The sequence below is a fragment of the Mesocricetus auratus genome, unplaced genomic scaffold (assembly GCF_017639785.1).
Source record: "Mesocricetus auratus isolate SY011 unplaced genomic scaffold, BCM_Maur_2.0 Super-Scaffold_6730, whole genome shotgun sequence".
NCBI classification, from domain to species: domain Eukaryota; kingdom Metazoa; phylum Chordata; class Mammalia; order Rodentia; family Cricetidae; genus Mesocricetus; species Mesocricetus auratus.
In genome coordinates this window covers 88,781,526-89,069,883 of record NW_024429184.1, presented here as the reverse complement: position 1 = coordinate 89,069,883, position 288,358 = coordinate 88,781,526, and the positions used below count along the sequence as shown (strand labels likewise).

General features: G+C 43.3%; 2 protein-coding genes and 1 long non-coding RNA gene across 3 annotated transcripts in view; 1 reads left to right on the top strand and 2 right to left on the bottom strand.

Moving 5' to 3' along the window:
• Lman1 (lectin, mannose binding 1) overlaps positions 1-8,799 on the bottom strand; it is a 22,120-nt gene extending 13,321 nt beyond the window's left edge. Inside the window, exons 1-7 of the mRNA XM_005074650.4 lie at positions 8,518-8,799; positions 4,682-4,836; positions 4,494-4,601; positions 3,745-3,806; positions 2,837-2,936; positions 1,269-1,392; positions 9-67 (exon numbers count right to left, since the gene is read on the bottom strand). Of these exons, the coding sequence (XP_005074707.1) occupies positions 9-67; positions 1,269-1,392; positions 2,837-2,936; positions 3,745-3,806; positions 4,494-4,601; positions 4,682-4,836; positions 8,518-8,755 (846 nt within the window). The 5' untranslated portion in view covers positions 8,756-8,799. The remainder of the gene's footprint in view (positions 1-8; positions 68-1,268; positions 1,393-2,836; positions 2,937-3,744; positions 3,807-4,493; positions 4,602-4,681; positions 4,837-8,517) is intronic.
• A 49,460-nt stretch (positions 8,800-58,259) lies between these two features.
• On the bottom strand, positions 58,260-278,522 carry Ccbe1 (collagen and calcium binding EGF domains 1). The gene is made up of 11 exons (XM_040741684.1): positions 277,291-278,522; positions 276,804-276,884; positions 94,128-94,180; positions 83,302-83,436; positions 81,005-81,157; positions 75,275-75,378; positions 70,893-71,013; positions 67,737-67,876; positions 67,609-67,644; positions 66,938-66,973; positions 58,260-62,454 (listed from the first exon to the last, which is right to left on the bottom strand). Exons 1-11 carry the CDS (start codon positions 277,422-277,424, stop codon positions 62,221-62,223), a joined length of 1,227 nt encoding a protein of 408 aa, XP_040597618.1. The 5' UTR covers positions 277,425-278,522; the 3' UTR covers positions 58,260-62,220.
• On the top strand, positions 276,349-283,372 carry LOC121138834. Its single transcript, XR_005875699.1, has 2 exons — positions 276,349-277,316; positions 279,429-283,372. It is a non-coding gene; the product is annotated as an uncharacterized LOC121138834 (long non-coding RNA).
• The last annotated feature ends 4,986 nt before the right edge of the window (positions 283,373-288,358 follow it).

Here is a 288,358-nt window from a genome sequence, read left to right as displayed (position 1 = left end):
GTACTCACTGGCTCTTTTCCAGGCTCAGTTAATTGGAAAGTCAGGAAAGAAAGAACGTCGTGGTCATCTACAAATTTAAGAAGTTTCAAGAAATGCTCTAGTAATTGTTTCATAGTTGTGAATTTACTTGACAGGTATTTATTACTTATGAAAGACAGACTTCAGAACTGCTCTAAACCCTCAACCCCAAGTCAGCAGGAGCAGCAGGGTTTAAGTGGAGTGAAGTTAGTGAATGGTGAGTATCTGACAAGTGAAGGCGCCGCCTACACTTTTCCAGCCTCCTGCACGGATACAGTCCTGTTCCAAGTGCACAAAACCCTGTCCACCTATTCCCAGTGCCTTCCTTTGGTACACGCTAGCTCTGGCCTTTCATACTTGCTTTTCTCAACTGGATGATAATAATACTTCCATCTTATCTAAACCATGTAGTCAAACTAATATCAAGTTGTTTAAGCCAATAGCAGGAACTAAGGAGACTGGACCTCACGGCAGTGAACTGCTGTGCCAATCCTGGCTGACTACATCCATGGTGGGAGTGACTTATTTCAAGTGTGCTACATCCTTCTATCCGCCTCTCTCAGGGAGATCTGAAGAGGCAGCTAGGTATACAGAACACGATGCGCTGCAGACTGGGTAACCTGAGGAGAGATCATGTGCTGAACAGTCAAGAATCACAAATCCAGACCAGGGGTGGGGGTGGGGGTGGGGGGGTATGTGTGTGTGTGTGTGTGTGTCTGTATGTGTGTGTGTGTGTGTGCGCGCGCGTGTGTGTCACAGGAACATATACCTCCTCCCTCTCTGTTTGGGTTGTATAGAACAATCTATAGTTTTGGAAGTATTTAAAATGGCAAAGTGCTGTATGAGTACAAAGCTGTATTGGTGTGGAGAAACCTCATTTATCAACATATGTGGAAAATAACAGCCATTATTTTTCATTTAAAGTTTGCACCCAAATAATATTTCCTTGGGTTTCCAAAGTCTTTTGTATATGATAAAGCAATTTTTAAGGGTCCCCAAACACTTGGGAAGTAACTTTTTATATCCTCAACTTTAAATATGTCCCCTTCACTACAAAGTGTGCCTAAAAGAATAGTGTCATTTATAAGCAACCATGCAGCTCCAACCTAGCCAAAGACTGGTAGAACAGACCAGGGAAGACTCCAAAGAGATTCAGAAGTAAAAAGGAATCTAGTCTATATACTGTAAACAAATGAGTACCAGTAAGAATCATTCACAAGCTTTCAATATGAAAAGATGGTAAGATTTACCTGCAAGACCTCCTGTTGCAGCAGATATCCCAAAATGCCCTTGTGTAGGGATAATCATATTTTCCACTTTGGCACAAAATTCATAATCATTTTTATCTGGTGTAAAGCCATTATTGATCATGACCTAGGAAGACACAGTACAGCTTTAGATTCTTAAGACACATTTAAAAATAAATTTTAGGATTTTGTGATCAATATTTGCTCTTGCTTCCATCAATTGTTATAACTCCTTTTATATATGGATACTGTTTGTGTATGCATGCTTGCACATGTGTGAGTATTTGGAGACCTGAAGTTGACACCGGCTATCCACCTCAATAATCACTTTCCCCTTTACTTATCGAGGCAGGGTCCCTAAATTGAGTTCAGTGATTCTCTAGACCAGCTAGCCATCTTGCCCTGCCTCTTGAGGGCTGGGATTCCAGATGGCCACACTTTCTCAGCTTTTACATAGTTTCCAAGGATCTGAGCTCTGGCTGTCAGGCTTGCACGGCAAGTTCTTATCCACTGAGCCATCTCCCTAGCTCTACAAAGGGTAATTTGAAATAAAATCACTTAGTAACCATCATTACACAGCAAGACCATTCACTTAATTTTGTTGTCCATTATTTGTCTAAGGTTCAAAAAGAGAAAATGTTGATAGCTTAACACTTCTTACAATGAAGAGAGTAAGTTCCTCTCTTGTAAAGCCTTGGGGAGCCATGATCATGAATAGATCACACAGCAGGAATACAAATGCTCTGCATTACCCTAGGTGAGCAAATGTAACCGTGCTGCTCATCTCTCCTCTCTCCTCCTTTTGGCATCTATCACCTCAGGTCAGGCAGTAAGTGGAGCCCTGCAAATGGAGAGACTATCTCACAGAACTGCATGCAAAGCTGTATTTAAAGTACAATGCAGCAGACGTGGTGCTTTAAGGGTCTAAGAGCCTAGATCATCTCACCTAGTTCCCATCACATTATTGTAAGATTTGCTCTGGGCCCAAGGCACTTGTTAAAATTGCAAATTCCACCATTTCCCTTCCCGCTGAGAATACCAGCTCTCTTAAAAGTTCCTCACGGGAATAGGTATTGCCAGCCTTTCCACTCGACTTCCAAGATGTTCTCTATTGTCACTCTACAGCAAACTATTTGCCTGGGACACACACACATTGCCTACTCCTGCTCCGAGGTGCATCTCAACTAAACCCCTCTGGACTTTCTCCAGGGTCATCTCAGGGCCCAGGTTCCAAGGTCACAATCCCTTACTGCTGTGTCACAGTCCTTGTCACACAACACAGTGATGCTACACAGCTACACTATGGTCTGCAAACTCTTCAGGGAGAATGGTCTTTGTCTTACTCCTAACTTGTATCCTGAAGACTTGGATGTGTGCTTATGCTATCTTGGAGCTGGTGCTTACACCTCCTCTGACCAAACAGAAACTACTGGTAAGGCTGCACTGCAGGAAATCACTTACATTCACACAAACGTGTGGATGCCCATGTTTAAGTACATTAATTTCTGTTAATTCTGAGAATTTAAAAGAAAAGCCATGCTAAAGTATTGTTTATCGTTACTGTCACTTACTGTCAGTGTTTTCTGGAAATAGGTAATCTTTGCTCGAACAGGATAGGGTTTATTACGAAAGTCCCTCTGACAACTTGCTAAGGCTTGAGTGGTACCATCACTGTAGTACAAGGGAGAAGAAAAGAAAGAAAGAAAAAAGGCTTTTTAGTAGTGAAGACTCAGGAAGATTCAAAAATATCAAATTCCAGTGAAACTTATGACGGCCTGTGTCAGTCAGAAGTCAGAAAGGCCACTCCTGTCAGAACTCTGGGACACTGCAAGGGAAGCCTACCACTGCTGGGTCTAAAGAGACATAGAATATGCTATTATGAGAGAAGACACCATGCAAATCACTCAGGGGGATTTCACTTCCATTTATCTTTTTGTGGTATTGGACCTAGAGTCTCACACAGGCTATGCTCTATGACTGAGCTACATCCCCAGCCCCTCGTGGAATTTTTAAAGATGTAAATCTGTCAACTCCATCCAAGCCAAAGGAAGCTAAGTCTAAAGGGACCTGCCTAGGCACTTCTATTTTAAACCAGTACACCTGGGATTGTAAAGAACTACCAGCACTGTAGTCACCACGGTAGGAAAGAGCAAAGCCAGGTGTGGGTAAGTAATTTTCTTACACTCAATACCTGGAAGCTCTGGAACACACCGACAGTGACATTAATGTTGAAAACAGTGGCAGACTGTGAACTCTTTAGTTTGGTGAAAACTAAATTTCTTCGAATAAACATGGAAAGTGTGGCTCACAGAACTAACTTCACAACACAAACGGAAATCAGACCTTTTCACTGAGTTACACTGTAACAGCTCATGAAAAAAATCTTATTTCATTTGGAGAGTGTTGAGATTTGAAGCAATATATTTCATGGGGTATCCAAAGAAAGTTGGAATAAGAAATAATGTAAAGTCACACTTACTTTTGATGGTCGTAATTAATTTGTCCATTGTTGCCTATAACTACTATAGCAGGATTATTTTTCTAAAAATAAAGAGAATATAGTTATTTAGTATCTTTCATGGAAAACCTCATCATTCTTCATTTGCTATGAAATCTCACACTGCTAAGATTCTAGGGATCTTACATGTTTAAAATAGTATGGCCCAAGCTTTTTCAATGTCATTAAAATTTCTTTAAATCGCTGACAGTGACCTCTGAAAATCAGTAACAACTAACCAAAGGGAAGACCGCCAGTCTTAAAGCATCCAAGCCACAAGTCCTGTTTCAGCATCTAAGTGCGTTTTATTTTCAAGATGTCATCAGGAAAACGGCCTGATCAAAAAGTAATTAACAAAGGGGAGCTGAGTATGAGGGCCAGTGAAGCCCGGCACCTGAACACCGCCATGGCTTCCTAAGCTCTACTGACTTCACTGCCCACATCTGAGACGCATGCTGGTGATTTCACAGTCACTAAGCACACACAGGATGTGAGTCACTGACAGCTTCTCAGAGCTAGGTCTCCAGCCTGACTGCAAATTAGTGTGCAAAAATGATGCTTGCATAGCTTTTAGTTGCGAGATTCTCTGCTACCAAGACTAATGACCATACACAGGCTATCAACCAAGTTCTTTATTAGTTTAAGGTGTCAAGTAAACTACCTTCTCACAGCCTAACTGCTAAAAATACATTAAAATGGAAAATGGCTAACAGTTTTAACAATAAATATACCTTTCCATCATTGTCAAAAGAATCAAAAAATATTCCAACACCATTCCACATATCAGCTGATCCAAACACAGGGCCATCCAAGCCTTGATTTTCTGTATACCAAATTGCCTGAAAATACATAAGAGGGACTAGTTAGGATCCAGTGGCTTAAGCAACTATACTGGTTCAAGCAACAGAAATGATCATACTAGGCCATCAGCTCCAATTCGACCTCTTCCAGTTACTCGAAATGTCACTTCTACTTCCCAGTTCTCGAAGGCTGCTTTTGTTTTTGTCCACACTGAACCTCTTTGGCTTTTTAATGATGGTGCTATTCGAATTTGATCTGAACTTGGAATGGCATCTATGGTAGAAACCAGAAAAGAAAGGCTCTAAGTTATAATTATGCAGAATTCAACGCATTACCACTGAACTGCTACATGGAGCTACAAAGATCCAATTTTATTCTATCTAAGAATTGTGTTAGATAGCTTCATGCTGATAGCTATGACTTTTAAATGTTAAAGTAATATCTCTTCTGTGTTTTGAACGGAGAATTGCACCTGCAAGCCTACACCCATATATTACATATTCAAAGCCCCAGAGAATGAGGAAGGAGATCAAGACTTTTATATTATAGTTTCCAATTCTGTGTTTTTATGGATTTTGTTTTTGTGTGTATGTTTCTGGTGTTTTGTTTTTTTCTGTTTGGGTTTTGTGGTTTTTTTTTTTAATTCTGGTTTCTTTTTTATTTGTCTGTTTTCTAAGGAGAGAGAAGGCATAAAGTTGGATGGGTGAGGTGAGGAGGATCTGAGGGGAACCAGTGATCAAGAAAATATTGTATGAATTTTTAATAAAAAAAGACAAACTGTTTACTTGATTTTTCATAATCTACTTGTAATGACCCCCAAATTTGTTCAATATTAAAAGTCTATTGTTTTACAAGTTGCATATTACAAACTTTCTAAATTAGAACCAACCACTAGGAATCAAGCTCAGCTGTGACTTTGAACAAATCATTTCTATACTCTGATTCATCATATATGTTCATGAAAGGGCTAGGCCTGACAACTTCTCTAAACACTGCAGAATCATATGCAAAGTATCCTGCATATATACATTTCCCCGGGAAGAGGGCCAACTAACTTTTAATTTAATAAGTAGTTCTCTAACTATGGTGGACTCTACAGAAAACAAGTGATCCTCAAAAGAGTAGCTGGCTCAAGTCCCAATCCAGCCACTTATATGACTGTCAGATATTCAGCAGGTCACTGGTATGCAATGAGTGTGAAGGTATAGATCAGGGATATATAGTATAGACCATCCCAGTAACACAAGGCACACAATTTTGGGGGTTCTCCAGTGCATCTAAAAGTTACATTTATATTATATATTGAGTGTATAACAGCATCATATCTAAAATAACAATGAGCAGGCTTTAGTTTTAAAACACATTAGAAGTTGGCACACAGATCAATTTTGAAAAAGCACTTGTCTTATCATGCATGGGCCTCAGAGACAGAAAACAAAACCAACAATGTCACTGACTGAAACCGTTAAAGATCATCTGGTGAGGCTGGAAAAGCAGCACTGACAGACTTCTGAACAAACTTTCAGTCTATAAAAACAATCGGTCTGCAAAACTCAATAAACTGAGACAATAAAACAAAGTATGCTTATAAATCCTTCCATCCTTTTACTATTGGCTAACTATTAAGGTACCTAAAAAGCAAACAATTCCAACATACTATCTCAGATTCTGACATTCACAATAGGAAATAAAACAACTCTAACGACACCACTTTACAGGTAGGAAAAGAAAGCTGAGATACTTTAGTGTACTCACTGGTTCAAACACTCAAAGGGTGGGGTAGAACATTATGGAAAAAGCCCTAGACAGAGAAACAGAAGATCTGAGTAAATGTCCAAGAACCTTTGTCTGTCTGTAGTTCTTGTCCCCTCTACATAGGAGATGCCTGGCTGTCTACTACAACTCAAATAGGAGAGTGAAGGTGAGAGCTTTGAGGGTTATGGTTAAAGATTATTATCATTTATTGCTCTATGAACCTCAGGATATGTGCTGACAGTACAAAAGGATGTAGGACTTATAAAAGAGAAATAACATCTATGAGATCCCAATTAGGGCTGAATGTAATTGGCTGTGTTCAAACTAAATCCTAAATTTCTCCACTTTTCTGGTTTCAAATCATAGATTGCAAGAAGGAATGAAAAGGGAGAAAAATAAACAACAGCATTAATAGAATAAGATTAAAAATTACAGTACCATGAAAGCAATGGATTTCCATGCCATCCATACCAGTGATTGTCAAAGTTAGTAGACAGATCGAGTCATGACTAAAACAGTAAAATACTTTAGCCACACACTTACATTGGGGTACATTAGACACCCACCCACACCCGAATGCACGTGCTCCCACCCCATGTCTTTAGCCCAAACTGAACTTAAACTCAGCCAAGGATGACCTTGAACTTCTGACCTCCACCTCCCAGTGTAAGCAGCACTGGGATTACAAGTGTAAACTACTACACCTGGTTTATGGGGTGCTGGAGATTGAACCCAGGGATTGGGACATGCTGGGCAAGCACCCTACCAAATGAGTCACAACTCCAACCCTCCATCCTGACCTCTTTCCCAGCAGACTAAGTTTGTTGCTTGTGGCTCTGTAAAACAGAGTGAAGACAACAAACTTCAGTAGCTGATTAACACTCTGAATTTGCTGATGCGTGATTGTGATGGAAAAGAGAGAAGCTGACAGGCAATGGAGAGGTGCAGACAATTTCATCATCAAGTCCAAAAGAGAAACAGAAACAGAAGATCTGCACACCTGGGCTTGGTGTCATGCCCATCATCTTTGTGTATTAGGAGCAATGCTATCTTGATAACATGAGCCCAGAAGGCTTATAATGAATGAACTGAGTAACCACCTAATTGCACTCTGTTTCAACTACATAATGACTGGGTCATTAAGTTCAATGAAATCTACACCTGATAATTGCACATTAATTTGAGGAACATGGCCCTTACTGGACGTGTGCTTTCTATTTAGCAATTACTTTCTAGAAATGAAGAATTTTGTTTCCGTCACTGGACAATTTCAAATGATGTATCGAAGCCTTCGACAATTACACACAAAAATAGAGGGTATTTACTACCTGCTTTAATGGGTGTGTGTATCTGACAGTCACAGAGGAGCTTATGGAATGACAAGTGTTACTGACATTCTTTGGTCAGCAGTGACACATCAGCACTAAAAAGTGGAGGCTTTCTCTCCACCAGTGAAGCGCTCATTCAGTTCTGAGTAAGCATTGAAGCAGAAACTATTTCATGGATGTCTTAAAGGAGAAGAAGATACAAGCATTCTTAGTCCCAAGTTCAGAAACAATCAATACAAAAATATATCTCCTGTAATAACTAAATAAAGACACTAATATAAAGTTTATAGTGTAAAGATCAAAGACCACACACACTGTCAACTGAGAGTCAAACCTATGGTGTAATCCTAACATTTTAAGAACGTCATCCAAAGACCAAAGAAATCACTCCAAGACTGTAAGCTATCTTGGAGCATTTGAGAAACTAGGTACAAACCTGACCACTGACTACTGCTAACTCCGTAAAACAAGCAAGCAGGAGAAGGCTGCTGGAACTGGTCTCAGTTGCTATGGTCAGGCAAAGTGTACCCTTGAGACGTGGCATCAGGGTATAATGTAACGTGACACCCAGAAGCTGGTTTGAGTGCAGAGGAACTGCAGAAAGCAACAAAACACCTCTGAATCAAACAAAGCACGGATGAGATTAAGACAGGGAAGACTGGGAAGTGGGTGAACAAGCTAGAAGACTCGGGACACGCGGTGAACCTCGAGCTAGGGGGCCCTGGGGGTGCCTGGGGAGTCCTGCCCCAGCGCATGTGGTGTGCAGTGCTGGAGTTGACCCTCGGTCCTGCAGGACACTGGCGAGGTGGGGCAGGCGGACGGAAAGCAAGGAGGGAACCCGGCCCCCGACCCACGGCCCAGCCCGGCTTACTCCCCGCGTGGGCCCAGAAGGGCACGGTCCCATCGCTCTGCACCAGATGCGGCCCCTTAAAGCTGTACTTGTACTCGAAACGGCGGTGCGGCAACTCGGCTGGGGTGCCCGCGGCGCCGGGGGCCGCAGCGTCGCCTCCCATGCCGTCGCTCCCGACGAATCGGCTGAAAGACAGCAGCAGGGCGCAAATGAACGGCCGCGCTCCAGCCTGTGTAGCCTTCCGTCTGGACCCCGCCATCTTGGATTCTGGGACGCAGAGGCCGGCGGGAGAGGGAGGGGCACTGGAGCCGCGGATGGCCAACAGGGCGCTCTCTGATTGGTGGAGCCTGAGAGACCCCGAGGGCAAGGGGTGAGCCCCGCCCCTGCCCTCCTCTATCCCCCGGCCCACTGAGGACAGAGCATCTGTAGGCGGGGCTACGGAAGGGGTGGGGCAAGACTGGGAGGCGGGGCAGCTCAGGAGCTCACAACTCCAGCGGCGTAGGGGGCGGGGCAGGGCAGGGGAGGGGGCGGGGGAGAGGACCAAGACCCTACTTTCCGGGTACCCAGCTCTCTAGTGTTTGTTGGGAAGGTGATTCCCACTTTTCTGTACTACCAATTTTTTCAAGATCCAAGAGTAGCGGGCTTCCTTCTGTGGCTTAGAAAACCTTGGAAGCCCTAAGACTTGTGGAGTCAGGCCATAATAAACCTCTTTAGAATAAAGGCATTCATTATTCAGTGGCTGGCTTTCTTCGTGAACTTTCCAGAAACAAGGCATGATCATGAAAACTAACAGTCTCAGCCCACTGACAGCATCTCACAAGAGCCCTAGGATCTTTTAGGTGGTTGAATCAGGTTTTTGTTTTGTATTGTTTTATTTTTTTATGTCACATCAACTTTTATTTCTCAAAAAGTGGCAAAGACTTTCCAAATTTTTGACACCATGGCAACAGTGCATTTAAATAAAACTTGGTAGTTCCGTTACAAGCTTATGTGCTAGGAGCAGAGTCGATTAATAAGTTGCATTTTATTTTATTTTTATTATTTTCTTTGCATGTGATATGTGTGCGTGAGAGAACACATGTGAAGGTCTGATGGCAACCTTATGGTTCAGGTTCTCTCTTTCCATGTTTATGTGTGTTCTATTTTGGGGGTTAAACTCAGGTCCTCACATTTTGTAGTATCTGTATTGTTAGCATATTCATGGTCATCTAGAGTTTTGTTGTACTATGATTAAATTAAAAAAAAAAGAGAAACAGCAAAATGATTTTACAGGCAATTTTTAGTTTATCTGGGCTGTTGACAGCACATTCTCCTTAGGGATGTATGACCGCTTGTATTTATTTATTTTTTTTATTTGACCTCCTGGTTTCTCCTCTTCATATTCCCTAGCCATTACTAGTCAATCTCTTTCTAGAGCACCAATCAAACCTTCATACCTAACATAGCCACATCTAAGGTTTCCTACCCATCATTTAGATGGAAGCACAGTTCTACTGGAGAAATAATTGTCTGTAGTCCTCTCTTGGGTACACCAGTAACAAACATCTATAAACTGTGTCCCAGAATCCAAGTTTATAGTTTGCATCATTAAACTGTGTGGGTCACTTCCCTGGGTGCTCTGGGATTTTAATTCCACATCTTTTCCCTCTTCAGTTCTTTAATCTCTGGAAGCCATCACTCAGATTTGCAGAGTAGCCTTCAAATATTTATGAAGCAAACATGAAGTTAATAAAAGCTGGCGAACTCTTACTGAGCCCTTAAAGTGTAACTGAAGCTCCACCAAGCCCTCTGTATCTAAGTTAGGTGCTGTTATTAGCATCATCATTTTACAATGAAGGAATAGAGGCACGAAATGATCAAATAATTTACCCAGTGTCACACAGTAAGAGCGGAGATGAGTTGGGTTTTTTTTTTTTGTTTGTTTGTTTTTCGAGACAGGATTTCTCTGTATTGTTTTGGAGGCTGTCCTGGAACTCGCTCTATAGACCAGGCTGGCCTCGAACTCACAGAGATCTACCTGCCTCTGCCTCCTGCGTGCTGGGATTAAAGGCGCGCACCACCAACGCCCTGCTCGATGAGTTTTAATTCTAAGAATTCTGTAATTGAAGTCCTCATATTAAGACTCATTCTGTCTTAGGCAATAAATACACAGGCTATTTTAAACTTATTGCTAATGGTTTTAAACTTAATCCTATGAGAGACCCAAATTCTGAGTACAAGAAATGCAAGCTGAGCTAAACAAATGGCTTTGTGGTTTAGAGTACTTGTTTCTTATGCAGAGGACCAGGTCTAATTCCCAATATCCACATGGTGACCCAAAATGATTTCTAACTTCAGTTCCAGTTCAGATCCTGTGACCTTTTCTGGCCTCTATGGGAACCAGGTACATACATCATACACACAGGCAGACAAAAGAAAATACATAAAAATACACACAACATAAATAAATTCCCAAACAAAACTGAAACACAAGTCATAATTTGTAATTTTCAGGAACCAAAACATAGATAATATGCTGTAAGGCTGTTCCATTTTTAAAATGTCATTAAACATAACATCTACAAAAAGTGCCTAGGTCCTAAGAACACTGCTTAAGGAATTGCCCCAACATTCAATTGTTTTTGTTTTGTTTCTTGAGACAGGGTTTCTTTGTGTAACCATCTCAGCTATTCTGGAGCTTGCTTTGTAGACCAGGCTGGCCTCGACTCACTGAGATTTGCATGCCTCTGCCTCTCAAGTGCTGGAACTAAAGGCATGTAACACAAAACATAAAAGATCCAGAGACCATTATTGGAGTTCGAGCTTCAAGCTGAAGATCAGAAAAGCAAAGCAGCTAGTAACTAGCTCTTACCTCTACCCCAGACTGCAAGGCAACCCTGGCTCCTCATACTGCAATCCCGGACTGGTATGCTCTCCTATACATGACTGGAGAATCCTGAGACCGAATGCCTTCCTATCCTCAGTGTGGCTGGAGAATGGATGCCAGCTCTGAGACCCTGTTCCTGTCTTAAATACCTCTCATGAGTCCTGGGATTAAAGACATGTGATCCAAAGTGCTGAGATCATCTTTGTGTGAGCTGTTTCTCTTTAGGACTAAATATATTTCTTATAGCTTAGTATGGCCTTGAACTAACAGAGATCCATTTATTTCTTAATTCTGTGCCTGACTTCTATAGCTGGAGGCTGACTTTACTTTTTGGGTTCTCAGGCAAGCTTTAATAAATCATAAATAATATGTCACCACAACCATCTGGCCAACCAGTGTTCCCTTTTAAAGGGAACATATTTTTTTTTACCTTGTGCATCTGTAGAAGCAGAATTGCTGGGGCATGGAGGCCACCACTAGCCAGTTTTGCCAGGCATTTGTATGTCATTCCTACCAAAAGCCTACCAGAAAGTAAGCTCCTACTCTGTCTTACTCATTTCCAGAAGTTCTTTCTTTTGGATGTCCTTCTTTGGATACATGTTGTCTCAGACAATTTTCTTAACTATTTTCTTTTAATCAATAAAAGTTTATAATTTTAATATGCCCGAGTTTATCTCACAGACACTCCTTTAGTTATTCAGGGTTTTCTATGTTCTAATCTTCATTCCTTATAAATTGATTTTCCATAAAGACGTGCATTTTCTACATGCATATTCAATTGGCCCAGTTACATTTGTTAAAATACTTTCCTTTCCTCACTGGTCTTTGGTGTGGTTTCTGTCAAACGCCAAGTGACAGACACACTTGAGTGTATTTTTGGACTCTGGTTCCACAGGTCAGTTTGCTTATCACCGTGCCAGTGATAACTAAGAATTCTTTTTTTTTTTAACTGTATGAATGCTTTGTCTGCATTTATGCCTGAATGCCAGTAGAGGGCATCAGGCCCCATTATAAGTGGTCATAAGTCCACCCTGTGGTTGCTGGGAATTGAACTCAGGACCTCTGGAAGGACAGCCAGTGCTCTTAACCTCTGAGCCATCTCTCCAGCCCTCCGATGATACTCAAACCACATAAAGACCCAATAAAGAAAGACAATTACAGGCCAATTTCCCTTATGAACATAGATGTAGAAATTCTCAATAAAATATTTGCAAACTGGGGCTGAAGAGATGGCTCATTAGGTGATCTTTAGGTCTTTAATCTCCCTCCTCCCCTCCAAAGCCAGTGACCAACTGCTGCGACCTTTCCTCCTTCTCTACCCCCATTCCCAAGGAACTAAGCAGATCCTGGTGGCATACCCTGCTTTGCTTCATCTTCTAGACCCCCTAAACCTCCATTTCTACCTCATCCTCATTACTGTCAACACCTAATACCTAGAAAAGATTCCTACTTGGAATTCAATAACTAGAAAAACATCCTACCCAGAACCCAATACCTAGAAAAATATTCTGCCCAGAGCCCTAGTGCCCACACCTAGCAGAATCGCAGAAGCATTTCCTACCTGGCAAATCACAGACACCACACTCTAAGAAACTGAAAGGGAAACAGAAACCAAGAAATGGAACAACCATTCAGCAAAGACAAGGCCAGATATGAGCACCTAGAATTGCTGTCACCCCAACCTAGAACACTTAGATGCCTACACATATTTGAAACACAGGAGCTTTTTTGGCATGGGAAAAAAAAATCCAGCAGCTCGTGGGAGAATAATAAGGGCTTCTTGCAGTCACTGGGTCCCTTGTAATCCTACTAGTTACCTGCAGTCCCTTTCCGATTGCTGAGGTAAAACCAGCACAAGAGAGGAAGTGGCTGTTTTAACTACAGTTCAGTGTACAGTCTATCACAACAGGGAAGTCGAGGCAGCAGGAGACTGAAGCAGCTGGTCACATATCATCTGTGACCAGGAAACAGGTAAGTGCAGGCTGCTGCTCAGGTCCTTTTCTCCATTTTGTCTATCCTGGGATTCCCCCACCCAGGGAATGGTCTCATCCATAATTAAGATGGTCTTCCTATACCAGTCCTGCCTATCTTCTTGGTATCGAGTTGACAAAAATCAACATCACATGGATAGAATAGCTTCCTATCTGATTCTTTGAGGCTACCTGGTGTTGTGACCTTTAAAGAACAATTTTCTAATATTGAAGAGACAGTAGTGTAAATCATCAGACAGGTAAATGCATCACCAATTCAGGCCTAACTATGGATTTCCTACTTCTACTTTCCTATTGAGAAAAGAATACACGTGAAATAAATCCATATGATTTCTAATTCCAGCAACTTAGAACATGGACTATTTATTTAATCCAAACTAACATTGGCCTGATTTTTATCATACTTTTGCTTGGATGGAAAATATTTGCTAAGTATATGGTGACAGTACATTAAATATACTCATAAGGTAAGAAAACTTCAGAGATGTTAGCTTATTATTTTTCAGGAGAATTGTGTGCTGATAATTACACATCAAGTTGATTTGGTTGCTAAGGGTTATCTTCAAGATCTACCATCTCAACACTGTCAAAAAGGCAGTAAAATGTTTAAATTCCAACCTAGGTTCTGGAAGAAGCATTGAAACTGGTGCAGGTAATATCCTTATTTTATGTGCATTGGTGCTTTGCCTGCATGTATGTCTGGGTGAGGGTGTTAGATCACCTGGAACTGGAGTTACAGATAGTTGTGAGCTGCCATGTGGGTGCTGGGAATTGAACTCATGTCCTCTGGAAGAACAGACAGCTCAGAATGCTCTTAAGAGTACTGAGTCATCACTCTAGCCCTTATAGCAAATGTTAAATGATTAGAATGTTTTAGAACTTTATAATTCAGTTCAAGTAAAGACAATAATGTATTATATGAAAAACTGGTAAAATATTGAAATAGACTACCAAAGGACATGGTATACTATGTCTCTTTGGGCAAAAGTAAAAAAAAAAAAAAAAAAAAAACCAAAGCCAGAAGACCTTTTGACAACGACAGTCTATTTATATGTGGCAAAATCACCCTATTCCTACTGATAGGAATTATTATGTGTTTCATTCTTCTTGCTGACAAAAAGAAATTGTTGGAACCTTGTGTTCTAGTTGATTTTTTTATTGCATGAAAGCTTCTCAGATGACACATGGAGGCCCAAACACATGTGTCTCCTCTTTGACTGAGCCTTTAATATAAAATGTTAGTTAGGGTTTCTATGACTGTGATAAAACACCATGACCAAAAGTAACTTGGAGAGGGAAGGGTTGATTTTCCCTCATGTTGAAAAGAAGCCATGGCAGGAACTCAAGGCAGGACTCAGAGGTAGGAACTGAAACAGAGACCAGGGAAGAGTGATGTCTCCTGGCTTGGCTTGCTCAGGTACTTCCTATATACAACCCACGACCACCTTTCCAGGAGTGGTACCAACCACAGAGGTGTGGGCCCTTCCACACCTATCATTAATCAAGAAAATGAACCCAAAGATTTGCATACAGGCCAATCTGAAGGAGGAATTTTCTCAATTGAGGTTCCTTCCTCCCAGATGACCATTACTTGTGTCAAGTTGACAAAACCAACCAACCAACCAACCAAAACAAAACAAAGAAACAAAAAAACTAACCAGTGCACCCCTGTAGCTACTTTGAAAAGTCAAACAAAACTTGCTTTCTACTCTAATGGATACAAGCTATGCAGAAATGGGTACATGGATTAGAGTGCGCCTGGCATTTTCCCTGTGCCCCTGATAGTGCTTCCCAGTGACTGGGATGATACATATCAGACATTTGGACATGTGGTCCCCAGTTGGTGATGCTGTTTGGGAAAGTAGTGACGAGCCAACACCTTGCCGGAAGAATTTGGTTGTTCTTGCATCTATTAATTAAAGCAAGGTCAAGGAAGTCTAACTTCCCAGTTAGACCAGTTAAAGTACTGGTTGACAGTACTACAGACACTGGGAGAAGAGAATTGCTTTAACAAATAAATTTAGGAGAATTGGATCTTCGTAATGTGTGCTTAAGTATTACACATACACAGAAGCCCATTAATAGTAAATTAGAGTCAACATTTCTACAAAGTCATTTTAATTTGATACTGAGAAGATCATTAATTGAGGAAGACACTCAGACTTGACCTGTGTTGAGTGTACACACACACACACACACACACACACACACACACACACACACACTCTGCAGATGCGCACAAAACCACACACACTCAGGATTTTAAAAATGCTTTTAACACAGTATTCCCTTAGATTATTTGACCACAAGGTCATTTTCATAATACTTAATATTTGCAGGACTTCTGTCTTGCAAATACATTTTCAGAAATGCTGAATGGTACTGATTTTATGTACTATTAAATTGGACCTGGGATGTAGCTCAGAGATAAATGTCTGCCTAGAATACAGACAGCTCCAGGTTTTGATCCCCATAACTTCAGCTAACTTGCTAGAGAGAATGTGGTCAAAGAGAATTTCCCTTTTCCTGGCTAACCACTCCACCATTTACTAAACTGTCCTCTAAAATTAAATGTGATGGCTGACCTCAGACTACCACAGTAAAGCCAGTTTCCTAGTGTTTAACACACACATACGTTCAAGATGTGAGCAAATGTACAAGGTGATTTATCTGCCAGTGTCTCTGTAGACTATTACAGCTTAACAAAATGAGGTCTCATGAAACCTTCTACACACTAGGTCTGTAAACATTTTCAAAGGCAATATCTAGCTGAGAAATACAATCATGACAACAAAGAACTTGACATGACTGGTCAAATCGCCAATGGTGTTTCTTGTAACATGATTCAGTATGGTTTCTTAAATGCTTTTTAGATGGGTGACTATGAGATTCCAGGCCCTGTACTATTCCAAGTTTGAGATTACAGTGGTGAGAACTACTCATTTAAAATTTTAAGGTAGTGTTTTATTTTCCTTACTTCTAGAACTCTCCTCAGTAGCCTCACTTACAGTCTAAATGGAAAAATGTTTAAGAATGTTACATGTATGTTTATGATCATTATATGTTTTCATTCACTGGTGTGGTATTTATCTATATTTTAAAAACTGTCTGAAGGGGCCTCTCATTAGGAGCATTCCATTCTCCCTTTCACTATAAAATCTTAGGAAGGACATGTTACAGACATTTTTGCCCAGCATGTTCTCCTTGTGTTTTCTATTGGTTCCTTGCTTGTCCCAAATCGGTACATTAATTACAACTGTGTGAACACAGAATGGAAATGGCAGTTACAGGAGAGCTATGGGCTGAAGCGTGAAGCATCTATCAAAGACAAATGGATGCAGACTCTTGCTGCAGAATGAGTCTGCTCAATATTGACATAGTGAATTGTTATGAGATTAAACCACAACCAGAGAAGCAGGCAGAGGAGGCTGTGTGAGTGACAGGGTCTTTGTGGGGTGCAGTGCTTCCTAGTGGGAGAGTTCATCTTCTTACTCAATGAGACGCCTTCAGGGATCATGTGACTTGAATTCCCTCTGAATTCAGTGTCATCTTAGCTTGACCAGTTCTGGAAGAACATATTAACCTCTCTCTGTGATTTCCAGAAAACCATTCTAATTTAGCAAGTAATTATGGGTCACATGCGGGACAAAGAGCTGGATAATCTTGGATTACCCACAGGAAGCTTTGTCTCCAAGGCAACCCCCCAATGGTGGGGCTGCTAATGCAAAGGCCAGTCGGCTAATGAACTGGGAAAGATAACTGGCTCTCCCATCCATCAGAGCCAAGGAAATGGACACAACAATTATACGGCTATTGAGTAATTCGGTGTTAGAGAATAAATGCCTCCAAAAGCCAGCAGAGAAAAAACATTTACGGAATGGAGATAATTATCACTGCTCTGTTAGGCCAGGCTTATAGGGCTCCACTTAGCCTGCAGCATGCTCAAGCCAGGCCAAGCTTTGAGAATTTGCCTAGTGTCCGGCTAAATCTTGTTTTCAGCACTTTCTATAACCTAGTCACCTACAACCCGATTTCCTCTGATGAACACCCTATTGACCACCTGATGCCAGGAGAGTGATCCAAGGGCCTTGGGAAAGGAAGACAGAAGGGGTATTTTCCATCAGAATCTCCGTTAGCCAAGGCTAGACTGGAAATTATGTGGCATGAAACTTTTAGGCAAGGTTGGAAAAGGCGGAGGAGTGCAGGTGAGCAGCAGAGGTAAAGATGAAATCAAAAGCTGTATAAGAAAACCCCAAGAGGTGGATAGAAAATTCAACTCCCTCTAATTCTTCAGTGCTCCCTCTACTCTTCCCTAACACACCCTGGCCTTGCCCCTCATAAAGTTAACTCTACCCTCATTCTAGGATTTTCTCCTGCACTCTAAGCTACTGTTTATTGCTATATGACCTCATTCACACCCCTTCTCTGAACACTTCTAAACTGCACTGTACACCTAACCACACATTCTCTTTCTGTGTTCATTCATGATCCGCTTTGCCTAGGTTTTGGGTCTTACAACATCTAAGTGAGATGTTTAGGTAGGAAATTATGGTAATGATAAAAGGATTGCTGTGCTTTCGGTCTGAAGTGTTGTGTTCCTCAGGACCAGGTGTGGGATGTTTAGTACTTAGCTCTTTGCCTTTGGGAGGTGCTGGAATCTTCCGGGGGGGGGGGTGTCTAGTGGGTGGTCTTCCAGTTAATGAGGGCATGTGCTTGAAAGAGAAAGTGGGGCCTTATCTTTGCTTCCTCTTTTAAAATGATTTATTTGTTTTTGTTTATCTGTAGGTGTGTGTGGCCATGTGCACATGTCCTAGGACTTGCTGACACCAGAAAGAGGTGCTTGGTCTTCTGGAGCGAGAGTTAAATATAGGCAGCTGTGAGACGCCCTACATGGGTGCTAAGGGTGTCTCCAGTTCTCTGTGAGAGCAGCAAGCACTCTTAACTAAGTCTTCACTCTAGTCTTTCCTTTCTCCGTATAGTGTCCTGGGATACATCCTTCCACCATGGTACGCATCTGCCAGCCCAAAGGGAGGGGACAATTGTCTGTGTCCTGAAACTCCTACGATCACAAGAGAAACCTTGCCCTTTCTCTTGATAAGTTATTTACCTCCCATACTTGTTTGTTGTGGTGACGGAAGGCTGTCTAAGGCAGGGATGAGCACTATGCATAAAAAGTTAAAAGGAGCCGGGCGTTGGTGGCTCACGCCTTTAATCCCAACACTTGGGAGGCAGAGACAGGTGGATGTTTGTGAGTTCGAGACCAACCTGGTCTATAAGAGCTAGTTCCAGGACAGCCTCCAAAGCCACAGAGAAACCCTGTCTCGAAAAACCAAAAAAAAAAAAAAAAAAAGTTAAAAGGAGGGGACTGACCACGTGGCTCAGGGAATAAACACCTACTACTGAACCTGAGTTGGATTTTTTTCTGGAACTCACACAGTCGAGAGAGAACTGGCTTCTGGAAGTCATCCTCTGACCTCTCTCTCTCTCTCTCTCTCTCTCTCTCTCTCTCTCTCTCTCTCTCACACACACACATACACTTAAATAAATGCAAAAGAAAATAATTTAAAAGAAAACAGAAATGTCAATTTCATGGAGAAAAGTGGAAAAGATTTTCTTGCTTATTGAAAACACATGGGTGAGAAAACACATGCTCCTCAGGACTGGAATGAGGCAAAGCCCGTGTGCCTTTCTCTGAGATGTTTAAAGGGCTGTGCATGTTTACACAGAGAAATAGAGGCGGTGGAGAGGAGGGAGCAATTTGTTCTTTCTCTGAGTGTTTGTAAACAGATGTAGCAGAAAGTAAACTTTGGAACACAGATAGCAATGGGATCTAATTGGGAGGCCGAGCTCACCTGCAGTGGCTGTGTAAACAGTCCTGGAGTCCTTAACAAAGTGCTCCACATATACAACTCTGGCAATAACTTGTAATACCTGGATTAAATCTCAGACATACATGGTTGTCCTGAAACAGTGGGGATATGCCAGAAGGGAACCTGTAAGTATTACTACCTCATCCATCCATCCATCCATCCATCCATCCATCCATCCATCCATCCAGTAAGCATTCATTGTACTTTTTATGGACAATACCTAACGCTGTGCTGGACCTTAGGGATACAACCATGAATACTGAAGCCAGGAACTCTCTATCCTAGTATTTTATTGGCAGCCAGGAAAGGCAGACAACTGGAGTGGGGTGCTGGGGAGGACAAGTTGATCCCTTTACTGCCCCTCATAGAGAGTGAGTCATGAGACACAGGACAACAAGAGGAAAACACTGCAGATGTATCTGATCATTGTTTTATGTATCATAGGCCCAGGTGAACCAGTCATTTCTATGCTTAGTTTTCATAAACCAGGGACGGCCCTGTAGAATAGGACTGGATAGCAAGGACCTGGGCTAATGGAAGCAGACCACGTGCCCAAACTGCAGGCCCGTCTGCCCAGACCCTTCTTGGTGTCTTAGATGTAGCATTCCTTCTTCCCAACCTTGGATTATGAGCCTTCTGTCTACCACTACTGCTAGAGAAGTCTTTCCTGGCCAGCTTCCTGGCAAAGGTGGTGTAGTTTCCTACAATTTTTCAGGCTTTATGGTTGGCTATGAGGAAGTAGCATTCCAGTTTCTATGATCTGCCTTGGGGAAAAAGAAATTATGGATTCTAGGTTTGTGTTGGGTGGAATGAAAGGGGCAAGACAGGAGCAAAATAGCAAGGTGGAGCCGGGCGTTGGTGGCGCACACCTGTAATCCAGCACTAGGGAGGTAGAGGCAGGTGGATCTCTGTGAGTTCGAGGCCAGCCTGGTCTACAGAGCGAGTTCCAGGACAGCCTCCAAAACATTACAGAGAAACCCTGTCTCGAAAAACCAAAAAATAAAAAATAAAAAATAAAAAATAAAAAATAAAAAGAAAGAAAGAAGGAGCAAGGTGGAAAAAAAGAAACTTTGTTTCTGCAGTTGGAACATTATATTTGGAACCCTGACACAGTAAAGATGTCAACAACTTTAAGGGAATTCCAATTTATGAAATTGATAAATGCCATAGAAGCAAGCAAACAAAACCAGAGAAACAGGAAATACAATAACCAGAGCAGCAGGAGGGGATCTGGCCCTTCAGTGCACAGCTCTCAGAAGTCCCCTGCGGAGGTCACCTGATCTGAGGAATACATGGACCACAAGTGAGGATAAAGGGGCAAGTGTCTCAGAAAAGAGACAGAAAAGACATCTGTCTGTCTTGGGAAAAAATGAGGTGCAATTAAAGAAGGCATGTAACATTAACCTTTGGCTTCTATACACACGCATGTATACTGGCATGCATACATGCACTTGCACACAAGAATACACAGCTATAGCACACACACACACACACACACACACACCAAATAAAACAGAAACATTACAAATGCTGATGAGGACAGGGAGAAGTCTGAAGCCTCTTACATTGCTGGTGGGAGTATCTACTAAATTGGGACTCTCTCTCTCAAGCTATAATATAGAGGTATTCAGCCCTGACTGTTTGAAGCCCCTGTCATCATATGAAGATTTTTCTAATAAGGCCAATTGAATAGTTGTATACTTAAATTCAATTTAATGTCCATATACGTTATTTTATCAAATTAATTTACAAAAGAAAAACACTGATAGACTGTGTGTCCCGGGTTTTATTATGACTATCATTGAAAATATGGTCACTGAACTGATGGAAGCCGCATGGACCGACCCTTCTGCTGGCTCTTTCAGAAGCTGCAGCCAGCTGGCAAATAGCTTCCCCAGCCTCCTGCTGGAGCATCTGCTAATGTGTGGAGATTACCAGGTCCCCCCCTCCTCACACACCCTCCCACTGCTCCCTACCCTCCACATTCAGGGTGCTCATTAACTCATTAGAAGCTGCTTTGCCAGGAGTTGAGGGAGGCTCTGGTGCTCGAGACTACAGGGTGGGTTTTGGAAGCTTGGTATCATCTGAAGCCTTCAGATGACCATCCGCTCTGACATTGTTCACAGGCACTGTGCACAGCGTCAGGAATCAGCACATCTGGTATGGAAACCAAGTAATATCTGCCTTGTGCACAGCATAGGAAATCAGGGCATCTGGTGTGCGGAGATTTTACACTAATGCCTGCCTTATGCAGAGCATCAGGAATCAGTGCTTCTGGTGTGGCAATCTTACAGTAATGTCTGCCTTGTGCACAAGACACAGGCCAAATTTTTCTTATTGTGAGTATCCCACCCAACTTTTGCTGGATGCTAAACGCAAGGGTACAGGAATGACCAAATGAATCACACTGACAGACATAGTGATTGTCCTCTTAGGTATACATTTGTCCATGTCAATAAAAAGATCCTTCTACACCATTGATTTGGGGCTGACGTATAGTTCTAGGTGTCAGTACATTGTGTAAATATATATAGGTATATACATACATATAACTGGTTTTCCCTGGTCTAATGTTCTATACTTCATAGCAGGTGACTGTCAAACTCTTCAACTTGTGAGTCAACCCCCTGTGCTATTTAAGGGCTCATCTAAGAGCTATGAGCACTTTCTGCTCTTACAGTGGACCTGGATTTGATTATCGGGACCAACATAGTGGTTTATAATTACTCATAACTCCTGTTCCTGTGGATCCAGGATCCTTTCCTGGCCTCTGTGAGAACCAGGCATGCATGAAGTGTACATATTCGCACATAAAGACCAAACACTCATAAGCATACAACAACAACAACAACATATATACATATGTACACACACACACACACACACACACACACACACACACGGAGAAAAACAGTTCCAAGTTTGTTGGTTGAAGCAGACCTAGAATTTAGTGCTTGATGTAGTCACTTCCTCTGGCCTGGGAGATTTTGAACCCATCACTTGATCTGAGGAACAGTGGCCTGTTTTCTAGCACTGAGGCGGTATGTGCCATGGGCAGCATTCAATCTATATATCACCTCTGTGTTCTCTTCTTCAGACCACAGTTTCCGTATCCAGTTCGTCTTTTGTTTTGCACAAATTCTTTTTGCCTATCGGGATACTGTGTTCTTCAGCCTTCTCTCCTCCTCTCAGTCACCCGGGGTCAGCTCCGAATACCTGGCCCTAACTGCCTCTCAGGGTTGCTTTAAGCACTTCACAGGGGTCCATCCACTCCCCAAGAATACGATTCAACCCTCTGAGCTTCTGTACACATCACCTGCTCAAATTTATAGGCTGGCCTGTGCTGTGTTAGTTTTGGGTTTGTTTGATGTACTGTTGCGTGGGTTTTACATTAAAGCAGTATGGGAAAGGTGATGGAAACATTCAGCTAGGTGAGAACAGAAGCTTAGGTGACAACAGAAGACAAATGGCAGGCTCACTGGCCTCAAGTGGGTCACGGTGTATCAGGAAATTAGCCTTCAATAAGGGTTTAACCACAAGTGTGAAATGCTCTAAGAAGTGCTAACTCCATGGCATGTTTTGTAAATCCAATAAAATACTTCACAAGCCCCTTACAGATCTTCCTGGAGGTCAGGAAACAGACTGTGGGAGGGAGCCTGGATGTCCTGACTTCCCAGGGATCCTTTGGCGGAGCAGGCCAGGCTCAGTGCCCTTTAAGAGATGTTTCTGTAGGATTTGTTCTGCAGTGTCTCTGAGATTAGGTCAGAAAATCTCCAATCTGAATTGGAACAGACCACAGCCCAGGATGAGAGCCTCCTGCAGACAGAGCTGCTGCAGAGGGAGCATGAAGGGAATGCTACTTAGCTTAATTTTTTGTTTTGGGTTTTGGTTGCTTTGGGTTATTTTTTGTTTGTTTGTTTTTGTTTTCTTTGTTATGGTTTGGAGTTGTGCTCTTTATTTGTTCTTTCTTTTGTTCTTGTTGTTTTGGTTTCACTGCTTATATTGACTGCTCTCTTTAAGCCCCTGTTGAGTAAAATGACTTGATTCTTATTAATAAGAAAGTGATTTCCAATTTAAAAAAATGTTTCTGGAAGCCCATGTTTGCACTACATAGGGGGAGGTCTGTGGTACAAACAAAACAACACAAAAACCAAACAATTAAAGTTGCCTTGAATGCAAGTATATGTTAAATGTTTTTTTCTGTTAAAAGTCATAGTCTCTTTTTAGCGACTTAGAAAAAAATTTAAAAAGCAAAGAGGATCAATAATAACAAGAACAATCCCCCAAAACAAACAACAACAACAACAAACAAACAAAGTAAGACTCCAAATCTGAATAGGTCAGGGTCACACCTTGTCCAGTGTGGAAGGGCTCAGGGAAAACTTCCTCTCTGAGAAGCAAGATGCTGGTCAGCAGGGAGTTTGCCTGCTGCCGGCATCTCTTCCTTAGAGTTTTGAAGGAACCAGGGAATTGGGACGTGAGGGGTTTTGCCCGAGTTCAGGCCTGAGATGGGAACTGAAAGGCAGAAACTGCTGGACTAGCAAGATGCTTCCTGTTTTGTTTTGCGAAGATGTTCCGGAAAGGTTTTAAACCGCCCTGGGCTCCTTTCCTCGCTTCCATGAAACTTGCCTCTGTGCTCACGCAAACCCAGTTTTATTTTTGTTGAGCTACCTACGGTTTCTCTCTTCTCTCCATCTCATTAACTCCACTCCTTCAGATTCCCCCGCTTTTCCAATGATTAAAGTCGTGGGCTTTTTAAAAAGGCCTCCAATTAGCACCTCATCAGCTCCAATTAGAGCAGACAAAAGCAGTGTAAAGATAACTCAGTGAGAGGGGCGGGCGCAACATCATGTAATCACTTAAGACAGGCACTGAGCATTCTCCGGGCGACCCACACTGGGCCTATTCACCTTTCTTTCTTCCTTTTGGATGCATTTAAGACTGTTTGGCTGGGAAGACAGGCCCCCCAGGAGTCTCATAATTCCTCATTCAGAGGCTACCTGTTTACTTCTCAGAGAGTCCAAGGACCTAAACAATCCCATATTGTATGCCTGCTTCCTTAAATTCCCGACCCTTAATAGTGTGTTTTCGGTGGCCCTCAGAACAAGTTAAAGGCCCGCTTTATACTCCCAGAGGGTTCTCCTTGTACTGTCTTCTAATTACAGGAGAGAGTAACAATGTATTTTTTTTTCAATGAGAGTTCTTTGGAGCAGTTAATTTGGTGCCTGTACTAAATGCCCCCAAACATTAATTAGGGTGGAAGAAACCCTAATTTCCTCAGCAGCTTTCCCTCCATTTAGTTCCCTCGTTTTCACATAGGCCTGGCCGAGCCTCCATAATGAAATTACCTCATTAATGCCTTTATTCTTCACAGTAACTCATTCAAAACCGACCATTTAGCTTTAATTGAATGCTGTCAAAAGGAAAAAGGTGCATTCATGGCTCTGATTAGCAAAAAATTTTGCCCCCTGAGGGGCGGACAGATTTAAATTATGAAGACGGTGAGCAGTGAGTTATAATTGGGCACAAGCAGCACTTCAGGAAAGCTGAACCGCTTTCAAAGCCCGGGCTGGCCAGTCTGCGGACTATTAACTATGTCCAGGGCCTTGTTTTCTATTTGAATTGATGGCAACTTAACTATCCAAAAGAAAATGGGGTTTACTTTTTGTTTAATACACAGTGGGGTTCTATTTACCCACAGGGCGATCGTTTCTCCATGAGCCCCATCTTTGTTCCCCTAATAATTTATTATTTGTGCTTTCTAACACGAGCTCTGAAGGGCGCCATGCATGTTGCTGTTTCCAGGGAGAAATATAATGGTAAGGGAGGAGTGCACACACCGAGCAACTGGGCTGCAGGCCCAGCACCTCCCTGGAGCAGACACAGGAAGGTGTGGCCCCAGTCAGGAGCAGCCTTGGGGACTAAACCTCCAGAGAGTGTTTTCTCATGCGATGCAGCAATTCTGAGAAGATGTAGGTGGCCTGGGTCAATGAAAAGACAGTTCCACAGGCCTGACTCATGGTTAGGACGAGTGACGGTCCAGAGGCTGCTGGAGCATAAGCTTGGGGTGACTATGCTTTGTTTTGAAGGCAGGGCTGCCTTCTGGTAACATCTAGAAGGGTCATGTGCATTTACACCAGCTCAGGTCCAACACACACATGAAGAGGGCGGTGAGCAACGCCAGCAATATCACTCCAGGGCGAATGCTGTCTATAATATATATAAAGTGACATCGCACACATGTCACTATGCATCTAAGAGCCAGAAATATGTGGTACAGGTCATTCTGGGTCCAAAGTGTCAGTTAATTATAAAGCACGAGTAATAGAGAAAAGGCAAGAGGGAGGGATAGAGGTAGAGAGAGGGAGAGTGGGGAAGAAGGAAGGAGGAGTAAGGGAGAGGAAGAGAAGGAGCTCGAGAGAGAGATGGAGAGAGGGAGAAAAAGCAGAAATGCACAAACCTCAGAACGGTTCAGTCAAGACCAGAGCACCAATGGTGGAGAACCAAAGGGAAAAACCCAAATGTAAACAATATTGCTACTGCTTTGGAAGCCGGAAATACTCAACAAAGTGGTGCTGGGATGCAATGGATGAGAATGGGTCTAGGAGTCAGACAGGTCTGCCTGTGGGTTCCACACTGATTGATCCAGGTTCTTCATTTTTTCTCAGCCATTTAGTTTCCTCATGTGCTCCATGGAGGTAATCAACCCACATGTGTGGTTGAAATGGGAGAACACATATGAAGGACATGGTAGTGACAATGTCTTGTAATCTCAGCCAGCAAGGTGAAGCTGTCATTAACAGGCACCAACCTAAGTGACTCTGCACCCTTGGAAAGGACCCAAGGGGCATTGCTTTCTATGTGCTGGCACTAATTCATAAATTTAATATTTATGATTTAACCAGGTAATACTTAAGTGGGATCAATTTGTAAAGTCATGTCATTAAATATGCAATATATTTCTAAGCATGGATTATAATATTTTGGACATAAAACTCCAATGTAAGTTTCTCTGAACTTGTAGAGAACACTAACACTGGGGGAAAATATATTTTTCTACATGGAGTCATGGAAACTTCATCAGGTAATTTGCATGTATTTCAATTCCTCATCAATACCCAAACCAACATAGTATTTGCAGAAGGCTCTCTTTATCAAGACAAAAATGGCCAGAACATTAATTTGTTATTATTTAGCAAATAGCCCAATCACGCCAATGTGAGAATCAATATGTTTTGGTCACTGTTGCGATGGTTATCATTTGTCCCTGATCAAGACCATTATTTCTCTGGCTTGAAAACACATTTAGGTTTTGTGAGGGCTGGGAAACACACAGACCTGCCACTGTGACCCAGGGAAAAGGTCCTTTGTGCTGGCTGCTGGTTTTCTCTCTCACTCAGCAGAGTGACTTCTCCTTTATCTGTACTCTTCCCCTCCCTTCCCTCCTTCCCGCCCTTTCTGTGAGTATATCATACTATCTTCAAAATCCGTAGGCTACAAGGCTTTCATAAGTAGACTCAGATGGGTCTTTTGCTATAAATCATGTTTCTTGGAGATTTTTAGAAAGTTGTAGTTTACAACTTAGAAAGTAGAAAGGAAATATACATTAGACCTTAAACATTGTTCATACCCACCCCTATTTTTGAGACAGGGTTTTACTGTGTAGTCCTTGCTGGCCCAGAACTCACTAGGTAGACCAGGTTGATCTCAAACTCACAGAGATCCACTTGCCTCTGTCTTCTGATTGCTGAGGTAAAAGGTGTGTGCCATCATGCCCAGTCTGGATTTTTCTACTTTAACATTCTTATTTGGAGCACCTCTGTATAAAAGGAAGATTCTGTCTGTGTAGGCATCCTTCACAGAAAATGCTAATTGTACTGTGATTCTTGACTCTCAGCTCCTGAGAGACCTGAGCAGACCGCAGGAGTAGGCACGCCCTTTCTCGTCTCAAGTCCCTGTAATTTTCCTTGTCTTCCTGTCTGCCCCAGGGGAGTTGCACGGATGCAGGGACAGGTCGTGCACTGAAATGAAGACTTAGAGCACTGGAGAGACTGACAAAGATGCATGGCCTTGAAAGCAGAGCTGGGTTATAACGTACTTTTAGCTGAACCACAGATGCCTACAACAGATCCGCCCCTTCAGTGGGGATGGCCCCCATACACCTTGAGTTGTAGCTTCTAGTCTCCAGGACTTGGGAGTAACATCTTCTGTCTTTGAATCATGTAGCGTATGGTAGTTGACTTTGACAGCCACAAATAATGAACATGCATTCTACACAAGTACTTTCATAACTATTTAACATGATTATAAGAAATTTGACTTCCTCTTATGTCACCATTAATAGGGTAGTTTGTTACACACATCAGGTAATAACTTTTAATTATTTATCAGTTGTTTTCCTCCAAAGATCTTCGTATGATTTTTTGACCACTAATGGATATTTATCAGGAAAAAACTGCCCAAGCATTCCTGTGACACTCTTTCCTTCTCCTCCAAGTTCACCAGTCAAATGGTCTACCTATATGCAGCTTCATTTGGGGCTGTTCTACACCGTAGAGAAAACCCTGGATGTTGGTGTGATTTTGTCACTACTAATAGGAAGTCACTTCAATCTCATGTTCCTAAGTGAAGACAACATGTACATGTCAAAAACTATAAGGGAATGAAGCAAAGTACTTGATGAGAACAGGGCGTGGAAACTGGTCAGGCAGGGCAGGGACCCCAAGGCAGCAGCTTTAAGAATGTCCTTGCTGGAGTCCAGGGATGAAGAGACTCCTGCTTCCTTGTCACCTCTTCTCCTAAATGACCGCCTCTGCCCAGAGGCTCCATGTATGTCAGGACATGCTCCAAACCTACAGGAGGCATACATGTGGACACCTCATGGTCAATCCGTCACTGGCCAGCTCATCCCTACCCCATACTTCACCACAGTTTCTGCTGTAAGTCCTTTAAAAGCCTCCAACTAGCATCTCAATGGTACTTTGTTTACCAGGACCCCCTCCTGTAATATAAATGTCTCTTCTCCCCCCCTTCCTCCCTAACCTTTCCTCTTTCTTCCTCCCTCCTTCCTTCTCTTCTCTCCCCTCCTTCCCTTTCTCTTAATCTATAATAAACATCTTTCTGAAATTTACTCTCTATGGTCCATGAATTTCATTCTTCAAATTTGAGAGACAAGAACTCAAAAGCCACTGACTCGGGTGGCTTTGGTGACTGTCAAGTTTCGAGAACCCTAGCTCCCCAAGCTAAGATCCCCAAGAACCAAGAAAGGATCTGTTGTTCTCAGAAACATCCCTGCATTCCCATATTGCCCACCATGGCTGGACACTAAACTATGGATGCATATACATTTCCTCAATTTAATTGTCAAAATAATTCTGTAAGGGCCTCCATTGTGTGGTACTTACTTATTTGGTTGTTTAGCACGAGGGTTTGAACTTAGGACCCTGTGCATGCTAGGCAAACATTCTGCCCCACTTATCTTTTTGCTTTCTATTTTGAGACAGGGTTTCATTAACTTGTCTAGGTTGGCCTTGAACTCAGTCTACATCCCAGGCAGGCCTTGCACTTTAACACTTCTCCTGCCACAGTCTCTGTTGTATTTAGCATTATAGGCCTGCATTTTAGAGATGAGGACACAAGGTGCTGCGTTACAGTCCTGGGTCCCAGAACACCAGCAGGCAGCATAGGGAGCTAGAGATTCCATAAGCACCAGTTCCCTTCTCTTTCTTGCTCAGACAAACTGGCACTGAAAGCAACTCCTCGACTCTCCTGCAATGCATGCTTCTACCAGCACATTCGTATCTGGATGCCAGAACATTGTCTGCATGCAGGCAGCCCTGGGTGGCATTCTTGGACCTTTGTCACTGCTCATCCTTGGCAAGGGCACTAGTCTATTTTTACATGTGCTGAGCTGGGTTTCAATGCAGAGCTTCTGCAGTGAATTTCCTTTGCAGGAATTCATGCAAGATAGGAGAAAGGCTACGGATATGTTCCAGTGTCGCGGGAGCAATAGCCGTGAAGTTTGTCCCTGTGGAGGACAATGTGTGGAACGGGCTGTGACGGCTTTGCTTAGAGGACCCAGAAAGGCAGGAAGGGGACTCTAAAGGACATGAGCTCAGCGAAAAGTCACAACAGGATTTGCACTGTCTGATCTTAGAAGTAATCCTAGAGGCTAAGTAACAGAGACAGTATTTGGTGATTTTCTTTTTGCTGTAACAAAATATCTAGCACAATTAATTTAAGGGGAGAAGAAAGGGCTCGAGAGTGTAGTCTGTCACAGGGGTGAGGACATTATGCTGGGGGTGTGAGGTGGCTGATCACATTGTGCCTGAAGTCAGAAGCTAGATGGTGCCATTTGGCTGTCTTCTTTCTGCTCAGCCCAGTACTCTATGCCCTAGAATGGTTCTGCCTTCATTCACAGTGGGTCTTTCCCCCTTAGTGGCGTCTCTGTAAATAAGCTTTGCAGATGCATCCTGAAGTGTGTCTCCTGGGTGATTCCAAATCCTGACAAGCTGACAGTCACAATTAATCATCACAGCTTTAAGGAACTCTAAAGCAAGCCAGAAGCACAGACCATACCAAGCAATCCCAAGGTCAGCTACACAGGTAACTTCTTCAGCTCCTGGGGAGAAGAACACAGAGGGCTGGCAAGACAGATTTGAAGATCCAGACACTGAGTATCTTGAATGAGGTGGAACCAAAGAATGAGTGAAAACCATGAAAAATGAATAAGAAACAAATTTGGCAGTGTCTGGTGCAGTGTCTGGTGCAGTGGGTGCTTAAGAAATGCCCATTTCTCTACCCCATCTCAGGCACTGTTATCCCTTTACTGGGAATAGGGAGATGAAACAATAAGGCTGGCTATGTCACAGGATCACACACAAGATGCCTGAAGGCTGGCTAAACTTGCAGAGAGGGAAAACATGGGTGGTTTGAGAGTGGAGCAGCACTAAATAGCGTCAGGTGAGGCTTTAAAAGACACAGGTGAGTGTTAAGAGAAGCTTTTTCTTTGAGAGAAGCCTTTCTGCCCGCCTGGTTCCAGATCCGCATCAGTCCCAAATAATCACACAAGATGCTGTATTAATTATGAAGCTGTTGGTCTTGCTTGTTTCTTCCTGGCTAGCTCTGCTTTAAGCAATTACCCCATAATTGTTAATCTAAGTATGTTTCTTACCGGAGAGGTTTCCGGGCTTCCTACCCCAATGGCGTTACATCTCGACTCTCTCGTGTTTCTCCTTCCCAGAATCCTCCTGGACTCCTAGCCCCACCTATCTAGATTCTTATAGGCTCAACAGTACTTTATTGACAAATAACAGGCAAATAACAGGACTTCCCCAACATCTCCTCTTTTCTGTTTAAACAAAAGAAAGGTCTTAACTTTAACATAGTCAAATTGTGTATAACAGAACAGTTATCAAATAAGAACATAGTTACAATATTTTAGCAAGATTTAAAGAAAATATCATCCATCCCATTCTTGTGAGTCCAAAGTTCTATATGTAGCATATCTTTTATCATCACTAAGGAAAACTATAACTATAACTATCTGTCTTCAACTCCATCAAAAACCACAGAAGGATAATATATAAACACTAGGATTGACAGAGATATCTTACTGCCTGGGCAGTCACCTGAAGTTCCTCTGTAACGTTGGGGCATCCATCTTCAGCCCATAGGCCACAATGTGTCTGGAACACTTCTCAGCAAAGCAGGAAATTTCAAACTGTCCATCTGCATTGGCAGTCTGTCAGTCATTTTTCTTTGTCCTGCAGAAAGTCTCGTAGACTCTTCATGAAGCAGGAACCCTGTAAGATTGAGTTCAGTAGTCACTTTCCTGTGGGTCCTGCATGTCCAGTTTATACAGCAACAGCCAGTCTAGGCAAGAGCAGTTTCTTGCCCAAATGGCTAAACTTGCCATGTTGAAAGCAAACTCCATAATAAGTTTCTTCGATGCCCATCTTCCGCTCATACGTAATTGGTGCTGCCAGGAGCAGACATTTCTCATTGTCAAGAAAAACCCTAAACCATTTTAAATGCCATTTTTCTGAAGGTCTTTGAGAGGTTTGAAGACTATCTATCTGTCTCAAATACATTTCTATATATCTAGAAAACCTAACTTACCTAACTATAAATTCTGACTATTATAAGTAACTATCTATTGTCTGTATTTAATTATGCATTACATTTTAAAAGAACAGTATAAGTACAATACTTAGTCAAGAGGAGAAATATACTTATCACAAAATTGACTTTGAATTTGTATCAATAAATGAAAAACAATACCCATACCATAATTCCCGTTTTTACCATTAAAAGGAGATTGGTTGTGATCATTAACCAATTATAAACAATCCCATTTAAGTGAAAACAAAGATTTATAAACAAGATGGGAATTGGGACGTCGCTCATTCCAAACTGCTTCCTGCTGGAAGGGGGCGCTGTTCATACCATGGGGATCATGACAAAACTCAGAAACCTGTATAAGTCCGTATTTTCGGGGTCTGTAAAACTGCATCATCTTAGCTGTTTCAATTGTTGGAACATCTGATCCACTGCTTCCAGGGGTCTTGGTTCGTCGAACCACAGAAGCCTGGAAGGAATCCTCAGCTTTTCATTTTCTGTGGAAACATAAGTAAAATCTCCTTTTCCAAGTAACATATCCTTATACTTAAATTTTGAAGTCAAGGCATTTTCAAAAGATAGAAGTTGGATTAATTTAGCAGCATTTATAATCAAGTGTACTTCAGTAGCTGTTCCTTCCTTAGCAATGAAAAAACTGAAAAACATAATAGCGTACAGTATCCAGACTCTCTGTGTATTTTCCATCTTTACATGGCTTATTTATTAATCTATTATTATTATTACTCAATTTCTTTCACTTTTATTTGTTTTTCTCTGAGACAGGGTTTCTCTTTGGAAATCTGCCTGCCTCTGCCTCTGGAGCAATCCTACCGGCGTGTGCCACCACAGCCAGCTTTTGTATTTATTTACCACTTTGTCGTTTCATTTTCTCTCTCAATCTCACGTATATTTTTAAACACACTGTAAACCTTTAGAGGTTTTGTTCATCCAAGTCTGACTTTACTGTAAAGCTTTATGTTTTTCTGGCCACGTGTCTTATCTGTAAAACCGCGGCTGTTTTAAACTGCCGTTTCAAGATGGCGGGCGTAAGCGTGATTCAAGCTTACCGCCTCAGTCCATGCTGACATCCAGCAAATGCTGCCACTTCCAGCTGTACGTATACACCTTTAAATCGTTAGCAGAGTCTCTTAAAACAACCTTGTTGGCTTTTTTTTTCTTTTTCTTTTTATGCCGAGTCAGGAAGACTCCAGTAAGCGAGCCGCGTGAATCTTGGCTTGTGGCTAGCAAAACAGAGCACACCTGAGAAAAATGCTGCTATCAAAATCTGTGCTTCTCTCCATTCCTAAAATTCCTTTAAAGCTTTTGTCATTCTACGTGGAAATTCATCATCCCACTTCTGACACCATTTTGTTAAGAGAAGCTTTTTCTTTGAGAGAAGCCTTTCCGCCCGCCTGGTTCCAGATCCGCATCAGTCCCAAATAATCACACAAGATGCTGTATTAATTATGAAGCTGTTGGCCTTGCTTGTTTCTTCCTGGCTAGCTCTGCTTTAAGCAATTACCCCATAATTGTTAATCTAAGTATGTTTCTTACCGGAGAGGTTTCCGGGCTTCCTACCCCAATGGCGTTACATCTCGACTCTCTCGTGTTTCTCCTTCCCAGAATCCTCCTGGACTCCTAGCCCCACCTATCTAGATTCTTATAGGCTCAACAGTACTTTATTGACAAATAACAGGCAAATAACAGGACTTCCCCAACAGGTGAGAAATACCCAGGGCGCTTGTACATGACTTCTTCCAGTTCCAAATAACCACACCACCCTCTTGTACCTTTAAGTAGGATCTACCTCAGACATTGCCCCTTTGTATCCACAGATTATCTCCAGGTCCTAGGGGGCCAGGGATTTTTCTATACATTATTGGTTTTGTTTAGTCCATCATTGCACTACTTGAAATGGTACTCTATATATTTGTATTCTTACAGTATGCACACGTCTACACTGTTTAGATATATGCCTTTGCTGATAAGATTTGGACTCTTCAAGGACAAGCACAAACACACAGGTCCATGTACATTACATTGCCTCTTCCTGATCTGGAGCACTGGGCAAATTAACCTGAGTTTTAGAGTCACGATTGTTTCTGGCAGTCGTATAGCTGTTTCCTCTAAGATAAAAACCTTCTCGGAGGAATGCTTATTAAGACACAGGGTGTGGGAGGTGGAGAGTTCAGGAAGTCTCTAGACCAGTTCTCAACCTTCCTAATGCTGTGACCCTTCAGGACCTTTCCTCATGTTGTGGTGACCTCCAATCACAAAATTATTTTCATTGCTACTGTTATGAATTGTAATGTAAGCATCTGATATGTGACCCCTCCCAATGGGGTCATGGCCCACAGGTTGAGAACCACTTTGGAGTCTAAACCAACAAGATGCCCCTTTCTCTCAAGCTTATAGGAGCAGCAAGGACTTATAGGAGTGACAGTCTCAGACTAGCTGGACCGTCTGTAAGTAGTATAGAGAGCTCATGGTTCTCACCTGTCACCCAGGCTGGAGTGGGATTTTGGTGATGTAGCTGGCTTTGGGTCATTTCTGCTCCAGTTAACTAACTTCTTCTAGTTTGCCTTTCTTTCACTGTGATAAAACTTCAGCCAAAAGCAAGTTTGAAAGGTAAGGGTTTATCTCATTTTACCCTTTACAGTTCGTCATTGAGAGAAGCCAGACAGGAGCTGAAGCCCAGACCACAGAGGAATGCAGCCTACTGCCTTGCTCCCTTGGGCTTGCTCTTTGTAAGGTAATGTCTATTACAGAGATCTTCCTTTATGAGAGGACAAAACTACACTGAGCAAGCCCATTTGCCTAGGCATGGCAGCACCCACAGTGGGCGGTGCCCTCCTACATCAATTAGCAATTAATAAAATGCCCCACAGGCACGCACACAAGACAATCTGATAGGGGCAGGTTCCCGCATCCCAGGTGACTCTACTTTGTGTCAAGCTGACAAAAACGAACCAGTACATAACCTGTCACCCATAACCCTGTAAGTAACCCAGGAAAACTCACTGGTTCCCTAGGGAGGACACTGGTGGCGCTGCTAAGAAAAATAACACAGACATTCGGACACACTTGATCTCAACACACTGAGACTGCTTTGTTGGAACAATGAGGGGCCCCAACTTTTCCAAGGGATGAAGGTTTACTGCATTCAGGGGAATATACATAGGTAGCTAAAAGGAAGCTACAACTTGTGTGTGTGTGTGTGTGTGTGTGTGTGTGTGTGTGTGTGTCTTAACTGGAAGCAGGATAGGTTGTTTTTGATACACGGGTATACTGTTTCTTTTCCTGTTGGGCAAGTTACCCCTGTGCCTGGCACCGGAACTTCAGTCTTTCCTTTCAGGCAGCATAGGATTCCTGGGGATATTTCCCCTCAGTGGGGAGCAGAAGTATGACCCATTAGAATATCTCCTCTCCTGGCAGGGTAGTTTCAAGTGTGACACCCCAAAGGAAGTCACTGTGGAATCTGGATTGTCTTGGGTTTGAGGTGACTAGCTTTCTTCCTTCTTCATTTCTGCTTAAAATGGAGCATAGATTCCCTTTGTAAGGTAATGTCTATTACAGAGATATTCCTTTATGACAGGACAAAACTACGCTGAGATAATGGGTCCCATCTGAGATCACACACACACACACACACACACACACACACACACACACACACACACACAGCAAATCTGGCTAAATGGCCCATACATTGCTTAGTGACTGTCCTATAACTTATTAATGCCTTACCAAAGCTTTCAAGCCTCTTTCCTTTGTCTAGCCTCTCTTTATGTTCCATCACTTCCTGTTGAGATTGATGTATAAGTTGCTGATCTCCCTTTAGTTACTTATCTCTGGATTCTATGCACATGCATGCTGCAGGCACAGATGACCCTCACCCTGCTAATGTGTCTTCTGTTATAAAGGGCAGGAGAGCAGGTTCTCCCTTGCTGACAGTGAGGACTATGGGTTGGCATCTGATAGTTAAAGCTGTACAGTTAAGGAAAGAAAGGAAGACAAGAAGGAACATTGTGCAGACACATGCTACCCGATGTTCACAGATGTGGGCACACACTATCTGATATTCACAGATGTGGAATACACTACCCGATGTTCACAGATGTGGGCACATGCTACCTTATGTTCACAGATAGGGAGTTTTTCTCTGGAAAGGAATGTCAGGCCATCGAGATAGGGTGATGTTAACCAGGACCACTTCACTGAACTTCATGTCTGATCTAAACAATGAAGAGAAGAGTGGGTCACCATAAAAAATACCATGTTCATTTTACAGGAGACAATCTTCCACGGAAGAAATAAGATTGTGAGCCTTAAAAACTGCCCATCCTTGATTCCTGACCTATTTGACTCTTAGTACAGTTCTATTCTGAAGAGCATATGTGTAGTTTGCACATATGACTGCACTGGAAGGAAATACCAGGCCCAGTCCCCTGTCCTCCCCTGTTACATATAGTCGACTCTGATAAACATTACTAATGACCAGGTTATATCGGCATTACATAGTCAAGTAGCCCATTCAGTTTGCTCAAAAGGGCACAGACATAATCAAGCATGTGGTTGAATGGGCAATTCACACTGAATAGGGCAAATATTTGGATTCAAGTGTAGGTCAGCAGCAACCAATTGAAATATTGATAAAAGCAGCCTGTGGGAACCAACTGCACATAAAAGAGAGAAAAGGGGAAAGAGAAAAAAAGGGAGATTCTTCAGGGGCAAGGCAGGGCACAAGACCACAGGGGGTGATTTGTCTGCTCCACAAGGAGGGAGGTGGCTTAACCCGGGAGCTAGCAAAGCTGGCGGATGGCTGGCCATTGTAGCTACAGAAAACGGTGTGTTCAAACTGTATTGTGCTGCTCCAGAGTGGAATCCATCATTAATCGCAAGAGTGAGATTTTCTAACAGGAACCCCCTTGTCTGATTCATCAAACATTATTTAAAAAGAGAATTAGGTTAACGTCTGTGTGTGGTTTCTCCACACTGCCCTATTTAGCCACTAGACCTCACTGAGGCTAGTGGTTTGGGTTTTTGTTTGTTTGTTTATTTGTTTTGGGTTGTTTTTTGGTTCAAAATCATGTCTCCCAGCCCCAGTACTGACAGTTTAGGGAGTCCCTGACATCCATTCACCCTGACAATGATGCTTAGCAAATCCAGACCTCTGTCACCCAGAGTGAATGTCTGCCACGCACACAGTCTGTTTATAATCCCTGGCACCCACTTGGCATATGTGAGCATCTGCCCCGATACACTCAGTCATAGCCTCCTCCTCCTCCTCCTAGGACCAGAAGTTCCAATCTACCTTATCCCAAATACTCAGCTTCCCCAGAATTTCCTCCTCTTTGTGCTCCTGACACCCTTCTGCAGGTCTAGCCTGTGCCGCTGAACATTCCTTTAATAATCTTCTGTGAACAGTGATAAGGCAAAGTGTCCCCTCTTCCTCCCATGACCTTACCTCTGGCTCCCTGCACTGTGCCGTGGAGTGGCATTCAAAGCTTGGATAACTATGAAGCTATGGAAGGCATCTGGTACCCAGGCTTCTCCACTTGGGCAAGAGGGCTTGACCCCTGTCTTCAAATCTGAGAATTGTGATGGGTTTCAGAGAAGAATGGAGAAGTCGCTTCCAAACTTGTTCTGCTCATCGTGGAATAGGTTAGGAAAATAAGCTTTGGCTTTGAGCTACTTTGGAGTTGATGTTGAGTGTGAAAACAACACAAGTCATGTGGATACACAAGCAACCTTACCTCTAAGGCCCATGTAAGATTTTTTTTCCTGGAAATCCATTGATCAAGAATGTTTATCAAACCTGGAGTTTCAACCCTGTTGGTGAAGACGACAGATGCCTAACACAAAGAGCAGCTGGAAGATGAACAGACTTTTTTGGTGACACTTTAAAGGGCATGCAAGTGAGACTGTGGAGTGCCCAGCATGTGAACTTCACTGAGCAGGTGTGCAGACCTGTAGGTGAATACCATAAGGCAAGGCCACCAACTGGCTTACTGCTGGCAGCAATCAATCACCTGCAGTTTGTAGGCCACAGAGTATGAAATAACGTGTGTCATCAAATTGTTGACTTAATGTGGCACCGACATACATGGTGATGAGAGTAGAGATTATGAAGGTTACAGAACTTTTCAGGATGTACCTGGCTAAGAGGGTGGACCCATGAGCTGTGCCTGGTGAAGCCCACAGGCCATAATGACCTGATGTCCTGGTTAGTTATTTTGCCAACTTGACATAAGCTAGAGTCATCTGGGAAGAGGGAACCTCAACTGAGAGAAATGCCTCTTGTAGGCAAGTCTGTGGAACATTTTCTTGGTTAATGACTAATGTGGAAGCCTCCAGTTGACTGGGAATGGAGGCACCTTTGGGCAGGTGGCCCTGAATACCATAAGAAAGCAAGTTAGCAAGTCACAACATATGCTTCAATTCCCGTTTCTGGGTTCCTGCCTTGAGCTCCTGCCCTGGTTTCCCTTCGGGATGGACTACAACTATAAGGTGAAACAAACTCTTTCCTTCCCAAGCTGCTGTTGGTCACAGCAATAGAAACCTGATTTATACACTGATCTCATGGGGACTTGAGTGAAGCAGGATGTGTGAGTTTTACACAGGGCTAAGGAACAGCCTTTGCACGAAGGTAAAGATGTAGATCTCATAGTTGTTGGGTGGCAGGGAGGCACTGGGGAGTGAAGGTGCGTATGTCTCTTTCCCCACACTACCCTCATGGAATATATTGTACCCGGGACAAAAGATGTACCCCGGGGACGAGAATGCAGAAAGTTCCACGTTGGTGTTGTGTGACATGTGGGCTGGCATCCATGTCAGAGAGATGAACGGATGGGCTGCCAGTGGAAGGTGCTGTAGAGAAGGGTGTGTCTCCAAGGTTTGGGTCTCAGATGGGTGGGGAGGGGCAAACAAGATGGAGGCGGGATGGGGGACACAGGCTGGTCAAAGATCTAGGAGCAGAGAACCAGACAGAAGTCAAAGCACCATCCCATCAATCAGAAGGGAGGATTCACGCAATCCACATGGTTTCCCTTAGGAATTTATCCCAGTGTAGCCTCCCAAAACAAGCAAAGAGACTTAAAAGGAGTGGATAGCTGCTAGAAATCACTGCTGAATAGTTACAGATTAAATGATGTGTCTAGGATAGGCTTTAAAATGTTTCATGGAGAAGGGGAAAGAGGAAGGGAGGGAGGAGGAGAGAGAGGGGAGGGAGGGAGGGAGAGAGAGAGAGAGAGAGAGAGAGAGAGAGAGAGAGAGAGAGAGAGAGAGAGAGAGAGAGAGAGAGAGACTGGGGAAATGGATGAAACCCAGTCTTAAAAGAGCACTTTCTAAGCTGGGTGATGTGACTGTAGGGTTTCTATACCTGCTGTGGGGCCAGGCTTGTTGTTATGGTGCAACATCTGAGAGAACCAAGTCACAAAGAGGAAAAATGTATTTTGACTGGCTGGGTTGCAGTTCATGGCCACTTGGCCTCACTGCATTGCCTTTGGACTGTGACAAGGCAGTACGTCATGGTGGAAGCTGTGGCAGCAGAAAACTGCTTAGCCAATGGTGCCTGAGAAGAAGAATGGGAAGGAGAAGAGGAGGAGGAGGAGACCGTAGGAAGGAAGAAGATAGCTTCAAGCACATGCCCTAATGAGCTGACTGTAAAGGTGGGCACCATCTGCCAATAGTGTGGCAGGCTGGCAATACGTACTTGCACACTTAAGTATCTGGACCTTTGTGGGATATTTATGGTCTAAATTATAATACTCAAGTTTCTACTTTTGTGCATACTTCATGGTGCTTATGACAGAAATTTAAAGACACCCCAATGGGGATGGAAAAGTGGCTTCATGATTATGAAGATTTACTGTTCTTACAGAGGACCAGAGTTTGGTTCCCGGAACCTACATCAGGCAGCTCACAACTGCTTGGCCTCTTCTAGCCTCCATGGGTGCCTGCATACATATGGCATACACACAATCCCTCTATAAACAAAAATAAATCTTAAGAACTGAAGAACTCACCTGCGTATCTATCATTTATCTAATAACCTAAAATCTTGAGAGCAATATTGTTTTCAGGTGTTATCTTCTCAGGATAGTGTTGTTCAACTTGTTTCCTTGACCATTAACACGGAGTGTTAACATGGAGGCTCTGCATCCCAGACACCCTTCCCCGGAATCTCTATGGAAGGATAAAGAATTTGCTTTACCAAGACTACAGGCAGTTCTGATCCTTGATAAGGTTTACAAACCATGCTCAAGGGAGGTTTGGTGGTACTCAATGTTATTACAGCACTCCAGAGGACCAGACAGGAGAATGGAAACTCCAAAAACCCATCATCACCACCACAAAACAAGGCCACTATCTGCCTTTAGTTTGTGCTGATGTTTCTTTCTGGAGTTCCCAGAGGGGCTCCCTTGTCTGGGAACTTGTAGTGTCATTTGATGTTGCTTATTGGAATCACACTCTATCCTGTTATGACCTTCTTCATCTTGCATGGGGGCTTTCTCTTTCCAAAGTGACAGTAGCATACCCATCAGGACATTTTCAGTCCCAATGGAAGGCACAAGTTGCCATCACTTGTGAATGAGTTAAGTCTGTCATGTTGGCAGAGTTCAGGTCTTGGCGTGTCAGGGATGTTGAATTGACCCACCCTAAACCTAAACCTGTGCTGGACTTCTAGACCAGAAAACCCAGTGGGCACTGCCATTCCTACCTCTGCTCCTGACTCCAGCAGCCTCAGGCTGCTGCCAGCACACTGAAGCTGATTACATGAATATTCCCCCTGTCTCATAAATATTCAGAACCTTTTTAAAAAGTCCACAACCCAGAACCCACAGTGCTACTATACCTTTTGAGGCGGCCTATGCCAATATCTCTGGAGTTCTTTCTTTGCTTTGCTAAATAAACTTCTGCTGAATCTGTCTCTTGATTGAAATTTTTCCTTCAAGAAGACGAGATCTAAAAGGTTCTTGCGACAGCCTTGTCTAAAAAACAAAAAATAGCTTCGATGTGAAGAAGACCATAGCAGGATGTTCCCTAGCACCTTTGGTAGAGCACTGAGGAGACAGAAGAAACTTCATTGGTCATCTTCAGAGAGGAGGTGGTTGAGTAACTGAAAACCTATCCAAACCTCGCTACAAAGATCTATTCATTCCCACATTAAGATATAGGCCAATTGCCTATATCTTCCTTGTTTTATTTCTTGTACAAGCCACATTTCTTATTTTTAAACCATTGGCAATCCTTTAAAGTTGCTTTAGATCTCTAGTAGTTGATTACTAGCTCTAGTAGTCCACACGTGTATGCAGTTAAGAAAAAAAGGTGGTGTGTGTACTTATTTGTACAGTCTTGTCAAACACAGATGTCAATCAAAGTAGGCTGTCTTTGATTTGACAAGGTTGTAAAACCATTCTTAGCATATGTTTGTTGAACAAAAACACCTAGCCCTAACCCTACTCTGGCTGCTGTCCCAGGAGGGCCTTTTTTCAGTTTTATCCCACATGTATCAGTGGTGAAGTTGCTGAACAGTCACAGATGGCTCCTGAGGTCATCTTCAGAGAGGAGGTGGTTGAGTAACTGAAAGCCTATCATAGACTTTTAAGGAAGTGAGCATTCTCACCTTACTATAAATGTCTACTCACAACCACTTTAAGATACAGGCCTGTTGGCTCTGCTTGTGACCAGCCCATCATGGAGCTTGTCACTGTTTTGTTTTCTGTACAAGCCATATTTCATATTTTTAAATCGTTGGCAGTTGTTTACAGTTGTTCTCTCTAAACAACAGACACTGTAAATCAGAAAATGGGTGGAATTCATTGCATATTATTTTTTCCCAAAATATTTCTAGTAATCTTGGCCACCTCTGAATTGATGGAGTGAGGCTTTTGTGGCTACTTGTTTATATACCACACCTCTTCGAGGTATGTAACTTACTGAGCATTGACAGAAAAGACTTACTTCAGTGAACTCACTTTTATAGCCCTGGCCAAGGTTTAGCTCTGTAATTACACTATGACTTGGGTCTGTGCCAGCATTGCCTGCTAGCGTTGACTGTCCTGGCTCCTTCCCATGTTTCCCTCATGCCCTCTTCCTGTTACTGTCTGTGCACACTGAATCTAGCTTCCATCTGCTTCAAGGAAGACCACCAGCTAGCATTGCACACAATACAGTTGTCAGAAAAAAATCCACTAAGCTCACCTTGTCCTGAGGTGAGACTACACATTAAACGCACCCTGTGATACCCATGGTTTCCTTCTTTGTAGCTGGAACTATTAGCAGAGAGGATACAGGAATCTCTCGGGAGATGATTTTTGTTTGTTTGAGTTGGGAGTCTCCCTTTGTTGCTTAAGCTGGCCTTGAACTGTTGGGTTCAAATGATCTTACCCTAGCCTTCCAATTGTGCTGCCCAGCATTTTCAAGCATAGTACTTCTGTAATTCCTCCTCCTGCTCCTCCTCCTCCTCTTCCTCCTTCTCCTCCTCCTCCTTTTCCTCCTCCTCCTCACTACCACCACCACCACCACCATCACCTTCATCTTCTTCTTCTATATGGGTGTGGCTGTACACACCATAGAAGGTACATTGAGATCAGAGGATAACTCTGTGGAGTCAGTTCCCTCCTTCCAGCTTTATGCATGGGTTCTGAGGACTGAACTCAGGCTAAAGGCTTGTGTAGTAAATGCCTTTACCTCCTCAACATCTTTCCAGCCCTCAATTACTTACATGTATGTATTACTAACTCAGGAAACTGAACTCATGGATTTGCTAAATTAACTTCTATTAATATAAAATATAACAATCCCATTACAGAAAAACTCAAAACAACAGGAATCTTGCTAATTAAATCGTTGTTTTGGTGATAGGTGAATTTTTGAATTAAAAAAATACCTTTAATGACGAACAAAGCAAAGAGGACAGAAATTAAGTGACAAGTCACCAGGACATCCTATACCTGGGGTCTACTCCAGCAGCCTGTGGAGACCCCTAGCTGGTAAATAGCCCCATTAAACAGGACTGAGCTAACTGCTGAATGGAATTCTCTGCCTTGGGCCTGGCTTCCAGACCTTTCTGGCAGCCTGTCCAGACGAGCTACAACAGAGGAACCAGGTGTCCCTTTGTGCTTGCATTTCTTAGGCTGGTTCTGGTGAGTGGCAGTGCTGTTCAGTGCTGTAACAGCTGCCTTGTCACACAGAGATCTAGGGCAAGCCAAGTCTGGTGCCAGGTAAGCAGAGGCTTTGGCAACTGCACTTGGAGGGGTTTTAGGCAATCACTCGGAGAGCTTGGTTCTTTCTAAGTGTTCTGGAAAGCAGCTAACATGGGTGGGGTCTCCTACCTGACCACAAGCCCCCTCAGACTTGCCAGACCAGTGATTTTTTTCCATAGCAGTAGTACTTACTGCCTCCTGGTGGTTGCTCAGAAAAAGACAGCCAGAATGAGAGGGTGAAAGGGCAGAATTTCATAATCACTGAGGAGCATAGAACTTAGCCATTTTACATATAAACACAGCTTTAAAAAATCCTTTAACCTGTAGTAGTACATAAGAAAGACATGCCTACATTTGGTGGGAACACTATTAAGAAGAGTCACCTGTACAAAGTGACTTGTGGGCTCTGAGTCACCAATAGTTACCGTTTATGGCCATCTTATTCAGAATGCTGACATGAACACGCCAGACTCCTGAAGTATTCTAGAGTAGTTGTGTGGGCATTTACATATTGAAATGCATATCAATCTACTATCATGCATTTTCCTTTGTTTATCCTTTAGGTGAGGATGTTAGATAGATGTAGGTGTGGTGAGTTTTGTAAGCCACATATACTTTGAGATACTATAGGAAAGACTTACATGATTCCGTTACAGGGGAATTTGGAGTAGCAAAGCGGGAAACTGTGGCTCCAGCTGGCCAGTTCATGGGTTGAAAACCATGGAAGCTGGCTGTGGAAGGCCACTGCTCCGGGCTCTGTCTTGGCACACCGCTGAGCCTTCCCTCATGGAGCTGCTGTCACGTGGGTGCCCATACCCCTACGGAACCTGCTCCTTACATAGGTGGAGTGTGGGCGGAGTGCAGAGTAGGTGGGCTACTTGCTTGGACTCTGAGGAGTTGGGTGCTGGATCCGAGTCTGAGGACTGCTGGAGGGAAGGCACCCTCTGTGAAAGGTTGACTTGCATCCAGCCTCCAATATCAGCTTTCCCTCTCCCAGCAGATAAAACAATGCAGGGCCAATACAGCATGTATTCTGAAAGCTGACATATCTTCACTAAACCTTGGCCATTGTTAGCACCCTCTCCCACAGACAGAATGTTAACTTATCAAGAACCTGGGGTTTGAAGAAGTGCGGGCAAGTGTGCCCAAGAGCCTGCCCAGAAGCACCAGGTGATCAGACTGCCAGATGGACTGTAGGACTGTATAGTGGCATCTCTAGCTGTCCCTGAAGGTTTTTTTTTTTGACCACTCTTAGTCCTTCCATTAGGAAGGCTGCCTTCCAAGGCTAACCTTGGTTTGTCTTGATCCAAAGCAGTCTGGGAACTGCCACATGCACAAGTGACTGAGGCAGCTCGGTGCGTGACTCACCTGCTCCACCTGCTGTGTCTGCTAGGAAGTGCAAGAGACCCCTGAGAAAAGGACAGAAGGCCGTCAGTGGCAGTGGTCAATGGATGGTGCTTCTTGCTTGCTATATTAGGACTCAAAGGGATGTGGGTAAGGAAAATATTATCCGTATTTCAGATGAGGAATCTTGGACTTTGACGTTGTGTTTCTTGGCTCAAGTTCATATGGCATTAAGTGGCACACTGGGCTCTGTGACACTGCACTGTACTAGGAAAAACTAATGTTGAGTACATCCTACATCACCCAGCTTCACTTTTAGTTGTAGGGCAGCTACCCTGTTAAAGTAGGTGCTACCCTGGGTTTCAGAAACTTGGGACTTAAAACTCAGAGGCCCATGGGTGTTTTTTCTGTGGTCCAGAGTGGCTCATCTAGTTCTTAAATTTGGCCCTGAAGGTGGACACAAAGAGACAAAGAAATATCACACCTGCAATCAGAGACTAAATCTCAGTAGCAAGTCTAGATGAATAGCCTCGATCATTAGTTTCCGATAAGCAAATGCATGCTTCTTTCCTAGCACATCTGGATGTGAAAATATGTGCACATGCCTCTGTGTGTGTGTGTGTGTGTGTGTGTGTATGTATGTGTGTATGTATGAATTGCAAGCTGAGCTTTGTAAAGGATCCAGGAAGCTCATGTTTGGAAAACTCCATTATAAATTGTGCTGTTGCAACAAAGATAAAAAACTGTAGTTTGGCATGTCTTCTGTAAAAAAAAAAAAAAGATCTGGTTTGTTTTTTCTTTTAAATTCAAGAAATCATGACAGAAAGAAATCTAAGCAAAACAATGACAAGAGGTTGCAACTAAGAGGCATGAGACAAAAAACAGAACACTCATCTGCAGCCATAAGTAATCAGAAAATCGTGTTTTAAAGACCATGAGCACTGTAGCAGCAAACAGGACAGAAGACCTAGCGATGACACAACCAGAGAAAGACTGTGTTTTCTCGAAGAAAATCTAAACATATCCAGGCGTGCATTTGCAGAACTAGACAAGAGACAACAGATGCCAAGGTCTTTAATACAAAGATGCAATATGTTTAACACACATATTACATGTAAAATTCCATGTCTGTTTGCTGCTGTCTCAGCATTCCACTCTTTCCATGGTCTTATTCTGGGTTCCTATGTGTTCCATGGTTGTTACCCAGAGGCTCGTGTTACTTGGAAATTTACCTGAGATAATTTTCCTTGAGGCCTGGGTTGAAAACAAAGTCTATTTATCTGGAGAGATTTGTTTCCCTCTGCCAGGTGCCTGGAAACACTATCAGTATCAGGGTCATGTGAAAGCTAATGTGCACTCCAGCATGTTTAGGCCACGGAGCTAGCTTGAAGGGGGCTGGTGCTGGCACTGCCCAGATGGGGTCCTCTGTGGATGTTTTCTTTTTCTAGTTCACCCTCTGAGGATGTAGTATTTTGGGTAGATGTCCAGACTTTAGAATGGGGTCCAATCCAGTTTCCTTGCCTGTATTGTGTCTAGGACTACCGTGTTCTGGAGGCTAGAAATTCAGTACAAAGGTGTCGGTGAGACTGAGCCCTTCTGAAGCTGTGATGAAGAATCTGGAAGTTGCTGGTGTCTTTGGTGTCCCCTGCTGTATAGGAACTTGACCCTTATTTCAATCCATTCTCTCTTTGTCGTGTGTGTGTGTGTGTGTGTGTGTCCGTCCGTCCGTGTGTCCATCCAAATTTTCCTCTTTTATATCAAACTCACAAGCTCTGGACCTATTCTGTGACCTCACTCTGACATCCACAATGACCCTATTTCCAAATAATGTCACATTTTGATGGACTATGAGCTAGAATTTAATGCATAACCTTCACGGGAATGTTATGCAAACAACCACACTCCCATTTTGCTGTAGGCTTTGTTTTCAGTCTACACGTGCATGGTCTATTGGAATGGAGGTTCCAGGTGACAAGGGACTAGCAAAGGCTTGAGGTTAATGTCACTCAAATATATGCTTACCTCTCTGAGTTTGTCATTTTTGTATCCAAATTATCCCTTTAGCGTTCCACAAGTCAACCATGTACCTAAAAAGACATCTTAAAGTTTTATCCATCTCTTCAGCTCCACAAAAAGAATGTTTTTAAAAATGAATGTTGATGGGGCTGGAGAGATGGCTCAGAGGTTAAGAGCACTGCCTGCTCTTCCAGAGGTCTTGAGTTCAATTCCCAGCAACCACATGGTGGCTCACAACCATCTACAATCTGGTGTATATGTGATAAATAAATAAATCTTTAAAAAAATGAATGTTGATTCCAAGCTAGCCCTGGAAATGGGAACCCCTTCAGTATAAAATGAATACAAAAGTCCTACATAACTTCCCCTTGAAAAGAAAAAAGAATTTCAAATGACTCATTTACTGTGACCAACATTTTCAATAAACCTTCCAAATATTCTTCCATTTGAAATAACACAAGATATGAAAGATAGGAAAACTTAAAAAAGTAATAATTCTGGTAGAAATTTGATGCCTAGAAAAAGGAAATATTTATTGGTATTGTGCATATTGCTTGGACTGGTGAGATGTTAATATGAATTTGGAACTATTCATGATATTTTTCTTTGCTTTTATGCATTCAAAACACGTTTGTTGTAACTCTGCCAGTAATTCCATCCAGCGGCAACCTGCAAGTCTAGACCAGGAAAACACTGTATTTACCCAGTGGACCTGAACAGGTAGGCCCATTTGCTTAAGTTTTCAAGCCACAAAATTTCCAGATATACTCTCTGATTGCTTCTGCTAAGAGAAATGGTTTCTCACAATTAATTTCTCAGATTCTAGGAAGGAGAGTCTCTGAACCATGCCGTTTTGAAATTTTGACTTTAGTCTCTCCCTCAAACCTCTTTCCCAACCGTATAACAAACTCCGGGCGTCTCCTCTAGCTCCCCTCTCCCCTCCCAGCTCCACTGTCCATCTTCTCCAGGTCTTCCTTGGGACACCGCAGAACCCCCATTACCCCTGCAGGCGTCTTCCCCTTTAATCTGCCCCTTCCCTTTCAGTCCCACACGTGGGTAGAACACATTGCCTCCTACTTACTCCGGTCTTCTCATGCCTTCCTCACACCGTGGTCCAAGAGAAGACCAAGATCCAGAAGAAATAAGTCACCATTTGTCACTTGTACTCATAGTTGAATACAGGTGCTCTCAGAATGTAGTCCCTTGGGGTTGCAGCTCAGTTGGTAGAGCGGCTTACCTGACAGGCAGGATCCCTGAGTTCAGTTCCCAGCACTGCATACACTGGGTGTGGTGGTGCACACCTGGAATCCCATCAACCAGGAGACGGAGAAAGGGGGATCAGAAGTTCAAAGTCATCTTTGGCTACACAGTGAATTTAAGGCCAGCCTGGGATACATACAAGCCTGTCTCAAAGGCAAATGCAAAACAAAACAAAGGTGGTTCCTGGAATAAAATGCAAAATGTTCCACCTCAACTGGGCCCAATCTCAAACTCTAGGGACAGAGCCAACACTAACCATCTCTCCCTGATGCATACTGTTTATGTGTGTGTGTGTGTGTGAGTGTGTGCACGTACACGAGTGTGCATGTGCACTCATGTGCACCTGTTTGCATGTGTGTATGTACTGGTGTGTGCACTCATATGTGTATGTGCATATGTGTACATGGGCATGTGTGCTCCTCCCAGGTTCTCCTAGTGGAGCCAACAAGCTTCAGAGTCTCTTCTTCAGATGCCCACCCTAAGGAAAGCATAATCCTGAAAAACAAGCCTGTAAACTTGTTAGTGTGAGTAGTTAACTGCCTACTGTTTCAAGGTTAGCATTTGGGATAGGAAGAAAAGCTAACCTGAGAGCCAGCAGCTGTCAGAGCTACTCAATGCCATGGCTAAAGGAAGTAATCTGTTTCCACCACTTTTTGAAGTGTGTTAAACGGCAGAGAGGCGGGGAGATTGAATGACTGCTTCCTCCATGAAAATGAGCCGCTGGATGGTCCATTCCAGAACTGTGGCTGGGTTTCTAATTGGGACCAGAGAATCTACTAAACTTCACTGGCCTGCTGAGAGTTCTACCAGATTCAACCAGGTTTGATTACACATTACAAAACCCTCAACACATCCATAATTCCAGGGCTGAAAGCAAGGAAATTCCTCCTTTTCTCACATAAGGCTAGAGGCAGCCAGCCTCGATGATGGAATGGCTTCATTGTCCCCAGGGACCCTGCTTTCCTTTCCTCTGTCATCCTTGGTGGGCAATTCAAGGCAAAGATGACTGCTTTAGTTCTCAATGTGACATACAAGTATCAGTCAGCAGGAAAGAGACGGCTTCGGGAGCCAGTTTCCTTTCTGGAAGTTAAATATAGCATTCACTGAGGGGCAGTATAGTCATGTGACCTCTGCTAGTTGCAAGGGAGGCTGAAGAGGTAGTCTGTTTCAGATGGCCACGAACCCTGCCAAAACCAGGAGTGTTTTGTTACTGTGTTTTCCTGAGGGAGGGAGTTGGGAACAGTTAGCAGACCCTATCTAGTCCAACTCTACGGACCACCAGTCACACATATCTCATTCCCCTCTTCCTCCTGTCATGCACCTTTGAAAAACTGCTATAGACATTTTCATTTTCCAACACATACAGATGCAAGGAGGACATCACAATGATCTTAGTTTGTTCAGATGACTGTAACAAAAGTCTATAAAATGGGATGCTTATATGTAGTAGGGATTTATTTCCCAAGTTCTAGAGGTTGGATGTTGAAGATGGAGTCATGGGCAGGTTCACTGTCTGGTAAAGACTTACTTGCAGTGCACAGATAGAGCCCCCTTGCTGTGTCTCGTGTGGTGCGGGGGCTAACTTTCTGGCGTCTCTTTCATAAGACCACTAATCCCACTTATGAGGACCTTGTCCTCATGGCCTAGCACAGATCAAAAACCTTACTCCTAATTCCAACACCTTGGGAGTTAGGATTTTAATTTATTATCACATGATGTATACCAATGTGTATCAGCACACATACAATATATATATATATTTATATCTGATCCATTTGCCCAATGACAGTAAATGCATCATATAACAGACATTACACTTTTACTTTTTAAGGGGGAGAGTTCAGGCTGACTTTGAATTAGTGATCCTCCTATACTAACTTCTGGAGTGTGGTGATTACAGGTATGTAGCATCATACCCAGCTCAGGGATTATATTATTACAAATAAGTATTGTAAAATGAAGAAGGGACAGAAAGATTGTAAGAACCAGAGGATCATGGAGTTTGCTGGGAGACTGTGTCTCCTGGTAACACCAGAAGCTTTGGCCATAAAGTCTCACCAACATGACTGCCCATGCCAGTGAACATGCCAAACTGGATGGGGAAAAACCCATGAAGCTTTGACCCTACACAAAGAAATATAGGCAGCTGAATTAAGCTGGTGGTGGGAGAGATGGTTCTCCCCAGGGAAGAGCACACCAATTGGTTGTTCAATACCAAACTGTCAGCTCTGAAAACATACATACATGTAACATTATATGAACTCAACATGTTCTATTTAGGAATATATTTACACACACACACACACACACACACACACACACACACACACACACTGACAACTGATGAAAAAGAGGCCATAAATTTGAAGGATAGTGGAGAGGCATATCTGGGAGGGTTTAGAGGGAGGAAAGGGAGAGCTGTAATTAAAATACAATTTCAATAAAGAAAAGAGAAAAAAGTTAAAAACAGTAAGACCACATAAAGTGCTTTAATGGATCGGGTATGTATGGGTACTCAGGCCTGTAATACCAGCACTTGAGAGGTGGAGCCAGGAGTACCAGAAGTTCAAGGACATCCTCATCTGTGTAGTGAATCTGAGACCAGCCTGGGATACATGAGGCTGTATCTTACCCTCCTTAGCCCTGGAAAAAAGTGTCTTAAGTGTATCTGAGACTGTTTTCCACAAACTCACAGGTCAGAATTTCACAAACCCAGACCAAAAAAATCATCTATTTTTTCTTCCTATTCTTCCATCCAACACCCAAGTGAATCACCACCATCAAAAGCGATCATGGAAATATTTGGATGTATTCCCTAGACTAAAGCCACAATTTAATTATTAGCCCGAGGTCACAGGTTGTGAATTTTTGCAGACAGATCATTCCACATGAGTCTCCTCTATTTTGGAAGGCAGATGATTCTGGATTTGGCTTGCCATTTGTCACTCGTGTAGGTCTTTGCCAGGTCTAGATTTCCTTTTCACATTCCCTGAGGTCACATTAATTGTGAAATACCAGACTCATTCCAGCTCAGGTCTCTCATGCACAGAGAGGGCCAAGTTCTGAGGAGCAACTGCTAATAGCAACAAGATGCCACATGTCAATGAGATGAAGGGACAGCCCAGGCTTTCCGATCCACAGCTTCCTGGGGTTTGTCTGGGTTCTGGTTGGACAAAAGGATGAAACAAAATAAGATGACTCAAACCCGAGAAAGATGCCATGCAGCAGAGTTCAAGCAGAGGGGGTTTTTATTAAGGGGAAAGGATGGTAAAAAGGGGAAAGGGGAGGAAGGCCAGCCTCTGGGGACAGGAGCAGCAGGAAAGAGGAAAGAGAGGCAGAGAGAGAGAGAGGCAGAGAGAGAGAGAGACAGAGAGAGAGAGAGACAGAGAGAGAGAGAAAAAGAAAGAGAGAGAGAGAGAGAGAGAGATATGGGGGCGGGCAGGGCCCTTTTAAAAAGGGAACATATTGAATAGGCACAGGCGGTGCCCTTAGCAGGTGAGGGCATACCTTGTCAGAACTACAAAGGCAGGACAGTACAAATGCCTAAACACCAAACACTAACATCAGCATTGGACTTCCTCTATGACCTTTCACGCACAGGCAGGTCCCTTGCTCACATCACCTATAGTCCCAGAGAAGAGGCTGCTCTCTCCAGGCCTCCAGCTTCACAGGAGCAGCTACTAGTCTCTATGGACAAGTATATTCCCTCATGCTGGCACCTCTGCCAAGCATCCTTCTCCATCCTTAAAAGGACAGCCAGTCAGATCCACAGATTAGTCTATCCTCCTCCTGGGAATCTTCATGCCCAGCCTTGCTCTGGCAACACACAGCAGAGACCTGTGAATTCTGCAGCTCAGCTCCTCCTGCCCAGCAATGGTACCTGGTACCTTGCAATGACAAAGAACGACACTTTGGGTTTCTTTTCTCTTAGCTTTGGGGATGGGTAGGGATTAATGGGTAGGAACTCACTTGTCATCGAGAGGGCTCTGCAGTCTCCATGTCCTTCCATCTGGTCTTTTTGTCTGCAGTCTGTGGTTGAAGGGGAGAGAGAGAGAGAGACAGAGAGAGAGAGAGAGAGAGAGAGAGAGGGAGAGAGAGAGAGAGAGAGAACTCTGCATAGAAGCTGCTCATTTGGCATCTCCCCACCTGTGCTCTCAAGTTCACTTTAGAATGTGGGGCTTCCTGGTGAGTTGCTCCCTGCACTGGGCCTACAACACAATTTGGTTTCAACGCGGCAGTCCCATTTCCCGAACAGGCCTTGTGTATTTTGCTGAGCCTGTAAGGTCACACGTAGTGCAGGGGGGAAAGTAGGAGTAGGAGCAGCAGGCACCTGGTTCCATCTGCTGAAGTGCAGCTTCAGGTGTAGTGACCACAGGGTAAGTCAATGATGATGCAGGTGCAGCCGAGTCACCGATTGCTCTGTAGAGCTAAGAGGAAGTACGGTTTAGACCCAGGGCCCAGAGGTGTCTCTACTGTAACAGTACCTGTGTATTTCTGGGACTCAGTTTCCTGTATTTGGAACACCCAGATCAAATCACATCAAAGGTTTTCCTCCCACATCCATGGAGATATTTGTAGACAAAGCTCTTGTCAGTCTGGCTGGTAGAGCTGCGTCTCAGCAGTCAGTGCTAACAGAGGGAAACGTGGAATAAAAATGCATTTGCCTGGTGCCCTGGAAGATAGCTTTGACGGAATCGCGTTTCCAAATGTCTTCCAGCTGTTGTTGCCTCTCTGAATAATCTGAGCCTAATTCAGTTTGTGGCACCTTTTTCTTTTCCCAAAGGCAAATTGTCTGCAGATGGTTCTTTGTGTTTATGTATGTGATTAGCTGGTTTGAGCTGAGGTTTTTACTAAATTGTAAATAAATGATCCTGTCAGTACAGGGGAGAAGTTTTTCTTACACATGATATGGTTTTTCAGTTGCGTGGCACTGAGGCAGAAGGCTGTGTGTTCTCTGCAGAAGACTCACATGGAAAGGTCACAGCAACCTAAGATGAGCCGGGGCAGGAACTCCATGTTGCTATGTTACTGCTGGGGAGACACAGCCAAGGACATTCACAGCTGCAGTTTAAGCCAAAGTTGAGTTTGGAAATGGTTCCATCCTCATGCATCGCAAAAATGATATCAAACTATGACCTTGCAGACCCTGCAGACCCTGCAGATACCAACTTCCTTGTGGTTTCATCACTTTCCCACTGGCTCCCTTTCCCAGTGATGTTGTAGGGACATTAGAGACAGACAAGGATAAAAAACAGCAGAGGGTACACTGGGGTAGTGCTAACCCAGAATCTACATCGTCACTCTGGCCTGAAATGGAGAATAATCAAGAATTTAAGTCACCAGGGGAATTGACTCGATGAAGGTACACTTGGCAAATCCAGATTATTTGGGTCAACTTGCTCTGTGGACTTTGTAACTGGCCTTTTAACTCTGAGAGTCAGCCTCCTAAATACCAGTGGCTGTGGCAAGGCCGAGGTCCAGGCTGGGGAGAGTCAACAAACAGGACAAGGGTCATGCTTGCTATCTTTCCACATCCCCCTTGGGACACTGTCTTTCCCTTTGCTGCTATAACTATTCCTTATAAAAAGTTACTGGAGAAATTTCTTTCCTCTTTCTTTCTTTCTTTCTTTCTTTCTTTCTTTCTTTCTTTCTTTCTTTCTTTCTTTCTTCCTTCTTTCCTTTCTTTTTCTTCATTCCCTTTTCTATTTTCCTTCCTTCACTCCCTCCCTTTCTTTTCTTTTTCTTTTTCTTCTCTCCCTTTCCTTTCCCTTCCTCGCTCCCTTCTTTTGTTTCTTTCTTCCTTTTTTCTTTCTTTCTTTTCCTTCCTTCACTCCTTCCTTCCTTCCCTCCCTCTCTCTATCTCTTTTTCTTTCTTTCTTTCTTTCCCTCTCTGTCTTTTATTCTTTCTTTTTTTTGAGACAGAATTTTTCCATACAGTCCTGGCTATCCTGGGACTAACTATGTAGACCTGCCCGCCTTTGCCTCTTGAGTGCTGGGATTAAAGGTGTGCACCATCATGTCAGGCTACCAGAGAAGTTCGAATTCTTGATGTTTTAGGATGTGCCAGTTTCCAGGTATTCCTCCAGGGATTGACCCTAACAACCTCCTCTTTTTGGTTATGAAATTCTGAGTATTTTTAAGTGCTTTATAAAAATGTGGTTTATTTGGGGCTGGAAAGGTGTCTCAGCAATTAGAGTGTTTGCTGATCTTTCAAAGGACCTGAGTTTGGTTTCCAGAACCTATGCTAGAAGGATCTGACACCTTTTCCTGGACTCTGAGGGCACTGTACATAAGTGACCCGAAAAACTCTGCAAGGGAACTCCTACAACTGATAAACACCTTCAGCAAAGTGGCAAGAAACAAGGTTAACTCAAAATAAAATCAATAGCCCTATTACATACAGATGATAAATGGGCTGAGAAAGAAATCAGAGAAACATCACACTTCACAATTGCCACAAACAACATAAAATATTTGGGGATAATGCTAACCAAACAAGTGAAAGACCTATATCGAAAGAACTTTGAGTCTTTGAAGAAAGAAATTAAAGAGGATACCAGAAAATGGAAAGATCTCCCATGCTTTTGGATTGGTAGGATTAACATAGTAAAAATGGCAATCTTGCCAAAAGCAATCTACAGATTCAACACAATCCCCATCAAAATACTGGCACAATTCATCACAGACCATGAAAGAACAATACTCAACTTTATATGGAGAAACAAAAGACCCAGAATAGCCAAAACAACCCTGTACAATAAAGGAACTTCCAGAGGTATCACCATCCCTGACTTTAAGCTCTATTATAGAGCTATAGTCCTGAAAACAGCTTGGTATTAGCACAAAAATAGGCAGGTAGACTTATGGAACTGAATTGAAAGCCCTGATACTAACCCACACACCTACGAACACTTGATTTTTGACAGAGAAGCTAAAATTATACATTGGAAAAAAGACAGCATCTTCAACAAATGGTGCTGGCATAACTGGATGCTGGTATGTAGAAGACTGCAGATAGATCCATGTCTATCACTATGCACAAAACTTAAGTCCAAATGGATCAAAGACCTCAACATAAATCCAGCCACACTGAAACTCTTAGAAGCGAAAGTGGGAGGTACCCTTGAATGAATTGGTACAGGAGACTGCTTTCTGAACATAACACCAGTAGCACAAACACTGAGATCGACAACTTATAAATGGGACCTCCTGAGAAGCTTCTGTAAGGCAAAGGACACAGTCAACAAGACAAAACATCAGCCCACAGAATGGGAAAAGATATTCACTAACCCCACATCTGACAGAGAGCTGATCTCCAAAATTTACAAAGAACTCAAGAAGCAAGTCTCCAAAACACCAAATGATCCAATTAGAAAGTGGGGCACAGAACTAGATAGAGCATTCTCAATAGAGGAGTCTAAAATGGCTGAGAGGAACTTGAGAAAGTGCTCAACATCCTTAGCCATCAGGGAAATGCAAAACAAAACAACCCTGAGATACCATCTTACTCCTGTCAGAATGGCTAAAATCAAAAACACCAACGACAGCTTATGCTGGAGAGGATATGGAGAGAGGGGAACACTCCTCCATGCTGGTGGGAGGGCCAACTCGTACAGCCACTTTGGAAATCAGTATGGAGATTCCTCAGAAAAATGGGAATAAGTCTACCGCAAGATGCAGCAATTCCACTCTTAGGCATATACCCAAAAGATGCCCATTCATACAATAAGGACATCTGTTCCATTATGTTCATAGCAGCATTATTTGTAATAGCCAGAACCTGGAAGCAACCTAGATGCCCCTCAACTGAAGAGTGGGTAGAGAAAATGTGGTACATTTACACAATGGAGTACTATTCAGTGGAAGGAAACAATGGAATCTTGAAATTTGCAGGCAAATGGATGCCACTGGAAGAAAGCATCCTGAGTGAGGTAACCCAGTCACAAAAAGACAAGCATGGTATGTACTCACTCATATATGGATTTTAGGCCTGAAATAGGGGAGTGCCAGCCTACATCCCCAGCCAGAGTCTGGGAAATAGGAAAGATCCTAAGAGAGATATGCATTGTAACCCAGAGAAGGGGGACAGGAAAAAAATCTTCTGAGGGGATTGGGAGCATGAGGGGGGGCAGGGAGGAGGTGTGAGGAAGCTGGGAGAAAGAGAGGGGGTGAAGAGAAGGGGAGAGGAGGACATGGGGGAGCAGGAAAGTTGAGTAGGGGGGGAAGAATAGAGGAGAGAAGGAAGAGAGATACCATAAAGAAGGAGCCATTATAGGTTTGAAGTGAGATGTCCAGAGGCCTACAAGAATGGCAGCAACTGTCAATCTAAGAAATAGTGGAGAGGCTACCTTAAATGCCCTTCCCTGATAACATGATTGACGACTTCCTTGTATGCCATCCTAGAGCCTTCATCTAGTGGCTGAAGGAAGCAGAGGCAGGCACCCACAGCTGCACACTGAACGGAACTCTTGGAACCCAGTTGCAGAGAGGGAGGAGTGATGAGCAAAGGGTTTATGACTTGGCTGGTGAAACCCACAGAAACAGCTGACCTGAAGAAGGGGGAACTCATAGACCCCCAGACTGATAGCTGAGAGGCCAGCATGAGAATGATTCAGACCCCCTCCCTCAGTGTGGGTGTCAGTGAGGAGGCCTCAGCATCCTTTGGGGCCTCAGGCAATAAATCAGCATTTAGCCCTGTCATCCAGATGGACTTTGGGAGCCCATTCCACGTGGAGGATGTTGTCTCCGCCTGGACACACTGGGAAGGGCCTAGGCCCTGCCCCAGATCATATGACAGACTTTTGGGAACCCCAATGAAGGGTCTCACACTCCTTGGAGAGTGGAGTAGGGGTTGGGGGAGGGTTGAAGGGGGCAGGAGAGGAGGGGAGGGAGAGGGAGCTGGGATTGACATGTGAAGCAAAATTGTTTCTAATTTAAATTAAATAAAAAAAGAACACATCACATCTCTTGGGAGCTTGCAAGAATGTAGTCCTCAAACCCTTGAGTCAGTCTTCATTTTCATAAGGGTTTGCAGATGGTCTGTACAGCTAAGTTTGAGGGGGGGCTGATTTAGTCAAGTGGTCTTCAAGTTACAGGCTGCTAGCCATCAGTAAGTCATGAAGACAACTCAGTGGTGTGACCCAAATCAAAACCAATTGTGTATAGAGAACATGATAGTGTAGTCTATACTGTAAAAGAGTAAACATTGTGAAGTGTTTGCTTCAATGATAAGCACACAAGTGTTACGTGTTGTCATGTTGTGTAAACCACACTTCCTCAGTGGGGCATGGTCAGAAGCATTTGAAAAACCACTGAAGTTATGATCTAGCTGGTCACTCCTCAAGACTTCTATGCGTTACCTTGTCATCAATTCCACACACTAGACTACTATCTGCTTTGTAAGAGTTTGGTGTAGAGACAGAATAAGAACATACTTCATAATCCCCACTGTTTGCAAGCAGCTCAATGTGAAATATGTTGGCATTGGATGTTAAAAAGGAATTGACATAAAAATTATCCCAAACAATTGTATGTTTCCTTGTATCAGACTATTTGTTAAATCTTCTGTTTCTCCTCTTTGAGTCTTGACTCCAAGTTAGTGTTGGGGAGTAACTATATTAGCTTTGCTATTTTTTTTCTTGGTCACCGAAGACAATCTTAATGGCCATACTTAGACATTTCAGGCACTTCATAGCATCTAGAGTAGAGTAGAGCACTGGGAAGCAATGGCCCTGTATTGTTAACACACTTTCTTTGTGTTATCTTCTGCATTGTAGAGGCCTTATATGTGATTCACATTTTGTTATGGAAGTCATTTGTCCCGCAGGTCCCACTGCCCTTCTCAGGCCCAAATAAACACACAGACGCTATATTATTAAACTGTTGGCTGATGGCTAGGGCTTCTTATTGGCTAGCTCTGTCTTAATTATTAACCCATTTCTACTAATATAAGTATTTCCACATGGTCTTATCTTACCGGAGAAGGGTCCAGACCTGTTATTCCTTTGTGGCCTACAAGGTGACTGTTTCGTGGTATTCCTCTGCCTACTTTTCCCAGAATTCTCCTCTTCTCCTCATCCTGACTAACTTCCTGCCATATTGGCCAATCAGTGTTTTATTCACCAACCAATAAGAGAAACATATATACAGGACATCCCCCATCAATTCCCAATTAGGGAAAAAATGTGTGTATGTCTGTGATATGCTTACAGAGTCAACAAACAGTGATTCTTGAATGTTCTGAAATACACCTTTTATTAGAAATGTTTTTAGTTTTGTGACATTTGACAAGATAATTTACCTCTCAGTGTGTGTGTGTGTGTGTGTGTGTGTGTGTGTGTGTGATAATAAAGGCAACTGCTTTAGGGGTTCATGAAGAATAAACTTTAGCTAAATCTAGTTTATTCAACTATTTATGTATATTGGGAATTGTTCAGATGCCCAATACAGAAAAGCAAAGTTCTTGTTCCCGGGGACTCTGTGTGTGTGTGTTACACATATCATCAGTGTGGATGTGTGCAGGGATGCAAATAGAAGCCAAAGGTCGATAGATGGTGTTTCCTCAATCATTTTTCCACATTATTTTTGGAAATAGGGCCTCTCACTGAACCCAAACAAGCCCCAAGAATCCTCCTGTCTCTGCCTCCCCAGTGCTGGGATTACAGAAGCACCCAGATTTTTATGTGGGTGCTGGGACCTGAATGCAAGTGCTCATGCTTGCACAGCAAACATTTTACCAGATAAACCATATCCTTAGCCCTCCGAGGGCCTTTAGTCTAGGAAGGAAGCAGATAGGTACTTAGTTCTCAGAGAGGCTGAAAATCAACAAGGAAGCACATATCTCTGCTTCCTGATGACAAATGCAATATCATTAGCCACCATGACATCATGTAGCCATGACTTCCTCACCATGAAGTGCCCCTCAAACCATAAGTAAAAAAAAAAAGAATAGAAAACCCCAAAAAACTTCCTTAAATTTCTTTCATCATACAGATATTTTGGCACACAACAAGAAAAGTAATGGTTGCACTGTATTCAGTTGGCCAGAGGATGGCTCCTTTTACCAGGACAAAACACAAGAGACCCATTTAAGAAAAATAACTTTGTTATTAAGCATATACAGTCATACAAAGTACTTCATAGTATTACATCCATGACTGTTGGAATATTAGTTTGACTGTTATATGATCTGATATAAATAATGCATAGAGATACTGAAGTATATGGCCAATTACCGGTAAATAAAAACAGACTCATGAACCGCCCCCTGTCCCCCTCAGGGATCAAGCTCTGGGAATCTGACAAAACATGCTTAGATCCCTGAGGGATATGGTGCCCAAACGTCCTTTCCATGATTTCTCTCTGATGGCAACATTTGTAGGAGGAGTGGTATAAAGCACATCACTTCAGCTTTAACAATTAGAGCCCTTGTTCTTTTATCTGACTAGAAAGTTATTTGTGATATGTTGTAAGACATACACGATTGCCGTGTCAGGAAACAATACATCTCTTTCCCTGCATACATGACCAATAACTTTAGAAGGCTCCTTTCTACGAATTGTTTGGCTCAGATTCCAGCAAATGACTTTCCCCTTCAGAAAGGTTGCCTGGCAGATAATTTTGCTTGCAAGGAAATGGCTGCTGAGGCTGTCTCTGTTAGGCAGCCTGGATAAGGGAAGAAGAGGGAACTGATACTCAAAATAAGGTGGAGAGTTGCTTCCTGAGACCCCCAAGATAAAGTATGATGCCTGGCCATGAATAAGATCTGTCCCAACATTCCTGATAGTGACAACCTCAAGACAAGGTTGTCCAGAACTTTGGGAAGAAAACATGACCTATCTGGACCTACCTGGGTGCTCTGCACCTGGTCTTTGGGTGAGATAATACTCCTTCTTTCCCTGTAAGGTCAATGGGCTTTTATTATTTACCTGTTGGACAATGGACTCTACATTGCGATATGACTCTAGTTAATTCTGTAGCAAGTATTGGAGAGTAATATAGATAGCAAGAAAAGGCAGCATCCTCTTTGTACCTACTCCTTTTAAAAAAGACTTTATTTTTAAGTGTGTGCATGTGTATCTATGTGTACATATGTGCATGTGAGTGCAGGTGCCACAGAAGCCAGAAGAGGTTATCAGGTCACCCGGAACTCGGGTTAGAGGAGTTTGTGAGCTGCCTGATGCAGGAGCTGGAAACTGAGCTCTGGCCCTCTGGAAGAGGAGCAAGCATCATTAACTGCTAAGTCATCTCTCCAGTCCCTTCTCATTACTATTATTATTTATCATCGTTGTCATCATCATTATTAGTATTATTTTGATATAGGCTCTTATGTAGTCCAGGCTGGCCTCAAACTTGCTATGTAGCTGAGGTTGACCTTGAACTCCTGACCTGCCTATTTCTACTTCTCAGGTGCTGGAATTACAGGCATATACCACTGTCTCTGGCTCCTAATACTTTGTTTGGTACAGGAAACCTAATTATTTTCCCCCCTGGAACTGGGAAGGGAGAGTAGTTTTTCTGAACTAAAATGGATTTCTTCATTTGTTCAGTGAGTTTTTATTCTCATTGCTTTATAAACTCAGAGGCAATTTACTGCCAAGTCTTATTTGTGGGGATACTAGAAAAGTTGAACAATCCTACTGCAGGGTTGGGGGAAGTATTAAAAAGAAACACTTTTGCCATGAGATATGAGGTGACTCAGTAAATCTGTTTTGAACTGTACTTCCTTCGAAAGGCTTTCCCAGGGGATTTTGAGCAGAAGTTTGTTTAGATAGTAAAGCTTTGATTTTTTTTCTATCCTCAACTAAAAGATACACGGGCGATAATGCTTTATCACCAAAAAAAAAAAAAGAAACCAACAACAAACCAAATAAAACAAAACCAAAAACCCAAACAAACCATAATTTGGACAAGTAGAGGATACACTTTGGTCTTATAGTTAGTTACTAGTCCAAGTTTTTAAAATCTGAGGAGTAATGATTACCTAAAGTGACCTGTTCCAGCAGATTGAGGTTACAAAATACAGGCTATTGTATGTTTTACTGGAGATGATTATCTAGAATAGACTCATGAATCCCACATATTATGACTTTCGCTCCATTCTTTTAGTATCCTGGCCTCTGGCCAGGCATGGAGTGTGCTTGTATTTTACCATCATTTGGTAATAAAGATTATGTTTCTACACACATTTCACTGTCTAGAAAAAGCAGAGCTTATAAAATTCCTCATAAAAAAGATGGACATACTCATTGCTCACAGAGCCTTGCATAGTTTTGAGACTTCATCCATCCACACCCTTGAAACTCTGGGTTCTATAAGCAGGCAAGCATTCAATCGATTCCAGGTGGGGCTTGACTGTGGTTGCATCCATCTCTTCAGGAACATCCATCTCTTCAGGAAGCCATGGTTGGCAAGGCCATCTGTGGTGATGCTCAGGCCCTGAAGAGACTGAGGGGGAAGGAGGAAGAGACAGAAAGCAAGCAGTACAATTGTGTGTTTGCCTTTTACCATGACATGCTGGTGGGCAGCCACTTGGTTTTTAGCATCATGGAGTGCTCCCACTGCCTTTTTAACAGGAGAAGGCCAGTGGGCAAGCAGGGATGGAGGGGGGAAGAAAGCCAGAGAAATAAAGGGACTGGGAGAGGAAGGGAGGGAGGGACAAAGAGAGGGAGAGGAAAGAGAGAGGGGGCAGGGAAAAGGATAGAGGGCAGGAAGGAGAGAAGGGGCAAAGGAAAGGGAGAGGAAGCGAAAGATCATTGGGTGACCTGAGCTCTGTAGACAGAATCCCTTCTCATTGCTTAGGAAGAATGGATAGTGCAGGGTCATGCAAACCCAAGAGCAGTTTTCTTCCAACAAGATGTCACAGTAGGGGTTGGGAGATGATGGGGGCTGTAAGGATATGGGGAAAAGCTAAAAGGAAACCTCTTAGAAATACAAGAGGATACTGCACGATAGCAAACAGAGACCCTGGTGTAGACCACCATGTGAGCACGTTCCCTTGAGAAGCTCAAGAGATCCCACAGACACCACGAAGGAACCTTGTCTCTCGTTCTTTGTGGGACAATGATTCCTCTGGGGATCTAGAAGTGCTCTAAGAAAGGACTCATGGAGACATTGGAGAACGTGCTTTCTTCCAAGCCATCTCCACCTGGACCTGGAGAAAAAGTCAAGGAGACCTAGAACAGGGCTTTTAACTAAATCAGGGGAAAACAGTGGCAAACTATGCCAGATTAGAAGAAAGCTTCTTCCCCTTCTCTGTGTCAGAGACCTCTCTGCTGTGCATTATTCCCAGCGCACTTGCTAGCTTGGCTGGCTATGGATATGGACTCCAAAATGTCTTAAGAGCGGATTAATCTCTCTGGTGATCTAGCCTTAGTGAAGCCCTTTCTCAATGCCCCCCCCCCCCCGTCACCCTTTGCCAATTCCAGGTCAGCAACTCCCTCCAGTCTTGATTCAGCCAAGATCAGGGACAGATGGCACCTCTGGTCACCCCGTCAGGGCCAGGGCACATATATCAAGGCTGGAAAATAGGATGCAGAATTTGAAATCTGTGATGTTGCTAAGGAAAAGCCATTTTCCAACACCAACACCAATTTACATTGTACTCCTTCTACCCCCTTTAACTGAAGAGTTTGCCCTGACAGTATAGGGCAAATAGTCAAGCATTTTAAACATAATTTTCTTTTCAGAATGAGCCTTATACTTCTGAGAGCCCACTTTGCCATTCCTCCCTTTTGGCATTCTCTCAAAGTTTAAGATTCTGTGGGAGCAGTTCACTTAGGAACTCAAAAGTTCCTGGAAAACCAGGATGTCAAGGAAACCCCGATGACAACAGTGGCTTCTCAAGACCAGCAAGTTAGCCTGTCACGTCCTCCTGTTGCTAGTGGGATGTGAAGGACACTTGGAGAACAGGATTTGGAAGCAGAGTGGAGAGAGGACAGGAAGGCGGTACAGACAAAGGCTTTAGGCCTCCAGTGGTATTTTTTTTTCTTTCAGATGCTATGACCAGGAGAAACTTCTCTTCTGGTGGCATGAAGACATGGAATGTGCTACGGATAAAAGTTTCTGGGGGCCTCAGAGTCTCTTGCTTCAGTTCTTCTGGAATAGTCATCCCCAGATCCAAAGTCCAGAGTCTCCGGGTAGCTGGAGAATTCCTGAGGTAGGGGAACATCCTCTGCCGAAGAGTGAGTCCGGTGCCCGAACACCTTCTCCTGCAGCTCGGCAATGTCATTTCGGATGTCAGCCAGCACAAGTAACAGGAAGTCGAAAGAACCCGGGGGTCCCTGTGCACATGTGGGAGGAATCAGAGCTGTGAAGTTATAGTCACTTGTCACAACAGCATCCTGCCAAGTTTTGCTGCCTGGGAGTCCTGTGACCTGTGGATGACTACCATCTAACCAATGCTGTAACTCAAACAGAGTAGACCTAACGACTACATGAGCAGTCTGGGATCCTCAGGATTGACCTCCAGTACCCTTCTCACACATGAACACTGGTGACACACGCACCCCTACTTTCTCAGGGGTGCTTCCAAAGAGATTTGGAAGTCAGAGTGGGGGGTCAAGAAGTTAAGATTCTGCTGGATTTGACCCAACCTCTCCAAGTTGTGTGGCCATGCAAATGACCCGATTTTTTTTGTTTAAGCTTTCCCCACTTGTAAAATGCAGATTCGCCATCGCAGGTATCCACTAGGTTCAGAGGTGAACATTTAGTAGAATGAATGCAAAGGACTTGAGAGAATGGACAGTTCAAAATGTTTTCTCCTCTCCTTTAAAAAATTAAGTTATTAATATATTTATAAGAGGAGAAACTAAATGAAGTAGAGAGTATGTTGGTCCTTATTGTCCATCCTTATTGTCTAGAAGGATTCAAACCAAATTTTCCTTATTCAATTATTATATACTCTCCATCATGTGTAATATCTGGTAAGCTTTAATTTTTATGCAGTGCTATGGTAGAGCATGGTGCAAAGAAAAACTAGAAGCTTGTAAGCATGCATGAATGTTCTGTGAGTACATTAGAAGTCTAAAGGTAAAATCATTCCCAACATTCGAGATGGATGGTATTCAACAACTTCTACCTTAGAAACTGCAAAAGACACCACAATGCACTCAGATGCAGCAATCTGATGCCATCTGATACTCACCACACACATACAGGCGGTGTGACAAATCAGACCCAATGTGAAGGCGAGGAATGAACGTCAAGAGATGTCAGGTAAAAGCCTGAGGTCACAAAGTTAATAGGAGCAAGAACTGAGGTGGTAACCAAGGCCTCTTGATACTTCTTCTCCAGAAGTAACAGATTTGCTTGCATTTTCTCATATTTCTGCTCATTTATTAATCATATATACATATAGCAAATTTCTTCTTAAGCCAAGAAGTCCTTTTGCTCTTTTATTAGAGTGGTCATCTGACCTTCTAGCATAGCAGTGGTTAAATTCTCAAGTATTCTGGGTTATGGCAACATATACATTTCTAGTCTAGTCCTTTCACGTGTGTGTGTGTGTGTGTGTGTGTGTGTGTGTGTGTGTGTGTGTGTTGGTTTGGATGACACTGGCATTCATAGACTCGTATGTTTGAATACTTGGTCCTCAGTTGGTGGAACTGCTTGGGGAGGATTAGGAGGTGTGGTATTATCAGAGGAGGTGAGTTAGTGGGGGCCGGCTTTGAAGTTTCAAAAGCCCACACCAGTTAGTTCTCTGCCTTGCGCTTGTGGATCAAATGTAAGCTCTCAGCTACTGCTTCAGTACCATGCCTGCCTGCCTGTCGCCATGGTGCTCATGGACTTGAATCCCCTGAAACGATAAGCCAATTAAACGCTTTCTTTCGAAAGTTGCTTTGGTCATGGCATTTTAGAAACAGAAAGGTAGTTAAGTCAGATATTGGTACCAGTGGGTGGACTATTGCCGTGACAGGCCCAAGTGCACTGTTTATGTAAGAAGATTTTGGGACTCTGGACTAGGAAAGCAGTTGAATGCTGTAAGCAGAGCTTAAAGGGCCATTCTAGTAGGAGCTCTGAAGGCATTCCTACAGCCCAAGAGGTTTCAGAGAAGAGCAGTGTTAGCAACTGGACTAGAGGCCATTATTGTGGTATTTTAGCAAAGAATGTGGTGGCTTTATGCCTTTGTCCTAAAAATTTGCCTGAGGCAAAACCCTGAAAAATAACGAATTCATTTCTTTGGCAAAGAAGATTTCAAGACAGCCCAGTGTTGACTCAGTTGCATGGTTACTAGTAATTACTGTTGTGCAGGTTTCTACAGTGAAAATGAGCAAGCAGAGCAAAAAAGAAATGCAAAGTGTACAGTTTACAAAGAAAAAGGACTACAGGAAATTCACATCGAAACTAAGGCTTATGATGAAAGAGATGGGAGAGACCTAATGTAAAATGGAATAAAGGGAGTGATGTCCTCAGGGCAAGACCCCACCCAGCTGATCCTTCAATTTGTGAAAGGAAAAGACCTAAAGAATTAGCTGTTCCCACAGAGCATCAACAAAAGAAATTTCATGGAAATGTAATTCAATGAGGGTGCCAGGCTCTATCCCAAGCAGTCAGCTGAAGTTGGCAGCCATCAACCCTGTGGTTCTGGCTTTAGAGTCAGGAAAGACAGGAGTAAAGGGACTGCAGAATCTTCCCCCCATAGTTAAGGAGAGTTGCTGAGGCCAAATGAGTGGCTGGGGAGTACCTGCAGGGAGGCCCTGAGAGGCCATTGCATAAAGCTGTGGAAATGAAGCCTGGGTTTTGTTGGAAACCACAGGATGTTGGAGGTACCAAAGTTGTGGAATGTCTACCAGGGAGAGCTACATACAGGGAGTGGAACCAGACCCAGAGAGAAGTGTGCAAGGGCAGAGCCGTCTAAGCCTTTGACATAAGACTTGGAGCTACATGATTTTGAGTTTGCATGGCTAGGTTTCCATCTTGCTTTGGTCCAGAATTTCCCCACTATGCACCCATTCCTCCCTTTTAGAATGGTAATGTGTACTCTATGCCATTGTTTAAAAACATGTAATTTGCCTTTTGATTTTACAGGTGTTACAAATCAGAGGTGGTGTTGAGTCTAAGAAATCTTTGAACTTTCAAATTATGTTGAGACTATGAATGACTATGGGGACTTCTGAAGTCGTACTAACTACATTTTGCATTATGATATGGCCACAAGCCCATGGGGGTTAGGGAGTGGAATGTGCTGGTTTAAATGAGAATGGCCCTCACAGAGTCATACATTTGAATGCTTGCTTCCCAAATGGTAGAACTGTCTAGGTAGGATTAAGAAGTGTGCCCTTCAAACATAATTGGTATGCTAACCAGGTCTGTTAGAGGTTAGGATGCTAAAAAAAAAAAAAAAGAAGTGTGCCCTTGCTGAGGGAGGTGTGATCACTGGGCGCAGGCTTTGAGGTTTCAAAAGCCCACACCATTCCCAGTTAGCTCTCTGCTTAGTGCTTATGAACCAAGATGACCAAGATGTAAGTTCTCAGCTACACCTTAGCACCATGCCTGCCTGCCTGCCACTGTGCTCCCTGCCATGATGGTCTAACCCTCTGAAGCTTTAAGTCAACTAAATGTCTTCTATTATAAATTTCTTTAATCATGCTGTTTGGGCACAGCAATAAAAAAGTAACCTAGTCAGTGTGTGTGTGTATGTGTCTGTGAGTGTGCACGTGCATGTGTGTGCTCATGCATACAGATGTGAATGGGGCCAGAAGCCAACCTTGGATGACATTCGTCACACACTGTCCACTTTGGTTTTTTTAAGAAAGGATCTATTACTAGCTTGGAAATGCTATTCTGTTTGTCTGAGATCCCTCTATCTCTGCCTCCTCAGAGCTGGGATTTCAAGTACACTCTACAACCATTGGCTTTTCCACATGAACTCTGGGGATTTGAACTCAAGTCCCCTTGCCTGTATGTCATGCACTATACTGACTAAGGTGTCTCCTCGGCCCTTCTTTCAAACATCTTATGATGCATTAGGAAATGGATTCCTGGGATGGTATGCTTCAGATGAGATATTTCACATAAAGATTATCAAGATCAAAGAAATAATAATATCAGAAAGCAAAGTTTAAAAATTCAAACAGCTGCTTAAAGCATCTACAGTTTTCCTCCTGACCACAGACTCGACTGCCTGAGTGACAGCTGAGGAGGGTAGGCTTCTGCTACTAAGACCCACTCATATATGCTGTGGCATAATCCTTTTGTATAATGTGAAGATATGCTGTTCTCGTTGGTCTAATAAAGAGCCAATTGGCCAATAGCTAGGTTAGTCAAGAGAGCGAGACTGTGAGAACACTCAGAAGAAGGGTGGAGTTGCCAGCCAGCTGCAGAAGGAGCAGGACATTTAGAGAATGAGGTAGCAAGCTAAGAGCCACATGGCAGCACATTAATAGAAATATGTTCATTTAAGTTGTAAGAGCTAGCTAGTAACAAGCCTAAGCCATTGGCTGAGTATTTATAATTAATAAAAAGGCTCTGTGTGGTTATTTGGGAACTGGCTGGTGGGACAGAAACTCCAATCTACACACATATTTTTTTAAAAAAAAGTTTAAATATTACTTATTTGTGTGGGGATATGTATACTACTCCTATGGAGGTCAGTTCTCTCCTTCCAACATTTAGGTCTTAGAAATTGAACTCAGGTCATCCAGGCTTCATGACAAGTGTCTTTACCCACTGAGTCATCTCACCAGCCCCAGCTCTACCATTTTATGAGTACCACATCCATGAAAGCATCCCCACAGGGTAAGTAGGACTGACAGTGTAACTTACCGGAGACCCCGGGGGCCCAGGTGCTCCTCTCTCCCCCTAAAACCGAAAGGTGAGGGTTAGCATTCTGGAGCATGCAGATGTTAGCACCACTGTCTCTAGTTAGACACCCACCACCCACAACCATCCTCCTGCAGGAAATATATTTGGAGTTGAAGCTGGGTTCAGGGGACCTCTTATTGAAACTGGTAAGCGTATGTTGAGTGCCTCAGGGGCTGAGTTCTCACAAGGCTATGTATTTTCAAACCAGAGCTGATAAGGAACCTTGTCTTTCTAGGCAGTGTGTGAAACACCAACCTATCTTCTGTATGAGACAAGTGGCTGTCAACTTTCAAGAGGGAAGCCAGCACTTGTGCAGACTGTAGCTGTGTGTGGCTCTCCACCTAAGCAAGTGAGGCCATTCTAAAAAACACAGATTAGCGAGGAACACGAGTGTGATCATAATTACACAGATGCTTATGCCACAACACCCAGCTCGAAATTCACCCCCTTCCCCCGCCAGTGTTGCATGTGCTCTAAATGTTTAGGATTTTCGTGCTTGTGGGGCTTGCCATTCTCAACCTTCATATCCGTGTTTCAACTTTCAAAGATAAATAGGGTTTGCGGAGCTTCATTGGATGCCCGACTGGGTAGAAATGGACCCGTAGCTGTTAGGGACCATTTGTAAGACTTACCTTGGAGCCATGTCTTCCCGGTGCTCCTGGTGGGCCCTAGAAGACACAGCATCTGATTTAACTAAAAAAATTAAAGGACAAGAACACCCCTCCCCCAACATTACATGGGTCTCAGAGAAGATACTGACCACAGGACCCCTCCGGCCTTGCTTAATGTGAGACAGGTCAGGGGATGGTCCCATAGGTCCCATTGAGCCCCGTGGGCCAGGCTGTCCAGGAGGGCCTGGCATACCAGGGAATCCAGGACTCCCCTTGGGTCCCGGTGAGCCTGTAATCAAGAACATCTTATTAATTCCATAATAAAGACAAACACAGAGGCCAGGAGTCACTGCAGACCTTTGTCTTCTAACTCTGCTCTTTGCCTTGTGGCATTTACACTAAGGTGTTCATGGAAATTTAAACTCAACATGATTAAAAGTGACTTTCCCATTCTCTCTTTTCTTGGATCATCTGTCACCTATTTGCTCAAGTCAGGCACTTGACCCCACAGTGGATCTCTGGTTCCACAACTTCCCCACTCATCCAGTGATCTGCCTGCTTTACCTCTTTAAGCCTGTCCTGTCCCGTGTTTCTGTCCCTGCATCACAGCAGCATGTACAGTGCTTAAGAGTACAAGGTGTGGGGGTTGGGGAGATGGCTCAGCAGAGAAAGTGCTTTCTGTGTAGGGATGAAGATCCAAGTTCAGATCTATAGCACCCATGTAAAAGTTTGGCATGATGGGGAATAGCTATAAACACAGTCCCAGAGGTCAATACAGGAAAACCACAGGGACTTGCTGGTCAGCCAGTCTATATGAAATGCAAGATGAAGACAGTAATATAGAAAGGCACCAAAAGGTTGACCTCCATGTGTGCATGCTCACACATACCCACGCACTAGCAGATTTTTCTTTTATCATCAAAGAGACCTACATTTGAATCCTTGACAACTTGCAAAGTTGGAGGCAGCCAATGCTCCATTCAAATATATCTCATGTCCCAACTCTCAAAACCCATTCTATGTATGCACTGAAATAGTTTATTTGAGAAGGGGGACAAATCACTCCTGTAATTATTCAATGTCCAAGAGCAGAAAGACAAGGTAGAGGAGAGATGTCACCTAATTATTAAACTTCGGGGGTCACTTTATGTCAAGTGCCTTTAAAATGTAGGACCTTGGTATGCAAATGGAAAGACCTTATCATAACTGTGGAAGCTAGAGAGCTGGAATCATCTCTTATCTCTGAAGCCAAAGGTGTCAGCCCAGTGCAGTCTCTTGCACTGTTGCTTCAGGCTGCAATTCATGATGGACTCTGGGTGGGACTTCTTTTTAAAGGTGAGAGAACCTCATGAACTCTCTGGCCACCCTAATACCTCTAGTGGAAAGCAACCCAAGTCTAGAAATAAACGAGAAATTCTTCATGCATTACGAAAAGCAAATTCATCTTCAATCATGCTGCTTCCCTCAAGGACCCTGGACAGCTCAAACCGTGCTTGAAACCAGATGGCAGAACTGGAAGGCAAACTAGTGAGTGATTTATTGAGAAAACCAACAGCCAAGGGTTCCCCTATCCTGTAGATGCCCTTGTTCTAGTGACATGTGGACTGGCCTGGAGATGCAAGGCAAGAGCATGCACTTACAGAGGAACTGGGGCCACTGTGAGAGGAATAACTGTAAGGAGAGAGCCCGGCCTACTTAGAAGAAGCAAGAGGATGCCAGTGTCCAGCATCTGCCTGAGAAAACTGCAGTGATGCAGAGAATATTCAGATCATGGGATGAACAAGAGGATAAACCAAAGTCCTGGTCAGTCCTTTGTAGACTGAGTCTCAGTCGGTAACGGAAAGCAGGGGATTAAGACACAAGTAGACAGAAAGCACGGAATCCTCTGGAAAGAATTCTGGGCCTTCCTTCCTCCGGACCTTTTGATAAAAAGCTTGGCTATGCACTTCTGGCTCTGACAGCTTGCTGATCTTCTTTAACTAGTTCAATCCCCCAGTGCCTACCTCTGACTGCAAGCTACATGCTATCTCCCTGCAGCCTTGAAAATAAGATATTCCTGTGGTCTTACCTGCAGGGAGGTATATACCTTTCTTGATTTTGTCTGTTGTTGTTTGTTCAGGCTGGCCTCAAACCCACAGCAGTGTCCTACGTCGGCCTCCTCAGTGCTAGGACTACAGGTGTAAGTCTGGCTTACTTTCCTCTCTTTGCAGTCATTGTCTGTGTCACCTCTTCCCAGCTAGAACATCAGAGGCCAGAGCCAGCACACTGCTGAGTTGATAATGAGGGATAAGACAGCCATGGTTTAGAGTCCCATACTAACCATTTCCTCTATTGGTGTGAAAGCCTCTACTGATGTATGTACGGAGAGTTCATGATAAAGTGTAAAACACCTCAGAACTTGAAGAAACAAGTTCTCACTATAGCTTCTAATTATGTGAGGATGAATTTCTGAAACTGTATGCTGCTAGAAATAAGACGGCCACACAGAACACATGCTACGGTAGTGCTCTGAAAGGCAGTCCTAGAATGGGAAAGCCGTGCCAAAGGAAGGCAGATGGTGGATACCTAGAGCTGGTACAGGGAGAACACTGGTGGTCCATGTCTCAAGGGAACTTTGTGGATGGTGGAAATTTCCTGTACTGTGAGGTAGGTGTGGAGTATAAGTTACAGGGGGGCCTATACTTGGCAAAACTAAAACTCAGCCTTGGGATGGCCTGCCTCATCATATGATCTCTACAAAAGCAAACCCCACTGACAACATAGCAGGAGTGAGGGGAGATTTGAAGATGGGTTAAGCAATAAGAGGAGGTAGACAAAGGAGCCAGGAGAGTGGAGACAGAGCTGGCTGCCATTCAGTAGCACTGGATGACTTTATGAGTCAATTGCTCTATATGTTAAGTAACAGTCTTCATGGTGCTGCTCATTAACCTAAAATAATTGTTTCTGAGATAGGCTCTCATCATGTAGCCCAGGCTAGACTCTTATTCCGGCTGAGTACTGGGATTCCAGGTGCGCGGTGCCATTATCACCTTTTAAAATGACCAGAAAATTAACCAGGTGTGTGGTACCACTATTAACTTTTAAAAAATGATTCAGAAAATTAATCCTTTCTTCCCAAGCTACAGGACCCAACTCCCCCATGGCCTCTCATCAACAGGCACATATCAGCTTTCATTTGTGAGACCTGGAGGAAGTTGAAGAACACTGTCCAACCACAACGAGTGTGAGCTCCCAGCCAGCCCATGTTCTAGTGTGTGGAGAGGGCAGAAACGCCATCAGCTTCCTAAGTTCTTCTTCATACTCACCGGGTGGACCCTGCCCCCCAGGCAGGCCAGGAGGTCCCGGAAGGTAGGTGTTTGAGGCCAGCACCTTGTCACCATTGACATACTTGCCCAGCTCAGCAGCATTGTTGGGAAGCAAAGCAATCTATAAAGACAAGTGAGACCTGGGTCAGAAAGTCAGCATTGCTCCACGAGGGAGGAAGTCTATGTTAGAGTCGTCGGTAGCTGCTGCAAGACCTTCTCGTGATTCTGCATGCACAGAAATCTTTATATATCAATATACAATCTAAAACCTGAAAATGTGATAAAACATTTGGTCTGGTTTGTTTTTGCCAATTTGGCCAGCTCTGGTCATCTTGGAAGAAGTATCTGAGAAAATGCCCCTAGAAGAGTGTCCTGTAGGCAAGCCAGTAGGGTATTTTCTTGATTAGTAATTGATGCAGGAGATCCCAGCCCACTGTTGGTAGTACCACTCCTGGGCAGGTGGTCTTGGGGTGTATAAGGAAGCAGGCTGATCTAGTCATTGTGAACAAGCTGATAATCAGTGTTCCTCCATGGCCCATTTCAGTTTCTCCCTCAAGGTTCCTTCCCTGATTTCCCTTCAGGAAGTTTTATGTATGTATGTATATACATATCATACATATATATATTTCTGGAAATGACATAATTATTCTTTGTGGTTCAATAAAATTTCATGGTATATCTGTACATTTTCTTTAAAAATTTTGTGCCATGTATTTATGTGTGCGAGTGTGTGTGTGTGTGATATAGCTGGGGAAGTCAGTTCAGAACCTGCATATATGCTTGGTAGGAAAGTGATCAAGGATCGCAGTGAGCCTGCTCACTGTATGCACCTCACTGACCCCCTGACTTCTCAAGCGTGGCTACCTCCTCAGTCCATTCAATCACCATTAAGTTACACTGTTGACTTGGTTTCTTTGTAAAATATCAACTTACTTGAGACAGGACTTTGTTCCATACTGCTTGTATTTCCTCATTTCTCAGGCAACTGTAGAACCCAGCTCAGCAAATACTTGCAACATCATCTTGAGTGCTCACTATGGGTTAACTATGTGTTGCTGGTGTAAGAGGGGAGGGATCCCTTGCTCCCTATACAGTGGCCTTTGGAGGCTGAGCACACTTGTGGGTCCCAAACTTCTGAGCAGGCTTCCCGACCAACTATGCCTCTCTCTTTGGGGTCTTTCTCCCCTCGTCCTATATGCTATCTTACTCCTAGCAGTCCATGCAGCCATGAGAATAAATTTCAAAAGAGAAACCAACAGGCTGTGTGGCTCTCCTTTTTCCTCAGTGCCCAACCAAAAGCTCAATGGCAGTTACTTTACCTGTCCCCAGGCTCCCTTTCTCAGTAGATCACTTTTCTTTTCTGACTTTAAAATAAAATGAAGGGGAAGAGGCACTGAGGTCTGAATGGACAATACAAGCCCCAAACAGGAAGTTCATAGAACAGATGCAGCCAACACGTAGAACTTTCAGCCACCCCCACATCTCCCTAAGTCTTCCTTCTCTCCCTCCCTAATCTCCTTCCCTCCCTCCCTCCCTCCCTCCCTCCCTCCCTCCCTCCCTCCCTTACCTCCCTCCCTCCCTCTCTTCCAAAGTAACCACTGAGCTGTACATTGTGTCCTGCATTAAACAAGCAACTCACCACCAGGCAGCCCTTACCTTTTACCTAAACACCTTGTCTAACTTTGCTAGTTAAGAAGTGACGACAGGTCTTGGCGGTTCCTTATATTCTCCATATTGCTGTTTTATGTGGATTTCTTTTCCAATTGATCCCTGAAGAGCCACGGGATTTGACCTGGGGCATTTTTTGTGGCTAGCATTTTGACTACCGTGTACTCACGGTGTAGTCCCACATGTGTGCACACCATCTCATGCTGTGGGGTTGGCTGCTCTCCAGCACTCCCCTCCCCATACATCTACTTCTTGGACAATGTTTATCTAGGCAAATAAATGTGCTGTGTTCTATGAGAAGAACAGATGGTATCGGCAGTAGCAAGTGGATGTTAAAAGCAAATGATCTACACCAGGCTTTGGGAGAAGGTCTGCATTTTTAGGTCTGACCTCTTGAGCATAAACTCATCTCTGGGATTACTAGCAAGTTTCTTACAAGGCTATTATGACAGTTAAGTAAAATTATGTATAGAAAACTGCTTCACATAGGATAGGAAGCTGTACATTCCAGGAGGTACCTTTTAAAGAGAATTGACCCTCAGCTGGGTATAGCGACGCATGCCTGTGAACCTGGAATTTGGGATGTGGAGCCAGAAAGATCAGAAGTTCAAGGTCATCTTCTACTGCATAGCTAGCCAAAGGCCAGCTTGGGTTACAGAGGAGACCTGTCTGGAAGAAGGGAACAGGGAGAAGAAAGGAAGAGGTGGTAGGAATAAAAGCAAGGGAAAGGAAGAGGGAAGAAAATGAAAGGGAGGAAACGAAAGGAAAGAAAAAGGAAACGGGATAGGGACAGGGTGCAAGCGTTTGCCCTGAGCTTGGATCCCCCGTACGCATGTAAACGCAGGGCATGGAAGCACACATCTACAGCCCTGCACTGGGGTGATGGAGACAGACAGATCCCAGGGACTTGCTAGCCAGCCAGTCTAACTGAAATGGCAAGCTCCAGGTTTCAAAATATAAGTTCGAGACTGATGCAGGAAAACAACTAACATTGATTTCTGGCCTCCACATATGCACACAGACAGGTAAACAACCCTCTATGCATATGCAGGCGCATACCACCCCCCCCATACACACACACACACACACACACACACACACACACACACACACACACACACACAAAGACTCACTTCTCATAATGCCCCATGAATGCCAGTGTTCATGCTGCATGCAAAGGGGCAGTGAGACATAAGGTAGAGCAATACTTGCTCAACACAATAGCATGGGAGCTAGTGCAGACTGAGACCACCTCATGATTCCCATGAAACACCAGTGAACCTCCGAGGGTCACGTGTATCTCAACCTAAGCCACTCAACTTTTCAGTCTTTCTCAGCTTGCATGGATTACACAGCAATGCTGGGCAGCTAAGAAGGTCAAACACGGCAGCTGGTTTGTGAATAGCTTGCCATGTTGAATGCCTTAAAACCACTCCAGCTGGAAAGAATTTATGTAAGGTCATAGGTTATTTCCAGGGAAGGAAAGTGAAGGCAGCATAATCAACTACCCCGCCCTCCAAGCCTGATGCTCTAGCCTATGAAAGACGAGCTTAAGTCTTCTACAAACCTTCTGGGTTTCCTCTAAAACTGCTAACATCAATTCAAGTGTCACCTGGGGATAGCTGTATGGGAAATATTTCCTTCTTTCTCTTTGTTTATACTGGCACCCAGACAAGGTTTTCTGTCTGTCTATTATATCACAAGCTATTTATGATTAGGTCCATGATTCAGTCTCGATTATACAGTTTAACACACAGGTACATGCAAGCCTCTGCTAAAGTCGATCATGACCTCACCAGCCCATGCATCAGAAATGGGAAACACCGCTTCCCTTCTCGGCCTGTTGTTCCTTGGTTTAGCTGGTAGCTGGACTTCTCATTAGGGCAGCTGCCACTTTTCTGGCCGCGGAAGAGATAGTGTCTCATGTTTACCCTTAGAATAACTGACTGCCAAAGTTAAACAGATTATACACACCACTTTGATCTCCCGAGAGCCTTGAGTGGAAGTGATTAAACAAACAAAGCTCTAAGTTTATGTTTGGGCAGCTGAAGAACAGTTCCAGAGTGGCCGACAAGCCAGCAAGTGTGCTGACCTCAGGTGTAATAAACACCAACCCAGGACAGTCACCCAAGAATCCAGGCCGCGACATCCATCACGAGGCCCTTCCTCCCAGCTGGATAACATTACCAGGGCCCTGGTACCCATCTCACCAGGCCGAGTCTTTTGGAAAGGGAGTTGGTCCTCACTCCTAAGTGACATGAAACACTCAGAGGACTGACTTCCCAGATGCATACCCCCCCCCGACCACAAAGTTCCATGAGAAAATTAAAGTACCACAGGAAGACATTGGCTTATAGAAGAGAGAGAATGTTTAAAAGGGAATGTCCTGAATGAATGAGACAGATAAAATATCATTGCATGGGTCTGCCCAGGGCCATGAATCTATACCTTCCTCAAGAAGCCATGGCAGTCTTAGTTCTACTCATTCAACAACTTAACGCGTACCCCACCCCTTTGTGCTCCATTGCTGTTGGGGTGGTCAGCTCTGGAGTGGGGAAACATCCTCACATCTAGGTGACGCCCACCGCACACACTGAGTGCTCTGGGAGAATGATCTAGCTTCTCACTCACCCACCATGCCCCAACCCCCCACATGGGCGTCCCCCCATCCCTCCCCCCTGCTCCACCACCCCCCCCCGCCGAGCTCAGTGTACCTTCTGCTTCAGCTGCAGCACTGTCTGCTTCATCTGGGAGAACTCCTTGCATGTGGCGCAGCAGGTCCCAGCTTTCGCCTCGGCCTCGGCCTTCTCCTCGTGTCCTGGGGAGAGACACAGGCTCAGCTCCAGCCCGGAGGCTTAGCAGGGCACGTTCCTGGAGAGATGGCACCAGAAGGGCAGTCTCTGGGCATGGGGTACAGAGAGGCCGACCATGGAAGGCATAAGGGGCAGGTGTTGACGGCTTTATGGTTCTCTGGTTGATCCAGAATGATCCAGGGTCGGGGGAGGGGGGAAGGGACAGAGAGACAAGCCCTGCTACTCTTTGGGGGCCGGCTGTTCTTAGACGTTCCAAGGGTGTGAAAACACGTGTTACGTCCTTTTCCTAGCAGCTTTCATGTGTGGAAATGTGTGCATTTGTTAGTGCTTTCTAGGATGGCGGCTCTACAAGTGAGACATGATCTTATTGTTCCCCAGAGGCCAAAGTCCACGTGTTACACATATTCTCACTCTCAGACAGCAGCTCACACGGCGGTGACTGCCTTTCCCCGTCTGTGACGGTGCAGTATTCAGGGGGAATGTGGTCCAGCTTGAGTGTGGCCCAGCACATTGAGTCTGAAAACAGAGCCATGCTGGAGAAGACAGCTGGAAGGTGATGACACAAAGCCCTCATTCCAACGGCCGCATCACTCGGCCAGGAGAGATGGACTGCATTCCACTGTCCGTGCGTAGCTACAAACCCACCAGACACAGAGCTGCTTCTGCAGGGGTGCTCCCTTCTCTTTTGTGAGTGTATCTGAAGCTGACTAAGGATTCACTTTTTTCACCACTAAGGGTGCAACTCCATCGTATGCGCAGAGCCATCCATCTTTCTGAAGCACTCATCCACTGCCAGGGCACCCATCTGTCCTCGTTTTGGTCCTTGTCACTATGATAAAACACCCCAACAAAGGCAACCTAGGGCTCGAAGGGCTTATTTTAGCTCCCAATTCCAGGTCATAACCTGTCACTGCGGGGTAATCAAGGTGGCAGGAAACGGAAGCAGCTGGTCATAGCCAGTCAAGAGCAGAGAGACATGAGTGCGGGGTTTTACACCCAGCTCACTTCCTTCTTTTATACAGTCCAGAATGATGTCCCCACTTTTAGGCTGGGTCTTCAACTAAGGATCAGCATAATCAAGGCATGCACTCCATATGCCCATAGATGAATTCAATTCAGATAATCAGATTATTGCTCATTGAGATTCTTCTCAGATGACTCACAGCTTGACAAGTTGATAATTCACCTTCATCATTACTCCATTCTTCCACCCACCCTCTTCTTCTACAGAGCTGCGCACTGTGAGAGGGAGCTATTATGAATGGGAGATAAAAATGAACACTTCTGCTTCTCAATTTACACCTGACCTTGGTGTAAGGCCACGCCACCTGTTGAGGGTACACATACAGGAGTGAAAAGTGGATCTCTGCACCTCTGCACATTCCCAGCTGGATTTTCCAAGTGTTGGTACAATTGCATATTTACATGACAGGATAAACCTACCTTATCACTCTGTGCCAGACTCATGTTATATGGATCATGGCATGTTAGAGTTGACACATCTTTTTTTAATTTTTTAAATTTAAATTTAAATTTAAATTAGAAACAAGGTTGCTTCACATGTCAATTCTGGGTCCCTCTCCCTTTCCCTCTCCTCCTCCTGTGCCCTCTCACTAACCCCCCCCCCCCAGTATCCTTTCATTTCCCCAGGTGGAGGGGTGAGACCCTCCATGGGGGTGTCCATAGTCTGTCATTTCATTCAGGGAAAAGAGAATCTAGGGTGAGAGTGCATCTCTCATTGTTGGATGGGTGCCCAAAGTCCATGTGTATACCCGGGATAAATGAGTTGACACATCTTAAGCACTCTCTTACAGATAAAGACCTAGAGGGGTAAGGTAGCTTGATTACCCAGATGTGCAGACCATACAATTATTGGGGGCATGGGGTAGGCACAAATGGAAGCTGTTATTTGACTTTCTGTTGAGAACACCCAGATGTGGTCTGGCAGGTCCAGGGAACTTTATACACTAAACTTTATACTGTATATCTAAGTATGCTCCCTGCTCAATTTTGCTGACTTCCCAAATTTTAAGGATGCAGTACTACCAACTAGCCACACGGGGGCATGGAGCACTAATTTTTATGAGAGTCCGGTTAGACATGCGGACCACTAGAAATTTAACGTCTTAGATATTAGAGTAACAATATCAAATAAACTTAGAAAAACCCGAGTGTGCTTCATATGGGAAGTGCCACAAGTGAGTAAAGCATTTTGGTTTAAAAACTTGACTGTGATGTTTTGTGAACTCAGTCTGGGTACATACACAATCCTCTGTGGGGAGGGGTTGGGGTGGCTTTGAAAACTCTCCTGGAATCTACTTCATCCGCCCACCTGAGGGTGGCAGTAAGGGACAGTATCAGTATGTTTTAACATTGCCCACGTTAAGAAATCCCTAATCTATTATTATCAGAGCTTGAACGTTATTTGAAACACCTGGTCGTTTCTGAGTCTTTGAACTATATTGAATGACACTTGGGGTCACGGTAACTTATCAGAAAATAAACACAAGTTGAAAAATAAAGGCCAGCGAGCTAATCACGATGGAGCCAACATTTCCTTCATTGTCTGCACTACGCAGACTCCCCTGTGTCTCAGCTGGCTCCAGCTCTGGGTTTTCAAAGATAAAAATCAAAGTGGTTGAACACTGATATGTCAGATGGCTTGTATCACCCAGCCAGGGGACAGTCTTTCAAATCGTCAGAGGCTGTCCTAGGGCCACATCCCTTCTATGCTGCTAGCTGTCCATATCATCATCATCATCATCATTATTATTACTATTCTAGTTTTAAATTTTACTGAACTGTGTGTGTGTGTGTGTGCACACAAGCACACCAAAGCATGCATGGGGAGACATACATTTGTCTCCATGGACACACGCAGATAACTTTGTGGTGCAGGTCCCTTCTTCCACCTTTACATAGGTTCTGGGATCAAACTCAGTCCATCAGGCTTGCATGACAAGCAGCTCACTGACTGACCCTGAACTTCTATTTTAAATCTGTCTGACTGTAACTGTGTAGATGTTGGACAATGAAAAGCGTAAGAAATATCTCTCCCTAAAGAACTTCCCCCAAACTCAAAATGTATAGCAGCCGGGGAGAGGTGATTTTTAGATCATGTGCTTCTACTCAATATTCATTATCTTCATTTATTAAAACAAAGTGATGAAATACTGGGCTGACTAATTTGTCCAAAGCAGCTGGAAATGCTTGGCTGCCTCATGTCCAGAGAGCTCGCTTTGCTGTGAGCATGGCTTACTAGTGAACTGCTTGTTCAGATGTGAAATCACTCACCCTTGAGATAGCGTAAGAAACGTTCCCTACACAGAAGGTGTCAAAGCTGGGCGTATTTTCAAGTCTGAGTATTTGCACAGATAGAGCGCAAGGGAATGGCAATGCAGGGAGGATTTGCCTTGCTAGATGCTGCATCCCAGCAATTGGAAACATTTTCCAAGAGTAAAGAGCCCTGGAGCTGGAGATCAACAGTGGCCTAGATCCTGAGGAGAACAGGTCCAGAGAACAGTGTCAAAGCACTGTATACAGGCAACCCACAGCCACCTGTATGCAGGTGGCTAGAAATCCAACTCTATAACAAAACCTTAGAAAGCAGCCTTCCTGCGACTATTTTCCTCACAGTCCCGCATCTGATGGGTTGGTGGCTGAAAAGGTGGCACCCACCGTCAACGAATACCTTCATTTGATAAAGAGATGTGACATGCCTCCCTGCCCTTCTCTCACACTCTTTGCACATGGGGCACGCTGTAGTGATGGCAATTTTGAGTGAAAAAAATGGTCTGTAAATTATTTTCCCAATTAAAACTATGTTCCCCAAAGATTGCTGTCCCTTGGTCTGTGCTGCCCTCTGGACGGGCAGGCTCCATGTGCTTCAGAGTCTCAAAGGTGTCCCATGCTCAGCCCTCTAGCTCAAGTACAGGATCCCCGAATGCCCTGTCCAGAGCTGACTCCAAGGAACTATTTTGCATTTACTTTTTGCACATGGTGGCTTCTCCATGACTCAACCTAGCTGCCCTCCAGAACCCGCCTTTGTAGTTGCTCCTCGTGAGGCAGCTGGTCTCCAGCTGTCTGCTGCCTCCCAGCCCCTTTTGAAGCTCAGGCTCCATCTCGTGAGTGCCCAGATGTTTCTGGTTTTCTCAACTCCCTGCACATCTTGGTACATGTGATTTGCCCTAGGAGCCTCCTCCCTTTCCAGGGATGGCTCAGGCCCTCTAACCTCTCTTGACTGTGAGTTCATGTGTGTGCTCAGGCATGTGCAACGTGCATGTTCATCATGTACAAAACTTCTGGCCCTCTACATGGATAAGGACTGTCTCTCCTGGGAACTTGTTTGGCCAACACTGGGAGAGAACAGTATTTTGCCTCAAAGTTCATTCCAGCTGGAAGGTGACCGACATTGGTCCCCACAGGCTAAAATTCTAAACTTGAATGACTAGCTTGGCATTTGGCAGAGATATCAGAGTTACTTTTCAAGTGACTGTTACAAGCATGCCTCACCAATCTGGGAGTTCTTTTCTTTTCCCTTTGTTCCTTTTTTACTTCATTCTTTCTTGTTTCCTTCAAACTCTCGGAAGTAAACCAACATGCAGGCTGATCCCATGATCCAGGAACCAGCCATCTTGGCTGAATCTGGACGCCATGCTCATGTCCAGCAGCCTCTCAGCTTCACCCAGAAGCCCCAGATGGTTGAAATTTTATAACTGACTGTGGACTGGTACAAAATGAGTTGCTCGAAAGATTACACATGAAATACAACCATAAAATTTGGAATTTAAATGAATGTCCTCTGTCAAATCAGTGTAAAAATGCATTCACACTCTCATTTTCTGTTTTTATCTGATCAGGAACCAAACAACTAGTTCACAGATGGGCACACAATATGGACTGCATTTTGAATTGTGTTGAAATAGACTGGGACTAACTATATGTAGAAATTATTCAAATACACATTTCAACATATTTTCTTTGAGAGAACACATTCCATCTGGCCTCTTCCCTGTTCATTCTAGATTCCTGAATGCACACAGTCAAATGCTGCTGATTTCTCCATGAGCATGCCACCTTCCTCCAGCAAATGTCAGCTTGCAATACTCACTACAGACACTGCTCCCACCAGCTCTCCTTAGGATGAGTTTAAACTTTGGTTCTCACCTAGGTCCCACTTGTAAGTGTCCCATCTTGCACAGAGTCACCAGAGGAGTGGTTAGGCTCCCAAGTACCTATAATTTACATGTTATGTATAATATATACTACATACAAATATATAAAATGGGATAAATAATACATATACAACACTAAAAATAACATGTACTATATATAGTATAATTACACAATATGGACTGTAGATTATACCTAATTGCATTTTATATACTATAATATGCAAGTATTATTATATACCATGCATACATATTATAAGATACTACATGGAATATCATTTTACATATAAATATGCAATATGCAATATGCATTATACATATAAGCTACATTTGTAGGATATAAAATTACATAAACATATACAATTTCATTGCATGTGTATGTAATTCTCAAACTGACACTCTATATAATATCTAACAGAAACATGCACATAGTTAGGGGTATCGTGCTTGTCCTGCTCACCAGTGTCGTTGGGGTATTTGTCTCCCCTGGTGCAGGTCTTCCCGTCGTCCTCAAGGATATAGCCCTCCCGGCACTCACAGTGGTAGCTGCCCATGGTGTTGATACAGATGTGCATACACAGAGTGGTGTTGCTGCTGGCACATTCGTCAATATCTGGTTTGAATCAATATATAGAACAATTTCAACACAGCAACGCAACTCGCCCCTCTGTTGACATGAGAAAGAGAAACTTCTAGACTTGAGCCAGAGAAGTGTGGAATAAAGTATAGTCATGTGCCTGTCATTAGAGACCTAGGGTGGTGGTGTCTGTCATGTGGGTTGGTGCCTCAGAGGCTCACTCACCTATAGAGCATGACAATGAGGCCAGCCCCAAGCACTCCTCAGGGCTCCATGGAAGAGAAAACAAGATGACCAGTAACCCAGCTGACTTCTGCAGGTAGCTTGGTATGCTGAGGCTTAATCCCCGTTTATAATGGGAGGTTCCAAACAGCATGATGGTGACCCAAAGATCACTTAGGAATGGTCTCTTCCCAGTTAAGAGACATGACAGTAACTGAAAAAAGCTACTTCTAACAAAAGTAAATAGTAGGATGGGCCTCGTGGAGAGAGGATTCCCCAGGCAGTCCCTGCTCTATAGTGACCCAAGCTGACCCCTGGTGAGCTGTGGAAATGAGCCATGAGCTCATCAAACAAGGGACCACAAGAGTCAGCATGGACTGTGTACATCACTGACTCAGTTCCCTGTGGCATGGGGTGGAAACAAAAATGTTTCTCGCCACAGGAAAGAGGGGAAGGCTGTATTCCATTTCCTGTCCACTGGATGAAGACACCTGATGTAGTGGATAGGAGCAAGGACATAACCTCAGACTCTACACATGTGGCAGGCAGAACCTAGCCCTGAAATTCAGAAGACTGACAGCTTCCCAACAGCTCCCTGGGCAAGCTGCCAAAGTCCTAGCTCTGACAGGAGCTGAGGGTGCCAGGGAGAGCACGGCAATGTGGGTGTTCCCCTGGCAGTTTACACTGTCATCTAGAGGTTGGGGGTCCCAACTGAAGCCTACTTAGAGGTGACCCTGTCCTAATGCTAATTATGAAGCAGTTGTCCTTTGGGGGCACTCTTTGTTGAACCGAAACTCCTCTGGTCACCAAAAGAAAACAGAAGGTTAAAGTAGTTCTTGGACACTGAAACATTAGCCTTCATGTGTGGCACTGAGCCACTGGGAACACCCCCGGCTTTATGTAGGTGGTGTCATGGGCTCCTGCTCTATTTACTTAATTGTGTTGGCCCCACCCCTTGTTAGTGTGTGATACTGTTTCTGGATACTGTTGGGAGGCTGCCGAAGGCCTATGGCTAGAATTTTCCCAAAAGTTCTTCCCAGAACCCTGGTGGACTGAGGGGAAGGGCAACTTATCAAGGCAGCTTTAATTCCCACTCGAGTCTATTGACTGGCTCAGTTTCTTAAACTTCACTAAACCTGTCAGTCACTTAGTGCCATTTGTGAAAAGGCACATTCCTGGGTCTACTACTCAGAGCTATGTCTTATTAGCCCTGGAGAGGAGGCCAAGACTCCAGGTTAGCCACAGCATGATCACACTTTGAAATGTATAACACTTGAGACAATGAGTCTGAAACCTTCTTAGAAGGGCGTGGCGGGGAACCCGGGTCAATAGGAACAAAAGAAACAGGCTGGTGGCCACTGAGGATGACTCAGCTGTAGTCCCAGCAGTTGGCCTCTGCTTTCTTCAAACTGCTTCTTGCCTGCCTGACCTACCAATACTCCGGTTGTCCTGCTTGGGCCCCTGCTTGTTCCATGTTTTTACTTTCCTGATTTTTCTTTTCATGAGAAAGGCTCTTTCTATATAAAGCTGGCTGTCCTGGAACTCAACATGTTGAGTAGGCTGGCCTCGAACTCAGAGAGAACGTCCTGCCTCTGCCTCTCCCTCGCAAGTTCACCACACCTGGCCTGAAACTCTTTATGCTCTGTCTTACACCATTCTAGTTTACGTGGGACACTCCTTTTTATCTAGCTCTTATTTCTCCTCTCAGTTAGGCTCTGACTAGTTCCTGGAGACATCTTTGTACATTATTTGTTTTGGTAAACATGACAAAAGCTATTGGCCCACAGGCTAAAACCAGTCACCACTCCATCCCACAAATGCAAAGGCTTCAGGGGAGGAACCAGAGCTTACAGCAGCTCCTCTGACTCAGTTCTGATGATGTACAGCAAATCCAACAAAGAGCAGATGTATCTGAACACAGTGTGTCCCCTAGAGCTAGAAATGCATTTCCTACGTACCCAGGCAGTACGGCTTCTCCCGCTTTTGGTGTCTCTCACGGTCATAGCGGTATCCTGGGTAACAAGTGCACAGCACTCGGCCGAAGTTATCTGTGCATTGCTGTTCACAGGGAGCCTGGGCACAAATGTCATAGTCTGAAAGAGAAGAGAGCACTCACATTAACCTTAGCTTGAGTCAGGTGAGCCAACCGCCTGGAACAGACTTTGGGGGCTGCTCTTTGCTAAGGGTTAAATGTGACGTGTGACTGGCTACCTTGGGAGACCTATTGGCTCTTTCAAAGCTTCGGAGAGTGTCATGATTGATGATTTAATGCATGGCATCTCCCTGATTAAAAGCAAACATTACTTGGATCTTCTTCCCTAGGTCACTTCATCATCTTCCCGTTTTGTTACTACTTGGAGTGCAAAGATACTTAGGCAGTCAGGCTCCACAGCATCCCTGGGACCTGTTTTGTCTTTCCCTCCAAATGACACAGAGAGGGCATTCCTTCCAGCAGAATGTAAGGACAGGCCAGAGCTGGTGAGAGTTGGGAGTTACACTGTGAGAGGAAGGCCTTGGGGTCAGGCAGCCCCTGAGAAGGAGCAGGGACACTTCGGAGTTGTGGCGACCTCTCAGAGCTGGTGCTTGCACAAGCAAGTGTTATAGCTGCACTTACAGGAGGGTTGATCCTGCATGCAGAGAAGAGGACTTGGACACATTTGAATGACTATACATGTCTTATCACCCTGAAGCCCACATAAACTAGAGTAGGTTCACTATTACACAAAGAATTAGGGCATATGCTCCCCCGGGCTCTGATGAACTGGTGTTAATGCACCTTTTGAAGGGCCTTTGGCTCTGAGTCAGTAGCTCAGGCTCTGCGTTTGCTCCCAGCCCAGACTCAACATCTCATTAATCACTGCTGCTCTCCTTGGGTGCCGACAGATGCAGACTCCTTGGACACAGAGAGAGCCTGGCTCTGCTATGCTCTGGTATATATGAAGCCAAACAGGTGAGCTGTCAGCTCCTGACACAGGTTGGATTAGCATTGCAAGGGTCATGTCAGTCTCATGATGACCCAAAACAGTCCTTAATTAAGCACTCATTTCTACAAGTGTGAGTACAGGTCTGCTCTGCCTGCATGGGTTCTGATCAGCCTTGCAAACTGTTTTTGGTTACACAGGGTTTTCTCAATGAAATTCTAGGTTCATTTAGCTTCAGAGCAAGGTCTCAGCATGGCTGGTGAGCAGCCCTTTCTTACCAGTGGTCACCATAACTGGACAGTAACCAGAGAGAGGAGGAAAGATAGAGTGCCTGCCTAAAGAAATTGTGCCAACCGTTGTACCTGGCAAGGCTTGCTCTGAGAAGCAACCATCCAGGTGTCCCCTTCTGTCCCTGCTTCCCTGGGGTGTCACTCCCACCCTTTCCAGTGAATTGTGTTTTTCGTGTTCACCTCTGCATCTCACAATGGCCAGCTCACAACATGTCTTTCTGCTGATTTCCCATCACGCAGAAGTGTTTAGCTTCTTCATCACCTCCCCGCACCCCTTGAACAACACACTTCTAAGTTTCTCCATTTAGTCAGCACATTCTTGGGAAGTTTAGTTGAATAAGATTTCAGTGTTTGCAAAACAGTGACAATATGAAAGCTGTTCTCTGCTGAGCTTTAACGGGTACTCTCACCATTTATCTTTTGGGGGCCCTTAATTTCTCAGAATTAAGTTAACCCTGGTGTATGTTTTGGGGTTGCTATTGATTTCAAGCCTGCCCCACCCCCTTTTCTGTGGGCTATTGTTTGCCTTGTGTCTTTGGACATTTTTATGTTGGTAGTCACTGGCCTATTAGGTACTGAGAGTAAGGGTCACCGGGGAAGGGGAAGATGGACACATAAACACAAAGATAGGGAGGTTGCAACAGGAAGGAGGGCTGTGCATGTCTGCTTGCTGCCTGAACTTCCTTGTCATGGGAGTCTCGTCTCTGTCTCCCTCCTCCCTCACACCAGCATAGTGTCTCAACAGTGGGAGGAGATGCCGGTGTGTAGTTTTCACTTGCAGAATCAGTTTCATTATATCCCATTTGAGATATGCCACACCCAAAATGTGGGTTCCAGATCCATGGATCACGTTCTCTGAGTTCAGAGCAACAGTCCTGATCATCTGGTGCTTCAGAGGTCTAGGCTCCATCCACAGACACTGTCTTAGTCATAGTTAGTACTGCTGCAATGAAGCACCATAACCAAAAGCAGGCTGGGGAGGAAAGGGTCTATTTGGCTCACACTTCCACATCATAGTCAATCCTTAAAGGAAGTCAGGACCAGAATTCAAAAAGAGCAGGAATCTGGCGGGAGGACCAGATGCAGAGGCCATGAAGGAGTGTTGCTTATTGGCTTGCTCCTTATGGCTTGCTCTGTCTGCCTTTTTATAGAAACCAGGACCACCAGCCCAGGATGGTAACCACTCATGATAGACTGGGTCCTCCCACATCAATCACTAACTAAGAATGCCCTACAGGTTTGCTTAGGGCCTAATCTTGTGGAGGCATTTTCTCAACTGAGGCTCCCTTCTCTCTGATGACTCTAGCTTGTGTCAAGTTGACATAAAACAAGGCAGCGCAGACAGATACTCTCCCTCTGAGCTTGCAAGTCTGAACTGGTCCACTGTCTCTCTTTGCTCTCCTGTGAAGAGCTGGTAGCCACTGCCTGTATCTTTTATCTCTGTGGTACTTAAAGTCTTCTTTTTGCTTTTTTAACTCTCGGTGTCCAGCCACTCAGTGATTCTTCCTATCAAACCCTCTCTGTTAATGAGGTATATCTGTCCTCCTGGACTTAACTTTTGATCCACACAACTCAGCTTCCCCAATTTTGTTACTAATTTATCCCCAGAGATAATTTTGGAAATCTCTTAAACTGTCTAAAGTATTTGGATATATTTGTGATTTAATCTTGGGGAGGTTCCCCTAAACAGGCATGTCTAACCTTCAGTCCCCATACAGGCCACATGTGTCCCTGGATAATTATGAATATAAACTAATACATTTTGTAGATGACATCATGTCACAGCATCAAATGGGTAGACAGCCTTGATGGAACATTCTGATTTCTTCCCATTAAGACGTCATGTGATTATCTCTTCAGGGCACCCCTGCCTTCTGCCATTGGCTCCTTCACTTTTCTGATTTACTTTCTCAATTCAGGAGAGCTTTCTGTCTAGTGTATTCCTGAAAAAAAATGCCACAAAAGTTGAGTTGAGCTCACACATATGTAAAAATGACTGTCAACACATAGGAGTGCTGACAGTTGAAATATGTAACTAGGTTGGGCAACTTTACATCACTGTTTTAAGGCATTGCTCTATTGCCTCCTATCTACCCTGATGTTTTACTACAGCTAAATCCTAGTCGTTGTATTTCAAATGAATTTCTTTATTCCTCTTTGAGAATTTTTAGGATTTTTCTCTTCTACTTCTGGTGTGCTAAAAATTCATAATGTATTTATTATATGTGGGACTATGTCCATCTTCAAAAGGCCCCTTTTATCTAGAAACTCATCCTCCAGTTCTGGAGAAGTTTCTGGATTTGGATCTCTGATGCTTACCACCTCACTTGGATATTCCTCTACTGATGGGGAAGTCCTGGGTATATGTCATTAAAGCACTGTTGGCCAATAGGGAAGCAAGATAGGTGGGACTAGGAGTCGAGGAGGATTCTGGGTAGGAGAAACACAGGGAGTCAAGATGTAACCGCCATAGGGGTAAGAAGCCTGGAAACTTTTCTCTGGTAAGAGAAATACTTAGATTGGCAGTTATGGGGTAAATACTAAAGTCAGAGCTAGCCAGTAAGAAACAAGCAAGGCCAATAGCTTCATAATTAATATAGCCCCCTGTGTGTTTATTTGGGACTGATGCGGCTCTGGAAACAGGCTGGCGGGAAGGTTTCTCTCTACACTCTACCAGTTTCATGTTTCTTCCTAGGTTTCATTCCTTTAATATTTTTGTTTTAGTTCTTGAGAACTTTTTGTAGTTTCATCTTCTAACTTTTGTGCCATATTCTTAATTTCTAAGAACACTTATTCTTCTCTGTTCCTTTCTAGTAACAGAATGTTTCTGTCTCATGGATGTTGTGTTTTCTCTAAGGCTCTTTCCCAGTATGTTTTGTTCTGAAGACTTCCGCTTTAATGCTGGAGACCCTTAGGTGCCTGTCTGGCTTATTTATAATTTGTTAACCACAGCTCTTGCATATGGGATTGTACAGCCCTAGGCTTCACTATAAGTGACCTGGCTAGAATGTTGGTGTCAGGTCTTTTGCATAAGTCATCTGGTATACCAAAGGATAACATTCCTAAATCTTTGCTTGAGACTAAGCCACTGGAACTCAAGTGAGCAGAGAAGGCTGGGTGTTGAACAGGCAATGTATGAGCATGAGCTGAATGCCTGTTTTAAGTATTGGACTCTTACTGTCATCTAACTGTCCCTGAAGCCTGTGCTTCACCCTCTCAGAAGAACTGTCTTAACTCTCCTTGTCTGCATGGCAAAGGTCAGTGGTCTGCCTATTTGATACAGAACAAGATCTAGGAGGGCAATCTCTTTGACTTTTAGCCAATTCTTTTCTTTCTGGTTTTGCTTTTGCATGTTTGTATGTACATGTTGTATGTGGATGCCAATGGTCAATACTGGGTGCCTTTCTTGAGTTACACTCTATATCGTTTACTGAGAAAGGGTCTCGCCCTGAACCTGGAGGCTCCCCAAATCTGGTAGGCTTGCTGGCCATTGAGCCCCAGGACTCTACTTACTTCTGTCTCTGCAAACACTGGGGTTACAGACATTATGCCATCTGGAATTTTATTGTGGACACTGGGGATCTGAACTCAGGTTCTCACACTGTCCTTTGCCAACTGAGTCATTTTTGCTACCACTTTCACTTTTATCTCTAGTGATCCTGCCTGTCTGTTTTAGTCTAAAGTCAGCTGTCTTTGGCTTTCCCTGGTGCTGGCTAAGGCTCCATCCTCCCCATTTCTGTAAGCTCTTTCCCACCCCGGGGTCTGTTCTTTAGCTTCCAACATTTTGTTGCTGTTTATCTGCTCTTTCCTTCCTTTTGATCTTGTGGATTTATGTCTTTTCCATTTCGAAGGCTTTTGAAGGGAGCAAGGCAATGGATTTATTCGGTCCTCTATTTCTATGCTTGTTTCCCAGACCCCACCCAACTTTTGGTCACGCAGCTTCTATCTTTTAATTGTATCTACTTTCTTTTGTCTCGGTTCTGTTTCTCTTGGCATTTTTCTAATTCAGACTCAGAGACTCTTGTGTAAACTGCATCTTCACCAAGATTCTTCACCTTTAAATCCACTGTGTATAATGCTGCCAGGCCATCCTGGCAAAGATGAGCTCTGCGGAGTGACTCCATCCTTGTTTAACTAACCCAGGCCTTCTATATGTGTAGAGTATCCCTGATCTGAAAACTTCAAACATTCTGAGTTCCATGACATTTTTGGATTTTTGGAACCTTTCTGATTTCCAGATTAGGGATGCTCAAACAGTAAGGTCTGTACAAATATTTCTCACTCCAAAGACTCTGACACACGAAGTATTTCTGGCCCTAAGCAATTCAGACCAGAAGTGCTCAGTCTGCACTCACCAGCTGTAAACCATGGCGTGGCCTTGCATTTGAAATCTGGCATTACAGCCCTTGAGACTTTTCCAAACTTACAGTCAATTATGAGTCCTAAGACTTCAAAAGCCTAAATTCTTTTTCTTTGTCCCATGTCACAGTCACACCTCTTATCTCCACACAAGTTTTCACTTCCAACTAAGTCCAGCTAGCTATTCCACCTTTATCCCTGGTGCTGTATCCCTGGTGACAGTCTACAGCAGTGGTTTTCAAACTTGGGGTTGGACAATCCTTTCACAGGTGTTGGCTAAGATATTTACATTGTGATTCATAACAGTAGCAAAATTACAGTTACGAAGTAACAACAAAAATAATTTTACGGATGGGGGTCCTACAATAAGAGGAGCAGTATTAAAGGTTACAGCATTAGGGAGGCTGAAAATCTTCCAAGTGACACTGTCAATGCCAAGTCTTTCTTGACACTCAACACAGTCTAGTTTGTCTCATCAATACCCACAAAGCTCTTCTCTTTCACTCACATGTTCTTCCATTTTTATTGAGCAGCTGTCTTCCCCACCTGCCCAACTTGAACATCAATGCGACCCTCTGCACTTTGTTGTTTTAACATGGGGTCTTGCTATGTGGCCCAGGCTGACCATAGCTTGGGGTGATAGTTTTGTTCCAGCATCTCTGGTGCTAGGATTACAAGCATGAGCCACTGTCCCCAGTTTGATCTCAGGGTCTTGAAGTTTCTACCTCCTCTGGTAACAAAATACTAATACATCACAGTGTTTTCATAGTGAGCTTAAATGCCACGTGAGGGGCAGGGTAGAGAGGTAGGAAAAGCTCTCTCTACTTGTCTGGCCCCTTGTTTTTAGTTCTTACTACTGCTTACCTACCTGTCAGGGGATGATGGTTCCCTTGGAATTAACAGTGTGGTTTCATCCCCAGCTGATGCTCAATCCCACCTGCGGAGCCAGAATGAATCCAACCAATCATCCCGTTCCCACTTACAATAGGAGTCAGCAAGCAGTTTCTGGAAAGGACCAGACCTTTCCTTGGGTGTGCAGTCCTCTATTGCAGCCACTCAACCTTAACTGCTACCAAGTAAAGGAAGCACAGGCAGTACACTTAAGAGGATGGCTGTGTCGGAGTTTCACCAAAACCTCATTTCAGACTCAGGTGGCCAGATTACCCACAAGCTGTGGCTCACTACCCTGCACTAAATGGCAGGCAGCCATACATTTAATGCCTGCATTTTCCATCACCAGCAGGTTTGCTTAGAAATTCTAATCTCTTTTTTGCTGTCTGTGGGATGGTTAACTCTGGAAATCAGATTAGCTGGGCCACAGTCCACAAATACGTTATCTGGTGAAAGACCCTTGTTGGGGAAGTCTTATGCCAATAAAGCACTGTCTGGCCAATAGGGAATCTAGATAGGAGGGACTAGGAGTCCAGGAGGATTCTGGGAAAGAGAAACACGAGAGAGTCGACATGTAACGCCATGAGGTAGGAGCCCGGATACTTCTCCAGTAAGAGACATACTTAGATTAACAATTATGGGGTAACTACTTAAGTCAGAGCTAGCCAGTAAGAAATAAGCAAGGCCATGTGCATTGTGAGTTAGTGTCCAACATATACTTCCCCATGAGCTGGCACTGGTCTCCCTCCATTAGAGGGGGCTAGTCTTTGTCTATCAAGTCTTCCTGGTTTGAATGAGGTTGACCTGCACCCTGAATATAATCTGCTTTGTTCAGATTTGACTGATTTAAAGGTTAATCTCAGCCTAGAAATCCACAGGAGCTGTTGCACTAACAAATTCTGCCACATTTACTGAGCATCCCCCCGCCCAGTCCTCCCAACTTGCACATTTTCTCTGTGATCTTAGGGCTACTGTTTCCGTGGCTTCATGCTGGGCCAGCCTAGCCACTTCAGCTCCAAATGGAGCATGCTACCTACCTCTAAAGAAGAGAAGAGTGCTTCCACTGAGCACCTGCCAGGGCACAGGCTTCCTCATGCCTGTGCCCCGACCAAAGAAAGAAGTCACTGTGGCCGTAGACAACTGATTCTAAACACTAAGTGGAAATTGTTTTGTTAGTCTGCATATGCTAAACAAGTGGGTGTGGAATGTAAGTGGCCCTTGGTTGTGTCTTAGTGTTATTAACATTATGATCCAAGACTGAAGTCAACAGAAAACTATACCAATCTATGTAGGATCAATATTTTAGCTGCTTTAGGAATGAGGGTAGGGATCTCCTGACCATGTAATGAGAACTTGAGTAGGCGTGAGATAAGACATTTATTAGGGTAAAAGCAACAGGACTGGATGGGGGAGGGGGACGGTTATGAAGAAGAGGTATGAGTGATGGAAATGAGGCCTGTGGTTGTCCTGATTATTCATTTCTTCTCTCATGGATATCCCTAAATATCCTTATCCCTTCATATCGCGGGTCATAAGACGTGTTAACTTCATATTACAGCATTGAAGCACAGTTAATTTTAACACCATAGTGTTTAAATTATAGAATATCAAGGAGAGATTTTTATCATTGCATCTTCCCCAGGGAAACAGTTAGGCTGCATTTTGACACCATATCACTGTGTCATGTGTCATGGCCTGGTTACTTGAAAATCAGATGTCCAAAAACCCAGTCAAGTATTTATTGTAAGATGTTTCTGTGTGGGTTGTTTTGTTTTTGAGACAGATCTTTCTTACACTGTAGCCCAGAAATTCCCTCTGTAGCCTTGGTGCCTTGAGGCAATCCTCCTGGCCCCAACTCCCAAATGCTGGGTTTATAGGTGTGACTTCCACGTCCAGCTTATTTTTTTGTGTATATTTAGATGAGATTAACATTTCAACTAGTCAGTTTTGAATAAAGCAGATTATACTCCATGGTGAAGGTCAGCCTTACCCAACTTTGGGAAGGAAGAAGGATGCTGCTAGTAACTTGCCTTTGGATTTGAACCAGAACATGAATCCGATGGCTCTCACTAGATATTCAGGCTTACATCTCTACATTCTCATGAGCTAGTCTTACAGGAAACAACTTAATTGAAATCAATTTTTACATGGATGTGCGTCTGTCCACACATACCACTGATTAGTTCTGTGTCTAATCTTGTCTGAAGTCCTGTTTGCGTACTTTGCATTCCTTATCCACTCTCCATTGCGTTTTTGAATCACAGTCTCTCCTGGTAGTCTAGAGAAATTTAGAATCCACTCTACAGCTCAGGTTTGCCTGGAACCCTTTTTTAAAACAGAAGACTCCATTTTATGTGTTTTCTAATTATGTATCTGCCTGTGTGTCTATATGGGGAATGTGCATGTAAATTCAGGTTCCCACAGGGGTCAAAAAGGGATTAGATCCCTGGAGCTGGAGTTGCAGGTGATTATGAGCTGCCTCATATGGCTGCTGGGAACAAAACTCTAGTCCCCTGAAAAAACAGTCCACACTTTTTAATCTCTGAGCCACCTCTCTAGCCCCTGACTTTAAACTTTTAAACTTCTGTCTGTCTCCCAAGTGCAGGGATAACAGGCTGTTCCATCAGTCCTGATTTTACTTTTCATTCTTGTGTGATAAAAACCTCTTTACTAAAGATATCATTAATAAAGAAAACAAACAGTCATCACTTTATTCCCTCAGATTAAAACAAATAAACATTAAACCCTATTCTAACAGAAAACAATAAGGCGAAGGGTTAGTTATATGCAACATTTGGGTCTACTTTCCTGGCAATATGCTGTTCTTTGTATCACTAATCATAGGTGTTGTTGTCTTTAAGGTGAGTGAGGCTAGATTTTGGCCAAGGCATTTGAAACTTTAATACCTAACATTTAAAGAAATGATACCAATATAGTGTCCATGTGGTTTTAATTAGGGTGAATAAAATCATTGCTTAGGGTCTTAAGTCCATAAGGCCTAAACCTAATTTCCTTTGCTATTTGCCAAGCTGTGCTGTAAATGGTACAGCTGGTAACCGAGAAGATCAGAGGTGTGATGAACTCTTCTAACTTACATGATTTTTTTCCCCCAACCTAGTTCTCATCCACAGAATCAAGCAGTACAGAGCTCCTCAGTTCGGAGAGTCCTCAGGACATATGGAAAGCCATGTGTGAATCTGTCTCCTAAGAGCCTATGGTTCCCATGGTTACATCTATGGTTTAGCGATTTCTTTTATCTTCTGCAGAAGACAGTAGTAAACAGGAGGGAGTCACCTAATTCAAGATGATGGAGACATTTTGCACCACAGGATAATGCAACAGGATTAGCTTGTCTTTGATACTGGTCCTCTAGAGAGACATAGCTTCTAGGGCAACAGTGAAGAAAGCTATTTTGTATACCCCATTCCCTGCCCCCAACCCAGCCCAAACAAACTAACCCATTGCCCTTCAGTCTTCCATGACAATACCAGGCTTGGAATATTTCGCAGCATTTCTCTCCTACCTATGCCCTAGGCAGCCTTTTTGATAACCTGGCTCTGTCTACCAGTGCTTTGTTCTGTGCTCCTCATGTGTGTCTCTGCACTAAACGTCCGTTGTGCCTACTGGAGCTATCAATAACTACAGCAGTAGTCACCATTCATCAAGTACTATAAGAATCAGCAATAAGTAATATAAGAATCGGCCACTGGATTGAGTACTTTTTATATGGCAAAATTCTTTAAGCATTTATGAGACTTGGTACCAAAACCTAGCTGTAAAAACAAAGGTTTAATATAATTTGCTCCAGATCCTATTAAGTAGCACATTAAAATCTGTTTATCTCATTCAATGTGATCCACCTGCTATTTCTTTACTCTGAATCATGTGCCCAGAGGATCACTCCATGCCTGAAACCCTTCTAACTTTAGGGCTAGGCTGTATATTTGTTTAGTATTGTTGGAATTCCTCTAAAGGGGCTTGAAGTTTCATGCTGGAGAGCAGGTAGAGAGTTCAGGAGGAGGATCATGTTACAATTAGTGCACAGGACGCCAGAGAAGAGCTTACAGCTTGCTAAGCATGGGCCCCAAATCTAAGCATGTTGGCCAGTCACACAGAGCACACCACATAGAATCCAATCACTGAAAAAGAGAATTATGATTACACCCATAACTAGGCATACATAATATATATATATATATATATATATATATATATATATATATATATATATACCTAACACACACTCCATGTGCACCCAAACTTTGTAGACTCTAGTCATTAGTCATGAAAAGGGAGGATGACATCATCTATTAAATTACATACCTTCTGGAATACACTGTCCAAGAACAAATTTATATCCTTTGCAGCATTTTTTCCTAAGAGACAAACAAAAAAAAGCATCTTAGATATAATACTGGGTTGCACATAAGGTTATTTATAGTTACTGACATTGTATAACATAATGTGTCAAAAAAACCCAGATACAAAGTGGAGGTGTAGTATTTTTAATACAATCTGAGGTTAAAAAGAAAAATATTTAAATTAGACGACCACATATTTTCCAAATACCAGGATCTGCCACACGAAACCAACCCTCTGGGTCCTATGACAGATTTATTGCCTCTGGAGAACAATATCGCTTTAGTGTGTAAATAAAGGACCACAGACAGGAGTCGATGAAGTCCTGAGCTAGTACTACCACAACTCCATTTCCACTTTACAGCTCATAAGGAAAGCATCTACATCCTGAAAGAGTACAAATGCACAACATTGCTAGAAAACACTTGAACAAATGTGATCCTCTCTGAAGGGACCATCAGGGATTCAACTCCCAGGTGTTAGAACAATCTGACTTCAAAGTAGCTCCTTATATGTGGTCCAAAGACATAAAGGAAACTCTGCTTGTAACCAATTAAAACAATAAAAAATTCATCAAAGAAGCAGAAACTCTTATTACTGGAAATTATAAGGCTAGCCAGGTGGCTCAGTGGGTTAAAGTATTGGCACGCAGCCTGATGACCTGAGTTCAATTCCTGAATCCACTGTAGAAGGAGAGAGCTGACTCCTGAAAGTTGTCCTTAGACCTCTACATGCGTGGTGTGTTATGCACCCTCATCCTTCCCCTTCTCAAGTAATAATAATAAGAGAAAATTTATAAAAACAGAAATTCTAAAACTATAAAACTTATCTAAACATTAAAAAAGAAACCTACAAAACCCCAAACAAGTTCTGCCATAAATATTTAACAGAAAAATGGAAAGATGATGTAGGAAAGAACACTGAATCAACGAACTGGGCATGATGGTTCACACTCATGTCTCTAGGCAGTCGGATCATGAGTTCAAGGCCAACCTGGGTTACAAAGTGAGACACTATCTTTATAAAAATAGTGAATTAGTAAACATACAAACAGTAATTATCCACTCTGTGGAAGAAAGATAAATATTTGAAAAATCAATGAAGGTGCATATTTAGGGACATGTGCCAGATTCAGAGGTCTAGTGTAATTATCGGGGTCACATATTAGAAGTCTATTCCATCCTGCTAGGAGTTCAGAGAGCCTCAAGACTCCTACTGTCTTTGAGAGATTAGCTTAATGGCTATAGGATGCCCTAGCCTCAGTGGTGAATGACTCCTATCTAAATAATAATAGACTTAGGCCCAGGTGAATTTACACTCATCCTGAAGGCTAGGTGATGTGCATGGCTATGGAGCACCTGATGGCCAAGTAGTATGTGCAACTATGGAGTGTCTTTAGGATTCAGGGAAGTAATTGCTATTTGCCCTTTATATACGATAATAGAGGTCTTCTGCCATTGTCCCCACCTTTGGTTGGTTACTTAAGATGATGCATGGATAAACTGAGAGCATTCAGTATGGACTGAAAATTGCCCTCCTGACACTCTCCTACGTTTCCAGCTTTCCTGTAATGTCAATAGCTAGCCTTCCCTCATCCACACTCCTCCACTCTGGAATAGACCCAGGGCTGTTGGCTGGTCCTGATTGCAGCCCCAAAGATACCTGTCTGCAACATGTACTACCAGAAGAGAAGTAGTGAGTGAAGAGAAGGTCTAATGCACTAGCAAAGGGGAAGTAGTCAATTAAGTGGAAAATAGACTTGAAAGAATTATTGAAAATCCTCAAAATTTAGTGAGACAAATTTCCCGATTAAAGCAATTTATTAAGTACCATATAAGCTAAGAACACAGATATGCACACACACACACACACACACACGTATATACACAAACACATACACACACGTACAGTTTTAAGGGCCACAGCTTTTTAACTAAAATGTAAGTTATGGGTAATCCAGGAGACGGTTGTATGGTGTCTTTGAAGTGATGGGAAAACATCCCTATCAACCAAGAGTCCTAAATCCAGTGAAAAAGTCTCCTTCAAGAAAAAAGAACTCAAGACATTTCAGATAAAACAAAGAATAAGTCACCAGCTATCCTGCTCTATACTGTGAGCCCTTCAGGCTAATGGGGAGTCATCTCAGATGGAAACTTAAACCCACAAGAAGGAATCACAGCATCATAAATGGGAACTATCTAGACATACATAAAAGGCTTTTGGTCTTTATTTCTACAAACAGTATCACTGTCTTGCAAGGCTTACAATGCATTTAGACGCAATTACTATGGTAATCAGGGGAATGGAAGAGCAGTAAATGGATCTCCATGATTACTGAGTTCCTCGCTTTCCATGAAATAGCAAATATGGCCATCGCTAGTGGAGATCAACATTCTCTGACTCACTGTCTCCTTCTTCTATCATTTCTTCCTTTGTCAGTTACTGTTTCCATTGCTGAGATCCAGTATCCCAGAGGACTAACTTAGAGGGGCAAAGCTTTATTTTGTTCTTGGGTCCAGTCCACAGTGGCAGAGAAGGCATGGCTGTGGTAGTGGCTCTCTGCTGTGGAAATGGCAACATGAAGCTGTTGTCACATTGTTGCTGCAGACAAGAAGCCTAAGTCAGGACCCAAAGTAAAGCTGGACTACAACCTCAAGGCATGTCATGTCGCCATTTACTTCTCTCAGCTAGGTCTCACCTTTTCAAAGCTCCACTGCCTACCCAATCACGACCATCATAAGCCTACAGGGAGCATTTCACATTCCAAGTTAATGCCTACCTTTTTCTGCTGGGGTCCACACAAGCTTCTCTGTACCCTTTGCCGCATCATACACCAGAGGCAGAGGGGAAATCAACATCCAATGACTCTGTTCATCTCAAGATTATAACATGATGCTTCTAGTTCACTAAAAAAGCTAAACTACAATTTAAAAACTCTATTTCTTTTTAATGCTTACAGAAATGCTACTTAAGGTTATTTTGATTGTGGCCCTAAGCTGTGTTTTATCACATTTTATAGATTAGTAAGTTAAATATGTCTATCAGCTAGGGATGGCACCTTATTAGGCCATAGAAATAGACCTGATGAAACTGAAAAGCTTCTGTATTGCAAAGGACACCATTATTAGAACAAAGTAAGAGGTTACAGAATAGGAAAAGATTTTTACCAACTATACATCTGATAGAGCTAATATTAAAAATATATAAAGAACTTAAAAACTAGTTACCAAGAAACAAGTAACTCATGCCTCATCTCATTAATATAAGGGGAAGTGCCTAGCCTTACTGCAACTTGATATGCCACGTTTGGTTGATATCCACGGGGGGGGGGGCTGCCCTTTTCTGAGGAGTGGATGGGGTAGAGACTGTGAGGAGATGAGGGAGGGGGAAACTGCAGTTGGGAGGTAATATATAAGAGAAGAATACATTTTTTAAAATGTTAAAAAGGAACAAGTAACACAAATTAAAAATGAGATACAGACCTAATCAGAGAATATTCAAAAAGGGGAATTCAAATTCCTAGGAAACACTTAAGGAAATGTTCAACATCCTTTTCATCAGGGAAATGCAAAGCAAGGCTACTTTGAGATTTTATCTGATACCTTGCAGGCTCTACGATCAGTAAAACAAATAACAGCCCAGGCTCTCGAGTAGGTGGAGTAAGGGGAACAGTCACTCATTGTTAGTAGGAGTAAAAACTTGTATTCACTATGGAAATCTGTGTGGGTGGTCATCAGTTAGATGGGAATCGGTCTATCTCAAGATCCAACTGTACCGTTTTTGGTCATATACCCAAAGGATGCTTCATCATATCAAAGAGATTCCATGCTCATTACTGCTCTATTTATTATAACCAGAAATTGGAAACAACCTAGATGTTCATCAATAGATGAATGTATAAAGAAAATGTTTACACAATAGAAAAATATTTACATATTTACATAAAAGAATATTACCCAGTTGTTTAAAAAATGAAATCATGAAGTTTATAATTAAATGGATGGAACTAGAAAAAAATCATCCTGAGGTAAGTCAGAAAGACAAATATTGTATGTATTTGATTATATGTGAATGTTAGATGTTAGGTCTTTGATAAGCAAGCTACAATCCATATAACCACAAAGGTCAGGTAGAGAGTAAGCTTCTGGAGGTGGGGAGGTGAATAGGTCTCTCTAGGAAGGGGAAAAGGAATAGATAGTTATGGATTGTTGATGGGCGGGGATCAGAATTGGAGAATTAAGGAGGGAAGGGGCAAGGAAAAGGGGGAAAGGGAGGGAATATGGTGAGGGACAGCTAAAACTAAGCCATTTGTGGCATTGTATGGAAACCTAATATAGTAGATGCTTCATATAATATATACAATCTAAATGAAATCCCCAAATATCAGGGGAGACTGTTCTCTAATTGGACATCTCTCCTCACCAAAAGAAGCTTCTAGCACCAGGAATAAATCACATCTGAGTTTTTGGCCAAAGGAGTTCCATGGGAACTTTCAAACAACTATTAGCTCCTCTCCACAGCAAGGCGACGCTGCTGAAGATAACACCTATACAACTCACTGAACACAGAAAAGCCCAGCTGGTGCCTTCCTAGCACCTCCCTTTCTATTGGCTAGTATTCATGGTACTGGAAGGTACTGTGCAGGCTACCACAGCAGAAAGGTAAACACCGACCCAGCTACAAACCCTTTGTTCTACTATGGTGGCCTGCCTGCAATATATGTTGGTCAAATAAGGACAAAAATCTCGCAGGAATAAATAACCAACCAATATTTGATTCAAGTTAAAGCCCACTCTATGAGATGGAACACATATCCATTGCTGTTTGTGTGGCCAAAACAGATGAACTTGACTCCTTCTTCAGCATATTTTATTAGAAGGAGACAACTACCCACCCAGCCAACCAACAACTTTTACCATTGACTAGCAATGCATGTGGCACCTCCTGTCATAACCATGCATTGAGAGCTCGGCACTATAAGTAGGCATTTATTTTTTCCATGGTGGAGTCATGTGATTATGTCCCTTTTTGTGGTTGAGCCCCTATCCTGACACAATACTAATACACAGGCTTGTGGGTAGCACTCTCCCCGCTATGGAATCAGTTCCATTGAGGTTAACAGACTACCCCCAGGTTCAAGCAGCCTGCAGAGCACTGACTCAGGAGTGCTTCAGGACCGCCGACCCCAGTGGTCACCCTTGCCATGATGTAGTCCAGGTTACATGAGAGGGGCCACCATTCATTCTCTTTCATTAAGGGAAGTGGGGCTTGAGATAGACTGCAAATGGCCACAGTCCTGGAAGTGTTCCACAGTGACAGTTTACAGTACCAGTATGAATGATATAATTAGACATAATTTCCAAACATCTCCAACTAAAATATCTTACTCCAAGGGAAGCGCACATGGAACACATTAATGGTGATGACTGGATGATCCACCTTGACATTTCTATGGAACTGAAACTCAGCCTAGCTTCCCAGTTTGGAGAACAGTCCAAGCTGCCTGCAACCAAAAGGAATGCCGGTTCATTAAAACTTTATGGTTATTACCTGCCGAGATACTTGAAGTTGTTCTTTAGAAAGCTGGGAGAAGACATGCAGAGCTCTGGCTGTTTTGATACTGAAGCGATCCATGAGAAGGTTGGGTGGAGGGGAAAAGCATATGGTTTTGATACTCAGATCTAATAGCATCTAAGCATGGGGTTTTATTTTTACTTCTATGCAAGTGCTACAGCTTAGATACAGCTCCTGACATACGCTAAGACACTTGAAAGATGACAATAAATGGCAGCATCCTCACTCTCACTCTCTCTTTAGCCAAGACATTATACTTGGGTTTTGAACATTTGAAAGGCTCTGGACTGCAAAAACAGGCTTTTTTCTGCTTCCACTATTTCTTTTTTTGAGGGGATGTTTGTGCCCCCCCCCCCCCATAAATGGAGACTAGAGGCTGACATCAAGTGTCTTCCTTGGTTGTAATTTACATATGCATGCATTTCTTTACAGATAGGGTTTTAACAAACTTAGGGCTCGTGGACAGGGTCAGAAAGACTGGCCAATGACCTTCAGGCATCTCCATGTCTCTGCCCTGCAGTGTCAGGGTGACAGACACACAGTGTAGCGCTTAGCTTTTCCTTGGATAACCTTTTACAAGATGAAACGACATCAGAGTTATTTGGTATGTTTCAGAAGGCCCCAGGGAAGCTCTGAGTCCCAGGATGCATGCATGCCACTTAAACACCAGCTTAAGTAACATGGACTTTGAGTTTTTCTTAATTGCATTGTTGAGGCCAGCTCTCTGTTCCAGCAAAGAGTCGCTCAGATGTGAAGCCACCTTCCTGCCTTCTCCAGAGTTCTGGGAACATATCATTATTTTGCATGTTAAATACCCACCAGTCATAGATTGCCATTTAAAAATAAATGAAATATTCTCAAGTATAGGAAAACAAACACTGGCTACATATGTCATACAACGTCAAAGATTCCTTACAACATAATTTACATGTAAAAAAGTTGAGACAGCCCAAGTAAAATCTTGTCATGCAAGCCAGGCACTTGTTAGATTGAACTCCAAACACCACTGTGCAGTTTTTATCTTTAAGAAAAACAAACTGGAGTGAGGAATGCTTGCAGGGACTCTAGGGAGACAGCCCTTCTTAATCCACTTCATGTGTTATAGCTGGGTTTCCAAACGAGGATGCTTTTCTCCTTTCTTGGAAAGGGGAAGTGGTGATTAGATTGTTACTACATAGCAAGGGCAATGTCTGCTAATCAAGATAGTCTAAGGATGGCTCCCCTGGGTGCTGCTGGGAGCTAGCACACGCATAAAATTGTAAGTAAAAACTATACAGCCAGAATTATAACCAATCAGTCAGGAGGTGTGTGTGTGTGTGTGTGTGTGTGTGTGTGTGTGTGTGTGTGTGTGTGTGTGCTTGCTCATACATTTGGAAGGGAAAAATGAAATTACAAGATGAAGATAAGTAAAGGTTAGGCCATCAGGCTGCTTGATGGTCATCATATTAGACTAGAACTTTTAGCAAAATCCATAGAATCAGAGGACTAGAAGGACCTTGGAAGGTCAGTTGAGGCAGCAAATACTTAAACCCTTACAGTAGTTTCCCCAAGATCTGTTTGTGTTTTTTCTTATATAACTGCTCACTCACATGCCAGATTTTCTGTTTAATGAGTGAACTGTTTTTTTTATAGCATTATATAGTCCTCAGTGTCAATCTCTACTTAGTCAATGCAGAACTGGTTTGGAGTCCAGGAATATTGACTTTACAATTCCAGCCCTGTTGTTTAATGAGCTAAGGATGTTACTTCAGGTCTGCTTCCTACACTTGCTGGGTTTCAGCTTCCCTGCGGATAAACATGGATACGTGTTATTGGCCTCAAGGCAGAGACTGTGGACAGTACCATGGAGGTGGCCAGCACAGGCCCAGCACAGACTAGTGCTTATGCTGCAGCTTTATTGACACAGCAAACCAATAGCTAAAGCAACTTCTCTCAGTTGCTCTCACCTTGAAACTCATCTTTCTCCCACTTTTAAAATTGGAAATAGATTTTCTTTCATACAATATGTTCTGATTTTCCCCCATTTCCTCCCAGGTTCTCTCCACTTTCCCACCCACCCAAATCCATACACTTTATTTCTCTCTCATTAGAACACAAACTGGCATGTAAATAGCAACAATAATAATAATAAAAACAAACAAGCCAGAATAGGGAAAATCAAACAGAGAAATCAAGAGACAAGGAAAAAACACAAGAAATACATACAGATGCTGAGACATGCACATTTGCACACACAGAAAATCCATAAAAACAAAATTAGAAACCATAATATATAAGCAAAAGATCTGTAAGATTTAAGGAAAAAAAACCGTCAATAATGCCACTGAGTTTCTTTTGTGTTGGCCATCTACTGTTGGTCATGAGACTTGCCCTTAAATAGAGTTTGAATACCCAATGTGACTTAGCTAGGGAAAACTAATTTTTCCTCTGTGAGTGGTTATCAGTTGGAGAAATACTCTGGGTTAGGGATGGAGGCTTGTGTCAACATTCCCTCTCAGTACTGGGACTCCATCTGACTTAGACTCATGCAGGCCATGGGCATGCTGTAGTAGTCTCTATGAGTACACATTTGCACCAGTATTGTGTCTAGAAAGGCCTTATTTCCCTGGTGTCTTCCGTCCCATTGGTACTTACAATCTTTCCACCTCCTCTTCCACAGAATTACTTGAGCCTTGAAGAATTACTGAGCCAAATTGGGACTGAGTGTCCTATGCAGCCTTTCACTCTCTGCACATTGTCCGATAGTAGGTCTCTATATTTGTTTCCATTTACTTCAGGAGGAATCTTCTCTGATGATGGCTGATCTATTACCAGTGTAGCAAAATGCCATTAGGAGTCATTTTATTGCTATGTTCTTGTGGCAGAACAGTAGTATTTGGTTTTCCCATAGGCTCCTGGCCTATTTAGTCTCGGATTTTTGACCACACAACACTGGGTATGTGTCCCATTTCATAGAGTGTGTCTTAAATCAGATAGTGGTTGGTTTCTCACACAACTTTTGCACCACTACTGCATTGGTGTATCTTGCAGACAGGTTGCCATTGTAAATCAAAGAATTTGTGGTTGGGTTGGTGTTTACCTTTTTCCTGTGGTAGCCTACAGAGTACCTTCCCATACCATGAACACTAGTCAGTAAGGGTGAAGGTTCTTGGTAGGCAGTGGAGCAATATCTCTGTGTTCAATGAATTGTGTAGGTGTTATCTTTAGCCATAGGGTCTTTCCATCAGTTCATGGAGAACCATCAATAGATTAAGCAATAGCCTGGGTTGGTTGGGGGCCTCTTTGACAAACAATTCAATTAGATGTAACCCATTCCCAACATGGAGGTGTCATTTGGTGGCAAGAGATGCCTAGTTACAGCTTTGTCTCCCACATTATTTGGTTATTACGTTTAGATTTCTTTCATACATGTATATATTTCAAGATGCGTTTTACTGTATTAGGTTTTCACACAACCCCTCAAGTGGATCATCATTTTAGCTGTTGTTCCCCGTCTGCATTTCCTCCCTTATATCCTCGTCCCTGCCTGTCTCCATTTGATCATCTCATTACAACTTCCTCCCATCCATCCATAATTATCTACTCTATTTATCCTTCTTAGGGAGACCCCTTTTCCTCCAGTCTCTTACTCTATACCTAACCTCTGTGGTTCTATGGATTGTAGCTTTCTTATCAATCACCTAACACCTAACATCCACATAGAAGTGAGTGGACAACATGTTTGTCTTTTTGGGTCTATGTTACCCAACTCTGGATGATTTTTTCTATATTCATTCATTTACCTGTAAATTATATTAATTTAATTTTAACAGCTGAGTAATAGTCCATTGTATAAATGTCCTATATTTTCTTTATCCATTTGTCTGCTGGCAAACATCTAGGCTGTTTCCAGTTTCTGGCTATAATAAATAGAGCAGCAATGAACATTGATGACCAGGTGTCTCTAAGGTAGGATGAAGCATCCTTTGGTTATATGCCTAAATAGTATTGCTGGATCTTGAAGTAGATCTATTCCCAGCTTCCTGAGGAACTGTTCCACTGATTTCCATACTGGCTGAACAAGTTTAGATTTCAACCAGCAATGGATGATTGTTCTTACACAACAACCTCACCAGCATAAGGTGTCATTTGCTTTAGTGATCTTGGCCATTGTGACTGGTGTAATATGAAATTTCAAAGTATTTTTGAACTGCATTTCTCTGATGGCTAAGGATATTGAACCGTTCTTTAATTGTTTCTCAGACATTTGAATTTCCTCTTTTAAAATTTCTGTTTATGTCTGAACCCCATTTTAAAATTGTGTTGGTTTCTTGATGTACAATTTTTTAGTACTTTATGTATTTTAGATATTAGCCTTTTAATTGATGTTTAGTGGGCAAAACTCTTTTCCCACTCTGCAGCCTGCTACTTTGTCCAAATGGTGGGGTCCTTTACCATGCAGAAGTTATTCAGTTTCATGAAATCTAATTTAGTAATTGTTGCTCTTAGTGTCTGTCCAATCCATGTTCAGAAAGTCTTTTCCTGAGCCAATAATTTCAAGACTATTCCTTGTTTTCTAATCCATCAGATTCAATAGATCTGGTTTTATGTTGTGGTCCTTAATCCATTTGGAGTTTTGTGCAGGATGATAAGGAATGGATCTATTTGCATTCTTCTACATGCAGCCATCCAGCATTATTTGTTCAGCATCACTTGTTGAAGATGCTGCTTGTTCCAGTGTACATTTCTGGCTTCTTTTAAAAAATCAAGAGCCAGGTGTTGGTGGCACATGCCTTTAATCCCAGCACTTGGGAGGCAGAGGCAGGTGGATCTCAGTGAGTTTGAGGCTAGCCTGGTCTACAAATCGAGTTCCAGGACAGTCAGGACTGTTAATGCAGAGAAACCTTGTCTTAAACAACAACAAAAACAAAATCAAGAATGCATAGCTGTGTGGACTTTTGTCTGGGTCCACAATTCTATTCTGTTGATCAACTTGACTGCTTTTGTGTCAATACCATGCTCCTTTTATTTCCATAGCTCTGTAGTACAATTTGAGATGAAGGATGTTGATACCCCCAAGCAATTTTAGCTCTCCTGGTTTTGTAGGGATTTTTTTATTTGTGTGTGCATGTTTTCATATGAAGCTGGAAATTGTTCTTTCAAGTTCTATGAAGAACTGTGTTGGAATTTTGATGGGGATTGCATTGAATCTGTAAATTGCCTCTGGCAGAACTGTCATTTTTCCTATAGTAATCCTACTGATCTATGAGTATGGGAGATCTTTCCATCCTCTGATAGCTTCTTCAGTTTCTTTCTCAAGGTCTTAAAGATTTTATCATACAAGTCTCTCACTTGCTTGGTTAGAGTTACCCCGTGCTATTTTATTTATTTATTGATACTATTGTAAAAGGTGTTGTTTTTATGACTCTTCAGTCCACTTGTCATTTGTCATTTTCTTACAGTATTTACTACTTTTTTGTGTTAATTTTGTATTCTGATACTTTACTGAAAGTGTGTATTAGCTGTAGAAGCTTCCCAGTGGAGTTTTCAGGGTCATTTATGTATACAATCATATCATCTGCAAATAAAGATACTTTGATTTCTTCCATTCCTATTTGTATTCCCTTGATCTCCTTCAGTTTTCTTATTGATTTAGCTAAGAATTCAAGTCCTATATTGAATAGGTATGGAGAGAGTGGACAACTTTGTCTTGTTCCTGATTTAATGGAATTGCTTTGAGTTTCTCTCTATTTAAATTGATGTTGGCTCTGGGCTTGTTATAAACTGTCTTAATTATGTCTAGGTGTGTCCCTTGTATCCCCAGTCTCTCAAGGACTTTTATCATGAAGGAAAGTTGGATTTTGTCAAAGGCCTTTTCTGTATCTAATAAGATGGTTATGTGGTTTTGTCTTTCTGTCTGTTTATGTTTGATTACCTTCATAGATTTACATATGTTGAACCACCCCTAAATTTCTGGAATGAAGCCTATTTGGTCATGGTAGATGATCTTTTTGATGTGTTCTTGGATTCAGTTTGCCATTATTTTATTGAGAATTTTTTCATCTATGTTAATAAGGAAATTGCTCTGTAATTTTCATTCTTTGTTGCATCTTTATGTGGTTGAGTTATCAGGGTAATTGTGACCTCATGAAAAGAATTGGCAGTGTTCCTTCTTTTTCTATTTTGTGGAATAATTTCAGAGTATTGTCATCAACTCCTCTTTGAAAGTCTGGGAGAATTCTGTGCTGAATTCTACTGGCACTGAGCTTTATTTATTTTTTTGTCTTTTAATTATTGCTTCTGTTTCAGAAGGGTTATAACTGTTTAAACTGCTTATCTGATTTTGATTCAACCTTGTAGGTGATATACATCAAGTTATTTACCCATTTCTTTTAGGTTTTCCAATTTGGTAGAGTTAAGGATTTTAAAGTATGTCCTTATGATTCTCTGGGTTTCCTTGGTGTCTGTTGTTATATTCCCATTTCATATCTAATTTTATTAATTGGGGGGTCTTCTCTCTTTGCCTTTTCATTAGTTCAGCTATGAGTTTATCAATATTATTGACTCTCTCAAAGAACCAACTCTTAATTTAATTGATTCTCTGTATTTTTTCTGTTTCAGTTAATTAAATCTATGAAAATATAATGGAATGAAATGAAGAAAACAGTTCAAAATGGGAAAGTGAAAGTAGAATCAATAAAGAAAACTCAGACTGAAGTAAAACTGGAAATGAATATTTTAGGAGCCTACATAGGAACCTCAGAGGCAAGTCTCACCAACAGAATACAAGAGATGGAAGAGAGAATCTCAGTTGTTGAAGACAAGGTAGAACAAATGGATACCTCAATCAAAGAAAATGTTAAATTAAAAAAATCCTGGTACTAAACACCCAGGAAATCTGAGACACTTTGAAAGGATCAAATAATAGAATAGAAGAAGGAGAAGAAACCCAGGTTAAAGGCACAGGAAATATCTAAGAAAATCATTCTCCAATCTAAAGAAGGAGATCCCCATCAAGGTACAAGAGTACAGAATACCAAATAGACTAGGCCAGCCAGAAAAGAAGTTCCCCATGACACATAATAGTCAAAACACTAAAAATGCAATACAAAGAAATAACATTAAAAACTAGAATAGGAAAAGACAGATAAAATAGAAAAGTAGCTGCATTAGAATAACACCTGATTTTCAGTGGAGACTCAAAAACCAGAAGGACCTGGCAAGATATTCTATAAAAATCTAAGAGACCACAGATACCAGTTCCAACTACTATACACAGCAAAACTATCAGTCACAACAACAAAGAAAAATTTCACCATAACCCCAAATTTAAGTAGTTATCTATCCATAAATCCTGCTCTACAGAAGGTACTAGAAGGAAAACTTCTATTTGAAGAAGTGAACACCACACAAGAAAACACAGGAATAAATAATCCTAGACCATCATATCAAAAAGTGTGTAGGGGGGATGGAGATGGGCTAGCAGGGGTGGGGAAGGGCTGAGAGGAACTATATGAAGGAAGAAAACTGGGTCTTCTACCAGGTCTTTTGGGGTCCCCAGGGAATGTAGCCAGAGAGAGGAGTCCAGCCTCTGCTGGTGGTCTGCTACAGTGCAGGGGATGAAATCGGGTAATTGGAGATGGAGGACAGAAAGAAGAGTGAAGATCACCTACCTGATTCCCTGGGCCGTGTTTCCAGTGGGTTCCCAAGTAAGAGAGTGCCTCTGGGTATCGGTAGCTGACACAGAGGGATGGGGCGAGGTACGAACACTGCCCCTGCCCTTAGATTCTGAGGATTCCTCAGGAAATGGAGGCAAAGAGGGAAGACAGGGCTGGGGAAGAGACTGGGGAATTGGGAATATAGGAGAGGAAAGAAAATGAAGATTACCTACTTGATTCCCAGGCCAGCATGGCCAGCAGGTTCCCAGGTAGTGAGTACCTCTGGGTATTGGTGGCTGACCTTTATCCCACTTCTAAAAGCAGATACATTTCTTCTTTCAAAGCCAAAATGGAGTAGGAGAAAGAAATAAACTTCTGCTTTCATTTTGGCAGCAAAGTTCAATTTCTATCTGCCCCTCCCTAGATCTGTCACATATTAGCCCCAACTAATAATAATAAGTAAACTTGCAAATCCGTATCCCAATGACTTAGGAGACGGCTTTCTTCCACAGCATAGGACATGGAAGAACTAACTCATGAAAGGGTGGGAGTGATGGTGGGCAGTGGGGTACTTTCTAACCCACGTGCCTCCAGAGGGGGTTACAATGGAGAAACAACGTCACCCACCTGGAGAACTTCAGCAAAATTTGAAAGGCTTACACCGAAGAAGACTGAGGTCAGAGGACAGGCAAGGTGAGATGAGAATCTTCTGAGAAGTTTTATTTCTGTTCCTCCCAAATGCCAGGTAGTCTAATGGATAGCCTTTGTCCACTACTGCGAGGCGTATATCCATTTTGGAAAATTGAACCAACAAGTTCAAGACTCTGGGACAGTAACCCAGAGAACTAGGTGGAAGCTCCCAGCAGTAGATGACATTGTCCAGGCCCAGAATTTCCAAGTGTTAAAGAACTTGGTTCGTTTACAATTTCCCTCCCAGGTGAGTGCCACACTAAAATGGCTTCTAAAGGCAACAGAGAAGACTTTTTCACAGTTACTTTGTCCTCAATGAGGTCAGATGAGCCATAAAACAAAACAAACAACAAAAAGCAAAGCAAAGAAAAAAAACCAACAAAACTTAAATACACACAAAAACCAAAAACGCAAGAGTTTGCTAATTTATATTCTGCATGCTAACCAGGCAGCATATAAACAACCTCTTCCAGGGAGTGCACAGATGAGGGTCCCTTGGGGCTCATTTTTAAGGGCTCAGTGTTTTAAGTGGGTCTGAATTTCTCTGTAAAGTTCCTTGAAGTGAGGAATGTTTTCCTTTCCCCTTCTAACCTTTTCCTTCTGTTGAAATCTTTACTGTGCCTTGCCTAACTTCATAGGCTACTACAGTTCCTTTCACACCAAATCCCTGAGAACAGAAGCAAATAAAATGATTCACTTCCCATCTGGGTTTACTTGGTTCTGCCTTCTAATAGGATTTGACCAGTGAGTGCTGCTCCCAAGCCAAAGTCATAGTCCCGTATTTCATACAGCAACCCTTAAGCAGAAACTCAAAAGAAAACCAAGAAACACCCTCAACCTCCATATCTACTCATCTATGTTGTTAAGCTCATTATTACAAGTTTTGTCAACAAAAATGGGAGAATCATAATGAACTTGGCAGTATGTGCACAACTAATGGTCAAGATCAAATGAGGACAATGCTCCAGTGGCTCCTAAAAAAATAAATAAATAGTTACCTTATGTCCTAACCACACCTTTTCAAGAGGATAGAAATCATTCAAAGTAGACATTGTCTATCTGTGCTCACCACAGTGCTAGTCACAATGCCCCAAAGATAGGTAGGAACCTAGATGAGAAGATAAAACAAAATTCTCTCTCTCTCTCTCTCTCTCTCTCTCTCTCTCTCTCTCTCCCTCCCTCCCTCCCTCCCTCCCTCCCTCCCCCCCCTTCTCTTTCTCATACACACACATACACATACACACACAGGGGGGGGGGAGAGGGAGAGAGAGAAAGTTATAGAGAGACAGAGACATAGAGATACAGAGATAGAGAGAGAGATACAGGGAGATGCAGAGGGAAGGAGGGAGAGAGAAAGGGAGGGAGGGAGAAAGGGGCACAGTAAAATCATTCAGTCTTAACAAACATATCCCAACATGCTACAACAGGGATAAACTTTGAAGACATTATGTTAAGTGAAAAGGAAAACAGCCTGATTCTATTCAACCAATGATCTCAGAGTGATCAAATTTTACTATGCCCCCATATACAGCAAGAGACACCCAAATTCCAGCTAGGTTTGTAAGTTGTCGGTTGGAAGCCGAGTTTCTCAGCCTCTCTCCCTACTTGAGCTGATCTTGTGACTTACTGTTGGCCAACAGGATGCTGGAGATATTGTTTATTTTCAGGTAGCATCCTTAAGTAGCAATGCACACGTTCTCTCCCTTCCCTTCTCACCGTCCTATGAGCCGGTGGAGGGGCATGGAGCTATGGTGGTAGAGAGGAAAGCCAACACCTACTATGATAGCTAATCTTGTCAACTTGACAGGATTGAGAATCACCTCGGAGACAAGCCTCTGGGCCTGTGCATGATCACATTTCCAGGAAGGTTTTAACTAAGTGAGAAAATATCCTCTGAATGCGGGTGTCACTGTTCAAAGGGAGCAGTCCTATACTGAGAAAAGGAGAGACTACACAAGCAAATCTCTGATTCCCGGCTCTGGACACAATGTGAGCAGTTAGCTCATGCTCCTGCCTCCATGGCTCCCTTGCCAGGATGGACTGTACCCTCAAACGAGGAGCCCGATTTTGTCAGATATTTTGTTACAGAAATGAGATAATTAACATTGGGTGGTTAATCAATACCCAAGGAAGCTTAGTCCAAGACAGTGCAAATCATGAAGAGAGCCAAGGACACCTGACAATGCTGTGCAAGACACACACACACACAAATGCATCTTGTGTAATTTATTATTTTTGGTTTTGGTTACTGGGACATAACACACATTCAAAGCCAAAATGACAGAACAAGTTGGATCCATGGGAGAAAGGCTACTGAAAGTGCAAGGTTAAAAGCAGAAAGGGGTCCAAAGAACATGTAGCCTTTATTTTGCTACAGAAACAAATTGTACGGGGCCCTTGGACCTTTCAAACTGCTGATCCCTGAAATGCCAACGTCTGGAGCCTTCCCAGAAAGTTACCCAAAGCCGAATGAGGCTCACTTTGATGGGCCAGGCTCTTTCCTCTCATCACCTAGGGGGCTGAGTTCTCTTGGCACCTAGGACCTTTTCCTGCATTTGCCATGCAAATGGGGCATTTCCACAGAGATCTCAGTACAAGAATGTACAGACACAATTTGCTCATTCAAGTTGCTGCCCACAAGTTGGTCACTTGGAAATTAAATACGGAAGTCTAAAGGTTCCACTTCCACTGAAAAGACAGAGGGACAGATTAGAGACCTCCTTCTGTAGGTTAGGCAATTGTGACATATTGTCTTCTGTTTCACACATGCATACAGTACTGAAGGGAAAAGGTAATTGTGACATGCTGTCACCTACTTCAAATATGTGAACAACAGCTCTGAAGGAAAATAAAATACACCTGACATTAAGTTAGGTCTAAGTCACTAGAGGGAGGATTTCATCCCAAAGCAGGATTTCTCCTTTAGAATTACTTATACATGGGAGCAGACACCTATTTAATTTAAATTATGAACTTGATAACCAACAACTTAATGTCAGAGTCAAAAATTAAAAAGTACTGACTGCTTTTTCCAGAGGACCTAGGCTCAATTTTTAGAACCCACATGATTGCTCACAAAGGCTATAAACTTCAATTCCAGGGGACCTGACACCCTCTCCTGGCTCCTCAGGCACAGTACGGACATAGTACACAGACACACATTCAGCCAAACACTCATATATATTAAAAATTAAATAAAATCTCAAAATTTCTTTTCAAAAACTGAAGAGCATTTAAAAACTCAAAATGTTTAGTCTGACTTAACCAAGGCTTTATTGAGATCTTACTATATGGCCGCTATGAATTTTCCATGGTTTATTTAAGTCCCACAACCCTTCCTCACAGTTGAGAAAACTAGCATATAGCACCTATCACTAACTGAGCTAGGACAAGAAAAAAAGTCAGAGACCAGAAGCCGCTCCTGCCATGAGCTAGTGGCACAAGACACAAAAAGGAATATGATTGGGAACTGGTCCTTGGTGACAATCTGTGTGTGTGGCTAGGGACGGCAGCAGACGAAAACAAAAGCATCATCAAAGTCAGTGCTCACAGAAGAGCATTCGCTCCATTCCAGGAGACAGGAACTCAAGCATGCTGTCATTGCAGCAGATGCCTCCTTGGAGGGGTTATGCATGGCATTCGGGGTAACACGCTGACCACCAATATCACTACCAGTTTGTTTGAACTCAGTAGTTTCTCAGCTGTGAGTCTAAGCTTCCTCCAGGCAATGGTTCCCTCCATCTCTTGTACAGCAATTCATTAAGACAGCCTCAGCAGTTATTTCAAACCTGAATTTATTTAATATGTATGTCATGAGAGCCATCGTTCATGACTTGAATTTACATAAAATGACCACAGATGGAACCATTAAAAAGGCAACTGGAACTGGGTGGTGCTGGTGCATGCCTTCAATCCCAGCATTTGGGATCTTTGTGAGTCTGAGGCCAGCCTGGTCTAACAAATGAGTTCTAAGACAGTCAGAGATACACAAAGAAATCCTGTGTCTAAAAACAAAACAAAACAAAAACAAGTCAAAAAAGGAATATTTCAGTTTAGGTGGGGGAGAGAAAAAAAAGTCAGGACTGAAAAATAAGGATAGGCTTTAAAAAATCCTTAATAGGCATGTAAAACTTTATAATATGCTAGAAATAGAAATGAAGGAAGCCAAAGAAGCCAGCCAGGTGACACATACCTAGACTTGCAGCCACCTGGGAAGCTAACACAAGAGGATCACCATTTCAAGGTTAACCTGGGAAACAGTGAAACTGTCTCAGGATGCACAAAGGACTTGGGTCATATCTCAGTGGTAGAGTCCTTGCACATCTAGGAGGCTGTGGACTCAACCTCCAGTTCAACAAGACAAAAACCAGATCAGTCCTGTCTAGAGATGTAAATTTAGCACTGCTGAGTGGTGCAGGGGATTGTATCAATATGAGTTAAACTGGGGGATAACTAAATGAAGGTATCTTTTTAGAACACAGACTTGGAATGAGAAGGCATCTACACCATGAACTGTGGATAGGTCTTGTCTCAGGCAGCCCAAGGAGGCAGACACGGAGATGTGCTGAGATGGTTTCATAAGGGCAGAGGAAGCTGAGACTGTGGGCCCAGGACTTGCTTGGGGGCAGGTCCTCCTGGAAATATTGGGTACATATGATAAGGGAGCCAGAGAGAAATACAGAAGAGCTAGTCAGGAGTGACACCAAGGAAGCCCTCGCTTCAGTTGTATGGCCTTGTACAAATCACCTTCTTACTTTGGTGTCTGTTACCAGCATGTGAGGGCCGTGGATATGGGTGATTGTGAAGGTCTCCACAGCTCTAAATGGTTCTGGCTCCAAGTCATTATTTCACACAAAACTTAATTGTTATTTTATTTTATTGGTTTTTCGAGACAGGGTTTCTCTGTATTGTTTTGGAACTTGTCCTGGAACTCACTTGGTAGACCAGGCTAGTCTCGAACTCACAGAGATCCGTCTGTCTCTGTCTCCTGAGTGCTGGGATTAAAGGTGTGCGCCACCAATGCCCGGCCAAAACCTAATTGTTACTTTCCACTAACAAGGTTTGGTTTGGTTTTTGAGAAAAAGGAAATACAAGTTAAAAATATTTGCAGGCTGGTCTCACAAAGGGTGCTTTTAGGCAGTTAGTCTCTGATCACTGCAGATGTTAATCTGAGCCAATAAATGTGACTTGAGTGTTCTTCAAACACATAGAAACATAGGTAGAGCCCATGGTGTGTCTTTAGATGTGGCTGGTGCCATTGGCTCTCTATGACATGCTTTTTTGCAGCAGTTCTGTTCTCCTTGCAAATGCAGCTCTCAAGTGACAATGATCTCAAGACAAATCTACTTAGGGGGGTTCCATAAGCGGCATCATACAGTGGCTAATACAGCTGACTTCAACAGGGACTTCCAAGGCCCAGGGCCATATGTTTAATCATGTGTATTCATTATAGGTGGTATTGTGCTATATAAAAACATTTTAACTTTCACACATGTATAGAATGTATGCTGAGTATGTTTCCCCATATTCCTCATTTCCCCTTTTCCTTTTGTTCCCCATCTGTTCTCTCCCCCAACAGTTTGCTTGCACTTTCACTTCATATATGCAAGCATGCCTTTATGTTTCCATACAAAAATTTAAGAATCACACATGAGTAAAATCATGTATTTCCAGACACTGGTTTAATTTGCTTGCCATGATTATAGCTGCATCCATTTTCCTGCAGATGGTACAATTGTATTCTTTGTGGTTGAGAAATTTCCATTGTATACATTTACACACATGCTTTTTCTGTCAAGGTTGGTTTCATAACTTAGGGTTACACCACTTAGCAATTGGGAATGGTGCTGTAGGAAACACTTGAATGCAAGTATCTCTGTCATATGCTGACCTGGAGTCCCTTGGGTAAATACCCAGGTGTGGTGTAGCTAGATGGGAAGGTAGCTCCACCTTGTTGACCTGTGGCCCTGGGCCTTAGAAGTACCTACTGATGTCAGTGGTAAATTGACAACTGTATTAGATTAGTTGACAAACATCTGTACTGATTTTTGTATTGGCAGCACTAGTTTACATCTCCGCCATCACTGTGTAAACATACAGTACTTTTCCACTTCTAAAAAGAATTCAGGCTCCATGAAAGTTGGTGCATAATTTATTGAGAAGGGAGGGGATAGCCAATGTCTTTTTTGAGTCTGTTCAAGAGTAGCTGTGATAATTAAATTTCTTTTGTCCACTTGACACAAGTTAATGTCATCTGGGAAGAAGGACATCAATTGAGACGATGACTCCATCAGATTGGCCCATAGACAAGCCAGGGTGGCATTATCTTGATTAATTAATGTGGGAGGGTCCAGGGCACTGTGGGTGGTCCTATCCCTAGACTGGTGGTCTTGGGTTGTATTAAGAAAGCACTTTGAGCAAGTCATGATTAGTAAGCTCCTAAGCAGTGTTCCTCCCGGCCTCTAGGTTCCTTCAGGGATAGACTGTGTTTGGAACATATAAGACAAATAAACCCTCCTCTTTCTATGTTGCTTTTGGTCATAGTGTTTAATCACAGAAATGGAAAGCAAACCAGGACAGTAGCTGTCTAGTGAATGCTGGGTAGATTATGGGGGATACACTCATCTCTACTTTTGCTCACCTCCATGAACTCTAAGAGGGCAGAGACTGAATCCCAGCTGTGACAAACACTCATCTCAGTATCTGAATGGTCATGGATGCTCTGTTTGCTCTCACTGAGTTGAAGTTGGCTAGAATCCTTTCTTTTGGAAATAACCTTAGATACTATTTATAAAAAGAAACTTTATGGCTTTCTCTTCTCCCCTCCCCTCCTTCCCCTCATTTTATCTCTCCTGGTCTCCTGTGGGCTCTCACTTTTCTTTCCTTCCCCCTTTTCTGTATTATAGAGAATAAAAGGAATTAGGGACTGGCAGAGGTTAAGGACTGACTCAAAATTGCCTGGCACATGGTATAACCTCAGCAATGCTCCTTGTAGGAAATAATGACAAATGGATTGCTTCTACCATCTTCTGCCCCATGGGGATAAGCACATTCCACTTTATCTGGAGTGAATAGCATCCACTCTGCTGTTTTTGACGAAGAATTGGAGCTGACATAGTTCAGGCAAGCTGTCCAGTATTACTTACAGTGATGCAGCTGGACCCAGAATTTAGGGCTGTTTGGCAACAAGGCTACTTTATCTAGGCTACAAAGCCACCCCAGGACATTTATCCTGCACCTGTTCATAATAACATCTATTCTTAGGAGTCCTGACTAAATCAAGTCCACTAACAAGTAGAAAACATGGAGATGTTGTGTAACATCATGGCTATAGGCAACTTTTAAGACTGGCTTGCCAGAAGTCAGCTATGGATTAAGGAGGGGCACATGAGGTCCTACCACTTACTGTTGAACTGTAGTAGTGAGTACAACTAACTAACAGTAGCTAACAGATTCTCGGAGACAGAAAGGCATAGCATCATTGGGTACCAACCAATGATTCCACTAGTCTTCATTGGATAACATGAGACTCATAGCCAAACAAACAGCCATGGTTAAACTCAGTAGGACAGAAAACAAAGAGTCATAAATATTGAAAGATTTATAGGGACTGGAACAGGTGGCATGAAGATAAGAGAGGGTGGATGTGGGGGGATCAGAATGTATTAAATACATGTATGAAATTATCAAGATACAAAATGTATTAATAAGAAAACTAAAGTGGACAATTTCTGAGGTCTCCAAATATATGTATCTACACATGTGCATGTGTGCATGCACAGACAGACAGACAGACACACACACACACACATACACACACACGCACACACACACACGGGTGAGTGGAGAGAAGAGCAGGCCAATGATAAATACCTCACAAATAACTCATAAATACACAGGGTTATAAAGTAAAAAGGTCTTATACCATTAACAACATCATAAATATTTATCAGTGTAAGCTTTAAAAGTCAGAAAATACTCAAGGTGCCAAAACATACTGGATCCAACAATTTCTAAAAGATAGAAAGATAGATAGGGCCTGCTGACTCCTTTGCTACAGGCTCAGCACTGCCTGGGATAGGTGGTTCCAGAAGCAGAACTGAGCTCAGACAGTGGAAAAGGGATCCCGGATGGGCAGAATGAGCTAATGTACCAAGACGAGAAGAAACCTGGTGTGGGTGAGAGAGATTGGAGCAGCCATACTTAAGAAAGAATGCTTCGCCCCTAACAGCTTTCCTGGCATCCCAAACCAAACTCCTTTCGCTCTTGTCATTCATGTCCATCTCTGTAACTTGTCACCAAACTTTCATTCTTTTCCAGTTCGCCTAGTAACACATAAAAGACCCCGTTTGGAGAAATAACTGTGAAGGGGTCTTTTGATTTGGGGATTCATTCCAGGTAGGTGTCAGTGAGTTATGGTTCATCAAAAGCTATTTTTTTTTATCATGGACAGAAGTCACTCAGAGAGTTCAGACAGAGGCCCCTCTTAAGCATATAGAAACTTCAGTTCCACTAAGAACTGTTGGATGTCCAGGTGTTTTATAGCATTGGTGAATTATTTACTCGTGGCCTTGAGAAAGCCTTGGAGCCCATATCAAAACAAGATCCCATCTGTACCAAGCAGAGCCAAGTGAGGAGAAGACTCAGAAAACGTGTTTTGGAAATGTGAGCTTGCTTTAAGTAACGTGGAAGTTCTTTTGTTCTTGGAAACTTCCATGCCTGGCTCATTGGCAATGACTTGTTATTGTCTGTCTTCTACTTGACTTCCTCTGTGGCTGTCTCCAGCCACAGAAATCCTCCTGAGGGCTCCATGGGAAAATGAATACTATCACTAGTAAACAATGTGTTTGCTTCACAGAGTTGGCCAGTTTTGTATTATTTACCGTCTTGACTCCCCCAGATATCTGAAATACTTTAGAACAAATGGTGCCATGCTATTCAAAGACACGCAACCTTGGAAACTGACCATGATGGACTCAGGGCTCACTCTTGAATTCCAAAGAGTGCCAGCGAGCCCACTATGGACATGCCTATCATTAATTTCTAAGAAACAGCCAAGTAAGAGTCGATAAGGAGAAACAGCCAAAACTTTATATTATCAGTTAATAGGATGGTTTCAACTAAGAGGTGTAACTTATGCATGGAACTCTGGGTGCTACTATTGAGTTCTTATCATAGTATGTAGCACCCCCATCCTAGTCTCAAATACTGTGGTGGGAGTGATGTTTGTGGGGAGGGAAGAAGGTGTATATTCTGTTTGCTGTGTGATTAATGGCATTAGGTTAACACAGTCCTCTGTCAGATGAACAGTGGTCCACTGTGCCAGAGGTGTCACTCAACCCTGGGAAGATTCTGAGATCACTGGAAGTATATGCTTGGTAGCATGATTCCAGGCATATACAATGTCTCTTAATTTTACGTTAGAGACTTCCATTTTGGGCCAAGACCTTCAGACAAGTGTGGAAAAGACTACTGTGTGTGTGTGTGTGTGTGTGTGTGATAAAGACATGAACCATTCCTACATGAGTTCATTCTACAAGGCAGAGCCCAGTCCCCCAGCAGAGACTACTGGAGTGAACAGATAACTCACAGATATCACAACACTATTCTGAGGACCACCTGGACCACGCACAGGCCAAGGATGCCCTAATACTGCTGGTCAGAATCAGGTTCTGCTTTGAAATTGTGTTGCTGGGTCACATACTGAGCAGAGCTTCACAGGCCTATGAAATGACAATTTCCATTTTTGTGACTCAGTTCTAAGAGTACTGTGAGCAAAGTCCACAACACTTTCCTGTATTTCCACTGTCACAGGGAAGGGAACCCCATGGGGGTGGAGGCAGTCTTCAATCAAACATCAGACTGGAACTAGGCATGACATTTCACTTTGGCTTGGCACCATTAGGATGGCTTTCAACTAAGAGGCCTAACTTATACATGTATCTCCAAGCACTACTCAACAATGCATGTTGGGCTGTGATGCCTTGGACTCTAGGCCTGTGTAGCACTTCCCTCAGCACCAGCCTGACCCCCAGCCATACTTACATCAGTATCTTACAGTCTTGGAAACTCCCTGTGGGACCTGGGGAGGTGGTTTGCTTTATAACAGGTAGGAGTCCAATCAGTGTTACATTGTGATTTGGACAACCGGCAACTCCAAGCAAACAAACACCCTTCCTGCAGCTAACATGTCAAAAGAGCAGTGGGCTATGTCTCTGGTTATCTCCTGCTTCTAATTAAGAAGGCTTCAGCCAGATTCCTTTGTGTGACTCTTGGGCCCCAGCCTTGTAAATGGCACACTTTCAATTATTTATCTAAACAAAGGTGAGCCAGAGGGCAGCTGGCAGCTGCAAACACATGCCCAGTGTACTTGAACTGGCCTTGCAGCCTTGGAATTCTTCAGCGTACATGACTTGGCATTGCGCATTGAATTTCCTCTAGGGGAGGGGGTGAGAGGCCCATCAGGGACAAAGCCATAAATTCCATTTCTGAAAGGGAAGGCTTGCCAGGGAGGAACTATACAAACGCCATGCTGGTTCTCTGGCAGTGATTTGGTTGCTAGGATGCTGAAATCAAACAGTCTTAACTCTCTGGCAGGGAAGAAGGGCTGCTGAAGCCATTCCAGTTTTGAGCTGTCACTCCCATCAGAGGACACATAACATTCTCCACCCCCAGTGGATAACAAATCCCTTACGAAGGAACAGAGACCTCTAAACAGCTCAGCAAAGGTAGCAAAAGGGCAGGCTGTCTCCAGGTTTCTTCAGACTAATGTCTTGCCCTGTTTTCCCTCTCTGTAGGAAAGGGGCTGTGCCTATTCTGTTGAGGGACCATCTTGTGAGGCAGTGACACCATCCACACAGCTATTGGTACAGACGGTAGCAGTGGCATGGGACATTTGAACTACATGGATGGAAATTGAGTTCCCATACACATAATATCAAGTGCCATTGGCAGTAGGGACTGGAAAGAAAACCTGGAAGTCTGGTACCTGGGTAGAAGGTACCAGTGACAGTGTTGTTCTTCACTGAGTGAATACTATGAACTCACTCTCTCTGTCAGTACACCAGGCCATAGGATAGGACCGAGGAAGGACATTCTTTAGGGAGCCAAGGTTTGTAGAGGCTAAGCACCTTGGCCAGTTCATGCAACCAGCAAGTGACTGGGTTGTAATTGTGCCCAGGTTTCTGATTCCAAGGTCTGGGTTCCTCTAATACAAACTGTCTATGCTGAGACTGACATCTGAATGTGTTTCTGCCTTCCACCATCTCTGCTACTGACTAGCTTAGTTCAGACCTTAAACCCCCCCTCCCTCACCCTTCTCACAGCCTCTTAATTGATTTTCTTGCTGCCAGACTCATTCTCTACTTTGTCAAGTGCACACATTACACACACACACACACACACACACACACACACACACACACTGCAACATAATCTTTTGGTTCCCACTGTCCAAGAGTCATCCAAATCTCTTACAACGCAGTGGGTCCCATTCCGTTCTTTCAGGCTCATTCCTCACTTTGATCTAGTCACATCCACTACCCCAATAAACAGCTCACTATTCGTGGGAGGGTCTCGTCTCCACCCCGTACTGTACTGTCTACCTGTTGGTCCAAGCCAGAGATGCCCTCTGTAGAACATTTTCTCTTTCCTCCTTCAGATCTCCTTTGTTGACACATTCATCTTTCCGTGCTGGCTGTGAGCTTTTAGAAAACAAGAGTCTCATCTTGTTCATCTCAGCAATTTGCTCAGGATCTGGCGGGACTAAGTGCTAAACACATCTTAGACACCCAAGCCCTTTACTCACTGACTAACCAGAATCCCAAGGGTGGAAAAAAATTACCAAGATCATTGAGTTTTTGACAACTAAATACATATGCCTGGGGTCTTAGTGTATGTAATCAACCTAAACAATTCCATACTAGAATTCTTGGATTTTATGTATCTCTGGAATAATTCCAAGAGACTAGATTTAAATAATTATATTCTAGCTATATGCATGTTTTCTTGATTTTTGTAATCCATTTTTATTTCATTTAAAAGTATTTTCCTTAGTCATTATTGGTAGCGATATCTGGCCCTAGAACATATACTCTTTTTTTTCTTAGCCTGAAAATAATTTTCTTAATTAAGTATTTTACTATTATTTTCCCCACTTAGTTAAAGATTGGGACTCCTCAATAATGTTGCTAACAAATTAAACCCAGCATGCTTTAGAAGTGCCCTTAGGCAAACTCCAGGGCAGATGCTCTCAAATGACAGCCTGCTGGAGGCCAAGTCCTCCTGTCTGCTCCAGAGGAAACAGGACCTTGCTAACCTCTACCCGCATCCCATATTGATCTCCAGTTCCTCTCCCAAGCCACACAGACTGTGTCCTCCTCCCTCTTAAAACCCTACAGCACTTGCTTTCTGTGCCACCTGGCTGAGTAAAAGTCATGGAGCCAATCACAGTGGAAAGGTCATTGTTATGGAAGTAAAGCCCTTGGCTCCCTCCTCGCTGCAGCAGGAATGCCTCTTGGGACACTGGGAAGCAGACTCACTTCTCTGGGTCATTTCCTCTTTGCAGAGCGAGAGGGCTACATTGACCGAGTGAGACAGCCGCTCTGCATTCTGCCAGCTCTCACTGTGAATGAAAAATGCCAGATTGTCTTGATAATGCCTGGCAGCTCGCCAGTGAGATGGAAGGAGAAGTGGGAAAGTATAGAACTTTGGGACACATTCAAACTGCTCACAGTTGAAAACAATGGTTTGGCTGCTAGGTTCCTCTTCATTTGCCGAGGGTTCCACATGATGACATCTTCAAACTAAACATGAAACCTAGAGATAGCCCAGAAGGATAAGAGGGGCCCTTGCTGGGCCTGATGCCATGGGTTGTATTAACTATGCTGTTAAGTGTTTCTCCTAAACTTGAGTTATCACAATAGTGTATGGGGCACAGAACTGCACTCACAGGAAAAACTACTTACACATTCCTTTCAGCCACGACCAAGGAGTGTGAACACAGGCATCCTGCTTTAGATTAGCCACTGTGTACCCCTCCCCGAGATGAAAAAGAGATTCACAATCTGACTTGGCAAGAGAAAGGGAGACTCTCAGAACCAGCACTTCCCTTACTAAGTTACCCCATTTCATATCTCCTAAACTAACTAATAAAGGAATGCTAAGACGAAAACAAAAGAGTCATTCAGAATAAAAGAGAAACAATAGAAATTTGGGCTGAAGAGACCTTCTGCAGCAGAACACTAGATTTAAGGCTAATTCTCCTGGATACCGAGCCCCCAGAGGGAGATGGATTACTTTCCATGCAGGGTGACAGGGAGTTAAGGCATTATTTAAAAAGCATGTTTACCAGTGTGAATCCTAATGCAAGGTTGGGGGGGGCGCAAAGTAACATTAGGATGATTCAAGGAGGGATTGCCCGCATAGAGACTGAACTACAAGTGTTTGGATGAGAGTAGTTGTATAGGGGAGTGGTGAGGTCAAAGGTAGAAACCCTTGTAGCCAGGCTCAGCAGAGACATGAAGACTGAATAGCATTCACTTCCAAAAATTCATGTTCACCGAAGAACCTCAGGGTATGATCTTACTGTGAAATGAGGTCTATAAAGATGTAAATAAGGGCTGAAGTGAGATCATTCCAGATCTAATAACCATGCTTCAATGAGAGGCCGGAAGGTGGAGAGAAGGGAGACATGTAAATATGGTGGCAGAGATTGGAATGAGTTACCTACGTGTCAAAACCACGAAGGGCTGTTGCGACCAGCAGCAGCATGTGAAGAGGGGTACAGGAGAATCTCTTTCTCATAAGTGTCCAGAAGGACTTAACCTTACTGACATCTGGATCCCAGACTTCTGGTTTCCTACATTGCAACCATATCCATGTCCTATGTCCCAAGCCACCCAGTCTGTGGTCATTGCTCATGGTGGTTAAAGGAAACTAAGATAGCATCCCACTTCCTAAAGGGATAAAGAGGAGCAGATAACAATCCTGGTGTGAGAGAACTTGGTGAGCTGCCACCTTTAGCTGGAGCAGTGACCATCAGTGAACGAGCCATGTGTGGCCATACAGAGCCAGTATGCATCAACCCTTCAAGATGGCTAGGCGCTCTGCTGGCATACACATGTGAGGCACTTTCCCATGTCAGGAACTGGGAGACTGAGGCTCAAATTCATAGCCAGCACCCCTGCAAAGAGGAAACTGGAAACCATCAACCTGCATCTTTGCTTTCAGTAAAGCGTTATCACTGCCCCCAGATATAAGCAATGGTTAGCACAAATCAGTCTCGCTTCCATGTCAGATCAGATCCCTACCTCCTCAATTCCTTTTTAGCTGAGGTTTGCTCAGTTCAAGCCTCTGGTGTGTGTGTGTGTGTGTGTGTGCTCGTGCACTTGCACACGCATGCGCAGGCAGCCTTCACTGTGGCATTTACTGGAATTGCCGATTCATGTACCCACATCCTTAGTCTGACCTCCTACTCCAATCCAAGTCCATTTTCCAATGGCCCCAGGAAATCATCACCGAGGGATCTCAGAAACTGTTCAAAGTCAAAACATCTGAAAAGGAGCCATCTGTGTGTTTCCAAAACCAACATCTTTGGAGTTACTTGTCTTGTTTCTCTAAACTGTCTTGGCTTAAATCCTGATTCACTCACTGTTTCTGAATGTCAAGGCCTGTCAGCGCCCATACGCTTCTCACCGTTTCTCTCTATTTCTATATGGCCAGCCTTGCTCATACCAGGCCACATCCACATCCACTTGAATAACAGCCAATGAGCTCTAGTGATGTCTACAGTCCTGGTCCCAAGGCTGACCTCGTGTTCTGTTTCTTCCATGGTTCTGCTACCTCTTGTCCTTTGTAAAAGCCCTAACTTTCTCCCTGGCTTCTGGGGATCTTTATGGTATGTATGTATGTATATATGTATATGTATGATGTATGTATACACACATATATGTATACACACACATACATACATATATATATATAATATAATCAGTTCTACTCTGCTTTTCCAATTACGTCCCCATGTGTGTCAGTGTGAACTTTCTGTGAGCAGACTGCTTTTCTGTCCTCTCATGACACCAGTTATTTCAGATCCATTTATCACTTGATGACAACAGCTTCCTGGATTTCAGATACCAGGGTCTATTGCAAATCCAACCAAACTGAACATGTTCTTACCATTATATGTACAGCCAGAATTTCCCCTGTGACTACTACTGATTATCAACCTGATCACAAACCCTTAGGCCTTTCTCTATACCCTGCTTTTTAAGATTTATCTTCAGGTAAAGTATTATAGTAATTAGTGTTTCTGTGGGACAAAGAAAAATTTCAGCACCATGACACTAGCCTATGCAGTAAAGTCAGACATTCCTGGTTAGAATTCCACCATGGACAACACACTAGGATTAAGACACTTCAAGGGAGGATTGTTTACACACAGACTACTTACTACTATGGAAACAGAGAGTGACAAGAAGTTCCAGAGATGAAAACTCCCAAGGGCCACATCTCTCTTAGTGACCCAATTCTTCCAGATATAATGAAGTCAAATTTAAATTACAGGTGGCCCAGATATGAGCTGCTGGGAGACACCACACAGTCATGTTTATCATTTGCTTTGTTTTCTTCAAGTTTGTGGACAAGCTGAAACAAATTTCCAGAGCACTGTTTTTTAAACAAATTAACCTAGAATTGGTGTTTCTGTAATTCACAAATTGTTCCATGTTTTCTATTATAGACTGTCCACAGTAGGTATGGGCTGTTACAATATTTCCGTATCTGTCAGCCTGGTCAACGGCCTCTTATAGATGGCCTAACCATTAAAACCAAAAGCCAACCTGAAGGATAATCTCTATCAAGATGAAATTAGGGATGAAAATCAAATGACTATGTGTATCTGGGATGGACAATCATCTATCTGTTCTGTTCTAGGGTTTTAGAAGTCCCACTTACACATCAATTGCTATGATTGATAGGTGAAATAAGATCCTAGCAAGTCTATCTTTATTGTTATAGTGCATTCATAGACATGGGACCAATACTAATGAAATGTTAGCATTTCTATTTTGAATGTAATTAATACCAGGAGACAGGATAAAAAGGCAAAAACAGAATTTTTTTTCCTTAACCAGAAATCCGCAGGAGCACACATTGAAACAATGAAATCTTGGACCATTTTGAATCTAGCACATTTCTGAAGCTCACTGCATGACAGAGAGATGTCAGTGCTCAGTGGAAATGTGCTGTTCAGATTGGAAGGCGTTAAAAGGAACCGTGTCACAGTGCTTTCTATTAGCGCTCCTGGATCCAGGTAGATTCTTCTCTCTGAAAAGTACTTTTAGATGGGATTAATTGATTGACTGAACACCGTTCCTTCTGGGTGAGAAACAGAGTAATAACTAAAATGAGCCAACATGTTTTCAAAGGGATGGGGTGAGGGGTGGCTTGAGGGCAAGGCTGGAAGGGGGGATGGTTTACAGCTCTTGGACCAGGATGCTAGGCTGTCAGAGGCAGGAAAGCTAACCAAGAAGCCAGCAGCATCCAAAGTCCAGCCAGGGTGATGCAGGGAGAGCCAATACTGAAATGTGAGTCCTCATCACAGTGGAATCCAAATGCTGCTGACACCGAGAAGCCCAGCAGGAAAACATCCTTTCCTTTAACCTTGAAGGACACTGGAGTCTGCTCCACAGGACCAACTGCTACTGCTCTATGAATGCTGAGCTGTCTGCTGTGTCGCCCAGGGGATGAGTTCCCAGTGGGTGGCAGTTTGGGGAGTTTCACTTCACCATGCTGCTTCCACTGTACTATGGTGTCTCATTAGATCTGAGGTCACCCTTAATGGTGAGATGAACCACAAGTCTCCGTAACAGTCTTTTTTTAAAGTTGCCAATTAGTAGTCCATTTTCACTGAAGATCTAAAGTCATTCTTTCTATCTTAATCTAATCATAGGTCATTATATGGCAAGAAATAGATATATCCACGTAGGCATGTACAACAGACTGACTGAGAGGCTCCTTTGTTGTACTCTGAGACAGTGTCTCACTATGTGCCCCTAATTGGCCTGGATAGTGCTCACTATGTACTGAAATTAAAGGCAAGAGAGCCCTAAAATGCTTTACCATGTAGAACCTGACTTTGTGGGCACCCAGAATGAGCCTGTGACTCCTGCTAGGAGAAGGCTGCTGAAGACGTCAATGTGTCCCCCTCTGTGATCAGTGTTTGATTGTCGTGTAGACAAGAGTGCTTTGCTGTGTCTTCAGGACTTTCTTCCTGGCAGCCGAGACCCTGATGACAGTGCTGATGTTGCTATGTTCACTGCTTGTACAGGTGCAGGCCATGCAAACTGTATACTATTACTGGCTGACAGCAACTTCATACATGTAGAAACGCAAAAGACTGCATGTCTGAGACGTGATGACAGCTAAGAAGAAAGATAAACATCCTGTTCTAGTTCTAGGGAACTTGACTTTCTCATAGATCCTTGAGGCACAGCTTCCCTTCCTCAGTGTAACACAGTTCAGAAGCCCTTCCTCATCTATGAGAGGACCCCACCCATGGCTGGGCTAGAGCAATGGAACTGATTGGGAATTCTGAAATAAGGGACTGGTGTCGCTGTGGAGAACAGAGCTGAGCACTGGCTGACTGCAAGGTTTGAGTAGCCATTTGGGGGATACCTATAAGTTAAATAAACACAGGAAGAGAAGAAAGACAGACTGGAGTAGACCCAGTCAGAAGCCACAAGGAGCAGGCATTCAAGGAGACACAAAAATCATCTTAGCTCTTGATTCTGGCTCCCACGATTTGCAATATGTACATTTTCTATCATTGGGATTAGTGATTACTCTGAAGCCTCCCAGTGAAGCCCCATTCTCACTCGAGGGAAGAGTCCTGGGATTGTATTTGTAGCAACAGGAGACACAGCAGTGGGAGCTGGACCCCTCCCAACTTCCTCCCTCAGAAGGACAGAACACAGGAGCATCCTGGCCATGCTCATACAATCTTGGCAGGTCTGGCCCAGGTAAGCAAGAGTCCTAGCTCCCTCAGTCCACAACAGAGTTGCCCTTGGCCAGAAACTTGACATAACTCTGTTCATGGGAACAATGTACTTTTTAATGTGAGTTCAAACTGATCTGCAGAGGAAGGGGAAGTCTGCATTATTGAGTAATAATAGCTCTGGGTGGCAGAGAGAAAGCAATCTTTTTTGTTTTGTTTTTTTTGTCCCTCCCCCCCCTGAGAGAAAGCAATCTTAAAAGTTCACTGGACGACAAAGGTTAAAAACACAGGTAGCCATTTCTTCCCAACTTCCACCCACACTCAGAGCTGAGAGTCAGGGTAGGCAGGGCTTAGGGCTGTCCCAAATGGAAACCACCTCTCCGCCTTGTGGCAGGACTTTCAGGGAAAAAAAAAAGAGTGAAGAGGAGGAAGACAAGAGCTGAGGTAAGGGCTCTGTTGGTGAAGTGCTTGCTGCATAGACTCAAGGGCCTAAGTTTGATCCCCAAGACTCACACAGAAATCCCAATGTCATGGAGTACTTGTAATACCAGGACTGGAAAGGCAGAGACTGGAGGAGACCTTGGCCTCAAGAACTAGACAGCCTAATCTAATGAGCGAGTCTCAGATCTCATTGAGAGAGGCTCTCAAAATGACAAGGGTGACATCTCCCAAGGAACAACACTCAAGGTTGACCTTACACACATGTGCATGTGTGTGTGCATGCATGCACACATGCATGTGTGCACACATATACAGAAAAAACAATGAAATGGTGGGGTTCAGATCTTCTATGGAAGATACATGGTAATGAAGTAGCAGAAGAGTTAGCACGATATAGGAAGGGGCAGTGAGTGGTATGGGTATAGTAACAGGACCATTAGAATGGAGAGGAAAGGAACATCCAGCCACTGAGACCCTTCCTGCATAGCTGTCCAGGAAATTCTATACTCCAGCCATCTTCTTTCTTGGTGATTTTATTCTAAGGCTGCCCAGGCCCAATGTCATCAGAAGACACTGCAACCAGGTTTGCCACCTGGGGGATGGATGAGAGAGGTATCCAATGGTCACTTCCATCAAGGGTCTTCTGGGTAGACTGGGAACTTTTGGTGGTGGAGAAAGCCTGTGAGCCTGGGAGTGGTTGTTCTTTAAATTGACAAAGTCCATGCTTAGAGAGGGAGTGAGAAGGGTAGAGGCTTGACTGTATTCACATGGGAAAGTCTTATCTACAGTAGATCTGGAAAACCCATTATTATGGACAGGGCACTGGAGAAATGGTCCAGTAGGTGAAGTGTGCTTATGTCACAAACATAAGGACCTAAGTTATTTACCCAGTGCCGACTGATGAGCGCACACTCACTAAGCACTGCTTGTAAGGAAGACAGGGCCTGCTGCTCCTGAGAACTGCCCAGACCTGCAATCCACCCATAAAGCCTCCCACAGTATGTACACAATGGCTTCTTGCTAGTACTGGCTATTAAGATGCTCTTGTATCCATGCTTTCTCAGAGTACTAATGATCCTGTTCTTGGTACCACCAATTCATACTACCATCATCCATTAGGATGGTTGGCACTAGTCCTCCCCAAAGAGCTTGTGTCAGGCGTGATTGAAGAGTAGAAGGTCAAGGAAATGTGCAACTGATGAAGAGTTGGTTTGTTTGCATTGTTTTCTAATCAACTTTGTAGAATACAACTGCCCTTATTCATAGAAGCCATAAGGAAAGGGGAAGATACAGATTTTCTTCTCCAAAGAGATCTCTACTCTTCTTGCTGCTGCAAATATCTCCAACTCTTCATTAAGGGAGACAGTGCAAATGAGAAAGACCAGTATGCCAAGTGGGGACAGGAACCGCCAGTGTTTGTTGCTGCAAAGGTGCCTCCCTTGGCACCTAGGGGATGGATATTAGTCGTTAACATTCCATTGACAGGGGCAGAGTGATCTGTGCTGAAAGGGGGGGGTGTTAGCACATTTTATCTTGTTTACCCTTCAGTTCTGACTCCCTATAGGGTCTGTTTCTTGTCCTAAGAAATAATTTGGCTCACTTCTGTGACCACCCTGGCTTGCTAGTTAAACTTCTACTTAACTGGTGTTCACATTCTGACCTGGTTCCTCATACTCAAGACTCCCTGGAGGCCAGTCCCCACAGTCTTCAGTAGGGCTATAACAAACTATGTAGGAGTAGGACACACACACAGCAGAGTGGTCAGGACATCACAGCAAACATGGAGGCTACATTGGTGAGGGTCTGACACAGTAACCTACACTATTGCATATGAACTGCTACCAAAACGGAACGCTCTCATGCTTCCTCCATAGAAAGCACCCCATACCCTTCTTTCCAACCAATTCCACACTCAGGCCCAGGTCATCCCCAGATGTCTGCTCCTCACCGTCTAGAGAGAGGCTTCTTCCTGGGTCTTAATCAGTTTTCTTTGATCTCGTCTACATGGAGTCTAAACCCAAACCAATGTGATCTTGGAGGTCGTTGGACTGATTGGCAAAGGTCCAGAACAAAAGTTGCAGTGATGGTTAGAGTTAATCATAAACTTGACAGAATCTAGAATTGCCTGAGACAAGGGCCTCTGAGGATGCCCCTGGGAGATTATCTTCATTACTTAGCTGACACAGGAAGATTCGTCTTCATTTGGTGCAGAACCATTCCTCGGACAGGGGATTCTAGACTGACCACATAGGTGGAAAGGGAAGCGGCAGCAGCCTGAGTCACTGCTGTCTTCTAACTACAGACTCCATGCTTGATCCCCTCCCCCGCACTGCCCCAGCTTCCCTGCCATGATGAACTGTACCTTGGAGTGAGAGCTAAAAATAACTCCTCCTTCCTGAAGGTGCCTTTTGTTAGGGCTTTTTATCCTGCCAAAGGGGAAAGAAACTATGGCAAAAGTGGATGAAATACAAGCAAGAAGAAAATATAGAGACAGGCCATGGCATTGCAGATTAACAGACTAATTTTTTCTTTGATTTTTTCAACACAGGGTTTTTCTTTATAGCTTTGTAGACCAGGCTGGCCTCAAACTCACAGAGCTCCACCTGCCTCTGCCTCCGCCTCCCGAGTGCTGGGATTATAGGTGTGTGCCACCACTGCCTGGTTTCTAACAGACTAATTTTACAAGATACTCATTAATCTGTGGTGAGGTTACCCCTGTAAAAGCTACCACAAAAGACCAATATCATAAGTCAGAAATACATGTAATGCATCTCATCGGTGGAACACTAAGAAGCAGGTGCACAGAGGATGTTTGTGAAGCCTCTGGCGGCTCAAAACCATCTTGCATAAATTAGCCCGGTTTCTAATACAGCGTTGTGCACCTCCTGCAATTTATTGGTTGCTATACTGGAACAAAAAAGCCAAAAATGATTGTGTGGGCATCTTTCTGTGTTGCCATAAAGGTGAAAGTTCAAATTGCATCAACTGTAGGCAGAGTATGTGGATGGACTACTCCTCTGGATGTTAACTATCTGTCCTGGACTTTCCGCATGAACCAGAGAAAAGACGCCTAGCTGCAACACACAACTTTTAAGAGCCATTGTTTGAAGAAAAAGCAAAATGCAATAGTTCTCATTTGAGTATGGATTTATTAAAACATCATGGAAAGAAGAAACAGCGATAACACAATGTTTTTTAATCAGCTCCATTTTCCCCTAAAAAGCTGAGCTGTGGTGACAGTGACTTTTCACCACCTATCATCATACAGGATTAATAGCCAAGGAGTTGACTCTGAGTTTTAAGGATTCAGTAGTCTGGAGGGTTTAGAGTGTGTTGGTAACTCAACAGAATCTGACAGCTGATTTTGTTCATTTCACCCCAGTGTTCATCCCTGTAATTACTTGCTGAGTGCATACTCTGTTCTAGGCATTGTGGGAGGTACTGGGTGATATCTAAGCCCCTCCCTAGAATTTATAGTTCAGGAGGAAAGGATGAGCCTAAGTCTCATACTCAGTATTAAAAGTACATGTGTAAAAGGAACTTTGGCCAAATGTTAATGAGTAGATGAGAATATGACAAACCTCCTGCTATTTGAGTTGAAATGTAAACTGGCACATTGTTTAGGCAGCTATTTATAAGAAATGTTTTAAAATTTGATTGTCCCCTAGATCTAGGGAATTCCAACATCTGTGAATTTATTCCAACAAAATGATCACAAAGATACATAAATTAAGACTATTTTGAACTATCAGCAAAAAAATTAAAAAGGAAATAAATAATATCCAACTATTCAGCATTGTTAAAAAAGGGACTATAAGCCACTAAATGAAGAACATGCATATGATAATTATCTTTTTTAGTGGTGAATAGGTTAAGAATTATGTAAAATAGCATATAATATTCTTACCTGAGGAGAGAAAAAGGACAGTTCTTTAAGACTGAGTGTGTGTGTGTGTGTGTACATGCTTTACTTACTGATTTATTTGTTCATTGTGACTGATACATCAGAGAAACAAGAACACAGAAGACATTTGCTCATAAGTACAAAGAGAGAAACTGGATCTTTAATGTACAAGTGCTATAAGAACATTTAAAATTGGGGGATGGAGGAAACTAGGTCTCCTAGGTCCTGTTCCCAGAAGACATGTCTCACTTCTTACAATACCATGTCTAAGGATTCCTGCATCTCAGCTCAAGGCTGTCATGCCCTGGGATTCACTCTGTTCTCTGGGAAAACAGAGGGCTCTGAACCTGTCACCATGTAAGGCTTTAACTGGTGACACCTCAGCCACATGCTCCAACACTGTGACCAGGATGACAGCTGATTTTAAACTAGATGAATGGAAAGGAGCATTTCCCCCCAAGCCAAGTAGTGTGATGCTATTGGGAAGAGGGAATGGATGTTATGCAGGAAAGATTATTCGCTCTAATTGCTGTGTCTGATAATGGTGGTAGACTTAACTGAATAGCTTTTTGTTAATCTCAAATTCATTTAGTAATTATTTACTCACAGCAGTAATATCCCCATCTTTTAACTCACAGCTTATACACTAGGGGTGTCTATTTGTACAGATATGCACTTCTATATACAGGATGCTAGGATTTTTAAACATTATTTTAATATGACCTAATGTTTTATTATGTTATTATAAAGATAATATGCTGGGCCAGGAAGATGGTTCAGTGGACAAAAGTATTCTAAGCCTGATGATTTGAGCTCAATCTTTGGAACCCATATGGTGGAAGAGCAAGTTGTCCTCTGGCCTACACAAACACACACACACACCCACACATGCACGCATACACATGCACATGTGACAAATCAAAGATGGTTTTTAAAAAGAGTGAGGTACTATATTTATATCATAAGACTCAGACAGTCCCTTTCCATAGGTGTGCTTTCCTGCTGGTTTGTGTGTTTTTTCTCAGTCTAAGGAGAAGACAAGGTTAATACCAGCACAGTATAGTGCTGACAAGTGTCAAGTTCAAAATCCACAGCAAACAGATTTCCTCCTATTTTGCAGCATGAGAGGACTCTGCAGTGCAGCAAGCACCTTCCACAAGAAAAACTGAGAGGAAGAGGTGACATTCAAACAGTACCAGGGAGAGCCTGCCGTGAGTGGCTGCACCTCTATTGCCCACCAACCTGTCTGTGCCAAACCCCATCTCTTGGCTCCTCCCTAATCTAAACAGTTTTGAATAGCTTAGCCATAGTCTTTCCATTGGTCCTACAGCTTTGTTTTCAGCCTTCTTCCTTAGTACAAAGAGTTTATCTACAATTCACTGCTTACAGCCCAGTCATTTGTGTTCTAGATGAATTCACACTAAGAATAAAATTCCCTTTCAGTGCTGGCGCGGCATAAACAGCCAATGCCAATGCACCTTAAAGAAAATAAATGAATGTTCACTTCAGTTCTCCATGTAAGGCTGTTTCTTGAGTTTCATTTCTATATTATATATGCTCTGATGTTTCATTTATGAATTGGACTATATTAGATATAATATAGAATTTCTTAGTTGAAAAAAAAAAACTAGGAAATCCAGGAAATGTATCGGAGTAATTGCCCACACAGCATAGGATGAGAGGTATCATACATAGACAATGAGACTGACTGATAAAGCCGCTCTGACAATGAAGAATTTTCTGTGGTACATTTTGTTGTATTTTTATAAACTTCCAAAAAAATTGAAATAGCTTTGCCATGAAAGATAACTAAAATTAGGCTCATGCCCATCAGTAAGCACAAAACAAACTCAATAGTATTTTTGTTTGTTTTACTTTCCTCATAATTCTTTGGGCACTTTTTCCTTACAGATCTATTATGGTTTCCAGTCTTGTTTATATGGGTTTTCTGTGTGTGTGAGTGTGCATATGTTAGCGTCTGTATGTGTTTCTTGTGTTCTTTGGCTCTTGACTTTCTTTTTGTTTGTTTTCTCCTATTCTGGCTTGCTTTTTTAATTTTATATTTTTATATTATTTTTTTCCTTTTTAGGTGCTTATTTGTATCCTAACGAGAAAGCAAAAGGAAGGGTTTGTATCTGAGTGGGAGGGGAAGGTCAGGGAGGGGCTAGGGAAGGGAAAACCATGATCAAAATAAAAAGATAACTAAATTTAAGCATTTACAATAAAATCTAAAACTGGCTCTTTTACTAGGCTAAAGACTTTCCTCTGAGTTTCTATTTTATCTTCTGTTTAGACTCTGAACAAGGAAACGCTTAAAAAATGGAAATCTGTAGACTTTATCAAATGGATTTTCATGGAAATGAAGAACCAAGACTGATAAGAAGAGAAGACGGTGAAATAAGGAAGACAAGAAAACTAGATATACATAAAAGTTGTCTATTGAATAAAGGTAAGACACTGTTATTCTAGAAAAAGTAACATGCCTAAAAATCTGGATATGCAAAATCTTATGAACTACAGGGAGCTATAAAAGGTATCCATAATTACATAATGTATAATATTAAGCTTATATCAATTATCTTTTATAAAATACCCATTTGTTTCTCTTACTACTTGAGATTACGTGACACACCATTATACTTTTCTGGCCTAATTTTCACAGACTAGTACATTCTTTCAGCTTTTATTGTAATTGCTGATTGCTAAAAAAAAATCTCATTTACCATTTTTAGATCAAATTGTACTCAGTTCCATCCTATACCAACAGGATCCATCATAACCTGCTGCCTTGTCTTAAAATTTTCTTCGAGTTAATTATTCAATCCAAGTCTGAGGTATGTTTGTGGCCTTCATCAGTGTGGGGGAGTCCCTAGACAACAGTTGATCACCCATGTCAACACAAAAGTGACACTTCAATCTGAGCAAGCTAACCTAAAATTAATGGATTTCGCTGCATAGATACAGGAGAAATGGCTTCTAAGGGAACCATTTTGCCTTTTCTGAAGTCATTCTCCAAATTTTGCAGGAAAAGTCCCACTGGCAAAATTTCTTAATAGATATGAAATATAAATTTTGTCATCAACAGAAATAAGTTTTGGGGATAAGTGAATTTTGTAAGGCTCAGCTGCTTTGACAATGAAAAAAGGGGATTTTTTAAGTTAGAGCATTATTTCGAGAATTTGCTAAGTGACATTTTGCAATGAACTTTTTGGCTGAAAACTGGAGTAGTCAGTCATACACAGAGGGACCATGTGTTGTTATCTTACGAATGGGCTGATAACTGATAAAATATAGAAAGTTGACTAAGACTCAGAATGCGGGAATTGGTGTTTCTTAGTAGGCACCCTCCACCAGAATAATGCACACCCTACTTCTAGGATTTTGAATTGATATGAACTTGGATGATCTACAAATTGAGCATCATGTCTTTGAAACATACTCTTCTAAAGCCTGAAGATCCTGAAATACTAGCTGCCAATTAAGTCAACACCATTGGTTCTTTCTCTTACAGTGGAATCTGAAACATCTTCCAAAGGCTCATGTCTTGAATATTTATCCCCTCAGTTGGTATCATTGTTTTGGGGTTTAACACCTCTTAGAAGTGATACTTAGCTGACAGAAGCAGGCCACTGGGTTGTATCTGTTCATTTTTCTGGTATCACCTCTGCTCTCAGGCCTGCCGTGATGTCAGGTGTGCCTGCCTGTCACCACACTGTCCCCCAGCCACGCCTTCCCTGCCTCGATGCACTGAAATGTCTCTGAAACTGAGAGACAGATAAATTTTCTCCCCTAAAATTGTTTTTGCGAGACCTTTTAGTCAGAACAATGCAAAAAGTAATTCACACGCATTGACTGTGGTCTTCAATAGAGCTTTACTTATTTTCATCAGTCAAAAGGATTATAAAGCTATTGTTTAGAACCATATTCACTGAAGGCTGACTTTGTCTAGTTGCTTAATCCATCTGTCCTCAAGCTCTGGGCCAGAAGCACAGATTTTACAGCCATAAAGTGGAATTGTCAGCCTCCATTGCCAATGATGTTCTGTGTTGCATTTGCATTCAAGTATTGCCCAACAAAGAGTGAAGATGACTATTTTAAGCATGCAAGAATTTTTACAAAATTCAAGATTAAGAGCCAAATTCTGAAAGACATTACACACATAAAAATCCCCTAACTCTGTATTGAGATGTATCAGAACTGTGAGTTTGGATCTGAATCATGATTTCAACACAACTGTGTTTTCACTACAGATTTTCTGGTTCTTGGTTGTGATGACAATCAAGAAATGGAGTCATGAATTATGTGAACTGCAGAGGACACTGGATCAAATATATCATTTTCTTTTTCTTTCTATCTTGAGAAAACATTTCCCAAACCACCAGGAGCTCAGGAGGGAATTCCAAGAGGATCTGGGAAAGCAGAGAATCCTGTCTCCTCGGCAGAGCCTGTTTCCACTGCCCATTCATCCTCCTACTCTTGTCAGCCAACTGTCACCTCCTTCTGTGGTGGCCTCAATCCAGGCCCAGGTGAAAATTCAATGGTTTCTAAAGGAATCCGATACAATCATTGGCCTTTTCTCATAAGCCAAGTCATGATGCCAGCAGATCTGTTTTCATTTGGGTTTTTGTTGTTAACATTTGAATGTGGAGAAAATGCTACAGGCAATCTGAATACTTTGAAGAATAAAAACTTGGTGAGAAATCCCACTTCCAAATAGTAAATTCATCAGATTCAGTTAACTTTTTGTTTTGACAAAAAGTTTTAAAGGCATAGTTTTTAAAAATAAATTATATAATGTGATATGCAAGTTTGGAAGTTTTAGCTATAAGTAAATGATACCCACTTTATAATCCTATTTCTCATAAATACTAATTATATAAGATATATATATATATATGTATATATAGCCAGGCGTTGGTGGCACACACACACACATGTATATGTATATATATGTATATATATATGATCTTCAAAATTTATTTTGTTTTTTTTCTCTTTGATGGGAGTTGCAACAGAATCTTGGTTGATAGCCCAGGCTAGCCTGGCCCTTACAGTACTCCAGGTGAGTTTTTAACTCCTGATACTCTTGCCTCTCCCCATAGGTGCTGATATTACAGATACAAACATTGTTTCTGGCTTAAGGTTGTATTCTTTATATTATTTCATCCCTGGCTTTCATTTTAGAACAAGTATCCATTGTTATGAAATATCTTGTGAACACATGGCATTTATTGACCACATTCTATTATACCAGAGGGGTTAACCATAGTTCAACCTCCTTTTTCCACACGGCATATGTATATAGTCTGAACTTCCATGATCATACATGAAATCCTTTAATTGGTATTGCTAACACGATTGCCAAATTGCTCTCCAGTTTTGGCAATGAGCACTCCAACCAGCATGATGCAAACAGCCATCCTTCACAACTTTCCTCAGCATTGAGTACTGACCTTGTAAAATAGCCAGTTGAAATGGGATGTATTAAGATGCTGGGATGGGAACAGAGGTAGGAACACGACAGAGTCCCAGCTTGGCTAGAGCTCAGTGTAGGCATCTGTGTCCTGATAAACATGTGGTCCTTAGACTCACACCTGTGTTCAAAACCTGAATCTGTCACTGGTTGGTCTTAAGTAAGTTACTTCACATTTCGGCATCTCTTGTTCTTCAACTGAACCTACCTCAAGGCAAATGAGGTTTAAGTTGGGTAACGCATATATGATGTGCCTAATACAGTATATGCTCACCAATCATCTATACATTTATTAATATAGTTATAAAATATGAGCTGAAATAAAATAATGAGCTTATAACCGATTAGACTTAATTGTCAAGTGATTTCACATATATTTATTTCATTTTTTCCAAAGACATGCATGAATAGTAGTAATGTCAAATTCTTGTAAAAGAAGAGAATGCATGAAGCTAAGGGAGGGTGGGGGAGGATGATCTAAGGTGAACAGGGGCAGAGTTAGGATAAAGCTGCTCACCTCACTCACTGCCACATTTTTGCAGGACGGCTTTCTGTATTGGTGATGGAGTACTATGAGATACCCTGGGATATTTGTATGCAATGACATTCTCCCAGGACTAATACTCCACTATGGGCATAGCTTTAGTTAGGCAGGCTGTTTGGAAAATAGATGTGCTGTGGGTGGGAGATGATAGATGGGACACTTTGGCATCATATTCTATGTTACAGCAAGGGAAGGTAAAAGTAATCTGTTCTGGTCCCTGACCTGAAAATTGACCTCTTGGTTCTCAGAAAGCAGGTAGATCCCTTTCTTCAGCCTGGCTCTAGACTCATTATTAAGCCCAGGAGTGAAAATTGGCATGTCTTTGTTGTATTCAGGTGTCAATGCTCACATTTGGCTAGCTGGCTTTGAAACTCTGCCCTAAATAATCAATAGCACAAACAAATGCAACCTCTGAAAATCCAGGGAAATATGACCTTTCTGCCTGATTGATAGAACTAACCCGCTCGGTTCTCTTCATCTCAGTTCCTGCTGGAGGAGGAAATGACTGTTTATAGCTGGGGATCTGGGACTAGTTTTGAAAGTTAGTGAGAGGTTCTTCTTCTTTAAGCCTGTCCTAGTGTTCTTGCCATGAAGAGACACCATGACCATGGCAACTCTTATAAAGGAAAGCATTTAGCTGGGCTGACTTACAGGTTCTGAGGTTTATCCATTATCATCATGGCAGGAACCATAGTGGCACACAGGCAGACATGGTGCTGGAGAGGTAGCTGAGAGTTCTATATTTGGATTCACAGGCAGCAGGAAGAGAGAGAAACTGGGCCTGGCTTGAGCATTTGAAATCCCAAAGCACACCCCCAGTGACATACTTCCTCCAGCAAGGCTGCACACCTCCTAATCCCTATCAAGTAGTGCCACTCCCTAATGACCAAGATTTCAATTATATGGGCTCATAGGGGGCATTTCTATTCAAACCACCAGAAAGCCAGAGGAAAAAAGTAATCAAGGATTCTGCAATCTTGTGATACAAACTCTAAGAACTGTGGTTGTGCTCCTGTTACCAACAGATGGAACAAATGGACAGAGATTGGGAGTTACAGATGAACAGTCATAGGCATCTTTTTTATTTCCCACACTTTTTTATTTACTTGTTTTCTTTGTTCTTTTGCATCAGATTTATAAATTGGTGTCTGGGTTCCTTTCCTTGTCTCCCATCATGTAATGCCTGGGTGAGCTTAGAGCATGGTGAGGTTAGCATAAAATCCCAGTGTAGAACTAGACCACCAAAGCAAACATACCCTCTCTTTCAAAAAGCAAGTTCTTCTAAAATTATCTAAAGCTAGTAGATGAATAACACACAATTTATTAGTGTGGAACTGTGGGAAATTAAACTCAAGTATCATATTCCAAATGATGTTTTAGGGCTGTTCTTTTTTACAGGATGGGTGAGATAGTCAGTAATTTAAGAGATGTAAATGCTTCAAGCTTTATTTGAAAACATTCTGATGCTAATTAGTCTTTGCATTTAGTTTTATGAAACTTGAAAAACAATTTCTTATGGCCAACATTTGCCAACTCTAAGAGGATAGAAACAAAATTTACTTTTTAAAGCTTGTATGACCAAATGAACGTCAAAGAACTATAAACAAGCAGACTTAACGATCTATATTGTCTAAGATGGCTGTATTAAAAGACCTACTAGAAGATGCCACATCACGTGGAGACTTGGGACAAAGCTGAGCTCTCAGACAGGCTTATGCTGGCCCCAGTAGGCAGTGGCTCCCAGTGTGTAAGGTCCACTTGGAGGTATCAGAACACTTATTCCTTGCCCAAGGCCACAGTTTTGAGTCAGTGGACTCACAGGGCAGGCCAAAAAGTTTGTTTCCAAGAAGCTCTGAAGTGAAGCTTCTGATCGATCCCAAGCTTTCTCCTCTATGATTGTCCATGTTCTGATCTCTGATGACATGATGGGCCTGACTGAGCCCACTGGCAGGGACAATGTGCAGGAGGCAGAGGAGGAAGTACCACAATGAAGGATAGTCTGGACAGGGATGGGTTGGGGGTGGTGCCAGCATCTTTGTGGCTCATGGATTCTTGAATGGCTAGATAAACTAAAACGGATGGCAGGATTTAAACCCCTAATTTAAGATGCATGCAAACATCGGCAAGCCCCTTCACGATGGGGTTGCTATGATATCCTTGAACCAACTCCATGTGGGCTAAATCACTGTTTCATTACTATTTTTACATGTTTCTTCCCCCTTGAGCCTCACTCTAAACTTCATTTTATGCACAGAACTTCCAATCCATAACACTACAGGAGAGCCCACTATAGGTTAGAAATGGAACATTTCCATTCTTCAAGCCAATCACAGGTTTTCTCATGCTTTTATGACTTGACTCAGCATGAGAAAGGCAAGCTACTAAAATGCAGCTGTGTAGAGGTGTATCTACGATTGATAAAGTGTCTGCGAATACCTGGAGAATCTGATTTAAACTATAGCTTATTGTATAGAAGGGAGGAGCAAGAATGAAGATCATGGAAACAAAGATGGAAAAGGAATTTCCTTCAGTGCTACCTTCTATTGTTATATAACCCTGGTTTCAAAAGTCACAGATAGTGTCCACTGTTGCTGAAGATAACTTCCCAACATATTTTCACATTACCTTACTGTAATTATTTTAAATGCTAATGAATTTGTTTTCTTGTGTATAATGTTTTAATGGAATGCTTTGTAACAAGGTTCAGATTCTTTCCCTCTGACAGCATTTGCTAAAGTGCTGGCCCCGAGCTGAGGCTTTCAAAATTATTAAAATATCAAATTCCCAGCTGGAGCACCATAGAGAGGACCCTTTTTAATACATCCGAGTACTCGGTGTTCTTCCAGGATAACAAGGAATGACAGGGCAAGCTGAATGATCGGATATCCCCCAAATCAATGTGCAGGCTGTGTAATTTCTCAACAAAAAGAATGCCAAACATTCAAAGAAGGAATACCCAGACTCCAGAAGTACTGTCTCATCTGTGCCCTAGCCAGCGTGAAAGACAAGAAGAGACACATTCAAGATAAAAATAAAAAACACATTGATTTTCTGTCACATGGGTTTTTTCCCCTGGACTTCCATCCAAGAGTCTCATCCACTATCATTTCAGGCTTATGAGAGAAACAAGATAAAAATAGATGTGAGAGGGAACAAAACCCAAAATATTTGTTTTGGGGAACAAAAAGAAAATAATACAATCCCTACTGTTTTCAGGACTTCGTGTTTAGAATGGAATGTCATAAACTGGAAATCTACCAGGAGCCACGAGAGTAATGTGAAAAGAACCATTCAAGTCAACTTGCAGCCGGGGCACATAAGCAGTGGAGACTCCCAGAGTTGGAGACTTTCTAAGAATGGGACGAAAACAGGGGAGTCACTGGAAGATCGCAATCAGGTCTTGAATAATGAATGAGAATTAGCTATGTGGATCATGTTTCTGGAAAATAATGCGGGAGAATGAGGGATAAATTTAGGGCAGGGCAGTTTACCCAAGACTTGGGGAAAAAAGAAGGTGCCCAGAGAAGAGTAGAGGAGGTGCAGTTGGAAAGAGAGAGAGAGCAACATTAAGGAAGGTGTGATGTGGGGTCTGTGTGTGGTAGTCTGTGACAGTGTGTAGTAGTGTGTAGTGGTTATAGGAATGGCAGTTAACATGCTCATTTGTCTTCATCATTCAAATCCTACGTTGTTTACTTTGTTCTAAACAGGTCCCCAGAAATACTCCAGGGCAACGTGGAGTCATGGAAGTGACTCTGGAGCTCAATAGAACATATGAGTCTCAGCCCCAATTCTGTCCTTATTCCCCCTCCTGCCTTTGACGTCTCACTTTAGCTACGTGCTGACTGATTTCTTCACTAAAGCAACAGAGTCAAGCACAATCACAGCATCTCTGCCTGACAGTTCTGACATACAAGCTTTCATGACAACATAATTGTACTTGTCTCATATGTCGTTGTGAGGATAAAAAAAATCCCAAAGGTATGTAAGACACTCAATAAAATCTGGTGTGTAATAAGCACTCAGAATAGAAGTTACTTTTAACGTAGATTATTTTAGTATTTGGTTGCTTTACACAACTGAGTGTTCCAAATTAACAAAGGTGTCAACAAACATCTGTCCATTCATGGATCTGACTTACCAGCCTTAAATATTGAGTGTTCACCTAGAAAGCTTTTCTCTCTATTGCAAAGACAGAATGCTTCATTTTAAACATTCCTGGGTGTTTTAGTTTCATTTCTGTTGATATGATAATACATCATGGAGAAAAAAAAAACAATTCACAGAAGAAAGGCGTCTTTCTTGGCATTCAACTCCAAGTTGCAACCATCACTGAGGTAGAAACCAAGGCCAAAATTTCACAGCTAGTCATATCACATGCACGGCCAACAGCAGAGACATACTCTTACTATGTAGTACTGGCTGTACTAGAACTCTCTATGTCACTGGTTCTCAACCTGTGTGTTGCAACACCTTTGGGGATCATATATCAAATATCCTGCACATCAGATATTTACATTACAATTCATAACAGTAGCAAAATTACAGGCATGAGGTAGCAACGAAATAATTTTATGGTTGGGAGTCACCTCAACATGAGAGACTGTATTAAAGGGTTGCAACATTAGAAAGGTTGAGAAACAGTGCTCTATGTAGACCAGGCATGGCTTTGAACTCACAGAGATCCACCTTCCTTGGCCTTCCAATGCTGGGGTTAAAGGTGTGTGCCACTATGCCTGGTTTTCACTGCTGGTTTTAGCACCTGAGACAAGTCGACACTTAGAGCTTAAGAGGACACCTCAGCTGAAAAAGTGTTTTCACTCCAGTCTCCAAATGAGCACATGTCTCAATAACTTAATTATGTCTTTAAAAACTTTAGATACTTTCTTTTTCAAAAGCCACACCACTTCTATGTTCAGCAGACACTGAAAAAATTCTTAAGTGACCACCACAAAGTCTTTCTCTTAAGTTTTTGATATTGTGTATGTGTGTGAGAGAGATAGAGAGTGTGTGTGAGTGTGTGTGTGTGTGTGTGTGTAGAAGGTGGGACTTAATAAGGTTAATATATTAACAAGATAATAGTACATTAAATTCATTCCTTTCATCAGTGGAACCAGCGACCTGCTGAACTGGAAAGTTGTTGGCACCCTAAAAAGAGCATCAGTGTAGATAAGAGTCAATTACTGATGAATATTTCTGGGCATCTCTTGATATGGTCTCAAGAGCTATCTCATGCCATACTCAAAATCTTGCAATGTAGTATGCTAACTGCCATAAACACTGCAGAACCATTTCATGACTTGGATCAAGTGTGCCAAACATGACTGGAAGGAAGTTTGTACACATCCGATTTCAAAGTTCATGTCCTTCTGACTGTGGGAAGCTACTTTAGAATTTGGACTGAAGACACTGCAATTAAACTTTGCTCCTGGAATAACAATGACATAAAATGAAATTACTTGGGGGATATCTAGGCCTTATTCATTTTTCTCATATACTATCAATGGCACACTAGACAACATCTGCCTAGTTGCCGTATGGCAGTTCTCCAGCGGCCACAGACTTCAGAACACTGTCGTGAGGGTGGAGAGTCAGCAGCCAGAGTGAGACCGACATGAAAGGGGAAGTGTTGCATTTGATTATTTCCTTTTCATAATGTTTTGAAACCTTGATCCCAAGTCCCCTTTCTCCTTTCCCCAAGCTATTCTTGGCTTTCATTCCACTACATTTAATATATGATCAAACAAAATTCTTACATATAAAATGGAAAGTAGATTATGACTACAAATTACATTTTATTATGAACACAGTAAGTTCTGAAGAATTTGAGTGTTGGACTTCTATTAGGTTACGATAAAATACTCATGATTCTGTAAGTACTGGAAAATAATTTCCCACCACTTCAGCTATATAACTGGATTTGTCTTTTGAAATAGAAAAGCAAAAATGGAATTCAAACCAAGGTAAATGTTCCCAGTGGAGATCTTAAAATAGATTAACTGAATTCTCCTGCATAAAACTGATGATTATGCAAAGTACTTAATCATCTTTTACTTTCAATACAAATTTTATATTCACACATATATTTCTGTACTAGTTTTGACTGTGCATAGTCCTTCCTATATCCAAGCAACATAGAAAGAAAATAGTAAATAGGTTGGGTTTAACTTTATTAAAAAGGCATTTTTGCTGTGGAAAAAATACCACACGAATCTACATATATTGAATATGATACTCATATTCAGTACAACAACTGTTTGTTAAGACCTGTGTAAGGATTATCTAGGTTAGATATTGCAATCTCTCCACACAGCCAATTCCACACTTCCTGTCCCAGGGTCTCTCCAGATGAATCCACCTGTTCCTCCCCTCCACACTCCCTCCTCAATCCCCTAGACCTAGTGTGGGTCTCACACCCAGTGCTCTGATCTACTCTGGCCACCCATCCTGCAGCTCTCAACCTCATCCCACACTTATTATACTTATTTGTATAATGAGTTCACAGCCTGCACACATCCTCTACAACTCCATGCATATAGGAAAGCAGCACAGACTGTAGCCCAAGTGGGGAGTAAGGCACGGCACCAAGGTGTAGAAGGAATAAGAATCCTTATTTCCCCTATCCTATCCCCCACATTTAAATGAAGTGATTGTTAGGTCTTCATTCCTCTAAGAAGTACCCAAGTCTACATGGTTAAGAGAGCTGTGCAAACTATACCAAACATTCTTAACCCTCAAGGTAAACAATTATTCATGCTATTGTTTTAATCTCGAACGTGAGATCAGCAGTATTTTCAAACCCTAATGATGAGAAGAAATGAAACTGTCAATGTTGGTGACACAGGTTGAATTGTCTGGGTGTCTGTATTAGGGACTGAACCCGAAACCAAGGCTTCTCACATGCTAGCCCATGCTGTCACTGCACTGTATTCCCAGCAGATGTTGGAGATTTAACAGGACAGTATTCACTGGGCATGAGTACTTGTCCACTGGTTTTTCTTTTGTAATAACTACAATAATGCATATTAAAAGCTCCAAGAAAGATGCTAAACCCACAGGGGTGACAAACTGGAAGGGCCAGCATTATCAAGTATTAGTAAACATACAGACAGCTGTTACTACAGGTACAGTCAAACAATCAAGAAGAGCAATACGCAATGCCTGGCCATGATAAAAGTGCTCCATGAGTCCCAGCAGCTCTATTTTTACATGTGTTGGGGACAAACATAAACACTTACCCATAAGGCACTGCAGTAGGTACATGTAAGAGCTGAAAATTTTGGAAGCATCCCAAAAGTCCATCAAGAAACCATTTGCATGACATGTAATACAGAAAGATAATGTATAGCAAGCGACACTAGATACAAAAATGAGCTGAATAAGGATAGAACAAGCCATGATGCCGTTTACATCAAAGAGAATAGCAGTTGTAGTACAAGTGTTAATAAAAATGACTAGAAACATTTCTCTCAAATCTGGATGAGTGTGCACAGTCATTCTGAATAGTGAAGAGCCTTGGTTCCAGGACATCTTGTGGAGAGTAAGAGTCACACTGCTTCCGTCTTTTACATCAAGTCTATGTACACCCTGCTGTGTTTTCTAGTCGTCTCCAGACTGCTTATTCTACCTGACACAGTATGGCTGTTCAACTGCATTTTGGAATGATATCAAGGAAATTTTCCGAGTTTGGACAGGTGTAATTTCCCCTCAATTGTTCCCAGCCAAGCAAGGTTGAATCACTGGGTAAAAATCATGTGTGCTGGCTAGATTTATGTCAACTTGACACGTTAGTCATTTTAGAAGCCGGAAGCTCAACTGAGAAAATCTCTCCCCAGACTGGCCTGTGGGCAACCCTGTGGTACATTTTCTTGATTGATGACTGATGAGGAAGGACCCAGATCACTGGGGATGGTGCCACCACTAGGCAGGTGGTCCTGAGTGTTAAAAGAAAGCAGGCTGAGCAAACCTAAGAAGCAAGCCAGTAAGCAGCGCTCCACAATGGCCTTTGCATCAGCTCCTGCCTCCAGGTTCCTGCCTTATTTGACTTCCCTCAGTAATGGACTATGCTGTGGAACTCTTTAAACCCTTTTCTCTCCAAGTTTCTTTGAGTTAGGATCTTTATCACAGCAGTAGAAATTCTAATAAAATGCCATGGTTACAGAAAAACTCAACATACCTCATTGAGAGAGACAAGGAGACAGGAGGGCTCAATTATATTTTTTTTAGGTAAAAAGTTTTATTAGTCTTTGACATGTGTAAAGCTCTGAAATAATTCATATGAAGGATAAGTTTGACTCTAGAACACAAACTATCTCAATTTCAGCCCTTATTAGTAGTGAGACTTTGGTCAATCAGCCTCTATGAACTTTGGGTTTCTCAGTTGGCCTGAAGGAGGATTTAAAGTCCAATAACATGTTACTTTTGAGGTGCTCCATAACTGGGGTACAAAGCTAGGACACGGTAAATCTGTGTACATCCCTTCCTGGGTCTCCATCTTCTTTTTCTTCCCTGTAGCATGACCAACTCTCCTCTCTGGTTAACTACAGACTACATTCTGCAGTTCATGTATGAAACTGGGCTGAGTTCGGAACTACCCAAGGCAGTGTAAGAGGGAAATCTTTACATTCACATAACAAAAAGGTTGTCTTGGGCTAGGAAAACACAAACTTTTCTAGAAACAAAAATGAAGATGAGAATAACTAAACACCAAGAAAAATACAATGTGGCCATGGTCACAGAACAAAAGAATGATTGACACAAACTGTCATGAAACAAAATTATATTCAGTCTAATGCATTTTTAACATTAAACCCCCAAGAAGTAAAATCATGTTTTTTTTTCTGTTTTAACTAGCTCATAAACCACATACACAAAAAAGTTTAAGGGAGTTTCTTTTAACATAAAGCTTCTGGGAATCCCTTTGTTTCAGCTAAAGGCTTGAGACTATTCTCAGGGTTGAGGCTTCTTAACAGTTAGAATGTTAGTTACCTTTTTATTGCAGTGATAAAACACCATGACCAAGGCAACAAACAGGAGAAAGAGTTTATTTTGTGCTTACAAGCTACAGAGGTGTAGCGTCCATGATGATTGGAACAGTATGGCAACCAGTGGCAGACATGGCTTCTGGAGCTGGAAGTTGACAGCCAAGGACACACATCTCACACCACAAACAGGGAGCAGTGAGGGATCTGGCAATGCACATGGCTTTTGAAAACTCAAGTGTCACTCCCAGTGACATACTTCCTCTAGCAAGACCACACCCCTTAAACCCACCCAAACAGCACCACCACGGGGGGAACTAGTGCACAAATGCCCAAGACCATGGTGGGACTTCACATTCAAAATACCACAGTTAGATTCACCCTTTTCCTGTTATTTCTGATCCACTTCCAAGAATGCCACTGTCCAGTCGTATCTCTAATTTTCAAAACTCAGTTTCTGGGGCTGTTATACAGTATAGTCTTTGGGGACACAATGGCAGCTAAACCAAGGTGACAGCATGTGCTTATTTTTACCAGTAAATAAAGGACTCAGTATTCAATGTATCCACACAAAAGGCATGTGACTAATCTTTCTTCTGTTTTCAATATATTTTCTTATCTCACCCTTTAAACTTGAGCATGATAAACTTATTGAAATCCAACTCATGCTGCACCCTTTCACTCTGGTGTGCCCTTGGGTAGGCAGGTCACTTCACCTATTGAATGCTATTTATTTTATCTATAAATGAAAGTACTAGTAGTGCTTACTTCTAGAACTGTGACAGACTCTGAATTATTTCTCAAATATTTGAAGAATGCCTAGAATACAGTAACCACAAAATACACTTTAAACGGACATGGTTATAAATATGCAATGCTGTCAAAATAAGGCACTATTTAGCAAAACATTTTGCTTTTCATTAAATATGGCAAGTGAATAACAAACCTAAAGATTTATGGTTTCATAAAATAAGGATGCCAAGAATAATATGAGCACATTTAAATCTAATATAGAATAGCTATAAAATGGATGAGTTCATTCTCAGAAAGTCCATAGTAAATCTCAGATGTGTCCCAGGCTTCAAAGAACTTCAAGGGAACATTCATCTTCAGTTTCCAAAACATACATGCCCCTTGTTTTCTCTTAATTTCTATTCTGAATCATCTCTGATAAAGTTTTTATTCATCAGAGAAGCTAAATTCCATTTTAAACATAATCACAAACAGGTTTATATCTACTATCACATGTCCAAGAACAATGAAACAGTGCCAGCAAACCAAATACTATAGCCAGTGTTTTCCACACCCATGACTTCTGCCTTCTCTTTACACAAATACATTTCCTGGCTGTCACACTAAATATAAAATTCCTCAAAGGAGAATTTAATGGCACTGAAATAGTTGTGTCTACTTATGGAAAATGCTAGCTAAAGAGCATCACACATGAGTCTCTATTTATATCGATGTCCTGTGTGAAGGGATTGGAAATGGAACAGCTCCAAGGTGGCCATATGTTGTGGCAGCACTAAGAACATTTACAGGTGACTTCTTTACTAAGGGCAGGAGTGACCAGATAGGACTTTAGAGGCCTTTGAAAGACAGGTATATAGGATGGTCTTCTGATTTTACCTTCCTAGTGCAAATCGATATGTAACCCTCATGTAACACTCCTCCCCTAAAGGCAGTGGTTTGTTTTTAACTAAGAGATACTGCAAAGGAGACAGAATGCCACTTCTGTACTTGAGCTATAAAAGCCCATGGCCTCCATCGTAGTGACAGATTATCTCTGATGCCTTGTGGCTTGCATGCCTTGGTGAAGCATGTTGCCATGCTGATGAGACATGTTTGGCAAACAACTGAGGGTGGCTAGGAGCCAGTGAAAAAATGGAGGCCCTGCATCTAGCATCCCATGAGAAACAGAAGTGTGTCAATAACCACCGGACCTTGGAAGTTCTTTCTTCCTTGAGTGAACCATGAAGCAACCTCAACCTTATGACTGAGCTAACACATAACCAGGGAGAGACTCTAAGACAGTACACAAATTCTTTACCAAAAGAAACTAAATAGGAAAACATGTGTTGCTTTATACTGTCAGGTTATAAGGTGGTTTGTTACATAGCAACTGATAATTAATACAACTTCTAACATTTGGGTATAGAGAGATAGTTCAGTGATTAAGAGTGGGTACTACTCTTGCAGTGGACCAAAGTTCAGTTCCCAGCACCCATGGTTGGCGACTTCAGTTACAATGGCCTGTAAGTTCAGTTCCAGAGGATCTGGTACTCTTTTCCAGCCTTTGCAGGCATCTGTTCTCATGTGCACATACATAGGCACAGACATATACCCGTACATATACACATACACATATTTTAAGACAACTTCCACCATCTAATGGTGAAAATCAGACAGAAAGTTGAGTAAACATCATCCTGGTTCTCCAGGGCTGGTAAATCTGACCACACCTATATTTCCCCCAAACTGCATCACCTCTTTTCATCAATTTGGAAACTATTAGTGGACATTCTTGGTCTCCCAAAAATTGTGTTGTCTGAGTGTTCTTCAAAGCATACTCATCAAAAACCATAATGTGTAACCTCTGTTATCATATTCTATGAGACTATTATATTTAACTTTTTATAAATTATGTTTTGAACACAGTAAAGTTTTTTTTGTTTAAAAATACGTTTTGCAGTAAGTGGATTTGAATTTTGTTTTCCAATGCTGCATGCCTTTGATTCACCCAAGTTGATTCCACTTAGTAAATTCTCTTGACTTATTTTTAGGACCCAAAGTACTCATTAAAGCATTTAGTTAGTGCATAATCTTGAACACATAAAATTCCGAGTTCTGAGACAAGAGGAATGAGAAATTATCTATGCATGGAAAAATCTATGCAAGCTATCAGGAGTTGTTTCGAGAGTGGACCTAACCCAAAGGAGCCCACAGCTCAGTCTAAGGCCTGTGGATAGAAGGTCCACATTAATTCTGTGTCTAATTCTTTTCTTTATCCACCCCAGTTTTCTGTTATTTTTTTCTAAAGTAAACTCAATCATATGTGAACAAGAAAGGAAAGAGAGGGAAAGAATATAAATTTATGGTCGAATTTATAAATGGAACTTCCTGAAACTGAGAAGCTTCTGTAAGGCAAAGGACACAGTCAGCAAGACAAAAAGGCAGCCCACAGAATGGGAAAAGATATTCACTAACCCCACATCTGACAGAGGGCTGACCTCCAAAATTTACAAAGAACTCAAGAAACAAGTCTCCAAAACATCAGAGGATCCAATTAAAAAATGGGGGACAGAACTAAATAGAGAATTCTCAATAGAGGAGTCTAAAATGGCTGAGAGGAACTTGAGAAAGTGCTCAACATTCCTAGCCATCCGGGAAATGCAAATCAAAACAACTCTGAGGTACCATCTTACTTCTGTCAGAATGGCTAAAATCAAAAACGCCAATGACAGCTTATCTGGAGAGGACATGGAGAGAGGGGAATACTCCTCCACTGCTGGTGGAAGTGCCAACTTGAACAGCCACTTTGGAAATCAGTATGGAGACACCTCAGGAAAATGGGAATCAGTCTACCACAAGATGCAACAATTCCACTCTTAGGCATATATCCTAAAGATGCCCATTCATACAACAAAGATGTCTGTTCCACTATGTTCATAGCAGCATTATTTGTAATAGCCAGAACCTGGAAGCAACCTAGTTGCCCCTCAACTGAAGAGTGGATGGATAAAATGTGGTACATTTACACAATGGAGTACTATTCAGTGGAAAAAACAACGGAATCCTGATATTTGCAGGCATGCATAGGTGCTCTGCAGAAAGAACATGAGAACACCTGAGGCATGAATGGGTGCTCTGCAGAAAGTGCAGGAAAGAATCCAAGGCATGCACAGGTGCTCTGCAATGGCAAAGCCTTGGTTTCCAGTTATCCCTATTGTCCTTGCCCTCTGCCCTCCTGTTGTCCAAGCACCCCCACAGGAGAACCCCATGGAACTGAGCCTTCCAATTCCCTCCTAGGCTACACCTCTCTTCTTGTGGCCACAGCTGAATCCCGTGTTACTGGTGAACTCTCAGACTCCACTGAGGAGAAGGACTGATTACTCCAAGTTTTCACCCAGGAGTAGCCTTCCCTTCCATCCCTGCCTGCCTCTAAACACTATTTTTTTAAGGAACAAACCAGCAAACATTTCTAGGATTCACCTCAGCATTTTGGACTCCCTCTTACAAAGTCTCCATTTAAAAACATTGAATCCCATTGGCTTCACAGTCTACTGAACTCTGAAATCACGGGGCGGGGGGGCAATTAAAACAAGAAAATTGGGTCCATGCTTCTTGATTGGCAGAGGCCTAGAATTCCATACCAATTACTTCCTGTGGAGTCTGAGATGGAAGATCTGTGAAGGGTACCTGAACATTCAGCTAAAGAATCTAGCACTCTGCCAGGCTTACACTAACACTCAGTGTTTAGGGGAAAGGGCTTGAAGTGAAATGCAATATTAAGGCATATTTCTTTTTTCTACCCTGGAAAGACTTAAAATAGCTTTCACAATGGCTAATTTCTTAAGATGTAAAAAGGAGGTTCTGGAAAGAAGGCTCAATAGTTAAGGGCACGCACTGCTCTTGCAGAGGATCTGAGTCCAGCTCCCATCACCTACATCAAGGCAATTGACGACCAATGGTAACTTCAGTTCCAGGGAATCTGACACTCTCTTCTGGCCTCTACAGGTAACTGCACTCACATGCTTACACTCCCACATAGACACACACAAAACTTTAAAAAACACCTAAAAAAGAGATACAACGAGCAAAGAGTTGGCTGTGTACATTAGCTAAGTGGCTCCTCTTATGAAACTGTGAAAATGGTTAAGGCTAGCACTAAAGGCAAGGATTATAGGTCCAGAAACAACTTGTAATAATCTGACAGCAAGAACACAGGGTCAGACTGTGATGGGAGTCTCAGTGTGTCTGTAAACAGTCCCATCTTTCATAGAAAATACAAAAACTACAACACATGTATCACAAAAACAGATTTTAGGGGCTTTTTCAGCTTATAAAACTAACTTTTAGAAATTTCTGAAGTGCATTCAGAACAAAGGCTATAATAGGCAGCTGTTGCCAAGCCTCACAGGAACACTGTTACTTTTTAATAAAAAGGTATCAGGTCCGTACTGAGTGGGTGTGGTTCCCTACCTGGGAAGGTCAGGGTCCAACTGACTTTTGTGCTACCACCGATCTTCCGTGAAATGCCACTGATTCTCTCCATAGCAACATTAACAATAATTCTACATGTACTTATCAGCTACAAATGTGTTGCTTTAGTTCTCACTTTTAAAATACTGTATTTATTTTTGCTATTTTTAGTGTGTGTGTGTGTGTGTGTGTGTGTGTGTGTGTATGAGGGTAGGAGTTCTGAGAGGCCAAGCTGTCAGATGTTCTGGGGCTGGAAATACAGGTGATTGTGAGCCGCCAAACTCAGATGCTGGGGACCAAACTCTGGTCCTCTGCCAGAGTAGTAAGTAGATGCTCTTGACCAATGAGCATCTAGTTACCCATTCCTGCTTTGCTACTAAGAGACTTAAAGAAGTTAACTCTCCACCAGGGAGTGAAAACTCTCTCTCTATACACCATTTTTCTTATAAAAATGGCAAGATTCAAGGACATCTTACAAATGATCTCTTCAAACTGACTGAGGTTCACTCTTGCATTCCATACAAATCTGGCTCTGAAGTTCAGGCAGAAAGTTCTTTTTGTTTGAATAGTCCACACAGTTTATTCAGCAATGTATCAGGAGACAACCTCCACGATGATGGGCCTACGCCAGATCCAGGATTGACTCACTGGAATGCATTCTTTACAAAGAAGGAAAAGCCGGATTTCACAACATGTGTAGAGCAGGATTTGTTGCCTATCAACAACCATTCATCCCTCTACGTCAGGAAGAAGTTTTAGGGGTTGTTTTTGTTTCTGTTTTTTTCCAAGTGTGTCTTATTATGTTTTAATTCCTACCTATAGCCTTGTATTGGATGTGCAGGGTGCAGAGCATTACAGGCCATCCCTGAGCAGACTGGGGATGGGATACAGCCTTGTACTGGCAGGTCTATTCAGCTCTGCAGAGAACAGTGCATTACGGGTCGTGCACAGGCTGACTTGAGATTTTTAAGCCATCTCTCATCTCCAACATTCTCATTTCTTTGTGATGAGAACATTAAACTCCTTTCCTCTACCTATTTTGATTTATATCATAGGACACTGTTCACTGTAACCACCCTCTTGTGTAATTGAACACCAGAACTTACTGGAGTCTAGCCTCATACTAATCAGCCCATCCCTACCCACAGCTTCTGGTAACCCCCACTCTCCTCCTCTGCTTCTATGGGCTCATATTTATTTATTTTCTTATTTATTTATTCTTTTAAGTTTCATTTTACATTCCAACCACAGTTCTGGGGCTTATCTTTGTTAATGCATATTGAAAACATTTAATTGACTAAAAAACACAAAATTCATTCCTAGTCAAGCATGGTGGCATGTGACAGTATGATTACAACATTTTAAGAAGCTGAAGCATAAGGATCAGGGATTAAAGGCCGGCCTCAATACACAGCAAGTTTGAGAATAGTCTGGGCTACATGATGCTCTTTCCAACAACCACCAGCACCGCCCTAAGCAAAAATGCTCATGTTGGGAAAATCAGTTACATAAAGCATTAAAACACAGACAGTAGGCATTCCATACGAACAAAGATATGATCATGATCATAACTCATGGTCAGAAATGGAAGTTGGACTGTGGGAGGGATTGGCATGTGGGTTGAACCAGCAAGGTAGTGGAATTTGGTCATAGAGCTGGTGCATATGTGAGCCATTAGGAAGAGAGAGCAAGAGGGAAGGGGTGGTGTGTGTGTGTGTGTGTGTGTGTGTGTGTGTGTGTCAGCAAGCTGCCATAAAGGCTATTAGGGACCCAGCTTAAGGAGGCATCTAACACCAGATTAAAGAGGGTGACCTTAATTAGCTGGGAGCTGTCTGTGAGATGTTACAAAGATTAACCTGGGAGTAACACCAATTAAGAGAAGGGAGTAAGGCTATTAGTCAAGTATTATAAAGTTCCCGATGAGAAGTATGGGAGGGGTGTTATGCTGTGGGAAAGGGAGGGAGAATGGAAGGGGAAATAAGAAAGGGAGTAAGTGAAGTTTTCCCACGGAATCGGAAGGGCTTGGTAAAGACTTGTGAGTCGTGGGCTATGTATGGTAAGGAACCAGCAGACAGACAGCTCTGGAGTTTTCACCTGTGCTAAGGAACCTTGTCTGGCCCAGTTCACAGCTTACACAGCTCTGCAGGACACAGGGTAGTTTTGATTCTGGGAACTTGTCAATGTGGATCACTTTGTACACTTTTGAAAGTCATAGCAATAAAAACCTAAGTTTGGGGGCTTATCTGCTTTGACCACTATGCCTGTGACACTCTGAACCCAGTTCCCTGAGGAGGAGAAGCTGGGTGAGCAACACCTACTGGGGGAAGCTCTGAGAAGCAGAATCCGTGCAGAGAGACACCTGAAATTAAAGACAGATCTACTGCAGATGTGGAAACCAACCATGCTTACCTTTAAGCATGTGTCAGCCTTGGCAAGCTCCACACTCCAGTACACAACCTTGTCCAGAGAAGGATCTCGGAACTGGGGAGGTGGTCATTCATTCTCATTTCAGAGTGCCTGCCTTTAGGGAGGCTGTCCTCCCAACAATCTGAGATGGTTCCCGATGCTAAACATATACTATTTTCCTCTCTTGGAGACCTGCCCTCCTACAAAGGAGCTGCAGGTGAAATGCTGAGGGCAAAAAGGCTAGCCAAATCCACAAGAAGGTGTGTATTCTGGGTGCATATGCAAATTTGAGAATTTCCCACAGGGACACATGACCCTGCCTCAAGGTTCTGCAGCCCAAAACAGGTCAGCCAAGGAATGGCTAAGCATTTTATTAGGGGTAGTATGTGTGTGGTGATATCTTGCTTGTACAAATGAAGCCTGTCTGAAGGTCAGAGAATGGAGCTCCCGAGGTCTAGAGGTCTGTACAGACAGATGGGAAGTGAGGTAGCTGGACAGAAACAGAATCTAAGCAGAGAGAAACAGAAACTAGCTCTCTTGTCTACTGAGATGCTAAGGAGGTAAGGTGTGGTGGTGGCTTGCTCCTTCTCTCTGATCACTCAGCATTTTCCTCTATATCTGACTCCAGATTTTTATTACTTAGACCAATTCAGAACTCGGTGTGTGTGTGTGTGTGTGTGTGTGTGTGTGTGTGTGTGTGTGTGTGTATCTAAAATCTGCTCTCCAGGTCTTGAAGGAACATGGTCAGTTAATGCATATGTCAGTCCTTTGTAATCTCCAACCAGTGTTTTAGTTGGTGTGAAATGTCCTAATGATTGTCAGCTAACAGTCTCCACTCTCAGCTCTGAGACACACGAAGACAGAAGTGGGAAACTGTGGTTACCTGTCTAGGGTGGTTGACCTGAAACCTCAGTTCTGTACTTATTCACAGCACAGATGCACACGGCTATTAAGATTATCCACAATTTCCAGTCCCATGGCTGTTCTTTTTGAAGGGTGTACTCCAAGGCAAGGCAAGGGACTCACAGTATCCATCTAAGCACAGACATCAAGAAGCAGTGACTTGGGGGACCTGTGATCGCAAGAAAATCTATGGTGGCTTGGTATCTGTGATCAGCACTGTCCAACTTTAAAGGCTCCTCAGGTCACCGTCAAGTTAGGAATGGTGTTCTGAGAAGGGAGAGATCGGCCACAAGTTCTGTGATGGCCAACAGACATATAACACAGCTCCCAGTGTTCCCAGGGCCAGTGGCAAAAAGGGAGAGACTTCAGTGGTGGTATTTGCTGTTGTCCTGTAGCTGAATACTGTCAAATGATACCTCTTATATTACAACCCATCACAGAGAATGCTTGCCCAAGTTACACAGGCAGCCGATAAGACCAGACAGTGTAGGCCTTACATAGATGACAAATGAGAAGCCATTCAAACAGCAAGTTAGGTTAAACTAGAGATAGTGATATTCAAGTGGGCAGATAGGCACAGAGCACAGATGGTAATTCAGATAAAATTGCCACATGGAAGTGACAATGAAGGGATATGGCTCCCATGATATTCTTGTCGAGAGCCAGCTGCATGCTTCTGTTAGACCAGGAGAGAACAGAGAGACACTTAAGACCCCAAAACCCAAACAAATATATTTGGTGGGCCTGAGCCCATGAGGATTTGAACAGAAGCTAAAGAGAATTTGAAGAAATGGAGTCAAACACCATACTACAGTGTGGATGGGTGCTGGAGAGAAATGAATGAAGGAGACAGACAGTAAGTTATTTGTGGCTGTGATCAAACACCAGGCAGAAACAGCTTAAGGGGAGGTTATTCGGACTCCTGTTCCAGAGGGTCCGGTCCAGTTGGGGGGCACAGAGGAAATGCTCAGTCACATCATGACAGGCTGGCAATGCCTGCTTACTGCCATCGTTCTCCCCCCCCCCATCCCCAACACACCTCTATTTCATTCCCACTGAGCCCCTGTCCATGAGAAGCTGCCACCTACATCAGGGTGGGATCCTCAACTGATACACTCTGCAAAACACTGTCATGGGCACACAGGAAGTGCACCTCACTATCTCCTAAATGGTTTTCTAAAATTGGTCAGGTTCATGGTGGAAACTAACCACCACATATGCCTTGCTTCAGAGGAGAGCTAAAGGGGACTTGGAGATGTTAAATGGTCATGGTGATGATGGTAGTGGTAGTAATGGTGTGTGTGTGTGTGTGTGTGTGTGTGTGTGTGTGTGTGTTTAGGGGTTTAGGGGTAATATACAAGTAGGTCAGAGAAGCCCTAGATTTCAAGTTAAAGTCCACACTGGAGAGAAGGGCAGAGATCATGCCAGAGTTTAGAGTTTAAAAGTAGGAAAGCAAGCAGATCTTGGTGACAGAGGGTCTTGGTTTTCAAGAGGTCAGCACCAGTGAGAAAACTGGCCCTAAGGGGGAGGACAGTGATTCTGATTACAGTACCAACAGCCATAAAAAGGAGAGCAGCTTAAATTAGCATCCAAAATAAAAGATGGCATACCATTGCTCATTAAAAGCACCAAATGGTTACACAGGAAGAAGAGGACGAGGAGAAAGCGGGTAGGAAGAAGAGGAGGAAGAGGAAAAGGAAAAAGAAATAGAAACGAATGTGGGATACAGGTTTTAGGACTTACGTTCCCAGGCTCTTTCTGATTAACACAGAATGATTACACATGACAGAGAAGCCCAGGGAGTCATATGATCAACCCCACATAGAGATATTTAGTTGCTGTAACAATAAATGAAACCAGCCATTTTCAGAAAGTCCTTCAAGCTGGGTTTGTTTACAAAGAAACATGCTTCATACTGTGAGACTCTTCCTTCCACACGGAACTACAGACCACCCTGCGCTTTATATGTGATGTTTAAAATTAATCCACACTTAGAAATCGCAGCATGTTATTCAAACATGGCAGCATCTTAGCAGTGAACACCGGTGAAAACAATCCATCATGCTGGATGGAGACTTTAGTCAAAGCATTCTTGTTTTTGTTACTCTGCCATCTCCAAAAGTGTTCCAGCAAAATAAATCAAGCTTCAACTTGAAGGAGCAAACGCTAATGGCTGCCCCACTGAAGGATGCAAGACAGTTCCAGAAAGCAAACTGAATTACAAGCATGTAATATCTGATCTCACTGATTGAGGCTGATTTTTTACAAACAAACTCCATCTGGTGAGCCTGGGCTCAAGAAGGAACCTCTATTGATCAGGCAGTAACCCCTGAGGGAACAGCAGGCACCATATCCCAAGGAGTTCCTGCCATCTCCAATTATTATCTGACTGTCTGCCACAAGAGAGATTCCAAAACCGACTGTAGGAAGATATTTTAAGGAGGTCCTGCCACCAACGGTGTGGTAGAGAGCCAGGGCCCAGCCAGGCAATCAGCTTGTTTCTAAACTTCCTGGCACAAATTCACTTGAATTATCTACAGCTGCTCCCTACAAAGGGTGATAATAGCCCTGGACTTGACTTCTCTTGGGAATGAGGCATGAAGATGACATGAGGTTGGCATCAACAGCCCACCCATTTCGTTGTGTCTGCTGCTTACTACCCTCCTTGCTGCCCAGAAAAGTCAGCTGAGACTCAGCAGTCTGCCCAAGCCAACCTTGGACACTTACCTTTGCCAGAAGGGCATCTGTCATGCCTCTGCCTGCTCACTTGCTTTGCCTGCAGTTCAACAAATGATGGCACTACTGGAAGGACTTTTCCATAAGTCCTGGCTGCAATTACCCACGTTGGTGAGCATGAGAAAGCTAAGTTCTAGTGGAGAGCAATAAGCAAATGAATATGTGGTGACTGTTGTAAGTCATTTCATGAGACATAATAAGTCAGCTTGAGCACACAGTGCAAGCTACAGCTGTGTGACCTATTTGCTCCTCTAGATGTCAGGCCAGCACAGACACACACTGTGGAGCACATGGCCTCTTCCTATAACCAAGGCGTTGGTTAAACCAAAATGGGCTCCACTGTCGATCTTCACAAATAAGGTCTACTGGGACACAGCCACTCTTATTTGTTTACTTACGCCCTGTGTCTGAGGACCTACAATTCAGAGTTGGCCAGCTGTGACACACCATAACGCTTTCAAAGTTTAAGAGACATTGGCTGTTCACAGAAGGTTCCTAGGCTCATGTCCAGCTCTGCCGAAAAGGCTTCGACCTCACCTACAAATTCCCAGGCTTCAGAGCACCGCCTTTACAGGGAACCAGCTCCCTGGGAAATCTTTTTCCTTTTTTACAGAGACAAGTTAACTCTTGAATCCCAGGCATCAGCCTGGGAATCCAGCATGGGACTGATCAAGACCCCCTGAATGTGAGTGTCAGTGAGGAGGCCTAGGTAATCTATTGAGCCTTGGGCAGCAGATCAGTACCCATCCCGAGTATACACACGGACTTTGGACTCCCATCCAACAATGTGAGGTGCACTCTCACCCTGAACTCTTGGGGAAGGGTCTAGGCCCTGCCCTATATGAAATGACAGACTATGGACACCCCCATGGAGGGCCTCACCCTCCCTGGGGAAATGAGGGGATAATGGGGGGTGGGGGGAGGGCACGGGAGGAGGGGAGGGAAAGGGAGAGGGACCTGGAACTGACTTGTGAAGCAACCTTGTTTCTTATCTAAATTTAAACTGAAAAAATAAATAAATAAATAAATAAATAAAAGAAAGGCAAAGCCTGTCCATTTGTGCAGAGAGCCATGGGCCTTGAGCTGTGAGAATGTTCACAGGTGTATTCTGTAAATACCAGCCCCAAAAGGGCAGGTGGTACATTCTCTAAAGTACCTTGGGGAACATTTCTTAGCAAGTAGAGGCAGAAAGACTTATGTCCTAGGCAATATTATTTTTTTTCCTCTTTACCATCATCCATTTATAAGAGATTGGGTCTTCAAACACAATCTGAACAGTTCCAGCAATTTGGGGCTTTCATACTGAAGTAGAGTAGTTTTGATATTGATAAGCAAAGAACTGGAAGTCAAAAAGCTCATGTTCAAGCCTTGGGCAAGTTGACTACATTTGCCCATGTTAAGTTCTTCTAGCCAAGGATCTGTAGTTGCATAACATGTCACCACAAAACTCAGTGGCTTAAAACAACCCCTGCTTCCTTCATCATTCTCCCTGTCAGACTCAACTCCCACTGTGGCTCCAGTGCATGGCTTTAGGCATTTGCTGGCTGGTCTGGGTCAGGCAGGTATTAAGATGGCCTCACAACAAGTGGCGGGTGCATGAGTGGTGATTGACAGCTGAACCTTCCTCTCCATGGGCCTCTCATCATCTAGAGGCTAGCCTGGTTTCCTTCTACAACATTCCAAGAGGGGGCCCGCTAGTAACTCAGACCCTCGAGCTTGCAGGAAATCTCTTCTGCCACATTCTGTTTGCTAGGAAAACCCCAAGGGGCTGGGAAACAGATTCCGAATCTTGATGAAAGGCTGCGGAAGGCCATGGCCACTTCTTCTCCAGGACACTCATGTCTTTGTGCTCGATGTGATTACAAAATGAAATAACACATGCTGAGTGTTTCATCTGAGGTCAGTTCATGAACTTCCTGGGGCAAGAACGTCTCTATGCTTCATCCAGTTTTTGTCAAAATTATGTGTCTTACAAACATTCCTCCTATTAGCGTGCATTCTGATTCGTGCCCTACTGGAGCCAGTCCAACAGCTCCTTAGGATGCAGTTATCCTAAGCATCTACTTGTTCGCTTAATAACTCAAAAGAATCCTACCCCCTGTCAGATGCTGGCAATAATTTCAACCTAGCTCTTTATCGGGGAATCTGATTTGGAAAGAGCACTTTACTATGGGAAGTTGTTTAAGAGAAAAATACTTGGTCACATCCATTTATTATGATAAATCGTACTAAGTGGCAGCCTATGGAGAATGTGCTGGGAGTGTTTTCACTTGCCTCTTTGATTAAAGGGCTCACACTGTCAGTTATTTTGCAGGAAAAGAAAAAGATCATACATCAATGTCCCTGAATTAGATTGAGTTAGAACTCAGCCCCCACTGTCAAGATGACATCCCACTCATCTACCACATAGGTATACCTTTAAAAGGCATTAAATGAGAACACTGGGGAGCTAAGATGAACCAGGAAGGGGTCTCCTCTAGTCACATCCTTCACATCTGCTGTGGGGAGTCTCCTCTTCTGGGCTTCAGGAAACTCCCCCCAGCTATGCTGGTATTGGCTTATGAACAAGTCAAGTTCACTATCATGGTCCTAGGATCATTAAGAGAAGATAAGCAAGCCCTGCATACATTGACAAAACACACCGTCAAACAAATAGTCCCTGTTCTACTCATCTGAAGCCAGTGTCTTGCATAGAGTTTCTATTGGTGTGATAAAACGCCATAGCCAAAAGCAACTTGGGGAAGAAAGGGATTATTTCATCTTACATTTTCTAATCCATAAACCTAGGAAGTCGGGGTGGGGACTCAAGACAGGATCCTGGAGACAGAAGCTGAAGTAGAAGTCATGGAGGGGTGCTGTCTATTGGTTTGCATCCTAGCCTATTCTGCCTGCTTTCAATAGCACAGAAGGCCACCCGCCCACAATGAGCTAGGTCCTCCCACACCAGTCATCAATTGAGAAAATGCACAACAGGCTTGTCTACTGGGCAATCTAGTGAGGGCATTTTCTCAGTTGAGAGTCCCTTTTCCAAAATGACTCTAGATTGTGTCGCCTTGACCTAAAACTAGCCAGTACACTTGACCCCTTGTCAATCTGACACACAAACACATGGCTTAACCATAACATTTCCTTTCTTGTTGTTCCCAGTATATCATATTAATATCAATATTATAAAATAAAACATATTACACACTTTAAAAGTGCCATAGTCTTTAAAAGTTCAGTCTCTTTAAAACATTCAAATGTTCTTCCAAAGTTAAAAGCCTCACCAAAATATTCATGTTTCTAAAGTATCCAAAGTCCCTCTAAAATGTCCATGATTTTTCTAAAACTCCAAAGTCTTCTTTAAAATTAAGTTTTTTAACTGTGGGCCTCTGTAAAATCAAAAATAAGCTACAGGCTTTCTTACTCCAAGAGGGAAGAACCGGGGCACAGTCACAATCTGAACAAAGCAAAACCAAACTCCTACAGTATAAGCAACTCCGTGTCCAATGTCTGGGAATCACTCATGATCTTCTGGGTTCCTCCAAAGGGTTTGGACTTCTCTGGCTCTACCATTCATAGCACACACAGTTTGTAGCCTAGGTTCAGGAGGCTCCATTCTATGGCTACGGCTGTCCTTGGAGATCATCAATGGTACTGGCATCTCTGAAATGCTGGGCTGTGCAATACAACTAGGCTGCACCTTCACCAGTAGACTCTCTTTAAGGACTCTGGCTCTGCCACATGGTACCAAGCCTCAATATCTCTCCCTGATCCCTCTTCACTCCTGGATTTTTTTATTGCAACTGAGGCTGCACCTTCACCAATGGCTTCTCTCCAGCCTAACAACACAGTGCCAAGCCTCAGCTTCTCTCTATGTGTCTTTTGTGCCTTCAAAATCAGTACGACCTGGGTGACTCTTACACCACCAAGTTTAGCTGCCAGCGTGAGGTACAACATTGGCCCCTCTGGAACACAGATTCCGTATGCTGGGCCTGAGCAAACACTCTTAGGTTTATTGTTTTTGTTTGTTTTTATTGTTGTTGGTTTTGGTTTTACGAGACAGGGCCGTCGAGCCCAGCCTCGAACTCACAGAGACCCGCCTGCCTCTGCCTCCCGAGTGCTGGGATTAAAGGCGTGCACCACCACCACTGCCCGGCCACTCTTAGGTTTATGATCCTCAGTGACACTAGTTGTTTCTGAATGACTGCTAACTTCTCAGCCCCAGCTAACTAGCATCAACCATCCCAGCCAAGCTTTCACTTTCATGGTTCTGGTCTCTTGCTAATCACAGCTGATTCTTCAGCTCCAGCTGACCAGATAACAACAGACTCAAACTGTTGAATGGCCCCAATAGAGTCTTTAAAGGACTCTTTAGGATGTCTCTCTGAAACGTCACAAGGCAGACCTCCATCATCTACATTAACATCTTCCAGTCGCTCACAGAACAGCCCACTGAGCTCTGAGTGCTCAACCACTTTTCTAGTTCAAATCTCAAATGCTGCCACAATTCTCCCTAAAATACATGGTCAGGTCTGTCACAATATCCACAAACTTGTTACCAATTTCTGTCTTAGTTAGGGTTTCTATTGTTCTGATAAAACACCAACGACCAAAAACAACTTGGCTTTGTTTCAACTTACTGTTTGTAGTCCATCATCCAAGAAATCAGGGAAGGAAATGAAGCAGAAGCTATGGAGGGCTGCTTATTGGCTTGCTCATCCTGCTTTCTTACAGAATCCATAACCATCTCCCCAGAACTAATATTGTCCTGGTTCTCCAACATCAATCATCAATCAAGAGAATGCACCACAATCTTGCCCATAGGGCAATGCAGTGAGGGCATTTTATCAGTTGAGGCTCCCTATTCCAAAGTGGCTCTAGCTTGTATCAAGCTAAGATAAAACTAGCCAGCACAAGCAGTCTAAACCCAGAGGCTGTATCTGCTTTTACTCAAAGTCATTAATTAGAAGGGGATATTGTGCATTCCAGACCAAACAACTCAGAATCTTGTATAAGCAGAAACATATAGAACAACACAGGTCCCAGAAACAAAAGAGATTCTATTGATTGAATGATGAAGAAACCAAGGCCCAGGAGAGGTCATTGAAGTCACATTTGATCAGAGACACGCCAATGCACAAGCCAAGCCTATGAAATCCAGATGTAGTGACAGACCCACCTATGGAGATCAGCAGGCTGCTGAGTCAGTCCTGTGTGGCTGTGAACTTGCAGCTGCCAAGAGACACTGATAATAATGCCTTTTCAACAGCATCATAAATTCAAGCTATTAATCTTTCCTGTTTCTGTGGGAGGAGGAAGAAGGACAAAGTCTAAGACAAGATTCATGCCAGGCACAAAACCACTTTTGTTGAGAAAAGCAGCGTGCTTTTTAGGTGGGCAAACATTGCCTTGTGGGCAGCTTCCTGTTATCAAGCCCAAAAACTCTTTGAGGAGAGATAGAGCTGCATTGCCACAGCCCTGTACTCAAGAATACTGGGCAGCTAGATTCCAGATGGTTTCTCCAACTCTGGGACAGCTATTTCCACCGTTTAGAGGGCCCTGTGAGCATGTGATTCTGTAAGCATGGTCAACAGGAGCTGTGGATGGTGGTACACAGCAACAGTCACTGCACTACGGAGGCTCCCTGACCACCCAGCCTAGCTTAATGGGTGTGTTTCAGACCAATAGGAGACCGTTCTCAATTCAAGGAGGTAGCTAGGTAGCATTCCTTAGGAATGATGTTGGGGATTGTCCTGCAACCTCCATATACATCTGCACATGCATACACAAAACAAATAAATAAATACTGTCAGAGTAAAAATTTTGAAACCACATTAAAATATTAGGGTGAGAAGTTGGCTCATCACTTCCATAATTTACTGCCTCTTGTTTCTGATTTTGAAAGAACATATATATTCAGTGCTACCACACCGTACTTCTTGAGGATGTTCAAGAAACAGTCTGACCCCATTTGTTAGGAAGTCCTATTTTGGCAGTAAATTCACTTTTTTCTAAGGCTTAGGGGAATTGTGGAAAGTACTGGAAAAGAAGTCTTGCAGCAGAACTTTGTCCTGCTTCCTGGTATGCAACTTCCCATTTGGTTTTTGCAATAAATGACATCTCAGGTGACTTATCTGCCTTGGCTTTGCTGTACACTATTTTGGGAAATACAAATGAGGCATCTTGTCCCCAGTTTCTGAGATGTTAGCAGAGCCAAATCCAAACTGTGGCTAATGTCCCCAGGGTTGACAGGATTCAGCTGTGGTCCATCTCCAGGAGTGATTCAAGTGGGGGCGCCAAGATCAAGTGCCGAGTTCGAGGAGGACGTCAATCAGCAGGGGAATGTGACCTGCAGTGACACTTCCTCCCAGCATTCTTTCCTACAGATGATTAATGGGAGTGCCAGGAGGACCTTCCTCAGATGCGCTGTAAGTAATTACTGACTGTGACCCAGCTGCAGGACACAAAGGGTGACGCGATATTAAAGGCAGCTGGGTACAGAATCCCAACTGCAGGGCACACGTGGAAAGGCAGAATTTAATTAAAAGGGTGCTTCCCTGCTTAGAGAGCCAGCCGCTTTTTGAAGGCTACGCTCAGTTCTGAAGTCAGCAATTGCACGGAGAACTGTTACAAAATCATAGTAACGTTCCCAGCTCACTGTAAGGTAGCTTCCAATAGAGTAGAAGGGTTATCCCATAGCAGTCAAAGTTTATAGGCAGCTCACAATGGAAACAGAGACAGAGTTGTTTGCATTCTGTATGCTTCAGTGTGCTCACTTCCAGATTCTGCTGCCTTCATGCTGTGTCAGCCTAGCTATGCTCGAAATGCATTTCTCGGAATTCCTGGCCCAGGAAATGTTGCTCATAACTTGGGAGGCACGCAGCAGCAGCCTGCTTTGTACATTCCCAAGGTCAGCACAGTCACCAGTCACAGTCACTGGGAAGCAGCTAGACCCCAAGTCCTCCAACTCCTACTGTGTTTCCCTTTTGACTTCTCTGTACCCTGGGCCATCGTGAGCATCCTGAACTGAAGTAGCTCAACTTCCCTGTAGGGGCTTCTGTACGGCGGAGGATGGACGTGTGAGATGCTAGCTTGACCTATGGTCCCAGCTTGTCCTTGGTCTTCACAACTGTCTGTCTTTTCTGAGTGTGGGTCTTTCCCACTGAGGCTCAGCACCAGGTATTACGGCAATAGCTTTACAGAGACTACTGAGCCCAAAACCATAACTACAGACTGCTGCAAGGTTATAACAAACTCCACAGCGCCCCTAGTCATGTGCTACCCTACTTCTTTCTCTAGTCCACATGTCTTTGTTACATTATACAGTATAATGGAAGGGTTTACTTGGTTGTCTTTTATGTTTTATTTTCTATTTTGGTGACTGTATTATTACAACCACCAATGACAGAAACAAGACATGGGACAAGGTGTCTCAACTAGGTGTAGCACTTACTGCCAAGCCTGATAATGTAAGTTTGATCCTTCAACCCTTCCAGGTGGAGGGAGAGAACTGACTTCCGCTGGTTATCTGCTGACCTTCTCCACGTGTGTGTCTGTGTCATGGCACGGGGGCTTGTATGCACACACACACACACACACACACACACACACACACACACACACACACGGGTGGGGAGTGGGGTGTTCTGTAATTTTTTAAAAAGTCACAGAAAGTGCTGGCAGGAAAACCCCTCCAGACTCCTCCATGGAAGAACTAAAGACTTCATCTTCCATCTCCTTTCTAGGTTACAAGACACCTTCTTAAAACAGTTTCTAATTTGCTTGCCTAAGTACATTTGGCCACCTGGTTTACTGAGCCAGTGAACTTCATTTCACATAGAAATTCGAGTCAGCTTTGTGATGGGATATGAAAACAGTCGCCTCCACTCAGCAGCCACCATGACTACTAACAGCTGAGGCCAAAAAGCCTGGATTGCTTTTGCAGTGCTTTTCAGGTACACACACGGTTGAAAGTTAGACTCCAGGAACAAGGCCAATGGGAGATCTTTCATAAACTTGCTTGTGAATTCTTATGTTAAATACAATACACAGAGAAGTCAGATGGAAGTGTGAGCTGATATAGCTTGTATGCCTGTGTTGCATTTATTGACTACTCCAAAGAACATGTAAGAATTACAGATATAGCAATATAATGAAATTCTGCAATAACCCACACTTCTCTCAAGTCTTTTTAGCAGGTTATTTGTGTGTGTACACCTACACAGGTGCACATTCACTTGGAAGAAATGCCTGACCCATTGGTAAACCGGGAACCACTCAGAATCTGTCTTAGACTATTGAGATATGTGGGGATGTGATTCAGATGTCACCTGATCCACTGGCAAACTAGGAACCAATCAGAATCTGCCTTTTCAGAATATTAACTAAGATATTTAGAGGTGTGGTTCAGATGTTAACAAGGAGGAGGCACAGTGTCCAGCATGGGACAAGCAGACATGTTTTCTGAGATAGGCAATGAGCCAACAGAGAGAGAGAAGCAGAGACAAAAGGCCTTGTGTCTCTATACACTGCGGCACAGAGACAGTGCAGAAGACCAGATGCACGTTCCTGCACTGCACTCCACAACCTGTAATCAGTGTGCTGTAAGAAAACTGCTTTCTATCAGTGTCAAAGGGAACGTCCTTTTCCTTTAAAACCACCTGTGCTCTCGCCAGAATCTATACATCGTCTCCCATGTGCACCACTAAACTTGTCATGTTAGTCTCCTGCCAGGGCCCTCCTCTGGAAATATGGAGAATCCTCTCCAACTTCTGCATTTCCCATTTCAATGGCCTCCACCCTGAGGTAGCATGTGGAACGCCTCCCCATCCTGGGTGGTGGGTGACCTGTCTCTCTTGCTGACCTCTGTATCCTGGCTGAGGCTGCAGACAGGTTCCCACTTGTCTACTTGAGTGGCAGTATTCAAGGAGAGAGACCATCCATAGATAAACTCACTCTGGATTGCTCTCAGTGAAAATGCAGACAGGCTAGTTGACCTGCTCAGAACAGTTATCTTTGTCGACCTTTGGCAGCCCAAGCACTGGAGTGCTGGCCAGATGGGTGGGGTACGCAGAACCTCCAGGCTCAGGACTGAAATGTGATTTTTTTCTTGATCACTATATACAACTCCAACCATACTGGTAGAATGCTTGTGTGTGTGTGTGTGTGTGTGTGTGTCTGTCTGTCTGTCTGTCTGTCTGTCTGTCTGTCTGTCTCTGTGTGTGTTGGGGACAGGGCACAGACTAAACTGCTAAAATCAACATCAGCTTTTTATGATTTTCTTCAATAATAATTATTTGCTACTTGTGCATTTTTTGGCCATGTGGCCAACACTCAGCACACATCCAGTAGCAAGCAACCAGGACAGCGAGAAGTTATAGAAGGAATACAACAGACTATCCTAATGTAGAATTGTTTTCCATCCTGTGAGGAAAATGACACTACTGTTTGGTTTGTGTTGTGAGACCCAGCAGCCCAGCTCCAAATGTATCAGAAGCTCCCAAAGCAGCTGCTGGTACTGAATGAGATGAACCAACTTCAAGAGATACCCAGAATCTCATCCTGCATACTTCACTTCTGATCCCCAAATTCCCACACACACCTGTTAGGTCCACAGAAACCTAATACTCCTGAAGACATTAAAGAGGACTGGAAACTAGTTCTCTCCAACAAAGGAGCTGAAAATTATTTAGAGGTCTCCAAGGTTAAAGGATCAGGTGTTTTCATGTTCATAATCTCAAATCATTAGTGCCTCCACATTTATGTGAGAAATAGCACTGGATAGACACATGGGGCAGCAAATGTGAGCAGTGGGTTTGAGTAAGAGGAGGAAGTGGTTTCTCACAAAGGGAGAGCATGAATCACGACACAGGTGGACTTACTGCCTTAAAGGGTGAACATGTGCAGGCTAAGTAGAAAGTTTCAGAAGACTGGCTGAACAGAGATGTATGTACAGTAAAAGAAGACAAACCTTAGGTGGCCATACATTCTTCTTAGAGTGGGCTGGCTCCAGGAGCCACACAATTACAATAAAAACCATCTTTGTAACAATCATTAGGTTGGATCTTAATCCCTTAATGTCTCCTTTAGAAGATGTTTTTCTTTTTTTATTCAGTGTCGCACAAAATTCAAACATTAGATAAGCCTAGAACTAGAGGCAACTCCTTTAATCTCATCTAGAAAAGATAATAATGATTCATTTGATGTGACTTTCCCAGGTGTTCACAATGTGCTTAGACAAGAAATTATATATAAATGAGATGACAAGAGGATATTACAAGTGCCCACTCATCTGTGTTCACTTACCATAATTTTATAGTTTACAGTATGAGGCCATCAGACTCACCTACTATTTGAAAGGAACAGGTCCTACCCCACTGGGACAACAGTGCCTGACCTGAAGGATTAACAGTTCTCAGCAGAGAAGGGAAGATGAATAACAACACTGGATTTGTTTTTCTACATAACTTGTTAGCTCTCTTATGGTTTTTTGGATGATCAAATGATCTCCTCAAAGAAAATCAATTACAAACATCAACTCAATGCATAAAACAATCTAAGGTGAACTTTCTAGATTAACGCACCAGGGAGCTTCCTATCCCAGCTCTTCTCCGAGTCATTACTTCTGACAACTGATCTACCAAAAGCCCAGTTTTAAGACCACAGTTGCAGATTCCTCTGTCCTGATTAATAGGAAATATCTTTAATTAGCAACCACATTCCATATATCTGCGGCTGACACAGCCAGGACATGAACAGCTTGGAGAGCTAAAAGGTGTCACAAAAGCAGCCACTGTTCTCCAGCAAAGCCTGTGTGTACAGAGTCCAGAAGCTGGCAGCAGACACCTGGAACTTCTGTGCGTCCATTCCTGGTACATTCATTTTTTATTATTTTTTTAAAGGGCTCCTGAATCAGCCTGTTGTCCCTCTGATCATCTTTGAGGAGAGATTTCTAGGAGGAAACACCGTTTCATCTGAACACAGCAGCAGTGAATACAAACTCACAGTGGTTGCGGCAGCATGCAGAAGACCTGTGCAAGCACAAGCCAGACCAACTCCCAGCATGAAGGGCGGAGCTGGGCACAAAGCTCCAGTCTCTTCACATATCTGCTTGTAAAAAAGAGTTCATAAGAATTCCCCAGACAGGAACAGAGCTGCTGTCCTGCTGTAGACTGGCAATGGTCCTATTTGTGGGTGCTGCTCAAAGACCTTAAATTCTGCCTATGAAAAGATTTCATCACTGCTATTGGCTGACATTTACTTCCCAAGAAATGCCACAACTCCTTTGCTGACTAATTTTACATCAACTTGACACATGCTAGAGTGAAGGGAGGAAAGTTCAACTGAGGAAATGCCTCCATGAGTTCCAGCAGTAAGGCATCTTCTCAATTAGTGGTCAATGGGAGAGGGCACAGCCCATGGTGGGTGGTGCCATCCCTGGGCTGGTGATCCTGGGTTCTATAAGAAAGCAGGCTCAGCAAGTCATGGGAAGCAAACCAGTAAGCAGCACCCCTTCATGGCCTCTGCATCAGCTCCTGCCTCCAGGTTCCTGCCCTGCTTGAGTTCCTGTCCTAGCTTCCTTCAATAAGCAACATAATGTGTAAGTGTAAGCAAAATAAGCTCTTTCCTCCCCAACTTGTTTTTTGGTCATGGTGTTTTATTGCAGCAACAGTAATCCTAACTGAGACAATTCCCTTCCTCTACCTCCCCACTAAGAAAAAAAAATCTCCTTTTTGGGGTGCCTGCCTACCAAAATGTCTCTAAAGCACCATCAGATATTAATAATTGAGAATCACTGAAGGAGCTGGAGAGATAGCTCAGTCAATAAAGTGCTTGCTATGCAATCATTCAGACCCAAGTTCAACCCCCAGAACCCATGTCAAAAGAAGACCATGGTGGTGTGTGTTTGTAATCCCAGAGCTAGAGCAGCAGAGAGACACAGATTCCTTGGGTTCTTGCACACACGTGTTCTTGTGTATCCACACATGTGAGTGAACACACACAACCACAAAAGATTTTTTAATGAAATGAGAAGTTAAAACAAACTGAAATTAAAAAACAGAGCTTTATAAGACTACTATGATTATTACCACAGATCACATGTGTAAATGGAGAGGGGAGAGGACTGGGCGAGTGCTAGGGCTCCTCATTCTGAAGTCACCTTGGAGGTATTAGGTACATTTTCGTTCATTCACTACCTTTACTTCATGGAATAGTTCCTGCTTGTGTGCTTCTTCACATTTACAAACTAGGATGCTAGTGAGTGTGAAATCACGGGAGGAGGGTGGAAAAGCAGAAGACTGAGTTCCAGTTATTCTTGTGACACCAGCGGAGACCCACCTGCGCTTCATATAAGTAGATCACTCATGAAGCACAGATTTCAGAAAACAATGCCTCTGATGGTCATGAATGCTCCCCCTACAGTCACTTTCTAGGACTGATGCTATTCTAGGCTTTGCCTGGAATCATCCGAAAGTATTTAGACTTCTAGCTACTTCGCCACCATTCAGATAATGGATAAAAGCCATTTTTCAATGATGTGCAGACATACAGTAGCCCAGTGTACCCAGGTTTTGTTAGTTCTCACATATTTCTTGCAAAGGCAAGGAACCCTTTCTTGCTGTTATTTTTAAGTTAGTTCAACATTCTACTTACAGATTTTCAAAGAATTGCTATATCAGCTGTTCTAATTTTCAAGGTCTGAATTCACATACAAAACAAACAAACGAAACAAAAACACAACTAGAAGTCAGTCCCTCCCAAGACAAAAGTCCGTCCCCTAATCTATCTGCTACATTCTAAACTCATAATGCTGACATCCAAGTTGTTTGTTGGAAACAAGAGGTCCATATTTTCTGTACAATGTTCAGCTTGGTTCTGCTGTGACAGCACTGTCTGTCTTCTTAAAACCACCCACAAGGACAATGTTCCATAGTCTGCATATCGACTCTGTCAAGTGACAGGCTCCTGCACAGGCAGTGAACGGCCAGGGATGACAGAGGGTGAGAGGGGTGGCAGGAAGATCAATCCAGATGTGGATGAAGGCAAAACCTTCTGGAAAGGAGCTGGGACAGAGTCAATGGACCATCTTCTGAGCTCCACCGCCATCCATGCTGCCAACAACAAAATCAGGCCCAGTTCATGTTTTCACTTTGCAAGGTTTCAAGGAAATCTCTAATGACATAAGTCTTCAATTTCTCCCTCTCTCAAGTATGAGAACTAAGAAAATGGCTAAGTACAAGAGCCAAGGTTGGTCTAGAAGACAGCTGGCTCAGCTACACAGACAAAAACAGCCCCCACTGTGGGAAGGCCAACCCTGCTGCCCTGAGCCACTTGCTTGGCAAATTCCTCCTTCCCTGGATGCAGGCTGCAGCCTCTTAGGATGGGATTCATGGAGTCCAGGCTATTCCTGCAAGTGGGCACCCCTACACCTCTGCTCATACGGAAGAACCAGATGCCGGCTGCTGGGGATTCCTCAACCCCCAACTCATGGAGGCTGATTCTCAGAAAGGGTATGGATTCTCTTCCATGGAGAGACAGACAACTTTAGGATCTAAACCCCTCCTTCACAGCCGCTACCTGGGACTATCTGTGTGTCCTTACACATTCCATAACAAACCCCTTTCATTGGTTGTCACCTCTCCATGGGACCATTCCATTTGGGTCATCTCTCATGATGTTTGAACTCTTCTTTCCTCTTATTCTGGAAGGAGCACATCCTACTTAAGTAGTTCCCTACCTAGCCGGCTCCCCTGCCAGCAGCCCTGTCTAGAACACTAGAGAATCTGCTGGGTAGTTGTGCCCCAGTGCAAAAGTCTTAGGTCCTTTGCTGCACCTAGCATGCCAAAGACAAGGCTCCCCACAAGTTCTTCACAGCCTCAACTAACTAACATGCTACTAGAAAGTGCAGAGCCAACCCAATGCCACTACAAGATGGGAGAACATGTCCTGTCTAGCAAATGGAACAGTAACAAGATAAAGCAAACTAAAAATCACACTGGACATGAATACAAAGTCCATATTCTTGCTTATACAATGTTATAAACAGTTACATACAATGCGGGGATGTTTTATTTGTTTATTTGTTTTTAGCAGTCTGGCTCGCTATTCAGGGTCATGGTGGACTCTAAAACCTCCCATTCTCCATCGAGATGGGTGAAGTGGCTTCAGTTTCACCTTGACATCTGTCACTACTCTCTGGTCCTGTCACTGAAGCATTCGTTTACTATGTTCCTCCTAATGTGAGCCCTGCCCTGAGGCAAGTGTAGAGGGAGACAGCTAAGAGTAAAGTGTGGTCATTTCCAGTGGGAAATAGGACCCTAGCTGGGCTGAAACTCCCCACTTCACTACAGGACCCTAGCTGGGCTGAAACTCCCCACTTCACTGTGATGCAGGGTTGAGAGGAGCCTGTGTGTCCTTGACACACTTCCACTGAGCACAATTGCACTCGGAGAGAGCATCAAGGTTTGCTAGGGCCTGAACCCATACAAAGGAGAGAGCATTTACCCAGACCAAGCAGCGCTACCCTCAGAAACAGACCATGAGCTCCAAGGGGAAGGGGTGTATGACTTCAAAAGCCAGACCGTAAATCCAGCACTTAAAACCATCCCAGGGGTCAGGAGGGCATTATGAGCACATGTGAGCTGAAGATTTTTGATTGGGGAAGTCAGAGATGTGCCTGGTGGTGGAAGTCTTTCTGGCTTCCTCAAGGCTCTGCGTATATTCTCTTGGATTTAACTCAAAGAGCTGTGAACATGACTAGTTACAAGAGTCCCTGAGATCATAGCAACGGCAGGAAAGTCCTGTGTAACATGGCCAGGGCAATGACCTCATAAAGATGAAAGGGAACTCATCCTTGGGGAAGTGCTGAGAGACCAGGACCTCCCAGGACCCTGAGGCAGACCATCATGTGGGATGAAGGCTGCTCTTCTTCAGCTGAGAAAGGACCAAGGGTACAACTGTCACTGGGCCTGGAATTGGAACGAGCCCCCGGCCCACTGGCTCCAGGAGAACTGAAGGGCTGAGGCCGCCCACCAACCAGGATGAAAATCTGGGCCTCTCTCACTCACGTGATCCCCTAGCAGTGTCCTGGGCCCAGTTCCCACAAAACCGGTCCTTCGGCTAGGGCCCATATTGCTTCAATTTCATGCTCCATCAAAAGAGCAAGATGACTGCTGAGTTACGATGTCTGAACCGGAGCCAGAAATTCACCCTGCACTTGTGCGGCCAGGGACAGGCAGCCCCGGTAGAAACAGATTCCTTTGTTTCTGATCTACAGGAGAGCCTAGGTTGATTTCCTTCCAATTTATAGATTGTCTTATTGATAGCATTAGGCAAGCCAGAAGCCTTTGGCTTACAATTATGTATCATTACTTTATATCATTATGTAACTTTCCCTTATTTTTCCACTTTAAAAATCAAATTGGAAGACCTTTGATGACAGTGATTTTTTATCTGCAGCCATATTTCTCTCACTAGATAATAAAACAAGTGAATTAACAGATGGAAAAACAATCATGTATGTAAGGTTTGCAAAGACTTTCTAGTATATTCCATCACTGACTACGCATAGGCGTGTGGATCTCAAAGTCTGGTCCAACCCTGAGACTGTGTCAGAAACAGGGATCTTCCAGCTCCCTCCATACCAGGGTGGGGCTCGGCAATGTGGATGTCAACAAGCTGGTTGTAAATGGTGTCTAGACACTGAACACAGCTCAGTCTTCACTACTGGGGAGTCTAGACTAGTCTAGCCTTTAGTCATGAGAGAAACCCATTAACACCCTACCTCCTCCTCCCCAGAGTTCTAAGACTGACACTAATGTGGGTCTTTGGAGTTGGCAGTTGTTCTGGCAGAGATAGAATCTGGGGAAGAAAACAAAAATGAAAAGAACTTTATGGCTTGGCATCCCCTTGGCATTTGTTGGCATCCTCCTGGTTGCTGAATGTGAAAAGAAGGAAGCCATGATGTCCACAACAGTGTGACTGTACTTTTAAAGATCTTCCAGCATCAAATCGATCCTCCAATCACCTTGTATTTGGGCTCAGTGCTGCTGGGGAGTATTATTATAGTTGTCATAGGTTTTACAGTTTTGTTTTGTTTTGTTTTTGTCTTTTCCTTGCCCTGTGAAGCTGGAACCAATTGTTATAGGGAGACTAAATAAAAGGACCCCGAAATCCCTGTTATTACAGATTGATTTTTTGAGATGCTAGGACAATACATGGATTTTTTTCCCTAGCAACATAATTAAATGCATGTGGAGCACTGAAATAAAGTTCACCTCATTGATTTGACAATGCTTCTAAATGACACATGACAAAGAAGAAAACCCCTGCCAGTTTCCTGCCTTAACATCTCATTATTATTGTTCAAAAATATCTGCTCCATGAGACGTCAAAATGTGTAAGCTGATCACCATCATTTATACTGCTTGTCTGGAATGACCTTATTCACTTTCAGATTTCAGCAGAGAGAGTAGGGTGGCCCACAGGGTTTGAGGGCAGCCATCAGCACAGGCTAGGTAAAACCCAAGTTCTACCTTCAGGAACATGGATCATGACCTCTGAAGGCCTGTCTTCATCGAGGATGCAAGGTCTTCAAGATGGTGAAAAGCAAAGATGTATGTGCTTCTGGGTGGTTAATTTCACATGTCAGCCAGGGTAGGTTATGGCATTCCAGCTATGTAGATGGATGCCTAGATACATGCTGCTAGAAAGCCAATTGTGAAGATTAACATCTAAACCCATGGACCATGGGCAAAGCAGATTATCCTTAATGGCAAAGCCAAGTCTCAAAACAATCAGTGAAGACCTGTTATTCCACTAGGGAGAGCCTTCAGCCTCCATACTGAAGCATACAAAGCATTCATTGTTCTTGCCTTCATATGAAAGATTGCCATGCATTTTTCACTTAGATATCCAGTTTGGGATATGGAGTTCAGATTTATCAGCTCTAAACTATTATGAGTCAATAGTGGATCCTCTCTCCCTGCCTTATTCTCTCCCTTTAGAGTAGCGGTTCTCAACCTTTCTAATGATGTGATCTTTTCATACAGTGCCTCATGTTGTGGTGACCCCAAAATGTAAAACTATTTTAATTTCTACTTCATAGCTATAATTTTGATATTGTTGTTTGACCCTGTTTTCCCAGGGTCTTAGGCAAGCCCTGCGAAAGGATCATTTGACCCCTAATGGGGTTTCAACTCACAGGTTGAGAACTATTCCTCTAGATATTTATACAGTCAGCCCCCACATTTACAGGTTCCAAATTGGAGGATTCAACAAGCTATAGATCAAAATTATTTTTAAATTGCATCTCTACTGAACATTATAGGAGATTTTCTTTTCATTATTCCCTAAATAATATAGTTAGACAACTGTTTACATAGCATTTATGGGACATGTCAAAATACTAAGGAATACAATATGACAATTGTTTACACAAAATTTATTCGACATTTCAAAATATTAAACAATGTAGTCGGCAAGTGTTTACATAGCATTTACATTGTAGTGGGTGTTACATGGAGCCTAAAGATGATTTAAAGAATACATGCATGGGTTATATGTGCATAATATACCACATTATATAAGGAATTTGAGCTTTTTTTCAGATTTGAGTGTCAACAGGAATCTGGAAACCAATTATCCCCGAGGATACAGAGGGATGACTGTACTCTATAGGTCCTAATTCACTGAGGAACCTGGACCAATATAGCCATAAACTTCTGAGTCAAAATCTCCATAACATTTACACTATTCTTCAATTCTCATCATTCCAGCTAAAATGAAACAGTTCAATTTGCAGAGATTAAAAACGAATGAGCTCCTAAGAATCATTTTAAATCTCAAGTGCTGTAAGCAGAAGTAGAACATGTTGCTGTCATCACAACAAATCTGAATTGCTGCTATACGCACGTAGCATCTTACATGACTTTACCCATTCTCCATTATTTCATTTACTAGTAGATGTAATTTGCCTATTTACTCCCTCATCTTACTCACATTTCATTAGACTATTCCAAAGGACAGGGAGTGTCTAAATTGTATAAAACAAATTCATGCAGGTTATCTAACACTTTTTAACTTATTTTTTAGTTGTCTTATGAAGTAGTAGGCTTATTACTATTCAAAAAACTCATGGCTTATTAAACAAAACTCCCAGTACTAGATGTAGGATACTTCCTCAAGCGTTGTTGGTCAATGGTGCGAGAAGATAACACATATGGGTACCATAGTGGCATGCATATTTTGGGGGTAACCAACTGCTTTCTAATCTGATTTGAGGCCTGCTCCATTCCCAGGGGAAATGTTAATGCCTGTTGGGGAATGGGTGTTGTACATATGAACTCTCAGAGACTGAGTCAGCATGCATAGGGCCTGCATAGGTCTGTACCAGATGGGGTCCTAAAGAGAAGATGCCTCCATCCCTAACTCTCAGTTGGAGAATCACCAATTGATAACTACTTACAAATGAGAATTTCGTTTTCTCCATGTGTGTCTCACTGATGAAACAATATACTCTTAAGGGTAGACCTCGTCCAGACATGTATGGCCAATGAACTCAACAGTATCTGTAGAGGTTCTTCATCTCATGTTATATTAGAGCTTTTACTCTTATTGATCTAACTTTCTTAACCACACAGGGTTTGTGTATATATTATGGCTTCTGATTTTGTGTTTTTATGGGATTCCTGAGTGTGCAAATGAGTGTGTCTATGTGTGTATATCTGTTTCTTATGAGTTTTCTTGGGTTCTTGTCTTTTGATTTGTTTTGCTCTATTCCAGTTTGTTTTTGTTTTATATTTTTATCTTATCATTATCCCTTAGATGTCATTTTGTTTTCTAAAGAGAGACTGAAAAGGAGTGGAACCAGATGGGAGGAGAGATGGGGAGGAACTGGGAGAAGTGGAGGGAGGAGAAACAGTAAACACAATGTATTGTATGGAAAACAAATCAATTTTCAATAAAAGAAAAAATGCTGACTATACATAAAATAGCCAAGCACTTCCCTCACTGTGTTATAGCAATGTCAAGGAAAGACTATAGTAAGTCAGCGAATGTGTCTTTGTGAGCAACTTCATTAAAAAGACTAGCATTATATGTAAAAGTGTCTGATTTGTCATGATCATATCTATGACTAAGGCAAAAGAGCACAGATACATTATAAAGGACAGTGAAGTTAAAATTAAAGCCTGCCCATTCTATGTTTATTTTGCTTCTGATTAGATGTGAGATTGAAACCACTTTTGCTAGGCCCTGCAGAGAGGAGTTGTAAGTGGGGCCAAGACGAGGTTCCTTGGAAAAGACCTTGAAGTTTCCTCCCCCTCCTACTTGTTCTCCCACATGGCACCTCCTCAGCGCTTCTGTTTTTGCACCAAATGAGTGATGGCCTCCAACCCCCCCTGAGGAGATGAAAGGCATCTGTGGGCTTCACCCAGACTGCACCTTTGCCTGTAACCTGTTTGCTCAGTGTTGGAAGTGGGGACGCCAGTGAGTCTGTATGATGGTCTACCTACTTGAAAGAGTCCGTGTGTGTGTGTGTGTGTGTGTGTGTGTGTGTGTGTGTGTGTGTGCGTTCACAGGTGTGTGTAGGCATGTGTGATTGCTCAGGCACATACATGTGGAGAGAGGACTAATTTGGATGTTCCTCGGGAGCCATTCACCTTGTTTTTAAAGACAGGGTCTTTCATCAGCTAGGGTGGCTGACCTTAAAGTTTCTGAGGTCCTTCTGCCTCTTACTTCCCCAGGATTGAGATCACTAGTAGATGTTACCACACCCTACTTTTTACATGGGTGGTGGGGGGTGAACTTGCCCACACAGCAAGGATTTTACAAACTGAGAAAGCTACCCAGACCCTAAGGGAAGTATTTTTGTTGGCTCCTCCCTGATCCCTATTCTTTCTAAACTTGACCTCAGTCATGGGTATGCTTTTATGCTCGGGACCAACAGAGCTGCTGTGAGCAAGCTATAGGGCTGCTCACTTGCGTACAAAAAGAGTACAAGACTCTGGGTCCTTCTCAGGAAGGTCCTCATGTGAACTTGTCACTGCAGAAGTGGTGGTATCTGAGGGAGGAATTGTCAGTCAACTTAGCCCCGCTACTATGGATCTGGCAGAGGGCAGGGAAGGGATGAAGTCTAAGAAAGTGTGAGCAGTCAGTACACACGTGGGGCCAGGCATACTCTAGCAGAGTCATGGTTCCAGGGTCACCAGACGTGGCAGTTCTATGTGGGAGGCAGCCCTACCTCCCCCTCTGTGTGGCAGCTCCAGATGGAGTCGGTTTTCTCTCCAATGAGAGCCAAGTCTGTCAGTGCAGTGGGGGGTTGAAGATTAATTTTGTAAAAAGCAAGCCTAATGGAAGGACACGAGGGACCCACTGGCTTGATTGACGGCACCTCTGTGATTCCCAGTTCCTCAAGCCGACTCATAACAAAGTCTGCCTCAAACCCTGTATATCACATTTGATGAAATGGGTTTGCCAGTAGAGAGAAGTGTTAATAAGAATGTGTGGACTTTGAAGAATCAATTCCATATGGACCTGTGACTCAGTAAGCAGAGCTCCAGTGCAAGCCTGGGCGCAGACACTGAGGCACACACATGTATATTGATGGAACAATACATTCATGCAACGGCTATGTTGGTTGCTGCATATGTTGAGCTATGAGAAGTAACGGTTTTTTGTTTTTTTCTTTTTTAAGTATGTGATTGGGCCAAAGTGACCTGATCCTAAGGGAGAGAGTTGGCCCATGGAGCTGGAACAGCTGTAAGAGAAACTTGCTTTTATTACCAAGGACATGAAGATATTAAAATCACCATATGGACAGGCCTGCCAATGCTTTAGCTTTCCTAACTGACATCAGAGGCAAATACTGTGCTGTCTCATGTGCAGCTTCCTCCAGAACACAAGGGCCCTATGGCCAGGTGTGCTCTTGCACATCTGTGATCAAAGCACCCAGTAGGTTGAGGCAGAAAAGACATGAGTTTAATGTCAGCTTCAACTAGACAGTAAGTCGAGGTCAGCCAGGGCTACAGAGCCAGACTCTGGCTGCTTTGAAGGGAAGAGGGACCCTTTGATAAAGCTCTGCGTGGGCTGTCTTTTGACAACTTTTGAATCTTTTCTGGCAATCACTGTCATGCCAGTTGGACAAATGTCATTAATTAAGATCTGTATTTATTAAAACTAAAAACAGAGGACAGGAAATACAGTACAGAGATGAAATGAGCAACTGTTTACAGATCCATAAATGTACAAACAGCAGGTGATCACGCATCTGAAAAGGTACCTGCCCCTGTGGACATATCAAAGACAGCTGAAGCAAAATCAGAGCTACAAGCCTCATTGCTTGCTCCCTCTCTAGCTCTTTCTTTCATAGTCTCATGTTGTTCAGACTGCCCTTGAAATCCTCCTGCCTCAACCTCCTAAATGCTAAGACTACTGAAGAATGTCACACGGCTGGCTTGTAAATCACTTCTGTGGGGCCCTGTTCTTCAGGGCTTCCACCCATCTGGCTGTCCCTGAAGAGAAAGTTATCTGGCAGATAGACAAATGTCCCTGTCCTGTCTTAAAAGATTGACAGACCTTAAGAACTGCATTATTAATGTCCCGGAGGAAACTTTATTTTGTTAATGAGTACCTAAGTCTACCCATTGTATATTATAGCAATAAAAGAATTTTGTTTCAAAAAAAAAAGATACCTGCCAGGGGCAGAGATGTCCTCTCTCTGTTGAATCCTGGAATCATGGGGATCTCATACAATTAGGGCCAGAGGCTGTCACGTGGGAGGCACTGGGTGCTTTGACACCTTGTTCACTGGGAAGGTTGGAAATGACCGTCATTCTTCTGGTTCCAACAGTGAGGACAGTTTTAAATGAACCCCGTTCATAATGCACTTGTCAACACTCACAGCAAAAACATGTGCAGCTCAAAAAAAAATCACTCAACTCTAGAGGACTTGCATTATCCTCACAATGCTTGCGGTGGCCACCACCCCAGAAGCTGCCACCCGAGGTAAATGTGTGGGCATTAGTGCTCTTGTCAGTGGGAGAGCTCCAAGGCTGTCCACCATGGTAGCACTGTATTCCTTGTCCCAGGATTTCTAGTTGTTTCTGCAGTCCGCACTGACCCCACTCTCCCGCATTAAAGCAGAACCAATGATCACTGCCACCTTCACCACTGTGGGTGTTGAGCAGCCCTGAAAGAGGGGTGCTTCTGGGATCAGGAGGGCAGGACAAGAATCTCTCCAAAGCTTCCCCATTTTCTTTAATTCAAAGGGAGCAAATCCCATCTGATTTTGGAGGAAGGGATCAAATCCCTGTAGGAGGAAGCTCTGTTGCCTTTGTTGGGACACCATGCTTCAGCTAGAGACCAGAGATCTCCCAAGTGTAACCGCCATGTGCTGAGCAAGCCTGGCCTGTGGATTGCTCCATCTTGACATCTTTCCATCAGCTGCTACCTCTCTAGTGGGTGAGTCAAAGACCAGAGCTCTACCAAGTCCTTTAGTTCATGCTATTTATTTCCTTAAGTGGGGCAAAACTTGCCAGCACGTTTGAAGAGGAAGTGACAAATTCTCATACGGCTCAGCAACAAGAGATGCCAAAAAGAATATACATTGACAGGAGAAATGCAAACGTACTTAGCAGGCCTTTTATTTCTCATGGAAAAATTTCAAGGCGTTCTCAGCTGTCCTCCACTCTAGTGAAAAGCAAAAGCCCCAAATGGGCAGACATTGGAGATCAGGAGCTTTGCTTAACGGTAACTAGTGTATTCACTGTGTAAGCAACACATTCTCCTCATCTTCCTACTCTTAGAAATATTTCATGGTTGTTCATTTTTAAGTCACTCAAGTAACAAAGGCTAAAGAGGGGAGTCCTGATCCCTCTAAGTGCATGAGCTGATAGTGCATTCTCGTTTCAAAACTACTGATGTTTAAAGCCAAACACTTGTTTTGCAGGTGGAGACTTTTATTCTATGCTCTGTAGGATACTGAACAGAACCGCTACCGTCTATCTACCAGATGCCACAGCATTCATCCTATGCTGTGGTGCCTCAAAATGTCCCCTCAATATACCAATGGCCCCTGCCTCCTGGTAGGAAGACACTGTGTACTGCCTTATCCATCTTCATCATCAGTTCATTTCAATAGTTTGAATTTTGTTTCCAGGGGAAGGGTAGTTTAGACAGGGTTTTATGTATCCCAAGTTAGCCTCAAACTCTCCATGTAGCTTTAAACAACCATGAACCTTTGATCCCCTTGCTTCCACCTCTGGGGTTCTGGGATTAGGGGTGTGTGCCCCCACACTCAGTTTATAGAACTGAGATAGAATCCAGGGATTCATGCACGCCAGACAAACACTCCACCAGCACAGCCACATGGACCATGTGCAAACTGAGAACAGAATCTGTGAATCATGTGACCGGCCAATTGCTGCTATGGTCTGACTCTCCTCTGCCACACTGAATATTCCCACTTGCTTTTTTGTTGTTGCTGTTTGTTTTTTGTGTGTTTTTGGTTTTTGGTTTGGTTTCTCTATGTAGCTTTGAAGTCTGTCCTGGCCTCTACTCGCTCTGTAGACCAGGCTGGCCTCAAACTCACAGAGATCCGACAACCTCTGACTCCCAAGTGCTGGGATTAAAGGTGTGCACCACCACTACTCATTTTATTCACACTTCTTTAAGATGCAAAGCAAAAGTAACTGCCCATGAAATTTTACACCCTGTCTTTCTGCATTAGTCAGCTTTCTTTTGTTAGTACAAATATGAGAGCATCAATCCATTAAAAACAAAGATTTGGATTCACAATTTTAAGGGGCTTTGGTCCAGACTCAGGTGGGCCCATTGCTTTAGTAGGGCACATGTGGAAGACAAACTTAAGCTATGATCTTCATGAATAGTAAGCAAGAAAATGAAGAAGGGACTGGAGGCCTCCAAATCCCCTTCAAGGGCATGCCTAGCTTTTACTAGCATCAAATCACATTCTAGGCTAAATTCTAAGCCTAGATTTGTTGTGTGAGGTCAGCATGTGGATAATTTACTCAGCTGAGCATTTTTACCTCAACTAAAATTTACAGTTTTGATTATCACATGCAGGCAGTAGGGTGCAGGGGGAGGGTCTTAAGAATACACAAAGAACTTTTCCTAAGCTCTACTGGGATGTAAAAAAAGTGTGATTCCTGGGGATCATAGGGGGGAACTTCAAGGCAACTCCAGCTGGCTATTTTAAAGCTTGCTATTTCTGAGATTTCTTCTATATATATGACCATAACTCATCTCCTGTGGGGGCAGAGGGCAGAACTAACCCAAGTTGAGACACATAGGAAGGCAAGAATGTGCTCTGTCCTTCGGTTTTAGTTTTTTTTTCTTGTCTAAACAGCCAATACTCTTTTTTCTATAAAAATTCCTATGATTTATTGGTAAAGGAAATATTTCTCCCCTAAAAATAACAGTCAGAGGCTTCATTCCCCTCAGTGATCTTTGGGTTCTGGAGTGCTTGGTGAGAGCAGAGATCTTCCTACACAGACAAGAGCAAGTCTTTGGTCCCAACTATGTGCTTGGCCACATTCTGCATGGGAGCCTTGAAATAAAATCAAGAACTTTGTATGCAGCCAGAGAGATCCATTCAAAAGACAAGTTTGACCGCATCACCTCCCTGCAAATAACTGGCTACTGCTGCAAAGCAAAGGATCAAAACTCAGCAGAAAGATTCTGTCCTCCTCATCCTCCCACCCCGTCTTGACAGATGCATTGTGATCCACACCATTCTCGACCACCAACCAGGTCCTACTGTAACATCTCCAGTGTGGTGAATCCCAGCGTGCCACAAAGGCTTTCTCCATGTTGTTCCTGCAGCATAGCTACCCTTCCTCATATTACCTACCTCAGTCACATCACCTCTCCAGGAAACCCTTGGCTAATGCCCACTCTACCCCATGTAATGTCCTTAAAGCACTTCAATGCTTTTTGAGATCATTACAATTCCTCATTTGTTTGTGGGTTATTTACCAGCTGTGATAGGTTAATACTTGTAAACCATCTGTGGAGTTTGACATGTCACAGAAGTTCAGGAGACAGCTGGAAGACAGTAAAGAATCAAATCCTTTAGAATTTGCTGAGCCTTTCAAACACCTCAAAACCGAGCTTCTCCAGTGATGGCAGAATATCCAATATAACAGTTTCTTAGGTCTTTTAAATCCACACGGAGGGAAAATTACAAACGCACGTTGAAGATGCCTGGCATCTGGACTCTGTCTCACCCAGCACCACATCCTCATTCTTCAGGTCACATGGTTTATAGCACATACATAGGACTTCATACTCTTTAAAACTTGTTAAAAGAGCACACACCTTTGATGCCAACACTCAGGAAACAGAGGGATTCCGAGTTCCAGACCAGTCAAGACTACATAGTGAGACTTTATCTCAAAGAATGGAAAAGAAAGGAAGGAAGGAAGGAAGGAAGGAAGGGAGGGAGGGAGGGAGGGAGGGAGGGAGGGAGGGAGGGAGGGATGAAAGAAAGAAGAAAAAAAAAGAGAAAGAAAGGGAGGAAGAGAAAAGGAAAGAAAGGAAGGAAGGAAGAGACTTGTATTTTGATTTTTGTTTTGCATTTGTGAGACTATCATAGATCCTTGTATTTGCTATGTAGCTGAGGCTGACCTTGAACTCTTTGTTTTTATTAATCATGTGGAGTTTATTAAAGGGAGGGAGAGAGAGAGAAAGAGAAAGAGAGAGAGAAGGAAGCGGAGAAGAGGAACAGAGAAGGGAGAGCAAGCAGAGGGCAAGGGGAAGGAGGGAGAGAGGGGGAGGGAAGTGGAGAAGAGGGGCAGAGAAGGGAGAGCAAGAGGAGGGTGAAGAGAGACAGAGATAGTGAGAGAGAGAGAGAGAGAGAGAGACAGATGAAGGGAGAGAGTGACCTTGAACTCTTGATTCTCCTTTCTCTGCCTCCCACATATACTGGGATTATAGGTGTGTACCACCATACCTAGCTCCTATTTAAACTTTATAATTGTATGCTTGTGTTTCAAATGAATACCTAATTCACATGCTCTCTAAAAATATAGCAATAAAAATCTGAGATGAAAGAAATAGAGTTTATTTACTGGATTATATTTGCTGAATTGTTGATAAAAAATAGAGGAGATTCAGTTCCTCACTATTTTCTTTCCATTAATTTCACTTAAAATTTGAAATAATATTCTGCATCTCAAATGACACAAGACATCTAAATTCCACAGAAACTGAAGTGCTTGGCCAAATTTGGTGTTTTATTTTAGATAAAGGCGACTCTTCATCTCAGTTTGGAGTCCAGTTAAGCAACAGAGTTTTAAGAGTGTTCATATAATGTCAATAAAAACAAAGAAATATCTGCCCTTCCATTTCCAAGCCCCAGGGAGTGTAGGCACATGTGAATGTTGTATCCATGGGAGGGAACACATTACCAGGAGCACACTTACAGTCAAGAAGATGGACCTCCCACATCTGGGTTACAGTGAAAAGTTCAGTGGTTAAAAACAACTTGTAAAAGGATAATGGGCTTCCCTGCACTCAGGAAACCCAGTCAGTCAATCATACCTCAGAATGCAACTAGAACCAAGATCATCAGAACAAACACTGAGCTAGGGACAGGCTGACATTAGGTCAACAATACTGTCTAAGTTAGGGTTCTATTGCTGAGATGAGACACCATGACCATGGCAACTCTTATGAAGGAAAACATTGAATTGGGGCTGGCTTACAGTTCAGATGTTTAGTCTATTATCATCACTGCAGGAAGCGTGGCAGTGCACAGGCAGACATGGTGCTAGCAGGAGAGGTAGCTAAGAGTTCTACATCAGGATCCACAGGCAGCAGGAAGAGCAAGTAAGCCACTCGGCCTGGCTTGAGCTTCCGAGACTGCAAAGCTCACTCTGTAGTGACACACTTCACCAACAAAGCCATACCTATTCCAACAAGACCACACCTCCTGATGGTGCCACTCCCTATGGACCTATGGGGGCCATTTTTATTCAGACCACCACAAATACCTAGACATGTTCAGACATTTAACACTTCCCACTGAGAATGAATAAAGTACAGTAGCTGTATGCCCAACATGGAAGGGGGAGGCACAGAATCCAGCATGGATCTCTCCTCCTCCCCCAACTCATATAGTCTGGGATCACTCTGAGTTCACTGTATAGCTAAGGGTGACCTTTAGCTTTTAATCCTCCTGCCTCCACTTCCTGAGTGTTAGGATTTCTTGTCCATGCAGTAATGGGGGGATCGAGTCCAAGGTGCTCCAAGTGCTGGGCAAGCACTCTGCCAGCTGAACCACATCACCTGTCTCACGGATCTCTTTGAATGAGGAAGCCCACACTTTGTAACAGAGTTTAGAACCATCCATTTTGCTGTAGAACACTACACTCCAGGCTGAGGCAGCAACAGAAGCATGTGAGGTGAGTTTGCATGAGAACTGGGAAGCTTAGCACAAGACCCCACAGGAAACACGTGACAGACCCAGAGAATGAAGGTACTCACTGATGCTACGGCAATGGTGGGAATGAACCCAGGGCCTCACATATGCTGTTTGCCCAGCATGCTACAACTAAGCCACACCTCTAGCCCTGGAAGCTTTTGTCATTAAGGAAAAAGTGAGAGGGGATAGCAGACTTCCGGTAGGAGACATGAATCAGAAGCAACAGAAGTCATACACATGGAAAGAAATCTGTAAGGAAAAAAAGAAGGATTGTGTTCTAAATGTTAACTTGAAGGAAGAACTGAAAACGAGCTAACTGACAAATTCTACCAAATACAAACAGGGCTCATCAGTTCCCACTGCATAGAAACTCTGAGAACTGAGATGAAATACTTCCCAAGACTTCTGTGGACAGTAGTAATAAAGACATATAAAGATGAAATTATGAGAAAGGAACCTAATCTAAAGCAGGAATATCAGTGTGAAAACTCTAGGCAATACCAAGCCCAGCAACAAATAGAAGAGTATTAAGACCATCTTTAGGTGCGTTTCTAATCAGAAATTCATCACAACATTGCAAACAATGACTGTAACCTGTCAAAGCCAAGGATTAAAGAAGAAAACCACACAATCGTGCCAGAATGTGTTTGGTAGGAGTCACCACTGATGAGTGATAAAATGCTTTAGAAAGTGGGGCACAGTACTGCTTTCCTCTGATTAGACTAGGAGATGATAGATGGGCTACGGGAACCACCTCGGAGTGACTCAGCAGCCTAACACACACATGTCTACATGGAAGAAGTCTGCTTCTGTCTGCAGGCCCTTCAGTGCAGCTCTCTTCCAAGATGTGACTCAGATCCAGGATGGGTCTGGCTTCTGGCTTCTTTTGACACTTCTCTAGAAGTCTTGGCTACTGACTTCAGAAAAAAAAAAAGACCAATAAAAGATGTGGGGATTGTCAAAAGCAAAAAATATTAATCAAGTTAAGATTAGAAGACAAAATCAACCCAAAGTCACTAGCATTAAAAGCAAGTTTACTGCATTGTAAGGTGTGAATTTGTATGTTTTATGAAGAGGTAGCAAACTAGAAGGCAAGAGAGTCGCCACTTTAATAGCACTAAAATGTTAAGGAGATGGCTGGTGATAGATCGGAGAAAAGAACTCTGCAAAGAAAATAGAAAATTATGATATACTGACGGTGACAAAAGCAGAAACCCTGGAAATGAACCAGGTGCCTCATGTTACCCAAGTGGCAGGCAGCTCTCAAATTCTTCTGCAGAGTTTATTATGAACTTCACTAATCCATAATAAAATTTTTGTTGGAATTGGACACACTAGTTTTTAAATTTTACATAAAACATCAACAGGCCAAGAGTAAGCAAGATTAACTTTTCCCCTAATACTGGCAATGAAACCCAAGGTCTAATGCAAGGATTAACTTTTATTCACTTTGAGTTTGACATGTATAGCTAATGCTAATTCATATTGAATTCAGTGTACAGTCTAATCGTCATTCCACACAGACACACTGGAACCACCCTGTCAACTAAAATGTAAGCATTCCCAATCTATCAAGTTCCCTGTGTTTTTTTCTATATTGAAATTCCCATAAAGTGGGACTTCAGTAATGGCATTTGCTGTGTCCTAGAACCTACATAAAAAGCAAGCAGGTATTGATTACTCAACCTGGTGGCTAGCTGAAACCTGGGGTTTCAAGTTCAGTGAGAAACTCTGTCTCAATGCAAAAAGGTAAAAGATTAATGAAGATTGTTACATGCACAGCTCATGCATATTCATGTGCATATAACAAACACACACACAGAAACAGACAGAGAGACAGGGTGTGGACTTTGTGACATAGGGCAATCTCTATTCTAACCTCCACCATGATTCTCTGTGCTGATTTTTTAATAGTTTATATGGGCTTTTACTCCAAGAGTCCTTCTGATCACAAAGGAACTGTAGATTCAAATATTAATCATGCATTCCATCACACAGAAAACTAAAATAATTTAATGATCTCCCCCAATATTAATTTTACTTGTATGTAAAATATAAACTTTTTAAAAATTCCACACAAAACCTTCTTGCACTTATTTATTGTATGTAGATGTGAGTCTTGGAGTTTTAATGCTGTGAAGAGACACCATGACCACTGTTTTTCTTATAAAGGCTGGCTTACAGTTCCAGAGACGTAGTCATGGCAGGAAGCAAGGCGACATGCAGACAGACATGGTGCTAGAGAGATAGCTGAGAGTTCTACATCTTAATCCACAGGCATCAGGAAATAACTGACACACTGGCCAGGATTCAGCTTCTGAGACCTCAAAGTCTACCCACTAGTGACAGACCTCCTCCAACAAAGCCACACGTACTTCTACAAGGTCACACCTACTACAACAGGGCCACACCTTCATTTAATAGTGCCACTCCCTATGAGCCAACAGGGTCCATTTTTATTCAAACCACCACAATGTGTGTGAGTGCATTCATGTCACAACATGAGGAGGTCAGAAGACTTGTAGAAGTTGGTTCTTTCCTTCCACCATGTGAACTCCAGTGATCAAACTCAACAAATGCCACTGACCCATCTCACAGGCCCAAAATACAGAATTTCAAAAGGCTCCTCCCACCTCCCAAAAGTCACAACTAGTAAATCCCAAGGTGTCCACTCAAATCGAACTATATATTCACTCAAACAGACCTTACACTGAACACTTTCCTAGTGTTGGCCATTTTTATCACCCCATAAGTGCAGCTACATGTTATTGTTCTCATTCTGACTGATTTAAGCCCTCAAAAGTTAAGGCATCTTTTCAACCAGATTGCAAGAAGCATGTTTCTTCCCTATTCTGGTGTTCCCTCTTGTTCCGCCTCTATAGCTTTAAACCAACTTTCACAGCAAGGTTTAACCTGCAAGGTTGTGTCTGTCAGTTTCCCCAAGTGTCCTGTGGAGAAGCGTCACAATGGAAGACCACCTGTAATGCCCCTCATGAATGCATCCCTGGTATGCATCAGCAGTCTGTGAAGCTGAATCCTGCTGGCAGAAACCCAGTAAATCTTTGAGAAGCTTTTACAGTAATCTGAGGAGTAGCTTTCAGTGATTTTCAATGCATGGTACTTCCTAACAGAAAGTTTCATTGGAAGAACATCTTAGGTACTTTTCCTTTCCCTACTGAGCCACAGTCAACCCCTTTCCAAGATTTAGAAGACATCCTTGGGGAGCCCTAGAGATCAAGGATGGGAAATGGCTCTCTTCCCTGATCTCTATCTCAGCCTTATGCATAGTAGTTGCTTTCTACATTGTCAGTTCAGTAATCCAAATGAAGCATATCATCTTGGAAAACATAATTCATCAACATGATCCACACAGTGACAAAATATTGCATAAACCAATTTCATAAAGATATAAAGAAAAATCTTCTCAGAAAACCACAAGGCCCATACATTTCTATTGAGTACTCTGTTGAACTGTCAAAGACTAGAGGGGCCCAGTATTTCATAAATGATGTCATTTGTCACACCAGAAAATAGCGTCACAACTGCCATCACATACAATCATCTGGAAAGCTCCAAAGACAGTATGAAACAGAATCCAAACTCTCACAGAAATTACCATGACTCATATACAACAAGGAGATATGTATTTTAATAATACATTTGGTTTAGCAGTAGGAATCATAGCAAGATAGGCAGATGTGAGAGGAATATTATTATAACATTATGTCTATAGGGTTTTTAAAGCCTTTGATCAATTCAACACCCATTAAAACATAAAACCCAAGACCAGAGGAATGAATGGTTATACATTCCTCTCAAAGTCAGCATCTTTACTTCATTTACCATTCTTAATGTTAGAAAAGAGATAATTGCCCCACTTCAAGTATTATGGTTTGAATGAGAAATGTTCCCTGTAATGTAAGCTTATGTATTTGAAGACTCAGTTTCCAGCTAGTGGTACTCTTTGGGGAGACTGTAGAGCCTCTCTTCCCTAGGTTGCTGTGTCAGGGTATTTAATCACAGCAACTGAAAGGTAACCAATACAGTCAGGGACAAAATGCATGCTACTTCCAGAATTGTACAATTCATCATTTCTTAACATTATTCCACTTATCAAACTCATTGAAGTAACATGAATTATAGGCACAAGAACTGGAAAAATAAAAATATGTATTGAAGATGCTAGAAGGCCTGGAAAAACAAAGAATCAATGTGTAAAGTATATCCACTGTAGGAGAATTTCCCAAAGCAGCGTATGAAACAGCAACAAAGAATACCTAGCCTAGGCCCTTTGGAAAACTTAAAGAAAAACTATCTTAAAACACTACTAAGGGGCAAACAGGCAAGGAAAAATTCAAAACCATGCCATGTTCTTGCCTGGATAGGATGGCAGCATCATAAAGGTGTCACTTCTAATTAAGTTAATTTATAAATTCCAATAAAATTACCAACTCCAATAAAAACATCAGACTTTGGAGGTTTTATGAAGCTAGCTACGGCACTAAACTCCATATGGAAAAACAAACATACAAGAATAGTTAAGAAAACACTAAAAAGGAAAAACTAGAGGGAAGAGCCCTGCCAGAAATGAAAGCATACCATACTGCCTCCTCAAATTGAAAACAGGGAGGAGCTAGCACACTAGGACAGAGAGCACCACTTTCAGAACCTCGGGAGGGAGCTGGTTACCTTGGAAACTCAATTTATGACGTGCTATCTCAAATTACAGGGCAAAGATGTATGCTCAACAGGCTGTACATGGTAGATGCAGTCTTTACTCGACATACAAGAACATGCTGCACATGGATCTCAGGTGCAAATGGAAATACTTAAACCACAAAAGTCCTAGAAGAAAACATGAGGTGATTTGAGTTCTCTGTGTCCTTTTACCATGTGTAAGTATGATCAAATTTTGTATACAATTTTTTGTTGTGCTGGTGTTTTGTTTTTAATTATGTCTAGCTCTACAGTTGAGGCTTCTCCCAAACTCATAACCCTTCTTTCCCAGCCTTCTAAGTGCAAGGGTCATAGGCGTGAGTCACATATCTGTCTTCTAGATGCATGTTTTTAAAATATTAAGAATTTTCACTACCCATAAACCTTTGCATAGGAAAATTATCGTAAGTCAAATGAGAAACAGAAAGATGGGAGAAGATGCTTGCTGGACATATATCTATATGTGCTTTTCTTCATACATAAAAATTTTAAATTGGAGAAAGAAAAATCTCAAAAGATGGTAAATAAAATTCATAAAGAGAACATATATAACACAAAATGGTCCTTACACATTTTAAAAGGTATCTAAGTTTATTTAAAAGTAAATTAAATGTATATGAAAATACCACCAATTATTTCACTTAAAAAATGTAAAGAACTAAAAAGTACATCCTTGCTAGGACAGTAAAGACCAGACACGTCTACTAGTGGGCATACAAGCCCACACAGCCTTCCTACAAGTTATTAGGCAATACCAGGAAATAAACATACAAAACCTTCAACAGCATCTACATCCTGACTTCAGCAATCTCACGGTTAGAAACTCATCCTTCAAACAAAATACATGCCTGAACAAGGTTACTCATCACAGGACTATGAATAATTAGAAAATACTGGCATAAAACCCAATGCAGAAGAAACTGAATGAACCACAGCAGAGTCACATAATAGAGCATTCTGTGACTATTTATAAAAATGAAAACTAAACCAGAGATCCTAGGTGGTGAGATGGCAGGTGAAAAGTGCTCGCTGTCAAACCCAACAATCTGAGTTCAATCCCTGGGATCCACGTAGGGAGGAGAGAAGTGACAAGCAGAGACCATGTGTGTGCCCAAACACATACACACACGGCACAATACAGATAAACATGATTTAAAAAATAAGAATATATGTGGAAGGTTTTATATACAAGCAATATAGTATCAATTACAGAAAACATAATACAAGAGAATGCCAGGCTCTAAATCAAGGATGAAAGGGATATGGCTATATATATATCACATGCACACACAAAATTTTTAAATAAATAAATCATAAACCCCTGCATATTTTTGTCTATGTAATATGGGAAAACCTCCCTAAGTTACTGGCAAAGCTTAATGCTTTGAGCTGGTGATAATTATAAATGTGTCTGACTTTCACAAGCTGCACAGCTGTTCTGGGGTTGTTCAGGAACCACATTCACATTGGCACCAAACATTCAAGAACGAGATGGAAAACCTGGCTGGCTCTCTGGCCATGGCTCAGTTACTGCTGTTGTGTTTAGAGGTGGACATCCTTTAACTGTGGAGCTAGCGGCTTTCTGCCACTCAGTCCAGTTCTGTAACATGTCCCATTCTGTGTACAGGATCAAAGAATGCGTCCTAGTTTCCAGATTAACTTAGGGAAAACATGCATAGGAGGCTTTGAGTACTGCCAACAATCACTTTGGTAATGCATTCCATGCCAAGAATAAACCCTGAGCTGTGTGCTCCGTGGGCTGTTTCACATTATCGTGAACTGCCTTCCTCATTCGGTAGCACGATGAATGAACGTAGAGCCCCATCTTGCAAAGGAAAAATCCAAGATACCATGAAAGTAGCTCTCTGCCCTCACATATAAAAAGCCCTGAAAGTTTAGCGAATTCCCCAAACACGTTTTAAATCTGTGTAACACTAGCCAAGGGCAATTTTGGCTTCAATATTCTTAAGAATGATTTGTGTAGGCATGCTCACACAGGGGGAGGCAAAATCAAAACTGTTCACACTTTTCAGCTTCTAGCAGCTAATGGTATGAACTATAAGTCTGCTTACACCGGCAGACCGCACTCAGGTCCTAAGACATGCTACAAGCCAGTCCTGGCAGCTCATGCCTATTATTGCAGCACTTGGGAGGATGTCTGCATGTTCAAGGCTAACCTGGGCTACATATGAACTACAGGATAGCCTGGACTATAGTGTGAGGCCCTGATTCAGAAACAACAAGAAATAGGAGGAACATGAATGAGAACCTGAATGGTTTTGTGTTCTAAGAGGGTCTTCCCATCTCAAAGGCAGTGTCCTAACTCATTATCACTTTGGATATTCAGAAACCACATGTCCTCTCACTTATTACCCATCTCCCGAGAAGTGGCAGAATTGCTCCTCCTCCCCTCCACAGTGTCCGGAAATCTAGATGAAGGTCTCAGAACCATTTAACATGGTGCTCGAGCCCTGTAGTTCTAAACACGAGAGCTGCTTCCACGGGCCTTCCCTCCCGTTTTCTTCTAACATCTACAAATGTGGAACATGAAGACAGGAGCCTGAAATTTTATGTGTTAAATGTCAAAAAAAAAAAAAAGTTAAGATCTAATTACAGATCGTAAAAGGCAAGAGTAGTCAAATGCATAAAATTCAGGAAATAGAACAGTGCTTGTGGGGCCCAGGGCTGCGATCTCCTGGGGAACAACATCCTGGTATGGAGTTTTGAACAGGAGAATTAGGAACTACTGGTGATGCTTATACCACAGTGCAAACACTGAATGCTGCCGAACCGCTCACTTAGGAAGACCAAATCACAAGCTGATGCTCAAAGAGAGACACGAAGGATATCTTTGAGAAGAACAAGGCCATTCGGTTAACTTAATCATCTTTTAAGCACTGTTTGGGGCGGCTCTTGGCTGCACAAGCCACACTTCATATCCCTGCGGCCCTGGGCCCAAGACCCAAGGTAAAATACCAACAGAGACGTGGGAATTAATTAAAAGGGGCCTAAGCCTTCCACTAGAATGCTGTAGAAATTTTGTCTCCTCTCTGCTGCTCACTATGTTGGTGGCAGCAGAAATAGAAACTGCATATGTGTGTAGGCATGGGAGGCTGCCTTCAGTGCAGGATGCCAGTGACTGTGGGTTCCACAGGAGGGACTGGTTCTCAGAAATGTTCTGTCCAGAAGCTTGGGAAACGAACCTGCAGGGTTCCTCTCCTGCACAGTCCAGCCAAATAGCTAATTTGAGTGTGTGTAGTGGGATAAGGGGTGGTTTCTTATAGACCCTATTGGCCTTGAACTTACCATCCTTCTGCCTTAGTTTCCCAAGTGCTAGGATTGCATGCATCACCACACCAGGTCAATGCTGAAGATTTTATTCATACATTTGCATTTGTTGTTTCTTAGGGACCGGCTCCCTCCCACAGTCAATTGGGTAAGATTGGGTTCTTTCCTGTAGATGAGCTGTACCCACAGTCATAGGAAATCCTTCCACTTTTCAATTAAAAGACTAAATCTATACAATGTTCCACATGGTAGTGCCTATTCTCTATAACCATGTGCTATAACAATGTGCCCTCTGAACACTTTGCTAGAGTAAGGGACAGAAGGCTGCAGTAAATGACCAATGAATGGAGGGGTTGTTGGCCCTGAAAAGGAAATAAAATTCCTTTTGCAGACCTAAGGTAACAGGAGCAGGTGACACTTAAACAGAGAATAGAAGCTGAGGCCAGATGACTGCAATAGCAGAAACCTCCTTTTTTATTTTTTTTTACTTTTTATTTTTTAAATTTAAATTAGGAACAAGGTTGCTTCACGTGTCAATTCCAGGTCCCTCACAGTTTCCCTCCCCTCCTCCTGTGCCCTCCCACCAACCCCCCCACTATCCCCTCATTTCCACAGGGAGGGTGAGGCCCTCCATGGGGGTGTCCATAGTCTGTCATTTCATCCAGGGCAGGGCCTAGACACTCCTCCAAGAGTTCAGGGTGAGAGAGCACCTCACATTGTTGGATGGGAGTCCAAAGTCAATTTGTATACCGGGGATAAATACTGATCTACTACCCAAGGCTCAATAGATTACCTAGGCCTCCTCACTGACACCCACATTCAGGGGGTCTTGATCAGTCCTATGCTGGGTTCCCAGCCATCAGTCTGAATCCCAGAAATCTCCTTTTAAACATAATTTGGCCAAATTGTTGGTGTTCCATATTTAACATGAAAGGCTGGGTGGGGGTATTGTTTATGTCGACTGGTCATTTTGGAAATACATCCATAAGACTGTCTGGATCATCTGCCAATAAGAGAAATATACACTCACAGCACCCAGAAGCATCTCCCCCATTACATACATACATGTATGTAGCCAAATTCAATGAAAAATTAGGCCACAGAAGGGCATAAGGTAGGGCTTGAAGGGAGGAAAGGAAATGGGTTATATAATTATAATCTCACAAATAAAAGAAACAAATGAGAAGTCAAAGACTTTTTAAAATTACTAAAACTAACAATAATAATAAAAAAAACTAGAGCGCAGCTGCAACAAAAGCCACAGGCGGGGCCTGAGGTTGGTCCCTCAGCTTTCATATGAGCAAACTCTCAGCCCACAGTCCAAACACATGCATCCATTTACAATACTGGCACTGCAAGTTACTAGTTGCAAAGATGGCCATGGAGACATGCATGACTTCAGGCAAGAACATGGGCACCAAAGATAACGGAGCAACATTAACGTCTGAAGACATATTCACTAAGAAATCTTCAAAATGGAAAGGTGACATATTCCACTCAGCAAGGTTTCCATATGACTTTAGCGGCTCTGGTGCCAGGATATATGTAGCTGGACACTTAACAGTTATGAACGCAAATTCTAATGTTTAGCTGTTTGTTGGGTTTCCACTCTGCCTCTACCACTGACTAATTGAATGAATTCAGGCTGGTTATAGCTGTACAAGTCTCAATTTCCTCGCCTCTAAAATAAAATAATAAAAATACCAGTCTCGTGAGGTTGAGATGATTGAATTAATTCCTACAAAACCCATTGTGTAGATGGACATCGGTTATGCTAATATAGTTTGAAATCAGAAAAGGAACAAAATGAAAGAATAAGGTTGAAGGGGGGAGGGTCTCTATACTGAAGCATGGTGTGGGGCTAATACAAACTGAACCATGACAGTGTGGATGCTCAGTGCACTAGTTAACCCTAAGAGCAAATGCAAGAAGTTTTGCTACTCTATATTTATAGAGAAAATAATTCCAAAGATGCCTAATTACCCAAGTTCAGGGTACCAAGTCTGGAACATCCAAAACATTTGGGGATAGTTCCTAAAATCTTGAAGAAAATAACTGATTGATAGCTTGCTTCTAACTTCTCCTTGGGGAACACAATTTGAAGCCTTAATGGGAGGGAGGGAGAGAGGGAGGCAGAGAGGGAGGCAGGCAGGCAGGGAGGCAGGAGATGAAAGGCAACTGGAGAAAGGGGAGAGAAAGCCAGAGCAGTGTAGGATAGGGACATGGGTAGATTTGTGGTGATGCTCTCCCTGCATCCCACCCTCCTCTTTTAGACAATGACGTATGCATTATAAAGTTGCCAGATCTTGATTCACACTGGCATGGACATGACCTGCATCAGCTGCTTTTAATTCAATAGTTCACCTGGAGTAACCTAACTCAGATAACAGGCAGGATATAAAGTTCAGCCAGAATCCCAGGTAGAGAAGCCACCTGGCGATGGCATGTCCAACAGCTAGAGAAAGATTGAAAGTCATCCTGTTGTACTAACCCATCTTCTCTACAACATGTTCTACTCCTAGTTTCTCTAGAGAGTCATTCCCCCCATTATCTATGCTGCTGAGGTAGGGACAGTCAAGAGCAGGCATGTGATCCAAGCCTGGCCAACCAAGTTCCATACTTCCCTGACTACTAGGGACAGGTCCTTAGATGGGCATCTGAACCAAGCCAGGAACTGTACTCAACTCCATGATGCTTTGGAAGCCAATCTTTCACTCTAACTAAACCTACAAGAAGTGTCAAAGGTACCTGTGACTGAAGCCATTGTAGAGACAGATTTGATGAATAGCATGTCCTGATAATGCCAGCTGAGTCTTTGACTCCAGCCAGGGCTGCAGGAACATCCACTTACTTGGGTGGCAGTATACTACCACTTTTCTCTGTAATGTGGGCTGTCATTAGAAAGTATGGACTACATTTAGGGTGAGTCTTCCCACGTAAAATGATCCAATTAAGAAAATCCCTCACAGGTGTCCCACAGCTTGGGTTTAGTTGATTTCAGATATATTCAAATTGACAATTAAGATTAGCCACCATAGTGTCTTTTCCTGTTGCTGTGATAAAATATTCCAACAAAATGGCTTAAGGGAGAAGGGTTGATATGCCTCTCATTTCCAGGTTACATTTCACCATTTTAGGAAGTCAATCAGCAGGTTTACGGCATACACCTGAACAAGGAGGCAGGCTGAGTAGACCTCTATAGCAGTAGGATCCATCTCTGTAGGGGAGTAATCTTCAGGTCTACCCCTGGAGGAAAAGCTATGATGGACATTTCTGGCATACACTGTCAACATTCAGACTCAGACCTCAGAGGAAGACCTTGGACTACCATGTGATGTGACAAGGCATTGGTATCCCTGACATGGTTGTGGTCATGTAGATGGCCACATGATGTAGATGAGCATTCTACATCTTATGGTCAAGTGATAGACATTCTCTTGGGGTTTTCTGCACTCTGTACAATCAAAAGCAGACCACAATGCACTAACGCATGTGCACACATTTTCATTCAGCCCAGGGTACTACCTGTGAAATGGTGCCGTCTACATTCTGGGTGGGTCTGCCCCCCTAATTAACTCAGTTCCTCATAGTCATGTCCACAGGTCAACTTCATCTAGGCAGTTCCTCACTGAGACACTCTTCCCAGAGGACTGTGCATGTGGCAAGTCCAAAATCAAAACTATCACCCCTAAGTAAGGAACTACTGGAAGTTGATGCCTGCGGATGGAGAATGACTTTTCTTTAGCAGAGATTGCCATTGGCAAACTTAACCCCACTCCCATACACATATAGGCAGCATTTACCTAACTCAGTGGACTACTTTAAAAACTATGAGGACATGAAGTTGGAAGAGAGATGTAGAGTATTATTTTAACTGTGTAAAGATGTGTTACATTTGTTTATGTTGTGGAATATTACTTCATGCTGTATTTGTTTAATTATGTAATTATGTAAAGATGTGCTGCTTTGCTTGCTTAAGGCACCTGACTGGCCTAATGAGAAGCTGAATTGCCACCAACTAGGCAGGAGAGGGATAGGCAAGGCTGGCTGGCAGAGAGAATAAGCAGGAGGAATCATCTAGGCTTGAGAGGGGAGATAAGAGAAATAAGAAAAACGAGAAGATGCCCAGGGTCAGACAGTCAGACATGGAGTGGGACATACAGAATAAAAGAAAGGGGAAAAACCCCAGGCAAAATGTAGATGAAAAGAAACCGATTAAATTAAATTATAAGAGCTAGCAAGAAATGAGCCTAAGCTAAAGTCGAGCATTCATAACTAATAAGTCTGTGTCATGATCTGGGGTTGGAGGTCTGAGAAAGCCCAATCAGACATGTATTAGGCAATAGAGAAGGTGGGGGCCGTCCAGCAGGTATGGCAATGACACATGGAACACAGGCATGAAATGTTTAAAGAATAAAAGACAAAATAACCAGCAGAAGGGTCATCCCCGGGAATAACCTCCTCCCTTCCTCTAGGAGACATCTACCTGTGCTAGTTTCTACAGAAAGAATCAAGCGTGGTAGCGGGTAGCTGGAAAGAACGTGTAAAAATCAGTTTTCCTCATGTTGCTAAAGCCATTCCCCCTCTTGACAGAGAGAAAAGCCGATTTTTTTTCAAACAAGAGCCCATCTTATTGTGCTTTGATTTTTCTTGCAATTGTCTCTCATCCAATAGTAAACTTTATATGAAGGAAGCTTATGTCTAGTCCAAATCATTGTGAACCAGGGGTAAGGGTGTTTCAATTCTTGTTAAGCCAAGCATTTAAATTCAGTCTTTGATATTTTGTAAGAAACTACCTCCCCATCACATATACCTGCCACATGTCTTGGTCTCTTTTTGCAAACGTTCTTTTCACTTCTGCTTTGCCAATCCAAGCAAATCCAAGGACTGATCAGGTGGCCTGTGTAGGAAAGTGAATATCTCCACAGATAAGAACCTTTTAAAACAGTAACACAGCCCGATTGGATAAGGAGTCTTGGGAGGGGTCCCACGTCTGTCCACCTGAGTGCCTGCCATTGGCAAGTGTATTTGTTATTACAGATGTGGGTCCCAGCTGGTTTTCCTCACTAACACCCGTAGACAGCTTTTCAGTAGTTTCAAGGGACCAAATAAAAACTCTTACGAATCCAGATCTCTTTAGTTTGGTAGGAAAACAAGAAGGTACCAGGGCAACCAGAGGAGCAACACTGTTCATGACTTTCCTGGCACCCATCTTTCCTCACTGTGCATCTCTCAAGCACCGTGTCTGGAGAGAGCGTGTGGCAGGTGTCCGGCACACGTGGGTAGTCCTCGTCCCTCTTCCATTATGGCCCGCACTGAACATTCAAAGTGCTGGCTATTTTGTATTCCTATGGCCCGTGTGCAGAGTATAAATTCAACACAGTGGGTAGGTTTCGGCTTGAATACTGTTGGTTCCCTTCCTGCCCAAAGGTTCTCGTATTGGAAAGCTTGGTCCCTGGGTGCCAGAACTGGGAGATGGCAGAACTTTTAAGATATGGGGAGCAGTGGGAAGCCCTCGGGTCACTAGAGGGCAGGATCTCAGAAGGGTATACCAGTTTCCTCAGAATTAGGATCTCAGCCCTGTTTCACACTTACAGGCATGGTGTCCTTGGGTGGCTTGCAAACTTATGGGCGTGAACCATGAAAGAAACTGATAATACCAATCTCATGGGGTCAGTGTGGGCCTAAAGTAGACAACACTGAAATTTTCTTCACATGCCCCCAGAAGGAACAAATACTTGTGCTGATTAGCCATCAAAACACATGGAAGACTAATAGGACAAAACATTCACTTTGAAGCTATCAGTGAAAAAAATTTAGGGTATGCCTACGTGATAGTTAATAGTGTCAACTTGACAGGATTTAGAAATGCCTAGGAGTGAGATTTCTGGGCATGTCTGTGAGGGAGTTTCTGGGTTAGGCTAACTGAGGTGGGTCAAGCTCCACCCTAAACGAGGCACCAGTCCCTGGGTTGAGTTCCTGGATGGCATACCAAGGAGAAAACAATGTGAGCATTGACATTCATCTCTCTGGGCTTCCTGATACAGATAGAATGTGACCACGACTGGCCTCCTAAAGGTAGGCCTTCTCCACCATGACAGGCTACATCCCCTCTGCTGCAGGCCAGAAGAGAACTTTCTCCTTGAGCTGCTTTTGCTTAGATATTTGTTACAGCAGTAAGAAAAAGTGACACAGTCTACTCTAGCCAATGCTAACCAGTCATTCAGAAAGTTCCAGAATGACCACTAGAAGAAGAGAAGCTGTGAATCCATCAACTTCCAATGTCATAGAACAAAATTCGACCCCTGAGGAAGCAGTTACAGAAATTAGAAGGTGTTGCAATGATTCGTGAATTAATGTGCACTGGGTCCTTTGGGTCCTTGGCTAAGAGGTTTTAGCAAATAAAGTTTTATTATTATTTCTAACACAGTGCTTCTTGACTCTGCTCCTGTGAGGAGACAGAATCTGGCCTTTAGAGATAAAGAAAGCTCATCTCTCAGTAAAAACATCTAGAAGAGTCTCGGGGCCATTTCTGGGAGACTATCCCCCTCCTTCAAAATTCTCCTTCCTGGGTCATTTGCAAGGTTTTACTCATCTTTAAGTAATTAGGGTATCTGCTGAACGATTACTGTGTATGCACCACCCTGAAGTCCAGCGGGAACGCAGAAAGAAGTGAGCATTCTCTTGCTTTTCTAAGTTGTTACTGATTCTCTCCCCCTGAAGGCTTATCTTTTGTGAAGAAACACACTGGTTCTGTTTTTGAAGAAACGCGACCCCCAGCCCCCAGCCTTGTGAAATTACTGGTGACTGAGTCAGTAAGTTACCAGAAGACAGAGAAAAGCAGTTCAGACACAAAGCCAGAGTGGTTCATCCCATGCTCTGCTCCACCTCTTTGGGTAAGAGATCTTCAAATCTCTGTGCCTTGGTTTCCATCTTCACGAAGACATGCTCCTTGAGGGCTGTCATGAGAATGAAGCAGAGAGTTTGGCACTCAGTGGATGTGATGTTCTTTCCCTGTAAGTGGAAAGCGAGAAGAGGGGCCTTCCATCTCCCACAGCATGGGCAGATGGAGGACACGTCAGTGGAGAAAGCCGACAGAAGAAACTGGAAAGGCTTGGGATCCCTTTCCCTGGCAGTATTTTTGGGAGAAAGATGAGGTGGAAATGAGCTCTCTGCACAGATCAGGACACTCCCCCTTTCTAGCAACGACCTTCTAGCTCCCCACCTGAAACACATGGCTACAAACAATGCCCAGTGATGCTGGCAATCCTCGCGGCACCGCCGATTAAACCCCTCTTACCCTGAACTTACACGACTATCATACCCACTCTGTTTTCTTAGTAGCATAATCTTACTCGACAGCTTGTTCCAAAGCCCCCAGGGGCACATATCACACTGGGATCAGTCCTTGGATGAGAAGTGCCACAAGTTAATTTTTTTTTTTTTTTTTTTACTTCTTTGGGATGGAATTCCTCAGCGACACTGTGACCCTGTCATGGAAATCAGAAGGGCGCCTGCCTGTGAAAAAGAAATGTTCACCCAGCAAACCACAAAGAGCATGCATGAAATGCTGACTTCCTGCCCCCCCGTGTTTGTTTATGAGTCAGTCTCTGTTTTCATTATCTACATACTTAAGAAGCCAATCATGACATCTCGTTACAAACTGTCTTCGGATGAAGTAGTAAACATGACTGTTCCTCAGAGATAGCATTCAAATGGGAACCCCTGCCATTGTCACATTAACAAACCGAGCCTCTCCACTGTGCAGTAGTCACATCAACAAACTTTGCAGGGGTGTCAGAGGACACCAAGAATAGTTTCTGGTGGTTGTACTTTAATCCTGGGTCTTTTGTTACCCCAGCCATTTTTGAATGGAAAAAAAATTATCAGTTCGCTTTATCTGAGGACTCCATCTTCAAGCGCAACTGCTTAACTAACCAGAATAGTTAGATTTACTGTGGCAATGTGAATGCATTTATCTCGCTTTCCATCTTACCCGCTGCTCAAGGAAAGTTTTTGATAAATGCCCACATTCCAAATGCAAACCCATAAGCACGTTCACTGTATTAATCAGACTGACAAAGGAAAGACACCGTGCTTGATCTCAGGGGTAGGGAACTGCCAGGGTGGGAGACTCCTGTCCAGGAAACGCATATATTTTTGTGACTGCAGCATTCTGTCTCTAATTCTGTATGCTTTGGGCTCATACTTAGCTGGGCACATACCTATTGACACACGGAAGAAAGGCACAGAGTCCAAGTGTGGCAGAAAAGCCTTCTTGGACTCTCAAGATCTGATGGCCTATGACCAAGTTATAGGCTAGATTATAGACTCACATGAACAGGCTGGAGATCTGACTATTGTTGTTGTTTTTCCTGTCCTGGGACCATTCCAAATTTCACATAGCCAGCCCAATGCCCTATGGTGATTAGTGAAGAAAATGACTGTACAGATAAACTAAGGCACAATTACATGGCCCTATAGATGACCCACGGTTGCCCATAGTTGGATGTCCACATTTTTCTTCCTGACAGTCCCTTCTTGCCCTCAGTGACCTCAGATTTCACCCAGAGCACCACCCTGGAACTTAAGAGCTAATGTGGCCAAGTGGTTAGGCAGATCCTGGAGTTGTCTCAAGTTCAAGGTTCATCCCCTTGCTATGTGAGATGTTGTTAATTGCTTCAGGTCCCAGGTTGTGGGTCCCATGAACAAAATGGGAGAGGCTTCTGCTAGAGAGAAATGTGCCCCTCGGTATAGTGCTCAACACACCATGTGGAATAAGTTGCTATTATTTACAAAATTCCTTCCTCAGTATTTTTTTAAGTGAAAAGCACTGTAAGCCAGACTTCTAAGGCCCACTTCAGACATGTGATAAACAGAGACTAATATTTAAACATTTTATTACACTTTCACCTTGTTTTAATGTGTGTATGCATGTGGGTGGCACCTTTACCCACTAGATCCATCTCACTGGCCCAAAAGAGGCTATTTAATACTTGAGACAAAGCAATGTAATATTATTCTTACGTAGCAGCACCCAAGAAAGAGAGCTAATCTCTTATTTAATCTGTTTCCCCCTGATTCAGAGATAAGTTCCAGGGAAGCACACGAATGTGACCTAATTCAAGAACTCAAATCAGTCATAGAATCTTCTAGAGAGGGTCTTCATCCAAAGCTCACTTTGTCAACTATTCATCATACTTAAGGATTTCAGAGAAACTTTGAAGACTAGGTAATACACTTTTCAAACGGAGCTTTAATATAACCAGAGTATTTATTGTGTAGATAAAAACTTTGCCTAATGCCTAAGGAACCAGGGGAGGGAGCTGCATAGGATCTGCCTCATGCATCAGCACAGAGACAGCCAGGGAGGAAGTTGTGTGCAGCTGCATGTTTGCTTCAGAGAACCAGGGGCACCATCCTTCTGCTCAGTAATGAACCATTGCCTCCTATCTCATGGCTGGCTCTGGCTCTTTCAATGTGCAAACCCAGTAGCATCTGAACAATCAGGTGTCATTCTGCTGACATTCAATATTTCCCCCTGCTTCTGCTCAGGCTGGCAAGAGGACTAGTTGAGAGGCTGGAGAAATAGTTCTGTTGTTAAGAGCACTTATTGTTCTTGCAAATGACCTCAAGGTCACTTCCCAGCACCCACACCAGGCAGCTCACAACTGCTACAACTCCAGCATCAGGGAGCTGATACTCTCTCTGCCTTCCTTAGGACATACACAGACACACATACAAAAACACAAATAAGAAGACTTTTGAAAACAAGAGTACTAATTGGGGCTAGGGAGACTGAGAAGGGAAAGGAATACGTGCTCTATAGAACACCAACACCCATGGTGTCCAGAAGCAAGATCTATCCCAGGACTACGGTGAAGAGGCACCATGCTACCCACTACCACCCACAACTCCAGCCTGGCCATAAAGAAACAACCCTAGCTATAGAATGGGTCATTCCTTTCTTCCCTAGAAAGTAGAAACTTTCTGGGCAGCTCATTTTACAAGTGAACATGAATATTATGAACTTTATTATTGCCAGGCTCTGGGGTAAAGCCTGAAAAAAAATCTGAGCTTGGGTCAGCTGAAATCAATTAGCCAGGATCACAGCTAAGACGTTATGAAGTCAAGATGTGAACACCACAGTACTCCAAAGCCACAGCTCAACACTGTGCTGTGGGAGCCACTGGACACAGAGAATCCTTTAGGTACACTCTTGAGACTTCCTGTCCCTGAAGGTGGTTAAGGAAAAGAATGCAAAACACAGTCAGTCAGGCGAGAGGTAATCCCTCCCTTTCCTTTTGAGCACATCCATTAGAGGTCTGGAATCAAGATGTGGGGAGGAAGGGAAGAGATAATTCCTGGTCTGGTTGGAAAACGAGACTCTCTGGAAGAATTAAAGACTGTGACAAGGGAGCATGTAATTATGTGCTAAATTGCAAGGCATGGACTTTAGAGTCTGAGGAATTCCGACACAAGACAGAGTTTGAGGAAGCTCCCTAACCAGGGTCTGGAGGCAGGCAGTGGGGTAGGTGAGTGCAAAGGCCTTCATATTTGGGGCGGGGGTGAGGGGGATGGGAATGACTGAAGCAACTGTGGATGTGTACGTGTGTTCATGTATGCATGGGAGCTGTGGGGAGCGTGTGGGCCCAATGAAGATGACCAGAGAGCAGAGTACAGCAGGGCACTGGAGTCATCTTGCCTCCCTCTAAGCAGTGTTAACAAAGAATGAGATCCAGTTTCTATGGGGTGGCGTTGTAATACCTTTGTGGATGCTCCTTATAGAGAGAAATTCTTCAAAAGTCTAACCTTATCTTAAAAGTTACTCATGCAACGCATTCAAGATAAAAATCTAAACCTCTTTTCTCCTCAAAATTAAAATGCAACTTAGAAATACTCTGTGTCAAGCAAATTTTAACATTTTTACCTGCATTCAGAAACTTGAAATGTTCCAGGCTGAAGAGATGATTCACTGAATAAAGACAATTGCTACCAAGCCTGGTGAGCTGAGTTCAATTCCTAGAGCCCACGTGATGGAAAAAGAATTGACTCCTGAAAGTTGTCCTCCAGCCTGTACCTGCTACACTGTGACATGCTTATCCCACATGCTCCAATAAATAAAATGCAAAAAACAAAGAGCACATTTAAAAGATACTCAAAATACTCCGTTCTTTATAGAGGACTTGATTGCCTAACAATTTAGTGGCATTTTAATTTGAAATATTGACATGATTTATTTTTAATGTCTCCCATGTTCCTACAGCTGAGATTTTCAATTTGTTAAAGCATAAGAGTGTTTCTCAAATGGGAAACAGTTTATATAACCTTAAACAGCACTGATATTTAAATACAAATGCACAGAGAGGAATCTTCAACAACCAAGAATGGTGCTCAATTTACCTTTTAAAGTTAGTCCCAGTTTAAGATCTAACCCCACATCTGACAGAGGGATGATTCCCAAAATTTACAAAGAACTCAAGAAGCAAGTCTCCAAAACACCAAAGGTTCCAACTAAAAAGTGGGGAACAGAACTAGATAGAGCATTCTCAATAGAGGAGTCTAAAATGGCTGAGAGGAACTTGAGAAAGTGCTCAACATCCTTAGCCATCAGGGAAACTCAAATCAAAACAACTCTGAGACACCATCTTACTCCTGTCAGAATGACTAAAATCAAAACCACCAATGACAGTTTATGCTGGGGAGTATGTGGAGAAAGGGAACATTCCTCCATTGCTGGTGGGAGTGACAACTCGTACAGCCACTTTGGAAATCAGTATGGAGGTTTCTCAGGAAAATGGGAATCAGTCTACCACTAGACCCAGCAAGTCCACTCTTAGGCATATACCCAAAAGATGCCCATTCCACACAACAAGGATGTCTGTTCCACTGTTTTCATAGCAGCATTATTTGTAATAGCCAGAACCTGGGAACAACCTAGATGCCACTCAACCGAAGAGTGGATAGAGAAAAGGTGGTACATTTACACAATGGAGTACTGCTTAGCAGAAGAAAACAATGGAGTCTTGAAATTTGCAGGCAAATGGATGATACTAGAAGAAACCACTCTGAGTGAAGTCACAAAAAGACAAACATGGTATGTACTCACTCATATATGGATTTTAGACATGGAGCAGGGGAGTGCCAGCCTACAATTCTACTGTCAGAGAGTCTGGGAAACAGGGACTCTAAGAGAGATATGCATGGTATCCCAGAGAAGGAGAATGGGACAGGATCTCCTAAGAGATTTGGGAGCATTTGGGGAGGGGAGAGGGAGCAGGGAGAAAGAGTGAGGGAGAAGAGAAGGGGTGAGGAGGACATGTGGGAGCAGGAAGGTTGAATTGGGGGAAGAATAGAGGGCAGGATAAGAGATACCATAATAGACGGAGTCATTACAGGTTTGAGGAAAGATCTGGCACTAGTGAGATTTCCAGAGATCTACAAGGATGACACCACACAACTGGCAATCTAAACAATAGTGGAGAGGCTATTTTAAATGCCCTTGCCTGATAATGAGATTGCCATCCTAGAGCCTTAATCCAGTGGCTGATGGAAGCAGAGGCAGACACCCACAGTAATGAGCAAAGGGATCAAGACCAGGCTGGTGAAACCCACAAAAACAGTTGACCTGAACAAGGGGGAGCTCATGAACCCCAGACTGATGACTGAGAGGCCAGCATGGAACTTATCCAGACCCCTTAAATTTAATTTGGGTGTTAGTGAGGAGGCCTGGGCAATCTATGGGGCCTCAGATAGTAGATCAGTATTTATCCCTGGTGTATGAATGGCCTTTGGGATCCCATTCCACATGGAGGGATGCTCTCTCATCCTGGACACATGGGGGAGGGCCTAGGCCCTGGCCCGGATGACATGACAGACTTTGGAGATCACCCATGGTATCGCCCTCTCTGGGGAGCAGAGTGGGGATTGGGTAGGGGATGGAGGGTTGGTGGATGGCTGGGGAGGAGGGGAGGGAGAGGCAGCTAGGATTGACATGTGAAGCAAGCTTGTTTCTAATTTAAATTAAAAAAAAATAAAAAGTTAGTCCTAGTTTAAATTCACAGCACTGCCCACTAAAGAGAGAAGTCTTCCTGATTGGTTTGAGTGATTGCTCATTTAGAAGGCTCCCTTTCAACAGACTGCATTTGCACATTTTCCAGCATCTGGGACAATTTTACTCAGGTTCCTGTTGTGGTACTGAAGTTAATACATCCAGAAAGACGCCCATAAGCATACCCTAGTACTTAGCTCCAATTTGCTGCCCACCTCACACTCTGAGGAGTCTGAACTCTGGGACAGCCACTAGCAGCCCTTCACCCTAAGGTGTGGCTTTCATTTCTGTGGTCTTTAGCCTATCTCTCCTCCAGGCTTTGCCCCTTTGGTCACAGTTCTAAATCTGAGCTGAAGACACTGACCTCTTGACTTCTATTAACTTGCTTATGATATGGTGACATTACTCACCTACATTAATCTCAGGTTATTTTAGGATGATCCTGGCAGAGGTGGCTCAGTGGTTAAAAAAACACTGGTTACTCTTTCGGAGGACCCAGGTTTGATCCCCAGCACCCACATGATGGCTCGTAACCATGTGTAACTCCAGTTCCAGGGGATCTGACACACACTTCTGGCCTCCACAGGCACTGTACACACATGGCACACAGACATATATGCAGGCAAAACGCCTGTACACAAAAAATAAAAATAAAGCTTAAAAACAAATGTTAGGATTTGAGGAGAATACATCCCAGTCTCAGCTTGCTGTATTCCCTGCCACCTCCCTAACAAACCAGAGTGTGTTCTACTTTTCTGTGAAAGCTGTATCTAGGTATCTGTGGCACACCCCAGAGATGTCAAGTTCTGTTTTGTTTTGGGGTTTTCTTTTGTCTCTTAGTATATCCATTTAAGAGTATGCCACACCTCTGTCCGATTTTCACACCCTTCTCTTTTTTCTCTACCACAGTCTTGGAGTTCAGTCTTATGTCTTGATTGGGAAGATTCTGTGACTTGGCATCCTTAACCAGTCTCTCCAACATGTGCCCTCCATTCTTCCACCTGACTTTGGGACCATACAACCCAGATGGGCATCCAGTCACTAAGATTTAAATGACAGTTCCCTATGATCTGTAAAGTATATTTCGATGATCCTTTATCAAGACTTATACTTCTAGTTGAGTGCAAATCAGAATCCCTTGATCTGTTTTGTTTCCTGGCACCATGCTTATTCATGCTCGGGACACTCACCTATAATTCCTTTCTCCGTCCACTCATCAGAGTCCATTCATCATACCATTCATCATTTCCTGTGCCATCAGCTCTGCCAAGCCCCTCCTAACCAAGCTTCAGAACAAAATGATCACATCTTCATGTTCTCATCTAGACCATCATTACATCACACTGCAAGTCCGTGTCTCCTAGGTCAGTAATGAGCAGAGGGCCAGAAACTATTTTCTTCTTTCTCTACACAACACCTGGAAGATAGTTACTCAACTTCTCCCTTATCCCACAGAGTATATGAAGTTCTCCTGGTAGAAATTAGGTGCTAAACAAGCGTCTCCCTCCCACAGAGGCCAACAATTTCGGAACTCTAGATCCTTGAGGGCACTTTGCTGGCTTCACTGGCAGCAGGGACTGTGCACAAGGCAGGTGCTTGATATTTACAGAAGAGGAAAGGGAAGGGGAAGATGAAAGCAAGCAAACTTCAAGGGACATAATGGCTAACACACAGACTTTTATTAAAAGTTACAAAGAAAACTGGTCTACACTCCATCACCAGAGAAACATCTCCAAGCATCATACAAGCCAGAGCAAGACAACCCTGCTAACAAGTCACAGAGGCTATGAGATGCACACGGGCCTCACCTAGTCATCCAGCACATGCTCCAGAGCACTCCACCCCTCTGCCCAATGGAAAAGGGGAGGGGGGGAGAGTGGAGACTCCTGGAGAGGTACGAGGGTGGACCAAGGGTATCCAACAAGCCAGGCTGCTGTGGTGCTATTAGTGAAAACATTTGATCCTGGTGAAGGGAGGAAGAGACCAAGAGATGACAGCCTAGAGAAATGCTTGTTTTAAATGAAGAGTTGGCAAAACAGAAAAAGAAAACAAATGGGGGAACCAGAGGAGGGCCTGGAAAATGGAGGGCGAATGATTTATGAGACACCCACCCCACAATGGGCTGATACAAACTCTGAGGTAAGACAGGCCAGGTTAAGCAGTACTATCTAAAGTATGCGGAAAGTTGGATCAACTTCAAGAACAGATATGAAGACCATGACACTCAGAATCTGCCCCTTGCCTGTCTTCTCAGAGAATGTGCCTCCCACAAAGGAAACAGGTCTCCCTGCTGGAGGAAGGCAGTGCCATCCCAGCTGGAACATGTCTCGTGAAATTGAGGGCTCAAGGCCAAGGCCACTCCTTCAGTCCTGGCTTCAAAGACCGGTCACCCTCATTTTTTGCCATACAGCCCCAGAAATTTGGAAACAGAGAAGAAACTCTATAAGGAGGGGGAGAGTTTCCAGGATTAAACATGTTACATTTGCCAGAAACACATCCCTATGTAATAACCACAGAATTTCCCACAATGACCACTGTGCGGATAAACAGTCACCAGAACTTCCTTTAAAATCTGCATAGGTGAGTTCTGCCACTGGCACAGGGTCCATGCTGGGCAACTCTGCTGATCACCTCAGGCTTTGGCTTTCCCAGCTGTGGAGTGAGAATGGTACTACTACATACCATGTGTCTCACAGGATGCTTCGAAGTCCCTGGTTCCCAACCTTGATGTTACAAGTTGAGATCCCCCCTTCTAGACCAATTTCATTTGACTCTTTAGGATTGGGGCCCAAGAATCAGCTGCCATAAAAAAAAACTTCCCAAAGATTAGAATAAGCTGCCTAAGTAGGGGACCACTACACCCCACCAATTCTCAACATGACAAAGCAGACACCAGCCAACATAAATCATGGCAGGGTCATGGCTCACATGTTTGGGGGCTAAGAATTATTCCTGAAGTGAATAGAGCATATGTCCCTTGCATTTTCATGTGTTACCAGCAGAACTTATGGCGTTTCTTAACTCCTTAGATGACAAGTGTAAATTGAAAAATGCGTGCACAAATTTTTGTCTGGGAGTCTTTGTTCAGCAGACTGCCCTTGAATATGGTACCTGCACGTCCGCAGACCTGACCCATGACTAAGCCATTATCTTCAAACTCACTTCTTAACCCGAAGGTCAGCTTCAGAGAACCAGGACAGGAAATGTGAGCCCCGCAATTGCCCTGAAATGGGGAGAATGCAATTTCCAACAGGGAAGCCACTGCTGGCCTTTGTCTGGCAGGAGAAGGTCACAGGGCAGGGAATGGGATGAAAGCAGAAGAAGGCAGAGGCTGCTTGGGGCGACATTTTCAGCCTTGTCTTGGGTTGAAAGCAAAGCCTGAACTGCTGGCTGCTGGCCTTTGACTCCAATTGACACCTTTGCCTGGAGCTCTTACCATACAGGCTGTAATTTTCAGGTTTGTAAGGCATCTGGATCAGCAGAAACACTTTTCAAGCCAATTAACCTGACTTGGAGATTCCTGAGGTCAGATTTGAGCCATGCTCATCACCCGCCCTCTCCTCTGAGCCCCATAGGATGAGGAGAGCAAAATGCAATGTCTGGACCAAACAGTTCACTGTGTAGATCCTGTGCCATGTAGAAGTCTCAGACATGCTGTAAACTAACTGGTGAATTACGCTATGTCTTAGACACAAAGATCTGAAAGCATGGAGCTAGATAGGATCCATCCTATCCTTTAAAAGTAGTTAAAATCCAGAAATTCTAAGTGATAATCTAATTGTATCTAGTTCTATACTAAAATCAATGTCCTATACTATACATTAATCATATATGTTAATTTTATGGTGGCTTGCCTTCATGAGAAAAGTCCTGGAGAGATAAGGGATACAAGAGGCATACCTCAACTTAATGAAGGTAGTTTGCAGCAAGCCCATAGCTAGAACCAATTTAAATAGAAACTCAAAGCAACTCCACTAAAATCAGGGACAAGACAAGGCTGCCCACTCTCTCCATTTAATATAGTACTTAAAGTTTGAGCTAGAGCAATAAAACTACTGAAGGAGGTCATGGGGATATGGACTGGAAAGAAAAAAGTCAAAATATCTTTATTAGCAGATAATATGGCAGTATATATCAATGACCCCCAAAATCCACCAAGAAACACCTACAGCTGATAAACACTCTCAGCAAAGTAGCAAGATACAAAATTAACCCACAAAAATCAGTTGCTTTCCTATAAACAAATGACAAACAGGCTGACAAGGCAACCAAAGAAACAACACCCTTCCCAATAGCCTTAAATAATATAAAATATCTTGGGATAACACTAATGAAGCAAGTGAAAGACTTGTATAATAAAAAACTTTCTGACATTAAAGAAGGAAATTGAAGAAGATATCAGAAGATGCAAAGATTTTCCATGCTAATGGATCAGTAGAATTACTATAGTAAACATGTCTATCCTACTAAAAGCAATCTACAGATTCAACAAAATTCCAACAAATTTTCCACAGATCTTTTTTTTTTCAGAAACTTATACACGATTTTTTTTTATTTTTCCATAGAAGCCCCATTTGGTCTAGCAGGCCAAATGAACATCTAGATAAAAACTATATTTCCCATCATCTTTCACAGCCTAAGGTGCACATATGAGTGAAGTCTGGCCTAAGAAATGGGAGCTGGAGTTTCACTGTTGTAAATTCCTGGAGTCCTTGCAGAGAGTTTCCTGGAGAGCTCACTGTACCCTTCTTCCTGTGGGAAACTCTGTAACCAGGACATCCAGGCCTCTTCCAGATGATTCACATTCTTCAAATGCTGAATCTCGGGCTCTCTAGAAGATGTACTTTCTTCTGAGATTCACTGCAAAGTCTCCAAAAGGGTGATGGCCACACCAACAGACTCTAAAAAGGTGCTCCAACATAAAAGAGTTGGCAGAGAAATAATTTCTGACTTGGGGAGTGGGGCAGACAAAATGTAAATGGGGAGTAGGCTCTGGGTAAGATAAGCATCTGTGCAAAGTGGGGAGGGCAGAAATCAACATGATTTGATACAAAATGACCACACTAGCCAAAACACCCACAGAGAAGTATTCTGCCTAGCTAATGCCCTGTGTGAATGGAAATGGTCTGACCCATCTAAAAATTAACATTTAAGATTTCATCTACAGTGTGAGATGTTAAGAAGGGATATTTGGGGGCTGCTTCAAGCTCTGATAGATTGACAGTTACCTTGAGATAACCTAACTTGACTCATAGTCTTTTCACTTGCTGTCACTCACCATGGATGCCCTTGCTGCTTCAGGAATCACTTAAATAAGAATTTCTTTATAACATACAGCCTTGGACCACAGTAGCGAGCCAAAATAAACTTCACTTCTTTATAGCTTACACAACTTTGCTATTATTTATTAGAAGCACAAAGTGAATCATGGCACTCCTCCTACTATTTCTCTAAATGTGCACAGATGACAGGGTGTGGCTTTTGGGGTGCTGGCAGAGGATGCTGGTTCACTTTTGTAAGCATAGTGCAGAATCACCCTTTCTTGACATTTATACTCAAAATGGAATGACTCAGAACAAGGCTATCACTTTGTAAAAATGGAATGATTTGGGAGTAGGCAGAGCTGAAAGTTGTCATTCTGCACATCATAGAAGAACCCAGGGCAAGCCCAGCCTGTTCTCCTCTCACTGCTAAGTTAGAAAACACTCATAGCTATGAGCAGCTATGGCATGTGCTTATAGAGCTCCTGTCTGGAGGAGAAAGGGTTTAGCTGAAAGACACACATAGTAGGTATGTTAGTAACTTTTCGTGACTGTGGAAAAAAATACCTAAGACACGATTTTAAAGAGTAAGAGTTCTTTTGGTTCACAGTTTCAGAGGTTTTAGTCTGTGGCTATGTACTTTCATTGCTTCTGAATCCATACCTGGTAAGCTAAAACATCGTTGCATATGGCAAAGTCACTCCACTCCTGCACGACAGAAAGCAAAGAAGGAGCTAGGGACAAGGTATGTCTTCAAATGCACACCCACAGTGACCTACTTCCTCTGCACAGGTTCATATCCTAACCATGAACTCTGATTGGACTGAGTTAGCACCATCATGATCTGGAGGATGCTCAATAGCAAGACAATCTTGGAGCCAAACCTTAGACACAAGTGCCTTGGGGCAATTTTATATCCAAACCATGATGGCCAGGCTTCTAAAGCACAGAGCCTTGTTGCCCCAGGGCTAAGAGCAGGAAACTTCTTTGTCTTAATTAGGGTTGCAATTGCTGTGAGGAGACACCATAAACACAGCAACTCTCATAAAGGGAAACATTTAATAGGGAGGCTTACAGTTGCAGAGGTTTAGTCTATTATCATCATGGTGGGACATGGTGTCATGCAGGTAGACATGGTGCTGGAGAGGTAGCCAAGAGTTCTACAACAAGGCCACATATCCTAATAGTGCCATCTTTGGGGGGGGACATTTTCTTTCAAACCACCACATTCTCATCTCTGGCCCCCAAAGTTTTGTAGCCATATTATAATACAAAACTGCATTCAGCACAACTTCAAAGTCCCCATAGTATATCACAGTCCCAAACTTATTTAGCAGTCAACATTGTTTAAAACTCCAAAGTTCAAAGTCTCTTCTGATACTCATTCAATCTAAATATAATCACCTCTGAAGTCAAAATCAAAGAGCAGATCCCATATTTCCAACATATATAATGGCACAGGATATACACTACCATTCCAAAACGTGGAGAAGGGAGCATAATACTGAACCAAAGCAAAACCAAAATCTAGCTGGGCAAATTCCAAACTTTGCTTCTCCATGTCTGATGTCAAAACACTCTTCAGATCTCCAATGCTTTTCGGTTTTGTTGACTGCACCACACTTCTCTCCCTCAGGCTGGATCCACTCCCTGTAAGGAACTTTCATCAGCAGGTGTCCCATAACTCTGGTATCACCAACATCCCCGTGGTCTCCGAGGCAATCCAAGCCTTACCTTCACAGCTTCATGCAATAACCTCTCTGGGTCTCTGTTTCCAGAGACACTCCTGACACGTGCCTGGTTTCAACAGCTTTCCTTAGTCATGGAGGCAAATTCCATAGCCCCTTTCTTCTGTCCTTAACTCCAGAAAGATGTGGCCAAAACTTCCAAGTTCTGTTGCTTACTGGGGCTGGAACATGGACCCATCATTCACTTACATCTTCATTGACTTTCTGTTTTCAATGATTTCCTTCACTGTCTAAGCTTGGCTGCCATGAAACTGGATCTGCACACCAGGCTGGCCTTGAACTCAGGGATCTTTGAATTACATCTTCTATTTTATTTTATTTTTTTCTTTTTTATTGTTTATTTTTAAGTTTAAATTTAGATTAGAAACAAGGTTGCTTCACAAGTCAGTTCCAGGTCCCTCTCCATTTCCCTCCTCTCCTCCGGTGCCCTTCCCCCAACCCCCCCAATATCCCCTCATTTCCCCAGGAAGGGTGAGGCCCTCCATGGGGGTGTCCATAGTCTGTCATTTCATCCAGGGCAGGGCCTAGACCCTCCCCCAAGAGTTCAGGGTGAGAGTGCACCTCACTTTGTTGGATGGGAGTCCAAAGTCCATGTGTATACTTGGGATAAATACTGATCTACTGCCCAAGGCTCAATAGATTACCTAGGCCTCCTCACTGACATACCCATTCAGGGAGTCTTGATCAGTACCATGCTGGATTCCCAGGTATCAGCCTAGGATTCAAGAGTTAACCCTTGTCATGTCAGCTGTTTCTGGGGGTTAAACCAGCCTAGTCTTAATCCCTTTGGTCATTAGTCCTCCCTCTCTGTTACTGGCTTTCTTGAGTTCAGCTCAGTGCTTAGCCATGGGAGTCTCCTCTTCTTCCATCAGCCACTGAATGAAGGTTCTGTTTCCCAGGCTCTCTGGCCATGGGATTGTAGGTTGGCACTCCCCAGATCTATATCTAAAATCCATATATGAGAGAGTACATGCCATGTTTCTCTTTTTGTGACTGCATTACCTCACTCAGGATGGTTTCTTCTAGTGTCATCCATTTGCCTGCAAATCTCAGGATTCCATTGTTTTTTTCTGCTGAATAGTACTCCATTGTGTAAATGTACCACACTTTTTCTAGCCACAGATCTTAAAAGGACAATTTTCAACTTCATATGAAAACAGAAAAAAGAAAAACAGGATAGCTAAAACAATCCTGAATAATCAAAGAACTGCTGGAGGTATTACTATCCCTGACCTCAAATTGTACTACAGAGCAATACTAATGAATGCAGCATAGCATTAGAACAAAAACAGACACACTAATCAATGGAATAGAATAAATCCATGTAGTTGTGGGCAACTGATTTTTATTAAAAAAACAGAAACATACACTGGAAAAGAGACTGTATTTTCAACAAAGGATGTTGGTCAGTTTGGATGGCTGCATGTAGAAGAATATAAGTAGATACACACTTACCCTGAACAAAATTCAATCCAAATGGATCAAAGGCCTCAACGTAGGGTCAGACACACTGAATTTGATAAAAGAGGATGCAAGGAATAGCTCTTAGGACTCTTAGATTGATCTTGATTACAGATCATTGATTCATGTTTTAAGCTGATTTTTAATCTTTTAAAAATTAGACTTTTCTCTTATTAAGCCTAAAAATATTAAAAGAAAATAGGAAATAAATACCTCCAAAATGGTGGCAGTGTCGTGCGTTATGCAAGTATGTCTCATCTCCTAGCTGTATGAACTCTTGTGAGAAGAGGGACACTGGTTCTCTTTTCAAACTGAAGGCCACTTGCTCCAAGCTCCATAAAGCACCCATGACACCTGCTTTCTCACACAGTGAAGTCTCAGATCTAGCCTTTGATTTATCCTGCTCCACTTAAATGGGTTTGGCCAACACAATGAAAAAGTGATTCTAGTGCCATATATTTTATTATCTAGTCAGACTTCTACATATCGTAACTCTCACTTGGAATTTGCTTTCATATTCCCACCAGTTTATGGGGCCAAATGAGTTTTAGATTTGTTTTACTTAAAGCCATCGGTCTTTAACTCCCTTTATTTTCACGAGGCAAGGCTGCCTTGCTTCCTTCTGGCTGAATTTAATCTAACTTCAGCTTTGATGGAGTTGTTTTCACAGGCTCTTCATGGCCCATTTTTGTTTAACGTGCAGGTATGGAGATTACAGCAGCAAGCGAGACCTTCCCGCCTAGTCAGCAGATCTACGGCTTGCTCCCTCATCACTGCAAACGTAATTACGAGAGGGAGCCAGTGAGAGGCAAGGGGCACACTGTGGTTCAAATGGGAATGTTTCCCATAATGCTCTTTGGCTTAAACATTCCATTCCCAGCCAGCGGCACTGTTTGGGGGTTGTTGCACCTCCAAGAGGTAGGGCTGTACTGGAGGAAGGGAGTCACTGGGGTAGGCCTTGAGCTCTTACAGCCCAGCCCGCTCTCTGCTTGCTCGGTGTGCCCTCCTGCCTCCCTGCCATGAAGGCCTAGACCCCTCCTTAAATTGTGAGCCCAAAGAAAGCCTACCTTATATTGCTTTTGTCAGGGTTTCTGTCAAAGAAAAGTAACACTGGGAGGGAGGGGAGACAGGGAAGCGGTGTAGAAGGGAAGGGGAAGGAGGAAGACGAAGTTAGGAGGAGGAGAGGCAGCTCAGAGCAGAGTAGAGGCACATGCTTTTCTACAGCGTAAGAGCCTCTACTCATCTCTTGGGGTACCCTCTTGGGTTGCCTACAAGGTTTCCCTTCCTGGGGAGACTGCTTAGTGAGATGGCTCAGGTATCTGCCAGGAAGCCTGATGACCAAACTCAATCCCTAAGACCTATGAGGGAAAGGAAGGGAGTGGCTGCCCGGGTTCTTCTGACCACACCTGTGCTGTGGCATGTTCTTTCTCACACACAAACTGTTTTTCTAATGTTTGCCCTTCAGTTCAGACCTCAGTGCTTCCTCATTCACTGGTCTAGTGTGTTGGGGAGATTACCTGGGTAAACACAAACCCACTGGATTTCATTTGGAGGATAGGAACTCGTGTAGCCAGAACACATTCCTCCCTATCGTGTTTAGCCATGGCTTGCAGCTGTCCACAAAAAAAAAAAAAAAAAAAAAAAACAAAGGCTGTGACCTCTCATTACTTTAAAGTGGGTTCTTCAACCTACATGCGATTACATAGATCCCAATACTGTATGGAGCAAGACTCCAATGAAGGTGTCTACTGAAAATGTGCTGGCCAAGCCTGTGGGACATCTACACTTTGTTTCTTCATGGAAGAAGCCACAGGAACAAAAGGGGTGGACTGCAGGAGCAGGAAATGACAGAGACCAGAGTGGTCCTGCTCATCACAGTATGACAACTGTGAGAGAGCCTAAGCTGCTTCTCTCTGAAGATGTCCCAGGGTGCTAGAGCTAGAGTACAGGGCCAGGCCCAGAGACTGCTGGAAAGTGGCACATCACCCCATCACCCCATCTCCCCATCACCCCATCACCCCATCATCCCGTCACCCCATCACCCCCATCACCCCATCACCTCACCCCATCACCCCATCTCCCCATCACCCCATCACCCCCATCGCCCCATCGCCCCATCACCCATCACCCACATCACCCCATCACCCCATCACCCCATCACCCCATCACCCCATCACCCATCACCCCATCACCCCATCACCCCATCACCCACCTCACCCCTTCACCCCATCACCCACCTCACCCCATCACCCACCTCACCCCATCACCCCCATCACCCCCATCACCCCATCACCCACCTCACCCCATCACCCCATCACCCACCTCACCCCATCACCCCATCACCCACATCACCCCCATCACCCCCATCACCCCATCACCCACATCGCCCCATCACCCCATCACCCCATCACCCACCTCACCCCTTCACCCCATCACCCACCTCACCCCATCACCCACCTCACCCCATCACCCCCATCACCCCCATCACCCCATCACCCCATCACCCACCTCACCCCTTCACCCCATCACCCACCTCACCCCATCACCCACCTCACCCCATCACCCCCATCACCCCCATCACCCCATCACCCCCATCACCCCATCACCCACCTCACCCCATCACCCCCATCACCCCCATCACCCCATCACCCCATCACCCACCTCACCCCTTCACCCCATCACCCACCTCACCCCATCACCCACCTCACCCCATCACCCCCATCACCCCCATCACCCCATCACCCCCATCACCCCATCACCCACCTCACCCCTTCACCCCATCACCCACCTCACCCCATCACCCCCATCACCCCATCACCCACCTCACCCCATCACCCCCATCACCCCCATCGCCCCATCACCCCATCACCCCATCACCCCATCACCCACCTCACCCCTTCACCCCATCACCCACCTCACCCCATCACCCACCTCACCCCATCACCCCATCACCCCATCACCCACCTCACCCCTTCACCCCATCACCCACCTCACCCCATCACCCCCATCACCCCCATCACCCCATCACCCCCATCACCCCATCACCCACCTCACCCCTTCACCCCATCACCCACCTCACCCCATCACCCCCATCACCCCATCACCCACCTCACCCCATCACCCCCATCACCCCCATCGCCCCATCACCCCATCACCCCATCACCCCATCACCCACCTCACCCCTTCACCCCATCACCCACCTCACCCCATCACCCACCTCACCCCATCACCCCATCACCCCATCACCCCATCACCCACCTCACCCCATCACCCCCATCACCCCCATCACCCCATCACCCACCTCACCCCATCACCCCATCACCCCATCACCCATCACCCACCTCACCCCATCACCCCCATCACCCCCATCACTCACAGGCCGTCCCAGCCTCTGAAAGAAAACAGCTAAAACTACCACCCTCAGCACAAGCCGAACAGGTGGGGATAAAACCCGGCTCATTCTGGGTGAGGGTATGCAGGCAGACCGTCCACCTGGCTCCATCTGCCTTCCTTAGGCTGCACTAATCATAGCCATCGCTTGAGACGTCTCCACCACCTGTGACCTGCACTGGGGTTGCTGGAATCACAGGTTTTGTCAGAAAAACCACTCAGTGACAGTGTTTATGGACAGGTAAGGTTTCTGAGTCACCCCACCCATAGACATGGAGGCAGGGATACATACTACTGAGTGACAATTGTGAAAATTCACTGAATATCCTCAACTGAGTGAGTTATAAGCATCCCCAAAATGATCCTTAAAGAAACTTGGGGTTACCTCTAGTTTCCTGAAGGGCACAGAGGGAGTCTGAGTGGTCACTCATGTTCCCAGAGCCTCAGGTACCCTTGCGTCACAAGCATGCTGCTACAGTTTGAACCTCAAATGTTCCCCCACAGGGTCATGCTTTGAAAATTGTGCTCCCATTTGGGGGTGCCACTGCGATAGAGGGGAGACCTAAGTACAGGAAGTGAGTCATTGGCAGAGGGTCTCTGAAATTTATACCTGGCCTTTGGTTCCTGACACACTCCGTCTCCTTGACCACCATGATGTGAACATTGTCCAGCACAGGTTCCTGTCGCCATGAACTGAACTGCTCTGCCATGCTTTCCCTACCTGATGGACTGAAACCCTCCAAAACCGTGAGCCAACACAAATCCCCCCTCCCACCTTGTTTGTCAGACATTGTGTTCACAGCAGCGCAAGTAACTGGCACACACAGTTGCGACCCTGGAAGAGAGACCCGTTTCCTCGGCATAAAGCCACTGTCTTCATTATTTGCTCTCACGTTAGATCCAAGACATCAGAAAATCACTGGCTTGTGAGCAGCCTGCTACACAAGAGGCACAACCATGGGCTACAGACTGGCGTCACTATCAGCTGGAGCCCAGCTATGGCATTATTCTCACTCACGACCCATGTGAATCAGTGTTCAGCACTATCTGACATCCAAGACAAAGGTGGAAAGATGTGTCCCAAAATGTGTGCTGTCAGAGCTGACTGCCCCAGCGTCAGCATTTTTCCACCATCTCTGAAGCTGCCTACCTTCTTTCCAGGGCAAACTCCATCCGTTACCTTCCCCACCGTGCTCCAGAGATACAGCCTGCATGTTTGAAAAGCCTTCATTTGTGGGGCTGATGCCAGGCTGCCCTTTGTAAGTCCTGCTCAAGCTGAACAATAGCCTGAGACATTTAGATCAGTGGTTCTCAACCTCCTTAATGCTGCGACCCTTTATTATAGTTCCTCATGTTGGGTGACCCTCAACCATAACATTATTTTTGTTGCTACTGAATAAATGTAATTTTGCTACTGTTAGGAATTGTAATGTAAATATCTGGAATGCGGGATATCTGATAGACTAACCACTGTGAAAGGGGTGATCGACCCCCAAGGGGTGCGGCCCACAGGCTCAGAACCTCTGCTCCAGATGTCCACATGAGCACCCTGCCCTTCCCAGCAGCCACGCTGAGCAGCTGCCTATGTATACCAACAGTTCTGCCATTCCCCGGAACTTAGGAAGAATTTCTCTCTTGGGATTTTTATGGTTTATAACACTCATTTAAGTAATCTCAGCATCTAAAACTTAGATGTGTTCAGATATTTTGGTAAAAGTCAAGAAGCCAAGTCTAATGAGAGGGGAAATGGGTGAGCAGACGGTACTTACTGGGATGTATAAAGTGGTATGAACTGGTCATATAGTATACGGTGTCAGCTATATGACAACAGTCTGAAATGGACAAAACTGGTGTCATGTTGCCATGGCTGAGTTCATATTTCTCTGTCAGGGCTCACTCTTGGGTTCACAGCTGTAAAAACGACTGTTTTCTTCTGGGGCAGCTATGCATGTCGGGGGTTGTCAGAGCTAGATGCAAACTCCCCCACCCCTTCTCAACTTCTTTTATGGATCTAAAACTGCTCAAAGAAAGTCTGTTTTTTAATCAATAAAATAGCACATTTTATTATTTTATGTTTTGAGACTGTAATATAATTACATCATTTTCCGTGCCTTTCCTCCCTCCAAACCCTCCTATATATCCCTCCTTGTTCTCTTTGAAATTCTTTTTTTTTAATTTAAGTCAGAAACAAGCTTGTTTCATATGTCAATCCCAGATCCCTCTCCCTTCCCTGCTCCCTTGCCCTCCCCACCAGGTCCCCCAGTCCCCCACCCAATCTCCACTCCGATCCCCAGGGAGGGTAAGGCCCTCCATGGTGGATCTCCAGAGTCTGTCATTTCATCCAGGGCAGGGCCTAGGCCCTTCCCCAAGAGTCCAGGCTGAGACAGCATCCCTCATTGTGGGATGGGCACTCAAAGTCTAGTTGTATGCTAGGGATAAATCTACCCAAGGCCCCATAGAGAAAGTCTTGTTTTTTAAGAAGTGGTTCAAACTATAAAGCCAGACTGGCTAACTAATTTGGTTGCTCTACTGTCCATCAACAGCTGCTATGAGCCAGTGTCCATGCCAGGTACTCTGAAAACTGCCTCACATTCAAATCAAGCAGGCAGTACTGCCAATGCCACTCACCTTATAAATGGAAACTGGTGAGTGGTCCAGATCCTTGTCCAAGACGTAGAATTATAAGGTGGCAGAACAAATCTCCCAGGTTCCCTACAAGTGTGTCATTTCCCTGACTCAGCCTGTGACTTACTACTAACGAGAGGACCCAAGGTGGGTTGTTTTCCTAGATGACTGTCCTCTGGACCACATTGGGAGACACAAAACCCAGGTGGGACTGTTGGGGAAGTCCTGTTATTTGTCAATAAAGTACTGTTGAGCCTATAGAAAACCTAGATAGGAGGGACTAGGAGTCGAGGAGGATTCTGGGAAAGAGAAAGACAAGAGAGTTCGAGATGTAACCGCATGGGGTAGGAAGCCGGGAACTATTCTCCGGTAAGAAACATACTCAGATTAACAATTATGGGGTAATTACTTAAGTCAGAGCTAGCCAGTAACAAACAAGCAAGGCCAACAGCTTCATAATTAATATAGCCTCCTGTGTGTTTATTTGGGACTAATGCGGCTCTAGAACCAGGCTGCCGCGGCAGAGCCCAGGCGACTGGCGGGGGATAAACCAAAGCGGCTAGCAAAGAAAAAGCTTCCCTTAACAGGGACCACAGACAAACTAGCACAATTTTGCTTCCAAACTCTCATGTCAAATTGAGAGGCCCTTGCAGCAAAGTAGCACCCTGGGGTGGGTGGGGAGCTATACCTTTGTGTTGAAGCAGCAAGATAAAGGGGCACACTTCTGAGCCCACCAGCTGCCAAGTGGAAACACTAGCACTCTTGATGCCCAGATGTTTGTGTTTAAGGACACACAAATTCAAAGGAATGTCCAATCTTGTGAGCAAAAAAAACATGACTGCAAATATGAAAAACAAAGTCATAAGCAGTTTCTCAGTTCAAGAGAAGGAAGCTGAGGCTGTCAGGGGTGTGTGGTTTTCATTCAGTGTGATTCATGGCTATTCAGAGACCCAAACCACAGGGCCACTAGGAATACATTGTTCAAACGATAAGGGAAGGGGAAGACTAAACTTAGCAACAGAATTAGTTGTCTGGACCAAAAAGGTGGTCTGTTCAGGTCCCTACTGAGGTCACCCAAATGCAATTTTAGATGACCTGTGGCTGTCGCCTGCTTTGTGGAACTTGTGGTGAGGGAGCATTCTTCCACCTGGGCAACCCTCCACCATCCCTGCAAGGACACAGGCTGGACAGAACATTATCGGCATTTCCTCCTCATTGGCCAGACAAGGGCAGATCAACCCAAAGTACTCTGGTCTATAGTTGAATGCATTCCAAGGCTAAGCCTATTTGAGGACAGTGGAACTCAGCAGACAGCAAGAGCAGGGGCATCTCAGAGGTGAGCAGAGGGGACCATGGGAGTCGGATTGAAAAAGATAAGACATCAAGCATGCAGTAGATTTAAGCTATTTTTGAAGTTTTAAAATACATTTGTGATTGTTGGAACTGTAAGCATCTAGTGAGCACAACTTTCCAAGCTTTCCATCCTCCAGAGGCTGGGATGACAAAAACAGAGTCCAGGCTTCCTAACTTTGAGGTTTGTAAGTATGAAAGCATGGCCTGGTTCCAAAGAAGCCTCGGTTTCCTCTTAATACAAGCACACACATACAGTTGATGTTGGCTGAGAAGCAGCTTTAGGGGAGGGGTACAGAAATAAATGTCCGATGTCTTCTTCAATCTACACCTTTGTTTTTGAGACAGTCTCTCCCTGAAGTTGGAGGTCACTGATCCAGCTAGGCTGCACATTCAGCTACAATGTATATCCATACATTCAGTATATAGCCAGCAAATCCCAGGAATCCTCCTGTCTCCATCTGAAGGAAGAGGAAGATGGAGAGGGTGAAGAGGGTGGGGGAAGAAGAAATCTAAGCTACACAATAGACAAACAGGAAAAGGGCATTCAGCTTGCCAAATCTAATTCCCGTCCCAGTTTATGCAATGAATCCCTCAAAGGATGGTGCACTGATTATTTTTTCTGTCCTCTCCTGTCTCCCAGGACTAGCATGTACCACTGCATCTGACTTTTTTACATGGATTCTGGGGATCCAAACTCAAGTCCTCAAGTTTGCACAGTGAGAAGTTTACCAACTGAGTAATCTCCGTTAGTGGCACCCACCTTTAATCCCAGTACTCGGGAGGCGGAGGCAGAGACAGTTTGAGGCCAGCCTGGTCTACCAAGCAAGTTCCAGGACAGGCTCCAAAACAATACAGAGAAACCCTGTCTCAACTCCCCCCAAAAAAGAATCTCAATATAGAAAAAGCAACGATGAATCTTGAACAGCTCAGAAACACTGTAGTGACTGGCCAACTTGCTCCAACGCCCAGTTTCAGTCACTCCTAAAACTACTCAGGGTCTTACCTATATGTTTTTTTTTAAATAACTAACCTTAAAAAGGGAAATATTGTCATGAATAAGAAGTAATAGTATTTATAAGGCATCCAGTCTCGAGCATTTCATATAGCATCAAAGGCAGTAACGCCTGGCAAGGAAGTGCTGGAGACTGAAGTGTGTGACCTGGGCTGGATTCCCAGAACCTCACACTCTTGTAGCCTCTTCTGGCCCCAGGCAGGCAAGTGGTACATAGACATATATGCAGGCCACACCCATATGCATAAAAGAAATAACTTTTAAAAAGAAGTGAAGGGAAGTCCCAAGCTACACAACAGACAAACAAGCAAAGGACATTCCATGTGCCAGCTCTAACTCCCATTCCAGTTCATGCAATGAATCCCTCAAAGGTTGGTGCATTGATTACTATTCTGTTGCTGTGATAAAATACCCTGATATAAGCAAATTAAGAAGAAAATGTTTGTGTAGGCTCACATGGGATACAGTCCATCATGCAGGGAAGGCATGGCTGCACACAGGGAGGGCTGGCTGGTCACACAGAATCTGCACTTGGAAAGCAGAAAGTGAACAGGAAGTGAAGCTGGGCTATAAAGCCTTAAGGCCCACCTACTGTGACCTACTTCCTTCAATGAGGCTCCACCCCCTACTGGTTCTATACTCTTCCCAAACAGTGCCATCAGCTACATGCCAAGTGAGGGGCATTTCATATTCAAACCCATGACAGATGGTCTATTAAAGTTAGCTTTAAAGTAAAGGGCATTTTTTTAAGTATGAGTTTGAGGAATCTTACAACAAAGTCACCTCTTCAAGTATGTATTCTGAAAATCCCCAATCTTCCTTAAATACTTACACCAAAACAGTGCCCATCTGTGCATTATTACATTCAATCAAAACCTTAGTTCTCAGTGCCAAAAGCCTGACAAAAGTTAAAGCTTATTTGAAATCATCTAAATGTGTATAAAAGGAAGAAACATAACATCCATTTCACGGCAGCTATTCATTTTAACTGAGTCATCTCATTGAAAGCAATGGTTCCTAGTTGACACTATGCTTTACTGCCTCTTCTGTCTATCTTCCTTTGAAACAACCATGATGAGATCTGTGTCCTCCAGAGGGGGCATGTTCATATCCTAACTCCCAATATCTGGAAATGGGATGTTATTTAGGAACAGGGAGTTCCCACATGAACTCACATTAAGATGAGATCATACTGGATTATATACTGGGACCTAATCCAATGACTGGTGTCTGCACAAGAGGGAGATCTGGACACCCAGAAAGGCCACCATGGGAATGCAACAGTAGAGACTAGAGGGATATATCTGCAAGTCAAGGACCTCCAAGGCTTTCTGGCAAGCACCAGAGGCTGGGAGAAGCAAGGAGTGAACCTCACTTTGAACCTTCAGAGGAAGCCTGACCCCATATTTGTCTTTTTAAGTCACCCAGTTGGTGACAATTTTTAAGTCTATTATCAAATATTCATTATACACAGTAATGGATTTCATGATTACATGTACATAATGTATTTGGGCTACATTCACTCCCTATTACCCTCTCTTGTTCTCACAGATCCCAACTGTGTCTTTGGGGATATTCTCTACTAATGAACATTATAATAGGATGCTACCATTTTCATTTGGAAGGAAAATAAGATAGAAAATGTCTGTTCTTTAATTAACCTTTTAGAACAAAATGTACAAAATCTGGCTTTCCTGGTATTTATTTCTCATTCCATCATCACTATCTCCAAATCAAGAGATGATAGAAAGAGCTCTTCACATCCTTCAAACATTGACACAATATCAAAGAAGAATGCCCCTTGCCCAACCATGCCAATAAGCCAGTCCATGCTCCAGGTCAATAATGTGACCATGGACTACATCACAATGCCTAAAACTTTGTGGAATAGATGGCAGCTATTAAAACATGATGACCAGAAACATCAAATACCAGCAAAAGGCTGTGGGCCCCCCACTGTGAGGCCTCCTAACCTGTGATGACACAAGCCAGCAGTCTTTAAGAAAGGCTACATCATTGAAGTCTGGTCTCCATTGTAACCTCCAGACCCACAAGTCCATACTCCTACCCATACCTCTCTTCTGATGACTACTCCACATTTCAAATATGGTGTGGCCTCAAATAGACTGTGGACCTCAAATCTGCTTTGTAAGTCACCCTATCAAGTAGCATACCGAAAACTTCAGAAGTTGTCCTTGACCTCTCTCTTTACCCAAAATGAGCTGATTCTATTGGCTCTACCTTCAAAATATACTCAAAACCCAGTCTCTTTTTATCTCAACTTCCGGGGACCCAGTCTTCAGCCTCTGTCATCTGCATATAACAGCAGCCTCCTATAGGATCACTTGTTCATACTTTTGTCTCATCTTAGACTTCATCATGGTAACAACCTGCTTGAGAAAGCAAACTCAAGGAAGGATTTGCTTTGATTCATGGTCTCAGTTCATGCTAGCTGGTTCCACTGTTTCCTAGTCTGTGGTGAAGAAGAACATCATGGTAGCAGAGCACAGTGAACCAGAGCTGCTTCCCTCATAGCAGCAAAGAAGCAGAGAAGAAATCTAGGAAAAAGTTAGGGCATAATTTAGTACACAAGAACATGCTCCCATCAAACTGACTTCATAATGCTAAGACCAACCTTCTAATGTTTCCAGCACTTCCAAGATAATGCCACCAGTGGGGAACCAACTCTTTGACATATGACCTTGTGGGGGACACTTCATGTTCAATTCTTAAAAGTCCCCCAAGAGTGAATTTACCATCAGTAGTCACCAATGTGGCTAGAGATGTCTCTAGGCAATAAATCAAATCTTCATCTCTTCATTCATACTGTACAGTGGCTTCCATGCCTCTTGGAATGGGATGACTCAACATTGGCCCTCAGAGTGCTCTGACTGCATCTACCCATAACACTGAGCGGCCTGGGCAAACTCTGTGACCACCTTCAGGTCTTTCCCCCGATATCACATGGAGACAAAATGCTTGACAAGAATCAAGGAAAAGTTTATTGGAGCTAACAGTTTGATGCAGGAGCTAGTCACATTGCACCTGCCATCAGCAGGCAGACGGGGAGATGAATGTTGTTGGGGCTAGACTTACTTCCTCCTTTTTAATCAGACCAGGATTCACTCCAGTTCCTGAATGGTGCCACCTTCATTTCAGATGGGTCTTTATACATGAATTAAATAAATCTAGGAAGTCCCTCATGGACATGCCCAGAAGTTTGCCTATGTGTTTCTATATCCTGTCAAATTGGCAATATTAACCATCACATCCTGTAGCTGATTCCCTCTTTCTCTGCTTTATCCAGATGCCATTGTCCCAAGGAAGCCTCCTCAGACCACACCAGCATCTCCACCTGCCTCACTGCTTTCTAATCCTGCTCTAGTTATCATTTCATTCGGCCTTCTTACACATAGTACATTCTGCTTATTGGTTCCGTGTAATGAGATAGCCCCCACACACACCTGTAGCACTGACCACGCCCATTTGGTTTGGTTATGGTCACCGGTGCAGACATGACCTTTTAAAAGGATTGAATTGGGCCTCAGAAAGTCCCTTCTTCAGGTGGTTGAGAGCATTCAGGTGGCAAGGTCTGCATCCTTGGAGCAGTCACTCATTTCCTGTGTAAGTTATTATCTCCAAATAAACTCCACTTCCTCTTCTTACTGGTCAAGCATCCTGAATTCCATGCCCAATAGTTCTGTTTATAATTCATTTTATAATTAGAGGGTAAATTCCACAACTCATGGCATTTTGTCTGTTTTGTTCTTGAACACAGTTTCAGAATCTAGAACACTATCCAGCACAGAATAAACTCCACAAGCATTTGATTAAGTGAAGAGGGAGCAGTTAAGGAAATCATATCGACTCCAAATATTCTTTCCAGAAAGAAGTCACTACTCTTGCTAACTTGGGTCATGCAGCATTCTAAGAGTAGTCCCAATGAGCCCTGGCTGGGGCAGGGATCCTGAGACAAATGCTGGTTTACAAACATACATGTGCATATGCATGTGATGTGCCTAGCTGTTCTGAGCAGTTTGGGGGATTAGGAGGGTCGGATGTGACATAGAGAAAAGGACAGGAGTCTGTGTGGTTCTCTCCCTGCTCAGCTGTTAAGACATCTGCAGAACAAAGGAGAATACAGTTTCCAGAAAGGAACTTTTACTTCTAACTCTGTCATACCATTGGTAGAACACATTTGTGCTGGCCTGCTGAGATCAGTCTCTGTGAGGAAACAGAAGTTCTCCAGGTCCCCAAGGACCTGTAAGCCACCATGTGCAGCAAAGCTGTGACAAGTGACTCTGGCCTCTGCTGCTTGCTTATGCTGCATTTGCTCCCTAAGATAAAAGAGGGAACTTGCCAACAGCTGCTGGCAAAAGAAAGATTTATTATTTGAAAGCCTTTGGGGGAAAATCAGTTAATTTTTCTTCATAAACAGATCTTTTATATAAACACATTTGTATTGAGATCATGGCCAGAGTAATTTTTAACATGTGTGATCGTCACTTTCTTATTATGGTGTTGAAGAGATAGCAATTTGCCATAGAAATCCCTCAAATTTAATAGCTTATGACCACAACTACTTTATCCTATCTGATGCTTGGGTGGTTCAGAGTTTCATCTAGGGCTTGTCAAGGTGGCTCTTCTGTTGGGTGTGGCATCATTAGAAATTTCAAGGCACCACTTGGTTTGTGATGAGTTTTGCACTGATGATTCTTTACAAGGATGGCTAGGAGGCAAAGAGGAGCTAGTACTTCCCATCTGAGCAGCTGAGCACAAAGAGTGTGCCTCTTCAGCATGGTAAAATCATGGTTGACTCATCTGGTAGATCCACGATCCGAGATCGAGCATTCTAGTGAAGGGGCGCTACATGGTGTTTCTAACTTCTTGAATGCCACTTCTGTAATATCCTATCAACTGACACTGTTACAAGCCCATCTTGATTAAAGAGCCATGTTTTGAAACCACCATGCCATCATTTCCAAATACACCCATAAATTCTTTGATTTGTCTGCCTTTCTCTTGGGTACCCTGTGGTTTTGTGGTGCTTACTGACAATATACAAATGCTGGCAGAAACCAAAGCCAACAGCATCCTGCCTGCAGTAGATTGGCGAACACAATGATGAAAGTAACCGACAAGTATTCTTTCGCTTGTCTCTCATTAGACATTCTTTGGGGAATGGTACTTCCAACTTTGAGGTGTAACCCCCCCATCTTTGATTTGATATGATTTGGGTGGGTCCATGACCTAGACATAAAAAATACAGTGACTTCTCTACCCCATCGTCACAAGTGAGTAAAAATTGACATGTGACTCAATAGGCCTACATTCCAGAACTTTCCCATGATTTAAGGAATCCTGGTGGCACACGCTTTTAATCCCAGCACTCGGGAGGCAGAGGCAGGTGGATCTCTGCGAGTTCGAGACCAGCCTGGTCTACCAGAGCTAGTTCCAGGACAACCTTCAAAGCCACAGAGAAACCCTGTCTCGAAAAACCAAAAAAAAAAAAAAAGAAAAAAGAAAAAGAAAGAAAGAAAGAAAGAAAGAAAGAAAGAAAGAAAGAAAGAAAGAAAGACAAAAGAATGCATAGAGTGGAGGAGCTGACAAGAGCAGGAACAGTACCAGAAAGTCAGTAAAGAGCAGAGCAGAACAGAGCAGAGCAAGAGAAAGAGAGAGAGAGAGAGAGAGAGAGAGAGAGAGAGAGAGAGAGAGAGAGAGGTGAGTGAGCTGGCCCTCGATTTGCCATGTACCTTGGCCAACCCACCTCTGGAATTTCCAGGTATATCAGGAAATAAACTTCCTCTCTTGTTTGAAAGAAATCTTAGTTGAGTTTATTTCACTTGCTTCTAAAAATCACAACTTACATCCAGGAGACAAGAAAACATAAAACTGACTAACAGACATATTGCAGAATAAACACCATGGATGGACCTCTGAGGCTAGACATGAAAAACCTCCCAGATAAGGGCTGCTGGAGAGTGGTGTCCAGATCAACCTCCTCCCAGTCACACAGGGTACTTCATATCCTGTAATGTGTTCCGTGACATTATGGGTTCATGTGAATTTTCTCCAGCTGTCCAGCCAACTCTCAGCCTCCTTAAACCAAAGAACTATAAGGAGTTGAAGCTCATGGGTGCCAAAAGACCTACAGTTTTCCAGCTTCTTCCACTAGGTGGCACCACTGCATTAGAGAGGCAGAAATCAGGTGTCAACAAAGAGGCTGACAAGAGTTAGGACCCTCCATGGATGGAAATATTAGGAGAAAGTAAGATGTGCAAGAAAACAACAAAAACCTGGGATAACATTCTTCATTCAACACTATGTATATTCAACACTATGCTTTGTCATTAAGAGACAGTTACAACATAACATGCATGTCCATAAGAACTTTTACATTGTCTTTATTGTATTATTTATTTACTTATATAATGAATATGTCTATGTGGCATGTGGATATATGCCATAGTACTCCCAAGGGGTCAAACTCAGGACATCAGGCTTAGTGGCAAGCCTTACCTATTGAACTACATCACTGATCCAGAATCTTTCAATAATAATGAGAAGCAAGAATACAAACATTAAGGTCTAATATGTTAGAATGAGTAACTCAGTAGTGGACTTTTGTGACACAGACTAAAAGAACAGTATGAATGCCTTGTATACTCAGAACTATAAGAGTCACTTCCAGCCATTTACATAAACAAAAAAGTCTCAAATATATCATTCAATAGATCAGAGTAATAACTGAGAGTTTGCCATAGATATAGTTGGGGAGTGTGTCTGGACAAGTTTACAAGACAAAAAGGGATGGGGAAAGCCAAGGGGTTGATCACAAGACCAAGTTAGGCATTCACTCCTGAAGCCATGATTGTTCTGGATAGTTTTATGTCAACTTGACACAAGCTAGAATCATTAGAGATGAGAAATTGAGAAAATGCACACATTTTAGCTATAGACAAGCCTGTGGGTATTTTCTTAATTAGTGATTGGTGTGAGAGGGCTCAGCTCATTGAGGGTGAGGCCATCCCTGGGATAGTGGCCCTGGATTCTACAAGAAAGCAGACTGAGCAAGGCATATGGAGCAAACCAGTAAGCAGCACCCCTCCATGGCCTCTGCATCAGCTCCTGCCTCTAGGTTCCTGTCCTGTTTGAGTTCCTGCCTTGACTTCCTTCAATGATGAACTGTGATATGAAAGCGTAAGTCAAATAAATCCTTCCCTTCCCAACTTGTTTTGGTCATGGTGTTTCATCATAGTAACAGAAACCCCAAGAAAATATTTTTTTAAATTGATCTGACCTATGCAATCCTTAAATAATGTCATTGATAAGGGAGGGTTTTTTCTAGGCACCTCCCTGTGGCCCAGACTTCAAGACATGATAGGTAGAAGGCCTTCTAAACTTCACCACGGCACAAATACGAGACAACAATGAGCTAAGCAGCAGTTTGAATACAGGGCAGCACTATGTGAGGCCTTGTTATATAAATCTAATGATTTTTATTAAGACCAACCAAACTAAGTTTTGACCAGTTAGCTCACAATAACAACCATGGCTCAAGCCCCTCATTCTCTAATACCTTTTCCTCCTTAGGTCTAGTTTTCCCTCCCAATTCACTGCTTGGAGAACCACAGTAGATCATTTTTTCAAAGCTACATTAACAATTTTCTCCAGTCTGAACCCAGGCATATTCTCTTGTTTTGTTATTTACTGCTGACGGTATAAGTTTCTCCCCCAACTCTTGAGCTCCTGCCTGCCCTGAGAATAGAACACATTCCTCCTACAGTCTAATCTGTATAGTTCATTAAATTATATTTCTAAGCTCCTTTGGGCCCATGAAGATTTAATGAAGGATCCTCAGCCAGTCAGTCCTGGAGTACTGTCTAAATAGTCCAGAGGTTGACTATCCAAAAGGAAGAACAGTCAAAGCTATCCAAAGACAGGCTGCTTCTTCCTTTCTCTGTCTCTGTCTCTGTCTCTGTCTCTGTCTCTGTCTCTGTCTCTCTCTCTCTCTCTCTCTCTCTCTCTCTCTCTCTCTCTCTCTCCTGTTGCTTAGATCCTAAAAGTATGCACTAAATTTGATAATAAATATTAAACCCATATAATATCAACAAGGTACTTGATCTGGAACCCAAACAAAAATGATAAGATTTTTATCATTGAAAACACCCAAATAGAAGTTCTATATTGGCTTAAATGAAGAAAGCATTAATAGAATCATAGATTAATTTCCATATTCAAGGAAGACATGGGCTCTATGGGAAACAGGCCTGGCATGTGTGCCTGAAAAAGTGCAGGAATTATATAAGTGTGTAAGAAGGAAATGAAAGACTTCTACATAGTTTGGCTCTCCATCACCTGACCAGAAAGGCTATAACTGGAAAGCAAATTCTGGAACATTGTGATAGTAAGACTTCAAAGTGAGGTTGCATACAATCATTCTGCAGAATATTTATACATGCATATACTGGATTTGATAAATCAGTACTCCTGATTCCCTCTCTTCCAATTCTTCCCTATCACCCATAACCACTTGATATTCCAATTTCATGTCATTATTATCTGTATGTACATGGATTTGGGAGCATGCTGGGACATGGGAGCCTCTCAGGGCCTGCATCCCCGAAGGAAACTGACTTCCTCCCCCAGCAACTATCAGTGGCCAGTAGTTCCTCAGATGAAGAATGGGACTTCGTGAGCCTCTCCCTCCTCCTCTACCAATAGATTAATGAATCAACTCCTCAGAGAGGCTTCCTTTTGCTTGTGGTGTTTAATACAGACTCACAATCAGTCAATGTGCGGAGAAGAAAAAATGGCGGAGGGCTCGGCTCTAAATAGGACATCTCTATCACCCCCATCCCCCTTAAGCCAGGCAAAATCCCTGCATGGCTACACAATTAATGGAAAAAGGGGGGGGGATGGCGTTTGAGAAGGCACAGCTGAGGGTTTCCAGAATCGATGAAAGATAAGAATCATCAGATTCTGAAAACAAGACACATTCTAATTAGGGGAGAAAGGAAAGAAGAGTCTTAGGAGCAGGATAGAGAGGAGGCAGAGGAGAAAGACTTCAAAGCAAAAACAATGAGATACTGCACTTTACAGCTATAAATGAGGCCAGATGTCACAAGATGGGGACTTCAAAGTGATATTAGGAAATAACTATCAATCTAGAACAGTATACACAGCTAATCTGGTATTCAAGAAATAAGGCAAATTATTATTTTTGGCAACTGAAAAAGAGGAGGGGGGAGTTGTTAAATGTAAACAGTTAAACCAAGGGTATTTCTCAAGGATGGATTTCATCAGAAAAGGCAATTGTCAAAAAAGAGATCCAAGGCAAAAAAAAGGGGGGCTGGGGGTGGAGAGAAGAGCAGTTAGGCTCTATATTACCAGGATTTAACCCACAAGGGTAAATCCTACTAACATAGTTGGAATTAACCATTCAATTATGAACCAAATTTACTTTGTCCCACAGCAAACAACATAAACAGACCTTAATTTTCCATGATAGTATATCCATCTTTAATGCTATTTAGCTGTCTTCTTAGACAAATGGGTTCTTGTATTTTAATATTTAATGATTTTGTCCTTTGCCTAACCAAATTAACAAGTTTTACCAAAACAAAACACAGAGAAAACTGTGGGAAAACTAAAGCTTGTTAGTAGACTCTTCTATCTTTAAATCTGTTGATACAAAAAGTATAGAAAGAGGAGGTAGAGGGGTGGCCACACAAAATTAGAGCATGGATATAAACTAAAGCATGCACAAACTCATGCATGCACAGACACACACACACACACACACACACACACACACACGCAAAGGGAAAAAGAAGAGACATTTTTAGGGCGAACAAAGACTAATGAGGAAATGAGACAAAAGACAAACAAGATGAGGATGGAAAAGTCTGGTGTAACTTCAAACACAGACTTTAAAAATAAATACAATTTCATGAGAAATAAATACATATATACTTGGTTTCCTGAGATGGGTCTCATTGTAGTTCAGACTAGCTAGCCACAGTCAAGGATGACCTTGAACTCTATCCTTTTCCCTGGATCTCTTGAGTGCTGGGATTATGGGGAAGAGCCAACACACCTGGTTTATGCCTATACATTGAGTAAAAGATGAATACAATTCTAGTAAAACAATCTCAAGTTGTCCTAAAGAAAACAGATACCTAAGTATTTTTATAACCACTAAATTAGCTGAAACCAATAAGAAATGTTTTCACAAAGTGAAAAGCTTATCCAGATACTTTCCAGCAAGGTCTAGCAAACCTGCAAGAGATGGGCCATTTCAATGTATACAAATTCTTCTGGAAACAGAAAGAGGAGTGATACCCTCTAAGTTCATGAAGTTCATTAATATAACCTAGAAAATAAAATCAAATGATGATGCTATGAGAAAAGAAAATTAAACAAAATCTTTCTGAGGAGAAATGGTGTTTACAATTCACCACTTCACAATTTTAAGATATATTCTTAACAATAGTACAAAAATATTAATCTTTTTAATTAAATCAAACAAAAGAACTATCAGCTTTTCACAGAAACTATGGCACAATTATTAAAAGGTTACACAAGTTCTTTGAGTTGGTAAACATGTCATGTTCATGAAGACTGCTTACTTTTATAAAAATTGATTTCATTTTTATTTTTAGATTCCATTAGTTTTTGTAGACTTGAAAAACAGATGCAATTTACAAGAATTTGAATTTTTCAATCAAAGTAGCAATAATTTTCTACTGGATGAGGACATATGTACACATATGTAGTAATCAAAGTAGTTTGATTATCAGTATAGTACTCCATAAATAGTTAAATGAAATAAAAGTCAAAAATACATGTCATAATATATACTTCACATGCATATAAAAACCGTATTATGAGAGATGACATACGAATGAAATGCTAAAGGTCTGGACAACTGGTTTTCCATAAAGGAAAAATGTGTTTGGATTCATGCCTCAAGTTATGTATGAAATAAATCCCAGATGGATTTAAAAGTCAAAACCATAAAGCTTTAGGAGCTATCTCAGATGGGTATTAGAACCAAAGATATAAATCAAAATATTCATAGCCTAATTAAAATTGTAAACTCCCTGCTGAAACATAACAAAGAAGTTTCCACAGGGGTTGGAGAGATGACTCAACAGTTAAGAGTGTTCTTTCAGAAGACCCCAGCTGGGTTCCCAGTACCCATGACAGGTAGCTCATCATTTCAACTTCTGCAGGATTGGATGCATCTAAGCCTCCATGGGTACCTCTGCATTCAAGTGTTCAAGTTTGTGTACACACATGCATGTGTGCAAACATATACACATATAATTCAAAAATAACAAAAATAATTTTTAAGAAAATAGGTCTCTGTAACATATGCACTGACATTGTATTAGTGTGAAGATTCATGGGGGTGGGGGTGAGGAGTGGAACTCAAAGTTAGGGAGATGGTTCAATGAGTTAAGGCAGTTTCCACACAAGCATGAGGACTAGAATTCAGAACCCCAACATACTCCCTCTAGAAAACCTGTAACATGTTCACTGGAAGGCACCTCTCAGAATGTCCATAAGTAGTAATGTTCTAAAAGCAAAATACTGATACTAGCAGAAAAATGTATATGATGTATAGCCTAATGGAACAGAAAGGTAAACTCAGAGAGCAATCTTTTACACACAACCATTTTTTTTATTTAAATCAACTTTGTAAGTTAACATGCCAAGTAATGGAATACATTATGGTATCTTCATGCACACACCATTATAATTTATTCTAACTCATCCTCCTCCCTCACTGAACTCCCCTATCCTCTCCCAACCCCACTCCTTGTAGCAATTTATTTCTGATAAAAGTGCCAAGTAAACACTAGGAAAGGACAGTTCATCCAACAAATGGTGCTGAGAAAACTGGGTTCACATATGGTGAATAATGCAACAAGACTCCACCTTCTTGCTATGCACAATAGCAACTATGCACCAAAGACTTAAACATAGCACCACAGTCTGTGTAGGGACACAAAGCAGAGGAGAAAACCTACAAAGCACTGGTATGGGCAACAATTTGGAGATCCTAAAAGCTCAGATAACAAAAATGAAAATAAACATTTTATCAAACTAAGAAATGTCACAGTACAGTAAAAAAGAAATGCAGAAAAATGGACACTCTTAGCAAGCTATTCATCTAATAGAGGATTAACACTAAAATTTATAAGAAACTCAAAAACAGGGGATTCTATTAAGAAATAGGCAACTGATCTTAAATGATAACCTCTCAAAAGATGATGTACAAGTGACCAATATGTACATTTAAAAAATTCAGGAAAATGCAAACCCAAATGATGAGAGAGCTCACCTCACAATGGTTATTACAACCAATCAATAAATTGAATCAATTAATTAATACACACACACACACACACACACAGAGCTGGAGATGTAACTCAGTAGTCAAGCACTTTGCCAGCATGTCCTGGGCTCTGAATTTGATTCACGATGCCGCAAACCAGTTCAGACTCCATAGATGCCAGCAATGATATGGTCAATGGAGAATACTTGCATGCTAACCATAGGAGAGCAAATCATCATAGCCATTATGCAAAACAGCATAGAGATGCCTCAAAACAGCATAGAGGTGCCTTAGAAAGTCTAAAATTAAGGCTGGGTTATAGCTCAGTGGTAGAGCATAAGCCTAGCATACACAAGACATTGGGCTCAATCTCCAGTACCTGAAAAAAAAATCCTATAAAAATAGAATACTGTATTATCCAGTAATCCCACTACTAGGTATAAATGCAAAAGGAACAAATTCATATCAAAGAGATAGATGCACCCCCATGCTTGTTGTCCAACTATCTACAAGTGATCGACCAAGGTGTTTGTTAAAGAATCAGAAAGCTGAATGCCATCATTTGTGGGATCTGAAAAAAAAGAAAGAGAAAAGAAAAAAGAATGTCTTGGAGGAAGAAAGTAGAAAATGGGTGACTAAACACTGGAGAGTGGGAAGAAGAGAAGGAGAGGCAGGTGGAAGGAATTGCTGTGGTGTTCCATAGCGCAGCAGGCTAACAATGGGCTACAGCATTTCTGATACATTTCAAAGAATCTCAAGGAGCCCAGAAGAATTCCAACATAAGAAATGATAATGGGGACGGACACAGAGTGCTAATTCCCCTGATCTAATTATTCCATGTTGCAAGCACACATCCCATTAAACCTTGCCAGTGTGAAATACTGTGGTGGATGTCTCTCCAAGTGGCAATGTAAAGAGCCAGTGAGTAATTCCCCATGTGCTTGCTGACTTTTTGGTGATGGTGGTGGCTCTTACAATTTGGGATTCTGAGCAATTATGAAGAACAGAGGCCCCTGGTGACCTATATTAGACATGAGGATGGGTGAAAAAATACAACATTTGATGCTATTTTTAAAGATTTACTTTATTTGTATGTGTGCATGTGCACATGTTAGAAGAATACAAGCATTTACAAGCTGCCTAACATGGGTGCTGGAGTCTGAATTCTGGATCCTCTGATGGTGCAGCAAGAACTTCTAACTACTGTGACATTTCTCCAGTGTCAATCTTAATTTTAAAAAAAGACAACATACCAGCAAAGTCCTTCATTATAATATGGTTAAGAATAACTGCCCTGGGCAGCTATGATGACACACACCTATAATGCCAACAACTCAGGTGTTGAGGAAGGGCAGTGGTTTTGAGGCCAGGATGGACAACATAGCAAGATCATGTCTTAAAAATAAGCAAACAGAAGAAGAAACCACTTCCCTGCAGGGATAAATAATCCCAAATACAGTCTCTCCTTGGAGATCTGACTGGGGTTATGCAGCAACAGCTTTCTAATGACCTGTCCTGATGGAGGCCTGATGAAGCCCTGATCCATCTGTTTCCACCCTCAGTCCAGCTGTGAAGGGGACCACTAGCGTCCAATGAACACAGAGGACCCCAAGACAAAGGCTGGGGCCCTGAAGCATTTCCTTCCAGATGGCTGGCCTCAAGTCCATTCCAAACCCTGCTCAGACACTGGGGACCTCCAGCTATTGCAAAGCATGCCACAGGCTCTGGTCATTCCCTGGGCCTCAGGATGGGGGCATCCAAGCAGTAGGAATGTGCTGAGTTGCTTGGATCTAATAATAATAAGAGTGACTGCAGCAAAAAGCTGATGTTAGAGTCCTCACCATAACCCTGGTAACTGTTTCCCAGGCTTCTCCTTTTAATCTTTACTGATGTTTGACTTCATTTCTGCCTAAAAATATCTACTGTGAACTCAACAACAAATAAGTTCAGCCTTAAAACGAGCAATAGACAGGCATGGTGGTACATGCTTTAGTCCCAGCGTTTGAGATACAGACAGGCAAATCTCTGAGTCTGGGCCCAGTCTGGTTTACAAAGTGAGTTTCGGGTCTGCTAGGCTTACATAATGAGTGAGACCCTTATTAAAAAGTTTAAATGTGCGATAAAGTGAAGTTTATTAAAAGTAACCCCAAAATGCAATTAGTCCATATTAACAACTGTGTAATTAGTGACATGGGAAATGTCTATCACATAACGGTAATGGAGCCAAAAGACCAATGGGCACTTAATTGCAATTAGATATGACTAGGAAGTTCTGGTATGCATTTGATCAGCAGGTAATAATGGGCCATAATTTAAAACTTAGGAGAAAGGGTTTTAATATTTTCACTGTAAATATTTGATGATATATTTATTCTGATCCAATATAAATAATATACACATGTATTAAAATACCATATGCTATACCACACATATACTTTCTTTTTATGGGGTGTTTGGTATATGTGTATATGATACATGCACGTGTACCCTGTGACACACCCAGAACCACTATAGTAATATCTGCCTGCTCTCTCTCTCTCTCTCTCTCTCTCTCTCTCTCTCTCTCTCTCTCTCTCTCTCTCTCTCTCTCCCTCCTTCCCTCCCTCCCTTCCTTCCTCCCTTCCCCCTTCCCACATAGTTCAATGATAGAACAAAGAAGAGAGAACTCCCTCCCAGGTTATCTTAAAGGAGATGCCTGCACATGCTGGGAGAACCAGGGGACTGGAACTCATAGAACCTTGTAGAAGACAATCCAAGCTCAGCTCCTACTTGGCTGATGGCCCTGTAAGTCCAGGAGGAATGGTTAATTCTGATCATCAACTTGACTGGAATAGAACCAGCAAGATGGTTCAGCAGGTAAGGGTACATGGAACCTATTTAACAGTAGAAGGAAACCATGCCACAAAGTTGACCTCTGCCTTCCACATGGGGGAGGGCCTAGGCCCTGCTCCAAATGATGTGACAGACTTTGAAGATCCCCCATGGAAAGCCTCGCCCTCCTTGGGGAGCAGAAAGGGGATGGGCTAGGGAGTTAGTGGGGAGCAAGGGAGGAGGGGAGAGAGAGGGAACTGGGATTGACATGTAAAACAAGCTTGTTTCTAATTTAAATTAAAAATTGTATAATAAAAGAAACAAAGAAATGGCTATAGTATCATTGAAGCACGTCTTTGGATATGCTTTTAAAAGTGTCTCCAGTGGGATTAAAAAAGGGGCTAAGACCCACCTTGAATGTCCATGGCACCAGGGTCTAGAACTTGATAAAAATGGGAAAAGGGGTCAATGTGAGCAATGTCATTCTCCTTTCTCTGCTTCCCATTCTGCCAAGATGTAAGAAAGTGGGGAGCCCCAGCCCCATGCTCCACTGCCATGCTTCCCCAACCATGATGGAATGTGTTCCTCAAACCCTGGGCCAAAGCGAACCTCGACTCCCTCAAGTACTTGGTCACCGCAATTAAAATAAGCAATGAGTTTTCCGAGCAACAGCTGAAACAGGGCCACAAAACAACTCCCCCGGTGATGGGGCCCTATCCATGCTCAGGATTGGAGATCAAGTTCTGTTTCGTGCCCTGGTGTCTTTCATTTTCTTGTACTTACTCAGCCAAGTTCAGCACCTCTCAGACATGTGTAGGCGCAGGTTGTGAGTACTGACTCTTCCCATTTGCTGATGATGTCCAAAATCTGCCTGACAGATACAAGGAGCAAGAGACCTTAGAACACCCAGTCCTAATGAGATTTCACCATTAAACCTCTCCCTGAAAGGCTCCAGGAACTCTGTGGAAGAGGAAGTAGAAAGATTATAAGAGCCAAAGGGGATGGACCAACCAAGAAAACAGTGCCTTCCAGATACAACAGGACTAATGCATGTATGAACTCATAGACCCCGGCAGCATGCACAGGTTAAACCCAGATGGTGTCCCAGCACTGAGAGAAGTAAGTGGACATATCTCCCATCCCCAACTCAGAAGTTACCTCCAACTGACAACCGCTTGAAAAGGAAAAATTCGGCTTTCTCCAGTGGAATCTCTCCAGTACACAAACCTCACTTAAGGGCAGGTCCCGTTCCCAGCAGTAGATGGCCAGCACAAAACAAACTCAATGGTATTTTTTTTAGCTTAGTGGTCGTTTTTTTATACTATGGTTTCTGATTTTGTAGTTTTATGCATTTTCTCTTTTCTCCCTCTCCCCTATCCATCCCCCTTTTTGTGTGAGATGTGTGGTGTGTGTGTGTCTGTGTGTGTGTCTGTGTGCATCCACATTTGTATGTGCTTCTCATGACTTTATTTTTCTTCTCTGTTCTGGTTTGTTTGGTTTTTTATTTGCCTATTTTCTAAAGAGAACGAGAAAGAAGGTGTGGAACTGAGGAACTGGGAGGAGATGAGAAGAGGAAACTGTGCTCAGACTTTATATTGTGTGAGCCACCTTAGGACTTCCTGTAACTTGCTCCGTAGACCAGGTTGGCCTCAAACTCACAGAGATACACCTACCTCTACATTCCAAGTATTGGGATTAAAGACTTGCAATACCATTACAGGGTTGTTTTTTGTTATTGTTTGTTTTTGTCTTATTTTTTTTCGTTTTTGTTTGTTTGTTTTGTCTCAGCTGCCAACACTCTGAGACAGTCCCTGGAAGCCTGCTGGTCAAGAAATCAAGTAGGCCGTCTTCACTCTCTTTCCTGCCCTCCAATTCCAATTGCCTAGACTCATCCCAGTCCTGTAGCAGACTACATGTTGGGGCCTCTGCTCCCTGTATGGCCCCATTCCCAGGGGACAACACAGATCCTCATGACAAATGCAGCTTCCCCCCTCCTCGGCACCCTCTCAATGTCACACCACTTCTAGCACCTCCCCATTCCTTAGGGTTAGATCCCAATACATAAAACAAATAGCCTGGTACCTCCAGTGGCCACATCAGACAGGATTCCTGAAGCAACCCACAACCACCACACTGTCCTAAGAAACAAAAAGGGCAATAGACACCAAGTAACAAAATGCCCACCCAGAAACAAGGCCAGGTTTCAGCACCTAGAATCAACAATTATTCCAAATCCAAATGCTTAGACACCAGCGTAAAAACACGGTCAATAATAGTCAGGACCGTGTCTCCACTTGAGTCCAGCAACCCTACTACAGTAGGTGCTGAGAAATGCAATATAGCTGAAGCACAAGACAAGAACTTCAAAATAGCTATATTAATATGCTCAAGAACCTTAAAGAGATATGAAAATTTATGAAAACTATGAATACACAAGAGGTGGAATGAAATTAAGAAAAAAGAAATAGACTCACTAAAGAAAACCCAAATTGAGGGAAATTTGAAAATGAAGATTTAGGAACTCAGATGGGAGCCTCAGAGGTGAACCTTGTCAACAAAATGCAAGGGATGGAAGAGAGAATCTCAGGCATTGAAGACACAATAAAAAAAATCATGCATTTCTTTCACTTTCTGGGTTAGAGTTATCTCAAGATTTTTTTGAGGTATTGTTTCCCTGATTTCTTTTTCAGTATATCTGTAATGATTTTCTTTCCTGCTACATAGTTTAGAGTGTTTATCAGCTGCAGGAACTTCCCGGTGGTATTTTTAGGATTACTTATGTATACAATCATATCCTCTGCATCTCCTTGACCACCTAGTTGTCTTATTGCTCTAAGACCTCAAGTACAATATTTAATAGATATTGAAAGAGTGGGCATCCTTGTCTCGTTTTTGATCTTAGAGGAAATTCTTTGAGTTTCTCTCCTTTTAGATTAATGTTGGCTGTGGGCTTGCTGTAAACTGCCTTCATTATGTATAGGTATGCCTCTTGTATCCCTAGTCTCTCCCACAGCTTGTATCATGAAGGAGTGTTGGATGTTGTCAAATGTCTTTCTACATCTAATGAGATGATCACAAGGTTTTTGTCTTTCAATCTGTTTATATGATGGATCACTTTTATCTATTTATATATATCGAATCATCTCTGCATTTCTAGGATGAAGGCAACTTCATGGTGGGTGATCTTTTTGCTGTGTTCTTAGATTCCATTTGCAAGTATTTTACTGAGAATTTTGGACTCTATGATTGCAAGAGAAATTATCTATAAATTATCTTTATTTCTTGGGGCTTCATGTGATTTATGTATCAGGGTAACTGTAGTCTCTATTCACAATAGCCAGATATTTGAAGCAGCCTAGATGTCCATCAACAGATGAATGGAAAAGAAAATGTGGTATATTTACACAATGAAGTATTACTCAACTGTTAAAATAAACCATGAAATTTGCAGGCAAATGGATAGATCTAGAAAAAAATTATCCTGAATGAGGTAACCCAGACCCAAAAAGATAAACATGGTATGTATTCACATATATGGATGTTAGCTGTTAAGTCTGATAAGCGGGCTATAACCTGTATGGCCACAGAGATTATGAATAGAGTAAGGGAATGGGTGAGGAATGGATCTCCCTATGAAGGAGAAATAGAATACGTAGTTATGGATGGACCCGGTAGAAGACTGGAATGGGTGGATCAAATGAGGAGAAAGAAGAGGGCAAGGGGAAGAATTAAGGAAAAGACAGTTAAAACTAAGACCATTTGAGAAGTCATATGGAAACCTAATACAGTAGAAGTTTCCTAAAATATGCACATATACAAATGGGTATCTAAATGAAATGTCCAAATAATGGGGGAGACAGAACCCCAACTGTAGCCTCCAGTTCTGGGAATGGGTTACATCCCATCAAGTTGTTGGTCAAATGGGTCCCACAGGAACACCCAAACAATCCATGCTATTGCCAAGGCTACTGCTTGCTCTCCAGAAACTGATATCAAAGCCCTGCTGCTGAACACAGTATCTACACATTCCATTGAACACAGAGAAGTAGAGCTGGTGCCTACAGTTGTGATTTGAAAGAAAATGGTCCCAAAGGGAATGGCCCTGTTAGGAGGTGTGGCTTTGTGTGCCCTCCAGGAAATGTATCACTGTGAGGGTGGGTTTGAGGTCTCTTTTGCTCAAGTTTCTCTCGGTGTGACTGTCAATTGACTTCCTGTTACCTACAAGATGGAGGACTCTAAGCTACTCCAGCACTGTGTTTGCCTGTGTGCTGCCATGCTCCCCATCATAATGGACTGAACCTCTGAAACTGTAAGCAAGCCACTCTAATTAAATGTTTTCTTTATAAGAGTTGCCATTGTCATGGTGTCTCTTCACAGCAATAAAACCCTAAGACACCTACCCAGAGTCTTTGCTTCTACTGACTAGTGTTCAGGGTACCTTCCAGAGTAGTATGCAGATAAACACCAAACCAGTTACAAACTCTTTGATCTACAGTGGTGACCTGCCTGCAAGATACAATGGTGCAGGAGCAACACAAAGCTTGTAGAAGTGACCATCCACTAGCTGATTGGAGTTAAGGCCTGCTCCATGAGATGGAACCCATCCCTAACTTGAGCTGAGAACCTGAGACCAGACAACCCAGGGACCTAGGAAAAAAACAAATATTACTGTTCCACTAAAGAAAGGTAGTAATAAAATGACTCCTAATGACATTCTACTATACTCATAGATCAGTGCCTTGCTCAGCCATCATCAAAGACGCTTCCTCCTGCAGCAGATGGGAACAAATACAGAGACCAATAGCCAGACATGCAGAGAGACCTTGGAACACTCAGTTCTAAACAGGATTCTGGGACACTATCTGGTTGGACCTGAGAAGGCCCTGTTGATGCTGCTACAGTCTCTGTGAGTTTCTATGTGTATCAGTCCTATTGTGTCTGGAAGGCACCATTTCCTTGGTGTCTTCCATCGCCTCTGGCTCTTACAATCTTTCCACCTTCTTTCCTGCAAGGTTCCTAGTGCCCTGAGGGGACAGGTCTGCTAAAGACATTCCATTTAGGACTGAATGTTCCAAGGACTCTCACTCCCTGCACATAAAAGGACCTGCTTTAAAAAGCAAAGACAAAACAAATGACCAGTAGAAGACTGAGAGGCCTCCAGTGTCCACCTCTGCCAAGACACCAAGTTGAGTGGATAGACAGATCAACCAGTGCACCCAAAGCAAAACAAGGGCTCTGCCCCTCCAGAGTGGCCTGGTTCCCCCTGTATGAGCCACATTATCCGACCATTCCTCTGACTTTTTCTCATGCCATTGGAAACTCCTGATGTGACCAGGTTTCAGTGTGTCCCCAACATGTTAAAAAGTACCTAATCCTTTTAGTGCAAAAGATAATCATTTTGGAGAGCATCAGCACCTAGCACCAGCTTGCACTCCATGACATTTCCTCTGAAGTTATTATCCCAGCTGGAATTTGAATGGCAAAGCATTTCTGATGCTCTGGGAAACTCACCCAACATTCCAGAGCTATACTTCTCCCTCTGACATATTTCTTGGATGATGCAGGTTTCTGTACTTGCACTGCCTTGCAAATCTCACCTGAAAACATATGCCTCTCTACCCCCACTCTGGGGCATCTGGGCAAATAGCTCTGAGGCAGGAGAAGGGTTCTTCCTGGGTGGTTCAACAGCAACAGGATCAGGTGAGTTGTAAAGAAACTGAGAATGTATCGGGGACAGCAGAGAGAAGCACCCAGAAAATGGGTTCAGACGCTGTCTCACATGGGCTGTGAAGATGGCTCAGAAGGCAAAGGTGTTTTCTACCAAAACTGACAACCTGAGTTCTATGCCCAGGACCTACATGGTGGAAAGACAAAACTCCCACAAGTTGTCCTCTGTCCTCCACACCCACAGTGTAGCATGCATGAACATGCAAATAAATAAATCCAACCTTAAATATTTAAAGAGGAGCCAGAGAGATGACTTAGTGGTTAAAAGCATTGGCTGCTGTTCTGGAGACCTTGGTTTGATTACCAGCATCCACGTGGTAGTGACAACCATCCAGCCCCGGACTTGTCTGGGGCAGCAGGTACACTTGTGGTACACAGATGTACATGCAAATAAAACATCCATACACATAAAGGACAAGATGAATTTGCCTAAGAGTTCACCATTGTCAGATTGATTCCAGGCTATGGCCAGCCATTGGATCTAGACATAGGACAGACTTAACACCAGCCCAAATGTGGTGGGTTTACTCTATTCTCTTTCTCCAAAGCCAAAAAAACAAAAAACAAACAAAAAAAAAGCAATCAATACAAGGCTACAGAAAAGGAGGAACTAGAGTTGCTCAAACTTCCCATCATTTTGAGAGCAGACCTCTGAGCAGCTCAATACACTGAGACAGGATGAGGAGCTGACAGCCAGGGAGGGTTTTCTTGCAAGTGTCCAAAAATATGCATGCCTCAGAAGCAAAACTCTGCATTTCTATATGCACAGTGACGGTGACTTCTTGAGGTCAGAGTGTTGCTGAGAAGGCATGCCCAGGGCTGGTTCACTTTTGTAAGTGATTAGGCTAGCAATCAGCCATGGAATGAAATCCAGATTTCTCTACACTGTTAATTTCCTTCTATGAATCAAGAACCCTGGACATGGCTTGGCACACCTTAGCAAAGCTCTTTCCAGAGATGGAGAGCAGTTGACAGGCTCTTTATTCTCATTAGTATTTAAAAACTTTACTTATGTATATATGTGTGAGGAGGAGGGTATGTGTGCACAAGTACAGGTGCACTTGGGAGTCCAGAAGACGGCATCAGTTCCCCTGGAACTGGAGTTACAGGCAGTTGGAAGATGCCTGACCTTAGTGCTGGGAACAAAACTCAGACCCTTTGCAAGAGCAGTATGCATTCTTAACCACTGAGCCATCTATGTGACTCTGGCCCTTGACTTTTTTAAAATGTGAGGTCTATAGCCTAGAATAAAATTCTAGAATACCCTTTAAAGGCTTGGGTCTATAAGATACTTTGTAGTGGGATAAAAGAGAGGAGAAACAGTCACGACATTGAAATCACATAGACTCCATCTCTGACTCAGAATCGAGTAAAGAAGACAGTTCCCCTATTACACAGAGCAATCTCTGTCCAATAGAGTTGGATCCCAGCCTGTGCTGAAAGTGATTTTAGAAGGAGCACCTCATTACAGCAGCATTGTCTTATTCTAATGACCTCATTCTGCAGCTATGGTCCAAAACACTCGACAAAACACTCCTGATGGCATCTTACCATTTTCTCCACTCCTCTCAAGGAGAGCACTATTTTTCCCTCCTTCACTACAGAGCTGGTACATGTCCCTCCTGTTTCTGGGGGTTGGCAGAAAGTCTCGTAAGACCTCTCTATGAGTCTAGATGACAGCTGATTGTCTTTCCTTCCAGGAAGCAGAGGGACATCAAACACTCTTGGCCTAAAAATGAGTTCATTTAATCTGCTTTAATACCAATTTACAATACCAATGCATTCAAACACTAGTCTATACAAAAACCTACACAAAAACCACAAATTACAATGCTCCAGGATTTCTACTGCAGTGATCTGTACCATGTCAAAGACTGGGGCCTGTTTGTTTGCTGTGGGTTCTGCTAACTTTCCTCTCTCAGCAACGCTGTGAGGTTAGTGCTGCTGTTTCCACATCATGGGTAAGCTCAAGAGTAGATGACAATGCCCGAGGTCAACCAGTAAACTGCCAGTTCCACTTCATACCAATGGAACAGAAGATCCCATGATAACCACAGGGCTAAAGACAAAACTCACAAAACCAAATATTGGTTTTTTTACTAGTCTGATACTAGTCTAAGACTTGATTTTAAGTTATAATAAAATTTCAAATATTAGTTACAAATAGAAAATGGAAAATATAAATGGATATACCATAAGCAAAACTTCAGGCTCAATGAGGAACAGTAATTTATAAAAACTGATTCTACAAACACAAAGCATGACTCTGAAAATATTGCTAAAATAACCACTAAAAAGCATAATGCAATGTCTAATGTTTTAACATTAGACTACAAAGTAGGCATTATAACTGTTGACAGAAAGTGTTACACATTTTATTCTGTGATGTATATCCTAGTTCACTTCTGTGTTTCTGTGATAAACACCATGACCAAAAGCTACTTGGGGGAGAATATGGTTTATTTGTTTTTATACTTTATGCTCCATCATCAAGGGAAGTCAGGACAAGAACCAAATCAGAAACCACAGAAGAATGTGGCTTCCTGGCTTGCTCCTCATGGCTTGCTCAGTCTCCTTTCTTATACAACCCAGGACCACTCACCCAGGGCTAGCACCGTCCACCACAGTCTACACCCCCTCCATATCAATCATTCATCAAGAAAATGTCCAACACACACACACATATACACACACACACACACACACACACACACACACACAGAGGCAAGTCTGGTAGCAATTCCGTAATTGAGGTTATCTCTTCCCAGATGACTAGTTTGTATCAAGTTGACAAAAAACTAACCAGCACACTAGCTAAAGGATGGCTGGATAAATCATAATAAAGGCACAGCCTTGAATAGTCAGTATTTTTTTATTTGACTGACTAGATAAACAATGAAGAAGGAAACTGCTCTGAATATTCAGTAATTTTTAAATTTTCTTCTGACCACTAATCATCTCTTCTGGCAGATCTAATATAAAGTCATGTTTGGTAGAGACATATAAAGGGAAAATCCTCACTGTGGAATAAAAGCTTACCGAGACTTTAATCTGGGCGTGTGCGGAAGGGAGGCAACAATGTATGATGAGGAGAAAAGGACCCAAGGGAAACCTGCCAGCAATCACCTACTCACGTGGCCTTGGCCAGCCTCTCCCTCTGACTGTCCTGCATCTTCAACATGAGGGGGCTCACCCCAGGCCCAGGAGCTGGCTGTTTTCTGGCTCTAAAATTCTGTTCACAATTTCTACTATGTTTGTGACTGTGCCACAGCTGTGCCCCATGCAATAGGGAAATCCAAAGACAAAGTCTGAAGCATGGGTTTGAGAGCAAGTTCTCTCTCCCCGAAGCTCTGCCAGACAGCTCACTGGCTAGGAGTGAAAACTGAATGAAAACTGAGAAGCAAGCAAGCAGGCACCACAACTAGTTAGGAGGCAGATTTTGAAAAACAATTTGAATGGGGTTTTCTCAGAAAAATTTCAGTGAAAAGCCAGACAGCAAATATTTTAGGTTGTATGGCCATGAAGTCTTTGGTATAGTAACTTAGCCATCTCTATGGGGGATCACCCCCATGGACAGCACCGGAATGAAGGGATGTGACTGCTCCAATAAAACTCTACATAAAAACAGGCATGGCCAAGACCAACCTAGGAGCTAGCTTTGTGAGCTCTTTGGAGTGGGAGTCCTCACACTCAGTACCACTTATAAGAAACTGTCAGAGCTGCAGAGCCCACTGACTGCAGCCAGTGGCCAAGTCCAGCTCCACGGGGATACACTGGCTTCTCAATGTGTATTGGTGTGTTCTGTCCGCCATGCACCCAACATTAAAGCTCTGAGAGTTGCAGATGAATACAGCGCCACTCCACAGAGCAGAGAGCACCATGCTCACTTCACACACAGTCAGAGAAATCTGGGGTATCTGTGCATACCTGTACTGGCTCTGACAATTTATTCCAAATGTTGGTTATATTGTGAACATGATAACCAGGGTCACACAAGGGCATGGTTGGGAGAGAGGGGATCAGGCAGAAAAGAGAAGGTATTTCAGTAGGATTTCTACCTTTCAGTCCCTCAAAAGACTAATGACTGTTCCCCAAGGCAAATATTTGCCCACTATAATTTTACAATTAGGCTGTGAATGGGTAGGTCTACTTCTAGCCAATCAGAGAAAAGAGTGCTCATTTTAGAAGGATGGGGTAGGATTTCTGGGGCATAAGAGTTAGCTGAAATTCCTTACACCTAATGAAAATCGGAACACATACTTTTATTTATGAACATAGCGGCTGCTTCATTAATGCTCTAGAAAGTATTCATGACTGGTCTCATTTCACCCAAGAATGGCTTCAGTATTTTGAGTTATATTAAATTTTAGAAGCACAAATGACTACCTGAACATTAAATTATTTTCTTGCATATTTGGTAATTGCTGGTATATAATATATCTTAAATGGTAGGAGGTTAATTTGCTTCCAGACAGCCACTGCTTTAAATTGATCTAAGGAATTTAAGAACACAACAGCTCTAAGCATATGAATTCCAGGTCATTGGCTTTAGTTTTTGATGGGCAGAAACAGCAGCAGCTGGACCTAATTACTCCATTGTGTAACTAGTGGGCAATTATTTGGCTAATTGATCTATTTTAAGTGGGCAGCATTTTAGTGATGAGTTGTAAACACAAAGCTTATTATATTGTCTAAAGAATAAAGTTTCTTATATACCAGATGCTCTTTTTGCAGGGTCTTCTAATAGGAACTATTCAGTGCCAGTTTATTGAAACTCAGACAAAATTTTGTTGCAGAAAGTCAGAATTCTATCAGGATGTTTCAGCATCCAAAGGACCATGGATTGTCATCTCATTGGCTGAGAGATCCCAGAAGAGAGAAAAGGTCATCACAACTGAGAAAATAGATAGGGGATTAAGTAGCTTCATGAACTGTCCCCCAGAGTCAATAGAATATACAGTTCATAGGCCCAAATGTCTCCACACCTAGTCTTTCATAGCCTAAAGTTCTACCAGGAGTACTCATGTCCCTGGTCCTACTGATACCTTTATAAACCCTTTGTTTAAAAAGGAGGAGGAGGAGGACAACGTTGCCCAGGTGTGTTAAATTATCTGTGATTTGGCTGAAGGTGAAGCTGTAAGAGTCTTTTAGCAGAATCTTTAGGGTGTTTTGTGTGTAGAATCATAGCATCTGCAAATAGGGATACTACGACTTTTTTCCTTCTTTTATCCCCTTTCCCTCTTCATTGTCTCAAGGCTTCGAGTACCTGTGTGAGCTCAAGCCAGGCAAAATCACAGCCTGGAAGAAGGAGGCAGGCACACAGTCTCAATCCTGGCTGAGGAGCTATTGGTGACTGATAGCTGAGGGGATGGAAAGGTAGCTTTCTTTTTTGGGGGGAGGTGGGTAAGGCAGGGTTTCCCTGTGTAGCTTTGGAGCGTGTCCTGGAACTAGCTCTTGTACACCAGGCTGACCTCCTAGTCTCGAACTCACAGAGATCTGCCTGCCTCTGCCTCCCAAGTGCTGGGATTAAAGGTGTGTGCTACCACCACCTAAAAAGTTAGCTTTCTTAAGGGCATGCCTCTGCTATGTCTAACATGATCCAGTCGATACCACACATCCAAGAGTACATAGTCAGCACTGATGGAACTTTGTTTTTTTTTAAAGAGGGGGGTACAAAATTGAGTGAATATAGAGTAGGGGAAGTAGATTTGAGAGGAGATGGGAAGGGTGAATATAATAAAAATGGAATGTATGAAAATCTCAAATAAAAATATTGAAGATAATCTTCAATTTTTTAAAATTTTATTAGAAGAAAATTTGCAAAGAAATAAAATCTGTCAGTTTTATAATCTAAAGAAAGTGGATGGCATTGCTGTACCACTGGTCACTTATAGTTACTGGGAAGACTACATGAGTTAGATGTGCAAAGATAATTCAGTAATACCTGGGACACATGCACTCAAGGGCTGTTACTGGAGACCATTAGCTTCTTTTTGAGGTTTGACATAAGTAACACTCAGTTGCCCAGACTAACCTTCGACTCACTCTGTAGCCCAGGCAGACTTCCTACTTGGTAACCCCCCTGCCTCAGTCTCTGAGTTGCTGGGATTATAGGACTGCATCATCAACCCTGGCTGGACTTCTTACAGAAATCAAATCACTCGGTTTTACCCTGGAGCCAGTCTTGTTTCCCAAGGGAAGCGGCATCTAATGCCTTATTCTCTGTAGACTGTATTCCAATTCCTAGACACCAACTCTAATTGCTCTTCTCAGAGTCTTCCCCTTGTGATATTCTGGGTATGTCTGTGCAGAGGGCAAAGGCTTGTGGAGCCTAAAGTAAACATCCGGTATACACAAACTATGCAAACCACACTACACAAACACCGCTAGGTTCTCAGCCTCGACATTCCTGCCTGTGCTCTTCTCAATGCCTCCCTCAGAGAGAAGCGTGCACAGCAATGTCCACTCAAGTCAAAGGTCCCGTCTCCATTCTCTGCTTCTAATAGGCAAATGAAGATACCACATTATTTCTCTTTTCAAAGAGGATGTGAAACAACCCACAAATACTTCCTGAAATACTCAGAAATTTACTCATAGAAATAATTAGCTGGAACAGTCCTCTTACAGTGGAGCAACATAATTCCATGGCCAAAAGGTCAACCACAGACTTACAAACGCCTTTTTGCCCAGTCATCCCAATACCTAGCAGACTTTGGAATGAAGAGGAAAATACAAATAAATACATCTTTGTGGGATATTTCCTCCTGTGACTACTCAATGGTCATGGATTGGGTTGGTTTTTTGTTTTGTTTTGTTTCTTAATGTGTATTTTTTTCCTCCTTGACCAAAGCTATTTTCCCTGGAGATGTTCCAACAATATACTGTTAACATAGTCCCATTATGGAATTCATCTGGAAAATTTTGCAACTTAAGAAAACATCTCCGACATCTCACAGACGTCTCTGTGGGCCTGCAGACTGGAGACCAAAAGCATACAGTAAATATTTTTGGTGAAACTCAGAAAGCGTTGATGATTTGAACAACTCAGTATATTTGTAATGACTCACTGGAGAAGGCAAGACTCTGTTCACATGCATTTGGTTTGGAGGTTAAGGATCTGGAGGCTCAAATGTACACAGAGCCTGCCTCAAGAGTAGAGGCTCAGTAAATATTTGTTGAACAAATGAAAGTTTCAGTTAACACTCATTAGCCCACTGCTCTGTTGTAAGACCTTTAATTCCTTGGAGCTTCTGTTTGGGGGCTGAGGTAGGAGGAGCCCAACTTCCAGGCTAACAGAGAAGAAAGTCTATGCCTTGAGAGAAAGAAAGAAAGAAAGAAAGAAAGAAAGAAAGAAAGAAAGAAAGGAAGGAAGGAAGGAAGGAAGGAAGGAAGGAAGGAAGGAAGGAAGGAAGGAAGGAAGGAAGGAAGGAAGGAAGGAAGGAAGGAAAAAAGGAGGAAAGAGGGAGGGAGGGAAGGAAGGAGGGAGGGGAAAAGAAAAATAATTGGGCATGGATGTTTGTAATCCCAGCACTGGAGAAGCTGAGGCAGGCAGGTAACTAGCTTACTAGTCAACCTAATCAGTGAGTCCCAAGACTAAGGAAAAGAACTTGTCTCACCAGCACCTGAGGAACAGCACTGTGGTTGGTCCTTGACCTACCTCCACACACACAGTAAACATAAAATTCTTGGAGCTTCAGTTTCCGCGTGAAAAGGTACTACATCCAGTCAATCCTCATTATTCAAGCATTACAATGTTGCTGCAAATGCTAAACCACATTCACTAGGGGAATTAGGTAGGGCTGCCGTCAGCCTCCAGTCATAACATTTTCAATCCACTACCTTATTTTATATGTTTCTGCTCAAAGTCGTTATCTGGCAAGCATCACGGATCCATTAATGTCAAAGTCACGATCAACAAGACCTAAGAGTATACAGTCTTTTCTGGAAGGCACATCACACCCTTTTGTGGGCTTAGAAACACTGCTCAGAGATTCTGCACTACACTTAGGGGCTGTTTTAAACAGTGACATCACTGACAAACTACAAAAAACACAAAAAGCATAGTGCTATGCAGACTGCAAAGGGGAAGAAAAAAAAAACCTTTCCACAGTATGAGAGTTAAAATAAGAGCATTGTCTTCCTTCCTCCCTCCCTCCGCTGGAGACACGTACACAGGCACCCTCAAACCATTCCCCGCTACACACGTGTCCCTAAATAACTACAAAAGGACATCAGGTCATTACATGTTAAGTTCTCCAAGTGTCTTAAGTTTTGCAATGTACTATTTTGGATATGCTTAGTAATCTACAAATAATGAAAATCAACTATGCTTTAATCACTAACTATCCACCATCTCAGTGCCACCACTGGGGTACAAAAGATAATCTACAAATTTCCTCCCCTGTTGTACTAATAGGGGGGCAAACATTGTTACACTGTTACTGAACATGACAGCTGCATGAGGTAAAAGTTCTATAAACAGCCTGAAGACACTGTGGGTAAGAGCACTGGCTGCTCTTGCAGAGGGTCCAGATTCAGTTCCCAAGATCCACAACACAGTTCATAAGCGTTTGTAACTAGTTCCAGGGGATCTGGTGCCATTTCCTGGCCTTCTTAGGCACCAGGCACACATCTGGTGCATATGTGTACATGCAGGCTAACACTCACACATATAAAATAAAAATAGATCGTAGTACATTATGTAAGGCTATAAATAGGCGGATGGGCAGGGGAGAAGGAGAGTCTAAGTCATGAGGCTCTGGAGTAACAGGTAATCAACTTCATAGACATGGTGGAGATTGACAGACAAGGAAATAGTAACTCCGGTGACTGTATTCGGGAGGCTGGGACTTTAATGAGAAGCCAGGAACCAAGACTTGGGCACAGAGTGGACAGGCAACAGGAGAAGGAAGGAGTGTGTAAGATGGAGGTGTGTGTTGAGCCTGGGCCACAGTCGCAGCATGGTGAGGTTCGAGTGAGAGTCCTCTGGTTTGCCGTCCTCACGTGGGAAAGGAGAAGAACAGCAGCCTCTAGGGTTCCTTGTGAGGACATTCACTAACCTCGGTCAGGAGGGTAAGGCATTGGTCATCTCCCAAAAGTCCCATCTACTCATGCCATCCACCGCCTTGTAGATGGTTCCACCACCCGGATTTGGAGCACATACTTGGGCCTTAGCAGAGGCAACTAAAAAGGGGCAAGCAGCAAGTGGCTGGAGCTTCAGAGAGCACATGGAACAGCCCCTCTGCACCTGCCAGCTGAGATAGGAAAGGACCCTAATACCCTGAGCATTAGCTGTCCCCCAAGACCCCTCCAGCATGCAACCGTAAAAAGAACAGACATACAACACAGCCAGAGCCTCGACCCGAACCCACTGGCCACCTCCACACCAGCCCTGTAGATGAAGCTGCCATAATTAAGTCGCTTATCCTGCTTGGGAGCTACTGATTCCTTGACTGAGCCAAACAGTTGAAGTATGAGCTGAGGAAGAAGCAAGTGACAGACCAGCAATCAGACACGGTAAGGTTGGTGTCTCCGTTACTTCTCTACTGCTGTGATGAGACACCATGCCCAAGGCAACTCATAGAAGGCAGAGTTTATTTGGTGCTGAACAGTTTCAGAGGGCGAGTCCATGATCATCATGACGGGGACCGTGGCGGCAGGCAGACAGGCATGGTGCAGAAACGGTAGCAGAAAGCATACATCCTGATCCACAAGCACAATGCAGGGAGAACTAAGTAGGAGTGGCATGGTCTTTTGAAACCTCAAACCCCACTTCCAATGACATACCTCCTCCACACCTCCTAGTCCTTCCCAAATGATTCTACCAACTGGGGAGCGGATATTCAAATACACACCAACAGTCAGCCTTCTTGCTTACTCTCACGTACTACTGGTTTCCTTGTAGCATCACATTTCCTTCTGTATGTCCAGGAGCAAAAGGCAGCCTTGACTCAGAGACATCGCACTGCAGCTTTCTGCTTATGCCACCTCCCCTTGTCTGTATGGAATATTCACCAAGGCCAAAACAGCTAAATACACCAGCTGGGATCTTTCTGCCACACACATGATCATCTGCTAACCCAGGTCTGCTCTCAGAGCCCTGCCCTCTGCTGTCCACCACAATCATCCAGGGTACTCTCCTGAGATAGAAACTTAGTCCTAGGGACGCAGGCAAAAACCAGGTGCAAGCTAGTAACTGCATCTTCAGGTGACAGAGAGGGTTCGCCCCCACAGCATCTCTGGTGATGGCCTTTCTGTGTACGATTAAAGCCCCTGATAGTTAATGGCACATGACGTGCTAGCCTAAATGGCAGGACAAAGAAGTATTTTTCATCCCGCTTGATGTGTTAGGTAACTCAGGGCTTACTCAAGCGAGCAAAGTAATGTGAAACTGCAAACTCAGGGTAAAGGATACAATCTGAATCATCAGTTCATATTTCCTAGCCCTGATTGAGACGCTTGGTGTTCATGAAGAACAGCTTCACTGGGTATGAACAGAAAGGCATGCTTTTCCTCAGAAGGCAAAGGAAAAGCTAACAGCATCTAGTGTCAGGAAGCATTAAACGCCAGAGCAGCAGTGTTTACAGTTGATGCATAAACCGGAGGCCAGCTTCTTGCTGATTAAGTGTTTCCCACCAAAAATAACTCGCTCACCAGGCAGCAGAGCATGTGCATGGAGTGAACATCTGCCTGTCTGTTTTGTGGCTATTGCCATCAGCTGAGGAACTTGGCTTTCACCAAGCAGGGAGCACCGTGGGAGCCCAGCTCAACTACCAGTGAGCCAGCACGGGTGGGATATAACCTGTGTTAGGCGGTCATGAAGGAGCAGGGTGGGTGGGGTGCAGTTCAAAGAATCAGGGAGTGAATTTCCCAGGCTGCCCTCAGGGAGATCATGGCTGACAAAAGACACAAGGTGAAGGCTAATGACATTCTGCATGAGAAAAATAGCCAGGCATTGCGACCAGCCACTGTGATTACTCAGTTGTCACACTGAGCACATGGAGGATGCATCGTCACATGTATGAAGAGAGGGTTTGCTACTGGAGTTGAGTCTCCCACAGTGCCACAAAGCACGTTTCTCGGCTCCGTGAGCAATATGTGGTCATGGCAGAGAAATGAGAATCCACAGATGTGTTCCTCTGGGATCCAGGAGGAATGCTTTGTCACAGCTATTTACAAAGAGCTAGGGGAGTCAAACCAGGGCATGAGGCACCTAGGGGTTTGCCACAGCAAGACATTAAGAGATATAATCTCATTCAATAATGTTTATTCAATATACACTGAATAACCAATAATAATACAATCTTACTCAACATGTACTGAGTAACCCATGTACTGGAGCAGAGCTTTCAAGACAACCCACCGGTCTCTTCCTAGCAACTGATCCCACCCCCACAATCCTACATGACTTGTGGATCCTATAACTCCTCTGGATAAGGTACTTTTAAAAAACTCACCAGAATAAAGCCTAAACCAGAGAGTGATTTTAAAAACTGTGCCACAATTTGGCCTCAAGCAGGGCTCCACGAGGGGGCAACTAAATAATCCACTTTCATCATTAGATTGGGGAAGGCTCATGATTACATTGATGGAGACTCATTAACATACCGCTGAGTTTGGGGGAAGCCCCGCAGGGCTTGCATGCTTCAAGGGTTCAGGCTCCCAGCAGAGAGGGTGGGAGGAGAGGATCTCCCAGGGAGCCGACAGGGTGTAGGTTCCTTCTTAGTGGAATTTCCTGAGACCAGCAGCTGTGGAAAGACCAGGAGGAGCAGAAAGAGATAAGGCCTAGAGAGGGGCCACTTTGAACTGTTGTGTCTTGTGAAGGCTGAGGTTGTACCCGCCAGAACATATAGAAAAGAGAGCTGTTTTGTGGAATTAGTCAGAGGGAAAGCTAATGGGGGAGGGGGTAGGAAAAGGGTCAGCTTCACTCGAGGAGAGCTTGGCAAATGAGCCAAAAGAGGAGGAGGAAGAAGAGGAGGAGGAGGGGAAGATGAGAAGGAGGAAGAGGGGAAATAGTGGGAGAAGAGGGCCAATAGGAGGAGGAGGAGGAGGAGGAGGAGGAGGAGGAGGAGGAGGAGGAGGAGGAGGAGGAGGAAGCAGACACAGCTGGTCCTGTTGCCAATTACAAGAAGATTGGCAGAATGTTGGTTTGAAGACAATGAGCTCCCCACAGTAAGGACAAACTGTTCACTAACTTGATGAAAAGACAGAGTGGCAAGGACAATAGTGGGATGGGGGAGGGGCATCTTTAACTATTTGATAAGCACCTGCAGTGAGATGGCTCAGCAAGTAAAGGCTGATGACCTCTGCTCAAAGCCCAGGACCCACATGGTGGGAGGAGAGAAGCGACTCCCACAAACTGTCCTCTGACCCCCACCCACACGCCCTGGTATATTTACCCCTCTCCACATGCAAATAAAATGTAATGTCATATTGTACATTTAGTGTGTGTCTGCACATGCAGGCAATGGCACACTTGTGAAAGGTCAGAGGGTAGGTAAGCTCCTATCATGTGGGCCCAAGGGATCCAAGCCAGGTTATTAGTCTTGGCGGCAGCAAGTACCTTTTTCTGCTGAGCCCTCTTGCTGGCCCCACGGACTGTCACGTAAAGTGAATCCATAGGTAACACTGGACTAAAACACAGAGATAAGGGCTCTAGAGCATCGCCTACAGAAATAAAAGGAGGAAGAAGTGGGAGGACTTCTTTTTTTTTTTTTTTTTTTTTTTTTAGGTTTTTACGAGACAGGGTTTCTCTGTATTGTTTTAGAGGCTGTCGGTCCAGCCCGGCCTCCAACTCAGAGATCCTCCTGCCTCTGCCTCCCAAGTGCTGGGATTAAAGGCATGCGCCACACTGCCCGGCAGGGGAGGACTTCTTTTAAAGTGATCAGGACTGGCTGTTTGGAAAAAGAGATCAGTCGCTGAAAGAAGAAGACAAGAAAGAGATCATGGGACTGGAGAGATGGATCAGCAACTAAGAGCACCAGCTGCTCTTCCAAAGGTTCGATTCCCAGCATCCACATGGCAGTTCAGAAATGTCTGCAATTCCAGTTCCAGGGGATCTGATACCTTCACATAGACATACATGCAGGCAATATACCAATGTATATAAAATAAAAATAAGTAATTTTTTAAAGAGAGAGAGTGATCACAATATTGACGGCACTTATAATTATAGTACTCAGGATGCTGATGCAAGAGGATCATGAGTTCAAAGCTATCCTGGGCTATATAGTGAAACCCTGTCTTTAAGAAAAAATGGAGCTTAGGAGATGGCTTAGTGGGTAAGCACTTGCTATAAAAGCATGAGGGCTACAGTTCAAATCCCTAGAACCCATGAAAGTAGGGAGTGGTAATACAGGTATGCCATCCCAATGTGAAGTGAGAGGTGGCTCTTGGATTGTGTGTGTGTGTGTGTATGTGTGTATTATAGTCAGGGTTCTCTAGAGTAACAGAATTTATAGAATGAATGAAATGTATGTATGGGATTTATTGGAATGACTTCCAGGCTGCAGTCCAGCTAATCCAACAATGGCTGACTATAAACGGAAGGTTCCAGCATCCGGTAGTTGCTCAGTCCCCCGTGGCTGGATGTCTCCCAGGTCTTCAGTTTGTGCTGGAATGCTGAAGAAGTAGGCTCCAATGCTGGTGAATGAATGGATGGTGCTAGCAAGATGAGAGCAAGCAGGCAAAGAGCAGAAGGTGTGGCCCTTCCCGTCTCAAGATCTGCATTAGATCTGTGTTTTCCTGCCTTAAGATCTGGATCAAAGGCATACCTTCTTACCTCAAAGGTCCAGACTAGAAGTGGATTCACCCACTTCAAACCAAGCAAAACATCTTTCACAGGGGTGCCCTTCATTTCTTGATTGTAGTTCATGATAGGTATAGTCAAGTTGACAACCAAGAATAGCCATCACAGAGAGAGAGAGAGAGAGAGAGAGAGAGAGAGAGAGAGTGTACATGAGGGTATATAGATATACATGGAGGTCACAGGTTGTCAGATCCCCTGGAGCTGGAGTTACAGGCACTTATGAGCCAGACAACACGAGTCCTGAAACTCCAGTCTTCTGGAAGAGCAGCAAGTACTCTTAAACACTAAATCATTTCTCCAGGCCACCTGCCACTTATTTTTGAGCAGTAGTACATAAACAAAGAGAGTGACCTATGCTAGTTTTTTGTTTTGTTTTGTTAGATTTTGAGGTAGGATCTCATGGATACCAGGCTGGCATTTAACCCTCTTTGTAGCCAACAATGACTTTAAACTCCTAAAATTGCTGTTCCTATCTGCCAAGAGTTAAGAATACAGGTCTGTGTTGTCATACCCGAAGACCTATGCTAGCTCTGGCCTTGAGACTTTCAGGCCTTGAGAATTCCTACCTATCACAACTTCCACCTTGGATTCTTGGATGGTTTGCACCACCATGAAAAGACATCACACTCAGACTGCTGACACTGAGAGACAAGGCAGAAAAAAAAAAAGATCAGAGGAGAAGGAGACATCCTATTAGTAACTAACACCGAAGCCAAAAATATTACAATGAGGCCAGTTTGGTCTCCTCCCTCCCCCTTGCCAGGAAAACCCTTCTCCTGGAGTTTGCAGTGTAGAGACATCAGAAGTGTAACCCATTACAGTATTGGAGAGCTGCAGGTACCAGGACAAAATTCTAGTGACAATGACTGAGAAACAAGCAACGGTAACAAGTCCAGCTGGGGACACACATCCACCAATGTGTAAGCTATAAGACTCTGAGAAAGCTGATTGACAAATCTGAGACAAAATGAAGATTAAAAATGGTTCCAGACTTGAGATGGCATTGTAATATATGTTGCTAACACATAGCCAGGGGCATAGCGAGTGTCCAATGTGTGCATATTACTTACAACAATGATTATTAAAAACAAAGTCAATAAGAGTATTTTTAGCCCAACTAAAATTGATCATTTATTACATGCTTCTTTGGCACTGTCCAGAAAAATTTAACAAATATAATCTTTCTTGTTGTTACAAAATATTTGCACTTCTAAGGAATCTTGTGTAATTGGCAACAACATTATATAAATAACTGCTTTCCTAGGGAAAGGGCATTTAGGACCTATAAAGTTTTTCGATTTATCACAAAAGTTATTTTCTGCAGGAATTTAATAAACAACAATAGCCATAAAAAGCTAAACATCCCTGGGCAAATCCAGCAGTTAATCATATCCAGGTTTTGCTCCAAAGCCTTTTCACTTTCTGGCCCCTCTAAGGCTAACCTTCACTCAGCTGCACACATCCTTATCTTCATCACCCACGGCTCACCATAAAGCACAAAATAGAAACAGGATGGTCAATAAAAACCCCAGCGTTCAAATGAATTGTGGCTGGGAACAGAAGAGACAGCCTTAAGGAAGAACAAAAGCCCGTCTGTCAGCTGAGCGTCACGCCAGTGACCTCTGTTCTCTTGAGCGGTTCCAGTGCCCAGTGATGAAAGCCTTGTTATCAGGGAGGCAACAGTGCTTGCTAATCTCCACCAGTTCCAAGCAGGAGAGGCAAGAGAGCTGGCTCTGCAGAAGACTCATCCACACCGTAGCCTAAGTGTGGTTACAAGAGAATTGTGTGAGCTTGGATGTCTCCTTTAACTGTGACTGGTGCATTCAATACTGCGGTCACTTGGCACTACCTATAGGAAAAACAAAGGCGTCATAACTGAAGCTCACACACACGCACACAGACAGGACCACTGTGCTGTCACGAAGGTATGTGGTCAGTGGAGTCAGCTTTGCTCCAAGCAGCTCCTTTAGTGCACAGTGCCCAGAAGAAGAGAACGTACTCAGCTAAGAAAAACAACTTCTGTCTCCTGGCTCCACTTTCTTAGAATTCTCAGAAAGTAAACAAGAAGCATCAGATATGTTAGAGCATCACTTATTTTAGCATTAAGAGACTGGGCCTGGTGGTGCAGACTAGAAATCCCAACACTCAATAGTTTGAGGCAGGAGGATCATGAGTTCTAGCCAGGCTAAGTTACACATCAGGATTCTGTCTCCAGGAAGACAGAGGGGAAAGAAAGGCTCGCAGCCACAGAACCACAGACAGACAAAGACAACATAGGCCCAGAGACTGAAACCAATTGACTGAAATGAGGAAGGATCAGAATTCCCAAAATATTTCCTGGGAGTCTAACCCCCTTTACCTAGTGGTTGCTCATACAGGAAGAATATATCAAACCCAGGGGTGGGGCAGAAGGAATTAACTCCAGAGCCTGAAAGAAAACGAAAGGAAAAGCAGGATCTCTGAAATATTTGACAGCAGCAAGGAGAAACAACATGATGGTAAAAGCAGTATTTGACTTAAGACAGAGATGCAAGTTACATCAAAGGCCAAGAAGCATGCCTCCTCTGCCCATGCCCAGGTCTGCAAACTCTGAGAGCAGGCAGCAGCACAGACAGCAGCAGCAACCACCATGTGCTGGACAGCACCTTACCCCCCCCCACACACACACACACTCTCCCACCCCGTGCATCAGAATTAGCCAGCTGCCCTTGGCAGGGTGCAGTCATTTCCTAGACGGTCACTGGAAAAACAGCTCCTGTGAGATTGGCCATGTCTGTTATGGTGTGACCTTCCCACTACATGTCATTCTTTTTACAGCCTCACTCAGGTAATAAGTTTCTCTGTTCTCAAAGAGCGGTTGTTCTCAGGGGCATCGTTCTGTCTTTACCATATGGCTGTGTGTAACTGATCCTTCCTCAATGGATACTAGAACATTCAGCACCAAACAGCCCACCCGGAGTGAGCCTATGGCTCTTCACAGCTTGCATTCTTAGCCTTGATCCTGGTTCTACCCATGTCTCGGGCCTCATTTAATCCTTCCCTAGTTTTTTCCTCCTGTTTAATTTATGCTACTTTGTATTTGATGTGTTACATGTCTGGAATAAATCCAAGCATAGATTTAAATAAATAAGATGTGTGGTTGTATGTCTTATTTCAGAGGACAATCATCACACAGAGGGAACAGAATGGGCAACAGCTTGAGACAGGAAAGAGGCTATTATTGGAAACTAAGCACTGGGGAGGGATAGCATTCGAGGACAGTGCAGAAGCAGCAGCAGCCAGGCTATACAGGGTCTCACAAAGCAAGTATAGGACGTGGATTTTGTTTAAAGGGCAGTGAGACAATTTTCTGTCTGGGTCAGGTACAGGACATCTATTGTGAGGGTCAGGATTACACATGCTGCCTCATGGGAACAGATTGTAGGGACATCAGCAAACAAAGAGAACAACTGGTGTGAACCTGTTCAAAAGTCCTTGGTTGAGGAGGTCGTAGGCCAGAGGTGGGGGGCATACTATTATTGTTTTGCTATTATTGTTGCCTGCACAAGGTCAAGCCAGGCAAAATTCTAGCACTGATGGGAGAAGGGCTCAAGAGCCCCACCCCTAGCTGAGGAGCTATTATCTGTTGGGAAAAAAAAAGAATATATACATATGTGTGTGTGTGTGTGTGTGTGTGTGTGTGTATGTATGTATGTCTGTGTATTTATATATTTATATATACTTTAAATATACTTGAAGTATATATAAACACAAAGATTTATAATGTTAATTGCTAATGTTAGTTTCTCTTTAAAATCTTAGGTAGGGCAGTGGTAGAGCACACCTTTAGTGCTAGCACTGGGGAGGTAGAGGCAGGCAGATCTCTGAATTCAAGGCCAGCTTCGACTACAGAGTAAGTTCCAGAGTAACAAGGGCTATGCAGAGAAACCCTGTCTCAAGAAAACAAACAAGCAAATCCTAGGGGTGAACATGAAGATTCATTATATTGTTGCTTAAGCGTATTTGAAATCCTTATGTTTAGAAGCTACACTTCATGTGAGAATACACCATGTGGTGGTTTTGGCTTTGAGGAACTTCTATGTGCACTGGAATCTTACACTTAACCTCATGCCTTCATACACATGTGCATGCATGCCTTCACACATGAGCACACACCAATACTGACCTACAAATACATGCAGTGAAATCAGGTACAAATAAAAAAGCTGCATTTTGAGAGAGAAAATATGGCCATCTTTTCTCTGCTGTCACAGTGGTTCTCATGAGCATGATTCATTTAAGGAGCACACTGAAAGCAAAGGCTGCTGGGGATTCACTGTCATCTATCTTGCAACCCCAAGCAGTGAAAATGCTTCCTGGAGAGGAGGCTGCTGACTGACTGAGAAACTTGACTAAGGTACGGAGTGCTTGGAGGGCGCTGTTTTCAAAAAAGAAAAGAAAACCTGATGTCTATATGGGTAAGTCAAGGATAGTCCTGTTCCATGTTTGCAGTCTGGCTGGGAGAAAGGAAGTTCTCCTTTTTAAAACCCATGCAACAAAATGATGCCACTGTCTTGTTTCACTGCTTCCCTTGAGGGCTCCAAAACCATGGGCTGTGATGCAGAGCTGTGACAGAAGCCCTCCAAGCACATGCAGCTTCCCACCTCAGTAGCTTTCAGCTTTGCCAGATAAATCTGACTTTCTCCTTTAAGAAGCTGATGCCGACAGCAGGGTATCCGGGAGGAGTCTCAGTGACGGTCCAGAGATGATGGTGTGCTGGAGGCCTTGAACCAGACCAATGACTTCATTGCAATGAACATGTTGTGGGTGGGGCTGATTGGACAAAGGAGTATACTATGTGACATACCACAGCACGCAAAGCCACTAGGATGAAGAGGTGTCAGAGGTGGCTGTGTGTGTGTGGCTGTGTGGCTGTGTGTGTGTGTGTGTGTGTGTGTGTGTGTGTGTGTGTGTGTGTGTGTGTGTGTGTGTGTGTACGCATGTGTTTTGTTTTATTTTTAATTGATTTGGGAGGCCCTGCACCTCGCCTGGGAAAGCAGCGGAGCCGGCCTTGGTGGTGTGAGTGTAGGTAGCTGGACCAGGGGCATGAAGGCAGGAGAAATGGCCCCACCCCTTGCTGCCTGCTTCACTGGGTGATTTAGCTGGGGCAGTGCTGGAGAGCTCACCCAGGTGGTGACAACGAGGGGGAGCTGGCAGGCTGACCAACCCAGCTACCACCCAGGCCCAGGAGGAGAGCTATGAGTTAGTCCACCCCAACATCCACCTCATCTATGAACTGCTGGAGTATGTGGAGGAGCCGGATCTGCAGATCCAAAGCTACAGGATCTCCACGACACGAGGCAACAATAGGATGTCCAAGAGGAGTTCCAGTGAGGGCCTGGTATCAACAGTGTAGCAGAAGCCAGAGGCCTTGAGACAGACCAGTGACTCAGTGCAATGAACACTTACAAGTGAAGATGTATGGACTGAAGGGTGTACTGTGTGACTCACTGGGCCACGCTACAGCTTCCACGATGAGATTTTATTTGTTTTAGTTTTGGGGTTTTCTTGTAAATTTTGTGGGGATTTTTAGGGGTGGGTGGGGGAGGTTTCAGGGGCAGAGGGTGGAAGTGAGGGTGAAGGAGATGAGTGGGATCAGGGTGCATGATGTGAAACCCACAAGGAACCAATAAAAAAGACGACGATGAAGAAGGGGGAATGAGAAGGGAATGGGAAGGGGGGAGAAAAGAGAAGGAAAGGGGAAGGAGAATGGGAAGGGAAGGGACAAAGAAACAAAGGAAGAGAAAGGTGAGTAATGGGGAGCCCAGCATCCACACACAGGGAAGGAGCTGAGCCTGTGTTCAGGAAGCAGCAGCCTGCAGGAGGCATGGGCCTGGCAGCAAATGGAGCCTGCTGGCAAATGCAAACACCGGGGGAGCTAAATGGCTGCTTCGTTTTGTTTTTGCTCTTGCTTTTGTTTTTCTCGACACAGCCTATTAGGGCAAGGAACTCTCAAAAGCATCCTAGAGCGTCCCAGATGGCATCTTGTTTTAAAGCTGATGAGAGATAACTGTGTCTGAGCCTCTTTCAATATCTTCACAGCCAAAAGGCTCATCCTGGTGTCTAGCTAATCCCTGGTGCTGTAAAGTCAGCCTGCTTCTGTTCACCCTGCTCTCTGAGGAGTAAGTGATCAGTCACACTGCCAGCCCTAGAAAGAACTCTAACGTTACACACACACACACACACACACACACACACACACACACACACACACACTAAGGTTCAGAGAGAGAGCCTAAGGGTTTCAGAGGACCCACAAAGTCACAAACTCCAGTAGCGAAAGGGAGGAACATACGGGGTGTGCCTCACAAGAGCTCAGCAGGCTGTGATCTGGGTATGCAGGTCATATCATGACTCATCTTGATAAGGTTGGCATCCCTGCTCTAAGAGTCAAAATCCATAGATGCTCAAGTTCCTTGCCAAGAAGTGACATGGTATTTGCATTTGAGGATAAGGCCATCTTCTTGTACACATGGAGAATATTGTAAGTGATCTAGATAACTTATGTTACTTAGTACAGTGAAAATGCTAGATAAATGGCTGTTACAAGGAACAAAACTACATTTTCTGTGCAGGTACACATTCTTTTCTGAATTATCTTTGGCCCATGGTAATGCCAAACCTTTAGCTGTGACATTCTAACTATACGTGAAGCTGGCACTTACGTTTAAAACCTAAACTTGTATGAAATTCCCAAGGAATAAAAATATATTTTAAAATAGTAATTTTTAAACTAATCATTCTGAGGCATCAAAGATGGTACACTCAATATTTGCTGATTTCTTTACAGTGAGCTCTCCACTAAACAGACGAATCACCATGCCATTCTGTTACCAAAAGAGTGCCATGCTACAAAAACTTAGTGTCACTGCATACAGTAAGTAACCCCTCTTTATTGTTAAACTAAAAGAAAATCCTGCAGAACAAAACCACTCATAAGTAGTAACTAAGTACACCTGACCACATCCGAGTAGAAAAGGTCAGGGAAAATACACCAGATCCCTTGACAGCTCTTCACCAGGTGGTTTGAGACTGCAGATGAGTCTGTGCTAAGCTGTGTGCCATGGCATGAAAAATGTGCAATGAACAGACATGTCATCCTTAAAGGAGTAAATGTAGTTCTAAGACAGGGAAGTGTGAAGAGCATGAGACGGGAGAAGAGATAAAGAACTCACAAGCCATGGAAGCAGAAGGGAAGCTGTCAACATCCTGGAAGAGAGGCAGAGATGGAGGGACTCGGGATAGTAGCCATCACAACACCAAACAGTGCACCAAGAAACACTGATGTGCAAATATCTCTGTGATATATTGAGTCTGAGTCCTTCGGTTCAATACCCAGGAATGGTGTGGCTGGGTCATAGCACAGAGCTTTAGTCATCTGAGAAACCACCACACTGATTGCCACCAACAGAACTCACGGTCCGTTTTTGTCTGCACCAGCACTTGTTACTGCTTATTTTCTTAATGAATGAGTTAGTCATCCTATAAAGGCTGGACAACAAGAAACTGCTTTTTGTTTATTAAACAGGCAATAGCTCAGTGTGTTGATACATGTCTGTAGTTCCAGGAGACTGAGATGTGAGCATTGTTTGGGCTCTAGGGTTTAACACCATCCTGAGCAACATAGTGAGACTGTGTCTTCTGGGGGAGAGGTGAAGGAAGGAGTCACTGAGAAGCAGGGACAAGAGATATAGCTTGAATAAACAGGTAAATGAAAAATACTGAAGACTTCACACTAGAAGCACACCAACTGAGGCTCAAATTTTCACCTCAGCCCTGCAATAGCCATAATACAGAAACAGCTACTGGTCCCCTGCCACAGGATAACAGAATGGCAGCAGAACCTCCAGAGCCCCTGCCCCAGGCCAGGTACCCTTTTCCATGGACCTCACTTGTAAGCTCTACCAACTATAATCTACACCTCTCCCAAGAGTTGCAAATGTGCTTCCCTAAAGTTGAGGGCCTATGGGAAAGGACTCCGGAAGCTGGGAGTTTTTAACAAGGATACCCAGTAGACTGGCATTGTGGTGGCTATTCTAAGTGATCAACCTGACTACATCTAGAGTTAACTAAAAGCCAAGTGGCTAGGCACACCTGTGAAGGATTTTTCTTTAACTGAATTATTTCAAGTGAAAAGATATACCCCAAATCTGGGTCTTTCAAGATAGGAAGATCTATCTTAAATCAAGGCCATACCTTCTGCTGGAAGCCTGTATAAGGGACATGAAAGAAGGACATGCTTTCTCTTTGCCTGCTTGCCCTAGTTCTGGCTAATAAGTTAATTCCCTTACTGCAATTAGAGCATATCTTTTCAGGGTTCCAAAGTATACTGAAGACCAGCTGAGATACCCTGCCCTATGGACAATTACTGGATTCTTGGACTTTCTGCTTGTAGATAGACATTGTTGGACAGCCTTAAGAAACTCTAATAAATCTCAGATATATAGATAGATAGATAGAAGATAGATTCACTCATTCATTCTACCAGTTCTGTTCCTCTAGAGAACCCTCACTAATACAGCTGCCATTGTTAACGTAAATGTTTCTGGCCTAGCTCCACAGCCACCTGCCCCAGATGAACACACAGATGTTATATTAATTATGAAACTGTTGGCTGGCAACTAGGGTTTCTTATTGGCCAGCTCTGTCTTAATTATCAACCCATTTCTATTAATCCATGTATTTCCACATGGTCTTGGCTTACTAGGGAATGCCAGACCTGCAACTCCTTTGCCTGCTACATGATCACTGCTCAGTGTCTCCACAGAAAAGAGAGCAATTTCCTGTTTGTCCCTGCTTATATCCTGCTTCTTCCTAGCTACGTCACTTCTTGTCTGGCCAATCAGTCAATCAGTGTTTTATTCATTGACCAATAAGAGAAACATAAATACAGAAGAACATTCCCATCACATTCACTTAGGTTCCTTCCTGCCTTTGCTTTATGCATTGGTTCCAATAATGTACTGTATATAATACCAAACTCTGAAACTGTATCAAAACTCAGAGGTCACTCCCTTAGGAGCCAGTCCACAGTTCTCCAGCCTTAAATTCAAAGAAATCCCTCGTGAAGACTCTCAGATGCCTCTATCACAAGGTACAACTACATTTATTTCTTGAATTGTAATTATTTTTATTTCTATGGCTTTGTTAGGAATAATCACTGGTAGAACACTCAGAAAAGACCATGCAATTGTACATACCTAGCCACTTGCTGTGTAGCTGTGGATTTGGGCACTGTCTTTGAGACCAAGAGTAAATAGAGCTTGCATTTGAAATACCCAAAGTGAAAAATGTATTGCTTCATGTTGCAGGATGTTAAAGCCCATAGCCAGTCCTGTGTTCACTGGGGTTGAGGGACTTGAGTTCTGCTGTGAGAAGTGAGGACTTCAGAGTAGAATGGCTACAGATGAGTGGGAGGAGAATCTCAGTGGCATGGACTTTGTGGAAGAAAGCAATTGTGTTTTATTCTCACAAGGAAAGAATAACACAGCTTGACACTATAATACTCTGAGCTGTGTTTACATCTTGAGAAAGATCATGCAGCTCAGCAACAAAGCAAAATTTTTTTAATGCACCACAGGTCACCAAGTAGCTGCAGACACCAAGCCAAAAACCACAAAACAAAATGGAAAGGGGTGGAATCTGAAGCATGGAATTTGGATCTGATCAGCTTAAACTCATATCTCACAGGGAATGCTCTCCAGTTGATCCATCTCAACCCAATGCACAGCCCAAAATGCCCTCAAACCTTCCAGCAAATGGTAGAAAGTGGATACAAGGGGTGCCAGAGCAGACCCAATGGTGAGGGTGAGAGACTCCAGCATAGTGATACTAACACGTGTTTCAGCCTAAGTTTCCACCAAGGGCTCTGGATCTTGCAGTCATTGCTAAAATTATGAAAGGGACTTGGACATCTTGTCCACAAAAATGAGAAATAGACCCTTTCCCAAGCTTCTACTGAGATAGGTTTGCCATTCCTTTATGCTTGAAGCTCCATGGTGGTCAATCTGTGGTATGCACTGGATTGTTCCTGGTACCCACCTCCAGAGTTTATGCAAGAAAGTATAATGAATGCTGGGATCCTTGCTCATCTCCTTGAGTCTTTCCAATGTGCAGTCAGAACCATTCATGTGTTGCTAGTAGAAGTTGGCAGCCAAGGGAGAAATGGGGCTACAATGATGCAGTGAGGCTTAGCATCTTAAAGCCTCACTGGGGACACCAGGGCACTTTGCCCAAATCTGAATTACGACTCAGTGGGTGATATCAGGACTCCAGTGTCTGCATCTTTAGGAATGATATCTTGTTGGAACTTGATAGAATAGATTGTACTCTCCAACATCTGGCACCATCCTGGAGAGGGTCCACAGAAACAAAAGTTACAAACACCACGATTTACACCATTTGGGGTCAAAATCCAATCCTTTCTCTTCAGTGATATTGCTGAAAGTGAATTTATTGTATGGATAACCTGAAGCCACCATGTTGGACAGTAATACCCATGAAAATCAAAGAGTATATGATGATACACCCTTTTTGTTAAAGGGCACTGAAGAGGTATGGAATTTTGTTGTTTAGTTTTGCTGGCAGAGTTCTGGTGTACATTTTAGACAGTAACTTAAAGCTCTCTAATTGGACTTAAGACCCAATTAACAAGAGAGAAGTTGTTCCTGGTACAGGGAACCTAGCTAACAATTCAAGGCTAGTGAAATTATGGTTACTGAAGGAGAATCTACAACCTCTAATTTACTAAACCAGCATAATCCCTAATAATAATCTATAAACATTTTTTCTTTATGCCCACAGACCAACATACTTTTCAACCCTTCATCAAGGAAACTTCTCATTGCCACAGACAGAGACCACTAAAGAAAACCACACAGTACCAATGGATATATCTACAAAACATTCCCACACCTAAGGCTGGGGGGGGTCATTGCAGGAAATGGAGCAGAGAAGATTGTAAGAAACAAAGGATCAGAAAGTTTGCTGTGAGACTGTGTCTCCTAGTAACATCAGAAACTACATCTATAGGACTGTCAATATACATCCCAATATGACTGCCCAAACATGAGCTGAATGGGGATGACACCAATGAGCATGACAAACTGAACTGGGAAAAGCCCAACCTCAACCCTACAGAAAGGACTATAGGCAACTCTACACAAAGGACTATAGAGCAGAGAGGTGGTCTACCTCAGAGAAAAGTAGTATTAACTGTCCAGTGATAAATGGTCAGCTCTGAAAACATACACACAAGTAGCATTATATGGACTAAGCAAGTTACATTAAGGAGTAGTATGTGTGTGTGTGTGTGTGTGTGTGTGTGTGTGTGTGATAACAATTAGTGGAAAGGGGCCATGAATGTGAAGAAGAGTTGGGAGAGGTATATGGGAGCATTCGAAGGGAGGAAAGGGAAGACAGAAATGTAATTATATTATAATCTCAAAAATAAAAAAATTAAACACACAAAAAAAATTGGTATTCTTAAATTACCAACAGTACAAAAACAAGCCATGAGCTAGTTGCCAATCTCGGGTGTATCCCAAACCCCTCATCTAGGTTCTACATGCAAAGAAAGCTCCAACTGTCACCCCACACACACACCAGCATCCCCTGGCTCAGTCACAAAGGCTTACAGGTTGAGTTCCCTGCTATTCCCAGAGAACTAAGGATAGATGCTTCCTTCCAGATGTTTCAGAGAAGAGAACAGGTGTGAATGAATGCACAGATTAAGAATGTGTGTGTTCCGCCTTTAATCTCAGCACTTGGGAGGCAGAGGAAGATGGATCTCTGTGAGTTCGAGGCCAGCCTGGTCTACAGAGCGAGTTCCAGGACAGCCTCCAAAGTCACAGAGAAGCTGTCTCGAAAAAACTAAATAAGTAAATGATGTGTGCGTTCAAAAGAGGGCCTAGGCTCTCCCCAAAATGATGTGACAGACTTTGATGATCCTCGTGAAAGGCCTTACTATCCTTGGGGAGTAGGTGGGAGATAGGTTTGGGGGGCTGGTGGGGGCATGGAAGGATGGGAGGGCGAGGGAATGGGGGGAATGAGATACAATAAGATTGTTTCTAAAATAAAAAATGAATAAAAGAAAAAAAGAAGAATGTGTGTGTTCCTGGTTCCTGAACTCAAATGGGTACAGTAAAATGACCTATTAGGCCCAAACTTCTGACACTGTGAAATGACATCATCTACAAAGTTTATGCTGGAGACCTGTACAATGTAGTTTAGAAAAAAAGAGGAAGGGAGAACAAAAACAAAAACCTTTTGTTTTGAGCAAATTCATCATGGTGTTGAGCCAAATTCAAGCTGTCTCTGTGTGAATGTGGAGCAGGCCGACCCACCTGAGTCTGGTTTAGGTTTCACCAAAACAAAGTAACAATGTGCTGATTTGCCCCTAGCTGGATAATTCAGATAATTCCATCTCCCTGTCAGTCACATGCCCCAGAATTAGCTTTTCCATTTTTGTAATTTTTAGATATAAAAAAAGAAAGTTGTAGTGTATGCTAACTTCTAGCAGGACAGAGGGAACAAAACAGAACCAAGTTTGATCATCACCATTCATGGATTTTCATGTCTCTGCTTGGAGCTGCAAGAGTTGTTTTATTTGTCTTTTTTTTTTCTGAAAGTATACATCTTGGCTACAAGAAACTTTAAGATATTAGTCCTGGAAATATGACATTACTCAGATGTGTACCAAAAAAATATTAAAATGTCTTTCCTGAAGATAAATGAGAATCCATAAATCTCAGCAGAACAGAAGTTTGCCTGCTCCCTTCGAATGTATTTTACATGGGAAGAATGAAGCTTGGCACACTGTAAGCACCCCACAGACATGTGTTGACTAAATGAAAAGTGCTAAGACTTTAAAATTAGCAGACAGATTCATGGGAAAGGGGGCTAACTTGGCAGAAGAGGACTTGCAGATGTTGTAGCTGTTCCCTTTTTCATCCCCCAAAATAAAAGCAAGAAAGTGGAACAGAATGAGAGCTTTGTTCTCAGCCCCACAACACAGCCCTAACAATGCAGCAGTCCCTCTCATTCAGAAGGGCATCCTGGTCCAGCTGAGCAGGAAGCAGGAGATCTAGGAAAGTCGAAAAACATGGATGGGGAAAACAGAAATGAAAACCTTTCTCCTGAGAAAACACAGCAGCGAGAATAGAGAGTGTGCGCCGCCCCGACTTCATTTAGAAAAGATGAAGCGATGGGAGCTACAGGAAGCCAGGGAGCAACCTTTTCAGTGACAATCAGTAGCAAGCAGATTGGATCTCGGAGGACACAGCGGTGAAAGCATAGCCATGAGGCAGTTCAACCGTGAGCCCAGAGGGTGTGAAAAGTGATACAGAATCTCACTTTGGCCGCCATTCTCACCTCGCCCTTGCCTCCCCTCCCCTCCCCTGCCACCTCTTCCTGTGAGAAGAAAAGGGGCTCTCGGAACCGCCTCCCTTCCCTTCAAACCATTGTCTGCATCAAAGTATGGGCAGGAGCCCATGTGTCATTTTCAGGTGTAATCTGGCAGAGCAAATGGGAGAAGCAGACTGTAACCACCAGAATCCAACACACCTAACACACAGGCAAGGACGGGGAAGCCGGTCTGGCTGGGAAGCAGTGGCGACAATGGTATCACTTAAAAGGGGCAACTAATCTCTTCCTACAGCAGCCTTCCTATTAGGTCTGGCGCAGCACACCTGTAATCCAGACCTTGGGAGGCAGAGGTATGAAGATGGAGAGTTCAATGCCAGCCTGAGCTAAATAATAGAGCGGGACCTCCTTAAAAAGATTAAATAAAACAAAACACTTTCCCATTCCTCAGCTTTTAGAAATTAAAAAAAAATGATATTGTGTATACATGTAGGGAGTGCTCGTGTTACAACCCGCGTGTGGCTGTCAGGAGTTGGTTCCCTCATACCATTTGGGTCCCAATAAATGAACTCAGGTCATTAGGGTGCGCAGCAGTCGTATTTACCTACTGAGCCATCTCACCAGCCCCTTGTTCAGCTTTTAAAGGACACAGGACCCATACATGAGTAACAGAAATCCTAAAATGCTTCACACTTTAAGTTTCGTCTTTTCCTCTCCACACTAACAGACATTCACTTGGTCATTTAACAAACGTATATGGATTGGGCGCTCTCTTCCAGGTCTGGAGCTAGCCTGTGAGGTCATGGCCGTGAGTGAGAGAACAGATGACCCACAGCCTCGGGGTGTGGACAGTCTGGAGCTAGACTGTCTTCCCTGGATGTGATTCAGACCCCGATCTGCTCTCTCTCTCTCCATTTTGCTCCTTACTGTTTCCCACTTCCTTCCTCTGACAGCTCACAGACAGCTGTGGAAGCATTCTTCCTGAAAGGGGGACTGTCTCCCGAATGCGGCACAGTCATTCAAAGAGGCCGACCTGCTTCCCACTCCTCCAGCTATGCAGGCATAGGACGGAGGCAGCAGAGGGGAGAAACAGAAAAAGGGAAAAAACAAAACCAGACTGAGGATCTCAAGTCTTATTTCTGCAATGACCACCTTCCATGACTCTGGGGGGTATAAAAAAAGCAGCAAATTTCTCTGGTCCTCCTAAATGCTAAATGGAATCAGCATCCAATTCAAGCTGACTGCGATGTCCACCACGCTGTAGTGATAGGCAGAGAATCTCCCGTGTCAGCAAGGAGGCCTCAACATGTAAAGATGCTCGGTGTCATCCCACACCACTAGATTTCTGGGTTACCCTACACTTGGAGAAGCATCTAGAAACATGGCATGCAGACCAGCAGAGAAAACATCGCTGGTGTGTCTCGCCTAGGTTTATGTTCAAAAATCTCTACTGGGCTCTCCCAGAAGCCGTAGTTTCCAAATAAAATTCCACTGCCAAATGTGGAAGACTTCCCCTAGAGTTGTTGGTCAAGGGTATCCTGGGGACACCCCAGAACAATACAGCTCTTATCATTGCTCTTAGTTCTCCTCTAGAACTTGATAATAAGGCCCAGTTAATGGAGGCATCAAACATTTTTGTCACAGGAAATCAAGAATTAATAAAAATATTATATATTTGAAGCTGGGTGGTGATGATGCATGGCTTTAATTCCAGCACTCTGAAGGCAGAGGCAAGCGAATCTCTGAGTTCAAGGTCACCCTGGTCTACACAGAAAAACCCTGTCTTGAAAAAAAATTATTATATATTTTTAAAATCTCAATTATAAAATTCACAGAAGTCAGTGAGTATCCACTGTGCAACTTTTGCAAGCCACCCCCAGGCCACACTCGAGGTTCAGGGGTGATGGGAAGTGATGCTGACTCAGCATTTCCCTGGCAGCATCTTGAACTTCTCAAAGCACATCACACATGCTAACTCATTTGCAATGCTCACAGCCAAGTCCAAACATTGTTAATGTGATCCTTAGATTCCTCCAAAGCAGAAAACGAAAGCCTGGATCTTAAGAAGTCAGTTCAAGGTCAAAAAAATGAAGAAATAGCGCTGAGATTCAGAGAGGAGCAAAGCATTTGTGACCATGTTTTCTGACATTGCTAAAGCCCTCAATGGGAAATCGGCAACCTGCCAGGACAGTGCTCCCCTCAGAAGCATCCTCAGCCAAAAGCCCATGGTCGTCAATCCCTCGTTGTTAGCCTAATTAAGTGGCCCTCTTGCTCTACAAGTCCTAAGTAAACACATCTGCAGAAATATCGCATGATCCTCCACATTCCCACAGGGTTTGGTGGCATAGTTGCACTATCTTGAAGGAAATTGGAAGTTCCTGCATCCCATGTCATTTTTCCCATGGGAACATGAGCCACCCACCTTGAGCTAAAGCACTCCCCAGTGAGAAGGCAATGACAGGGTGGGAATGTGGGGAGAGAGGCATCTGTATCACTTCTCCTCTGTTTGGAGACTCAGGGACTAAGACCAAAACCACAGGTGGTTTTCTCAACTGTGCTCACTAATATGGTCTATGGTGAAGAGCCACCTTGAACAAGGTCAAGTCTGCACTTGCCCAAGACCTCATTCCTAGCTGCTATCTCGTCCCCATCATTAGTACTGTGTGAACCTCCCATCATAGCCACTGTGTATTGGCTCCCCTTACAAAGGCTTTTGTCCAAAATCAAGCCCTTAGACTATCTGTATTTTATTCTTTTATGTGCCAATATCCTCTAGAAGGGCTCTAAGTTTTTAATAGATATGTAAATCTTTTGACCAAAGAATCAAAAGAGTTCATCTTTGTTAGGCATAGCCTCACCCAATAAAAGCTGGATTATTTATCTACATATATAATTTTAACACTCCTTTTTACTGGTATAAAACACGATAAAAGGAAGATAAACAAAACTTCTAACTACATGGTTGGAAAAGGGAAAATCAACTTGGGGTGGGGGTGGGGGCTCAGAGAGGGTGATAATGACAGTTCCAGAAGGGTAATGCCATAATGGCTTTCTGTGCCTGTTTTATATGCTTGCCCTGGCTGTCATGAATCCCTGCTTCAGATAAATCATACCCAGCCTTTGCTATCTTAAATACTGGTAAGAGAAAGCCCTGTGCTGATTATAACGCTGGGCAAATGTTAGTTTTAGACTCATTAAGCTGTCACTGGCACTCATGCAAACAGCGTTTAAACTTTGGGTACTTGGCAGTATGCATGCATGTTGGCAGCAGAAATTCTAGAGACATGGACCCTAGATTGAGATAAGGAAAGAAAGCTATACATGCATGAGCCCATTCTGTATATATTATGAACATTTAAATTCAAATGTTTGAAACAGACCTCAAAGGCAGTGACTCCAAAGGATGACCAAGGTCTCTGTGGGTCTCAGCATTCTCCTGAACTGTCTGAAACATCCAGCCATCTGAGTTTTGTCTTCCTTTTACTACCCCTGGATCTAGAACATTCACCAGACCAGCAGGTTTTTCTGAGATAATGAAAGAGGGCTTAGAGGTCAGACAAACCCGAGTTCAAATTATGGTGATTGTGTGTATGAGAGTTTGGGTGTGGCACCTTCAATCCTTCTGATTATTTTGTTCCCACTCTACAAAACTGAGATAATAGAAATGTTCCAGGTGGCTCTATGCATCAGAGACAATGTAAACAAAGTTCACAGAATAGTGCCAACTCAAGTAAGTCTTCATACTATTGTTATTTAATATCTGGCATCAAGTGCTGAAAACCAGACAAGAGCTGCTTAGGTGAAGTCATAAAACACGCAGGTGTCCAGGGCAAAAAAAAAAAAAAAAAACGATTCTAACCCATCTCCTCTCTAAATTTCGCAGGGACAAAGCAGGGTTACCTCACCCTTCTGTTCCTTTTACATATAATCAGATCTACTTCCCACGTCAACAATGACCTTTTGAAAAAAAAAATCCCTTCAGCAAGTCCTCAGACCTTTCATATGCTAAAAATTGTTCCCTAGACATCTGGGAGATAGTGACTCTGAAGGTGCCAAGGTGCTGGTAGCTTGAGAGAAACCCCAGGGAGTGTGCTTCTCCCAATGGGTGGTGTGGCGATGACTCTCCTTTTAGGATGATGTGCTAAAAGCTGCTTGCTCAACCACAGAGGCCTCCCTGCCTCTGAGGATCTAGCAAAAGGGTTTACACCATGTCTGGGGTCTGAAGACCCTGGTTTTCATGTGATGTTCCTCAGACTTAACACACATCTCATTATTAAGACACAGTTGAGGGGATCTCGGGAAGGTCTGTAGTCTACCCAATGCCCAGGCAGTGTCATAATAGTTGGTGAGCAATACTTGAAAGAGAAAGGAACTTCAGGGCCACACCAGGGTCTCACAGCATTCTGTCATTCTTGAACTTCAAGAACCAATTAGACAATTATCAACTAACTTTAAGTACAAAACTATCTGGCTACAGTGGCAGGCTGGAAAAGGAGGATAGTATGAATTTGAAGCCAGAGGCTAGCCTGAGCTACAGACTGAGAGACCCTGTCTCAAATACCGAAACAAATTAGTATGAGGCTAACAGAGTATGTCCAGAACTCTCGACTTCCATAAAGAAATTAGCAAATTAATAAACTGTTCTAGCCAGGCATAGTACTGGGGGGGCCACGGGGGGGGGGAGGGTGTCACATCTCAACCCCAATTTGAGTTCGAGACTAGACTGGACTTTATGAATGAGTCCCTGTCTTAAGAAACTAAAACAACAACAATGCTATTAACGTACTTGGAGACTGATGTTACTTTCTCAAGCTAAAACAGCCCTTCCCATAATACAGATTAAAAATCTTTACTTTTTCTTGATAGAGCTGTAGGTCCAGCAGGCTGCTGCACTGGGTAACTGGTTAGTGAGAACACATGTGCCAAGACACACTGTTAATGCCTCTGGATGAGACAGGGTAAGCGAAACACCACACTACTTTAAGAAATCTGGAAAAGTTGGCAAAAAAGAGCATAACAAATAGAATAATCAGGCACTGGTGGTTTCTGAGAGCCTGACATGCGTTCTGTAACTGTCACTGATTTATGTGACGTCTGACCTTTAAGGGACTGAACAAACGAGCAAACCATTTCAGGAACACGGCCCATGTTAAATTAGAAGCTTTATACAGCAGTGATAGGAAAACAACATGTCCTAGGAAATATTGTGGTCACGTGGATGAAACACAGGGCTGGAACCAGGCAAGTGACCCTGCAGGGAGTACTACCAAGTCATTTCACCAGCCAGATGACCTCGCTCACCTAGCCCACCTTCCAGAGTCTCTGCCTGCCAATTGAACATGTTCCTCACACCGAGGCTACAGTTTGGCTCTCCTAAGCTTTTCATGCAGGAGCAGGTAGCCCCTTCTGGAGGTCACATGGGTGAAACAGCTGACATCAGTCATCCTCATTGTCAGTAGATAATCCGAAAGCACAATACAACTGATGTATGTACTTCCATATAAGCCAACTGCCCATGGGAGCACTTAACACCCAAGCCTTGCATGTAGGACAGAAAGTTTCCTGCATAGAAAGTGTTGGGATAGCCGGGCGTTGGTGGCACGCACCTTTAATCCCAGCTCTCAGGAGGCAGAGGCAGGTGGATCTGTGAGTTCGAGGCCAGCCTGGTACACAGAGCGAGTTCCAGGACAGCCTCCAAAACAATACAGAGAGAAACCCTGTCTCGAAAAAAACAAACAAACAAAAAAAAAAGTGTTGGGATTAACTGGTTGGCCACAGGATAGGCAAGACAAACTCATCTTTGAGTTCATTTCTGGGATTTGTTTTATTTTGTACCATCCAAGATGCTCCTCAGGCTGGTATAAGCGTGTTAACCCAGTGCCTTGTATAACGTCTTTAAAAAAATCAGACAAACAATAAACATTTAGGGATATGTGCCCCCTCCCTCCCATGAGACGAGAATGGAAGTCAAGAATCCGATGATGCAAAAACCAAGTCACTTGTTACTTCCAAAAGGCTTCAAGCAGGGAACCTTGGTCCTCTCCTTTGGGGACTGGAACCACCTGCTCTTGTTCCCTGATTGCACAGGGAATCACCTGGGAAGCACTTTAAGACAACATGTGCATGCTTCATTTTAGCAAGAACCCACATGGCTGCCACCCCCCCGGGGGGGGGGAGAGCACAGAACATGTTTTCTTAAAGATCATGCTTTTCTTGAGTCCCGACAATCTTGACGTTTGTTTTCACTCAAGGCAACCATCCCATCTACCCACAATTCTCTCCGCCACTACTTTGCCCACAGAGACCATGACAGTGGTACACTCTGTCCCAACACAAGGTCAAAAGCAAGCCAAGTGTTTCCTTGTTGCCGGCTGTATTTTTCAAAACAAAACGCAAATGAGAAGGAAGCCATTCCTCTCCATTAAGTTTACACCCACAATCCAATCCTTTCTCATCAACTCGCAAACTTTTTCATTCCAGCCTCTATCACGCAAGATTTTCGCGGAACGGTACATGTTCTCTGCTCTTCCAGCACGCACTGGTAGCAAACTCAGTTGCTCGGCTTTGCTCGTGGCCCACGAACACAGTCGTTGGCACTGAGGAGCTCAGCACCCTATACCACCCCCACCCGGGCATAGACACAGCCCGGGCTCCACCAGCTCGACTCCAAAGCCCTGCTTCACAGCGGCGTCTGTCCCCCCCGCAGAGACTCCGCAGGGCCCGGCTTTACCTGAAGCACGTGGTGAGCTCGCCCGAAGACTTCAGACACGGGTATTTGGTCGTGGCGATCTTGTTTTCCGAACACACTTCTCTACGAGGGAAAAAGTTGGAGAGGAAACTCCGTTGAAGGTCAGAGGGAGAGTGGAGAGCTGTACGCGCTGCGCTCTGCCTCCAGACGCACCGGCTGCTACTGGTCCCCGGCGGACTCAGTGACAGAAAAGAGCCGGGAGAGCTTCCCAGAACCGGGCGACCCCGGTCCCAAGTGACTAGGAAAGCCAAAGAAGTCAACACCGGAGCGCGACGGGAAAGCTGGGCGGAGGGCATCCAGCGTCCCGGGGCTGTTCCGTAAGAGATGAAAGTCACCTGGGCCCGCTAAACGCCCTGCTGGTGGCCCAGGGAACAGGGACCTGTGGGTCCGCCACCTGGGACAATCTACACCCCGCCAACCAGCCCTGAGCGCACCCAGGGCGTCCTCCGCTAGGGCAGGTGGCCCTTACCTGTCGCGGTCCTCTGGCTCTTCTCGGTAGGTCCACGTGTGTCCCAGTGCCAGGAGTAGCAGCAGCGGCCCCAGGCTCCTGCCCAGCTGCCCCTTGGCTGCTCCTCCCCGGCACGGAGGAGGCGGCGGCACCATCGGGGAAGCTCGCGGCTTCTTCTCGGCGCCCGAGCTCTCTCCCTGCGCTGTGCGGAAAGGCTCCGCGACCGCGGCCGCCTTCCCTCTCACCAGCAGGGGGCGCCGGAGAGCTGGGGCGTTTGCACCACCTGCGGGCCGCACTCAAACTTGGGGCGAGATGGGGAGAATCAAGTTGTCACAGGGGTGCCTGCCTTGCGCGGCCACCGGGAAGATGCTGGAGTCCTGGCAGTCCCTTTTGGACGTTCAGGCTCGAGTCACAAACTGGCTGAACTTGGCTTCAGGCTGCGCCCTCCTCTCTTCCCTCTTCCTCCACTGGGAGAAACGCGCAGAGTCGAGGCAACCAGGCGCTCCTTTGCATTTTTTTGCTCCAAGGTCTTAGCCTGGTAGGAGGAGTTGTTGGCTGTCACCAGGGCAAGAGGAGGAGAAGAGCAGGGTTAATAGCTTCCTTCCTGTTGTCAGTTAACTTCCATAGCGAAGGGTCAAGCCAATGTTTGCCTTTCGCCGGTGAGGGCCTTCTTACGCGTTTTTCTTCTATCCTGGTTTTCTCTTAGAACATGAGAGAGTGGGCAGAGGCTACAGGGGGTCTCCTATATCGCCCCTTTTGGAGGAAATTCGGTCATTTCATTCGTCCACAGCCCGTGTTGTGATTTTCTTGGTAAATGCAGTTCAGGACAAGTGAAGGGGTCTTGACTAGGTTAGTTTTCTCAGCCAATTAAGGAACTAAAAGGCAGGAAGGATGTCTGGCGTAGGCAGCAACCTTTGTTAAAACTGAAGAAGCACTCAGGCACCCACAGAGGGGAGACTCCTCAGAATGGCTCCAAAACGGCAGGGCGGGGTGGGGAAGTGCGGGGTCCTGGTCTTCCTCATGATTTCCAATTGGCAAACTTAAAAGGGGGAGGGGTGGTCGACAGGCTTATGTCTTCACGCAAACTAAGAGATACCCAAGTCAGCCAAAACAGGGATCCCTACGCCTGGGGGCGGGGGGCTGTGTGAGGGGGTGGTCTTGACCCTAGGTGATGAAGATACAGGGAGTTTGCCATCTGGTTTTTACCTATGCCCGCCAAGATGTTTGTCTGCTTTCCTAACCTTTGCAGCACACAGCGTCAGAGCTTAAAAATACCTCGGGGGAAATCACTGAAGACACCTGGGTCCATATGTCTCCTTGATCAGAGAAATCACCTGGCACTGCATGGGAGACGAGCAAACCATCCACAGATGTCACCTGCTAGGTCTAGATGCCCTGTTCACCACAACCCCAGCAGATCTTATTAAAGAGAAAGTCGTAACAGAAATGTGAACCACAAGGTCCAGAACATTGTGACTCAAAAATAAGTCAGAAAGGCAAGAAGTCAAATACGGAATCACTAACATTCATTAGTTCTGGAGCTCAGGCCTGAGAAGGTAGCTCATTCACAAGCTACAGGCGTGCCCACTGGCTAGATACATAGAAATGAAGAGCATGAAGCACCCTGGAAAGTAAAATCCAGCTCCCTCACAGACACACGTGCATTTTCAGCTGGTCATTCGAGGAACACTCTCACATCCTAGGGAACTTGAGAGTGACTTCCTTGGGATTGCTACCTGGATTCAGACTCAGGTGATGGTTTGTAGGTGGGTGGTCCCAGCTAACATTCGTTTTCTTGTTTTTAGACTGGGGAGTGTCAGGAGTACATCTCCACAGGTATTAAGATGAAGTGAGGCATGTAAAACATCTCTTGAGAGTTCTCTAGGCATCATCTTGAGCACAAATTATTCATTGCACAGAGTTTTAGTTTGGGGGGTTTCTGCTTCCTAGATATATAGGAACCTATTTGCAGCAGTTTTCTGGGTTCTTCAGGCAAGACCTTGATAAGTGCATGAAGAGTGGACATTAACTGTGCCGTAGAGGTATTGGATACCGCCTTGGAAGGAAAATGGCCAAGCTGCAGATAAGGGCTTACAGTTTTATTTTCTTACCAGTGCCTCTGTTTTGATAACTTGGTTTGTTTTCTTTCTCATCTTTAGATTTCCACTGTTTCATCACGGATGCCATCCTATAAGCAGTAGACCATGATGCCATGTGTGTAGGCAAGTCGCTTTTCAAGGAAGCTAATGAATGATGAAAAGACAAAACCAGCCAGATATGACGGTGTATACCTGTAATCCCTGCACACGGGCAGATGGATGGAGAGACTGAGGGCAGCCTGGGCTATGTAGTAGTACCCCAGGATAGCCTGAGCTGCAGAATGAAATCCTGCCTCAAGTCTAGAAACCAAAACAATAGTAACAATAAGCAAAGACAAAGGTGAAAGCAGAACCATGTCAGTTGTGTGCGCTAAGCTGATGTTGGCCACCACCTCATTGGCCCCTCCACTAAGCATCTGTGGGGATAAGGGTCCTGAGAAGATGCCAGCCAAGCAAACAGTCCATATTGGCCTAGGGAAGAATGTCTTGGTGTGTGGCCAGAACACTTCTGCAAGAGAAGAGCTGTAGCTGAGACCTTTTAAAACCTCTTTTTTTTCTAACTGAAATTCATCCAGCTTGGTGCTGTGCTAAGCAGGAGGAATGCATGATGGCCATCTATGAATACCAGTTTATGACAAGTTGAACAGTCCAGCCAAAGTCAAGCCTGCCTTTGTGCAGGCTTCAGTCTGCATGGAAGTTTCCAGAACTGCGTTTGCAGGAACCTCGGGAGTTTAGGTTTTTCTCTCCTCACCCTGCACAACTCAGGACTGATCTGCCCTATCCCCTCATCTGCAAACAGCTGGCATGAGAGAACTTGTCCATAGTCTCTTACACAGGAGTGTCGCAGAGATTAATGATAGGGACCTCGCATACCTCGGAGGAGGCTGTGTGGTTGTTTCTTTCAGTGTACCATTTGGCAGGGTTTCCCATACAGACCTGTCAGCTTCCCTGAAACAAACCAGAGAGGGGAGAGTTATACAATTTACCATATCCTAGGGGCCTGGGCTGGGAGGGAGCTTGAGAGTACACTGTGTGCTGTAGGTCAGGGCCCAGGAGGGACAGGTATCTTAGCAGCAAGGCTGAGAGCTTCCTGGGAGCCAATGAGGTAACTGGCTGTAGAATAGAGGCCAGCACCCTAAAGAAAAAAGAAAAAAGGAAAAAGGAAAGCTAGGCAGAGATTACACTTTCAGAGGAAGCTTCGGTAGTCAGTTTTCAAGAATCCAACATCTTATGGAGACAAAACTAACATACAATTAGAAACGGGAAGTTGCTATTGAAGATACTTTCCTCCAGAGGACAGATCACCACTATTGGATAGATTTCTGTGCCCAGTCTATTCCTGCATACTCTAGATCAGCTCAGGCAAAGGAAAAACCAGGACTAAAACTGAAGCTGGATGGAGGTTACCTGGCAGACTATAACTGCAGAGGGCCCTGCACTATATTAGACCACAGGTCAGCTCTTGGACCCTCAGAAGTCACGTCAGGATGTTTACATGATCAGTTATAAGAGTCAAGGGAAGGAAAGGCTCATAAATTTGCTTTTTAAAGAAAATGACAGGGCTGGAGAGATGGCTCATGGGATAAAGGCACTTGCTATTCAATCCTGGAGACCTGAGTTTGTTCCCCCAGAATCCCTGTAAAGGCAGAAGGAAAGAACCACAAAATTGTCTACTGAGTTCCACCAATGAAGAGACAGAATAATAACAAATTTTAATTTATAAATAATGGAACGAACATGCACGCACACACACACACACACACACACACACACACACACACACACTGGTCTCCCTGAAGTGCAGTCAGAATGACCTAACTATAAGGTGAAGGCTTTTTCACAGAAACAAGACAGAATAAAAATAAGGTAAGTAAAGTTCACTGAGCAGTGTGATCAATTGGCCTAGGATGAGGTGTCCCTAGAATAAGCACATTTCCCTAAGAGCTATCTTTCAGTTTCGGTTTTGATTGACATGCAGCCAGGTCTGCTTAGAGAATTGGGGTTACACCCTAAAAGTGTAAAAGTGTTCTTGTCTACACACCATTGTGAGGGATTGCTTGAGGCAAGAACAGCTAGGACACATTTAATACTGAAGCCCTGGTCTGGGGTGTGGTCATTATCTCTGTCTAAGCCAGCCTTGGTTTTAACTTGCACAGGCTCTAAAGGTTTACTAAAGCTCTAGTGCTGGAATCTTCTCCAAAACTAGGAAGAAATACCAGCTTCCCCATCCATGATGGAACCAACTGCCGGCCAGTTTTGAAGTAACATGTTAAAAAGATGAATTAAGCCACTGGGAAAAAATTAATTTGTAGACACTTAAAAAAAAAAGAGAGAGAAACCAATTACACCTTGGTCTTCAGAATGAAAAGAACATAATTTGTGTGATTCAGGTGTCATGTTTGTTTTTATGTGTATCTATGGGTGCACACACACACACTCACACACACATGCATGTTCACACACATGCATATATACTCTAGTCAGTCTCATATCTAGGAGCCCAAAGCTTCTCCTGTAGGGCACATGAGCCAGTCAAAGATGGCGCTGAGGGAAAGTCAGATGGGCAAGTCCTGAGTTGTTTACAAAAAAGATGATTGTTTGCCTAGATAGAATCAGATGAGGTCACTACAGGAACAGCTCGTGTTCACTAGGTAAAGCATAGGGCCTATGATAGGCTGACCTTTGAAACCATTGGCTGGCTGTTTTCCTGCTCTGTGGTTTTTTCTTTTAAAAGATGCTTGCTGTGGAATAATGTGTTTCTGCTTGACTAGACTCCCTGCCGTGTCTGATTATCTCCAGGATCCTGGGAAACTGGGAAATGGGTGAGCAGTGAGTGCACTTACCTTTCCTCAGACCCAGCTCAGCCTTCCGTGGTTGGGCTAAGACCCTGCATCTCCCACAGGATGACCTCCTTGCAGAGATAGGAGTCAGCCTCTTCAGCTGTCAGATCTATAAGATTAGACCTAGGAGTTTGGGATGGAGAAGTGTGTTCTCACTACCCCAGTCTGTAACTCTTTTCTCCTGTAACGGTGGCTGCAGGATGCATAGCTAGGATGAGGGTGACCCTTTCTTTATCTTGCTGTCCCCCATAAGTATAAACAAGGAGGAGTAAGGAGCCAATAGCAGAGCCAGCCTGTAAACTCCCTGTTTTTTAGAAAACAGCATTAAGGTCACACCAGGCTCTGCCATGCCAATCCCAACAACTCTGCTTCATTCTTACAGATCTGATCCCCTTTACATTCTTTCACTCATGAAAGAAGTATTTAATACTTCCTGAGTCCTACGAGATTCTCAAAGCATCAAGTCAACTTGACACCTAACAGGAACACTGACCTAACCTTTTCTTATCTGAGGGGTTGAGGAAATAACCCCATTAGTAGAGTGCTTGCCTAGAATGCATGAAATCCCAGGTTTGATCCCTCACACTGCAAAAACCAACCACTGTTGCACCCACAGAAATCCCAGCATGTAGAAGGTACTGGCTGGAAGCTCAGGCTTTCAGGGTCATCCTTGGCTCTATGACAAGTTCAAGGCCAACCTGTTTCAAACCAAACAACACAAAACTTTTCTGATGTGAACAAATATATCCACTCCCATGTTTCTGAGGATTGAACCCAAGACCTTGTTCATGCTAGGCAAGTCTACTACCACTGACCTACATTACTAGCCCACCAAGACATCTTTTATAGTAGAATAAATATAGAGACTGGAGACATAGCTCAGCAGTTAAGAATGCTTGTTGTTCAATTGTGAGGACCAGGGTTTGAAATTCCAACACCCACACCAGGTGGTTCACAATCACCTGTAACTCCAGTTCGAAGAGATCTTATGTCCTCTTCTGGTCTCCAAAAGCATTCGCACACATGTGTAAGCACAAACTCACACAGAAACACATATACACACAAACAAAAATAAATCTATGTATTATATAACTATAAAAATCATACCAGAACAGTATGCATATTTGATACAAAATAAAAAAAAATATACTGTTTCCTTCTGTATATGGAGTTGACCTTGTTTCTCTTCATTTAAAAAAATTGCTTAGATAAATGGCATCATGGATGGATGGATGGACAAACCCTTGACATACAATTCAGATATGCATTCTACTCTGTGTGACCCTGATCACCTTGCTTAAGCCTCCTGAGACTCAATTTATCCATAATAGCACTGTCCAGATCATAGCATTGTTGAAAAGACTAAGTGAGGCTACATATTAAGCCTGTGGTGCCAGAGATCACAAATTAAACCTACTCTTATCTTGATCACGTTTTTTCAGTCCACCTGACTCACCTAATTTGCTTCCCATAAGAAATTTATTTTGTCAAATATATGGCTATGAACAGAGACACCCTGTCACAGGACTGCCTAATCTAAGTAGCTGATGTCATTAATACTATGCTTTATCAGATCACACAGAATAACTATGGCCCTGAGTAAGTCAAGCACAATAACAATTACTAGAAAATAAAATATAATACTTCCCCTTTGAGAATAGCTCTGCTTCTGAGCTCTGTCTGCCTGAGTTCTGTATATTTCCAATCAAATCATGGTTCAGGAAATAAATAGCTTAACCCATGTGTGACCAGTTCCATCGCCAATGTCTCCAGTGTCAGGGGTTGAACCTTGAACATCATGCTTGACTGGGCAAGAGTTCTACCCCTGAGCTACACCCCAGCCTTAGGATACTCTCCTCAAACCTACCCACTAATAACTTTTGTATTATTTTCTGTTGAGCTGGGGGCATCAATAGGGGATGAAGCTCGTGGCCTCATACACGCTGTCCACCTACACCACTTCTAGTTTTATCCAGCTGTTGAGCTCTTCTTATTGGAAGACGCCTAGAGAGTTTGCAGCAGGGTAAAGGGCCTTGTCTGAGTCCACTGACTTCCAGAAGAGCACTTGTGCTTAATGGAAATACAGAAGTTGGCTCAGGTTTGGAATCCCAGCTACTGCGAAGACTGAGCCAGGAAAGCTGCAAATTCAAGAGCAGCTTGGGCTACTGACTGAGTTCAAGGCCAACCTAGGAACTTAGTATCTTGTTATGACACTTGACTAACATACACAAGGCTCTAGGTTCAATCCCCAAAATATTTTTTAAAGTATAGGTCATACTTTGTAGGAAACTCTTAACTTTCATATTGCAGGTTGTCTAGTGGAGTATCAAACCCATTTCTTAACAAAATGGAGGCCTATTCATGACAATGCCAAGAATGCTGCATTCCTGCAAGCTGTTAATAGGGAGTGATATTTTTAGAAGAATTTGGCACAAAGCACAGTAACAACAAATAGTTCTGGGGGACTTGGTGGTGTAGACATGGCTCTGTGTGCCTTATAAGTATTGCTTCATTTAATCCTTGTTGCAATCTTATGTCCATGGCTCTATTATTTCCTGCATGTTAAAAGTGAAGAAGCTGAAGCAGCGGTTTTAATTAAATGCCCGAGGCATAGAACTGTAAAGATGATGTGGGCTATACACACTATATTCTCAATCGTACACCAAACTACTTCCTGGAAAAGTGAGCCTAGGGGTAGTTTGCTCATACCCCCTGTGTTTTCCTGGGGAAAAATGTCCAGTACTGTGGCTGTAACCCTGAGAATCTGATCCTCTTTCTGTGGCTTTGTGTCACTCACCTGGCCTGGCTAATTTCTTACCTTTGTGCCCTAGCTAACCTCTCTTTAAGCTGCATGCAGGGGGCTCGCCCTCGCTCTCTGGTAGGGAACCTGGCTGTGGGCACTGGCTGCTGAAGAATGGAGATCAGCTTTCAGTGCGTTTGAAATACAGGTGTTTTTGGCAAAGGATCTCTACAGGCCCAACCTAGACCCAAAAAAGGGGGGCTTTGTCAGACCTAGAACTCTCTGACGCACAGAGATTATATAAGCAGCCAAAGCAGAATTTTTATAGAAAGAAATAGCCAGAAAAAAATGTCTTGAAAGTTTCAAGAGTCTGGCATACTCCATGAAATCTCTTCATCTTAGAAACTGATCCTTGGAAATTCACAAAGGAGGGTGAGCAATCAAAACGCAAACTGACTATAGATAGTTGCTTTGACTCACCCTTACCTCCTCTCTCTCTCTCTCTCTCTCTCTCTCTCTCTCTCTCTCTCTCTCTCTCTCTCTCTCTCTCTCTCTCTCCCTCTCCCTCTCTCTCTCCACACACACACACCCTTTCTCTCCTTTCATCTCTCCTCTCTCTATCCCCCAAGCCCAGTCTCAAGAACGCACATCCCCAACTCTCTCTGCAGTGGATGGTTTGAAGTCCACATGATTGGCCCCTCCAGTCCTCATCTTTACCAACAGTGCAGAACTCCAAAGGAATGCCAGATAAAATAATCTGACTTCGTTTATTCCACTCGTTGCACGATCAGGAAAGTGTTTACCTTCTTTCTGCTTCAGAGATGTTTAGACCCGAGTGTGTCTCTCTGAGATGTTTACTCAGTTTCAAACCTCTGTTGAACGTCAAGATCATTAATCAGAAAGTGAGCCCTTTGGAAGCTTCTTTCAGTTCCAACATTTATCTGTGGTCTAATTATAATGAGTCTGAAAGTTGTGCATACCCAATTTGACATGGATTTGGCTCTAGCATCTTCACATACTGAGAGAAGACCGATGGGCCCTGACCCTGTATGTCAGTAACCCATCATTGAACCCTCCCAGTGACCCATTCTTAAATAGATCCCATCTCAAGCTGGCGGCAGCTCTTGGACAATGGTTCCGCATATCCACCAGGGTCTTTTTCTCTCCTTGTCTGTTTGTCTCTCTGCCCATTCTCCAGCATTGATCATCTTAGCTGTTACCCCTCATGTAGTCAGATATTCTTGAGTCTTTTTAGGTTCAAGTTTTACTGTTTTTTTTTTTCTGGTCTATTCTTTCTGCCATTTCCCCCTAAAGTACCCGCCCCCTGCCGCTATGAATTTCTTTCTTCAAATCATTGGTTATTGACTGGTGGGGACAATTTTATTAGCAGTGGGGGTGTGATGATCTCTGGAGACACTTGCTGCTGCCCCCTAGGGCTGGGGAAGATGCCTTTACCTCAGGCATCTTGTAGGTAGAAACAGGCTGCTCACAGTCTCCGGCCATGCCCAGAGCTGCTCCTTCCACACACACACTGAGGAAGCTGGCTCATGATGTCGGTGGAGATGAGTTTGAGGAATCTGTTAATGGCCTACTCATCTGCCTCTGTGCTCTTATCACCTGTTTCTGGTTCACAGCCGCTTAAGCCTTTTCCTTGGCAAGCCTGCCTTTTATCTCTGCTTCCATTTATCTGCCTTCTTTGCCTCATGTTCATCTTCTGGACCCTGTCTCCCTCCATCCCCCATCTTGGTCTGATCGCCCCCCTGAGGTTTCTCCTTGTCTTTCTGCCTCTATTTTCAAGGCTTAGTAAAGCAACCACCTTATCTCGCCGCTGTCCTGGAGTGACCCCAGGATCAGTGAAAATATTTTTCTTAGAACTCTTGTTTATTTTCCAAGCCTTCACAAATCTAAAACAGCCCACAAGCTCCATGCTTCTGGTTTCAAAGTCTGAAGCAGGTCCCATGGGCCTGACCTGTGCAACCGCACTGGCCCTCAGATCTGATCCCCACCTCACCCCATCCCCTTGATCCTTCCTGCTGTGTCTCCCCTGCTCACCTGCTGCAGGCTGCTGGCTTTTCTTCATGATGCTGATGTGCACGTGGGGCTTGCATTGATTGACATGGCAGTACCAGCTCTTCTCCCACTTAAGACAATGAAACAATGCTTTTCCCCGTCTTCACTCATTCTTTAGGGAAAGTGGTGAAGGCTGAGCAGATGCTAAGCACAGCTGAGTGTTTGAGTAACTAAAATGAATGAGACAGGCACTGGTGGCTAGTCTTCACTGTCAATCTGACTGGATCAGGAATCACCTAGGGGATATACTTTAGGGTTTTTCCAGTGATGTTTGACAGAGGGGAGAAGAACCACACTGCATGTGTGTGGCAATAAAAATGGGGAAGGGAGAAATCAGCTGAGCACCAGCCTTCAACCATCTCTGCTTCGTGACTAGAGATACAATATGACCACCGCCCCTTGTGTTCTGGGTGCCATGCCCTCCCTGCCATAAACAACAAAACACACCCTTTTTTTTCCTTGAGTTGCTCTTGTCAGTTATGTTTTTCACAGCCACTATAAAAACAAACTAATATAGAAACCAACCCCCAAAGAGTTATCTTCAAGAGTTAAGGGTTGTGGAAACTAGAGAGGAAATCTCCTGTATCCTACTGTGGCTGTAACAAGTTTCAACAGCAGCCTTCATGGTGCTGGAAAGTGCTATGCTTGCCTCCATAGGAGAAAAGTAATCACCAATCTTACCCAGCTAGCTGGGAATAAGACTGAGCTAAAGGCCAAGTTTTCATAATTAATAACAAGTCTCTGCGTCATTATTTGTCAGCTGGCAACCCAAAGGATAGTCGGACTACACAACTCCTAATAACTTATCATACCCATAGATTAATGCATCTCCCAACCCTCACCAGGGGTTATTTCTATTGGCAGTAGTTGAATATCGACAGAGACCAGCAACTGGCCAAGGTGCAGAGAAAAAAAGATTTCAGAATGTTCTGCCTAAATAGAACATTTATATCACACCCATCTTCCAAAGGCTCAGGAGTCATTTCAGAAGAGGGAGTAGAAAGAGTGTGAGAGCCAGAGTGTAGATGACCACAGGGGAAAAGTGTCTTCTGGGTACATCGAAGGAGCTTTGCATATGAGTACACAGTGGTTGTGATAATATGCACAAGTCTTGCACAAGTCAAAACAGCAAGGAGAGGAGAGATGGACATGAAGTCTCACTCCTAAACAAGGAACTAGGCAATTGCTAGCTGCTGGAAGAGGGAGAGGCAGATTCCTCTAGGAATGTGTAGTCCTGTGCGTTGACCACTCTCCTGTAGAAGACTGTATGTCCAAGAGCATTTAGGCAGCATAAAGTGGCCTTGATAGAAAAAGAACATGGAGTTGGGTGGAAGAGAAAG

Excerpts from the sequence above, each read along its gene's own strand:
- Ccbe1 (XM_040741684.1), bottom strand. The coding sequence starts at position 277,424 with ATGGTGCCGCCGCCTCCTCCGTGCCGGGGAGGAGCAGCCAAGGGGCAG. Across the intron at positions 67,877-70,892 it reads TGGGGGGCAGGGTCCACCCG|GCTCACCGGGACCCAAGGGG; the intron begins GTGAGTATGAAG and ends TCTTGATTACAG. Across the intron at positions 66,974-67,608 it reads CGGGAAGACATGGCTCCAAG|GGGGAGAGAGGAGCACCTGG; the intron begins GTAAGTCTTACA and ends TTTCGGTTTTAG.